Genomic DNA, 272,574 nt, shown 5'->3' with positions numbered 1-272,574 from the left:
GGATGGAGTTGTGCGTGTGCAGATTTTAAATAAGATATTAGAACAAGTAGGCGAAGAAGAAACTTCCAGTTGCTGAACGGTAAGAATACGCAGGTTAATCTCAGTTATCGTTGGCCGTCATTCATTCATTCACTGACCTCTATTTACTGAATGTCGACTTATACGATGTACTTCGGAGACATTATCAGGCATTCATTCGTTCTATAAACGTCTCTTGAGCTTTTCCCTTCGTGAGGGAGGGAACAGGGTCGGGGCAGCTGGAATTCATCTATTGGTTCAGTGCAATTTCATACAAATTTCCAGCAGTATTTTCTTCCGGACCTTTATTTTACAAACTAATCTGGACCTTTACAAACTAAAATGTATATGGAAAAACAAAGGACAAAAAATACCCAAACACTCTTGAGGAAGAAGAATGTGTTCCAACGACTTGCTTTTACATATATCAACATGTATTTTAAAGCTATAAAAATTAAGAACCTGTGATATTGGTATAGGAATAGGCAGAGGGGGGAAATGGAACCACCTAGAGAGCCCAAAAACAGATCCAGGCATCTGTGAAATCCTGAGGTATGACAGGGCTGGAATTAAAGAGCAATGGGGGAAAGACAGACTATTCAGTATATGGGCTGAAATAACCAATTATCTGTTGGACCCGGGTGCAAAAACTAATGCCAGGTGGATTAAAGACTTTAAGAGGGAAATTAAAGTCTTAAAATTAGAACTTTTAGAACAAAATAAAGGGAAACATCTTTATGATCTCAGGGTAGGGTTTATTAAGTGCCATAAGCACAAACTGTAAAGAAAACTTCGACAAATTTGGACTACATTAAATTTAAGAGCTTCTCTTTATCGAAAGGCATCATAAAAAGACAAGCCACAAACTGGGAGAAGATAATTGCAGCACAGAGATAGCAGCAGGGTAGAGTTGAATAATACAGCACCCACCATTTCCAGTTTGCAATTTATAGGCAGTAATATAAGAAGACTAATAACTTCCAAATGGTGTGAGAAGTGTTAAAATAGAGGTGTGAACAAAGTGGTGTAGGAACACAAAGAAGGGAGCATTAATTTTGCTCAGGAGATTTTGAGATGCTCTGGAAACTAAGAATTGACTTGAAGGCTGGGAATTAAAGGTTGAATGGGGGGATCCCCAGGAGAAGGGTGTTGGGAAGCAGCCAGGTGCACAAAAAGTCATGTAAAAAACCATAAATATGGAGTAGAATACAGTAAAAATACAAAGATACTTAAATTAAAAATTGAAAATCTAAAACCACACAGAGAGAAAAGAGAATAAACGTATTAAAATCAGTGTGGTTACTATAATTGAACATTAAGTTTAACGATGAAATTGTTACCAGCAGGCTAGCAGTTAAGCCTTAGGAATGAGAATAGAGGAGGTGAGAGTACTTTCAGTTTACACTCTATGCCCTTTTGTAATACTGTATTTGGTGTTTGTTTGTTTGTTTGTTTGTTGAGACAGAGTCTCACTATGTTGCCTGGGCTAGAGTGCCGTGGTGACAGCCTAGCTCACAGCAACCTCAAACTCCTGGGCTCAAGCAATTCTTCTGCATCAGCCTCCCGAGTAGCTGGGACTACAGACATGTGCCACCATGCCCAGCTAATTTTTTCTATATATTTTTAGTTGGCCGACTAATTTCTTTCTATTTTTAGTCGAGATGGGAGTCTCGCTCTTGCTCAGGCTGGTCTCAAACTCCTGACCTCAAGTGATCCTCCCGCCTCAGCCTCCCAGAGTGCTAGGATTATTGGCATGAGCCACCACGCCCAGCCTGTAATACTGTATTTGAATTTTGTACAATGAATGTGTAAGCTTTTATATTAAAAATCAAGTAATTGGGAGGCTGAGGCGGGCGGACTGTTTGAGCTCAGGAGTTCGAGACCAGCCTGAGCAAGAGCAAGACCCCGTCTCTACTAAAAATAGAAAGAAATTAGCCAAACAACTAAAATATATACAAAAAATTAGCCAGGCATGGTGGCGCATGCCTGTAGTCCCAGCTACTCGGGAGGCTGAGCCCAGGAGTGTGAGGGTGCTGTGAGCTAGGCTGACGCCACGGCACTCTAGCCTGGGCAACAGAGTGAGACCCTGTCTCAAAAAAAAAAAAATCATTTAAATTTTTAAAATTTTTAACTTAGCAGACTTTCAGTTAAACATAGTAGATTTAATACACCCATTTAATCTGCTCCTTCCTGAAATCCTATGAAAATGGCAGGAAAGGAATAAAAAAGACATAAAACCCAAGAAGAACAAGTGAGGATATAGCAGCAGATAGGAAAATCAAAAAATAAATGTGGGAAGCTCCAAAGCAGACAGGCAAATAAGGTGCTTTTAAACAAGCCAATGCCTGAGCCCCAGCCCCCAGAGATTCTGATTTTGGAGACTAGGGTGGGGTCTGGGCCTCAGTAATTCTTAAAAACCTCCCCCCATGATTTTAATGGACAGCTTAGCAGAAAGTCTCTGTTAAGGAGGGAGACTGGAGCGGGTGGATTGAAAGCAGTGGTTCTCAGCCACATTAGAATCACCTGGAGAGCTTTAAAAATCCTCCTGGGCCAAATCTCTTAAATCCAATTTCTGGGAGTGGGACCCAGACATAGATATTTTATAGAGCTCCCTGCAGGATTTCAACTCACAGCCATGGTGAAAAAACACTGATTTAGAGTCAGAGAATCCTGTTTGAACTGTATGACTTACAAGAAGTTTTCTAATGTAGCAAAACTTTAGTTTCCTTCTTGGTAAAATGGAGTTAATACTGTTATCAGTCCTACCTACGTCATAGGTTCTTGTAAGGATCAAGTGAGATGGTATGAGAGCTTTGGTAACTGAATATGGATGTTCAGAGGTGTCCCTATCACACTGAAAAGAAAATCCAAACTCTTTACCTGACCTGCCTGGCCCCACTCCCTCTCTCCAGCCTCATTTCCTACCCTTCTCTACCCTGGCTCACTCTGCTCTAACCACACCAGCTTCCCTTCCATTCCTCAATCCATCAAACTGGCTGCTGCCTTGTGGGCCTTACACCTGCTGTTCCCCTGTATCTTCAAAGGTCTGCTCCATCCTGGCAATCTGTTCTATGTGCTAATGTCACCCCTCTGGAGAGGCCATCTCCAATGACTCTTATCTACCCACCTACCCCCACATGCCCTGAGACACACTTTATCTCTTAACTCTGCTTTATTTATTATAGCACTGATCAGTATTTGAAAGTATATCATTCATTTGTTTAAATGGCTTTTGTCTGTCTCCTCCACTAGAAAATAAGCTCTATGAGAGCAAGGACTTGGATCACAGTGCTTAGCACACAGTAGGTACTAAGTGCTGAGGATATAATGGTGGACAAAACAGTCCAGGTCCATGCCTGGTATGATCTGAATGTTTGTGTCTCCACAAAATTCATCAGTTAAAATCCTAACCCTAAGGTGATGATATTAAGAGGTGAGACCTCTAGGAGGAGATTGGATCATGAGAGCAGAGCCCTTATGAGGATTAGTGCCCTTTCTAAAAGAGGCCCGAGGGAGCTCATTTGCTCCTTCCACCACATAAGGACACAACGAGAAGAAATTATGAACCAAGAAACTGGCCCTCACCAGACACTGAATCTGCTAGTACCTTGATCTTGGACTTCCCAGCCTCCAGAAACATGAAAAATAACTTCCTGTTGTTTATGAGCTACCCAGTCTATTGTATTTTGGCTGGGATCAGGGAAGAGGAACCAATAATAAACAAGCAAAAAAAATAACAGGATAATCGCATGATATCATAAACCCTGCAAAGGAAAGAAGCAGGGTGTGGTAAAGAGCCACCGGGCAGAGGCCAGCAACAGCCTCTTTGGATGAGGTGGTCAGGCAAGGCCTCTCTGAGGACGCCACTTGATGGATGAGGAAATCAGCCATGGGGAGGATGGAGTAGAGTGTTCCAGACAGAGGTAATAGCAAGTACAAAGGTCCCAGGGTAGGAAAGAGCTTGGCACGTTTGAGGAACGGAAAGGAACCCAGTGTGACAGAAGCAGAGAGAGTATTGTGGGAGGAGGTAGGAGAGGCAAGCAGGGGCTGGGCCGCACAGGGCCTGGGAGGGCTCATCGCTCTGGATTTTAGTCCAAGTGAACTAGGAAGCCACTGAAGTGTTTCTAAATTGGGAGGGGATATGACCAGAGAAAGTGCAACTAAGCAACCAAAGCCATAAAAGGAAGCAATTAATTTATTTCAGAATCTGCCAGAGTCCCAGTTGGGGCAGAAAGGCCCGGTGTTGTTGAGTATGTAGAATGCTGTCCAAGAGAGGTATTCATGCAGGATGCTGTGTGTCTTGTCCCGGAAGTGAATTGTCTGGAAGAAAGCATCATACAACAGCCAACCAGAGGAAAAGCAAGAGAAATCAAATCACCGGGTTCCTCTTTAAGGCAACAAGGAAAGACCACTGAAGAGGAAGTAATGAGGAAACTCTGTTCTCAGCAAGAGGGAGATCCTGAGGGCCCAGGTAGGAGAAGCAGGAAAGCTACAGTCTGGTTGACAGCAGCATCCCAAACGTGAGCAAGGGCCCTGCAAGGGCTGCATCAAAAGAAGTGGCAGCAGAGTGAAGCAGGAGCTGGAGCCCGGGAAGCTTGTGTTCACACCTGCCCAGGACAGACAGTGTCCCAGCAGGACAAAGGCAGGCAGCCCAGACCAGGGCCAGAAGATCAGGGTCCAGATACCCCAGAGGGCAGTTTCGCATTTGCCAGGGGAAGAGCAGGCCAATCTGTATGCCATATGCATTTGGGTGCTGTGGGTGGGAGAGCAGGGGGCTAGAGAGGGAGAGAGGCCTGCTGGCTCTGGACAACTTCCATGAGGTAGTCACACTGGCCTGTACCTGCTGGAAAGCAAATGGGATTTTTTTTTAATACCTAGGAGGAAGTAAATCAAGGTGAGTAATATAGAATTAACTTCCAACCCAAGAACTGCAGTGACATGGAGAACAGGGATTTTTCCCATCCAAGTACCAACCAGGCCCGACCCTGCTTAGCTTCCAATACCAGACACGATGGGGTGCATTCAGGGTGGTATGGCCATAGACTGAGAACAGGGATTTCTCATCTGCCTCTAACTGGCTGAGGAATCCCATAAAAGGCATATCATTCAGGCCCTTCAGTGTTCTAATCTGTCATAAGGGAGAGGAAAAATTCCTTGGGAAAAACCGCTGATACACCTCAATAAGGGTAAAAACCATACAAATTCTCAGCCAGAATTCTAAACTAATTTCTTGGGATAGAACATATATAGAGATATAGATATATACATGTACACATACACACATGTATATATTTGCATATATACACACATATATATACTATTATTTAACAAGCACTTATTGCCAGATGCTAGTCTAAGTGCTTTAAGTATATTTTCTCATATAATCCTCATGAGATATGAGATGTCTGTCGTTATTATCCCCATTTTACAGTTGAGCAAACTAAAGTACAGAGAGTTAAGGAACTTGTCCAAGATCACTCTGTAAGGGCAGATCTGGGATTCAGTCCCATGAGCCCACACTCTGAAATGGGCAGCCTACTCTGATCATAGATGTATTTAGAGAGGGAATCATCTGAGGCAAATGCCTGGGGCCAAAATAAACTACACCCTGAGATCTTTGAACAGTTTTAACTGGAAATAGGCTAACTGGCTCAGCAGTATCCTTTTTTAGCCGTTAATTGACCTGACCACAGCTCACAAATTAAGGAGCAAGATGGAGTTAGGCGAGCTGGGTTCCAGTCCTGCCTATGCCACTAATTAGCTGACCTTGGACCCTAGACCAGTCATTTTTCCCTTTCTGGGCCTCAGGATGCTCTTTTTTTAAAGTAAAGGAACTTACAGGCAGAACTCTCAGGGCTCTTCCAACTCTCAGATTCCATGTTCTTACATTCATAAGTAAGCAATGTCCCACTTACTAATAGTACATCTCCACTCACCAAAAAAATGACACTAACAGTTGAGTCAGCCCCTGTGTTAAACACTCTCTATATCTCCCAGATGCTCTCTCCGCCCTTCCTGCCCACCCTGTGCCCCAGAAGGCTGACCCCACAGCTGCATCCCTGGGGCTCCCCTAACCTCTGTCTTCTGGCTGGGTTTGGCCAATGGTAAGCATGAGTAGGAGATGGGAAGACAGGAGAGAGAGGCCTGGATATCTGTACACACACACACACACACACACACACATATCCAGCTGCCTCTGCCCTGCCTGTCAGCATTCTGGCAGTGCTTGTATTCCCCTCCTGCCACAGCTTTTGTCTGGGTACTTCTGCCACAGTCCCAGCTGCCATGGGGCTGCAGGAACACCATTCTCCCATCGTGCCCCTTTAGACCTGGAGGGAGCAGGCGATGGCTCCCCGCTATTGCTAGTGTCCAGTGCTTGCCCTCACTGTTGGTTCCCTTAACCACGCATACCTCTGCTAAGTAGTCCACTTGTTAAAAATTCTGCATTTAAACCCCTGAATGTGCCATCTGTTTCCAGTAGGACCCTGACTGCTGCAGCCCAGGAGGGTGGCTCTCGTCCTTGTCATTGCTACAACATTGGAAATCCCTCCGTGTGTCATGAACCGACACAGGAATCCCAAACCTTGTTTCAGAGTCCTATATGCATCTCCACCAAGCCCCACCACTAGCAGGGGACCTAGAAATAAGCACTTTTAGGGTAACAGAACAGGATTCCCCAATTCTTCCATAGTGGTAGAAGCATCAACATCAATGTTTTATTAGCCAAAATCTACAAAAACTCTCAGGCTCTTTTGAGAGAGAAAACATGGTGTCAGACAGACCTGGGTTTGAATTCTGGCTCAGCTACTTGCTGGTTGAGACTTACTTCCTGCACTGTAGATTCTTCATCCATAAATTGGGGATAGTACTATCTGCCTCTCAAGCTTGCTGCAAGTATTGAATGAGACAACCTATGTGAGGGCTATGCCTGGCACATAGTAAATAGACGTAAATGTTAATTCCCTTCCTCTGTATTAGGCAACTGGCAAGCCATGAGAACAATCAGATGAAGTAAAACAGCTTCTCCAGAATTACCATACCACCTCCTTCAGTTCTCCAACAGAATAGCCAGGTGCTGTCATGGCAATGGACCAAAGCAGAAAAGAAAAGAAAAGAACAACTCATCAGAAACCAGGCTTTTGTCACAAAAAAACAAAAAACAAAACATAAAAAAAAACAATGCTCAAACCCAACTGCAGCAAGCAATTATGGAACAATAGCTAAATACTTTCTATAATTAGAGAGAGAGAAACCATCGCAAGTGATCAGAGCGCCTTTGTCTGCACTGACCCTCTGTGCCCAAAGGAGATCTTGGCTCACATGAGATGGAGTCTGGGATGTTGGCATCTCTTTTAGTTGTTTTGAGAAATTAAATCTCACACCAGCCTTCTCTTGCCAAGAAAGGAGGGCAGCGGAGGCGGTGAGGACCTTCTCATCAGAAAAGAAAGGCAATAGGAAGTGTGACTCATGCCAAGGGTGAATTTGATCCTGAGAGAGGAAAGGGTCTTGCAGTCTGCCCAAGAGCTACTCACATGCTGGGGGACAGAGGGTAGGTCGGCATCTCTGCAGAAGGAAGAGGCAAATGGGCTTTGGCATGCACCTAGCATGCTCCTTTTGCTAAAATCTGAGGAGCAAATCCTTAGCTTTAACAACAGACATTCCAGACAAAAGCAAGGAGGGGATATTCCCACAAATATTAGTGCTAGAGAATTGCTCTCCTGGTCTTGACAGCAGCTTCCTCGCCCCAACTCTTGGTTCCTACCCAGGCACTGCTATTCTCCCAGGACCCCAGGTTCCCAACTGAGCCATCCTTTTCTCTTCATTCTCCCCACTCTCTTATCACTAACTCGGCCTGTTGGCACTTCGTTCCATATACCTTCCCATCTTTCCCTTCCTCCTCATTTCTGTCATCACAAGCATTGTCAAGCTCCCTACGCATCCCAAGTTGAGATTTTTCAACCGACTTCCATCTGGTGCCCCTTCCTCCAGGCTCCTCCCTTCCTCAGACAATCCACGAAACACCACCAGACTGGTTTCCTAACACGCTACATACGCCATGCCATCCTCTACACCAGCATTGTCTAAACTATGGTACGAGTCCCCCTGGTGGTACAAGCTGTTGGTGTCCTGCCCAGGTCCCCTTTACCAGGCCAGTGCACCCCATCACTCGGCCACTGTGTTGGCTACTAATAGCTCACAGCTGCCCCATTCTCCAGATTATTGATGGGGTGGAAGGGAGCTGCCTTACCAGGAAATGCTAGGTTACCCACTGGCTCCCACAGCCAATGACTGACAGATACAGAGTACAGAAGCCCTTTAGCCTGGAGGGGGGATGTTGGTGTGGTGCTACTCATGCTCCTGAGCTCCCCGAGGGAAAAGGTTCCCCTGAAACCTTATCATTGCTTGGCTTCTTCCCTTGCCCCATCCTACTTCCTCCTGAGAGCACTCGCTCAATAAATCACTGGAACAAGGACCCCTGTTTCAGGCTCTGCTTCTAGAACAGGTGCTAAGTGGATGAACTTTCTAAATAATTAGGTATTTAAATAAGCATTAGAAAAAGTATAATTAGCACATCTCTTTCAAGATAGCAGGGATACTGTTTCTTAGGGTGAGATTAAATTTGCTTAAGTAAAAATGTAAGAAGAGAGTTCATTAAAAAAAATGAAAGAAAGAAAGAAAGAAAGAAAAGCATTACAGGAGACAGCCATGCAGTAGGCAATAGGCTCTGGCAAAATTTGTGAATGACCAAAGTCTGGGAAACATTGCCAAATTCAAGTACTCTATGGCAATGGTGCTCAACCAGAGTGATTTTGCTCCCCAAGGGACATTTGGCAATGTCTGGAGATATTTTTGATTGTCATGACTTGGGGGTGTCTAGTGGGTAGAGGTCGAGAGTGTTGCTGGACATCTAACAATGAACAGAACAGGCCCCCACCACAAAGAATTGTCTGGTTCCAAATATCAATAATGTCATTGTTGAGAAACCTGGGTTTATCTATGGGGTGAAGTCCAAACCCCAGACGTGGCATGAGCAAGAGTCCCTCCCACCTGGCCCCTCTACCTCTTGCTTGCTGCCCGCCTCCTTGCTCCTGTGCTGACCCTCCCCACCTCCCCTCAGTCTATTGGACACTCCAGGTCTGTGCTCAGGCTGTTTCCCCATGCCTGTTCTGTCATCTCACCCAGGCTTTAAGGTCAGCTCTCTATCTTTCTCCCCAAAATGTTCTTCCAGCCACTCTAGCACAAACCAATCATGCATTAGTCAAAGTCTTCCTTTTTATAGTGATAAAATCGCTATTACACCTCTGCTTTTTTAACTGTCATAGATACCCATCCAAGTAGATAATAAATTCTTAGAGCAGGGTTCTGGTTTCTTGGTCTCTGGGGGCGCTTCCTAGGGATCATGAACCCTTTGAAATTATATGCATTTGTATATATCTGTGTATCTTTCAAAGCAGAGAATCACAGCAGATAACAAATGTTTGAAGGGGTCTATGCACAGTTAAAATCACTGTCAAAAACTACCTGCACATTCATTTATCACATAGCTAGTACCTAGCAGGGTGCTACCCACACATGAACTTGGTTCCAGGAAGACAACTGTTTGGGAAAATGCAAACATGCATGCATATAATGAACGCATGCAATAAAATGTTACCTGGGAGAAAAAGAAGACAGTAAAACATTGAGGAATATCTCAGTTCCTTAGTTCTCCTGCACAGATTTACTTCCTTATGCGTTTTTCACATTTTTATATCTATGCATTTCACCAGACTTTTCACTCTTGTAAACCAAAGTAGTTTGTATTGAAGCTGGAAAACTATTTCTTCATTTCAAATTGGTACAGTATTTACATTCCAAAAGACTATCAATTAAATCTAACTTTATTCCTTCCTCATGCTTTTGTTTCTAACATTCAGAATCCAAGTAGTAGCTGTTTGTGAGGATAAGAGAGAGGAGGAAAGGCTGGGCGTGGTGGCTCATGCCTGTAATCTTAACACTCTGGGAGGCGGAGGTGGGAGGATCTCTTGAGCTCAGGAGTTCAAGACCAGCCTGAGCAAGAGGGAGACCCCGTCTCTACATTTTAAAAAAAAAAAAGAAAAAAAAGAGAGAGAGAGAAGAGGAGACAGCCAGGCATTTGTTTCTAAGCCTGGTCAACTTTATTGCAACAGGATGAGGTGGCTTTCCACCCCAATCCTGGAGGCAGGTCATCCCCATTTATGTCTAGGGCCCTGGTAATTAAATATGGGAGTATGAAGCTAAGAGGATTTGCTTTCTCCTACACAATTCTACAACATGCATTCAGGAAGATACTCTGTTTCTTGAACACAGGGCTACTACAAACTGTTTCTCTGGGAGAAAACCAGGTCAGTCTTGAAAAGTCTAGGGCGCTTGCAGTTCAGTTCTGTGAGAGGCAACGGAGACCTAGTTGTTTTCTCCCCACACCCTGCCCGGAAGGAGCATTTATTGGTTGTCTACTATGTTCCAGGTATTGAGCCACTATTAAGCACCGGGCCTTCATTCAAGGATACAGATATAAGTAAGATGGTGTTCCTGCCCTGCTGAGAAGCCCACAGTCTGATGGTAGACATAGATTATTTTTTGTTTTAATTGTACAATCAATTTAGCAAGTGCTATATAGTGTGAAACAAAGTTTATGGGAGGCCATTGTTTTGAACTAGCGTCCTGCACTAGGCCCCAGCAGACCAGGCCAAGCCAGAACGGAGTCATTTGTGCTAAGTGCCACTTAATCAAACTGAAACAGGCCAGTTTCCCTAAAAAAAAAAAAAGGAGATTCCAGTCAATCTGAGTCAGCATAATAAGATAGTCCTCTCTATTTTAACCTTGTAAGTATAAAGTAACTTTGAAACAACAAATCCACTTTTCATTCTCTGTTTCTTTCTTCAGCCCTTTTCTGCCTATAAAGTCAACCTCCTCTGCTCATTTCATTGGAACACTCATTATATCTTATACAGTGAGATGTTGACTGATTCTGGAGTAACAAATAAAAGCCAAGTAAGGTCTTCAAACTAAATGTGTTCCTTGTTAGTATCGTGATAAATATAGTAATTTTCATTATATTAATATCTTTTAAAAAACAAAAATAAACATAAAAGATCTTTAAACTAAACTTGTTATAATTTCGTCTTTTGACAGTGGACACGTGTAAAGTCATGCTGGGGATCGGGGTGAGGCCCTCTGTTCCTGTTACAATGGGGCATAATGAAGTTCAGAATTCAGCATCGAATTCCAGTGTGGACACTCCCATTTACTAGGTAAGAGACCCCAGCAAGTCACTGATTGTGTTTGCTGCCAAAAGGAGCAGCTGAAATTCCTTTTAGAAGTCTGGAAGAAGGCTGGGCAAGGTGGCTCACACCTGTAATCCTGGCACTTTAGGAGTCTGAAGCAGGAGGGTTTCTTGAACCCAGGAGTTTAAGACCAGCCTGAGCAAGAGCGAGACCCTGTCTCCACAAAAACTAGAAAAAATCAGCTGGACATGGTGGCACACACTCATAGTCCCAGCTACTTGGGAGGCTGAGGCAGGAGAATCCCTTAAGCCCAGGAGTTTGAGGTTGCAGTGAGCTACTATGATGCCACCTCACTCTAGCCCCAGGCAACAGAGCGAGACCCTGTCTCAAAAAAAAAAAAAAAAAAGTCTGAAAGAATATATACCAACTTAATGAACATTGTCTCTGAGTAGTAGGATTGCAGGTATTTTTTACTTGTGTTTGCTTCTATGTTTAAAATTTTACATGAAGAACAAAATCCTTTGAAATCAGAAAAAGACAACACTATGTTTTTAAAATATGGCTTAATTCTCAAAAATATGGTGCAACATATACTCTTTTGAGGGATATTCCCTCCTCTTCCCCTACCTTCTCTGTCTATCTACCTATCTGGCAGTATTCCTCAAAGGTTAGTTTTTAGGACCACCTGCTTCAAAATCACTTGGAAGGCTTACTAAAATACAAAATCCAGTCCCTACACTGATTTAGATTTTCTGGAGTGAGACCCAGAAATCTGTATTTTATCATGCTCCCTAAATGATTCTTTTCTGCACCATAAGCCTGAGCCACTGCTATAGTGATAAAGACTTCTATTTACATTAATTTTCCAGAAAGCTAGGGCTTATCCACACATATAATTTTTTGAAATATTTTACACATCCCTCTAAAATAAGTTTGCTGAACAGAGTTTAAGGTTTTCTTAGGGACTAGAGGTCATGTCAATGAGATGGTATGGTGTTAAGATACAGTCGTTTCTTAAGGGCCTGTTGAATTGTTGGGAACTATTTCCCCCTGTCAACTGAAGAATTATGAGATTCATAAATTTGGAAAGGACACCTTTATTTCTTATAAAGTGTTGCAGCCTGCAGACTGGAGAATCCAAAGGTCCAGGAACTTCACGGGAGGAAAGGATGACATAGGAATTTATGCTGAATGGGTTGGCTGAGTATACATATTCAACAGGTTACAGGAGGCACTGTGAATATTCATGAAAGGGGCATGTGCATGCATAGTAAGTAAACATGCATGTTACCTGCGGCTGACATTCACTTTGGGGTGAGACTTAACATTTAAATATATTAATAATTAGGCGCTATACATCTAAGGGTGAAACAGCAGACACAGAAGCATCTTGTATGCAGCCTCTATAAACCGGCCAGAACTAGTCCATGATTGGTGGACTCTTATCAAGAAGAAATGCTGGTCAGTTATTGTGTCAAAACTGCAAAACTGGAGGAGCAGCAACAGGAAGTTAGTTGAAATCAGCAGTGGAGCAAGTCTTTCAGAAGGGTTGGTTTTGTTTAACCCTTAGGAAAGAAAGTCTAATTGTAGTTATCCAGGGAGGGAGTATGACAAAGCTGTCTGACCTCCCACCCCATCATGGCGGGGAACTCAGTTTTTAAGGCTTCTCTGGGGTCACCTTGCCCAAGAGGGGATCCATTCACTTGGTTGAGGAGCTTAGGATTTATTTTTATTTCTCAGATCTCAGTGATACTTTTATAGTTCTATTAATTTTGTACCATTATTCACCATCCAGTATCTCTTATTTCTTACTTTAAAAAAATTATTCACTTACCATCACCTAGCACGCAGATTGTCCCACTAAAAGAAACCAGGGCCCTTTAAAGAAATGACTTATTCCAGATCTGAGGATGGAAATGTGTAAGATGATCCTGGAATACCTTTTATACCAGAAAGCAAGGAAGCTATCAAAGACTACTGGGATATGATCAAAAGGACTCAGAAGCTAGTATGAAGAGCCCCCTACTTGCTAAAGGTGCACAATTTGGGCATCAATAGGCTAAAAACATCAATGGATGAAAGCACATCAAGTATGTTTGACTCCATGAGTTTATAATGCTACTCAAAAACATGTTATCAGGCACTTCTGAAGAATGCTAGGAAACTGCTTAATTATTTTAAAAACTGGTCATTAAAGGGAAGAAGCTGGTATTTAGTCTGTCCTTTGTGATCTTTTCCAAAGGGTAATCAAATAGTTGATGAAGGGAAAATTCTCTTCCAACTAATAAACAGAAAAGGAATGCTAGAACATCATCAATTTGCAATCCCTAATGATTTATGGGTATGGCAATGATCGTAAATGTTTGCTAGCATCACAAGAAAGGCCACCAGACACTGGATCCTTCAGATGGAAGTAAACACCACCACCTGAGTTATTTCTTTGTCGCTCCCCCAACCCAACTGGGGGAAAAAAAAAGCCTGAATCTGATCAAGCCTCTAGATCTAATGAAGAATTTACAGAAAACAGACAGGGGAGGAACATGTTAAACAACATCACAAATATATGATAGCAAAATTGAGGCTACAGGATACTCTAAAAGGCAAATGACCTGGCGGCTTCCACAAAATGTTGCAAGAAAAAAAATAAAAGCAATGGAGGAGGAACCTGTAAGTAAAAAGAGATTAAAATACATAGACCACGTATAAATTGTAAGATCCTCAGGAAAATGTGAATACTAATGGGATATTTGATGATATTAAAGAATTAACTATTTTAAATTTAGGTGTGATGTTTGAGATTTGCTTCAAAATAAATCTGGGAGAGCAAATGATGAGTAAATTGGGCCTGTATCAAAAATTATTAAAGCTGGTAAGGTCATGAAGTTCATTTTTCTCTTTTTTCCACTTTTGAATATGTTTGAAATTTTTCATAAATAAAATGTTCTACAATTTTATGGTTGAAACTTGAAAATTTCAGAAAAGTAAAAGAAGAAAATGTAAATTATCCATAATACTACCCTGCAGAGATAATCGCTACTATCATTTTACAGTATAGTCTTCTAGCTTTTTAAATAATATATACAATCAAAATCCTGCTGTGAATATTGTTTTGTAATCTGCTTTCTTAAGATGCTATTTTTTCCTTGTCATTAAAAATTCTAAAACATTATTCTTAATGTTTGCAAGGGTATTTTAGTTCCTAACATTTATTTAATCAGTCCTCTATTTTTGCTACTAAGAATTTTGCTGCCACGAACATCCTTCACAATTTTTATTTTCAGACAACACTAATTTTTTTTAAAAGTAGAATTACTAGTTAGAAGAATATAAGCATTTGCAGATATTTAATAATACTACCAAACTGCTCTCCAGAAAGGTTCTATCCATTTATGTTCCTACTAGTAGTGAGGTAGAATTCCCTTTTCCCGAAACCTTACTGTCCTGGAAGCTTTTAATCTGCCCTATTTGATAAAGAATTCTAAATCCAAAGAGCATTTGTAAGTGTGTAGGAGCCAGACAAGCCTGCTGTTGAATCCTATTAACCGTGTGATATTGAGAGAGTTGCTTAACATCTCAGGACCTGTTTCCTCATCTCTAAAATGGGGAAAGAATAACATTGGGAGGTTACAGCCATTGAGTAAGATCATAAACATAATGATATACATTATCTGTAAATTTCTTGGCACAGTGCCTGGCTTGGTAACTGTTAGTTATAACTATCATCATTATCATCATTATTACATCTTGGCTGCCTGTTTTTGATTTTGTTTTTTGAGACAGGCTAGAGTGCCTTGGCATCATCATAGCTCACTGCAAGCCCAAAGTCCTGGGCTCAAGCAATCCTCCTGCCTCAGCCTCCCGAGTAGCTGGGACTACAGGCATGCGCCACCACACCTGGCTAATTTTTCTATTTTTGATAGAGACGGGGGTCTAGATCTTGCCCAGGCTGGCCTCAAACTCCTGTGCTCAAGCAATCTTCTTGCCTCAGCCTCCCAAAGTGCTAGGATTATAGGCATGAGCCACCGCACCTGGCCTAAAGCCATAGTTTTTGTGACAGTTATTTTCTTTTTCATGAAGAGGCCTTTTTACTTACTTCTGCATTCAAGACTATATTTAAGATAGCTTATGGATAAGTTAGGACGCTTTTGGTGGTTGCAACTAACCGAAAACCCAAGTCAAATTGATGTAGCTGCAGCACCTAGAGGCAAAGACTCGGACATTGTCTCTGTTCCGAGTGATTCCATTGGTAATGCCCTTCTGAGTGTTTTCAACTCTAATGTGCCCTAGAATAAGGCAGCTGCCAACAGCAACTAAATCTACATGCTTCTTCATTCACTCCCAAGTGGAAAAGAGTCCCTGCCCGCTACTACCCAATTAGATCTTGAGATTTATACTGATTAGGAAAACTGTTTTGTTTCATTTCAGGTTTATTTTTTGTTTGCTTTTGGTGGAACTTAATGCTGATTCCAAAGGTAAAGGACCAAGACAAAACACTATTGAATAAGGAGAACAAGGTGAGAGGACTCGCTGTAACAGGAACAGAATAAAGAGCCCCCAAACATATCTGTACATGACACTTTCTACGTAACACTTGTTACATGACAGAGGTGGCCTGCAGGCTAGTGAGGGAAGAACAGACTTTTTAATAAATGGTGCTGATAAAATTGAGCATCCACGTAGAAAAAATTGAAATTGCACTCACTCCTATCTCACATCATGCACAATATTCAATTCCAGGTGGAACTGACCTAAGTGTAAAAGGAAAAACTATCAAGCTTTTACGAGATAAGACCTCAGGACAGGGAAGAATTTCTTAGACAAGACACAAAGAGCACTAGCCGTAATAGAAAAGATTCATAAATTTGCTTACTTCAGAATTAAATTTTTCTGCTCATCAAAAGATACCATTGTTGGAGCAAAAATTCAAGCAGAGTGGTGGCAGATATTCACAATAAAGCAAGGACTCTATAGTAGCCAAACCACATGAAGATTTCAGACAAAGTGTAGCCAGCTCTATGAACAAATGTCAAGGACCCCTATGTTTTCTATAATCCTCTCCCTCTCATGTTTTAGGATTTTTAACTAACTTACTTGACATTTTGAGTTTGTTTCCCAGAAAAGGCAGAATTTCTGCAAAACAAAGGAGTTGAGATTCTAAAGGCCCCTACCACAAACTTCCTAACTCATCATCCCTCACTAACTTGTTCCCAATGCACACAGCCCCTCATTAATTTCAACACAACCTACCCCAATGCCTGTAGCCCTCCCAGCCGTGCTACTGGTCTGTGGCCTGTTAGGAATCTGGCTGCCCAGCAGGAGGTGAGCAGCAGGCCAACAAGCAAAGTTTCATCGGTATTTACAGCCGCTCCCCATAGCTCACATCACCGCCTGAGCTCCACCTCCTGTCAGATCAGCAGGCATTAGATTCTCATAAGAGCGAGAACCCTACTGTAAACCGTGTGTGTGAGGGATCTAGGTTGCAGGCTCCTCATGAGAAGCTAATGCCTGATGATCTGAGGTGGAGCTGAGGCAGCGATGCTAGTGCTGGGGAGCAGCTGCAAATACAGATTATCATTAGCAGAGAGGTTTGTATAATTACTTCACTGCATATTACAATGTAATAATAATAGAAATAAACTGCACAATAAATGTAATGTGCTTGAATCATCCCAAAACCATCCCTCCACCCCACCCGCAAATCTGTGGAAAAATTGTCTTCCATGAAACCAGTGCCTGATGCCAAAAAGACTGGGGACCACTGCCCTAGAGAAACTGATGTACAAATATTCAAAGCAGCAACATCCCCTTATAACCCCAAATGGAAAACATCTCAAATGTTCATCAACAGCAGAACTAAGTCTTGGACAAGTTAACCATTACCAACTCCAATAAAAATAAGTAAATACGCTGGGCATGGTGGGTCACCCCTGTAATCCCAGCACTTTGGGAGGCTGACACTGGAGGATCACTTGAGCCCAAGAGTTCAAGACCAGCCTAGGCAACATAGTATATAGCAAGTCTCACTCTGTCGCCCGGCTAGAGTACAGTGGCACCATTATAGCTCACTGCCACCTCAAGCTCCTGGGTTCGAGTGATCTGCCTGCCTCAGCCTCCCAAGTAGCTGGGACTACAGGTGCACACCTGGCTAATTTTTCTTATTTTTTTTTCTTTTTTGGTAGACACAGGCTCTCGCTATGTTGCCTAGGCTGGTCTTGAACTCCTGGGCTCAAGTGATCCTCCAGTGTCAGCCTTCCAAAGTGCTGGGATTACAGACATGAACCACCATGCCCGGCCAAGAATCTTTTTTAATAACAGCTTTATTAAGATATAATTCATATATCATAAAATTCACCCTTTCAAAGTATACAATTCAGTGGCTTTTATGATATCCGCAGTTTTATAACCACCACCACTATGTAATGTTAGAACTTTTTATTTTTTCAACACTCCAGAAAGAAACCAGTACCTGTTAGCTGTCATTTGCCTTTCTGAGGCCGACTTCCTGCCTACCCCACCCCACTCCAGGCAACTGCTATTCTACGTTTGTATGCATATGCCTATTCTGAACATTTCAAATAAATGGAATGATATAGTGTCTGGTTTTTTGTAACTGGCTCCTTTCACTCAGCATGATGTTTTCAAGGTTCATGTATATTATTTCATGTATCAATACTTTATTTCTTCTTATTGCCAACTAATATTTCAGTGCATGAATATGCCATACCACATTTTGTTTATCCGTTCATCAGCTGATGGACATTTGAGTTGCTTCTACATTTCAGTTATTAAGAAAAGTGCTGCTATTAACATTTGTGTACGAGTTTTTGTGTACATAGGTTTTCATTTTCTTGAGTCTATACCTAAGAGTGGAATTTCTGGGTCATACGGTAACTCTATGTTTAACATTTGAGGAAATGCCAAACTGTTTTCCAAAGTGGCTGTACCATTTTGCATTTCCACAGGCTAAGTAGGAGAATTCCAATTTCTCTACATCCTCACTAACACTTGTTATTGTCTATTTGGTTATAGCCATATGGTGGGTAGGGAGTGGTATCTCATGGTTTGGAGCAGAGTTCTTGACTGCAGGTTGGATTTAACCTTGAACTCCACAAGGAAAGTCTCTTTTATCTTCAACCTTCACGCAGCCTCTGCCAAGTTTCTCAGGTCCCTGGTAGGAATGGCCTCCTGTCTATGAGCAAGAATGGGCTAAGCCCTTCTAACCAGTCTGATCTAGGCCTGCTCCTTCCCTTGTTAGATGTCCTCAAAAGTGGTGGGAAGATTTCTTTAGCATCTGCCCACTATGAAGAAAGTTATTTTTCCTGTGGGCTGAGCCTGGCCCTCGTCATTTAGACAGGGCTGCTTCATGTTGAAAGCAGCTAGATTTTTTTTTTTTTATCCCACTTTTCTGGATTCCTCTCACAGAAACACTTTCACCTCTGGAGGCTTTTCTTTATTGCACTGGGAGGAATTTAAAATTTGCCTTTGTCAGAAACAGACATTTAAGGATGGGTTTATTTTGTATAGGAGGTATAAATTCCACCTGACATACTGGCCCTGACTTCTATTATTTAAAAACTAAAATATTCTCAGCCCTTCATCTGAAGGAATAGCCCTACATTACTGTTGGTATATAACTGGCACTCCGCCCACCATCCAAACCTCTGCCGCTGTCCTTCTGGGCCTCACCTACTAAACACAAATGACCGTCGTCAGGTAACATAACAAGAGGCATCCTCTGAACTCCCCCAAGCCTAGCTAAGTGCCTCTCCTTTGTGTTTCCAAAGTGTCTTGGGCTTACCTCCAGCACAACAATGATCACATAGTGATGAGGTTACCTTCTTATACAAGAAGTTGCAAACCGAAATGCCTTCAGAGCCCAGCCAGGAAGATAACAAAAATAAGTGAAGCAGGTCAGACATGAGAATAATCCTGGCTTTAGAACAGAAACAAAAATTTTGTCTATTTTTCTTAAATTATGCAGTTCCCTTTATATTTTGTTTTCTTTTGAGAGCATCATAGGTACATGAAGCATTTCATTTCTCTCTTCAGCATAAGGAAAACAGTGCACCTGCAACAATGAATGGTAACTGACATCCTCAGCTTTGGAGATGCAACAGGGAGTGGTGGGGCACTATGGTCTACAGTCCCCAGATGATTGCTGCCCTGTGGAGTGTAGGTTCTGTGTCGCCAGTTCTGGTTTCCTAAAGAAGCGGCAAATCCAGATCTTTATTACAATCTCCCAACTTTTAAATGTCTAGTACTAACTCAAAAGTTTCAAAGCATGTGAAGGACCAACAGAATGCTCATGGGGGCCAGATTCAACCCACAAGCCCCGGCTCTACAGCCCACTGGTCTTTAGGACAATGGACTGTGCAATCTTTAACTTTGAATCCCCCAAATTAGCATGGGGTCTGGTACAGAGAAAAGACTTGACACATTTTCGATGCACTTTTGAAAAATAACAGTTGGTATTTATTTAGTATTCACTGTGAGCCAACTACTTCAGCACTTTACATTCATTACCTCACGTCATCCTCACAGCCTTCTGCTGTAGGTAGACTTGCTGAAGGTTACTGAGTAAAGTAAGGAGGAAGGCAGGACTAGAACTCAGATCTGCCTGACACTAGATTTCTTAGAAAGGTAGAATCTTCCATTTGGGAGACAGTATAGAATAATGGTTAAGATGGTGTTCTCTGGGTTTAAGTTCCAGATTAGTCACTTTCTATTTGTCATCTTGGGCAAACTATATAACGTCTCTAAGCCTCAGTTTTCTCATCTGTAAAATGGGAATAATAAGAGTTAAGTATTCATAAGGTTGTTGTAAGGGTTAAATGAGATAAACAGGCAGGGAGGAGGTCATCAGCAAACAATAACCATGATTATTGTCCCAGTGTTTTTCTCCTTTGGGTTATTCAATCATAGCCATCCCTACCCTACCCGCCACATCTCCTTGGCCTAAAAACAGGCATATTCTGGTGGAATATCTTGTTACTAGAGAAAGGAGAAGGAAGTAACATAAGGAGTCACTTCAGATATCAGATGGCTGCCTTCTGAGCCAACAGCACACTTGATAGGAATGAAAATGATCAAAACAGATGACAGGGCTCAGAGCAAAGGGCAAATTGTTCCCCTGCCAGGCTGTTCAATAGAGGAATAGTTATCTTGGGTCTAAAGCTTCATCCACACTGGATCCCTGTGTTTCACATCCCCTGAAGGTTAGAGCCAACTTTCAAAAAGAATAATTAAATCTGGAAAGAAATGGGGTCAGCAGGTCTCGCAGTGCTTTTAAACAGAAAGTCCCAGGGCTTTATATTTCTTGAGTTCTACAAAAGAAAAAGTCTCAGAGCTCGTGGAAGAAAGTAGCTGATAGCAAAGCTGCTTTCCTACTCATCAGCCCAAAGAACTGCTCAATCTCAGAGAAGAGATGTAGGAGCACGTCTCACCCAACACAGGTTGACCCTAACTTTAAGTTATCTACAGTCAAAAAATTGATTCTGGACCTGGTTGATCCTGCCAGTACAAAAAAAAAAAAACATTGATTCTGCCCATAAATTGACACGTCTGAGAACATTTTTGGCTTGCTTAATAAAAATTACAGTTATATTTATAATAGTAATCATATAAAAGCAGAGATTGCATTCATGATAACAAAAAAATGAAATACCTAAATATTAATATCCTGAGAGATATATACAATCTATATAAAGACAACTTCAAAATGTTATTGGAAGATATGAAAGTAGATTTTAGTAAGTCAAAATCTAAACAGTGATCCTGAGTGAGAAGACATAAAATTGTAGAGATACCAGCTCTCTCCAAGTTATTAATAATTTACAGACAACCCAATCAAAATGCCTACAGGGTTTTTATATATGAATAAATATATCTAAAACTCAACAAAATTCAAATTTCATTTAAAAAATGAATGAATACTATATCATACTTTTTATTCACTTATTTATTCATTTTATTAATTTTGCATTTTACTTAACTTTGTTTTTACAGCTTTATTGAGATACAGTTCACATACCATAACATCACTTTGTTAAAGTGTACAGATTAATGGTTTTTTAATATATTCAGAGTTGTGCAACCATCACCACTAATTTTTCAACACTTTAAAAAAAACCCAAAACCCATATCCATTAACAGTTATTCATCTCCCCGCCATCTCTACCCACCCCAGATCTACATAACCACTAACCTACTTTTTGTCTCTATGGATTTGTCTATTCTGAACATTTTATATAAAGGTAATCAAACATATCTGGTCTTTTATGACTGGCTTCTTCCATTTAGCATAATGTTTTCAAGGTTTCTGTAATAAAGAATTTAACCTTGCCCAGGCCTTTTTTCCTTAGCTTCTGGGAAGGAATCTCTAAACTCTTGAAACTTTTGATGGTGTCTGTTCACTTTTTTGATGGTGTCTGTTGAAGCACAAAATTTTAAATTTTGATTCAGTCTAATTTATGTTTTTTTCTTTGTCGTTCATGCTTTTGGTATCATATCCCAAAATCCTTTGCCAAATCCAAGATCATGAAGATTCACCCCTGTGTTTTTTCCTAAGAATTTTATAGTTTTAGCTCTTACATTTAGGTCTTTGAGTTATTTTGAGTTCATTTTTGTATATACCATGAAGTAAGGTCCACCTTCCTTCTTTTGCGTCTGGATATCAAGTTTCCAGGCACCATTTGATGAAAAAACTATTTCAACAAATAGTCTTGGTACCCTTGTCAAAAGTAAGTTCACCATAGACATATGGGTTTAAGACTCTCAATTTTATTCCATTGTTCTATGTGTCTATTTTTTTTTTTTTTTTTTTTTTTTTTGAGACAGAGTCTCACTCTGATGCCTGGGCTAGAATGCCCTGGTGTCAGCTTAGCTCACAGCAACCTCAAACTCCTGGGCTCAAGCGATCCTCCTGCCTCAGCCTCCCGAGTAGCTGGGACTACAGGCATGTGCCACCATGCCCGGCTAATTTTTTTGTATATATTTTAGTTGTTTGGCTAATTTCTTTCTATTTTTAGTAGAGACGGGGGTCTCACTCTTGCTCAGGCTGGTCTCGAACTCCTGAGCTCAAACAATCCGCCTGCCGCGGCCTCCCCAAATGCTAGGATTACAGGCGTGAGCCACCACGCCCGGCCTGGGAAACTTCTTATTAGAAGCACCTAATGTCAGACTGTCCCTCTATTAGTGATGCTAAAGTGATGACAGCCAGATCTCTCCACTGTAAAGGTACATTTGTTCCTTTTGCAGTTACTAAGTAATCTTTGGATCTAGTTGGTTTTTGTTTTTGCCTTTTAAACTATACTTTAATGCAAAGCAATACTTTAATTAAAAAATTTTTTTCTGGCCAGGTGCAATGGCTCATGCCTGTAATCCCAGCACTTTAGGATGATTGCTTAAGGCCAGGAGTTTGACACCAGCCTAGGCAACACATCAAGATCCTGTCTCTAGTTAAAAAAATAAATAAAGATTGGAAAGGCATATGAAAGACACCTAAAAAGAAAGAATAGTGAAGTGGGGCAGCTCCACTATCAGAGAATGATTATAATGTAGCAATAACTAAAGCATATTTGCATCAGAGCATAAAATACTGGCATTGCAATAAATTCAAACATATATCATAAAGAGAAAAGAATGTTAGTTGGAAGGTACCTCAAATAAAATTGGGTTCAATTGCTTCACTTTGCAGATGCAAATTCTGAAGCTCAAGAAGCTTAATAAATTTTGTTAAGGTCAATTAATTAATTTTTGAGTACTTACTCTATGCTGGACATTGTTGTATGCATTTTACAGGATTAACTGATATAATCCTCCCAACTTTATGAGAATAGGTTATTACTTCCTTTCTCCACTTTTTTTTTTTTTTTTTTTTTTTGCCATGAGAAAACTCAGAGAGAATTTGTGACTTAACCAGGATCCACAGCTAGTAAATTAGGAAGCTGGGATGGGAAGCCAGGAAAGTTGACTCCGGAATCTGCTTAACTGCTACCTCACAAGTTATGTTACTTGTGGCTACACAGCCACAGCTAGTTAGGAATCAAGTTCGGCCCTAGGTTCTCTGAGAACGATTCTACCCTCTACCTGGAATTCCAAGGGTGGAGTGAATTGATTGTTTCTTGCAGCCTGGCACAGCTCCGATTCCAGCCTGCACTGGGGTCTCTATATGAGCAGGCAGTTGCTGACAACCTGTGATAATGAGGGATGGATGGGCAAGAAAGATTCAGCACAGCAGAACACTTGGCCTTGGGGTATAGTATCATATCAATTTTGCAGTAGATTTGCTTTCTTAATTATGTTTTGGTAAAACTGCTATTAAAGTCAGTTGCTGTTCTCTATATACTCCAAGGACAGCAAGGGACCATGACTGGTAGAAATGCCTGGCACAATATGCCTTTGTGGAGAATCAGGGTGGACTGTAAAAGCTCTTCTCCATACCTTTCTTTCAATCCTACACCCCAGGTCTTGCTCAAAGTCTTACTGATTTCCCAGGTTAATTACTTTAACTTTGTCCTCAGTGGCCTCCTTGTCTCTCATTGCCATAGAAACCCATTCTGCCCTAAGAATTGTCATTCTTGCCCTTTCCTTTGACCCAGGCCCTCTACTTAAGTCCTCCTTCAGTTCCAAATCACCTGCTGAATTAAATCTAAGCTTCTTAATCTTGGCTTCTGGGGCCTTCTCTAATTTGCACCTCTTTTATTCCTCTTAGAAATAATACATTCCTGGGGCAGATGTAAAGCAGATCACTGTCAACCAAAATATTAAATGTAATAATCTATTTAGATAGAACTTTTGAGTTGAGAAAAAACATATCCACCTATGTTACCTCATGTAAGTTTCACAATCACTCTATTTTTTTGTCTTTTTTTTTTTTTTTTTTGAGACAGAGTCTCACTCTGTTGCCCTGGCTAGAGTGCCATGGTGTCACCTAGCTCACAGCAACCTCAAACTCCTGGGCTCAAGCAATCCTCCTGCCTCAGCCTCTCGAGTAGCTGGGACTACAGGCATGCACCACCATGCCCAGCTAATTTTTCTATATATATTTTTAGCTGTCCATATAATTTCTTTCTATTTTTAGTAGAGACTGGGGTCTTGCTCTTGCTCAGGCTGGTCTCGAACTTCTGAGCTCAAACAATCCACCCGCCTCGGCCTCCTCAAATGCTAGGATTACAGACATAAGCCACCGCGCCCGGCCTCACAATCACTCTAATAGACATATAATGATATATATCTAAAGCAGATACATGATCTTCATTTTAAATTCGATAAAATTGGGGCCCAAAAAATCAAGTGACCTGACCATAGTAACACAGTTTATTGGTAGTGAAGCTATATCTTAAATTCAAATCTTCAGTCTCCTAGACCATGCTTGTTATATTAAACAACGTGATTAATAACTCTGTATTTACCAAAATAGTTTTTTAGGCTGGGCATGGTGGCTCATGCCTGTAATCCTAGCACTTTGGGAGGCCGAGGGGGAAGGATTGCTTGAGGCCAGGAGTTTGAGACCAACCTAAGCAAAAGCGAAACCCCATCTCTACAAAAAATACAAAAATTACCCAGGCATGGTGGCATGGACCTGTAGACTCAGCTACTCTGGAGGCTGAGGCAGGAGAATCGCTTGAGCCCAGGAGTTTTAGTTTGCAGTGAGCTATGACGACTGCCACTGCTCTCTAGCCTAGGCAACAGAGCAAGACCCTGTTCCCCGCAAAAATAGGTTTTCTTTTGGCTTTCATCCTGTGGCAGGCAGGATTCTAAGCTATCCCCCAAGATCTCCTCCCCCCACCATCACAGTACAAGCCCTGTATAATCCCTGGGGCTGTGACTAGGACGAGATATCACTTCCCTGATTGTGTTATGCTGTGTAGCAGCGTTGATCTTAAAATAGGGAGATTATCCGGGTGGGTCCGACCGACCTAATTACATGAGTCCTTTAAAAGCAGTGTTTTCTCCCACCTGTGGCAAAAGAGGAAGTCAACTGGCCTGAAAGAAACCTGTGGGAGTCATGTGGGAAGGACCTGAGAGTGACCACTAGGAACTGAGGGTGGCCCCTACTGACAGCACACAACAAAATAAGGACCTAAATCCCACAACTGCAAGGAACTGAATTCTGCCAACGGAAGAATGAGTTTAGGACACGTGTTTTTCTTCAGAGATCTCAGCCAGGCCGACACTGTGATTTCCCTCTAGTCATAACCTGGACAGAGAACCCAAACACCCAGTAACTTACTAAGTATCACAAATACCTCCTCAAGAGAGTGTTTTGAGGGCGGGGGAATACTGCTTAAATAACAGTTTTGAGTGTAAATGTTTTCAGAGCGTCCAAGAACTCCCCATTCGCCAGTCTCACAGTATCGTTTTAAAACCCTCTGGCCCTTTCACTTCAAGTTGCCGTCCCTGGAAAGCTTTTGCATTTGGTACCCCTAATAGGAGAATGGGACTGAGTGAGGAATGAAATAAAGCGGCATAAAAGGCATCTCCCTCCAACTTCGCAATTTTGCCTAGGGAACACCCTATCATATCACAGTACACGAGTAATCGAGTTATATACTTGCTCTTAACGGACGGGATTATCTCCTGATAACGCTTGGTCTGGTCAGAATAGAACCGGATTGTACTCCTCTCCAAAGAACTACAGATCCCAGAAGGCCTTTCGGCCAAGGGGCCTGCGCCTTGCGTGCTCCTTCCTTTACGCTCTGTGTCGCCGGGAAAGACCCGCCCCGCGGTGCTGTCGCTCGCGCTGGAAGAAGCGGAAGAAGATGGCGCTCACCAGGTGGGTTGTTGACTCGGGTCTTCGATACGGAAGGGTCTGGGAGTACCGATCTTTTTTATTTCTCTGCCCACACTCTCCGGGCGGCGACCTAGCCCGGAGCACAGAGTGTCGTGGGCCAAGACTATGGCTAGGCCTTCGCAACGACCGCCGTGGCGACTAGGCCTCGCCAAAGCTGGGGTCTTTGCTGAGCGGCTTCCAGGATTTAGTTTGCCCCCTCACTGAGGCCGAAAGCCGAGGCGTGGCCTCAGACGCCCAGGAGTCGCACAAGTTTTTCGCTAGAGCATCTTTCAGGGTGTGGAGAGCGCTCCCTCGGGTCCGCCGCTTGGGTGGACTCGATGGGGTTGTGGAGGGCAGCGGCTTATTTGTCTGGGCGGAGTGGAGCGCGCGGGATGCGACTGCGCGGCTTTCCGGCGGTTTACTTGCGGCGGCATCTCTCTTTTCGCTGTGCACTGGTTTCCCGAAACGAGGATTCCTGAATAAAAGGGGCCCAGAGCTGAACGGAGATTTTAAATGAGCCACGGTAGTGGCCACTGTCTACTAATGTGCGCCGCTGCTCCGCACTTTAACTTTGGATCTTAGAATTTCTTCGGTAGATAGAACCACCTCCGATTTTTGCTGTTGCGCGTTGCCTTAGTAACCTTATGTAAAGAGCTCCCCGCCTGTAAGATAAAGATGCTGTAAGTGGGAGATTCCAAGAAGTTATGCAACTCCCTCTAGTCCGTGACCTTGCTACCCACCTAAGTAGAAAAACTTTACGTGTGAACTCAACGAGAAAAGTCTAGTGTTCAAGAAGGTTGTAAAGAAAGTAATTATTTTAGGACATAGCTTGAACCCCCTTAACAAACTTCATTCTTCTCACGTATTTTTCCTGGTTGATGACAGTATGAATCCTAAAAATGGTTTAATCAGAAAATTCTTTCGGGAATTTTGATTCGCCGAAATTCTGTTGGGTGCCTTACTCTATCCTAGGGGTTGTGTATACAGAAGGATGTCTTCGGCTTCAGAGAAGTTTGAGTAGGAGGCATGCAGATATAAAATTAAGAAACAACACAAAATGCTTATTTTTGTAGTACTAACCTTAATGCAAAAGGAATTAGGTGGAATGAGCTATACAGCCTGGAGAGTTTCCTTCAGTAAACGTTATAGGCTCCAAACATTTGAGTGCCCCCCAGGTATGAGGCACTGTGACTTAGACTAGTAGAGTTATGAGGGAACGCTTTATGGAAAAGGTGGAATTTGAAATGGACACACAGGAAAAATTCCTAGAGATGGCATGGGTGTTGTGCGCTTAAAATTGCAGTGGCAGAATGCAATCTTTAAATGACCAGCCTTGGGGATTACATAGCTGTCTGTAGCTTCCATCTGGTGTTTATCAGTAGTATCGTTTGTAATATCCTTTATAATAAACCAGTAAACGTGTGTCCCTGAGTTCTGTGAGCTGTCTTAGCAAATTATTCAGTTGGTGCAAAAGTAATTGCGGTTTTGGACTGCATTTTAAATCATAGCTAGGCTCAAACACATCTTTATTAATCAAAATAGGAGCCATTACAATCAACATATTTTTGCCAATGAGAAATAAGTTTGTTTATTCCTGTAATGTAAAAATCTGTGCTTCGGGATTTGAGGAACTCTTGGAAAGCATTTTCTGCATCCTGCTGGTTATGAAAGTGTTTTCCCTGCAAAAAGTTGTGGAGATGCTTGAAGAAGGAGTAGTCAGTTGGCGAGAGGTCAGGTGAATATGGCGGATGAGGCAAAACTTCATAGCCCAAACTTTTGAAGCGTTGGCATTGGTTGTGCGGCGTTCGGTGGGGCATTGTCCTGGAGAAGAACTGGGCCCTTTCCATTGGCCAATGCTGGCTGTAGGCGTTGCAGTTTTCAGTGCATCTCATCAATTTGCTGAACATACTTCTCAGATGTAATGGTTTCCCCGGGATTCAGAAAGCTGTAGTGGATCAGACCAGCAGCAGACCACCAAACAGTGACCATGACCTTTTTTTGGTGCAAGTTTGGCTTTGGGAAGTGCTTTGGAACTTCTCGGTCCAACCACTGAGCTGGTTTTCTCCAGCTGGTTGTCGTATAAAATCCACTTTTCATTGCACATCACAATCCCATCAAGAAATGGTACATTGTTGTTGCATACAATAAGAGAAGACGACACTTCAAAACAACAATTTTATTGAGCTTTTGCACCTTTCCAGTTTGCTTCAAATGCCAAACAACCGTAGAATGGTTGGCAACTTCTCATGTAGTTGTAAGAGGATCAGCTTCAAGGATTGCTCTCAGTGGTTGTTGTCAACTTCTGATGGTTGGCCACTGCACTCATCTTCAAGGCTCTCCTCTCCTTTGCAAAACTTCTTGAACCACCACTGCAGTGTATGTTCATTAGCAGTTCCTAGGCCAAATGTGTTGCTGATGTTGCAAGTTGTCTCCGCTGCTTTATTACCCATTTTGAACTGGAATAAGCAAATCGCTCACATTTGCTTTTTGTCTAACATCATTTCTATAGTCTAAAATAAATATAAAATAAACAAGTAGTAAGTCATTAGCAAAAAAAATAAAGCGAGAAATGTGCATTAAAATTATGTATAACACAACCACATTAAATGTATTCCAATATCAAAGGCAAATTTCAGCAATGCTAAAACCACAATTATGTTTGCACCAACCTAATAATTAACCCAAAGAGGGGATCATGAGGACCTTGGTTTATATTCAGTTGATCAGTTGGTCAGTGGCCCAGCTAAGATGCGTACTGTTAAAATTTCTGAGGAAGAGTTGTCTATAAAAGCAGGCAAAATTGTTTTTAATAAATAGAATATTTTATGGCAAAGTGAATAGCAAATGTAAATATTCTGAGATGGTTTGTTTCAGGAAAGAAAAGGCTGTAGTGACATAAAGATGGTGAGTGCCAGGGGTAGAGTGAATTTATTTCTCTAGCACACATTTAAGGAGCCCTGCTGTGAGCTAGCATTGGGGATGAAGGAAGCACAAGGCATGATTCCTCAGGTTGTTCACAGTCTAGTGAAGGAAGGATAGGTAAAAGAACAGATGATTGAAATGCAGTAAGATAGATGTTCTTGTGGTGGTATGCTGAGGGTCTTGTGGGAGCTTAGATGGGGAGCAGCTAACCCGAACTGGGAGACTCATGGCACAGCTCCAAATAAACATTTATGGAACACGTATTGAACAGTATCTAGACACTATGCCAACTGGTTCATGGTTTTTCTCATTTAATACTTACCAGAACCTGGCCGGGCGAGGTGGCTCACACCTGTAATCCTAGCACTCTTGGAGGCTGAGGCCGGTGGATCATTTGAGCTCAGGAGTTCGAGACCAGCCTGAGCAAGAGCGAGACCCTGTCTCTATTAAAAAAATAAAAAGAAATTATATGGACAACTAAAAATATAGAAAAAATTAGCCAGGCATGGTGGCGCATGCCTATAGTCCCAGCTACTTGGGAGGGTGAGGCAGAAGGATCGCTTGAACCCAGGAGTTTGAGGTTGCTGTGAGCTAGGCTGACGCCACGGCACTCTAGCCTGGACAACAGAGTGAGACTCTGTCTCCAAAAAATTCTTACCAGAACCTTATGAAATAGGTACTCTTATGATGTGTCATTACAAATGAGACAAAAGGTTCAGAGAGGTAAGTAACTTATCCAGGTTAGTAAGCGGCATAGATAAGATTTGAACTCTGGGCTGTTGGCCATCACATTACCTGACCTCCCCACACTGGATTAGATCCCTCTGATGAATGCTGTCGTAGCACTCTGCACTTTTCCTTCATTACATAATATGATTTTTAATTATGGATTTGTATGATTGTCTTTCTCCCCTGCAAGACTGTAAGCTGTCTTTATCATTCTCAGTTTACAGTCTCATTGCCTTCCTAGCAAAGTGCCTGAACCTAAGTAATCAATAAATATTTTTGAATAAATGAATAAGGTCTACTGCTTATTCAAGTATGCTTACTAGCCAAGAATCACAAAGGAATCTGAATTATTTTTTCCATTAACTGTATTCATCTGTCGAATCCCTTTGTGGTACTTTGGGTGTCAATATACTAACATTTATAATACTTAAAAATTGTTAAGAATGGTTTAGTAAAAAGGTTACTTTGATTAAATAATTTTTTTTTTTTTTTTTTTTTGAGACAGAGTCTCACTCTGTTGCCCGGGCTAGAGTGAGTGCCGTGGCGTCAGTCTAGCTCACAGCAACCTCAAACTCCTGGGCTCAAGCGATCCTCCTGTCTCAGCCTCCCGAGTAGCTGGGACTACAGGCACGCGCCACCATGCCCGGCTAATTTTTTGTATATATATATTTTTAGTTGTCCATATAATTTCTTTCTATTTTTAGTAGAGACGGGGTCTCACTCTTGCTCAGGCTGGTCTCGAACTCCTGAGCTCGAGCGATCCACCCGGCTCGGCCTCCCAGAGTGCTAGGATTACAGGCGTGAGCCACCACACCCGGCCTGATTAAATAATAAGTTACATCTTCAGGGCTTCTCCTTTGATTGTTTGACCTCTTTAAGTTTTAAATTACATTCTAAACTAGATACCGTTGGTAAAATGCACTTAAATATGCAACTTGTGTTTTCTTTCTTTTATCTGCGTCTTTGTTACATTCAATTTTAATCCTAGTTCTTTAGCATTGACACTAAAATAATTAAAAGTAAGGAATATTAAGAATAGCTAGGATACTTAGAAAACCGCATATTAAACAGGTGGTCCCTGGGTAACTAAGGATGTTTACTTTACTTTTATAAGAAACAAAAATGGAAGCATAAAAGCTTAATAGTTTATTTTGTGAAATAATCTGTTAATTTTTTATTCTGGATGTCAATTGCCTTTGTCCTAGTCAAATGTTTTTACTGTATGCCTTTGAGCATTTCTTTATTTCCACACATGAGAAAATGACTGGTATTGAATACTGCCATAAATCATTGAAAATTCTGCTTTTTTGCTGAAAGGAAAAAGCATTCTAGGAAAAATTGTCTCTAGTGGCCAAATTGCAATAAACAAATTAAATGTAAGAGTTTTTTCAAAATTCTGACTTTTATTATCTTTGCTTATAGCTTTTTACCTGCACCTACTCAGCTGTCTCAGGACCAGCTTGAGGCTGAAGAAAAGGCAAGATCCCAGAGATCACGGCAGACCTCACTGGTATCCTCCCGAAGAGAACCTCCCCCATACGGATATCGGAAAGGCTGGATACCTCGGTTATTAGAGGTAAATATGGATGTGCAGTTTGCATTTTTAAAGTTGTGCTGAAATTTGTACTCTATAACATAAATTTAAACCCTAGAACCTCTGATTATGAATTTCGTTGTGATAGAAATTCTGGTTGTGAGCTCTCAAGACATGTCCTTCCCTCGGAAGATTTATCTTTTTCTTTTTGTTTGTTATCTATCACTGCTTTGTGATCACTAGAGAATTGTACCATTTTGTCTATTCTTATGTCAAACTATCAAACATTTACAAAAGAAACTAACATTTTATAAATCCAGGAATTATAGCATATGGAAAATAATGGGAAAATAAGATTAAAATAAGAGTGAAAGTGGATTTCATGTTTCATTTTTAGGAGGTATAAGAGACAACATTTGGTTGTTTTGGAGGCAGTGAGAGAGAAGGAAGAATCTGGAGTGATCCTTTTGTATCTCTATCTTATTATTCCCAAAGAACAAACTTCCATGGCAGTACCTATTCTCCTAATTGCTCAAGATCTCATACATCAGTTTAATACATTTTCCTTTCCCTGATTCCATGGTAGCAGTCCCATACTTGACCACTTATGTAGGGAGAAAAGCAAATAATAGAGACTAAAATACTTTGCCTCCTCAAGATCTCCTCCACTTTTATCAAGACTTTTTCTTCTCTCTCTCCCCATATTCATTCTGACTCCTGCAAATTTTCTTCCTCCATGTTCCACAGAATGTTCATACCCTGTTAAAAATCTGAAGTGGCTAAAACATTCACTTTTGTACCCAGTTAGTCTTATATTCTATCCTTATGTGCTTACGATGTTTACTTTACAAATTTCAAGGGCTCATGCCTTTTTCTCACATGCCACTAAGAGGTGACCACAGTATTCGTTAAATTGAAACTTGTTCCTTAGAACACTACCAGAAGCCATTTGTATTCTCAACCTCTCCCTTGATAGTCATTCCCCTGCGTACCGGACTATAGAGCCTATAAGATGAACGTCCCGCTAGATCATATCTTGTCCTAACATAGTCCCTGTTTTTTTTTCCTCAGCTTTTCTTTGGTCCTTATGAATTCTAGTGTGTGAAGGGCCAGTCTTACTATAATTATTAAGGGATTTTCGTTGCTGTTTCTGTTCTCTGTGATAATGTAATTTGTGAAAAACAGAGCAAAATAAAAGATCATCAAGGAGTCTTTTTTTTTTTTTTTTTTTTTTTTGAGACAGAGTCTCACTTTGTTGCCCGGGCTAGAGTGAGTGCCATGGGGTCAGCCTAGCTCGCAGCAACCTCAAACTCCTGGGCTCAAGTGATCCCACTGCCTCAGCCTCCCAAGTAGCTGGGACTACAGGCATACGCCACCATGCCCAGCTAATTTTTTCTATATATATTTTTAGTTGGCTGGATAATTTCTTTCTATTTTTAGTAGAGACAGGGTCTCGCTCTTGGTCAGGCTGATCTCGAACTCCAGACCTTGAGCGATCCACCTGCCTCGGCCTCCCAGAGTGCTAGGATTACAGGCGTGAGCCACCACGCCTGGGCCATCAAGGAGTCTTATCTGGGGCAGAAACATAGTGATTGGCATTATTTAATAAAGGACTTGAGTGTCTCTTTTTAGAGATTATAAATATTCTTTGGTCTTTGAATAGATTACAGAATGGAGGTGGCAGGCATCATTTTATATACAATGGAAAGCTCATCCTTGCAGTTCAGCATTATGATACTTGGTTGCTATTAGCTTTTTAAAATCTTACTTGACTATCAAAGGTTTCATATATCCTGATAGAACAGAACAGTTTATTTGAGAATCAAACAAAAATGTCCAGCTAATTTGGAAATGCCACGGATGCTTCTTGAGGGGAGTGAATGTTCTGTGGAAGAAGGCATTTTGTTCTAGTTTTCAAAGTAAAAGCTATGATTTTCTGGCAAGCTTAATGACCACATAATGCTACATCTACAGTTCTGAAGTGCTTATTATAGTTGAAGAACTCTAGCAAATGTGAGCATGTGTCAGATTGATGGCCTGGGTACAGGAAGCACTTTTCTTAGGAATGCTTTAACTATTTCTGCCTAATTTACAAGAAAATGTCTTTCAGTTTTATTCTGTTGGTTTTCAAAAATTTTAGTGCTATCTTTAGCAAATATGAATATTGTACCTAGGAACTCATATATCTTGGATCTAATGGAATATTGCCTGAAGAAGTCTTGTAAAAGTGGTTATTTTCACAAAATTTTTTTTATCAAATGATTAATGTATATATATATTTTTATCATGTCTTGGTAGTGCTAATTTGGCTTTTTTGAGCTAAAAGAAAGGTATTTCAGAGGAGCAGAAAATAGAAAGCTGGCCGGGCCTGGTGGCTCACACCTGTAATCCCAGTACTTTGGAAGGCCAAGGCAGGAAGATCACTTGAGGCCAGGAGTTCAAGACCAGCCTAGGCGACATAGCACGACCTTGTCTCTAAAAAAACAAAATAAATTTTTTTTTAATTAGCCTAGTATGGTGGTGTGTGCTACTCGAGACGCTGGGGTGGGAGGATTATTTGAGCCCAGGAGTTGGAGGTTACAGTGAGCTATGATCATGTTTCAGCCTGGGGGACAGGGAGACCCTGTCTCTAAATTTAAAAACTAAAAATCAAGAAAAAAAAAAAAAACCACAAAGCTTTTTGGAGTCAAAGATCTGGGTTCAAGTCCTGCATATGCTAACTGTAAGACCTTGGGAAAAATCACTTAATTTTTATAAACCTTAATTTTTTCCATATGAAAATAAGAATTGTAAGGATTAAATGAGATAGTATAAGTATGAATTATGATTTTTAAATTAAAAGGTACTAAGCAAATGGTACTTAAAAACTTCAAAAATTACACTTGATCTTCATATGTTTATTTGATTATATACTTTTTTTAAATATTAAACTTCATTGACAGACTTTATTTGGCTGTTCTACTTTAGAAGTTGTAGTTCTCTCTCCTAAATAATTGTATATAATTACCAGTAGAAATGTGATAAACTCATTTCTGGGTTGTTCCCATCCTATTCATTTGCTTCTCACATAACAATGAATAAATGATACCATGTTAATAAAATGATTCCAAGAAAAAATTCTTTACATTTCTGCCCTAAGTACAGCTTTACCTGTTCCTCACTAAATATATATATGTTATATATATGTTAAAGTGAAAATCTTTGCCTTGTCTTAAATGTTTTGCTTAGTTTCTTCCTGCCACATATATAAAATCCAGATTCCTTGCCATGCCTGGAAGCCCCTTCATGGTCTGGTATTTGTCTACCCATGCAACCTATGTGACAGCTTCACTGTTCTTAAGAAGCTGTTGGCCCCACTGAACTCTCATTTCCTAAAATATGCCACGTTTATTCTTGCAACAGGGCCTTCACACTTGCTGTTTGCTTTGCTTAAAAAATGCTTCCCATAACTGCTTTCTTATCATTCAGGCTTTAGCTCACATGTTAACTTCTTCACAGAGGCTGTCCCAACCACCCTATCGAAAGTAGCCCCTCTTTCCAGTCCCGGTATAACCTTCATGGTACTTATCACAAACCAAAGAGTATGTTTTTTGTGTCTTTGCGTACTAGAATGTAAACTCCACAAGAGGCAGGGACCTCTGCCATATCTCCAGCATCTAGCGTACTAAGGGCTCAATAATTATTTGTTGAATGAATGAATATATCTTGAATCTCAAATTACTACTAAATAGTTTCTTTTTCTTTCTTTCTTTCTTCCTTCCTTCTTTCTTTCCTTTCTTCCTTCCTTTCTTTCCTTTCTTTCTTTCTTTCTATAGGATTTTGGAGATGGAGGTGCTTTTCCAGAGATCCATGTGGCCCAGTATCCACTGGATATGGGACGAAAGAAAAAAATGTCGAATGCACTGGCCATTCAGGTGGATCCTGAAGGAAAAATTAAGTATGATGCAATTGCTCGACAAGGACAGTCAAAAGACAAGGTAATGCTCTCATTGATTTTCTTTTTCTTGATGATAGATATTTTGTGAAGAATTTTTTTTTTTTTAATTTTGTGGAAATGACAAATCTCTTGCCATTTGTTTTATGTTAAAGTAGCAATGATGTATACTTGGGCCAACTTTAGTATCAAGCAATGCCTTTTTCCTTTGAAATTCTCTGAGTTTGTGATAGCTTGTGTATACTCGGGATTTTTATTTGTTTTATATTTTAAAAACAATTATAGTTCTAGCATTGTAAAAATGCTGGCAAATTTTTAAAAATCTACAATCCCACTTGAGACCAGCCTGAGCAAGAAAGAGACCTTGTCTCTACTAAAAATAGAAAAAATTAGCCAGGTGTGATAGTGCACTCCTGTAGTGCCAGCTACTCGGGAGGCTGAGGCAAGAGGATCACTTGAGCCCAGGAGTTTGAGGTTGCAGTGAGCGAGGCTGACTGACGCAATGGCACTCTAGTCCGGGCAACAGAGCAAGAGACTATCTCAAAAAAAAATAAAATAAAAATATACAATCCCAGAGCCCTAAAAATAAAATCAACTTTTAATTTTATCTATAGTCTCTTCTGATTTTTTCCATGTACTGAGAGAGTATTTACATAGATACTTATTTTAATAGTTCATTTGAATATAATAAGTTACACAGACTTCTTTTGCCCTAGATGAAGTACAAAGCTAGCATTTGCCATCCAGATATAGGATGTCCCTGCTTACAAAGTAATCCAGAGACCAAAAATAAAATTTACTTAAAATAATCTCATCACAGAGAAGCTACACTCCGGGCCAAGGAACTATTTTTCAGAAGACCTAGTTATTTTTTTTTTCTTGTAAATAAATAAGATAGAAGTAAAAGATCACTTCAGAATTAATGATGGGAAAAATATTTGAGAGATGTTAGTGCCTATCCTTTGCCTCTCTTTCCCCTAGGCTTTTTCATTTTACCCTCAAAATAGCACTGACGGCTTATCCTTTGCTCCTGCACCATGGCTGCTGAGTCTTTGGGGAAAACAATTATGTAATCATGCAAATTTTATCTCCTGTTTCAGCTTGGTTCCCTTGGTACTCCCACCAAGCCTTAATTCCTACACCCTTCCATCCTGTCTCATCCTTAGCAGGTGGCTCCCTCATCTGTTTGAATATAAAGACTATTGGGGCTGGTGTGATGGCTCACGCCTGTAATCCCAACACTTTGGGAGGCCAAAGTGGTAAGGTCACTTGAGCCCAGGAGTTTGAGACCAGCCCGAGCAACATAGCAAGACCCTGTCTCAACAAAAAATTTAAAAATTAGCTGGGTGTGGTGGCATGCCAGTAGTCCTAGCTGCTTGGGATTCTGACGCAGGAGGATCACTTAAGCCCAGGAGTTAGAGGCTGCAGTGAGCTATGATTGTTACCACTCCCCCCAAGAAACCCCAGCAACTTTAAACTGACTCTATGATAAATTGCATGTTATGATTGTATGATTTCACAAACTAGCTAAGCCTAAGGATAGTGTTTTTCTTTCTTCCTCACATGGTGAATGTGAATATGTTGACAGGCTTATCCTTTTAGTCAGTCTAGATCTTTGCCAGTTTTCAATAATAAGAAAACATCTGTTTCACAGATGAGTTAGCACTTGATCTTATTCACAAAGCTCATGTGTGCTTCTGATATCTTCAAGAGTATATTGTATTTTTCAGATAACCCTCCCAAGCCCCTTTGCCTCCTGGGATGTACTGAATTTCTTCACATTTAGTTCTCAGGCTATAAAAATTTGGGGTTTTATAGTTAATTACCATGAAGGAATCTTGCACTTCAAATGTCCTTCACTCAGCCTTGTGAGATGCTAGAATCTTACTGATACTCATTTAAAGGGTTATTAACCTTGGAATACCCAAATAAGAAGCAGCAAATGGCTCTTGTATTCTAAATTAGTATTGAGACTTTATGTCGAACATATATGACTACTGGGGAGCCATTTACTTAGAATCCCTTCCTATAATGATTGAAGAGTGAATCACTTTTATAATATAAAAAGCTTTTATAATGTAAAAATGATTAACCCTTCATAGTCTTGGTATTTTTATCTGGAGTGTTATATAACTTTCAATTTGCAGTGGTTTTGATTTTTCCCTCCTAAAAGGAAATAAGACTTCTGAGGTCAGTTAGTAGCTGTGTGATTTTAATGTACTGAGTGTCACTCTTCTCGCTAGAGCTGTGGTCCCCAACCCCCAGGCTGTGGACTGGTACCAATCCATGGCCTGTTAGGGACTGGGCCGCAGAGCTCTGCTGCTCCCTGCCCATCACATCCATGGAAAAATTGTCTTCCATGAAACTTAGAAACGGGGGCCGCACAACAGGAGGTGAATGGCAGGCGAGCGAGCGAGCAAAGCTTCACCTGTATTTACAGCAGCTTCCCATCACTCGCATCACTGCCTGAGCTCCCCCACCCGCTGTCCGTGGAAAAACTTTCTTCCATGAAACTGGTCCCTGGTGCCAAAAAGGTTGGGGACCACTGTGCTAGAGTAAGCTTTAGGGTCTCTTCCAAAATGAACACTCTCAGAGGATGGTTACTCTAATAGCTCACATATCAATAGTACATGTTTTGTGCTAAATCTATTCTTGCTCACATGATTCCTCTTATTCCTGAAAAAAAAACAAGCTAGAGATTTCCGTTTATAGCCATGAGATAGTTTTTTTCTGGGAAATCAATAGCTTATAGAGAAGCTCTGTAGGGCCTAAAATATAAGAACCTTTAGTGTGTAATAGAGCACCTCTAAAATTCATTTATTGATTCATTTGTAAAAAAATATTGACTATCTCCTATGGACCAGACATTGTTATAGGCACTGGAGATACTTTTAATGAATAAGAGATTTCTCATCAGTAATGTGAGTATAATCTTTGTGTATACCTCATAGGGTTGATAAAATGGTTAAATTAGTTAATATATATTAAACAGTGGCATACAAAGTGCTTAATAAATATTAGCTATTATCATTATTATTTTAATAGGGGAGACAGATAAATAAAGTAGGTAAGTAATTTCATACTGTGAACAGCGCTTTGAAGACAGTAAACAGAGTGTTATGGAATAGAAGGGGTGGGGAGGGGTTGCTACTAGCAAAGATAGTTAGAGGACATCTCACCAGTGCTGGACCTTTGACCTGAAACAGATTGAGAACTTAACTTGAAGAACTGGGAACAACACTCTATAAAGGCCCAGAATTGGGGAAAAGCACATTATGTTCAAGAAACAGAAGAGCCAGTGTGAGTGAAGTGTACTGAGTGAGAGAGTGAGAGTTATAAGGGCAAATTGAAGGCCTAGGCAAAATCAGGTCAAATCATGTAAGCCATAAAGTGGTTTTTTGCTCTGCTATTTGAAATAGGAAATTAGAAATTGCATGTATTTCCTTTAAATTGTTTTAAGGAATGTCATATGATAGAATGCAATTATTAATTTGAGACTTTGACGTGCATTAGTAAACAGTTTTCTTCTACAGAAAATTTTTAAAGATCTCAAGTGCCTAGGAATTTGATTTTCTCTCATATTCATAAGTTGTTATTTCTTTTGTGTCAATGATTTCTAACTAAAGCATTACAGTCTAGAGTGTTCATTATTTCTTGAATTTCTGGTATCTCTTTTTTACTTTAAAATCTGCCATGTAACTTTCTGTGAAAATGTTTGAGAAGCGTAGATGGACATGAAAGTAAGTAATACTTTATCTGTCAAGGGCCTGCCACATCCGTATCAGCCTAATAGAAACCATGCTGGGCTTAGTAGAAAATGTATACAGTCCTACATTTGGATAATGGGTTTAAAATAAGTTGTATATGTAGAATGTATTTTGTTCTTTCTTTATTTTCCCTTTTTGTCTTTTCATGGAAGAAAGTTTTTCTGGGATTTTTGACTATGGCACATGTTTCTTTTCTTAGTCTAGGAATAAGTTGATGCTAGAGCAGAGAAACATAGTAGGATGAAGTCAATGAAATTTTCAAGGCCTAAAGTGTGTTGAGAGAGGACATGTTGACATCTGAAATGATTTAATGAGGTGGCTTCTTTTCATTCTTTGCTTTTCTTAAGCCTCTTTGTTTTTGAACATTTTAGATCATTTATAGCAAATACACTGACCTGGTTCCAAAGGAGGTTATGAATGCAGATGATCCAGACCTGCAAAGACCCGATGAAGAAGCTATTAAAGAGGTAACTGGGAATTGATGTATTAGATGACTTTTTACATCCTTATTAACTTCCAAACCACTCAGTGCAATGTTTCTTATTTCAGATAACAGAAAAGACAAGGGTAGCCTTAGAAAAGTCTGTATCGCAGAAGGTTGCCGCAGCCATGCCAGTTCGAGCAGCTGACAAACTGGCTCCTGCTCAGTATATCCGGTATGAATCATGCCTAGAAGTCTTAGTTTCATTTCCAACTTGAATCATATTGGGATGGTCCTGATATTCTTTTACTGTCCTACTTAGTAACAGTTATAAGTGCATTGTTTCAGATAATTACTTGAAGCCTATCCACTCTCTTTGCTGACAACTGAAAGCAGGATTTTTTCAAGATGTCCATTTTAAGATACTAGTTTTTATTCTATTTTTAAAATATATTTTTTGTCTTTAGAAATTAACAATTACTTGCAGTATATGATCCAAACCACAATTATTATTTAAAGTTTTCCATTTATATATAATTGGCATCCTTAAAATACTTGTAGGTTTTGAAAGGTTTCACTCAACTAAATCTTTGTGTGGAGAGATGAATAACATACAGATATTAAGGGAAAATTCAGAGCTGGTAGGGTTGCTGTCATTGTTCTTTTTCTGTTTTACAAGCTATAAGTAACCAAAAACTGCTAACTGTAAGTTGTCTGCCGGGATTATTACAGGTGTTTTTTCCTGAAATGCAAACTTATAGAATAGGTACTCTTTTCCAGACCTCTTATTGATGAAACTGAACACTGCATCTTCCATGTTGGAAAATGGATGAGGATGGATTATCTGCAAACTAATACCATTCACGTTTACATTTTGCTTGTAACTCCTAATGTCTGTTAGTTTTCTTATCTCTGTTGTTGTCTTCTCTGCCTAAATATTTTATAATTTTCCGTTAATACTTTGTGAAAGAAATTGAAAATGTAGTCTAGTTTAGGATTGTAATAGAAGGAAAATACCTACTGAAAGCTTGAACTAGTTACACCTTTAGTTTTCTTCTGCTTTCTTCAGGTACACACCATCTCAGCAAGGAGTGGCTTTCAACTCTGGAGCTAAACAGAGGGTTATTCGCATGGTAGAAATGCAGAAAGATCCAATGGAGCCTCCAAGGTTCAAGTAAGTAAATGGCTTCATGAGAATGAACCACTATTCTTAAAAAAAATGTTAAAGGAGACATGTGGCCCAAATGTCCATTAATGGGCAAATGGATCAACAAACTGTGATATATCCATACATAGAATACTTTTAAGCAATAAGAAAGAATAAACTTTTAACGCACAATGGCCAGGCACAGTGGTACACACCTATAGTCCCAGCTACTCAGGAGGCTGAGGTGGGAGGATCACTTGAACCTAGGAGTTGGAGTCCAGCCTGGGCAACATAGTGAGACCCTGTCTAAAACAAACAAAAACAAAAAATGCACATAATAATAACATGAATGAATCTCAATTATGCTGAGTGAAGAAGCTAGGCAAAAATAATTACAGTTCGATTTCATTTATATAAAACTCTGGAAAATGCAAACTACAGTAACAGGAAGTTGGTCAGTGGTTGCCTCTGGGGAAGGAGGTGGGGACAGAGGAGATGGGAGGGGTAAGAGGGGTAGTCAAAGGAGCAGGCAGAAACTCTGGTGGTGATGGGTATGTTCACTGTCTTGATTGTGATGATGGTTTCACGGGTGTATACGTGTCAAAATTTAATCAAACTGTACACTTTTTATGTAGTTAATTGTATGTCAATTGTACCGTAAGCTACTTTTTAAAAAGGAAAAAAGTATGTTACTCTGTGAAATGATAATATTGTAAGGTGGGATGAGTGATGATAACAGGGTTGGCCATGATCTATTGTTGAAGCTGAGTGATTTTTGTATGATAGATGGGCTTTTGTTTGCAGTCTTTGTTTTTGTCTATATTTGAAACTTTACACAACAAAAAAATAAGGAGGGCATGCTTGAGATATAATACCTAAAAAGGGGAAAAAATATATCACTCTGTGGTTGTGTTTTGATTTATCCTTCAGGATCAATAAGAAAATCCCCCGGGGACCACCTTCTCCTCCTGCGCCTGTCATGCATTCTCCTAGCCGAAAGGTATTCTTTGTTATGGTTTTAAAATCTTTTTTTCTACTCATGATTATTAATTTTATAAATAACCTCCTTATGCCTGTACACATACATATCACCACACTCAGTTGTGGTTTTCTTATTACTCAAGATAAAATAGGGACCCAGTCAAGATTACAAAGTGTAGTTCCCAGAGTGCTTATGAGAATGTGTATAAAATGTTAGCTATAAATTTTGTTATTAGTGACCTAAACCTTGCTTTTAATGCAGTGAACAGGGTTTGCTGTTTCATGTGAATGACGTTATAGGAAGTAAATACTTGAGTTCATTAGGTCTCTGATTCGTAATCTGAGTGGCCCTTTAAGATATGTTTCATTACTCAACAATTTTTCATCTGAAAGAAGTCGTATCACTTTAAATATGGAAAAATACTAGTCAGCATTTATAGCTGTCAAAAATGATTTCTAGATTATTTTCCATTTTTTACACTAGTTCAAAGATACTAATAGTAGAATCCATGATATGAGAAGATAGTATATATAGTGCTATCAAAACAAACAGAATTTTTGCCTTTGACTAAATCTGCATATGTCTGTGTATATGGTGCTGTCTTTGAAGAGAAAGATTATACTTGGGTTTTTAACTGGAGTATAAATCTAAAAATTTTTTTTTCACTCTTCTGTCAATTCAGATGACTGTAAAAGAACAACAAGAGTGGAAGATTCCTCCTTGTATTTCTAACTGGAAAAATGCAAAGGTAATTAAGATGTCATAAAATCAGTATCTTAGTATTGTAACCTACTGGAAAACACCTGGGAAAGAGCTGCAGCCTGGATAACTTTAGCTGAAACCTTAGCACTTGCTTAACTGACTAGTTTCAAACAAGAACACCCAATTTATATGATTTTTTTAATGTCATAGAAATACTAGTATGCCAGGCACATTAATACCATGTAGATTCTTTTAGTGAATTGCAGCTATCAGAAACAAACAGAAAAGGAATAAGTAGGATAAAGTACCTATCAATGTAAGATGGTATTCTTTAGAAAATTCAAATTTTTATAAAAACATGATTTCTGAAAGAAATTAAACCAGTCTAAATGATCATTTGACGAAAGAACAGAGTAAATATTTGGATATTTTCAGTGCTTTAATTTTCAACTATTTGTTCATAACATTGAAGAATTAAGCTATCTAAATCCTATATATCTCTACTGTTCGCCAAAGCTTCCAGGAGTTAAGAATCTGTAAAATGTGTGATTAATTTCATAATCACTATTTCCTCTCTTCCCCAAATTATATTTCATGATTTGATTGATTCATTGATTGAGACAGAGTCTCGCTCTGTTGCCTGGGCTAGAGGGCAATGGCTTTCATCATAGCTTACTGCAGCCTCAAACTCCTGGGCTCAAGCAATCCTCCTGCCTCAGCCTCCTGGATAGCTGGGACGATAGGCACATGCCACCATACCTGGCTAATTTTTTCTATTTTTTGTAGAGTCAGAGTCTCTCTCTGTTACTCTGGCTAGTCTGGTACTCCTGGCCTCAAGCAATCCCCCCACCTCGGCCTCCCAAAATACTAGGATTATAGGTGTAAATCACCATGGCTGGCCTCATGATTTTATTTTTGATGGGTGAAGAAGGCCCTTTAACTTCCTTAAAGAAATTTATGTACTCATCCTTAAACTAAAAGGTTGTTGACTGGTCTAATTGGGGTTGATTAATATGTATGCAACTAAGTATCCAGAGTGGGTTCTGTAACACTTCATTTTATTGGGAGACCGTGGACTAAAAGTCAGCACTTGGGAGTCTAGTCAGAATCCTGGAAGAATAAAGCTAAGCCTGGAAGTTACATGGATGTTCAAGCATATTCCTTGAATGATTGAAATGGGATGCAAAATTTCAAAGTATAGAATCTCAGTTTTCCAATAAACTTTATCTTATTTTCTATTTTCTAAAATTGAGAGGGTTTTAAGAATCTAACAAGTCATTAAGACAGTACACCAGATTAAACTACCTATAGATACTAAGATTAAAGTAATTTATTCTCCCTTTATATTGTATTGTATGGCTATTTACTTGAGGAGTAACTGTTTAGCTTTTTGACAGCTATTTCCTTTTATTATAATTCACAATTACTAACATGAGAATCTTTTTCCAGAATTTGTGCCCTGAAAGTCATATATCATACGGTCTGAGTTTAAATCCTAGTCTATCCACTACTTACTGTGTGACCTTGAGGGATATTACCTAAGTATCAGCGAAGTGGACACAATAATGTTACCAGCTCTGTAGAGTTATTGTGAAGGTTTGAATGAGACCACAGGTGTAAAGTGCTTAATCCTCCACACAAAGCACTCATTGTTAACTGCTGTGGTTTTGCATAATTGTGAAGAAAGTTGTAAGAAAAAAAACCCTCCGACTAAGTGATTCTAAAAATGGGCATATTTAATTTAATTTTAAATAATTATTGTAGCTCATCTGTGACTGGTATTTTCTGTCTGCTTTCACACTAGGGTTATACAATTCCATTAGATAAACGTCTGGCTGCTGATGGAAGAGGACTACAGACAGTACACATAAATGAAAATTTTGCCAAACTGGCTGAAGCTCTCTACATTGCTGATCGGAAGGTTGGTCTGTTATAATTTACTTGTTTAATGCTCTTGATGCTTTTAAAATCTGTTCTTGGTTACCTAAGGTACTGGTAATTTAGCTACAATGCTGAGTACCCAGAGAAAGTCTCACTTGTGATACGTGTCCCGGAGTGGGCAAGTAGACGTGTGCACGTACCCACCAGTTGCGATCCAGCTCCCTCACAACATGCAGGAATGATGGTTCGCTAGGCTGATCCCATTTTGTGAAGATTGCTCGTGCTATTGTAGGTTTCATAATTTTCCTCTATTTTAGATGTAGATGTCCCCCAAAAGGGCAGTTGTCAGGAAGGGCAGGTAAACATTCTGATGAATTGAATGCTACATAAAATGGCATGAATAGTTTTGACCATCTATTAATATTTTATATATTATGGTATTAATATGTGACCCTTAAGTTCACACACATCGTGGCATGTGTTTAGAACACAGAAAAGTATGTCTCTTCTATCACAGTGAGAGTTTTATAAAATCTCTCTAGCAGATACAGCCTAAGGTTTTATCTTGAGTTGACTTGATTGATCTTGAAAATTTAATCAGTTCCTATTATATTATTGATAATGGAAATTGCTTTATTGATATCTTAATTTTGTGTTTTAGGTTTTTTTGTTTGTTTGGGGGTCTTTTTGAGACAGGGTCTCACTCTGTTGCCTGGGCTAGAATGCAGTAGCTCACTGTCTATAGCTCACTGCAATCTCAAACTCCTGAGTTCAAGCAGTCCTCATGTCTCAGCTTCCCAGCTAATTTTTCTATTTTTTTGTGGAGATGGGGTCTCTCTATGTTGCTGAGGTTGGTCTAAAACTCCTGGCCTCAAGCGATCCTCTTGCCTCTGCCTCCCAAAGTGCTAGGATTACAGGCATGAGCCACTGCACTCAGCCTTTTTGATTGTTTTTCAGAAAGCATTAGTGAAATATTTTATTTATAAGATTGACTGAGTCACTATAGTTTCAACCAGTAAAACATTCCCAGAGTAAAAAATGCTAACCTTACAGTATCTTCTAGGCAGGGTATTGTTTTTAGTGGACAAGAATCTTCATTTTAATCAGCAATAACAAATCTGAATTCTATGTAAATGCTCTTACAATCCAGACTTTAGTTATAGAGTTAGATGATTGCTGTAAATGCTTATCCAGTGGTACTTCCTGTTTAACATCTGACTTTACTAACAGGCTCGTGAAGCTGTGGAAATGCGTGCCCAAGTAGAGAGAAAAATGGCTCAGAAAGAAAAGGAGAAACATGAAGAGAAACTTAGAGAAATGGCCCAGAAAGCCAGAGAGAGGAGAGCTGGGATCAAAACCCATGTGGAGAAAGGTATGGCATTGTCATTACTGGGTTGAATGATATGTATCTAATTTTAGAAAATCTGGTTTTTTAAAACCACAAACAAAAGTGGTAAGAAAGAAAATTTAGATGTTTCGTAAATAATCTAAGAATGGAGAGTAACTTCCACTTTACTAAGCTGAAGCAGAAAGAAAGTAAGAGTATGTATTTAAAGGTGGGCCTCCAGTATGGGTCTTATACTAGAAGTTTTTAACCTGAGCAATATACTTTAAAAAAATCACACTGTTGGCCGGGCGCGGTGGCTCACGCCTGTAATCCTAGCACTCTGGGGGACCGAGGCGGGAGGATCGCTCAGGGTCAGGAGTTTGAGACCAGCCTGAGCAAGAGCAAGACCCCGTCTCTACTAAAAATAGAAAGAAATTATCTGGACAGCTAAAAATATATATAGAAAAAATTAACCGGGCATGGTGGTGCATGCCTGTAGTCCCAGCTACTCGGGAGGCTGAGACAGGAGGATTGCTTGAGCCCAGGAGTTTGAGGTTGCTGTGAGCTAAGCTGACACCATGGCACTCTAGCCAGTGTGACAGAGCGAGACTCGGTCTCAAAAAAAAACACTGTTACTTAAATGGTAGGCTTGATTTTCTCTTATTTTAATTTTCTTGAACTTTAAAGAAATGAGATCTCCAATTGAATAATTCAACTCCCTGACATGGGAAAATAATCCAGAGTTTTTCTATCTTTAAGCTAATGCACTTCTAATCATTAAATCTGCTGGTATTTTCTCTCTGGCATTATTTAGTGGTCTGCATTCTGGTATTGGGGGAAGACAAATTCCATTTCTAACTCAAGAAAATTTGTGAGAGTGGTTTTTGTTTGATTAATAAATTGTAGCCTACTGTAATCATTCATTCAGTCCATAATGAGCACCTGCTTTGTGTAAAGTTCTCTTATAGACACCAGGTTTTATGCTAGACAGTGGGGTGGATGGGATATGGCAGTCAACATTCAAGTGGATGTAGACAGACAAAAAAAGTTAATCATGTAGTATGGTAGAAGGTAATAAATGCTGTGGAGAAAAATAAAACAGGGAAGGGGGATATCAAAGTGCCAGAAATAGAGGATGGTCAGAATAAGCCTAACTTGTAGGATGGTAACATTAGCACAAAAACTTGAAGGAAGTAAGGAAGCAATCCATGTGGATATCTGGGGGAAGAGCAAAGCCAGAAGGATCAACAAGTACAAAGGCCCTAGGTTGGGAATACGTCTGGTGTGCTCAAGGAAGAGCAGGGAGGGAGGCCAGTATGGCTGGATTGTAATGAGGGAGGAGGGAAGTAGGAGATGAGATGTCACAGTAGTTAGGGCAGGAGCGAACAGTAGTGGCCAGATCGTGTGTGCCCTTTTAGCCATTAGAAGGGTATAGCTTTTACTTCAAGTGACAAGGGAAGCAGTTGAGGGGTTTTGAGCAGAGTGACATGATCTGACATACATTTTTCCAAGCTCTATTGAAGTAAAACTGACAAATAAAAATTGTATATGTTTAAGGTATACAACATGATTTTTTTTTTTGTTTTTGTTTTTGTTTTTTTTTTTTGAGACAGAGTCTCGCTTTGTTGCCCGGGCTAGAGTGTGTGCCGTGGCATCAGCCTAGCTCACAGCAACCTCAAACTCCTGGGCTTAAGTGATCCTACTGCCTCAGCCTCCCAGGTAGCTGGGACTACAGGCATGCGCCACCATGCCCGGCTAATTTTTTCTATATATATTTTAGTTGGCCAGATAATTTCTTTCTATTTATAGTAGAGACGGGGTCTCGCTCTTGCTCAGGCTGGTCTCGAACTCCTGACCTTGAGCGATCCACCCGCCTCGGCCTCCCAGAGTGCTAGGATTACAGGCGTGAGCCACCGTGCCCGGCCAACATGATGTTTTGATATATGAATACATGGTGACATGTTTACCACTGTCAAGCTAGTAAACATACGAGTCTCCTCATATAATTACTGTTTAAAATTTTTGATAAGAATAATATCTACTCTCTCAGCAAATTTCAAGTATATAATGCAGTATTGTTAACTATTATTACCATACAGTACATTAGATCTCCAGAACTCATTCATCCTGCATAAATAAAACTTGGTTCCCTTTGACCAACATTTCCCCTAACATATGTTTTTAAAGGATCACACTGGCTGCTATGTTAAAAATACAAGATTGTGGAATGGGCATGGGCAGAAACAGGGAAGCTACGTGGAAGGCTATTGCAATAAACCAGATGAGAGATGATAACAAGAGGTGATGAAAACATGTCAGATATTGGATGTATTTTGGAGGTAAAGTTAAAAAAATTTGCTTATGGATTAGGTAGAGGTATTAGAGAAAAGTAGGAGTCAAGGATGACTCCAGAGCTTTTGTCCTGGGCAACTGGAAAGGATTAAGTTGCCATTTACTAATGTTGGGAAGATAGCAGGAGAAACAGATTTGGGAGGAAAAGATGAGGAATTTAACTGAGGATAGGTTAAGATGAAAGTCTCAAGGTTATAGAAGTGTAGAGTGCAACTACAGGCAAGTAAACAAGATTATAAGTAGTGATCCAGTTCCCTGAATCATGCATAAATGACTTAATGTGGCCAGATACAAATACCTGCTTGTTGTATACCTAGCCACTGAAGGTAACTAGAAGTGAAATTTACTGTATGTAAGTTCTCTAAACTGATTAAAAAAAAAAAAATAGTTCTTGAGATATTAAAATTTTTTAAAAATTAGTAAAAACTAACATTTGAGTGCTTATTATGGCAGGTGCTGCGCTGAGGGCTTTACATGTGTTACCTCATAATCCCTACGGCAATAGTGCAGTGGTACTATTATTGTCACTATTTTACACAGGAAACTAAGGCTCAGAGTGGTCAAGTAACCTGCGTGAGGTCACATTGCTAATTTATCATAGAAACTAGATTTGAATCCAGATAGATTAGTTCCAAAGCTCATGCTCTTAATCACATTGCGTCTCCTCAGACTGGCAAGGGTAGAGAAAGTGAAGATAGACTAAATGCAGTAGAGATCAAGATGCAGCCAGCCCCTATGGAACACAAGCAAAAGGTTCTTTATTCAATAAAATCTTTGAAACTATAAGGGAAAACATACACATAATTCTTGTTTCTCATTTTATTATGAAAATTTTCAAACATACAGAAAAATTGAAAGAATTGTATAATGATCACCTCCATCACCATCTAGATTCTACAGTTAATATTTCTTTAACAATTAATATACTTCCATTGAAGAAAAGCCCATTACGTGACAACTTCACTGCTGAATTCTACCAAATATTTAAAGAAGAACTAATACCAATTCTACTCAAACTATTCCAAAAAATTGAAGACGAAACTCATTCTTTCTTTTTTTTTTTTTTCTTTGTTCATCCTTAAGAAGCAATAGAAACTCATTCTTTGAGGCCAGGATACCCTGTTAGCAAAACCTGACAAGGACAAAACAAAAAAAGAAAACTATAGGCCAATATCCTTGATGAACACAGATACAAAAATCCTCAACAAAATGCTACCAAACCAAATTCAACAACATACCAAAAACATTCATCATGATCAAGTAGGATTCATCCCAGGGGATGCAAGGATGGTTCAACATACACAAATCAAAAAACTCACATTTAACAGTCAAGAATAAACATTATCAGCAGTTCAATAGATTCTGAAAAAAGCACTTGATAAAATGTAGCATCCCTTCATGATAAAAAACTCTCAAACTGGGTATAGAAGGAACATACATCAAAATGATAAAGGCCCTGTATGACGAACCCACAATTAACATCATACTGAATAGGGGAAAATTGAAAGATTTTCCTCTAAAATCTGGAACAATACAGGGACTTTCACCACTTTTATTCAACGTGATACTGGAAGTCCTAGCCAGAGCGCTTAGGCAAGAGAAAGAAATAGACAACCAGATTGGAAAGGAAGAAGTCAAATTATTCTTGTTTGCAGATGACATTCTCCTATATTTAGAAAAACCTAAAGACTCCACCGAAAGACTGTTAGAACTGATAAAAGAATTTAGTAAAGTTGCAGGGTACAAAATCAACATACAAAATTCAGTAGCATTTCTATACACCAACAGCAAACAGGCTGAAAAAGAAATCAAGAAAGCAATCTCATTTGCAATAGCTACAAAAAAATAAAATACCTAGGAATAAATTTAACCAAAGAAGTGAAAGATCTCTATAATGAAAACTAAAATGCTGATGAAAGAAACTGAAGAGAACACAAAAATATGAGAGGATAACCTCGTGGATTGGAAGAATTAATATTGTTAGACTGTCCATACTACCCAAAGCAATCTGCAGATTCAATGCAGTCTGTATCAAAATACCAATGACATTCTTCACAAATAGAAAAAACAATCCTAAAATTCATATGGAACCATAAAAGACTCTGAATACCAAAGCACTCCTAAGCAAAAAGAACTAAGCTGGAGGCATCACACTGCCTGACTTCAAAATACATTACAAAGCTATAGTAGCCAAGACAGCATGGTACTGGCATAAAAACAGACACGTAGACCAATGGAACTGAATAGAGAACCCAGAAATAAATACATGCGTTTACAGCCAACTCGCTTTTGACAAAGGCACCAAGAACATACACTGGGGAAAGTACAGGCTGTTTAATAAAGGTGCTGGGGAAACTGGATATTCCTGTACAACAGAGTGAAACTAGACCTCTATCTCTCACCATATACAAAAATCAAATCAGAATGGCTTAAACACTTAAACATAAGACCTGCAACTATGAAACTACTAGAAGAAAACATGAGAAACACTATAGGACATTGGTCTGGGCAAAGATTTTTTTGGGTAAGACCTCAAAAGCATAGGAAACGAGGAAAAATAGACAAATGGGATTACATCAAGCGAAAAAGCTTCTGCATGGCAAAGGAAATAGATTGAAGAGACAACTTACATACAGAACGGGAGAAAATATTTGCAAACTATCCATCCAACAAGGTATTAATAACCAGACTATATTAATGTATTATGTCTCAATAAGAAGTTTGTTTAAAGTAAAATAAACATTACAAAATTTGTTTTATCACATATCTACCCATCTCTCTATTCCTCTTTCAATATAGCTTACAACTTTGCATTTCAAAAGTTGAAGACAACAATATACTTTACCCCTAAACACTTTAGCTACATGCATGATTCTACCATTCACATTCAAAAATTAAATTAATACTGTTTATTGGATTTAAATTGATTGCAAGTAAGTTTTAAAAGATTGAGCATGACTATAAAGAAGTTCATGGAATTTTCTAAATAATATTCTTTTATTCAAAATGTTAATGGATAATACAGTGATAAAGTCATTTTCAACTGTGTCCACACAGAGGATGGGGAGGCACGTGAGAGGGACGAAATCCGGCATGATAGGCGAAAAGAAAGACAGCATGACCGGAATCTTTCCAGGGCAGCTCCTGATAAGAGGTAGGTGCTATTTGAGATTCGTACAAATTAGGAAGAGTGACGTTTTTCTACCTTTTTACAGGACAGTTTTAGTCCACTAAGATCAGTTTTGCTTCTCTCCTTTTCCTCTTTAATTTGATAACTTAATAAATTAGCACTTAATTTTCTTACACTTACTTTGTCTTAGCAGAAGTGACTATCCCTGTGACTAGGGAAGTGACTATCTTTTCTTTCATCATCTTGTAGCATCAGTTAGAACTGATGATAATGAGGATATAGAAAAAGGAATTCAGATCATGTTTGTGAAAAGGAAGTAGTGAACGGGACTCTTCTGGCCTGTTCTTTTCCTACCTCAAATGGTGAGACAAATTGATTACGTGCCTGTTCCTCTAGACAGGAAATAAGCTGCCATACCTTTACTGAGCTCCTTTTATATGCAGAGCACCGTACCCAGTACAACGGGGAAAAAGAACAGATTTTAAAAGAAGTGAAAATCGGTTCTCATGAAGAATTTATCTTAAAATTCAGAAAGAGCTCTCAGATAAAATAATTTGGGAAAATTTACACAGCACTTTTAGTACATACAAACTTGTATGGAACAAACCAAATACACGTATTGGGGCATGGAGTAAAGTAGGGAGTGAGGAAGTTTGTGGTTCACCAAAGGCTGAGGGACTAAAATTGCTGAAAAGTTGAGGAAGTGCTGTCAAATGGAAGTGGAATTCGGAGTGAGAGTTAAATGCACCTATAAGACATTTTCTTCCCAAATGAAGTTTTCCATGCTCTCTGATCATCCTGAGCTGATATTATGTACTTTTTCTAAGTCGTATCTTAAACATCAAAAAAGATTCCTACTGGTGTTCTTTGTTGTTTTAAGTGGCATATTTTATCTCCCTGGATAAGTGAAGTGATGGAGAAGCAGAAAATCTTAATTTTAAGTTTTGGGTAAATGCACAGTGTAGAGGAAAAAAGAATGAAGTGTGAAAGTGTTTAATTAATGACACTGTTGGTTGGAAATTCCTGAGTTATAAAAATTAAAATGGCTCTATAGCTGCGGTCCCCAAGCCCCCACCCGCTCAGGGCTGCACAGGAGCGGCAGGTGAGTAAGCAAAGCCCCACCTGCACCCACAGCCGCTCCCCATTGCTTGCATCACCGCCAAGCCCCGCCCCCTCCCCATTCCACCCTCAGATCAGCAGTGGCATCAGACCCTCGTGGGAACACGAACCCCACTGCAAACTGCGCATGCGAGGGATCCAGGCTGCGCACTTCCTTGTAGGAAAAACTGTCTTCCACGAAACCAGTCCCTGGTGTCAAAAGGTTGGGGATCGCTGCTCTGTACATAATTTGGGCCTTTTAAAACCATTAAAGTGGCTATGAGAATTGATAACAGAGAAAAGCTGTAAAGTTGTGATTGGTTGAAAGCCAAATTGTCTATAGAAATCATTTTAGGGTCTGAGCTTCTAGTAAAATCAGTGATTACAGTCACCATGGTTTCACTGGAATGTAGATTTCATACATAGTTAAACAGGAGGGGAATTAAATTAATCTGAATATCAAAAATCATCCTGAATAATCCAGTCATTGACATTTTCCTCAAAATTCTAGTAGGATAAAATCACTAAATATGATTAAATAAAAGAGCTGATTCTAACTTATTGAAAATGATTCAAATGATGCATCTCATTTGCATCTATTTTCCAACTCCTAAACCCTTCTATAATAATAGCAAATATAGACCATAACAATTTCTTATCTCAGCATGGTTGTAAGGTGATTACTTATATTTAAAACGTCCATGTCAAAGGCTGGGTATGGTGGCTCACACCTGTAATCGAAGCACTTTGGGATGCCAGGGCAAGAGGATTGCTTGAGGTCAGTTCAAGACCACGCTGGGCAATACAGTAAGACCCTGTCTCTACAAAAAATAAGAAAAATGAGCTGAATATGGTGGCATGTACCTGTAGTCCCAGCTACTTGGGAGGCTGAGGTAGGAGGATCACTTGAGCCCAGGAGTTAGAGGTTACAGTGAGCTATGATTGTGCCCCTGCACTTCAGCCAGGGCGGTGGAGCAAGACCCTGTCTTTAAAAAAAAAATTTTTTTCCACGTCAAGAATAGGTCTCTTGGATGTTTTTCAGAGCTAACAGGAAATCCTAATTGTAAAATGTACCTCTAATCACATAATCTGAAATCCTGTAAGGGCTGCCAACCTGACTGTGCATTATCAGGGAATATATATTCACCAGATGTGAACCTGACAGTCATTTTCTTTGTTCTGAGAATGGTTGTATTTAAATTGAATATATTCAGCTTGTAAAGAGTTTTCAGTTAGTGATGTCATATTTCAAAATAGGTCGAAACTTCAGAGAAATGAAAATCGGGATATCAGTGAAGTCATTGCTCTTGGTGTGCCCAATCCTCGGACTTCCAATGAAGTTCAGTATGACCAAAGGCTCTTCAACCAATCCAAGGTACAGTGCGTTTCAAAGCAGCATATATTGTGTGTTCATATGAATACCTATCCTCAGGGGAGAGAAAATTATCTTAGACTTGGATCAGCCTAAGGTTTGCAAGAGTGCTGATAGAAAAAAATTGGAAGTTGTTTATTATAACTTAAGAGACAAGATGAAATAGTTCTGATTGTGACCTCTTACAGTTGGCTAAAATTTGGGACAATAACAGAAAATGAAAGAAATTAGGTGATAAAATGTGGTTCTATTGGTTCTATCAGTCTTTTGTTTATAAAACAGAGCCAGTGTCCTACAAATTACCTCTTGGATTTTTTTTTTAATGCTATAGAAACATGAACTTGGGAATCTTTGAAAAATGAAGCTGTAAAACTGCATTAAAGTACTGGACTGATTTTCAGGAAATCGGATTTCTAGTTATAGTTCTGATTAACTAACTAGGACACTTTAGGCCTGGGAAAAGTACCTTTGTATTTTAATTCATGTAACACAGATTACTAACTATGCATAAGTCAGTAAGATCAAAGATCTTTGAAGGCATCTTTGCTCTCAAAGAACCCATAGTCTACTGGAGAAGATATATATCTTCTTAGTAGTATATGAGTAAACCCATCTAAGTAATAATAATAATTTATTAGGTGCTTTTCATATTCCTGGCATTGTTCTCAGTCTTTTTTTTACTTGTATTATCTCACTTAATCCTTAGAAAAACACTATGAAGTCATACTACTATTATCTCTGTTGTTTAGATAAGGCAATTGAGACAGAGAGGTTTAGCTAGTAACTGATGGAATTAAGATTCAAACTTGGGTATCTTTTTTCCAAAGCTTTTTTCTTAACCACTTTGCAATGGCAACTTATCATCCTGAGCAAAGGTATGTAGGGATGAAATTTCTACATAAGTAAATATTTTCAAGGTAATCACCTGTCACAAGCTTAAGCATTTAAAAGCTGTGATGAAAATTTTTCTATTGTTTCTTATTGACTTAACATGGAGAGCTTTCTTATGGCTGTAATAGTGATGTTCTTAGGCAGTTAAGGAGTACAACAAAGCAATGTTTTAGAATTCTTTCATCATCTTGCCACTGTATACAAATTGAAATTGTCAAGTTTCTGTTCATAGTAGCATCCTGCAATTCCAATGACTAAAGTAATTAAACTTGTTAATCAGTTAACCTTGTTTAATCTAAGTCTCTGGGTAAGGACCAAAGGTGATAGAAACAAAAGTTTATATGTGCTTTGAGTTTAATGAAGACCTTTTTAAAATTTGTAGTTCAGATTGTTGAAAACGTGAGCTATAAATGAGGAAGAGTTTACTCTTCATGTGAATGTTATCAGATTTTGCTTTTAATAAAAATATTGTATACATCTTTAATATCCTTTTTTCCACAGGGTATGGACAGTGGATTTGCAGGTGGAGAAGATGAAATTTACAATGTTTATGATCAAGCCTGGAGAGGTGGTAAAGATATGGCCCAGAGTATTTATAGGCCCAGTAAAAATCTGGACAAGGACATGTATGGTGATGACCTAGAAGCCAGAATAAAGACCAACAGGTACCAAGTCAGACACCTCACTGTCAATGTTTACACCAGTGAAAACAAAGTAGTTCATAGTCCTTTCTCTTTTTCCCTAGATTTGTTCCCGACAAGGAATTTTCTGGTTCAGACCGTAGGCAGAGAGGCAGAGAAGGACCAGTTCAGTTTGAGGAAGATCCTTTTGGTTTGGACAAGTTTTTGGAAGAAGCCAAACAGCATGGTGGCTCTAAAAGACCTTCAGATAGCAGCCGCCCCAAGGAACATGAGCATGAAGGCAAGAAGAGGAGGAAGGAATAGACGCATGTCTCTTCAAAGTGAATGAACTATTATCCGTAACCCTAATGATGCAAGTCATATGGGGAATACTTTGTAAATGGATAAAAAACCAAATCTGGTGCTCGCTTCGGCAGCACATATACTAAAAAAAATTGGAACGATACAGAGAAGATTAGCATGGCCCCTGTGCAAGGATGACACGCAAATTTGTGAAGCGTTCCATATTATTTAAAAAAAAAACAAACAAAAAAAACAACCAAATCTGGGTGACACATCCCAGCACTACTTTTTATTACAGGAGAAGTGGGGGGGATAGAAAATTCTACTTTGAATTAGTTTTTTTAAAGAGTGGGTTGTGTTTGTGCTTCTCTTACCTTTTGGCATTTATAGAACATACTGCCCCACATACAAAATTAAGACCACTTCCTTTTGTGTGACACTAGAAGTCTGGGGTTGATATTTTGTGTACGAACAACTGCTTATGAATAAAGTTACCCCAACCATGATGAGGATGATACTCCCATATTGGAACTGTGCTACCAAATGATTTTTCCCCCCATTGTGCTGTTTTAATTTGGACTGGGGAAAGTAAGCTCTTGCTCGGTGCAACTATTGTTTCAAATAAAACCATTTAGACAAAATTCTCAGTTAACTTTATTTAATATGCGGGAATGGTCTTAAAAATCTTTCTCTCCATCAGATGTTTGGTACCCATGCAAAACTTTTGGTCTTTGAGCTTGAACGTAGAGCTAAAAAAAAAAAAAAAATCAAATAAGCACTGTAAGGAAAGGCCATGTCTGCGAAAACATTAAAACTGAAAATTACCATTTTAAGATTGCCTTTTTATTAGGGAGTCAGTACCGTTAACTCAAGCAGTTGCTGTGTGTTCCTTGTTAAGACTCCCTAAACTCCCAATAAAAGTTACAGACAGTTTGGAGCAAGATCACACAGTAATGGGAAAGCCAGCATTTCATCGCCAGTTTGCCTGACTTGAAAGTAGACTGCTGTTTCCACCGTTCTGTGTTACATACACTTTGCTGCCCATTAAAGGGTCTTCCTGCACTTCCTTCCCCAGACCTTTTAAAACTGGACGCTCTACCACCACCACTCTTTAACAAGCGTTAAGGCAGCTTCAGTTGGTTACAAATCTCCCAAAGTCCCTGCCAGTCCATACTTCTGACCTGTTTAATTGATATACAGAAAGCTCATGATATGATACAGAAACAGATTTACCTTTACTCCATCAATGAAGTGATTCTCCTGCTGTAGTGCATTCTGAAGTTCTTCTTCTGTAGAAAACTGAACCCAACCAAAACCTTTGTGAAAGCCAGTCTCTTTGTCCTAAACATTTTAAATATAGGAAAAGATGAATTAATCACGAATTTGTGAAAGTTTCCGGGAGCTTCAAATCAAACTAACAACCTTTTCATCTGCCAAAATCAGATTACAGATATAAATAAATGCCAATAAACTTGATTTAGTACATGTTTACTCCTGAGTTGCCCAAGGCTAAATCCCTGTGTTAAACTGATTCTCTCCGCTTTGCTGCTGCATTAGAGAAGATAGGAGTAATGAGCTTTCAGTGTCACTCTAGGTGCAAACCACACGACAGTGATAACCCAGGGAAATTTTGCTAAAGTACTCTTCTTATTTCTAACATCATTTCTAAAATCTAGAAAGTTAAGCCTTAAAACCTATAATTGCATTATCTGCTCATTTCTGAAACCAGTCACCATCTTCATCACCACCACTACCGTTATCACATTACTAATAAAAAAAAAAAATAGGAAAGAAGACCAATATTACCCTTACTTAATCTAGTTCCAGACTTCTGGTTACTTTAAACAATTTTCCACTTTCCCCTGTGCAGAAGGCAGAGTGCTTCTTATTCAACTTATACATCACACGTGGAGAAGAGATTCTAGTTTGGATGTACCCAACCTGAGGCTGCCAATAAAGGACAGATGCCATGATGTCTCTTCAGTGTAGATGATCATCTGGTCCTGATCAGTCTCATTACAAAGTTATGTTGTGCTTTGCCAAAAAACCCAAATGCTTAGAAACTGCTCCCATACTTTAAAGGTAACTTTATAAGGATTGACCTAGAATGCAGGAAAAGTTTCTGGGGATGCCCCAGTGATGATCTCCCTTACCACTTATAGATACGACAATTTCTAAAGCACTCTTATCTCCATGTGACCATTTCCAAAAGTGAAAGGCATTAAAAAAATTTATGTTTGTATTAAAACTTAGATAATACATACCTAAGATAGGAACCAGGATTTTCAACTTTAGTACATAAATGTAACTAAAAATTCATTTTTTCCCATTGCATTTAGTTTTACCTGGAAGCAGAGCCTTCTTTTGTTTAAGCTTTGTTCCTTCCAGGTCCTAAATTATTTCACTTATATTTTTAGATGGCAACCAAAAGAAATCTATTATTATTTTTTTTTAGAAGAAATATTTTTTGGCCAGGCAAGGTGGCTCACACCTGTAATCTAGCACTCCAGGAGGCCAAGGTGGGAGGATCACTTGAGGTCAGGAGTTCGAGACCAGCCTGAGTAAGAGCAAGACCTCATCTTTACTAAAAATAGAAAAAAAAGATTAGCCGGGCATAGTGGTGTGCGCTTGTAATCCCAGCTACTTGGGAGGCTGAGGCAGGAGGATTGCTTGAGCCCAGGAGTTTGAGGTTGCTGTGAGCTCAGCTGATGCCATGGTACTCTAGCTCAGGCAACAGAGCGAGACTCTGTCTCAAAAAAAATAATAATTAAATTTCTTTAGGTTGACATTTATCACAGACTTTTCAGTGCCATGAGGGAAAAAAGGGTGGTTTCAGTAAATTGTGTATAAACGATGTGCACTCACATCACACCCCCAAAAGCCCAACAATTCTAGAAAGCTCACAGAAAAATACAGCCCAGGATAAAGGAACTATGTAAATCAAATTTATAGATTGATTTCTAGTCCCTTATGAGAAAGGAAAGGAAATATAATTTATATAAAAATACTGTTTTATTATAAATACTAAAAAAGTTGGTACTCAAGGAAAATAAAACTTAAAATAGAAATTCCCTGCCAGTTAGTTTCATGATAAAATTATCCTCTACTATCTCAAGTCCTTATTAGAATACTGTAGTAGGCAGAATTTTAAGATGGACCCCATGATCTCCATTCATCCCCTCCCCTTGAGGCAGGGCATGTGACTTGCTTCTAACCAAAAGAATATGGCCAAGGTGATGGGATATTGCTCCCTTGATTAGGTCATACGGCAAGGGTGATGCAGTGTCACTCCTGTGATTATATTATGTTAATGCATGAGACTCCATCTTAGCCCACTGGAGAAACTCCATTGCTGGCTTTAAAGCAAGCTGCCACGTTGTAAGACAGCCTACAGAAAAGCCAGGTAACAAGGAAACTGCAGGCAACCCCTGGGAGCTGAGAGTAGCTCCCAGCTGAAAGCCAGAAGCCAGCAGAACAGAGACTTCCGTCCTAGGGTTGAAAAATGAATTCTGCCATCAACCTGAAGGAGCTTGGAAGGCAGTCTTTCTCCAGTTGAGCCTCACTGCAGCCCCAGCTGACATACGTGTCATAGCTATGCGAGACCCTAAGCAGAGGACCCAGCTAGGCTTTGCCAGCTGTGAGATAATGTATGTGTATTGTTTTGAGCCATTACCTTTGTGCTAATTTGTTATACGACAATTAAAAAAAAATAAACACCTAGGAAAAAACTTATTTTTAATCAGTATCACCCATAATTGTATCAATATAGCTTCATTCCATTAGATATTAATATAAATTGATATGCTTTGATTAAAAAATCAAGAATTAAAGGATAGCATTAATACTTTTTTCCCAAGGCGATACTCACAAAAGGTATGAAGCACCTTCGTATATGGCCAAACTGTGCGAAGTGTTCTCTCACCTCACCTGTATAGGGAGAGAAAACATATTAAAAGTAGTTATGGCCAGGTGTGGTGGCTCACACCTGTAATCCCAGCACTTTGGGAGGCTGAGGCAGGAGGATCACTTGAGCTTCAGAGTTCAGTAACATCCTGGGTAACATAGCAAGACCCCCATCTCCAAAAAGAAAAACGAAAAGTAGCAGCACATGGTGGTGCAGCTACTTGGGAGGCTGAGGCAAGAGGATAGCTTAGCCCAGGAGTTTGAGGCTGCAGTGAGCTGACTGTGCCACCCTGTCACCAAAAAAAAAGTCAAGATATTTTGTATTCTCTATCCTAGATTGTAAATTGAAACCAAAAGGGGTCCTAGAGTCCCCAAACTTCTTATGGACAGGAACTACTTTACACTTCCTTAAAGCCTTAAGATTTAGGAAGCAGGCCAGGCGCGGTGGCTCACGCCTGTAATCCTAGCACTCTGGGAGGCCGAGGTGGGCGGATCGTTTGAGCTCAGGAGTTCGAGACCAGCCTGAGCAAGAGCGAGACCCCATCTCTACTAAAAAGAGAAAGAAATTATATGGACAACTAAAATATATAGAGAGAAAAAAATTAGCTGGGCATGGTGGTGCATGCCTGTAGTCCCAGCTACTCAGGAGGCGGAGGCAATAGGATCACTTAAGTCCAGGAGTTTGAGGTTGCTGTGAGCTAGGCTGACGCCATGGCACTCACACTAGCCCAGGCAACAAAGGGAGACTCTGTTTCAAAAAAAAAAAGATTTAAGAAGTAGCTATGATACTATCTATAAAGCTATAATGTACCAGATTTGGTGATGGGGTGGGGACATGGACAGACAAATTGCTGAGTTGGCTGCAGTCTCCATTCTTACCAAATATTGAGTGTTTCATCATAGCAGGTACTGTGCTAGGTGTGTGGATTATTAATACAATCTTTGTGAGCAGATTCCCCAGAAGAAAAAGATAAACAATTACAATCCAGTGTGTTTCCAGCTATATTAGAATTTCCAAATAAAATTCCAATTTATCCTCACATACGTTTTTGTTCTGGGTTACATAAATAAAATCCCAATTTACTCATCTTTCATAATTTAAAGTTTACACTAGGTTAAATAGTTGGTGCTGTCAAACTTGTTGAGTTGACCCTACAAACCTGTCTGCCTGATTTCCCACTGCTGTCCTACAGTTACTCTCTAGTACAGCAAATTGAATTCTTTGTATCTGTCCCATGGATTCCCACCTTTGCATGTTATTCTCTCCCCTTGATATGTCAGTAATCCTATCTTCTCCTGACTAAATTGATTACATAAGTGGATCTGACACACACACTCCTACCACTGCCCTTGTTCAGGTCCTCACCTTTGAATCAAATTCCTGAAATTGCCTTTTAGCTCGTCTCCATGCCTACAATTTTGCCATCTTGAATCGACCCACCACATTGCAGTCAAAATAATCCCCTTTAAATCGTAAATCCTAAAGTTACTAAGTAATAAATCTTTCCACCAAATCACTCCGAAAGGCAGTGAATTCGTGCCCCAAAAGCTTACGGGGCATCCCTAAACGGCTAATGGCAAAGAAAATTTCTTTCTGCTCACTGGATGCTCAGGAGCAAACTCTGCCTCCTAATCCAGCCACCATGCTATGAATGCTCTGAAGAAAACAGAGGTTTTGAGGGTCCCTCCCCACCCACATCTCCATCACTCACTCGACGCAGCGGTCCAAGGAATTTTTCTAACAAAAGCAACGGGCCGATTAATACTCGACCGCAGGGCCATGACACTTCTCGCTGTCAAGGCCGCCATCTTTAGACCGAAAGCCCTCCACGACCTGGGGTCGCGACCCCGGAAGAACCAGCCGGATCCGGAGCTTGGGATTCTGCTTCCGGATCAGAGAGGGCCAGGCAGCGAAATGGGGAAGATGGCGGCGGCCGTGGGCTCGGTGGTGGCGCTGGCGACAGAGCCTGGAGAGGACGCCTTTCGGAAACTTTTCCGCTTCTACCGGCAGAGCCGGCCGGGGACCGCAGACCTGGGCGGTGTCATCGACTTCTCGGCGGCCCATACAGCCCGCGGCACGGGTCCTAATGCCCACAAGGTACAGAGAGGAACGGCCCGCGCGGCCTCATTGGCTCGCCTCGCTTCCTGGAGGAGCTTTCCGTGTCCTCCTCGCCTCTTTTCGCCTCCAGACCGATTGTTATTGAACGACCCCTACCCTCTCTGGGCGCGGAGTCGAACTCCCGCTGACAGTCACACTTTAGCAATGAAGTGCTGAGCTGTCACTTTCTTCACGCGCTTCCCGGCGGCTGCCTCGGCCAACAAAGCCTGAGAACTGGTGTTTATTTCTTCCTTTCACTGTCCACTTACGTTTCTGTTTTGGTTTGTGTCAAACCCCGTAGAACGTCTACACAGACGTTAAGGTAGCGCTTTGCAGCTTGAAAAAACCAACTACTGAGAAATCTCCGAATTCAGAGGGTTCCGACGTTGTTAAGCCGCTGTGCATAAAACTAGTCCGGGTCTTCTTCTCTGGGCCTTTTAGAAAATGGTCATGGAAGGATTCTGAGATAAACCCTCCAAATTGAAAATAGATGGCAAACGAATATATATAGAATCCAAGCACGTTCTTAATTCTACTTTTTCCCATGGAAATTAAGAAAGAAACATAATCGGAAGGGACACAGGGGAAACCACACTGTAGTGCAATGTATATTTTCTTTACAGTGGCTTTGACATTGAGGATATCTTAATCCCTTAATTTGCTCTTGGTGTCCACAGATGTCTGGATGAGGTATTCTTTCCAAGCTTCTTAATAACTCTCAATTAATTCTGAACAAAATTGGAATGCTGTAGTAACTCCATGCTTGTGTGGAGCTCAGCTTCTCGGCAACTTCATTTGTTAGTAAAAATGGTGTTAAAGTTCTCAAACTAACATACAGAAAGTCTGTAGTGCAAGAATGATATACTTGTCTCAGGAGAACCCTTCAGATCCTCATTTGGCTCCTTTTACCTATGTTTTACCATAATGTATGCATGCTTTTAGAATGTAAGCCACCTGAGGATGGGACTTTGTGTGTCTAAAACAGTCAGCACTCAGTGAATACAAGTAAATGAAAGCTTGGGTGTTTAGTTTCCCAGCTTGCAGCAGATTAGAAGTAGCAAATAGGAGGTGAAGTTGCTATTACAGAACACCTGATGGGAGGAGTGGGGAAAGTGATGGCTAACAGTCTGGCAAGGGAGGAAGAAAAAAGCATTTTTTTTAAAAGTTCAGTGGTTTGTGTCAGTTTAGCATATGATAGAATAGGTCCACAAACATCACTTCTGACGGCATTGCTGAATTATAGTGCAGTATTAAGTATGGCCTATTTAAGAAATCATGACAAAATGTTTTAAAATATTTTATCAGCTCCTGGGTACCTGGAAAACTTTGCTGATCAGGACTCTCAGAAGGTTCCGGATATCCTTTTTATTGTAGAGACTGTTTTATGTACAAGCCACTTGGTGTATCTGGTCTGGAAATCTTCACATTTAGAGAAGTTAGGATAAAAGATCATTTCTCTTTGAAAGAACATCTGATATATTCTAAGGCAAACCAGACCCTAAGTTTATTATTCATGGAAGAATAGTTTTTTTCCCTTAGTGTCCTTATTAAATGACTGCATATTAGGTTTCTTAACCAATGTAATGAGCCATCCGTAAGATACTTTCATGTGCAAAGAAAACCTCATCATCCTCTGAAATACTAAATTCATTTCAAAGTAATTAACAACAGCATAAGTTCTAGCATTGATGTTTCATCTAAAAGAGAACAAATACTGTACTTTTAGCAGAGTTCCGGTGTTTTATTGAAACATTTTTATACAACTGTCTTAAAGACATTATTGTTTGCCCCAACTGAAGTAAATAACTTTGTGACTCGAGATATTTCAATACACCAAATGCCTTTTATGGTTCAGAGTCCTATAAGAAGTCACAAAGGTGTGATATCAAAAGAAAAAGGTAGTGTTGAAGGCCAAAGTCAGCTTGCTTAAATTTTCTTAATACCACTTATCTTAATTTTGTGTACCTCTAGTGTTTGTTAGCATACAGATGAGAAACTGAGGCTCTAAGAAGTGACGTGACTCATCTAAAATTCCTAGGTCAAATTTTAGTAGTGGAGCTAAGATTAATATCCCAGACTTAAGCTTTGCCTCATACCAGAAATGTCTTTGGAGGTTTGTGAGTCCCAGGTTGGCCTGCAAAATAGTTTCAGTACTCTGACTTCTGTTTCCTTTCTGCCAGGTGGTAAGATCTCAGCTAAGTGTGTCCTCAGTCAGTGAGCACGATGCACATAGAGCAGGACTTCAGCCCGTCAGCAAGTGGCAAGCCTATGGCCTCGAAGGCTACCCTGGTGAGTGCAGCTGACCTCAGAGAAGGCAGAAATCACTCAGTCATGTATCTAATTTCAGAGGAGGAGCTGTGAGCAAGTAAATAGACAAAGGAGAAAACTAAACACATAAATATTTTATTTCCAAACCATCCTACATTGTGCCTTGTCTGAGGTGTCCATTCCCAAAATATACAACAGGAGTCAGCAGTGCCTTCCTTATGTGGCAGAAGTGGCATGGCAAATAAAAAAATAAGGACATTGACTCTGGGCTTCCTGCCATAACTCTGAACACCTACTTTGGCAGAACTGCTTTAAATGATAAATTATAATTATTATATAATAATTGTCTGCTGGGCGCGGTGGCTCACGCCTGTAATCCTAGTACTCTGGGAGACCGAGGCGGGTGGATCGCTCAAGGTCAGGAGTTCGAGACCAGCCTGAGCAAGAGCGAGACCCTGTCTCTACTAAAAATAGAAAGAAATTATCTGGCCAACTAAAATATATATAGAAAAAATTAGCTGGGCATGCTGGCGCATGCCTATAGTCCCAGCTACTCGGGAGGCTGAGGCAGTAGGATCGCTTAAGCCCAGGAGTTTGAGGTTGCTGTGAGCTACGCTGACGCCATGGCACTCACTCTAGCCAGGGCAACAAAGCGACACTCTGTCTCAAAAAAAAAAAAAAAAATTGTCATATAAGAGTTACGACTAATCTGTAATTGTCACTCTAGTCATATTCTCAAATGGCATAGCAACTTAAATCTTGTTATCCAGGCTGAACATTTGTTTGTTTTTGTTTTGTTTTCTTTGAGACAGTGTCTTACTCTGTCACCCAAGCTAGAGTGCAGTGGCATCATCAAAGCCCACTGCAACTCAAACTCCTGGGCTCAAGCGATCCTCCTGCCTTAGCCTCCCTAGTAGCTGGGGCTACAGGTGTGTACCATCATGCCCTGCCAAGACTAAACATTTAAAAAAAGATTTACACTGAATGAGATCAAAAGTTCTAATAGACTAAATAGCTTAGAATTTTTATAGATAGAGAAATTAAGACAATAACAAAGCATTGGTAATGTTAACCTTTTTTCTAGGCTCACGGGGCTGTTGTAGATTAATTATTATAAACTATTTAGAAGATACAGAAATGCCTTTTATCGGGCCAAATCTTTATTTGCCGTCCTGATTCTTTCTAAAGACATAAAGTTAACATTGCAGTTGTGATTTCCAGTATAGGTTAAAAGTAAGAGAAATCTTTAAAAAGAAATACTAGTGTTTTGGCCATTCTCGGTGGCTTTTTCCTATATTCCTAGCACTCTGTGAGGCCAAGGCAGGAGGATTGCTTGAGTTCAGAAGTTCGAGACCAGCCTGAGCAGGAACGAGACCCCATCTCCACTAAAAATAGAAAAATTAGCCAGGTGTCATGTGGCGCACATCTGTAGACTTACTTGGTTAGAGCCTAGTATTTATTTATTTACTTATTTATTTTTAATTTATAAAGAAAAGAGGTTTATTTAGCTTATAGTTCTCCAGGCAGGGAAATTCAAGGGCATGGCCCTGGCTTCTAGCAAGGGCTTTCATGTTATGGCATAACATGATAGAGAAGGTCAAAGAGGAAGCAGAAATGTGCATAGAGGCAAAAACCCAGGCACTTCCTGGCTTTATAAACAAACAGCCCACTCTTGTGATCGCTAATCTAATCTCACCAGAGTAAGAACTCACTCAGCTATCTCAAGAATGGCACTATGCCATTCATGTGGGATCCGCCCCGTGACCCAAATACCTCCTACTGAGCCCTGCCTCCCAACACCACCACGTTGGGGATCAAATGTCAACATGAATTTTGGTGGAGATAATTCATATCCAAACCATAGCAATGGTCAATGTAATTGATCCTGATTTTTTTTAATTGTGGGTACATAATAGTTGTATATCTTTATAGGGTACATGTAATGTTTTAATATAGGCATTGGACGTGAATTAATCAAGTCAGGGTAATTGGGGTGTCCATCACCTTAGGCATTTATCATTTCTTTGTGTTAGGAACATTCCAGTTCCACTCTTTTAGTGGAAGTATACCCTGACTTACTGTTGATTATAGTCACTTTGTTATCAAATATGTTCGTTCTGTCTAACTACATTTTTATGCCCATTAACCATGCCCACTACCCTTCCCAGCCTCTGGTAACTAATTGGCCTTGATTTTTAACAATTCAATAGTAGAAAATATAGTCTTTTCAACAAGGTGCTAGGACAACTGACTATCCAGATGCAAGAGAATTAATTTAGACTCTTAACTTACATCATATACAAAAATAAACTCAAAATAATTCAAACACTTAAATGTAAAAGCAAAAATTATAATACTCTTAGAAGAGAACACAGGCGTAAATCTTTGTGACCTTGGATTAGTAGAGCCTAGTATTTATAACACAAAGAACATAGGTTTGTTGCCGCTGTGGACATACTAGTTTTGCTTGTTCCATGGCCACAAACTCAACTTTGTTGTTATAGCCCAAATGTGTGCTGTTGGCCACAAGATGGGCCAGGAGAGAGGGATGAGTCAGTGAAGTCATGTTATCCCTCTGAACTTATGTTCTCTTATCTGCAAAATTGGATTAATAACTTTCTCATGGAGTTATTGAAGATTAATGAGATAGCATAAGGTTGCTTGCACAGTGGCTGACACTTTGTACACATCCAGTTATTTTTAGCAGCTACCATAATTAGTGACTTAGGAATAAACTTGTTTATGGTTAATCACTGTTACTGAATTTTATCATTATTCTATGTCTAAATTATATGCCAAAGAGAAGAGAGGAAGAGTAGTTTAGTAATACCAAAGTTGTTTTGTTTTAGCTTCAGCCCAGTATCTTTAGTATCTGTTGTCCAAAGTAATTCTCCCTAAGGACATTTCCATAAAATGTGCTATCACGGTTAATAGTTCCGACTAGATGTTGGTTAACTACAGCCAAGGGCCAAGTCCCCCACCTGTTTTTGTAATTTTGTAAGTTTTACTGGAATACAGCCATGCCTTTTTATTTACTTACTATCCTATAGCTACTTTCCTGCTACAGTGACAGAGCTGAGTACTAAAGAGATCAAATAACTCTCAAGAGTTTAAAGCATTTACTGTCTTTATCCTTGACAGAAAAGTTTGCTGACCTCTGGTCTAGACTAGATCTGGAGTGCAACCAGGAATTGAAGACCTTCAGATTATTGCCAGCATTTAACTCAGAAATCCTTAAGCTTTAGCCTGTATGTCTGTTTGTAGTATTCCTTTTGCAAGGGGGACATTACACTAATATAGAATGATTGCCTTTTGTATAATTTCATTGATTCCTTCTTGTTTCTCAGGACCCTGCCCCAGCCATGCTCTGTCTTGCTGAGATGGCCTTGCTGTTTATCTGGTTGGGAAAACTGAGTCTATCAGACACAAACCCCTTCAGCTTCTAGTGGCCCCCACACCTATAACAAATGTTGTCTTTCCTATTCTTCAATCTTAGAGGAAGAGGAGTTCCTTCACTTTAAAGCCAGTCCTTCACCTTCTTGATCTCACCTTCTTTACCTCTTTCAGCCTTCAAGACCTTGCTCTGTTCCTTTCCTCTTTTGTATTTCCAACCACTTCTCTGCTGGCTCTTTCTTCACAATCTATAAGCATCCTTAAAAACCATAAACTCCCCTCTTTAATTCTTTATTCATCTATAACTGCTCCTCAGCATCTGTTTCCTTTTATAGCCAGGCTTCAAAAAACAAGTTACTGGTATAACTGTCTTTACTGTCCTTTCTCCAGACAAAGTTTTTCATCTCTTTATCTCTAATTCTTAAGAAAGTACCTGGTACATGGTTTGTGTTTGTTGAATGTTTGATGAATGAATGAATCTTTACCATGCATAGGATTCCCATTAAGTATTATTATTCCTCTTTTCAGAGGGAAAAAATGAGATTAGGTTGCTGTCAAGGTCACAAAGATTTTTCCAACACATGTGCCGTAGTTAGTTGCATTGTACCATACTGAGAAGATTTGAATACCATCTTTCTTTCTTGTTGTATCAGTCAGGAGTCAGAAATCACCGATTATTTTAACTGAAATAATATAAAGAATTATTAGTCAGGTATAAGAAAACTGAAAAGACTAAAAAGGAACGCTGAGATAATAATATTTCAGAAGTAGTAACTATAGGAGACAGCTCCCTCCCCTACAACTGGGGAGAAAAACAGAAGAGCTTGGGACTATTAAATTTAGAAGCTTGAGGGAGGGACCGCATGGAACTGGGGCTTAGACTTCTGAGGAAAAGACATGATAATGAGGCTGTTTTTAGTGATGTGGAAAAATTATATTAGAACCAACTTCTGCCCTCCAGTCTACGATTACTGCTCCCTACAGGCACAGGTTAGCAGGGAGCCAGCTGGCAAAGAATAGAAATAGTTGGCGGGGTCTAAGCCCTATGCTATGAAGCCAAATATATACAGGTGGATTTGAAACTGAGAGAAAATAGATTAATAACCAGCATGCCATTCATTAGATGATGACTTTCAAATCTATATTTTAGTTAAATTCAGTATAAGATTTCAGTCTTTGTGCCTGCAATAAATGAAATAGACAAAAAGGTCTTGGATGACTTTCTAAATGGCGAGACCTACTGAAAATTAGAGGGTGGACTTCTGGTACTTTCAGTTCTAAAGTTTGCTTTGGGGTAACACAATAGACAGTTAACCTTGTGGAATATTTGTTTCTCTTGAGACTAACCCAGAAAGCCAAAGACATTTGTGTAATGGTAGCTGTCTAATGTTCATCAAAATTTAGCTTTTCGTTAACTTGCAGCATGAGCAAAAAGAATATAGGAAGTAAATAACAGAGTAGGAGGGGTACGGATATAAACAAAAAGAAATGATCTGAATAACTGATGGAGAATTTCCCCCTCTCCTTTTTTTCCACCCATTTTTTTTATAGGATTTATTTTTATCCCAAACCCCTTCCTCCCAGGTTACCAGTGGCACTGGGTGAAGCAGTGCCTTAAGTTATATTCCCAGAAACCTAATGTGTGTAACCTGGACAAACACATGACGAGAGAAGAGACCCAAGATCTGTGGGAACAGAGCAAAGAGTTCCTGAGGTAAGTCTTAGTCAGAATCAAGTGTTAATATTCAGCTTAGTTCACCACAGATTTTGAAGGAACTGTTCTGTAACAATGCAGTGAAAGTGACTGGCCAATTTCTTTCCCCCTCATTGTTTCCAAGCAAATATAATACAATTGTATTCTTTCCCAGGGAACATTTGGAGATGCTTTGACAGTTATATTAAATTGAGATCCCTTTTTAAAGATTTGATTATCACAACTTAGATATTGAATTTATCCTCATTAATCATTACATAATCCATTTTCATTCAGCTCCAGCCCTGTTTTTCTACCTAAAGTGGGTTCCTTTAAAGATTGTGGTATCCTAGGAGAAAGTGACAGTGAAAGCTCTTTACTTCTCTTCAAGATCTAGTCAGTGCTACTGGCTGTTTTATGGTTCATCAGTTGTTCCTCATGAGAAGAACTAATATTTTACCCTCATGTTGTTTCAACATTCATTCATTCATTCCACAGATATCTGTTGAGGGTCAGTATTGTGCCAGGAATGATGCTAGGTATTGGAGATAGAAAGATAAAGATACCCTCATGGGATTCAAAAGTGCCTAATCTATGGCAGAAACTGAGTATCTACAGGAATAATTGTAATAGAGCTCAGAAGGTAGGCGGGGCACAGCAGCTCATGCCTGATATCCTAGCACTTTGGGAGGCCAAGGCAGGAGGATCACTTGAGGCCAGGAATTCAAGACCAGCCTGGGCAACATAGCGAGACCCCATCTCTATTGTGCACCTGTGGTCCCATCTACTTGGGAGCCTGAAACAGGAGGATCACTTAAGCCCAGGAGTTTGAGGTTGCAGTGAGCTATGATGATGCCACTTCACTCTAGCCCAGGCAACAGAACGAGACCCTGTTTCCCAAAAAATTATGGTGGGGTTTAGAAAAACACTGTGAGAACACAGAGGAAGAAATAATTAATTCTTCCAGGCAGAGTAGAGGGTCAAAGAAGAAAAAATGATTTTTTTAAATTGGGTTTATTTTCCTCTTTTTTTTTCTCTGTCCATTTGAAATGGTCTTCAAAAATGATTGAGGGTGGAGAGAAAATGAGGCGTTTGCCAGTCAGAAAAGTTATAAGTCTATTCTGGGTGAAGAAAGCAGCCTGAACAAAGATATGATATTTTAGACAGAGTAAGTTGTTCTGTGAGACAGGAACACAGGATGTGTGCATTTGTGTTTATCTAATAGATACCTCCTGAGTTTCTGCTATGTGTCAGACACTGTGTTTGCGTATTAGAGATTTAAAAACAGATAGTTCCTATTTTCAAAGAATTTGTAGTTGAGTTGAAAACAGAGATATATAAACAGATAATTAAATGCAATTTGGCAAGTACAGGAATAGAGTTTATAAGATATAGTGAGAATGGTCACTTAAGTGGCTGGGTTGCAGGTAGATTGAGGAAAATGCTTCCTGAAAGTGGTGGGCAGGATTGGGAAAACATGAAGTGGGAAAGGTGGGTTAAGGCCAGACTATAAAGAGTTTAGTGATGTAGAGACTACATCACACACAGACTGCCTGTGTTCTAGTCCTCGCTCTGCCACTTACTGGTGTTTAACCTTGAGCAAATTTCTTAACCTTTGTGTGCCTCGTAACAGTCCTTTCCTTATTAAATAGTGTGAAGATTAAACAGATAATATGTGAGATGTCCTTAGAACAGTGCCAGTTAAAACCATTGTACCAATTTTGTGTCTTGTTTGATCTTAAGTGGCCCTGATGGTCTAGTTTTCAGAAACTGTCATGCTGATTCTTTTTTTTTTTTTGAGACAGAGTCTCACTCTGTTGCCCAGGCTAGAGTGAGTGCCGTGGCGTCAGCCCAGCTCACAGCAACCTCAAACTCCTGGGCTCAAGCAATCCTCCTGTCTCAGCCTCCCGAGTAGCTGGGACTACAGGCATGCGCCACCATGCCCGGCTAATTTTTTCTATATATATTTTTAGCTGTCCATATAATTTCTTTCTATTTTTAGTAGAGATGGGGTCTCGCTCTTGCTCAGGCTGGTCTCGAACTCCTGAGCTCAAACGATCCGCCCACCTCGGCCTCCCGGAGTGCTAGGATTACAGGCGTGAGCCACCGCGCCCGGCCTGTCATGCTGATTCTAACAGGGGAAATAGATTTTCTTAAGTTGAAAGGGGAAAGGAAAGCTAAAATTCAGTGGTTTTCCTTTAACCTTCTGAGTCTATAGGTTATGGTATAGGTAAGAGCACTGTTAAACTTTTGGTAGTGTCATCTTTAGAACTGAAAGCAAAGTAAAAGAAGGTCATGGTTGAGTGAAATTAGTCAAAGAGAACTTACTGTTATTAAACCAGCTTGTGTTTTCAAGTTATTGATTTTTTTTTTCCTTCTGATGTATGACTGCAGAAATCCCAGCTATCTTCTAAGATAGCTCAGATGAATCTCTGTAATAAATCATCCTGTAAACAATGTTGAGATACATTTTTTTTTTTTTGGTCTGGTAAATTAGCAAAAATAAAAAATGTGGTAGTCATACCTTCTGTTGTCAAGGGTTGAAAGAAATTGATATGCTCAGACATTGTGCTGGCGGCATTGAAAATCAATTAGGGCCCTAGTTCTGGTGTTGTCACTATGTGATACATGTTTCAGTTTCCTCGTGTGGGAAATGACGGTATTAGACTGGATAAGCCATTCAGGGTGGTTGAATCATGGTCATTCATAATTATGTGGACAGTATATGGCACTTCTCCCCACTTTCCCAGAGTCTGTCAGAAAGGAAGAGGGTCTGTTGTTATAAAAGGTTCCCCTGGAGATTCTGATTAGATACCATAATGTCTTCTCTCACTGAGAACCACTGAACTAGAGGACTTCTAAGATCCTTATAATTTTAACTTTCTAGAATTCTGTGGTCAGGGAAGAAGAAACTTAAAGTAGGAAATGAAGAAGAAATACTTGAACTTAGAAACAAAAATGGGACTGCTCACAAAATTAGAGTACCCCAATTCTATGTTTTGTCCAAAATGCATGGTGTAGCTAGAGAATCTTGTACAAAAGTAAAATAATTAGGTGCAAACATCTTGCTTGCAGCATTGTTTATAACAGAAAAAATAATGGGAAACAGCCTAAGAGTCCATCAGCAGGAGACTAGATAAATCAAGCGTGGCATATCCCAGCAGTAGAATTCAGCCATTACGCAACCATTAAAAAACCTTAAATCCAACTCTTCAGCATATATAGTAGACTTTAGAGCAAGAATAAATTCAGGCCGGGCGCGGTGGCTCACGCCTGTAATCCTAGCACTCTGGGAGGCCGAGGCGGGTGGATCGCTCAAGGTCAGGAGTTCGAGACCAGCCTGAGCAATGAGCGAGACCTCGTCTCTACTAAAAATAGAAAGAAATTATCTGGCCAACTAAAATATATATAGAAAAAAAAATTAGCCGGGCATGGTGGCGCATGCCTGTAGTCCCAGCTACTCGGGAGGCTGAGGCAGTAGGATTGCTTAAGCCCAGGCGTTTGAGGTTGCTGTGAGCTAGGCTGACGCCACGGCACTCACTCTAGCCTGGGCAACAAAGCGACACTCTGTCTCAAAAAAAAAAAAAAAAAAAAGAATAAATTCATTCATTTCTCACCGTCTCCATCACAACCACCTTGGTCTAGGCCAGCCATCATTTCTTATCTAGAATACTGCAGGAGTCTCCTAACCAGTCTCCCTCCTTAGCATAAACTCAGGTGTGGTCCAAGGGCCTAGCAGGATTAATAGTGACACTCCGGAAATTCCAAAGGTATAGAAGCTCCCTCCAAGGAGCCAGGAAGGAACAAAGGCCAGTCAAATTCTTTGTTATAGGACACCATCCCATTTAGAAAATTGGATCCAAAGTCTGTACCATGGCCTACAATGCCTAGACAGTCTGGCCCCCAGACACCTCTCTAACCTCATTTCCTACTGTTCCTTTTTCATTTGTTCTTCTCTAGCTATACTGGCCTCCATCTATTCCTTACTTCCCCCCACCCCCCTCCCCAGATAAAGGTCTCACTATGGTATCCAGGCAGGCCTTGAACTCCTGGACTCAACTCCTAACTCAGCCTCCCAAGTAGCTGGGACTACAGTTTTTTGTTGGGTTTTTTGTATGCTTGTTTGTTTTTAATTTTTTTGCCTTGATTTTTTTTTTTTAATCATCAGTACAAGGTAGTTACCAAATAAAACTTTGTGGAATTCATTAATGTCTACTTTCTTGTTCCTTTTGAATTTTGTACCTGTGTTATGTATTCAAAAATACTTTTAAAAAATAGGACAAGGGAATATATAAATTTAAATAAAATAGCTTAGCTTTATTTGTTCTGTAAGTTAGCTTATGAAATACTTTGTATCTATTTTTTAGTTGTGAAAGCTTTTTTCTACTGATAACCTCATTGTGGAAGCAGAGTTAATCCTTTCTTTTTCAATTCCTTTAAGACTTTGTTTATAATGCTAGTATAACATTTATTACAGTGGCTCAAGTCATCTGGCCCCTCCTTCTTCCACTGCCTGCTTCCCCCATCTTGAAACTTTTGTATCCTTGATGCCTAGCACAGTGCTTTGTATATATTAAAAAATGTTACAGTAAATATTTTAATTGATATCTCTTCTTTATTAGCCCAATAAAAACACAATGCTGAATTTTAAAATGATCATTTAAAGACTATATAGTAGTTTTCCTTCTTATTTTCAGTAATTTATTTTAAAAATACATTTTTTTTTTTTTTAGAAAATATTTGCTGCTAGGACAGCTATGAAGAAGAATAAAACTCAGTCCTTGCCTTTGAAGGATGGACTGTTAAAGGTGGAATCCAAGTACTTAAGTAAGAAATTTATTAGACTAAAGCAAGTGTACTGGAATAGAGGAAGTTGTAAGGTACCTTGGGGGCACAATATAGGAAGATTCTGGGAAAAAGACTTCCCTGAAGAAGTGAGTTGGAACTGTGTATGAAAAAGCAAGTTAGAAAAATCTGCTAGGCTAAGAGTGAAGTAGGAGAGGCGAGCATTTCAGTACAGAAGCTGTGTGCTCACAGGCTCAGCCATGAAATATGGAGGATAGGATACCTTGTGGGAAACACTTGGAGATGAGACTAGAAAGGCTAGTTAGAGCCAGATTATAAGTAGGTTTGTAGGCCATATATAAAGGGTGCAGACTTTGTCGTATAAACAGTGGGGATTTATTATGATTAATAATAGATTTTTCACTTTAGAAAAATAAATTCTTGTGGCAGTGGGGAAATGGGCTGAAAATACAATGGTTGCAAAAAGCACAATGGAGAATTTAGTTTAATAATCCATGCAAGGGTGCAACGCGCACTACCTGGGGAACAGACACGCCTGGAGCTCTGACTTGGGGGGAAAGGCGGTACATGGGCAACGTATGTAACCTGCAATTCTGTATCCCCCATAACAATAAGATGAAATAAAAAAAAAAATCCATGCAAAAGATGATAAAGGCTTGGAAAAGATACTGCCAACAGAGCTTGGTGACGAAGAGATTATAGAAGGAAAAAAGAATTAAGCTTGAATGGCCAGGTGCAGTGGCTCACACCTGTAGTCCTAGCTCTCTGGGAGGCTGAGGCAGAAGGATAGCTGGAGCTCAGGGGTTCGACACCAGCCTGAGCAAAAGTGAGACCCCATCTCTACTAAATACAAAAGAAATACAAAAATAAAAAAAAAAATACACAAAACAACAAAGCCCAGCTGGGCATTGTGGCACGTGCCTATAATCCTAGCTATCAGGGAGGCTGAGGTAGAAGGATCGCTCACAGCCCAGGAGTTGGAGCTTGTGGTGACTTATAATCACATCACTGCACTCTACCCAGGGACACCGAGTGACACTCTGTCTCAACAACAACAACAACAAAAAAAAAAAGTTAACCCTCAAATTTCTAAGGATAATAATGAGGCTTTTAATGGAAATAAGGATTGAAGGATAAGAAGAATAAGCAGGGACTGTGGTTAGGTGTAGTTTGGGTCATACTGTCTTTAATTGGAGTATCCAGGTGGAGATGTCCAGCATGCCTTTGTTGGTATGGAACTGAGCTTAGAAGCAAAGGGCAGGAGGGAGGGGGAGAGAAAAAGATGTAGAGTGCTTATGTAACTCTGGAACTACATTTATATTTCCATTAACCACAAAATCCACTTAAGTCCAGAAATAAGAGGTCATACTTACTTTTCTATCTCAGGCTAGTAAAACAGAACAGAGAAAAATATCAGGGAGTTCTTTTATTTGTACTTTTAGCAGAATAAACATTGATAGAACTCAAGTTGTATTAATAACTACATTATGTTTTTTTGTTTTATTAATTTTTACACACAGATATTAAATATTGCATGGTTGTTATCTGTATTGTAATTGTTTGGTCACTGGCCAAATCTTACGTATCTTTTCCCCTAGATTGCTAGTTGTCTGTCTCCTGTTGTGTCAGGAAGTGGACCAAAAGACCACACTCAAGTCTGATGATTTCCAGGACTCACAGGACTCAGCATATAGTTGTGCCCACAGATAAGACTTACTGCAGTGAAAGCATACAAAGCAAAATCAGCAAAGGGAAAGGGTACGTGGAGCAAAGTCCAGGAAAAACCAGGTGCGAGCTTCCATCTCACAGGAAGTGATAACCAGTTGTAACAAAATCTGAAATGTACCGAAGAAGCTCAGTGCCCAGGTTTTTACTAGGGGCTTATCATGTAGGCAGCCTCTGACTGACACATACCAAAATTCCAGGCTCCCAGAAGGAAAGCAGGTGTTCAACATAAACCATATTAATGTTTGTGCAAACAGTTGAGGTACTGTGAGCCATTCTTACTAGTTCCAGGGCATGGTTTCAACCCTCCCTACATCCAAGTTCCAGATGCCTGTGAGGGGCCATCTTTGTAAGGCCTTCAGTCAAGTCTGCTGTGTCTCTTTTCTGCACACCTGTCCTAAATAAATCAGTGTCTGTCCATTCCTTTTATCTGCTGGTCTTGGGGGATGTGTGTGTGTCACGATATCCGTCTTAGAATGTAAACTCTGTGACAGATAGCTTCTATTCTGTAAACTGTTTGTCAGGCATCATGATGAGTTTGCCACTTAAGTGCAGGCCTCTAATAAATCCTTTGATTTTGCTCATGCTTTGTGCCCTCGTTGCCTATTGCATCACTCCTGTTTAAATGCCGGCTGTTCTTCAGTGCCATCCTCAATTCCAACTCTGCCGTGAAGCCTTTACTGATTAGACAACTGACTTTGAGCTCTCCTTTTTCTTAATTCTAGCACCCCTCAAAGTCTGTGCTATTCAGTTCAGTACTAGACTTTATACTGCCTTGAATTTTCTCATTTCTCTTTCAACTTTTCATTCTTACATTTGTCGCCTCCTGTCAGAATATAAACTCCTTAAATGAATCTAATTTTTTCTTTTTTAAACAGCCATGGGTTTTAGACAGAAAAAAAATTGATGGATTAATGATATAAATTACATAGAGAGAAATTAAAATGATTAGGCCTAACATTTTCATACTTTTAGATATTTAGAGGTGAACCAAACAAACAAGCTTCCTCTTTAGAAAAAGAGTAGTTAATCACATAGATTTGATCAGACAATATATAATTGCAGAAAGGGCACCTCTCTGTTTTTACAGAAACCTCCTGTGGTTTGAACAAGGGTATGTCAGAAACCAAATCAATTACAGTGGTGCCTTAATTGTTATCCAAGCCTCAATTATCTAAGCTACGTTATACAGGGTTAAAGAAGTTGTGTTAAACCAGTTATTTTTTATTGTACTGTATACTATATTTTGCTAAACTTTTTTTCCCCAACCTGCAATTCTGGGAAGCCACCATCATTATAAACATAGTAATAACTGAGTAATCATACCCTACTTTTAGCAAACCAAACTGAAAATGTTCTGATAGATGTATTTTTGATTGCCCATTTTCCATGGACAAATAAAGACATTTCAGTTGTCGTTCTTGTTTTCTCATTATTGAGATGTACTAGAGATTTATCATTTAAACTTGATCCTGTTCAGCAGAGGATTTACAGCCAAGGACTAAAAATTAGAAGCGCTAATGTGTTTTTTACTGTCATTGTATTCTTGATCAACTCATTTATCTGTTCCAATTTCTCCTACGTAATCTTGGCTAACAGCCTATACCATGGAATATTAAAATTAGACTTCAGGGTCTATTTAAAGGGCTATTGCTGCCATTTGAGATGAATAAATCCTATTTTGTCACCAATCTTTGCAGGTATAAAGAAGTGAATAAACGGCGGCCTCGAAGTTTATTAGAGAAACTGCGTTGGGTGACCCTAGGCTACCATTATAACTGGGACAATAAGGTATTCAGATTTTCTTAATTCTTTTGTTTTCCATTTGTATTCTTCTTGGGTCCACATAGATGGATTTCTTCTTGGCCAACCTTTAAGTACCAGATTATCCATTTGTGGGAGGATCCCTTTTATTTATTTCCTTCTAAAAAAAACTTCAGGTATCTCAAGAGGAATGACTAATTTATCAGGAGAAATTGCCTTCTTCTTGTGCTCTCAGGTTATATTATTGCATCAGAAGTCATCAGTGCTTTCCCAAAGTAGGTTTTAAATTTTTCTTTGCTGCTTTCAAAAGCAATTCTCACTTACCTTTATTTCCATTATTGCTTAGAGCTTATTGAGCATTTATTTTCTACATAATATCTGTCTGGAGTAAAACCAGCTCCATATATTTCTAGTATTCTCTTTCATCAACTCACAGAAGAACCTTCAAGATCTGGATACCTTTGCCTGCTATATATGTATATATACATCTGGGCAGGAGAGAGGTGGGAAAGAATTTCCTACAGTTAACAAAGTTTCATGGTTTCTTGAGCTACAGTTTCTTCTTTCCTATCCTCTGTGTGTCAGAAAATACCTTCTTTGTCACCAGCAGCACAGTGTCTCTTGTTTGAATTAGATGTTTGCCACCAAGTGGAAGGATTGATTCTAAGAGTGAACTAAATAAAATACTGGTATATACCATCGTCACTGCCTACCAACCAGTTACTTTCTAAAAGCTCCATAGTTTCAGTTGACCCAACTTATTAACAGATACATTAACTGCTCCAAAGAATGACAGGTGTTGCTTAAAAAATATTTGTTATATAAATCTTATTTTCAGCGATTTCAAACAAATCCGATGGAAAACTATATATTCGTATTCAGGGAAATGGCCATGTGATTTTCTTTGAGTTGAATAGCCTGGGTTTGAATCCTGCCTCCAATAATGATAATAATGCCTACTTCATAAGGCAGTTGTGAGAATTAAGTGATTAATGCCTATAAAGTGCTTTACAATAGTGCCTGCCTGTTCTAAGTAGTTAAATGCATTCACACATGAAATGTTAGCTGTGGTTTTTGATGATAATACTTTTATTGTAGATACTGTTATTCTCAAGGACCTCAAAGTTAGCCTTATTTACTAAGAAAAATGAGGAGTGAAAATTGCCAAAAACTCTGAATGAGTAATCAGAGAAAAGTAAAAGAGAATTTAAAAAGAAGAGTGGTACATAGATAGTTTAGATAGGGTTGAAAGCCCAAAAGGATAATTATTTCATTATAACAGAGGCTATCTAGAGCTAGAACAGCAGCTCTGACTAGTTGATTTTCTGAAGGACTAAAGCTTAAAATAATGGAGGAAATCTTAAAGTTCTTTACACTTCTAGTTTTGAGAAATTAAATAGGAACTCTCCTTATTTGCACTTCAGTAAAAGAAAAAATAAAAAACAGAGAAGTTCCAACTGAAGAGGCCACTCCATCCATCAAAGACTTTGCACAAAAGTCTTCCTTACACCTGAAGTTAAAGCTCACTTCTGGCCAAACACCTGTTCAGACTTGTAACTCTGTTGCTCTAGCTAGAATGCATCAAGACACTAGAGGAGATAAGAGACAAAAAGGGATTTTCTGACAAGAATTGAGGTTGATTTAGCAAAGTAAGAAATGGGAGCAGAGGAATAACAGGACGAGAGTCTGTGGGGCCACTGCAGGGACACTTAGGCAAAATAGCCCTTAGATGCATCTGCGTAGGAAACTAAGTCAAAGTCTTAATCACATCTGCAGCCTTGTCATTTTCATGAACTGCAGAAAGATTTTATAGAGAGCGAGTATTATTGCTTTGCTTTATTTTTTCTTTTTCTTTCTTTCCTTTTTTTTTTTTTTTTTGTGAAAAAGATATTTGTGATTCTTAGTGCTAAAAACAGGCAGTTCTGGGAAACAAGGGCTGAAAGTTAGGTCCATTTTAAGGTCTGCCTTGGTCATAATATAAGGCAGAGTTAATTCATGTGTTTTGAGCATGTCATTCCATCAGATTAACCAGTGAAATTGGTACTAAGCCATGTTGCAAGCTGAGCCGTCCAAAACCGAACGGGCTATACTATTTGAGTTGCCTTTTTTTAAATTAACTTGTTATTTTAGGATAGTTTTAGATTTACAGAAAAGTTGACAAGATAGTACAGTGAGATTACTCAGTTCCCCTTATTAACATCTTATATTAGTATGGTTCCTTTGTCTCAATTAGTTAACAAATAGTAATACATGATTATAATAGTGACGTCTTTACTTCATTCAGATTTCCTTAGTTTTTAGCCAATATCCTTTTTATGTTCCTAGATCTTATCCAGGACACTACATTGTATTAGTCACTATGTTTTCTTAGGCACCTCTTGGCAGCAACAGTTTTGAGTTGCCTTTTTGCCCTAAAAGAATTAGCCTGTTTAGGATTGAAGTATACTAACTAAAGGGTGGTGTTGTAAATTGCTTCGTGTAGACTCCATGCAGTGTGAATTCGCCTGATTTATCACTGTATAGCATAGTGCTGTCATAATCGGTGCTCAGTATTTTTTAATGGTTCATTATTAGATTACCAGATGCCTCAAGAGTGGTTGGATAGATAATGCTATGTATATATTACTTTCTAAGTTAGATGATTTTTAAGGTGGTAGTTAATCTTATACCATAGTTTCCTGTGTTCCTGAGATCATTGTTTATTTTCTTATTTTTCCTACTTTTACCAAAGAAATACTCAGCAGATCATTATACACCTTTCCCTTCTGACCTGGCTTTCCTCTCAGAGCAAGTAGCTGCTGCCTGTGGATTTCAAGGTTTCCGAGCCGAAGCAGGTATCCTGAATTACTACCGCTTAGACTCCACGCTGGGAATCCACGTAGACAGATCTGAACTAGATCACTCCAAACCCCTGCTGTCATTCAGGTAAGTTAGTTCCAGGGATTTTGATTTACTTTTTATCATTTATTTTTTTCTAAAGCATTTTAAGCTAAAGTAAATAAATAAAAACATAAAACTTAAAAAATGATTGGATTCTATAATCTTTCACTTCTGAGAATCTTGACAATCAGTCAAAGTAAAATTAGCCTAGTCTTTTAAGAGCAGTGACCAGATTACAGTTACTATTTCTGTTTAAGATGAATGGATTCTGCCTTTTTTAATGAGGTATTGTCAGTGCTCTGTGGAATAGACAAGTGGTAGGCTATAAAACAAAGTGACTTTTTTGGACTAGAGGGCAGAATATAGAGCAAAACACAAAAGCCTGAGTAGTTTACTCTCCTTGTCTTCGTAAACATAATTTGTGCACAATACTGCACCTGTGTCTCAACGAAGACAGTGCCTCTGATTGAGTGCCTTATCTTTAAAGTGAAAGAATGATAAATATAGTAAAAGAGTCAAATAATTTTATTGAAAGACTTAAAGACGTATCAATAAAACTTACATTGATAATGTTAAAACTAAATTCTTCATTTGCTTATTTAACTGCATCAAATTTTATTTTGCAGCAGGTCTGTGGACTGTCACGATACAGGTAACAGATCATGGGTTGGTCACTCATAGACACAAGCCAGAAGAGAAGGATCTTAGCACAGTTTAAAATAGAAGATTTTAGCCCGGGCAACCATAGCAAGACCCCCATCTCTGTACAAAAAAATGTTGTAGGGATTAGCCAGGCATGGTGGTAAATGCCTACATTTCCAGCTACTCAAGAGGCTGAGGTGGAAAGATTGCTTGAGCCCAGGATTTCAAGGCTGCAGCAAGCTATGATTGTGCCACTGCACTTCAGCCTGGACAACAGAGCGAAACTCTGTCTCTGTTTTTTTTTTTGGTTTTTTTTTGTTTTTTTTTTTTTTAAAAGGATTTGGGAGCAATAAGTATCGAGCTGAAATTAGGAAATAATGCAGTTGGCAGTAACTTCCCGAACTATGGTTAATAACAGAAACTTACTGTTCTTTGTTTTTTCTACTTATTTTCTGTAGCTTTGGACAGTCTGCCATCTTTCTCCTGGGAGGTCTCAAAAGGGATGAGGCCCCCACAGCTATGTTTATGCACAGTGGTGACATCATGGTAATGTCAGGTTTCAGCCGCCTCTTGAACCATGCAGTCCCTCGGGTCCTTCCAAATCCAGAGGGGGAAAGCCTGCCTCACTGCCTAGAGACGTCTCTCCCAGCTGTCCTCCCCAGAGATTCAGTGATAGAGCCCTGTTCTGTAGAGGACTGGCAGGTGTGTGCCAGCTACTTGAAAACTGCTCGTGTTAACATGACTGTTCGACAGGTCCTGGCCACAGACCAGGACTTCCCTTTGGAACCTATAGAGGAAAAAAAAGGAGACATCACCACAGAAGGTTTCTGCCATCTGGATGACCGGAATAGCCCAGTAAAACGGGCTAGGATTGACACTGACAGCTGAGGCTTAGACATCCCATTCTTTTACGCAAGCAGATCTTACAGTAAATGACCATGCTCTTTTGTATTGCCATGGACCGAGATAAGCCAAACAACAGAGACAGGGAAGAACTCATCATTGATCACACTGTTGCCTTGGAACTCATCCTGAAGAGTAAACTGATGAACCACTTTGCTCAGAGAAGTGTTTGACCTAGTCCAATCCTAGTTAGATGTTGGCATTAATGTATGTTGAAAAGTCAGTCCAAGGAGGTATTGTTCTTCCACAACAGCCTTCTCAGCCTCTACCATTACCTCTCAGGGAGGTACAAGCAAGTTTCCATGTCTGCAGAGTCTTTAAATACCTCAGATTTTATCAGTGGGAACTGTAGTGCTCCTTTCCCTGCATCTGGTGATTTGTGGTAGTTGTGCTTCTGTGAACCAGCCATCAGTCTCGTCTTCTCAACTCCTGCAGTCATCATCACATTCTTTGGTCTTCTCTTCCGTCTTCTGGAATCCTATACACATTAAGACAGTGGGACTGGCAATCTTGTCCCCTAGAAGAGAAAGTAATCACAACTCTCTCTCTTGCGTAAAAGATATGTAAACTGAAAGAAGGGGGAACAGTAGTTTCTCCACATGTCATTTCCATCTCCAAACTCCTTGTTGACTTTTTAATGCGGTTTTAATTGTTGGACTAAAAACGTCCTGAGAATGTTTTGTTGCTCTTTTCTCCATGAATAAACTTATTCAATTTTAAAGATCTGTTTCTGTCTTTTTGGGTTAGTGTATCTGGGATTAGTTGGGTTTTCTTTTTTCCCTTTTTTGCTGTATTGTTCATGCTGTTGAAGCCCTGTAGCTGTTTCTGCCCTACACCAGTCCTGCTCTGCCCTAGGTATTCTTTGTGGTTGTCTCACAGGAGAGAACACTCCTTGATACTGCAGTCACTACTACCTTGTCCGATGGCCAGCTTGGAAAATGCATGAAGCACCGAGTTTTAGTCTTCGTACCCTCTCTACAACTCAATACACTATACCCTGAGCCAGCTTACTTTATATTTCTCTAGACCTCAGTTTCCTCATTCATAAAATGGAGATAATAGTTACTACCATCTTGCTAGGGGGGTATTGATATTTAAAGAGGAATTTAGTGCTCCTTTCTAGAAACATGATGTGCCAATATCGTTTCATTACTTTTGGGCTCTTAGAAACATCCTTACTTGCTTGGGTGGAAGACTGGCTAGAAGCCACTTTGATTCCTCCTGCTTGTGACATTATCTTGCTGAATTTGCATCTCTCTTCTGTTCTGCCTTTTTATTTATTTTTTATAATTACTGGCATTGAATATTGAATTCACACCTGTAATCCTAGCACTCTAGGAGGCTGAGGCAGGCAGATTGCCTGAGCTCATGTGTAAAAAGATGTTCATCACAATGTTGTTCATGATAGTGAAAAACTGGGAACAGGTAAAAGTTCAAACCCTTTTGGTACCAGTCAACCCAAATGATAGTAAGTACCAAAAGGGTTAATTGAACTATGATTCAAACACTATGGAATATTAATACTATGCATCCCTTCACAAGAAGGTATTGACATAATAAGGGCTCCAAGATATATTGGTTAGTGAAAAAAAAAAATCACAAAATAATATGCACAGTATAAATATGGATATGTGAAACTTATGTATATGTAAATGAATATGTAGAAACTAATGTGTAAAAACTAAACAAGACATTATGTGTAGGTGCACGTGTTTATAAATACATGGGGGAAAGATACATCCAAACATAATAGTGGGGAGAAGAGAGATTAGGAAGTGGTAGAAGGCACTTTCTACTCTATATACTTCTGTCTGAGTTTTTATGAGAATATATTCACACATTACTTACAGAAATTTAAATTTTTAAATTATGCAGAGCAAACTTTATAAAGAATCATATGCAGTAATAAAAAATGGAGGAAATTCAACTTGTCCCAAACTCTCAGGAAGTTTTCATGCTATAAATAAGATCGGGGCAAGGTGCAGTGGTTCACGCCTGTAATTCCAGCACTGGGAGGCTGAGATATGAGGATTGCTTGAGGCCAGGAGTTCAGGACCAGCCTAAGCAACACAGTGAGATCCCATCTCTACAAAAAAAAAAAATTAACCAGGCATGGTGGCGCACACCTATAGTCCCAGCTACTCTGGAGGCTGAGGCAGGAGGATCTCTTGAGCCCAGGGGTTCAGGGCTACAGTGAGCAAAACCCTGTCTCTACAAAATAAATCAATTAGAAAAACTGTTTAAATAAAAAATAAGATCTGATAGTGGGCTAAATGATGCAGAAAGCAGCCAATCTGCGTTGCTCCTACAAAGGTTCTAGTTCTGATCTCTGGGTCAGATTCTCTATGGGCTGGCTAGAGCATGTGTGATCATACCTATCCAGGCAAGAGAACCAACCTATCATCTTGCTTTTGTTTACCCTGAGCTCAGGTAGCATGCTGTGCTGAGAAACCTTGGTCTACCTCCCCTATAAACACACCAATCCTGGGCTTTGGTTGCTAAGGCAATCGAAAGTCAACCTTTTTTTTTTTTTTTTGAGACAGAGTCTCCTCGTTCTGTTGGCTGGGCTAGAGTGAGTGCCGTGGCGTTAGCCTAGCTCACAGCAACCTCAGACTCCTGGGCTCAAGCAATCCTCCTGCCTCAGCCCCCCGAGTAGCTGGGACTACAGGCATGCACCACCATGCCAGGCTAATTTTTTTTTCTATATATTTTTAGTTGTCCAGATAATTTCCTTCTATTTTTAGTAGAGACGGGGTCTCGCTCTTGCTCAGGCTGGTCTCGAACTCCTGAGCTCAAATGATCCACCCGCCTCGGCCTCCCGGAGTGCTAGGATTACAGGCGTGAGCCACCGCGACCAGCGGAAAGTCAACCTTAAGGATGGGCCAACTTCCGAGTCCATAGTCCTTCCCTGAAAAAGATTATTCTTCTAGGGACATGGCTGAGCAGGTAGCATTGAAGAACACAAGGCCCTAAGATTTATTATTTCTGTTAACTCTGTGATGACGGCATGGGGAGGAGAGGTGAAATCTCTGCTGTTTCTAGCACACCGAGGGGTGTTTGTACATTTCCTGTGTGCACTGTGTGTTTCCTTTTTTTGTTAGGTACTAGCTGTCCTATCCGCAAAAGTGAGATTAGGCCTACAAGTGTGGCCACGAGTGATGTCCTGCTTCTATGTGCTCCCATCAGTAATTATCAAGCACTTCCTGAGACCCACCCACCTTTGCTTCTTCATATTTAAGAGGGGCTCAGCAGAAAGGCTTCCAGCTCAACAATAGGAAAATAGTGACCAAACTCCTCTCCTGTATTTCTGGCTGTGGAAGATTTTTCTCTATCTCCGAAGACAGTCATGCTATGTCTGCGTTATTAACTAACTCTTCCTGCCTTTGGAGGGGTCACGTGAGAGAATTGCTGAAAGGAGTGAAATAAACACCAGTGTTGCTGCTGTGGTCAGGCATCGAGCCTTTGTTAGTTTTTCGTCCAGCAACTATTGAGCATCTATGAAGTGAGTCACTGTGTCAGGTGAACGTGACAGGCACTGTTTCTGCCTGTGGGTCCTACTGTGCATAGGGAAAACACCCACATAAGCAAGCAGTTACCATAAAGGATGTTGTGATGGGCCAAGTACAAGGTGCAACAGGAGGGGCATTTAACCCAGAGATGGCAAGGACGGGCTTCCTGTGGGAGGGGACATAAAAACTGACAATGAACTAGAGTTAGCTTCACTACCTGCCTGTTAGGCTAAAGGCCACATATCTCTGCTATTGTTTCATTGGTCGTGTGGGAATAACAGCATCTGGAAACTTTTGAACACCTTTTTAACCTTATTAGTTTATGATTCTGTATAACTCACATGATAAAAATCATTTATTTTGTTCATAGCCCTTAGTACTATCTGCTTTTATTTCTTTTGTTCACTCTTTAATACCTGTGTCCTCCAAAGAATGAACTTGCTAAGGCCAAGTCTTTTTTTCTGTCTTATCCAGGGCTATTTCCCTGACCCCTAGAATAGTGCTTGGTACATAGTAGCTGCTAAATAAAATATTGTTGCATGATTAAAGAAAATTTGCTTGTCATGCTCCTAAAGCAAATTGCCTGTCATACTCCTTGTCGTTGTACGTCACAAGAGTCCCTTGTAGATAACTGGCAGTGGAAGCGGGAGCAGTATCATTTCGCATTTGCACATATCCAGACAACCTTTTTGCTAGGGATTCATTGCATATCCTGAGTGGGAATGTAGCTAGAAAAGGCATTTCTAGCATCGTCAGCCAAACCTCATCCAAATACTCCTCATGCTATAATCAGGGATCATTCCACTATAAGACACAAACCTATTACAAAAAACAACTAAGGGCAGGAAATGCATCCAAGCCTCACTGGGAACTCGACTCGGGAAAGACATCAGGACCCACAACAGCTGCCATGTTCCCCTCTCCCCTCCCACTCCCTCTATGTTCTCAGCTTCCTGTCTGCATGTCTGCTTCCTTCTGATTGCAGCCCTCTCTGTTGGTTTTACTTGCACAGGGCTCCCCCACATGGCAACTTCAGTCCCCAACTTTCCAGATTGGTTGCATATAGATAACCCAAATCCAAATTGCTGGAAGAGAATCACCTTGGCATTCTTTGGGTCAGTTGTCTACAGCTAGACCAGTCACCTGTGGCCCGGGAGACAGGGACACTTGATGATATAGAGGACTTAACTCTTCAAAACTAAACAAAGGACAATAGACGGATGGAAAGGAAATGATTAGTGGAAGAAATGATTGGCATCTCTATTGACCTTCATTGTACAGATTTCCCTTCTAGAATGAAGTGCTGGAGGATATTAACCCCTGATCGTTAGACCAGGAGATCACAGAAGCAGAGCTGTCTGTGACTCTCTTCAGCCCCCTCCCCGAGAGGCAGCTTCCAGGTCCTCCCCCAAACAAGATCCGCCAGTGCCCCGCATCATCGCCCCCTTGTCATCTCCCCCGCTTATCACCTCTCGGGCTCTGTGAAAAGGTTGGAGATGAGGGTGAGGCATCTGGTGCCCCCACTGCCCCATTGCTTTGGAGACCAGAGGCAATTGAGGTGCTTTCAGCCAGAAAAATATAATTTAAGGGCTTGGCATCTGGCTGGGAGCAGAGAGCTGTGTTGCCATGGCAATGCCTCGCTTCATTTAACAGCAGCATATCCCTGAGTTTGGTCACATCCACACTCAGGCACATATAGCACCCTGTCAGCAGCCCCCGCGACGCACACATGCACATCCCTCCAGCAGAAATCCGTCAGCAGGATGCAAAGCCCATTCCTTGCACTTGTAGGTGTCTCCTCCCGTCAGAGACACCTACACTCCCTCATACCCTTTCCTACAGCACCACGGCCAATCACAGAGATTCCAAAAAACGCCCCCAGACAGCACAGAGCTCCAGGGGATCCAGAGCGCGGTATGAGTGCAAACCCTCTTAAACAGCCCTGCGTCACATGGAAGGCTGCTGGGGTCCATATGCTTTTCCAGCGTCCCTAACCCACCCTAATCTCCATCTTCCTTTGTAAATCTCCCTTGTACGTCATCTCCAACCCTTTCATAATGCCCAAAAGGACGGGGACGAGGGAGACGAGCAGTGGTGGCCACCGGTGTACAAATGCTTCTCTGTTTTCTTGAGAGGACGGGGGCCAGCCTCTGGCATGGGGTACAAAGGGCCAGAACCCTGAATATTTTGTTTCTGCCCCTCCCTTAACCCAGGCAATGGTAGACAGGATGGATTAGAGCAGAGACACTCGAAGGCACAAGAAAGTTCATTGAAAAACTATAGTAGTGAAAAATTGGAAATTGCCTAAATATCCATTAACAAGGAATAGGCAAATACGTCGTGGTACATCTGTACAATGATATACGCTGTGGAAGTTTAAGAGTCATGTAATCCGTATGTAGTCACGTGAAAATATGTCAGCACGTAAAGTATGATCCCACTGATGTTTTTTAACATTACATAGTTTAGGCCGGGCTCAGTGGCTCAAGCCTATAATCCTAGCACTCTGGGAGGCCGAGGTAGGAGGATCTCTTGAGGTCAGGAGTTCAAGACTAGCCTGAGCAAGAGCAAGACCCCATCTCTACTAAAAATAGAAAAAAATAGCTGGATGACTAAAAATAGAAGAAAAATAAATAAATTAGCTGGGCATGGTGGCATATGGTCCCAGCTCCTCGGGAGGCCGAGGCAGGAGGATCACTTGAGCCTAGGAGTTTGAGGTTGCTGTGAGCTAGGCTGACGCCACGGCATTTCAGCTGGGGCAACAGAGCAAGACTCTGTCTCAAAAAAAAATTTACATAGTTCTATACACATGGATATTCATAATGTGTAGAGAAAGGTCTGAAAGAATGGGATTGAGAGGGGTAATGAAGACTGTTTCAGTTACCCTTTGCTGCATAACAAACCACCCTAAAAACCTAGTGGCTTAAAACAGCAATAGCTTATTATTTTCCCTGATTCTGTGGGTGGACTAGGTAGCTCCTCTGCTGGGTTCCCCTGAATTCAAAGAGTGCCGGCTGTCAGCTGGGCTCCCCCAGGCCTCCACATGCCCCCCATCATCCAGCACGCTAGACTGGCTTCTGTGGTGGCCCAGGGCTGCACTCCAAGACCACGACAGCAGACGCAGCAAGACTTCTGAAGGCCGAGGCCCTGGAACTCAACAACATGTCTGTCACACTCTACTGGTCAAAGAGAGTCAAAAGCCAGCCCAGTTTCAAGGGGTGAGGAAGCAGACTCTACCTCTTGGTGACATGCCTGGAACATTACATTGCAAAAGGGCCCAGGGTGGGTTGGGATAGAGAGAATTTGTGGCCATTAAACAAACAACCATGGGCACCTTTCACCTTTTACACTGTGTAATTCTGCACTATGTGCTCGTGTATTACTTGTGTAAACTTGAAGACAGCATAAATGAAGGGGCAAATTTGGAGACAAAAGCATGATGAGGACTTTGTTGACACATAATTTAGATAGAAAAGTCAAAGATGACCTCAAGGTTACTAGCCTGGGATTCTAAATTACAGCGAGCTTTTGGTTTTCTAAATTAACTGTGAGGAAATGGAGATCGGAATATCCAAGGCTAGAGATGTGACAATACTCAGTAGGCGAGAAGTATGAATCTTAACGAGCACAGGAAGAAGTACAGCTATTTCACCAGATCCCTGTTTTATATGAAATAAATGCAATCAGCCTTTGAAAGAGCTATGCATACGAAAGAGATGGATATATTATCACTGAGCTGTCGAAATGGGTGGCAGGACTCCTCATTCTCTGCTGGCTCACTGCCACTGCTTGCTGGACATTAAGTAAGTTCCAGAACCACATTCTCAGTCAAAAAATGGAATGAGCCTCCCTGATAGAGTATTTGGTTTTTGTTTTTGTTTTTCTTTCAAAATATTAATTAACAGGGTACAGTGTTTTCTGTTCCAAGGATATCTCGTATAATGCTTAAGTCAGGGCATTTGGTGTGCCCACCACCAGAACAGTGTTCATGGTACCCAATAGGTAAGTTTGTATCCCACACCCACCTTCCCATCTTTCCCCCTTCTTGGTTTCTCGGGTCCTTTATGTCCCTTTGTGCCCGTGCGTACATCTATTAGCTCCCACTTACTAGTGAGAACATAGGGTGTCTGGTTTTCCATTCCTGAGATACTTCACTTAGGATGATGGTCTCCAGTTCCCTCCACATTGCTAATACCTGATAGGGTATTTGGTTTTGTTTTTTCATCTTTTGTTTTTTTTATTTGTTTGTTTTTGTTTTTGAGACAGAGTCTCCTTCTCTTGCCCTGGATAGAGTGCCGTGGCGTCAGCCTAGCTCACAGCAACCTCAAACTCCTGGGCTCAAGCAATCCTCCTGCCTCAGGCTCCCAAGTAGCTGGGACTACAGACACACACCACCACACCCGGCTAATTTTTTCTACTTTTAGTAGAGATGGAGTCTCGCTCTTGCTCAGGCTGATCTTGAATTTCTGAGCTCAAGCGATCCTCCCGCCTCAGCCTCCCAGAGTGCTAGGATTACAGACATGAGCCACTGTGCCCAGCCTCTGATAGGGTATTTGTTAAAAAAAAAAAAAGAAAGAAAGAAAGAAAGAAAGAAAGAAAGAAAAAGACAAGAAAGTGATGCTTTCTTTCACGTTTATACAATATTCCTGCAAAGATGGTTTGGTCCATCAGCATGAGTGATATAACAAAATAATACACCCAAAGGCTTGGAAAGAGAGGGCCAGCAAATAAGAAAATGAAATATTTTTTCATCTTCAAAATGGCAAGTTGGAAGCACCGTGATTCCCAGTATGTCCTGAGGGGGGCGGGGTGGGGCCCGGTCTGCATGGAGCACTGTGGAAAGCCCCAAGTCAACAAAGGGTTCCCAGGACACAATGGGGGGGGGGGCGGAAGAATAAGACTGTCAGGAAAACACCGGAGATGAAGAAGTCACCTGGGGCACAAACCCCTCAGGGAAGAAAGACATGTGTGCCCGGGACAGGACCACAGACCTAAGGGAAGGATGTGAGGGAGGAAGCTTCTTCCTCAGTCTTGATGTTTCCTTCCTGTGAAGAAAGCTTAATGAGTGGAACTTCTGGAACTCTCTCTGTCCCACTGCCCCCTCCTCCCCTGGTGGGTATGGGGGAGGAGCAGTGACTTGCTCCCTGTGAACTTTGGGAAGAGTCCCTGGCCATCCTCGCCTCAGATCCACACCCTGTCTCTGTTGGGCACAAGCCCCCCTGCTGCGCGGACGTTCTCCCCTCCTTCACGTTTCTGCTCTGTGCAGGGAGGTCTGTGTTCAACCTAGTGTTCCTTGGGACTGCGTGGTAAATCTGCCTAAATTCTGGGGTTCAGTATTAGCAGGCTCAGTTGGCTGAAGACCTAAGAGCACATCCTACAATTTGACCTCTTTTCACTAATAAAAGTGACAGTTCATCTTCCCCATTTACTTTGTTTTATTTCTTGACTGCAAAACCCAAGAAGGAAATAGGAGTACTATTAGGAGCCCTCTTGAAGCCTGTATCAGTTATTTATTGCTGCAAATGCCCCCCAAACTTAGTAACTTAAACTGATAAATATGTATGATGTCACATGGTTTCTCAGGGAGCAGCTTGCCCGAGAGGTTTCTGAGGCTCAGGGTCTCCCACGCAGTCGCAGTCACGCTGTTGGTCGTGGCGGCAGCTGCCTGAAGCCTGGTGTGGCCGGAGCATCAGCTTTCAACCTGGCTGTTGGCAGAAGGCTTCAGTTCCACCCCACGGGTGCTCCACAGAGTGGCCCGAGTGGCCCCATGAAATGGCAGCTGTCATGTCCCGAGCAATGACCCAAGTGATAAAGAGGAGGAAGTCGGCATGCCTTTATGACCTAGTTTCTAAAGTTGCACACCATCACTTTCACTTGATTTTTTAGCAGCTAGTCTCTGAGTCCAGCCCAGGAGGAAATTAGGCTCCACCTCTTCAGGAAGGCATCAAAGAACTTGTGGATCTTACTGAAAACCACAGAGCCCTCAACAAGGGAAAAGGGACTCAGCTCTCACACAGAAGCAAGCCAAGAGTGGAGAAAAAGAAGTCATCCATTCAAACAGCTTTTTTGAAAACCACTAACTGCAAGGCACTGCGCTGCATATTCCCTGTAAAGGCAGAAATACTGGGAGATCCTTTTACTAAAGCTCTTTTTTTTGGAGACAGAGTCTCCCTCCGTTGCCCAGGGTAGAGTGCCATGGCATCAGCCTAGCTCACAGCAACCTTCAATTCCTGGGCTCAAGCGATCCTCCTGCCTCAGTAGCTACTCCTGCTGAGTAGCTGGGACTATGGACACATGCCATCATGCCTGGCTAATTTTTTCTATTTTTAGTAGAGATGGGGGTCTTGCTCTTGTTCAGGCTGGTCTCGAACTTATGAACTCCTGAGCTCAAGTGATCCTCCTGCCTCGGCCTCCCAGAATGCTAGGATTACAGACGGGAGCCACCTCGCTGGCCCTTTTGCTCAAGCTCTGATCATCCTTGGGCCCCAAACTTTGGAAGATGCTCTCTCCTCTGGCCACACCCTTCCCTGCAGGCTCAAGGGAAGTGCCTGCCCAGAGCCCTTGACACCCTTCTAGACTGCTTGAGTACTCAGGACCCCAGCATCCTCTTCCCAAGTGGCCCCAGCCTGCTTCCTGGGCCTGCGCAGGCTTCATCCTCAGGTTCACCTTCCCACCAGTGTACGCACCCCAGGCCCATGGCAGCTCTTCGTAGGGGTGTGGAGAGAGGCTGGCCGTGCAGGCTGGGGTGTGCAGTGTCCACATATGCGGAATGACACAGAGGCAGGGACGAGAAGGGAAGGAGGCGTGGCTGGGAAGGGCATGATGCCTGGAGGCCAAGGCTCCCACAGCACATCAGGGGCAATTCTTTTCTTCCTCCCCTGTCTATAATCCAGCAAGTGGGCTTCAGCCCACCGTGAGGAGCCGTGGCTGCCTCAGTTGCACCCCTTTGCCACCGCCCAGGACAAGCAGTCCCTCAACAGCAGGCAAGTGTGGTGCCACTTCTGAGCCCAGGTCTCCCTCTAGTGACCAGACAGGGGACAACAGCCAGAGGCTCCTTGCTGCTCTCCCAAATGGACACCTCTTCCAGAACTTACTTCCCAGAACACAGATCTGATCCCCTTGTGCTTTGCTTAGAAACCTCAAAAACAAAGAGCAAAACCTCCCAAGCTCTCTCCCTTCCCACCTGCATTCAGGGAGAAGATGAAGGCCAAGCCCTCTCCCCCTGCACACTACACCCAGTGTCTGCAGGGGGCCCTGCTCATTTCTGAGCCAGCCTGCCCTTCCAGAGCCACTCAGAGGCAGCGTCTGCCACACACATACACACACTCCACTGCCGCTGTTGCCACACCATGCACACCACGCCTCTCCTCTTTTGGGGGCAATAAACCGTCTACCTTTGTCCATCCAACAAACCTTTACTCCTCCACAAAGACTCACATCACAGCTTCCTCTCCTTTCCTTGTGCCTTTAAACCCTGACCCCCTGAGGGAGAATTAATGGTCCCCAGCTGGGTTTCCCAAGCACTTTCGTGCAGAGCAATCACTAACGTATATTAAGCACTGGGCATTATCTCATTTAATCCTGGGGGATAACCCTGTAAGCCAGGTGCTGTTATCATCCTCATTTCACAGATGAGGAAACAGACAGGAGAGGAATTAGACCTTGGGCCCAAGGTGACACGGATAGCAAGAGCTGAGCAGTACCCAGGTACTCTCTCAGCTCTGGGTCACCTCCCAAACCGCGGCTTAGCACAGGCATCCTTGTTTCCTGCCCCCCTGAGAGCTCTTCCAGAGAGAGGCCTGTTCTCTTGTCTCAGAATCCCCAACATGAAACATGACCCCCGTGCTCGGTGGCTGGTAGGGCCTCCATAGATTTCCGGAACTGAATGGCAGACAGGAAGGGTTACCTTTGCCTTTTACAATTTTTCTCAGGTCCTTTAGGTCTCAACCCTGATTCTAAATCTCCCACCTAAGGTTAAAAATCCTGTTCCCCCTCCTTTTTGCAATGCATTTAAAAAAAAAAAAAAAATCTTGTTCCCCTGACATGAAGCCACCCAGGCATACCAACCCAGGGAGGGCAGAAGCTGTGGGCATAGTTTGCAGTGTCAAGAACACTGGACTAAGGAAGAGTAAGAAACAGGGCCTTGCCCATCCATCCCCCGGTCTCTAAATTAACACCCCAGCCTAGCCAGGGCCATCAGAGTTTGCACTGGCATCACTGGGTGCTCCCTGAGAACACCAGCGTGCCTCGGGCTGCCCCCCTGACCCCGGGCCCACAGTCCCTGCAGCCCTTTCCTTCCCACGCGGGGCCAGCCTGCCCTCAGCCCTCCTCCGTCCTTCCCCTCTCCCTGCCTTCCTGCCTTCCTTCTTTACTCTCTTTTCTCTAATTTAGGCAACGCGCGTTACATAAACGCTTTTTTGTCCACCTGGAGTGCTCAAGTTGCTAGGTTGCATCCGTTTCTTCCATTTTTTTTCTTCAAAATGGAAATACAGGGTCTCTTTTTTCTTCCTGATTATGAAAGTAATACAGTCTTGTAAAAAATCCAAACACATAAATGTTTAAAGTAGGACGTGAAAGTTGCCAGCCATGCCCCTGCAACAAGAGAACCACTGTTTTCATTTTGGTTTATAACGTTCCAGATTTGCATGTGTGTGCATGAGTTTGCCATTTCTCATAAATGGAGATATCTCTCTCTCTCTCTCTCTCAGTTGAAATGATAATGCTGCTACAAGGTCTTGGCCAAAGACCACCCAGATTCATTCCAACAGAATTTTCTATCTTCAGTTGGTAAGGAATAAGAATAAGGGAATATTGGAACCTTTGTTTCCAGAAGATTCCTGAGGCCCTTATACCAATTGGCCATAAAAGGTCTATGTATAAATTGGTCTTTTCTAAGCCATAGGAAGTCTTTCTACACTATTTCCTCAGAACAAGGCGCCTACTTACTTGTATTTACCAAAACTAAGGCAGCCCATTGGCATCACATTTCTCCCACCCCATAATAATGAAACACAGCTACTCTTGCGTGATTTGATGGCTTTCCTTTAGGACAAAGCAGAGGATACAGAGTATCGGGGTGGGAGGAATGCGGGAGTCACTGTAGCAGGCACTCACTCGTCCTGCAAGCACTGGCTGAGGAGATCATAGTAGCACACAGTTCCTGCTCACAGGCTACAGGAATGATCCCTCTTGTCCACAGAGCGGCAGCGGCATCAAAGGCAAAGTGCTCCGCAAAGGGAGAAATGCCAGGCATGTGCACACCAATAATTACTGAGTCACACTACCAGACTCATAAGAATTGATGTGGAAAAGCCAGGAAAGCAGTTTAATCATTTTCTGATAAGAAATAAGACTTATAGCCTAGGCGCGGTGGCTCACGCCTGTAATCCTAGCACATTGGGAGGCCAAGGTGGGAGGATCACTTGAGGTAAGGAGTTCAAGACCAGCCTGAGCAAGAGCTAGACCCCCTTCTCTACTTAAAAAAAAAAAAAAAAAAAATTGAAAAATTAGCTGGGTGTCACGGTGCATGCCTGTAGTCCCAGTTACTTGGGAGGCTGAGGCAGGAGGATCACTTGAGCCCAAGAATTTGGAGTTGCAGTGAGCTATGGCAATGCCACTACACTCTAGCCCAGGCAACAGAATGAGACCCTGTCTCAAAGAAAAAAAAAGAAAGAAAGAAAGAAAGAAAGAAAGAAAGAAAAGAAAACTTTTAAATAGGTTGAACAGCTACTTTGTGTTTGCCGATCATCACATTCTCTCCCTGTGAGTTTATAATTACAACTGATAATAGTTATATATATAATAATAATTACAGTTACTCTTTGTTGCGTCCACACCACGTGTGAGGTACTGTGCTGAGCGTTTTATCTTCCTTTTCTCATATAAGCCTCTCTACAATGCTATGTGGAGGGTACTATTCTTATCCCTGCTTTACAAATGGGGTTCAGGAATGTTTAGAGCAAGTAAGTGGGGGACCCAGAATTTAAACCCAGTTCTGCTTGCCACCAAGACCCAAGCTCTGAATCACTCACTTGTCCTGACTCTCCTCCCACCTGAGAAACCAAACAGTAATCTGGACTCAGAACAAGGGGTGTTAAGTAGAAACTCTTAAACACAACTCAAATGTAACTGAGCCTCTTAGAAGCCCACCTCAACACAACAATGCATCACAAAGAAAGCACAAATCTGACTTCCAAAGTGTCAATGACAAAAGTCTTTTCTTTCTTTCTTTCTTTCTTTCTTTCTTTCTTTCTTTCTTTCTTTCTTTCTGTTTTTTAAGAGATGAGAGTTCTCACTATTTGCCCAGGCTGGTCTCAAACTCCTGGCCTCAAACAATCCTTCCTCCTCAGCCTCCCAAGTAGCTGAGACTATAGGTGCCCAGCTTGAAAGTCCATTTTCCTGAAGTTTTATGAAAAGAAGAGTCAAGAGGTTACACGTCATAAAACTTCCAAAACATTGTTTCCACATCTCTCTTCCCAAAGTCGCCTCTCTCTAGCAGCTGTCCACAGGCCCCCCTACTCCCTCTCTACCTTGTCCCCCCGCTTCTTCCTCCTGAACTCTTCCCCTGCTTCATTCCAGACTTCTCCCTCCTCCAAGATCTTTACCTTGGTACTTACTCATATCTCGGAGATTACAGATTGATAACCCCAAACACAGCCTACAAAAGGGTCTTATTTGGCCTACACAGCATTTCAAAATCTTGAATAGTTGCCATTACTTAAAAGCAACAGACTTCACATGAAGATTTGACTTGGAATTCAAAAACCCTTTATTCGCACAGCAATGACTAGTTGGAGCTGAACAGCCACTGCTCCTTTGGGAAGTGTGGCTGAAGCTTCAGCTGATCACTGTGCTCCCTTCTCTGAAATCTGCAGACCGGAGTCTGAGGGTCACTTCTCTTTGTCATCCTCCTAACCCATGTGAGTAATCTGCCTGGCCTCTCCAGGTATTTCCAAGCCCTCTCTAATTTCTTTATTTGGACACCACATGATAACCAGCACAGCTAGACTTTGGAGCCGACCTCGGGGTGGATTTGTGTGCCATGCCTATAAATGTATTTGAACACCTTGTAAATGTGTCACTGATTAGGAAGCCTGTAGTTCTGCACTGGTTCTTTTTGAAAAATACAGGCTGGGCACGTCTGCTCACACGAAATTATCCAAGTGGGTATAATCCTGGAGCACATCCACCCTGCACTCAGTTGAATACTGAGCAAAGTTCAGGTGTATCTTCTAGGGACATGCCCTTATCACAGAGTAAGAGTCAGTTGTGCAATAAAAAGTGAATGCTTATCATATCACATGGTGATAATATAACATAGACAGTTTCAATGCTTACTTTGAGATTGGGTGCTTCTAATCTGACATGTATTTATGATAAGTAAGAAGTTCAAGGCTTAGTGATTCAAAGTTGCTTGGGGATTCATTTAATTAGAGACTTCTTGAAATTGAAAGGGGAGCTTTTATCATTTCTGTTCAGCCAGATTTCTACAGTACTTTGCTGTGGGAGGCTGCATTGTTGTTTATGAGGATTCTCTGCTCCTCCCTTGGACAGGATTATATTTCCTTGCTTGTTGACATTGGGCTTGACCATGTGATTTGTTCGGGCCAATAAATGTGAGCAGAGCAATGTGTGCTAACGTTAGAGCTAGAGCCCTAAGGGCTATCAGGTGGTCTGCCACAGTTCTCTCTTCCCCTTGCCATGGCGAGAACAGCCAGGCCCTGGTGTGAAGGAAAGCCACATGTGGTGGAGCTGCTACTGACCCCCAACTGACATAGAGCACAAATGAGAAATAACCTTTGTCATTACATACCACTGAAATGTTGGGATCATTTGTTATAGTGGCATAACCTAACCTATTCTGACCAAGACCTGTGCAAACAAACCAAAAATACTAACTCTGATGCTGAGGCTGACAGGACAGATTGCAATAACCCCAATTTCAATTTTTCCTACTCATCAAAATGATCTATTATAATTCCTCTCATTGATTGAGAAGTAAATGTTACAGATTTAAACTTATAAAATAATTATATACTAATAAAATGCTCTCCCTATTTAATATGATGCACAATATATTCATAACATACAAATACAGCAGTCTTGCCTTATCTGTGGTTTCACTTTTGAGGGTGTCAGTTACAGTTTCAGTACAGTACAATAAGATATTTAAAGAAAGAGAGAGAGCACAGCCACATAAGTTTCATTACAATATATTGTTATAATTGTTCTATTGCATAATTAGTTATTGCTGTTAATTTATTAAATTATAAATTAATTTGTTAAATTATAAATAAATTTAATAAATTGTTACACTTAATAAATTATTGTACTTAATAAATTATTAAATTATAAATTAAACTTTATCATAGGTATGTGTGAATGTATAGGAAAAAACATAGTACATATAGCGTTTGGTACTATCTCTGGTTTCAGGCATCCACTAAGGGTCTTGAAACATCGCCCCCATGGATAAGGGGGGACAACTGTATACATGTATGTGTGTGCATGCGTGTCTGAGTGTGTATAGGCTCTGTAAAATTTTCTTTGAAAAAATAGTTCTGCTTGTAAAAATTTTGAAAGTCTCAAGACAAAATTCTGGTGTTTATGGGAGGGATAACCCTCCCATAAACCCCTTGGGAGGGATCACCCTCCCAAGACAAAGCTCAGATGAGAACTGAGCTCTCTGGCATCTCCTTTCCTAAGCACCCATTGCTGATCAACCCCTTTCTAATGGACACCTTCTTTCTTGAAGTAGGTCCATAGCATCGATCAGGCTACTGTGTCAAGTTCTGCTAACCTGGAAACCATTCTGCCTCTTTAAGGTAGTATGTATATCTCTGCTCAAATCCATTATGAGTGAAATATTTTTTGATTATTGCAGTAATACATGCACATAGCAAAAAAATACATGCCAAAGTATAATATGATAGTAAATTCTCTCTCCCTTCCCCAACCACCAGTTTTACTCCTTCGCAGTAATCACATGAGAATTTTCTAATCAGGGCTGACTTCAGTGCACTACCTGTGCAGTCACACGGGGCCCTCGCACACAAGGACTCTGTGCCTGGCTTAATGGTCTGCCATTGCCATCTCGAAATTGTTAATCATTTTTGAACAAGAGGCCTAGCATTTTTATTTTGCATGGGGTCTCTAAATTATGTAGCTTTCCAGAAACATTTTTATGCACATATAAGCACATGTAAACATGTGTTTGCTTATTTTTTAACATGGTGGCTCAATTCTCACCAACCCTTTTCTTCTTTCTGGGCTGCAGGACGACTACATTTCCCAGGCTCTCTTGCAGTTAAGCTGGAACTATGTGCCTGGGATCTGGCCAGTGAAAGGTAAGCACAAGTGGGCCACCCCACTTTCAGGAGGAGCCTCTAAAAGGACCTGCCTAACCTTCTGCACACTCTCTGTCTTATTTATATGGCTGTAGTAAAAGATTCTGAGATGGCACAGACACACAGTCAGAAGATCCTAGATCCCTGAGTCACCATTTGGAGGATTACCACTTGGGAGCACCCCTAACTCATATTAGGCCATAATGTGGGTGAAAAATAATCTGCTATGCTGTCAGGCTATGGAGACTATGGGGTTGTTTATTACAACAGCTAGTGTTAATTATTAAAACACACACAATGGGATCGTACTGCATATGCCTTTTAGCACCTTTAAAAAATCTTAAAATACTTTAGAAATGTTTTCATCGTATGTATGTGAATTTATAGTTTAACTCATTGTGAGTTCTTCGTAGGAAACTCGCCATAGCCCTTGAGTAATGACAGCCTAGGCTGTGGGTGTCACACACTGAGCTAGAGAACTTCTCTGAAGCTGTTTGGGCCAGTCCACGTCCCCAGATGTTTTCCTTCTTCTCCCGCTCAGTCCTTCAGTGGGACTGACTCCTACAGACTGCATTTCCTGGGATTTCCCATTTCATCTGGCTTCCTGTGGAAGACAGGAGATAACAAGGCAGGAGAAAGGAAAGGCCAGGGTATCTTTCCCCTTCTCTCTCTGCCTTGGGTGGCATCTTCAGCAGCAACTGCATCTCCTCTGTGTCTCCAGCTCCTGCTGGGCAGGCCCACCACAGTTGTAGCTTTCAACACTGGACCTGCATCTCTGGGCTCCAACCACACCATCTTCCCTCTTTACCCTTTGTTTCAGACTTAATGTTTGTGTCCCCCTAAAATGTGTATGTTGAAGCCCCAATCTCCAATGTGACTACATTAGGAGATATGGCCTTTATGGAGGTAATTAAGGTTAAATGAGGCCATGGGGTTGGGGCCCTGGTCTGAGGGAATTACTGTCTTTATAAAAGAGACGCAAGCAAGCTCGCTTGCTCTCTCTCAGCATGTGCACAAAGAGGTCATGTGAGCCTACACTGAGATGGCAGCTGCCTATAAGTCAAGAAAAGAGGCCTCAAAATGAAACCTTGCTGGTGCCTTGATCTTGGACTTCCCAGCCTCCAGAACTGTGAGAAACAAATTTCTGTTGTTTAAGCCACCTGATCTATAGTAGTATATTATGGCAATCCGAGCAGACAAAGACACCTTTCCAGCTTAGGGGTAGTGACAGTATCCGTCATTGTTAACTTCTAGGCTATCTCACTGTCTCCTGTGGGCTTCTCAGATTTTCTATTACCAACTCTCTGCATTAAGCTCCTTTTGTTACAAGTACTCAAAGTGACTTCCCTTTTCCTGGTTGGACCCTGAATGTTTCACTTTATCATTCTTGCAGACATTACATGGGCTATGATATATCCAGCTCCAGTCACTGGCAATACAGTGTGCTACATAAGAAACACATTTTGGCCAGGCATAATGGCCCATGCCTATAATCCCAGCACTTGTGGAGGCTGAGGCACAAGGATTGTTTGAGGCCAGGAGTTCAAGACCAGTCCTGGGCAACACAGTGAGACCCTTATCTCTACAAAAAGTTTTTTTAAAATTAGCTGGGGCATGGTGGCATGCTCTGGTAGTCCCAGCTACTGGGGAGGCTAAGGTGGGAGGATCACTTGAGTCCAGGAGTTCAAGGTTGGAGCTATGATCGCACCACTGTACTCCAGCATAAGTGACAGAGAGAGATCCTGTCTCAAAAAAAGAAATACATTCTAAAATGAGGCTGATCTGAGTTTTAACCCTGACCTACACCCATATCCTATCAGTGTAACATTAGTCTCCTTAAGCCTCGGTTTCCTCATCTGCAAGATGGATAATAATACTAAAACCTATCCCACAGAGGAAATAGTGCTTGAAACATACTTAGCACAGTGCCTGGCACAGAGTAAGTGTTCAGTAAGTGTTGGTTAATATAACAGGAGGAAGGATAGGGCCTGGGGGGAAGCCCACAGAGTAGACCATAATTACCAGAGTATTCTCGTAACTTAACAGAGTGTACGCCAGTCTTCTGACAGCACTGTGAGCCTCTTGTGCAGTGTCCTAGAAACTTGTTTATAATCCCTCACGATGTCGAGAGTGATGATTAGAATGTGCAAGAGTTTCAGAAAGTTAGATTCTCCCTGCTTTTGTAATTGCCACAGAATACCTTACAGTGGGCCTGCCCTTTTTTCTGTACTACTTGATGCTGGACCTGATTTGCCCTTGGTTTCTGGGCCTTTAATCAAAGGACTTTCCTCGCTCGCAGGCGCAGGCGCAGGTGAAGGCAAGGAGAACCTGAGGCCTTGGGGCCACATGTGGCTTTCTGGATCCTTGACTGCAGCCTTTTGACTAAATCCAAAGTTTACAGAACAAACCCTTTTATTAAAAGGGGTACCGCAGGGAAAGATGAAGCTTTTCTTGACTCCTTTGGTGCTTAAAAAAGAACAATCTTGACATCAAAAGGCTGCAGGTTCCCCACCCCCATATCAGCAAATTTTTTCTGTAAAGGGCCCGATAGTAAATAACTTAGGTTTTGCAGGCCTCTTACAGTTTCTGTTGTAAATACTCGACTCTGCCTTTGTAGTGTACAAGCAGACATTAATGAGTGGGTGCTACTATTTACCAATAAAACTTTATTGATGGACAATGACATTTGAATTTCACGTAATTTTCACAGGTCAAGAACTATTATTATCCCTTTGACTTTTTTTTTAACCACTTAAAAAAGCAAAGAGCATTCTTAGCTCTCAAGCTGTACAAAAACAGGTGGCAGGCAGAATTTGGCCTTCAAGCCATAGTTTTCTGTTGGCTTTTGCTCAAATTCCTGTGCTTCTTTTTGTTGTGCTCTGTTGTTCCTTCTTTCCTGTGTGACACAGAGTAAGTCACTTAGCCTTTCTGGGCCTCAGTTCTTTACCAGTAACTCTGGAGTAGCCGTAGATGAGTGTTCTTCAAAACCAGGTCTTCAGTGAGGGAGAGATGGAGGAAGAGGCAGCAAGAGAACACCTGTTGGTTTTGTTGTTGTTGTTTTTTAATCTATTTTATTTGTTTAGGCTTCCAGGTAAAATTTCACTTATACAAAAAGCTCCCTTCCTACAAATAAGTTTGGAAAATTGCTAATTGGTCCAGGAGTTTAAACATTTTTCCGGCTTCCACCAGTAACATTCCGAAAGTTGGAGATGAAACAGAAGTCTAAAAGTTACTTTCCTGCTGAGCGCCTCCTTCGTTGGTGCATTTGTTTGTGTCTGGGGGCCTTTCTTCTCGTTATCATACCAGTTCCATTCACTTACTCATTACAGATAGTTTGTTGAGAGCCTCCTGCCCGCAGAGCTGGGGACTGGACGTTCTACAGTGACCAGCACAGAGCCACTCCTCCGGCCAAGCAGCGGTACCAGGCGCCTGCCCCGTGGTGCGACCTCAGCTAAGCGGAAAGCCAGAAGAGAGGGAGGGAGCCAGGGAGGGAGAGTTGGAGACAAACAGACCCCACTTCTGGGTTCCCAGAATTGTCGCACTGTTCCTCCAAAGCCCCTGCTATCTGGCTTCCCTGACTTCCTTCCCGTGCCTTCTCCAAACACATCCTTCAGTTTCACGCCAGCCCCTCCGCCAGGGCATCCTCTCCCTTCCCAGCACACAGAGGAGGGGAAAAGAGCTGGAAATGACGGCCTTCTCCCAACGGCTCCCCGCCCACACCCAGCTGACGCGCGCTCCTCTGCCTTTATCAAGGTCGGCCACATGGAGCCTGACCCTCAGCGCAGCGTTCTGGCCTCCAGTCCAGTTTTCTGATCCCCGTGGGGAACCTGTATCAAGGCTGATCTCAGTCTCTTTGAGTGAACTTTTCTAGAGAGAAAGGTTGTTACCAGCGATTGCAGGGAACACACACAAACACATGTTCTCTTTGGGACTTCAGCCTAAAATAACCAGACGACCTGATTTTCACTCTTTTGGAGGGAAGGGGAGAGGATGGGGGAGGGACGATCTAATCTTACCCTCTGTTTTCACAGTAACAACTTTCCTTCCTCCTTATTTCTCTTACCACCTCTTCCTTACTCCTCATTCAAGAAAAGTCCTCAGGAGATTGAATGTTGACTACTTAACACGAGAAATTTCTCAGCTGTCTCCTGAGCTAGTTCTTACCTCTCTCAGCTTTTCCACCTGCCGTTGGAATCTATTCGTCTTTCTCAGGCTGAATGGCCCCTTTCCACCCACCCCATACCATGCCTAACATGACTCTTATCTCCCTTCCTTTCTACCACACCCAGTAGAGTAGATGTTTTAGCCCACCCCTGCCTTTTCTCTGACAATTTCCTACACACATACACCCTTCCAGGGTGAGGCCCAGGCAGCTATGTTTGTGCATGTGACCTTGCCCCGTGGCATTGTTAATTGGGCCAGAGTGTAGGTGACTCACAACTGGATCAAGCATATTCTCTTTTCTGGACTTTGGAACTGGGTTGAGGTGCTAGCTGCAGCCTGAGCTGGTCTCTTGCATGAAGGAAATGCAGACAGAGAGTTTGCCACGAGAATGACAAATCAGTGAAAACTGGTCTATAGAGAAATCATGAAGAAGGATGCAGATTCTCAGAGAAGAGCAGAGATGCTGCTCAAAGAGAGTAACTGCCTAGAAGTGTGACAGCTTTCTAGTCCCTGCTTCCTGGCCTCCAGGAGGTACTGCCTTCGGTCTCTCACAATGAACGTATTGTAAGTCTGAATGCATTAGGATGTACTTGGACTTTAAGAGATAACCTAGGCCGGGCGCGGTGGCTCACGCCTGTAATCCTAGCACTCTGGGAGGCCGAGGTGGGCGGATCGTTTGAGCTCAGGAGTTCGAGACCAGCCTGAGCAAGAGCGAGACCCCATCTCTACTAAAAATAGAAAGAAATTATATGGACAGCTAAAAATATATATAGAAAAAATTAGCCGGGCATGGTGGCGCATGCCTGTAGTCCCAGCTACTCGGGAGGCTGAGACAGGAGGATTGCTTGAGTTCAGGAGTTTGAGGTTGCTGTGAGCTAGGCTGACGCCACGGCACTCACTCTAGCCTGGGCAACAGAGTGAGACTCTGTCTCAAAAAAAAAAAAAAAAATGAGATAACCTAAACGATAGCAACTTGAACCACCAGGACATTTTGTTTCCTTAAGAAGTCTGAAGGCAGGTAGAGCCAGGGTTTGTTCAGCTCAGCCATGTCATCAAGGACTCAGGCTCTTTTCATCTTTTGGCCACTCAGCTTGTTGCTTCATGGTCTCAAAATAGCTGCCTTGACTCCAGACATCATGTCCTTACACCATTGTATCAAGTAAGCAGAAATGCAGCAGGAGGGAAGGGGCTCAATTTTTGTCAATAAAGAAAAATCCCTGTTTCTTAGAGGCCCCACAGAAGACTTCTTCTTATGTCTCATTGGCTAGAACTGTGTCACTTATCTACATTACCTGCAAGGGAGGTCGAAAAATTGATTGCCTGGCAAAGGAGAATTGGATTTCCATGATTACCTTAGACCAACCATGATTCAAGAAGGTGGCAGGACATCTGCTTCTCTAAAATCAAGCGATTTCCTCCCTGTCCCTGGACAAAATCTGCAGGGAAGAAAGGGAAAGGGGAGGGGGAGGAGGGAAACAGGTGATGCATCAAAAATAGTATCTGCCACACCTTCCCAAAACTTCCTCTTCCATTTAAGCTAATTTAATTGTATTTGTCACCTGTAACCAAAAGAATCTTGACTAAGACACCTGTTAAAAGGGAAAGCTTCTTTCCCCATTTCTCAGGTTCACCCAATCACTCTTGGCCTCTGCCCCACCTCTCACTTCTCCCCAAAGAGGTGGAATGGGTTACCTGGTTGGTGCAGGACATGTTTCTTCCCTGGGTGAGGGTCATCTGTCAATGGTCCTGGCTTTGGGGGATCTGGTGTCTGTCCTTCTCCTCCCCACCAGGACCAGTGGCAGAGCAGTGTGTGTATATGTTGGGACTCAAACTTTCCTTTAGGTGGGCTGCCCCAAGGTCTAGACTGGAGGCAGAAATTAGCTTTCACACTCAAGCCATATTCTCTCAGATCATTTATAATCATAATAAAGGTGACATTTTTGTCATCTACATTTATGGAACCCAGCACAAAATAAAAATTACTAAGAATTTTAAGATGGTGACAGCAGAGCACTAAACCAAGTGTAGGGCCCTGTGCCACACAGGCCCCAAGCCCATGAATTGGCACGTGCAGTTTAGTTCTGCATCTGCTGACCCTTTTGTCTCATCTCTTGATTGGTTCAGAACTTTGGTGAGGAAGGGGATGTTCTTTATCAGGTCCTTTTGGACCCCAACAATATCTAACATGAATTTTCAGAACATATTCCTTTTTGTCCCTTCCCCATTTCCCCAGTGCCCTCATGCACATGTCTGGATAGCTATCTTACCCATGTCAAGATGGTTGAGATTCACATCTATATTTTGAAATGTCTTTAAGCCCCATCATAAGAATTTTAGAAATGAATATGTAGAATACGAGCTTTGGGGTATATAGACTTGGGTTCTGACTTTCCCTCCACCATTCATTAGTGTAGGGATTTAGGTCAGCTACTCATCTTCTAGGAGACCCAGTTTCCTCATTTGCAACGTGGCATACTATAGAAACTGAATAAATGTTTTGGGTTTTTTGGGTTTTTTTTTTTTTTTTTAGACAAAGTCTCACTCTCTTGCCTGGGCTAGAGTGCCATGGCATCAGCCTAGCTCACAGCAACCTCAAACTCCTGGGCTCAAGTGATCCTCCTGCCTCAGCCTCCCGGATAGCTGGGACTACAAGCACATACCACCATGACTGGCTAATTTCTTTCTATTTTTAGTAGAGACAGGGTCTTGCTCTTGCTCAGGCTGGTCTCGAACTCTTGAGCTCAACCAATCCTCCCGCCTCAGCCTCCCAGAGTGCTAGGATTACAGGCGTGAGCCACTGCACCCAGCCGAGAAACTGAATAAATGGTTTTTGAAGGAATATCATAGTCATATCACTTCCTTCCTTTTTCTTGCTTCCTCCTCCTCTCCCTTTCTTTCTTTCTCTCTTCTTCCCTCCCTCCTTTCTTTCTTTGCTTTTATTCAATTGTTATTGAGTGTTCCATGTGCCAGGCACTGTGGTGTTAAAATTACAGAGTTTAAAAAACACAGTCCCTTCCCCATCAATGAACAGGACATTATCCCTGGAAGGGTTTTTATTTTTGAATAGACTGACTTAGGATTTGTTTTCTAACAGCTTTATTGAGGTACAATTTATATGCCATAAAGTTCAACACTTACAGTTTACAATACCGTGGTGTTGGTATATTTACAGAGTTGTCCAATTATCACCATAATTTAATGTTAGCAAATTTCTATCATCCCCAAAAGAAACCTTGTACCCATTAGCAATCATTCCTCATCCCACCTTCCTCCTCATATTCTTCACCCTCTCCACCCAACCCCCACCTCCTACCCCCTGCTCAGCCCAAGGCAATCACTAATCTATTTCCTGTCTCTGATTTTCCCATTCTGGACCAATATGTAGTCCTTTGTGTCCACATATGGCTTCTTTCATTTAGCATATTGTTTTGAAGCTTTATCAATGCTGTAGCAGGTATCAGTACTTCATTCCTTGTTATTGCTGAATAATATTCCATTGTATGGATATACAACCTTTTGTTTATCCATCCACCAGTTGATGGACATATGAGTTGTTTCTACATTTTAGTTATTATGACTGATGCTGCTATGACCACTTGTATACAAGCTTTTATGTTCACATGTTTTCATTTTTCCTGGGTAGGTACCCAGGAGTAGAATGGAAGGGTGATATAACTCTAGGTTTAACATTTTGAGGACACATTTTCCAAAGTTGCTGCACCATTTTATGTTCCCTCCAATAGTGTACTAGGGTTCCAGTTTCTCCATATCCTCATCAACACTTGTTACTGTCTGGTTTTTTATTTTAGCTATCCTAGTGAGTTTGAAGTGGTACCTCATTGTGGTTTTGATTTGCATTTCCCTAATGACTTAATGATGTTGAGCATCTTTTCCCTTGTTTGTTATCCATTTGCATATCTTCTCTGTAGTAATGACTACTCTGACTATTCAAATCTTTTGCCCACTTTTAAATCGGGTTATTTATCTTTTTATTATTGAGTACTATAAGAGTTATTTGGGTATTCTAGATACAAGTCTCTTATTAAATATATGATTTGCAAAAATTTCCTCCCATTCTGTGAGCTAACATTTCACTTTTTGGTGGTGCCCTTTGAAGAACAAGAGTTTTTAATTTTGATGAATTTCCATTTATTTTTTCTTTAGTTGTTTATGCTTTTGGTTTCATATCTAAAAAACCATTGCCTAATGCATGGTCATGAAGATTTAGACCTATGTTTTCTTCTAAGAATGTTATAGTTTTACCTCTTACATTTAAAGCTTGGATCCATTTTGACTTATTTTTTGTATATGGTGTGAGGTAGGGGTCCAACTTCATTCTTTTGCATGTAGACATCCAGTTTTACCAGCACTATTTGTTGACGAGACCATTCATTACTCCCTTGAATTGTCTTGGCACTCCTGTCAAAATCAATTGATCATAAATGTGAGAGTTTATTTCTAAATTCTCAATTTTATTACATTGATTTATATGTCTATCTTTATGCCAGTAGCACACTGTCTTGATTACTTTAGCTATATAGTAACTTTTGAATTCAGAAAGTGTGAGTCCTCTCTGTTCTTTTTATTAAGATTATTTTGGCTATTCCAGGTCCCTTACATTTTCATATGAATTTTAAGATCAGCAATGTCTCCAATAAAGGCAGCTGGGTTTGGTTAGAGGGTGCATAAAATCCATAGATCAATGTAGGAAATACTGCCATCTTAAGTCTTCTAATCCCTGAACATGGGATGTCTTTCCATTATTTAGATCTCCTTTGATTTTTTTCAACAATATTTTATAGTTTCCAGTATACAAATCTTGTACTTTTGTTAATTTTTTCCTAAGTACTTTATTCTTTTTAGTGCTATTGTTAATGAAATTTTCTTAATTTCATTTTCAGGGTATTTATTGTTAGTATACAAAAATACAACTGGGTTTTTTTTGTATATTAATTTTGTATTCTGCAACATGCTTAGCTTGTGTATTAGTCCTAATCATTTTTTAGTGGATTCCTTGGGATATTCTATGCATAAGATTATGTCATCTGTGAATAGAGATCATTTTACTTCTTCCTTTTTAATCCGGATGCCTTTTGGTTTACTTTCTTGCTTAATTGCCTAGTACAATGTTGAACAGAAGTGGTGAAAGTGGACATCCTTGTGTTATTCCTGATTCTAGAAAGTATTCAGTTTTTTACAATTTAGAATAATGTTAGCAGTACATGTTTTCTAAATGCCCTTTATCAGGTTGAGTAAGTTCTGTTCTATTCTTGGCTTATTGAGTGCTTTGTCATGACAAAGTGATATATTTTGTCAAATGCTTTTTTGTGTGTCTATTAAAATAACTGTGTGGGTTTTGTCCTTTATTCTATTAAGCTGGTCTATTAAGTTACTTGCTTTTGGATATTAAAGCAACCTTGCAGTCCCACTGTGTCATTATGTTTTTAATTATTTATTTAACTCTGTCGCCCAGGCTATAGTGCAGTGGCATGATCATAGCTCACTGCAGCCTTAAACTCCTGGGCTCAAGCAATCCTGCCACCTCAGCCTCCAGAGTAGCTGGGACTACAGGTGTGAGCCACCATGTCCAGCTAATTTTTTAATTTTTTTGGAAGACATGGGATCTTGCTCTGTTGTCCAGGCTGGTCTCAAACTCCTGGCCTCAAGCAATCCTCCAGCCTTGGCTTCCCAAAATGCTGGGATTATAGGTGTGAGCTACTGAGGCTGACCCAGTTTTCAACTATTATCATTTTAAATAGATTTATCATTTTTAAAAAAACTGGAAAGTACCAAAAAGTAGGAAGACATCGAATCATCTACAACCTGAACACAGGATTCTTGGGTCTGATTCTTTGGGATACAAATCCATGAAAAGAATAGATACATAAATAATCACATACAATAACAGCATGCTTCTATTTGGTGTATGAGAAAACAAACATAAATGAGGACACAAATACCTTGAATATAAAATAGCACATATTGAGGTAGGGGAAGAACCTCAAAACTCCGTTTAAAAAAAATTCATATTGTCCAAAAATATGTAGCATTGCCATGTAAACATAAAGAGAGTGATGGGTAAGATAGTTAAATGTTGTTGTTTTTTTTTTTAGTTTTCCTCCCCACTCCCAACAATGCTGATAGTTAAATCTTTGAAGGGTTCTATGATGAAGTAGAAAAGAAATGGCAGCTTTACCTTAAACCTATTCTGTTTAAATATGCAAGTTCCACCCCTCCACAGAATGCATATGCCACATTGCCTAGGAATGAATGCACCTTCTTATTTATATCTTCTTTTTATTTATTTATTTATTTTTATTTTAGCATATTATGGGGGTATATCTTCTTTAAAAAATTTTTTTTTGTTTTTTTTTAATTGAAGTATATTTCACATACAGTACTATTCAGTTTATGTCATTTTAACTTGACAGTATATATTAAATAACATATTCAGAGCTGGTATGGTTGTCTCTGAGTCCTTTGTCATCATTTATACTCCCTTAGAGGGTAAATTCTCAGTCTGTATTTCTATATTTCTTATACAGCTACATACACAGAGGATGTTTATTAATTGCTTTAGGATGATGGTTTGTTGAAGACAATGATAAGATAGCCATCATTTCAATCAGTTAAGTAAACACATAGTTACTATAAGGAGAAATTAATTTAGGGTAAATTTTGGAGATCAGATTTGGGGAAGAGGGATAGTCTAAAACCAGTATTTCTTGTAATATCGTTTAAAATGTTGAGAATCTCCTAGGCATTCCTACTTCCTGCTTCTTACCATTATCATCATATTCAACATAATCAGTATGATGGACATCTGTTGTTTATGCCTGCCCTGTACCCTTTTTTTCTGGTAACAGCACCCAACTCTTCCAGTAGGGAAACCACTGATCTCCCATTCTTAGAGCCTGTGGCTCAGAATTGGGGGAATGGGTGGGCACAAGATTCAGGCCTGGCCCATCAATTCCACAGCTGCCTCAGGCATGTGACCCAAGCCAGGCCAATGGTGGTCTACCTAGGAATCTCACTGGGACTTCAGAAAATAGGCACTGTCACTCACCTGAGGTTTTAAAGCTGGTTGAATGCAAGCTTTTGGGAATAAAGACAAGTCTGAGGATGGACAGGGATCCCTCATGTCATCGCTTGAGCACATGGATCCAATCAGATCTACCCCTGGTCTTTTTAGTTATGTGGGCCAATAAATCTCCTCTGTGCTTAATCTAATTTGAATTCAGTTTCAAAATCTGCAGCTTTGAGTCTTGACTAACACCACCACCCCTTTTCCTCCTTCCTGAGCCAGAAGCAAAAGTTCACTTCCTCTAGCAGAACCTCAGATTGCACATTCAGGAGGGTGTGAGTGCCCACAGGAAGTCTAGGGTGGTGGTTTAGGGAGTGGTGGTTGAGTAGGAAGCTCCCAGGTGCTTCTGGAGCAGAGGTAACAAAAGGGCACAAACCTGCCATTGAGACACAGGCTCTAACAGCCTATGCCTGGAGCACTTATCTGTTTTGTCACAAAGCTCCTATTGCAAATGCCACAGTTTAAAATCACTCTGTTGGACACTGAGCTGGCACTCTGGAAGCACTCCTGGGTAATCAGGGTCCATCATTCCTCTTAAAGCTTTGTGTTTGTGGGCAACCATTCCTTAAAATAGCTCAGGCCTCATAATAATAATGCAATTCTAAACTCTTGTCCCAGGGCCTGCCCAGTTTTATAGATGCAAATGTTGCCACTGAAAATAGTCCAAAAACATTATCCAAGATTTTCCAGCAAAAGTAGAGTCAGAAACCCAGGGAAATCCTAGCACTCTGAGAGGCGGAAGTGAGAGGATTGCTTGAGGAAAGGAGTTCGAGACCCTGTCTCTACTAAAAAACAGAAAAAAAATTAGCTGGGCAACTAAAAATAGAAAAAATTAGCTGGGCATGGTGGCGCACGCTTGTAGTCCCAAGTACTTGAGAGGCTGAGGCAGGAGAATTGCCTGAACCCAGGAGTTTGAGGTTGCAGTGAGATAAGCTGACACCACGGCACTCTAGCCTGGGTGACAGAGCGAGACTCTCTCTCAAAAAAAAAAAAAAGAAGAAAAAAGAAAAACCCCAGGGAGAGAAGTAGTCACTTTCACTTATTGTATTGGATTAGAAATAACGAAAAGGGAAATAGCAGACCTGTTTCTTGTAAATCACGATTCATAGCTCCATGAGGACAGAGAGCAGGTTTCTTTGTACTTATTGTTGTTTTTCTGGTATCTAACATGAAGCTCAGCAAAAAATATTTGTGAAATGATTGGCCAAGTAGATAAATGAATGAGTGAAGCATGAAACATTTGGAAAGGGAAGGCCAAATGATGCTCTCAGAGTCAGGATTAGATAATAGGTCTGAGTTGTCTAGCTCTGGTTTTAATAGATTACTTTTGAAGGATCTTCTTACCTTGTGATTCTTCTGCAGTAGTGATGTAAGTGGACATTGGTCATTTTTGCCTGCCCAGTGTCCATTCTCTTTTTCTATTAGGTTCCCCATTTCCTTTTGGGAAATCACTTCTCCTCATTAAGTGTACTATTCTTGAGAGGTTGAATCTTGGTAAGTGCTCACTCCATGAAAGATGAAGGAAAGTTCTTTTTTCTGTCTGCACCTGTATAGATCAGTGTGACCTAAACGCCTCCAAGCAGACGCTGCCGCTGGAACTTTGACTCTTGACCAAGTGACCCAAGAATGGAGGGGCTGGTTGGAGGCCATTTATTCTGGTGGCAGTGTGGTCACCAGACAGTTTCTGCCACAAACCCTTGCTGTGGTCCTTGTTGCCTGGCCCTCTGAAGCTCCGATGACTTCTGACTTGTTCTAAGCCTGGTCTTCTAGCCTTCAGTCAGGTCTCTGAACTGCTAACTTTGTAATGAATTTGAATTCCCTTCTGTATAAGTCAGCCAGTGTTGACTTACACTACATGAAATGAAGACCCCCAGCTGATAGTGCAGGCCTGCTACTCCTCTAGCAAAATAGCCTGGTTTCTTTCACTTCATTTCTCTTCTGAGGCAACAATCCCTGCATGGCCCTTTAAAACATGCTACTGGAAGCTTCCTTTTTTAACACTCATTCCAAGCTATGTTATTTGTCCTTTTCACTCCCAGGTTCTTGCTCGTTGTAGTGGATTCTGATAGAGTTGTTTCTCCCTTCTCTGCAATGATTCTTCCTTGTCTGTAACTAATTCCTCATCTTTCTAAGCTGGGCCAATTAGATTTCTCTTTCCTGAGAGTTTAGAAGTTTGACCTAGGGAATGTGAAAGTTGTATGTTGCTGAGAGCTAAGCATCACAAGTGGTTTGGTGCTAGGAGGCAGGTCTCTAATTTTCTGTTGCTGAGATTTGGAATTTGTCCTGAGGCCCATCACTTCTCTATCTTCAGGAGAGTTCCAATAAATTTACCTCTCTTCAGTTTCCTAATATTGGCTACGACCAAAAGAACCTTAATTAACATAGTCTCCATGTGATAGAAGGCCCCTTGGAGACAGGCCAGATTTTCATTCATTCTTCCATTTGTTCATCAAACATTTATTGAGCACTTGCTATGTGCCAGGTACATGCTAGGTGCTGGGAACCCAAACATGAATCAGACAATTGCCTGAACTCAAGGAGTTTGCTTTCTGTCTAGTTGGAGGTATAAATGTATCCATTCATTCATTTATTTATTTAAAAAATAATTCATTTATTCAACTAATACTGCCAACACTCATTTAATATTATGTAACAGGCCCTAGTACTAAACTCTTTTCTCACAACTCTATGAGGCACATCCCATTCTACAGATGAAGGAACTGAGTCACAGAGAAATTAGGCTGCTTTGCCTAAATCACAAGGTTTCTAAGTGCTGGAGCTGGTGTTCAATCTTAGTATGTCTGGCTGCAGTGCTCTTGCCTCTAAGCACTGTGTAACCTCTCTGTCAAAATAATTTCAAAACAGTGTGACACATGCTTACACAGGTAGTATGAAGTTTGCAGAGGAGAAAGCAAATAATTTTGTGGGCAGGTTGGAGTTCAAGAAAGGCTTTACAGCTGAAGCGGTTTGAGCAATCTTGAAAGAAAAGATTGTCTAGCATAGAACTTTTCATATGGACTCTGTCAAGTGATGATGGGCTAACTTATGCATCTGGAAAGGGTTATTTTCCTGTTTACATGGAGCCTGGGGTGTTTCCCACTGCCTACTGAAACTTCATCAATGTGATTTAGCAAACACATATTAAGTAATCAGATGATTTGTGTATTATATCACTGATGCTTACAAAAACCTTGTGAGATTAAGTAGTATAGGTATTAACATTGTAAGATGAGTGAGGAAATCAGGGCTGAGTTTGCATGACTCGTCTAAGACTATACATAGTGAGTAAGTGGCAGAACAAGACAAAGAGCTGGTGTCCTGCCCTCGGGAAGGAGGGACTGGTTAATAGGATTCCTCTAAGGTAGCCATGCTCCCTTTCCTCCTCTCAGGCTGCAGCAGGCTTTGCTGTTTCCAGTATTTGCACCTGAGCTTTGGAAGGTTCCCTCTCTCCAGAACATCCTCCTTTTCTTTCCCAGTTCCAGCTCTCCAAATCCTGCTCATCCTCCAAGACCTAGCTTGTTCCACATATTCCTCCCAAGCCTTCTCCACATTCATTCAGCCCATTGTCTAACCTTCAATTAAATTCCTTAGCCCTGCTTCCAACCAGATTCCTGCCCTGAAAACTTTCTACATGGAAAGTCAACTGCCATCGAGGCTCCCTCTTCAGAAATCCTGTTGCCTAATCTCTCCAGCCATTGGGTTGGTCTCTTACTGTTGCTTTCTTTATATTTGTATATCTTGTCTCTCGCTGGAATGTAAGCTCCACGAGGCACAAGCTGTATGCTTCTTTTTTAGCCTCATACATTCACTTCAGGATTATAGTGTTTGCCGATTCAAGAGATAATGTACCCTGGCCACTTCGTTAGATTGTTCAGCTCCTAAATCATGCAAAATCCATACCTGGTCCACCCCTTTCCTAAAGCTCCTGAGGGGCGAATGCAGGGACTCTCATAGGTACATTCAGTAATTAATAATAACTGACACTTTTTTTTTTTTTTTTTGAGACAGAGTCTCACTCTGTTGCCCAGGCTAGAGTGCCCTAGCTCACAGCAACCTCAAACTCCTGGGCTCAAGCAATCCTACTGCCTCAGCCTCCTGAGTAGCTGGGACTAGAAGCAGCCACCACCATGCCCGGCTAATTTTCTCTATATATTTTTAGTTGTCCAGCTAATTTCTTTCTTTCTATTTTCAGTAAAGACAGGGGTCTCACTCCTGCTCAGGCTGGTCTCGAACTCCTGACCTCCAGCTATCCTCTCGCCTCGGCCTCCCAGAGTGCTAGGATTACAGGCGTGAGCCACCGCACCTGGTCAATAACCAACACTTAATGAATGCTTACTAAATGCCAGGTCTTGTACAAAATACATTACATGTGTTAACTTAAGTCTTCATGACTACTATTATTATCCCCCCTGAAAAGATGAAGACACAGAGCTCACTCAGTAAGTGGCACAGCTAGGATTCAAACCCAGACCAACTCCAGAGTCCATACTCTAAACCATGACACTAAATTCTTTATGAATAACAGAAAGGCTCTTGCTGTAATGTAGATCAATTTCCTTTCTTTCTAACGCTCTGGGACGATAGGATTAAAAGGGTGAGAAAATATTTATTATGCTCCTACTATGGGCCTGGTATTATGATAGCTGCACAAGGTTTAATAATAGAATTCTTGCAATGAGTCTATGAAGCAGAAAGTATTAACTCCATTTGAAAGAATTTGACTCCCAAAGTGGTTAAATTCAGTGCTCAAGTTTTAGTTTCCAATTATTAGCAGAGTTGGAACTAAACCAGGTTTCCTGAAACCTGGTTTCAAGGAAAGTCTTTAAAGGAGATTGTGTGAACAAAAGACTTCAGAAAATAAATAAATAGATAGATAGATAGATAAAATAAAATAAAATGAAGATTGTACAGAAAACCCTGACAGGGACAAATGTGAAGGGCACGTAAAAAGATATCTGAATTATTACTTAAGAAAAGTGTTAATGTATGCGGCATACTGAGGAATGGTGAGACCGTCAAAAACGCTGTTTTATAAAAACTCACGGAGGAATCAGGTAATAAAATAAAGGAACTGCCTGTCACAGACTAGGAATTCAAACCCCAGAACTTACCGTAGGCAAAGGAAAAGAGAGCGCCACCTGTGCTAGAGAACCCGGCAACCCGCTCAAGAGATTTAGGCTCAGCCCCCTTTCTTTCCTTACACTCTAATTGGCTACTTCTGCCTGGACCCCGCCTCCTCCTCAGTCTGGACCATTAAGCAGCCAAGCCCTACCTACGACCTGGCTTGAGCCTCCAATCAGGTGCCAGGCCCACGAGTCTCTCTAGAGAAGCCCCTCTACACAGGCGAGGCGCTTCCCTCTGGCTCGTGATTGGTCAGGCAGAGGCATAGGATCCACCTCCTCTTCCCTCAGATTGGTCAGCAGGCCTTAGTCCCACATCCCTCTCGCAGAGTCCTCGTAGGGTCTCCTCCTCCGCGGCCAGGCCCTGGGCGAGTCGCGTCCTCTGAGGAGAGGGCTCCGCCCCCGAGTGACGGCCGGGCCGGGAATTGGCCGCGGCGTTGCAGCCATTTCCGGTTTCGGGAAGGTGGGTGGGGTGCGGAGCGGGACTTGGAGCTGCCGGCGCCGCTGCCCTCTACAGAGCCTACCTTGCGCCGGGTGCTGCCAGGAGGATGCGGCCGGGGCCCGGAGGATGCTGCTGCCGTCGCCCGGTGCGGGCGAACGGCTGCGTGGTGAACGGGGAATTGCGGAACGGGTACGTGAGGAGCAGCACCGTAGCCGCCGCCAGTCAGGTACGGGGACACCGAGTGGCGGGCCGGGGGCCGTGCGGGCCGGCGAAGGGGCAGCTGGGCTGAGCGAGGTCGCGGCGACCGCCTGCGGGACAGGGCGCGACTCAGATGTGCTGGCAGCGGTGTCCGGACGCCGACCCCACCTCCCCGAGCTGGGAGGCTCAAGGACCGCGCTGGGGCTCCCCATCTCTCCGCGCCTCAAGGTCTTCCTCCCCTCCCCCCGGAGGTTTGGGCTCTCCTCAAAGCCCCGGGTGCCTTCCTCTGCCCGATTTGGCCAGAAGTGCGGGCCGTCCCCAAAGGGAGGAAGTGAGTGACCCCTCGGACCCCCAGTAGGAGCCATTCAGTGGCTTCTGGTTCTTTATCCCGAGGCTCCGTTCTCAAACCCCCGAGGTAGTTGCTTCCTCTTAAAGTCCTGCAGCTCTCCGAGGAAAACCACCCTTGGGGTCCTTAAGAGGCAAAGAAAGTTAGGAGGTGGTGCCAGGTGGAAACACACCCAGTCTCTTCCTGCCACGTTCTGGACTCACTCCACAAGCAAGGCATTAGTCCGTAGATCTGGCAGTGAATCCAGTCCGGTCCCTCGAAAGCACTATCCTCTTATTCTGCCCCTTGCTGAGACCCTATCCCAGGCTCCAGGTTGAGTTGGGTGGTCCCTTTAACTGAGCAAGAGTAGGGGGTTGTTTAACCTGGTGGTGACTTGTGATGAGTCTCTATACTAATTAACCAAGGCGGAATCATCAACCAAGTTTAGGCAGTTCTAAAATATTTTGAAAAGTTCTGAATTCAAGACAATACTTATCATCAACCTTCCAATTCTCTGGACTGACAGGTATTCTGCTGAAATGTGTTTTTAAAGATGAGCTGGTTAAAAAGGTGCAAGATCAGTGTTCCTGGGAGAGAGAGAATTGTAATAATTTGCAATTGACTTTAATACTTTTAAGTGTCTTAGAGACACTAAGGAAAACTTTTTAAAAAGTAGTTTCCCTTAGCAGGAGTGTGACTGTTGCAGTTTTGATAGGATGGTGATCTTAATTTGGCTTTAACATAAAATATCTGGCAGCTTCCTCCCCAAGTCAGTAGCTGTGATGAATAGGCCTGTTACTATTTGGTGTGAAATAGAAAATAAAGCGTTTTTTCAGGTCATGTTGAGATACTGAGACTAAGAGTTGGAAAAAATACATGAAAGAGACTTGACCTCCCTGCAGTTGTAAGGTGTCAAGCCAAAGTAATACACAGATTCAAAAGATTTATTTTCATTTTTTAAGAAATAATTATGTGAGAGAGGAAGTAGTAAGAACCAGCTCATTATAAGCAGTGGAAGAATTTGTCATTTTCCCAGCAATGTAAATGGCCAATAAAACAAAATTGTTGTGGTACAGAATGTAACAGGGAAGTTTAACCAGTAGGAGTTAGAAAACACATTGCAGGTGAAGTAGTGAGGTATGATTATTAAGCGGAAAAAGGAAGTCAGGAGAAAGGTGTTCACACTTTAGGGGTGCATTGTGTTTGAGTGTTCCTTTTGGTACCTAGGAGTTATGTTCTGATTTAGTAATAAATCAGGCTCTTCCATCCCATTGTCTCTTAACAGTTTAGCATTTGTAGGCATGATATTTCTTCAGAGGTCACCAACTAATGAGAAACATTAAGTTACTAAGATGAAATTTTAGAAATCTGTATGAGTGTAACGTCTGGCTGACTATCTGGACCATATTTTTGTGAAATATTTCACTCTAGGCACATTAGTGGTATTTGGAAGAATGATCTATTTGAATGGCCTAAGGGCTGCAGTATCCCTTCTAGAAAATTGTTTCTTACAAGTCTTCTTAAAACAAAAATTTCAGATCTGTAGCTCTGTACAGTGATATAGAGGAATATTATCTGTGGGTTTTTTTTCTTTCTCTTATATGAAAGAGAGATCTTGGTAACTTCATGAGAGTAATGTAGTATCTTTAAAAATATTTTAAAAGTTTTTTTTTGTTTTAATTAAAGTGATGTGCTAGTGCTCCAACCTCTATCTTTTCCCTCTTTCTGGGAGAAGTGTTGCCAGTTATGCTATTAACATTTACAATAAGATGTTAGGTGCATAGGTGTGTGTTATACTTTTACTAAGATATAAATTTAAAGTATAACATGATTGAGATGTAAATTCATTTCCTCACATATCTCGACATTTGTCTTTTAATGAACAGAAGTTAGAAATTTATAAGATCGCTTTACACTCTCAAGAGTGTGTTTCTGTTTTCAAAGGGATGAATGTATATGCTAAAAGGGTAACTCTTGAAAATGGGTTTAGAGTTGGATTAAATAGATGCTGTAATAGGAAGGAGTTACGAAACAATCAGACATTACTGTTTTATGATTACAGTAGACACAAAGTTCATAAGAGTTGCAGTTGAACAATAAAGCAGTAATGTTTCCTCCCTACCTTTCAGATGGGTGGGAGAAGGGTTGGCCTTTATTTGAGGTAAAGGGTGGCACTTAGCCTTAGGGAAACTTTGACATTAGCATTGGAAAGAACCTCTAGGGGTTTATGTAGTTCAGTCTCTTTATCTCCTTTGGAGAACTTTAATAAAACCAATCTTGCTAGAAGATTCTATCCTATTTTTAAAGACCTCCAGAGGATTTGCAGGAAATTTTCTCAACCTCAAGTTGCATTATTCAGTGATCTTAATTACTAAGGGTTTCTTTCAGTGGATTTAACATTTGAGTAAATAAATGCCACATTTTGGTTGTACCTGAAATATAATAGTTTGTTTTTAAGATTCCATGTTAACAGCCCTTTTTAAAAAATCTTCCATTTCTTTATAGAACTTTTGAGATTTGGATCCACATTTTACTTAGTTAACAAGTATGAAAGGAAAAAAAATATCTGCCTTTGAGACAGTTTGAACCTAACTTTCATCCTTTGGGGAGTAGTTTTAGTGAGATATTATAAGGATGAGAGCTTTCTGGTTGCCAGAATAAATAAGGTTATATCTTGAGGAATTGGAGCATAAGTTATATTCCTAGGTTAAATAATAAGAAAAGCAAAATAGAAAGAACAAAGTGTTAGTCCTGGCCAGGCGCGGTGGCTCACACCTGTAATCTTAGCACTCTGGGCGGCTGAGGTGGGAGGATGGCTTGAGGTCAGGAGTTTGAGACCAGCCCTCAACAAGAGTGAGACCCCGTCTCTACTAAAAAAATAGAAAGAAATTAGCCAGGCAACTAAAAATAGAAAAAATTAGCCGGGCATGGTAGTGCATGCCTATAGTCCCAGCTACTTGGAAGGCAGAGGCAGGAGGATCACTTGAGCCCAGGAGTTTGAGGTTGCTGTGAGCTAGGCTGACGCCACAGCACTCTGGCCGGGGCAACAGACCAACACTCTGTCTCAAGGAAAAAAAAAAAGTGTTAGTCTTGCTACTTATACTTAGAAGGAGGCAAATAAATAACTAATGAAGGGTAGTTTACTAAATAGCTACTAGCTTTTCTTTCTACTGAGGGGATTTAACTTGATATTACTTGAGGAAAAGGAGAAGTAAGTTAGACAAGAACAGGAGGAATTGCTAAAATGGCTTGTATACCTGTTTAGATTTAGCAGAGCCTGATGAGACACACCTTGAAGACCTCAAGACTTTGCAGAAATAATGTTGTAACTACTTATATCTTGTAGGACCAGATTTTTGTTTCATATCTTTTTGTTCCAAGGGGAAGAATGTCTTTTTTTTTTTTTTTTGAGGAGGGAAGAACATCTTGATTCTTACTGCATCCGAAAGATTCCAGAGTTGTATGAGGTACTCAGGAATTCTCTTTAATAGGAATTCTTGGGAAATATATAAACAAGTGTATTCTTGAGGTGTTATTTTGGAACTTGAATGTTCAGGGAAGGCAAACTTGTCCATTTTTTTAGGGTTATCCCAGGTGTCTTAGAAACTTATTGTGCTCTGAGCAAGATAGTTAATTGGTTGATTCAATTAGATTCAATTTTTGAAAGAAAGAAGCAGTGTTTATTGGTAGAATGGGCAATTCAGAAGGATGGGTAGAGGCAGTGTTTGCATTCTGAGTGGGTGTGATGGTTTGTGGCCTCAGAAGTCAGTTGCCTTCTGAATGGTTTCTAAGAAGCCTTCTATAATATAAGCTGCAATTTGTGACCGTTTAAGAAAGTAAGCCCCTTGCTCTTGACCCATTTAATCTCAGAAAATTTACCTTACATTTGTTGTCTTTAAGATGCCTTTTCATTATGAAGCTTGAGGTGGCTGTTTTTCCTTTTCTTTTAAAATGATTTTTACTTCTGACTATAGAAATAATGTTTAATGAGGGGTCTTAAAGCATTGGGATAATCTCTGTGTTGAGGGTTCATTTTTTAATGTCTGCTGTAAATCAGTCTGCTGCTTTCTGATAATTTCTAAGAACAGCAAAATATGCAATTGTACTAAGATTATGGGTGTGATCTCTAGCCTTACTCCAAATAATACATATAGAGGTTGGGGAAAGTATTCAACAATTTTTGTAATCTGGAAAGATCTAGAAACTATTTTATAGATAAAGAACTGACCTGTTAAATGTGATGATCTTGAATTATTCTAAATAGCAACTTGCTACCTAATTAGCAAGCCCCTAAAGAAAACATTTGAGATTTTCCTATTTGCATTGTGCCTGGTATGTAATAGGAACTCAGGAGGTATTAGTTGAAGGAATGAATGGATGGTAGTTGAAGCCATGGGAATTGGTAAAGGAGGTAGAAGAGGGCATTAAGCAAGAAGAAGAGGTCCCAGGGATATAATCTGGAGAATTATAATGTTCCTCGAAGAACATACACACACACACACACACACACACACACACTTCTGAAGAAGATTGTGAAAGAACACAATGGGGAGGAAAGATATGGGGAAAGCTCAGGGAAATGGAGGCTATTTCATTAAGGAGGGCTAAGCAACATCTTCAGGTGGTGAGAAACCAAGGATAATAATAGTAATAGGTACCATTTACTGAGTATCTGCTGTGTGCCACACCCTCTCCTAGCATCCTTATCTCTCTAATCTTCGCAAGAGCCTTGCTAGGTAAATAGTATGCCCATTTTACCAACAAGAAGGCTAAAGTCCAGACAGTTATTGAGTTAGTAGACCCTGGGTTGAATTCAGGTTTATCTGACTCTACTATGCCACTGGATTTGGGGATAACAGAATTAATTGGTAATTTTTGAAAATTTAAATTACACATTAGGGATGCCAATAGATTTTTATTTTCTATTCCAGGCCTGCTCTTCTGATTCCACAATAGGTTTCATCTCTTGAGAGTTGGTTATGGAGGTCTTTTCTTGGAATTTTAATGAATGTATTAGCTTCCCCTTACTGAAAACCGCACATGCTAGGGAGAATGGAGCTTTGTACTAGTCACACAAGCTATGCCAAGCTCTGAACGTATATTTCCAGAAGTGTCTTTTTTTTTGGCAGGGAAATGTTGAAAAGTAGGAAGTCCATAGTTTTTCTTGCAATCAGCATAAATTTTGTAATTTTTGTCAGTAAGTATCTCATGTGGAATGGACTGAAAAGTGCTTCCAAAGCTAGCGGTGAAACACATTTGTATTTTGACATTACTGTTCTCCTACTGAAAACAGAAAGCGGAGACCTTCCAGTATATGTGGACTGGAACGTTTTAGTTCAGCGGCATCCTGTACACACTGGGCACTGACGTCTGCCTTGGAGTTACCACTCTACCTGGCCACCACAGCCTCCTCTGCAGCACTTTCCCATCTTTAGATAAGTGTCTCATATGCGTAACAGACGCATATGAGAGTCAGGAGACTGGAGCACAAATGCAGCTCTGCCACAAATTCTGCATGTTCATCTCAGCTCTCTTCCACCTCTAACATGTTCTGAGCCGGTAACACCGCCACTCTGCCCGCCACTCTGTCCGCTCCACGTGCTCCCATCTCGTTTTGTAGTGCACACCACTGGAGAGGCAACCCGGTTTGAATCCATTTCCCTTCTCTGGGAATACTCCCTTGATATGCAGGGATAGGCCCTGGTGGTCACATCTATGCTTTGTGACCATATTTGCTGGGCCATAACTGATTGACACAGTAGACACCTTTGCCAAAAGGAACCCAACAACCCTCTCTTGGGGATTTAAGATTTCAATGAGGGGAGTGTCTGGAGGGGAGTGGATCTATAAAGTCTGGGAGAAAAGGTTCGTCAACTCCTGTCACTGAGGTCCAGAGAGCTGTGCCTGTTCCTGCCTTTCTGACTTTCTGAGACTTAGTTCAATTCTTTCTTCTTCCCCCCTTTTTTTGCATATCTATCATCCTTCCAATAAATCACCTTTTTGCTTAGTTTAGAGTCAGTTTCTGTTATACTCAACTGAAAAAGTTAATAGATATAGATTCTATATTAAAATCTCTTAGAACTCCTTTTCTATGTTTTTATTGGGTATTTACCATGTTAGGGTAGCTTACAAACTTTTAGGGCTTCAGGAAATTTTTAAAAAATAGTTTTCAACTTTATCAATTTTGTTCATTTGGAATATTGTATTATCTAGGGTAAGGAACACCTGGTTCAAAATTATAAGTAGGTACTTCAGTATACTGAGGAACATCAGATTTTAATTGCCTATTATAACTCTTCATTAATACACATGAAAATAGACCCCTTCCATATCCTCTAAAAAATAAAAACCCAGAAGACCACAAATCATAATATATTGTTTATCTACTAAGTTTTCAAACTACAGAGAATAAACTCATAACCATTAAATAAGACTCTGTGTATGATACGAAAAATCACAGACTAAAGGGGGAAGCAATAGATTATTTATTACAAGGTTTTAGGAAAATTGACTACTGAAGAAAAAAATTCTAGTTTTTGAGTTTCTCTTCACACTACATTGTGGCAGACACCACTGAGTGTTCCCTGTGTACATGATAGGTGGGTTCTCTCTATCTTCCCTTTGGTAATAGAGCTTTAGGTGGCCCAGGGCTACCCAGCTGCAGTCTGCATTCCCAGTCTGTTTGCAGCTAGAGATAGCCATGTGATGAAATTCTAGCCAGTAGAAAGTAGACAGAAGTGATGTGTACCACCACTGCGTTATATCCTTTAAAACAGAAATTGCTTCCTCTCTACTTCTCTTCCCCTCTTCTTGTGGCCTGGAATGTAGATGTGGCTGAAGATGCTGATGCTAATGGAGGCAACATTCTGAAAGAAGGCAGAACAACCAGGAAGACACCTGAGTCCCTGATCACCTAACCACCTGGGACTACCCATCTACCTCAGACTATTACATCAAAGAGAAATCATTCCTATCTTGTCTGAACAACTTTATTTTTATGTCCTATTTGTAGCAACATCAACAACAGCAACAACAAAAAAAAAACACTCAAAAATGACAGGTGAGACTTATGATTTAATAGGGAGAGGCAAACCATTGCTTTCACAGTAACAGCTAGATAAAACTATGTAGATGACTAAAAAAAAAAAAAAAAAGTTTTAAAGACATTGAAGAGTTGTCTTCAGTGCATAGCAAGTTGGCCTAGAAGAACTAAAATTCCGGAGAGGGAAGAGCCCTTTATAGGTAAGCTGAAATTGCCAGGCATTTTTTCTCCTTGTGGTACTTGTAGAGCTTGAGCATGGGCTGTATAACTGGATTTGCCATAGGCAAAAGAACTCTACCAAGGGAAAGAAAAACCAGCAAAGTATATGACAACTGTTTGAGTTGGCATGACAGACCAAATTCTAGAAGACACCCAAATTTATGGCCAGTTTTCTGCACAGAACATTTACTAAGTGGTAGAGAGGCTGGAGATCTGGACTAGAAAGGCATGTGAAATCAACCACAATCTCACAATGCTTAGCGGATAAAACCATATCAGAGGGAGGGTCCTGGAATAAACACACAGTGGATCCCACCCTTGAAATACTATTCTAGACTGAATCCACCTAAACCTTCAGCCCAGCCCAACCCAGCTATTTGGATGGAGGTACTCAACCTCTCACTGTATGTGCCTAAGAGAGCACAAGGCAGAAACAGCATTAACTTTCATCTCTAAAGGTCTTTTACACACATTGTTTAGAAATCAATCAAAAACTTATGCTTTCCCATGAAGGAAGGGCTGTGATTGAAAGAAAGACAGAAGGCCAGGTATACAGTAGACTACGTATTCACCTCGTTACTTTGGCATGGCCAGCCTTGGGAAATCTCTCATAACGTGATCTTCCCTTCTTTTAATTTTACATGTCCAGAAGTGGAGATTCCTCATTTTTTAACATTTTCAAAACTGCAAAAATAATTTTCAGATATCAATTTAAGTGAAAAACATTTCTTTTAAAAGTGACTCTCAAGCTATTTCAATCTTCCTTTTCACTTGACCAAGTGATAAAATCAGAGAAAGCAGATTAAGCAATTGGTCAACAGTCACAGTTGAGATTAGAATCTGGTTTTTTACATTTTCTATTTTCTGACTTTTTTTTTTGCAACAGGGTCTTGCTCTGTTGCCCTGTCTAGAGTGTGGTGGCGTCATCATAGCTCACTGCAACCTCAAATTCCTGGGCTTGAGCAATCCTCCTGCCTCAGCCTCCTGGGTAGCTGGGATTACAGGCGTACACGACTGCAATGGCCATTTTTTTTTTTTTTTCTATTTTTAGTAGACATGGGGTCTTGCTCTTGATCAGGCTGGTCTCGAACTCTTGGCCTCAAGTGATCCTCCTGCCTTGACCTCCCAAAGTACTCAGATCACAGGGATGAGCCACCACACCAAGCCAAATTATTTCTTTTGCATGTAAATATCCACTTATTCCCACCCTACTTTTTGAAAAGGCCATTCTTGCTTGCTTGAATTATCTTGGAAATCTTGTCAAAAATCCATCATAAATGTGTTGCCGCCTTATGAGGTTTGTTTGTCCACTGCCAAGAGGAAGCCAATATGGCAGGGTTTGTGGCAAAGAAAGAGTTTACTCCACATAGTGCTAAACAGGGAGACAGGAGAAATTTCTCAAATCCTCCTCCCTGAGAATTTGGGAGACGGGGTTTTTAAAGACAGTTTGGCATGGGCAATTGAGTCTGCTAATTGACTGTGTTTGAGGTGGAACCATAGGGTTGTAGAAATTGTCTTCTTTGCTGACCAAGTTCTTGGGTGGGACGGTCGCAAGACCAATTGAGTCAGTTCCTCGGTATGGACCACTGGTCTGAATGGGTCAGCCCTTCAGCTGAAATGCAGGACCTGGAAGATAGCTCAGAAACTACCCCTAGGTTTCAAAAATGTGATGTTATTGCTTTTGAAAAAAATTGTCCAAATTGTTGCTTGTATTAGGAGTTCATTCTTTTTTATTGATGACTAGTAATAGTATTATATTGGATGGCTATACCACAACTTGTTTATCAATTTACCAGAAAATAAACATTTTATTTAAAAAAAAAAAAAGTGATGTTATCTATGGAGAAAGCTAAGAATCTTTATGACCACCAGCCATGTGCCTCTGGAATGGCAATTACAGAGAAGCAAACAGGGGGACCAGTGGCGAATTATTATTTTTAGCTAGGCCCTTACCACAGTTCTCATCTTGTACCCCTTTATCAATTTGTAAGGGTGGTTTCAAATGTTAAAGGTTGTTTCTGGACTCTCAATTTTATTGTATTGATCTATATGTCTGTCTGTATGCTAGTACCACATTGGCTTGATTATTGTAGTTTTGAAATTGAGAAGTGAGTGCTCTGGCTTGGTTCTTACTTTTCAAGATTTTGTTTATTCTGGGTTCCTTATGTTTCCACATTAATTTTATGATCAGCTTGTAAATGTCTCTCAAAAGCCAACTGGGATTTTGATAGGGGTTGTGTTGAATCTGTAGATCAGTTTAGAGAGTATTTCCATCTTAACAATATGAAGTCTTCCAATTTATAAACATTAGGTGTCTTCCCATTTCTTTAGGTCTTCCTTAATTTCTTTAAACAGTTTTGTAGTTTTCAACGTACAAGTCTTGCACTTCTTTTGTTAAAATTTTCCGAGGTATTCTTTTTGATGCTATTGTATGCAGAAGTTGTAAACAATTAAAATTTATCAACCTTTACTTTATGCTTTGATGGTTTTAGGAAAATCATTCTGTACTCCAAGGTCATAAAGATTTCTCCTGTATTGCCATAGTTTTAAATTTTTTTGTTTTTATATTTAGATATTTAACAACCTGGAATTGATTTTACAGGATGATGTTAGGTGGGGATCTACTTTTTCTTTTTTTCCACATGGAAAACCACTTGTTTCAGCACCAGTTAATAAAAAGGCAATCCATTCCCCATGGATTTGAAATGACAGCATTATTATCTATCAAATGACACATTCACAGTGTACTCTTCCTGGGCTTCCTATTCTGTTCTGTTTTTCTACTGTTTGATCAAAATTATATGCCCAGATTACTATAGTTCTATGATAAGTGTTATAATCTAATAAAGGTGATTCCCCTCACCTAATTTTTCTTCAAAACTGCCTTGGCTCTTTGCTTTTCAACATGAATTTTAGAATGAATTTGTAAAGAAAGAAAAAAATGAGAGAAAGAGAGAAAAACAAAAAAGAAAAGAAAAACACTTAGAAAGTAGCATTTTTGTTGTAATTGGAACTACATTGCCTTTAAGGATGAATTTGAGGAAACTGTCATCTTTTCCACACTCTCATCAGTGCATTTTGGGAACCCAAGACGATTCTGTGTAACGTTACATTGAGATAGTGGTTTTATTTATTTGAAGATGAGGTTTGGATCACTTAAATTGCGGCAATTGAACTTCAGAAACCAACAAACCTTTAAAAATACCATTAAATCCTCCTTAAATTTATTTAAAAAAAGATTTTTTTTTGAGACAGAGTCTTACTCTGTCATGCCGGGTAGAGTGTACTGGTGCAATTGTAGCTCACTGCAGCCTCAAACTCCTGGGCTCAAGCAATCCTCCTGCCTCAACCTTCTGGAGTAACTGGGACTACAGGCACACATCACCATGCCCAGCTAATTTTTTCTATTTTTGGCAGAAACTGGGTCTGGCTCTTGCTCAGGCTGGTCTTGAACTCCTGACCTCAAGCTGTCCTTCCACCTCAGCCTCCCAGAGTGCTAGGATTACAGGCGTGAGCCACTGGGACCAGCCCTTAAATTTATTTTATAGGATGATACTCAGGAATCAAATAAATGTATACTTTCACTTTTGAGCCAGTAACCTCACATCTAAGAATTTCTTAGGACAAAATTCAAAAGTGTGTTGAGATGTACAAAACGCTTACATATTGGTAATATTTAGAAAAGCCTAAATTTTGTGACTGGGAATTGGTTATATAGATTATATTATATGTCCATATTATGAAACTTGGGTACCCTTTAGAAGAATGATACTTGTCTATATTGACTGGTGATAGAAGAGATTAATAATACTAAGTGGAAAACGATTGTAAAACATGAGTAGTATGATTTCTTTTATGTAAAATTGTACATTTCTTTCTCTTATATATGAAAGTTTGGCAAAACATCAAAATGTTATGGTGGTTATCTCTGGGCTGTAGAATTTCAGGCGGTATTTGTTTTCTTTATACTTTAATTTTCTCCAAGCATGGTATTTTTCCCCAAGTATGGTATTTTTCTATTTATCTTTTCAGATAAAATAGTATTAAAGCACATTTATTTTGTGAGAGAAATACTACATATGTCCATGTATATTTTGTGAAAAATATACAACTGTTCAATAAATACTTATTTTTACAACTAAAAAAATGTAAAGGTTTTAAGCATGTAAACTCTAATAAGTTGTTTAATACAGGTACTAATCTATCTAAGGCCAATCTCTTCCCACTGAAATTAAATCCCCATGAGAGAGGGTTGTTGGGTTCCTTTTGGCAAAGGTGTCTACTGTGTCAATCAGTTATGGCCCAAGAAATACGGTCACAAAGCATAGATGTGACCACCAGGGCCCTCCCTTGCATATCAGGGAATATTCCCAGAAAAGGGAAATGGATTCAAACCGGGTTGCCTCTCCAGTGGTGTGCACTACAAAACGAGATGGGAGCACGTGGAGCGGACAGAGTGGCGGGCAGAGTGGCGGTGTTACCGGCTCAGAACATGTTAGAGGTGGAAGAGAGCTGAGATGAACATGCAGAATTTGTGGCAGAGCTGCATTTGTGCTCCAGTCTCCTGACTCTCATATGCATCTGTTACGCATATGAGACGCTTATCTAAAGATGGGAAAGTGCTGCAGAGGAGGCTGTGGTGGCCAGGTAGAGTGGTAACTCCAAGGCAGATGTCAGTGCCCAGTGTGTACAGGATGCCGCTGAACTAAAACGTTCCAGTCCACATATACTGGAAGGTCTCCGCTTTCTGTTTTCAGTAGGAGAACAGTAATGTCAAAATACAAATGTGTTTTACCACTAGCTTTGGAAGCACTTTTCAGTCCATTCCACATGAGATACTGACAAAAATTACAGAATTTATGCTGATTGCAAGAAAAACTATGGACTTCCTACTTTTCAACATTTCCCTGCCAAAAAAGGAGGACACTTCTGGAAATATACATTCAGAGCATGGCATGACTTATGTGACTTGTGCAAAACCCCAAACTATTCTCTCTAGTATGTGTGGTATGCAGTAGGGAGAAGCTAATACATTTCAGTAAAATTCCACGAAAAGACAATTTCAGCAGAACTGATTTTAAGGAGCATCAGAAATACACCACTTGAAAATAAAAAGGGTTCATTTAATGGGAAAGGCATGATAACAGTTCTTTGATTGCTATAGAATAATGGGTAGTTTATATTACACATTTAATTTTGTTTTTATAATGTTCCAAACCATTCACCAGGTGGACAGGTTCTGTCATTCTACTGTAGCATAGAGCCTGGAATATGCTTATTTGCTTAAGGAAATCATGCTTTTGTGATTTTGTATTCATATCAGAAAGGTATGCTTCTGTTTCCCAGTAATTATTTTGCCATTATATGATCATTAACATAGTTATCTATAAGCTTTCGTGGGATTCTTGAGGTTTTCATGCAGGATCATTCCTCCTAAATCAGCTGACAGTGTAATTAAAACTTGGGCTGTGCACTGTGGCTCATGTCTGTAATCCCGGCACTTTTCAAGGCCAAGGCAGGAGGATTGCTTGAGGTCAGGAGTTTAAGACCACCCTAGGTAACATAGTGAGACCCATCTCTACGAAAAAAAAAAAAATTATCTGGGCTTGGTAGTGTGTACTTGTAGTCCTAGATACTCAGGAGGCTTGCTTGATTGCAGCCCTGCACTCTAGCCTGGCCAGCAGAGCAAGACCCTATCTCTAAAACAAAAACCAAAACCTTGTTTATAAAAAATTTTCTTGAGACTAAAATGATGGAAGGCAACACATAATATAGGATTTTCTTTTGCTAAAAGGACTTCATTAGGACAATTGGCAAAATCTGAATAAAATTATAGACTAGATGTTAGTATTGTATCAATTTTCTGATTTTGATAATTGTTTTATGGTTATATAAGAGAATGTCCTTGTTTTTAAGATATATACACTGAGCTGTGCGTGGTAGTGTACAACTGTAGTCCCAGCTACTTGGGAGGCTGGGACAGGAGGATTGCTTTAGCCCAGGAGTGCAAGGCTTCGGTGAGCAATGATTGTACCACTGCATTCCAGCCTGGTGACAGTGTGAGGCTCCATCTCAATCAATAATCAAACAAACAAACAAGTATACACTGGAGTATTAAAATGTAAAGAAAAATCATGACTGCAACTGACTCAAATGGTTCAGGAAGAAAATTCATTCTCTTTCTCTACACACACACACGTGAGATTATTAATTTTTTTCTTGAACCAATCGAGAGTATGTTTTACATGTGTTTGGTCCCTTCACTTCTCATGGTTTTAAGCATCTGATAGTTCCACAAGGCTTGTTAGGAAATATACAGTAGTCTCCTGTTCTCTTCTAACCCATTTCCTTCATCTTCAAAGGCAACTACTTTCAATTTTAGCAGATTCTTTTGTTGTTTCTAAATAGCATGATGTTTGTTACTGCTTGTTGACTTTTCATTATTGGACATTATTTATGGACTTACCACTATTGGAAGATTGTCACTCCTAGGGGAGGATTCTTTTTGGAAAGTCTGTGGCAAGAAGTTTGATATGACTGTAACAAAGAGTTTAGGAGGTGGGAAAAGGAAATAATGGCAACATGAGGGGCTGGAGACAGTGTGGTGTCCTGATGTTGTAGACTAAATTTGATTCTGTTCAAGTTGAGACTTGAGATTTTATCTCGTGTAGACACTGGAGCGGGGTTGTTTTGGGCAGATGTTGGAATGTGGGGAGAGTCCTGGTGGCAGAGAGACCAAATAGGAAGAAGGATGTTGTAATACTCACTGAAGGAAGAGAGGAATTGAGATTAAAAAAAAAAAAAAAATTCGGGAGTAAAATATGCTAGTCTTAGGTATACAGCTCCATGATTTTTTCTTTTTTTAACCTGTGTGTATATTGTGTGTATCCTATGCCTCTCTCAGGATACAGAGTATTTTCCACCTCCTTAAAATTCCTGTGTGCTACAAGATCTCAAACTTAGGCACAGAAATTCATTACTAGTTCTAGGTGGAAGCCAGAAAATGAGGTGGGGCTAACGATGACTCCAAACTTGGGAGACTGGGTAGACTGGATGATGATGCTGTGGACCAAAATAGGTAATACAGGAGGAGGACCAGGTTTTAATTGAGGGAGGGGTTAGGGTGGTGAGAGAAGTTCAGCTTTAGACTTGTTGATTTTGAGGTGCCCATGAGTTGTCTCAGTGGAGCTATACAGGAGGCGGGTGGAAATGTAAATGTGGACTTCTGGAAAGGAGTTTGGGATTGCAGTACAGATTTGTGCATAGTCATCAGCCTGTAAAGTCTATTTGAGAACTAATAAGTAGGTGAGAATTTGCTAGAGAGGGTGTAAATCATGAGATGACTGAGGTTATGATGATAGGCATGTGTTGCTTTTATTGGGACCTCTGTTTTGGTCCCAATAGTGAATAAAATCAGTGACAAAATTTAGTTTAAACATTTAAAAAATAAAATGCCAAGTGAAATTCAGTACTATACCCTCATTATAAAAAAATAGGAAAATCAAACCAGTTTAGAAGATTATAAGCAAGAAGTATTCCTTCTAATCCCATCCAACTCCCTTCCCCAATTTCTTATGTCCCCTTCCAAACACTTTTAGTGCATATAAAAGCATATAATGTATATGGTTTATCTTTTGATTATACTTTGCCATTATTGCTTTGGTTAGGAGTGCCTTTTCAGCCACTTAACAAAAATGGTTGACGGCCCACAGGTATGTGGACAAAATGGCTTGTTTTTTTCCATTCCCTTGCCCTATAATATGTTTTATAGTGATGTGCTTATAGTCTTGACTGAAAAAATCTTTCCTTTGCCTTGTTTTTTTTTTTTTTTTTTTTGGATTTTCAGTAGATTGTAAGATTACTGTTCAAGCAAATGTTTCTTGGTATTTATTGGAGTTCTTAAATCTTCCCTTGATTAATAATGCTAACATAGTGTCACATTCTTGTCTGCTTAATGTGAATGGCTATCTATTTTTTTAACCTGGAGGGACTGATATACTAATATTTTTCTTGATTACCTTATTGACAGTATAACTCTCAAGTTTGCATGACTGAAAGACCTATCAAGAGCTCTCCTAGTGAATCCAGAATTTGAAATGCACTGTAAGACTATAGCCTGTGCTTTGTTGAGAGTAAACTTGATCTCATTGACAGTCTGCTTGAGAGAGACTAAAAGGCATCAGATCTGGGTTCTAAAAATGCCCAATGTTAATTGTGTAATCACTGTAACTTACTTAACCCCTACTTTGCCAGGCTACTTGCTTTTGAAAGAGCGAAGAACATAATATATATTTTTATTCATTCAACAAATATTTATTGATTTGTGCATACTCATCAGCCTGTAAAGTCTATTTGAGAACTAAGTGGTATCTCCTGTGAGATGCCCCTTTCTGTAATATTACTAGTAATAAAAGGAAATATTATCGAGCAAGTGTTAACTATTTGTTAACACTTAATAATAACTATCCTGGCTGCTAGATGTGCAATAATGAACAAAACAGACATAGTGCTTTCCTTCATGGAATATTATATCATTTAAGATGGTAATATCATTATTATCATTATTATTATTATTTAGAGACAGAGTCTCACTCTGTCACTGAGACTGGAGTGCAGTGGCAGGATCATAGCTCACTGCAGCCTCCAACTCCTGGGCTCAAGTGATCCTCCTGCCTCAGCCTCATGATTAGCTAGCTAGGACTACAGGTGCACGCCACCACACCAGCTAATTTTTTTATTTTTTGTAGAGACAAGATTCGCTATGTTGCCTGGGCTGGTCTCAAACTCTTGGCCACACGTGATCCTCCAACCTTGGCCTCGTAAAGTGCTGGAGTTATAGGTGTGAGTCATCGTGCTTGGCCTAATATCATTATTATTGTTTGAATCATGTGAAAGATTAAATTTAACATCAGTACTTAAAGATCAAATAATTTTGTTCTGAGTTCTAAGACTTTTCCACTTGTGAGAGATTTGCATGTCAGTTGGCCTGTTCATCTGCCTCTGCATGCTCAGAATAACTCTGTTTTGACTGAAGCCACATTCAAAAGTCACTTCATGGTTGAACCTGAATTCTTTAAAATACATTTAATTTTAAATATGGCTTTGATGGAATCACACAGTACTTAATAATGGTTTAACTTCTTCCTAGATAGTCTAACCTACAGTATGAATTTACTTGATCTCATTTGGGTGTGTCTGAAATCAAGGCAGCTATCTTTAAAAGAGATCCACCCACAGCACATTAGTTAGAGACTGTGAGGCTCTGTAAATTTTCTGGCTTTTTAATGATATGTACAATTGAAAGGAAATAGTTTAAATAATTTCGTGGTTAAGGGAAGTTTGGCACTGGTATTAAACACATTGTTTTATGGCAAAATATCTTCAGATACAGGTTTTTTTTTTTTGTTTTTTTTTTTGAGACAGAGTCTGGCTCTGTTGCCCGGGCTAGAGTGCCGTGGCCTCAGCCTAGCTCACAGCAACCTCAAACTCCTGGGCTTAAGCAATCCTCCTGCCTCAGCCTCCTGAGTAGCTGGGACTACAGGTATGCACCACCATGCCCGGCTAATTTTTTCTATATATATATTTTTAGTTGTCCAGATAGTTTCTTTCTATTTTTAGTAGAGACGGGGTCTCACTTTTGCTCAGGCTAGTCTCGAACTCCTGACCTCGAGCAATCCTCCCACCATGGCCTCCCAGAGTGCTAGGATTACAGGTGTGAGCCACTATGCCCGACCCAGATACGGTTTTTTAAAGAGATGATCAGGTTGTTATTTTTCTTGTCTTTTAAACTGCTTTTCATTTTGCTTTGCCCAGCTTAATAATTTCATTATGTTGTAACTTTTTAAACAATTTTCTGTCTTTAGATTGTGGCTCATTTCTAGCTATTCTCTTCTAAACACATTACAACCTTACCCCTACGTAAAAGTTTTAGTATTAAATATTGACACCAACTTCTACCCCTTTAGTGAAGAGATTGATGAAGACCTAAACCAATTTTATAAATAGTTTTCCGAAGTTTCTTTTTTAGGCCATCAGATTGAATCAGTACCAGTGCCTATCCTTTATCAAATACAACTATGTATTTCCAAACTTCCAACTTGCAGCATTCAAGCAGCTTTCCAAGGTAAAATATCTGTAGCCCTTGGATATGTATATCAATTACTTTGTATAATTATGGAAATTTTTATTAATTTATTTTCATTTGTTTATATCAGCAGTCCCCAACTTTTTGGCACCAGGAACCATTTCATGGAAGACAATTTTTCCACAAATGGCACGGGGAGCGGGGGGGGGGGGGGGGGGGGGGGAGTGGGGGGGGCAGGGCCGGTGGTGAGGAATGCAGGGATGAGGGGCCAGGGATCAGACAGTGACGTGAGCAATGGGGAGTGCCTGTAAATACAGGTGAAGCTTGGCTGGCTGCTCACTGCTCATCTCCTGCTGTGCACTTTTGTCCCCACCCCCACAAATTTCATGTAAGACAATGTTTTTAGGGGTGGGGTGGGTGGTGGAGCTCTGTGGCCTGAGGGTTGGGGACCGCAGGTTTATATTATATCTCTGATCGGGTTGCCTGAGTGGACAAGCAAGGATCTTATAGTTATTTGGGACTTCTCACAACTCTGATATCATGTTTAATTGACATTATGCTCTTAGTAATTTTTTTTTAATTTCCAATCATCATTTGTACCTTGCAGTCCTAGTAAATTTTGATTGACCTTCCTCACTGCAGTCAGTTGTTCAAAGTTAAGATTAAAGTTAACACACAAACTCCTTCTATTGTGGACTTTTTTTGTAAAACAAGATTTCCACTAAAACTGACCAAAAAATAAAAGGTTTTAATCTATGAGATCAAAAGTAAAGTAGGTTGGGTTTTGTATATTAAAATCCAAGTAGCCCATGCTGGGCTTTGTGGCTCACGCCTATAATCCTAGCACTGTGGGAGGGCCGAGGCTGGAGCATCGCTTAAATTTGAGGTTGCTGTGAGCTATGCTGATGCCACGGCACTCTAGTCCTGGTGACACAGTGAGACTCTGTCTCAAAAAAAAAAAAAAGAAAACAAAAAAGACCAAAAAACCGAGTATCCCAAAGGTTAAAACAAGGGATAATCTTACAGTGTTTGGAAATGGATGCTTAGGTCAAGATGAGAGGGGACCGAATGAACTCATGACAGTGACTGGTCATTCTAACAGTTTTTCCTCTTGTGTTAGGTTTCACTTTCTTTTTACTTTTATATGGTGCTGGATCACACTTATATAAACATCTTACTTTTTGGCATAATTTATTTGCATTATCACTACCAAGAAAGGCTAACATGCACCACATGTTCTATGGGGCCCTAGCACTGATAATTATTTGGAGTACTATGGCTGGGTGGCTTTGAGAATGTGTGGCAGTGAAACACTGACAAATATTTTACATTCTAAAATTGAATTTACTTTTGAACACTTCTTCTGTAAGCTAATGTAGTATTTTTCAGGATAGGCTTTCTCTTTGCTGATTTATATTTTTTGTTTTCTTTATTGGAACAAAGGAAGTTATGCTTTCTCCAATCACAGCATTTTAGGATCTATTTCACAAAATCAAAAATCAGTGTTAGGCATTGTTTTTAGGCAGTCCTTCTCACTCTCATCTTTTTTTTTTAACTGTTCATCCGAAGTATATAATATATAAATTATTTCTATTGAAAATAGGCCGGGCACAGTGGCTCACGCCTATAATCCTAGCACTCTGGGAGGCCGAGATGGGAGGATCGCTCGAGGTCAGGAGTTCGAGACCAGCCTGATCAAGAGCGAGACCCGTCTCTACTAAAAAAAAAAAAAAAAATAGAAAGAAATGATCTGGCCGGGCGCAGTGGCTCACACCTGTAATCCTATCACTCTGGGAGGCCGAGGCGGGTGGATCGTTTGAGCTCAGGAGTTCGAGACCAGCCTGAGCAATGAGCGAGACCCCATCTCTACTAAAAATAGAAAGAAATTATCTGGCCAACTAAAAATATATATAGAAAAATTTAGCGGGGCTTGGTGGTGCATGCCTGTAGTCCCAGCTACTCGGGAGGCTGAGGTAGCAGGATTGCTTAAGCCCAGGAGTTTGAGGTTGCTGTGAATTAGGCTGACGCCACAGCACTCACTCTAACCTGGGCAACAGAGCAAGACTCTGTCTCAAAAAAAAAAAAAAAAAGAAAGAAAGAAATGATCTGGACAGCTAAAAATATGTAGAAAAAATTAGCCAGGCATGGTGGCACATGCTTGTAGTCCCAGCTACTCGGGAGGCTGAGGCAGAAGGATTGCTTCAGCCCAGGAGTTTGAGGTTGCTGTGAGCTAGGCTGACACCACAGCACTCTAGCCCGGGCAACAGAGCGAGACTCTATCTCCAAAAAAAAAAAGAAAAGAAAAGAAAACAAGTATGCCCTGCTTAGATCTTAGTGTTTCATTTGACTATTACTTACAGAATTCTTAAGGTATAATTCTGTGAATCTGTGAGGAGTTAGATTTTGAGTAGAAATCTTTTTCTTAATGTGATTACAATAAACATTTCTAATTTCTCTTTTAGATCCATCATGTTACACAAAATGGAGGACTATATAAAAGACCATTTAATGAAGCTTTTGAAGAAACACCAATGCTGGTTGCTGTGCTCACATATGTGGGGTATGGTGTACTCACCCTCTTTGGATATCTTCGAGATTTCTTGAGACATTGGAGAATTGAAAAGTGTCACCATGCAACAGAAAGAGAAGAACAAAAGGTAATTGTTAAAGAATTTTTGATGTCTCTGGGCAGGAGAACTTAGTTCACTTCACTGTATTTTCTCTGTGTACGCCTTAGTGCCTCTGGAGTTTTACACCTTACATATGTATTACCTATTCTCAATAAATAAATAAAATTAGAGTAAAGAGTGCCTGATTTTACTAAAAATAAAACAAACCTGTTTGTTATTGGCATGTGAAATATGGAGAGGTTGTCCTCCAGCCTAGGGAATGCATCAGTTTAGAGAAGGACTTAATACGTTAGATTTTTTTTGTTGTCCGTCATACTTCTCACTTTTGTGGTACCTTAAAGGAAAGAGGCAGGTGTGGAAGCAGCAAGGTCACCACTGAGAGAGGAGACAGTAAACACTGATTGTAGAAGAAACTTCAGGGAATGGGTTTTGGTCATGTGGTGGGAGGGGGAAGAGTGCTTCATGAAAACACAAGAGAGGGAAGGACCTTGTCAACTACTAGGAAGACAAAACGAGTTGGTGTATGTATGGATTGAAAAGTCCAGCTCCTAGGAGAACTCAGGATCAGGCATACTTCCCTCTCATCTCAACCATCTTGTACCCCCATCCCAGTCCCCAGCACCACAAGTTGGCCATCCTACTCATTGCTGTGAAACACCTATAAGTTAATTTCATTAAGAAGGTATTTTTTTTTTAATAATAGAACCCCTCAGTACAGTAGGCCAATCTTATTTTCATTATTTGAAAGCCCAGACAAGTTTTTAAGTTTTTTTTGATTCATCTTCTATTTTACCCTTGAGTGTGTCCACCTAGAGTGCATCCACAATTTGTTGATTTTGTACATCTGTCAGTTATAGCTTACTGTACACTTACTGTGTTGTACAGTCTTGCAGTTACCTGTCCACAGGCCTGTCTCCTCCTACTAGACTGAGTGGATGGCGGTTGTGACTGATGGGAGCTAAAGTTTTATTTATATATTCAAACTAAAAACTCTTTATCTACAGAGACCTCTCATAATGTGGAAACATAGAAACTTAACAATTGACATGTAAAACTGGGGGTGGGGGAAGTGCTGATTGTGCTGTGTAGACAAGAGCTTCTTGGCTGAGGAGATAGTGTAAGCAAAGGCACAAGGAATGTTGGAGAGAACTTGGAATGTGGATATTTAAGAAATTGTGTTTTGAAAGTCAAATGAAGAAGTTTGGTAGATAGTGAGGAATCTGGGGCAGTTTTTATCAGGGAAATGACTATAGGACTTGCACAGCTGGTACTCAGAATGTGATGAACAAATGAATAGAATGAATGAAATGATGAAGATGTATCTGAATTACTTTGTGAAACAGTACGTTATCTTTGGAACTTGTTTCATGTTTCCAGAGGGTAAATTGACTAAGTATTGGGGGCTGCCTGTATATACTTAACTTTGTGTAAAAGAATTCGAACACATGGATTTTATTCTTAAGTAGTTTGTAATTTTGTTGAGGAAATACAAACACTTCAAACTTATGTGCCTTTGTAAAACTATTGTACAAGTAAATAGTGCCTGAATTATATGAAGATGTGAACAGAATAATCTGAGTAGCATAGGGTTAATCAGGAAATAATTCTTGGAGGAAGTAAGAGGAGGAAATATGTGGAATAGAGGAAGACATTTGCCTCTGCAGTTGGAGAGGAGAGTTGCACTATTCAAATTCATTTCAGTAGGATTTCACATAGATAACATTAGCAGTTAAAACAGCCAACTTCTGCCATTTTCTTGTAAAAATTCAGCTTTTACGGGGAAAGGAAGGGTCATTCAGCCTTATGATAGATCATGTTTGTTTGCTGATGCTGGATTAGATGTGAACGGGGTAGGCAAATTAAGTATTAAATTGAAAGAGGTGAGGGAAAGTTCCTGCTTGGGATCATAAAATGCAAATACAATGTTGCTGCTTCCTCATTTCACTGAGTGAGTGATATCCATAACCACATCCTGATTTTCTTCCTCATTCCATTACAAAAGAGAGTCCAATTTAACTGTTTATGTTAGTTCCTTGTTATAGGGAAATACAATGTGTTGCTTTGGGTAGAACTGAATCATACGGTCACACTAATAAAGATGAGTTTGCTATATTTTATACAAATTAAATAAAATTCTTGGAATTCTTTACACCTTGATCCTCTGTTATTAGTGGTGTTCTGGATGAGAGTGTTGTTTTTCTTACTCTACACTAGATTTTTTTATGTGAGGTGAAGCTAGTAGTTTAGAAACATGAATATGATAGATGCAGCAAAAGCTTGAACTAATAAAAAATGGTCTAATATCCAGATAGGAAATGGCTAGAAAGCTAATAATTTACTAAATTATGGTAGGTAGTTACCATACACTTACTAAACTTTAACATTTTACCTCCACAGCTTATTCGTGATCAGATATTCAAATACAGAAGGGATAGGATACAGGGAAGGGACATTTTATGTCCATATCCTGATATGTTTAATTTTTAAGATACAAAAGAAAGAAATCAATTGAAATTCTCCAGGAAAAGCGTTCTCAGAAGGATTTTATTTTTGACCTCCTTCAAAATGTAGCGTGCCGGCCGGGCCCGATGGCTCATGCCTATAATCCTAGCACTTTGGGAAGCCGAAGAGAGAGGAAGAACAAGGATTGCTTGAGGCCAAGAGCTTGAGACCAGCCTGGGCAACATAGCGAGACTCTGTCTCTACAAAAAATATAAAGATTAGCCAGATGTGGTGGTGCGTGTCTGTAGTCCTAGCTACTCCGGAGGCTAAGACCGGAGGATCACTTGAGCCCAGGAGTTTGAGGTTGCAGTGAGCTGTGATTGCACCACTGCACTCCAGCGTGGGCAACTGAGGAAGACTTTGTCTCAAAAAAAGAAAAAGTAGCTTACTTCTTATTCTGGTAGTTGGCATTTTAGCAGTATCTTAGGAAACTATTAATGTAGTATAGTTGCCTAGTGTTTTAAGCTTGGGGATTGATCACTTTTGCTCTTCAAGAAGCGTTTTATTCACATGGTTTCCAGGACATTATAATTACCTGTTTTTCTTTTGCCTTTCTGGCTATTTTTTTTTTCTTATTCTCTTTTGCTGGGTCCTCTTCATCTGCTTTTGAATACACTTCAGTACCTTCTGTGTGCCGTAACTTGCAAATTTCTCTCTCTCACTGACTTCCCCATTGAACTCTAGACCCTTATATCCAGCTGCCCACTTGACATTCCCACATAGGCAGGCATCTCAAACTTTACACATCTAAAACTGAACTGATACTCTTTCTAACCAGTAAAACTAAGCTAATATCCCTTCTAACCAGCTAGCTGTCTTCCCCATCTTCATGAATGACAACTCTTCTGCCAGTTGCTTAGGCTAAAAACCCTGGAGTTACCCTTGATTCTTCTTTCTGTCACACACCACGTGTGGCCCATCAGCAAATCCAGATGCAATGACTTCTCGTCGACCTTCATTACCACCCAGACACCATATCCTACTGCTTGGCCCTTCCTTATCTGCTCCAGCAACACTGGCATCTTTGCTAGTTTTTGAACGTGCCAAGCACACTCTTGCCTCACTGCCATTGCACTTGCTGTTTGTCCTGCCAGGAAAGCTTTTCCTCCAGATAGTCCCATGAACGGTTCTCTACCTTCCTTTTTGTCCTCTATTCTACCTGACTACCCGAGCTAAATTGAAGCAAGACTCCAGCATTATACATCTCCCTTCCTTGCTTGCTTTTGTTTCCATTAGTATTGTTTACTATCTAACTTTATATTTTATACATTTATCTCATTTAGGATCTCTTCCAGAATATAAATCCCAGTGCCTAGATGCGTGCTTTGCACATTTTAGACACGCAGTAAATGTTTAAGATACTGATCATAACGTGAGTGGTGATAATAGTAACAATGAAAAGTATTTTGAAGTATTTATGGTCAGGGGTGTGTGTGTATACACATATGCACATAGAAACACACAAATGACTCATATGTAGGGAAAACAAGTGTCTTTAATCTTAAAATCTCATTTTATGCCTTTAAGGACAGCATAGAAACAGCAAGGAAGTGGCTTCCTGTCTTTAACATTAAAAACAGGAAAGAACAGACAGTAGTGTGACTTATACAAACAATAAGGAAAGCTCTTAATTAACCATGGTTCATAGGTTTTCAAATCAACAATCTCATAACCTTTCATAGGTTATTTCACCTATTTTTTTCATTAAATAGAAGTAAAGACAGAATTGTTGGTTTATAAAATAAATAATTCTAGCTGTATGATGCTCTTAACCATAGGTTAACTCTATTTCCATACTTCCTCAGGAGGCAATTATTTGGGATTTTTAAATTTTTAGTTTAAGTTTTGAAACAATTTTTTCATGTTTCAGTTACTTCTAGACCTTATGAGGTTATTTCCTTCTTTAGTAGAAAAGATGTTGCCCAAATAAAAATTCAAAACACTATGGACTTTTTTCACTGGCCTGTCTTTGGTATGCAATATTATGTTTATTACTGTCAAATGTCTTGAAATCTTTCAGCAGTGCTATAGTACCAGCAAACACCATTAGAATGTTTTTAAAGACAAAGACTTTCAGCTGTGTAGCCTTCAGTTTCAATGGCTGAGAGTCCTCAGGCACCTTGAGCTTTTCCAGATAGGTAAGTGTCTTAGCACTATCAGACAAAGTAGGTTTTCCTGTGATCAGATGTTAGGCTAAGTAAATTTGGATACAGGTTTTTGCCAGAGTCATGCAGCTCAACAAACTCTGTGACATAAAACTTTCAGAATAAACTGTGTGTCATGGAAAATATTTTTTTTTCTATATAGAAAGTTTGGGATTTATTTAATTGGGACATATTCTTTCCATTTTTTTGCACTTTCCATTATTTTTTAATCTTTTTGTTTGTTATGTATAACCAGTATACACATATATGCAGCACACATCTAGAAACATTAATAAAAAGTAAATGTGAAATATAATAATAAATGCTTTTATAAGTAAGCAGCCATGAAACCACCACCTCAGGAGTAGCATGTCGCCATCATTGCAGAAACCACCCCCCGCCCCCTGCCTGGTGTACCCCTTCTCAATCTTACCTTTTCCCTTTTCCCTGAGATAAACATTCTCCTGACTTTTCCTTATGGTTCTATCACCTGTGTGTGCATCTGTAAAGAATAAAATTTAGCTAAGTCTGCTTTTGAACTTTACATATAAATGCATTTGCATTGTATATATGTTTTTGTGCCTTGTTTACTCAAACAGGCTTCAGATGTTTGTGGATCTCCATTTTTCATTGCTGTATAATATCTCTTTGTGTGTATATCATACTTTATTCATTCTAATATTGATGAACATTGAGACTTTTTGTCAGTAACTAATAAAGCTGCTGTAAACAGTCTGAGATATACATTTCCTGGGCATGTACTATGAGTTTCTCCGGGCTTGGAATTCTTGGGTTATAGAGTATGCATCTCTTTAATTCCATTACTAGTGCTAAATTGTTTTCCAAAGTGATTGTACCAGTTATACCAGCTGTGTTGAGAATTCTTATTGTTCTACATCTTTACCCACACTTAGTAGTGTCAGAACTTAAAATTTTTGCCAATTTGATTGGTATATATGTACTAGTATCTCATTGTGGTTTTGATTTGCATTTCTCTACTGCCCAGTGTAGCTGAGCACCTTTTTAAATGTTTAGTGACCATTGGAAGTGCTGATTTCATGAAGTACCTATTCATCTCTTTTGCCTGTTTTCCTATTTGGTTTCTGTCTTTTTCTTAGTATAGGAAATCTTTATGTATTGTAGAAGATATTTTGCAACTACCTTCTCCCATTTTGTGGCTTGTCTTTTCACTCTCTTTTAAAATTTAATTTATTTTTTAGAGAAAGTTCTTGCTCTGTTGCCCATGCTGGAGTGCAGTGGTGCGACCATAGCTCACTACAACCTCGAACTCGGGGGCTAAAGCAATCCCCTTGCCTCAGCCTCCTGCGTAGCCAGGACTATAGGCATGCCACCACGCCTGGCTAATTTTTTTATTTTTTGTAGAGATGAGGTCCCACTATGTTGCCCAGACTGATCTCGAACTCCTGTCCTCAAGCAATCTTCCCACCTCAGCCTTCCAAAGTGGTAGTATTACAGGCATGAGCCACCACACCCAGCCTGTATGGTCTTTTGATGAACAGAAGTTTTTTGAAGTAAGCAAATTTATCAGTCTTCCTTTATGAATAGTACTTTATGTGCCATGTTTAAAACATTTTTTTCTTATCCCAAGCTCATGAATATATCTTTCTATTTTCATTGTGTTTTAATCCATACATATTACATCGAATCATATGAAACTGCCATGTTTGACCAGTTTTGAACTACTAAAATGACAATTTCATATGATTCAACCTAATAAAATAAAGTAGAAAGGGCATACATTTGGTCATAGCATTTTTAAAGAAGTAGAATTTAAGTATATAGTATGAATGATGATTGGTAAGTTACATATAGATTGTAGTAGGAATTGTTAATTCACACCAAGAAATTGCTTCCCTACATTTATTACCTGTTTTTACATGGAAGAAATAAACTGGCCTTCAGGAATGTGGAGCCCTGGCCCTTGGCTCTGGAATTCAAAAACACATTTCTCTGGGGATTCTGGTCATCTTCCCCTATCTCATGGGGCTGAAAGACTGGTCTGAATACAGAGCAGGCACCAACCAGTTCATTCATTTACACACCCATTTTTCTGTGTGGACGTGTGTGTGTACGCATGACCACCCTCTCTCAGCTTTTCAGAGAATATTGCTTTTGTCTTAGGGGCCGTAGTCCTTTTATTCAGTAGACTCTGGAGTTTTATCTTGAGACATTTGGGAAATTTGAGATTTGCGATCATTCTTATTATAGCCTGTTTCTCACACTGCAGGTTAATTCCATGTTCAGGTTTTACTCCTCTGTGCCTACCGTGTGTGGGGCTTATTTAGTTTCCATTAAATTTTTACCTCCTTTGATGGGCAAGGATTTTGTTTTATTTAGTTTTTTTGTTTTTAAATTGGATGGAACGTTCAATATAAGATATTCATTAATTGAATTTTCTCATTGAGAAAGATAATTTATTGAATGGAGGATTTATACATGTCATTACTCCAAACCATTATTCATTTGATAATCCATATTTCATTTATCCAAAAGTTGTATTTTCTAAGAACCTTTATTTACTTTCTTGTATTTCATTTTCTCTTTGCTGATGAATGCAGCATTTGAAGTGTTATTTTGTTGGTGAGTAAGGATGGTATTTTTCATAAATCAAGTTTTTGTCACTTATCTATTATTCAGGTGACAGGGAATAGAAAATTCAAATCCTAGTTGAACTCTTGTTGGTACTAGGCCCACTTATGCTGTTGCTCATTTGCCTCGTGTATCTGGGTGAGATTCTTGTCTGTGTCCTTGGCAGCACTATGTGTTGTATATCATGCGCTGTCACGCTTAGTGCCAGTAGTTAAAACTATGCATGTTTTAAACCTGGTGCCTCTAATATGGAGGGAAGGCAGAGTAAATGAAAATAATAGAACTCTTTTTGTTTTCTAGTAACTATGGAAAGGTACAGGTAGATCAAACTTTAGATTGAATTATTTCTTACCTCATAAAGAAATTTCAAATAGAGAATTATTTTTGTTTTATTTTATTTTTTGCTTTTGTTTTATTGTAGTAAAATTCACACAACATAAGATGAACCATTTTAAAATGTACAATTCAGTGTTATTTACTATATTTACAATGTTGTGCAATCATCTCCTCTATTTAGTTCCAAAACATTTTATCACTCCTAAAGGAAACCCGTACCTATTAAGTCACCCATTACTCTTTCTCTGCCATCTCCTGACAGCTACTAATCTACCTCTGTCTCTATGGTTTTAACTATTCTTGATATTTTAAATAAATGGGATCATGTAGTATGTATCTTTCTGTGTCTAACTTCCTTCACCTAGCATAATGTTTTCAAGGTTTATCCACCATTGTAGTGCATAACAGTACTTCATTCCTTTTTATCACTGAATACTGTTCCGTTGTTTGGATATGCCAAAATTTTATTGCCACCTTTTGGCCGTTGTGAACAGTGCTGCTGTGAACACTCATGTACACATACTTGTTTGAATGTCTTTTGGGTACATACCTAGGAATGGAATTGCTGGGTCATATGGAAAATTTACGGTTACCTTTTTGAGAACCCACCAGACTTTTCCACATTGGCTGTGCATTTTACATTTCTACCAGCAATGTATTATGTTAAGATCTTTCTAAGAATCTTATAGTTTTATATTTTACATTTAAGTCTGTGCTCGTTTCAAGTTAATTATTTTATAAGGCGTGTGAGTTCAAGGGTCATTTTGGGGGCCTATGGATGTCCAGTTGCCTTAGTGAGAATGTTGTTTTGAAAAGGAGTATGAAGGTCTAAACACCTTATACTGTCATTTTGTAGATTTTTATTTCTTGCACCCTGTTTTTCTTTACTTAGCCAAGTTTTGAATAGAAGTAAAGCTATTTTGTGATTCTGATATAAATTTGTTGTTTAAAGACTACGTACTGACTAGAGTTGGTTTACTTATCTCAGTTTTTTCCTTGCACTAGGCACATAGGTCAAGGGTGGAACCTTAAATCATTGAGAAGGCACTGAGACATTTCTGAGCACATTTTCTGAGCTTTTTATCCCAATAACAAAGCAGTGATTGTTTGCCTCAGATGTCTGTTTGAGAGAAATTTTGTCCTCTGATATGTTGAGACTCATGCCCTAGACTCTAACACAAGTAAAAGTTATTAAATTAGAACTGACATTGAGAATTCTTTTTTTTTTGAGACAGAGTCTCACTCTGTTGCCCAGGCTAGAGTGAGTGCCTTGGCGTCAGCCTAGCTCACAGCAACCTCAAATTCCTGAACTCAAGCGATCCTCCTGTCTCAGCCTCCCGAGTAGCTGGGACTACAGGCATGCACCACCATGCCCGGCTAATTTTTTCTATATATATTTTTAGCTGTCCATATAATTTCTTTCTATTTTTAGTAGAGATGGGGTCTCGCTCTTGCTCAGGCTGGTCTCGAACTCCTGAGCTCAAACGATCCGCCCACCTTGGCCTCCCAGAGTGCTAGGATTACAGGCGTGAGCCACCACGCCCGGCCGAGAATTCTTATTGGAATTCATGGTAGCACTATCACTAATAGTGCTGGCGTGGAATAGTGCTAGAGTGTCAGTTTTGGCTAAATCACTGAATTGTGTGACTTGGACAAATAATTTAAATTTTATTCTTTAAATCTATAAAATATAGTTAATAACTTACTAAAATATTTCATCTCAACAATAACTATAGCGAATATGCTGTTGAAATAATCAAGTTTCAATGGAGGTAACTGAAGTCATTGTAGGTCATTCAAGCAAACAGGGAATTAGGCATTTATAACACTGTGGAAGGGCTGGAGCCGTGAGGTTAGGGCCTCCATACTCCAAGTAAGCAACCACCCCAAATTAGGAAACTGCCCCTGCCACAGGTATCCTAGGTGCTGCCATCATAACAGCTCCACTGCCAGAAGCTGGTAAATAGGCAATGGAATGTGGACTCTAGCTGACACTGCCGGCACTACAGGTCTGCTGGAGCTTGCTTCCTACCCTGATGCAAAAAACATGGCCTCTTTCTTCCACATCTTGTGTGAGTTTCTCTACATCACATCTACAACCCAATCACAAAGGTGTCCAGGAAATACAGTCTTTAAAAGCTTTCTAGCTTATGTATATGTATCTGTGTCTGACTGCGTGTCTGTGTAGGAGATTTGTGATGTGTGTGCTGGCCATGGGCAGAACATAGGAAAATAGTGGGAAGTGCAGTGGTATTTATGTGCTCTGAATGCTATCAAAGTATTTCAGATTGATTTAGCAACATCACCAAATGAGAGGCAATATAGCATTGGGGTTAGGAGAATAAACTGGAATTAGAAGGCCTGAATCAGTTCCTAGCTCTGCCTCTGGCTAGTTCCCTAACTGGGAAAACCATTTAGCCTTTCTGAAAATGGTACAAATGATATCTTCTATAAGAATGTGCAGAGATATTTAAGTGTGTAAATATATATGTACATGTAAAGCACTTGGTAAGTGCCTGGTATATCATAAATACTCAGAAGATGGGAACTTTTCCTGCTATTGTTGTGATTATTCATCTTCTGTGTCATCATCATATAAAAGTATTTGGATGTTTGTGTTGGGCCAGAATTGTGCTTAACAAACATGGACAGTTGTTAGAAAGTTGACTTCTGAAAGTAGTTGCACCCAACTTTTCTGCCTGTGATCTTAGGGCCTGCATAGGCACTAAAATAGGTGATACTATTTATTTTGAATAATAGAGGATGTTTTCCAGAGGGCTCACCTTAAATAGGTTTAAGCAACAAAGGATTATTATCAGCTAATTGTTGAGAGAACCCCAAACTACTTTTGGCAAGGTCTTTGTCAATCCCTAATCAGCAAATCCATGAGTTTGAATTTTTCTCGTGAGTTAAGAAGTCGCTTAACTTATGAGTATTTCAAGCTCAGCGATCCAGCGTCTCAACTAAGTATTGTTTTTCTCTACTTATATGTGCTAGTATATGGGGTTTGTGAGGGTCTTCAGGAAAAACATTGATAAGAGTATATCCTTAAGGCTGCTTGAACTTGATTCTGTCATGTCACTGACCTGTGAGGTACTCTCTCTCTCTCTCTCCAGGCAAGCATCCCTTTATAGTATTTTATGTTGTATTTGTGTGCCTCTCCATTATACTAAGAGATCTTAGAGGGTTTAGAGGTAGTTCTTACTCATTTTTATCCCCTGTGCCCCGCTTAGTGCCTGGAAGATGCAGCTCAGTAAATGTTTGTTCAATGACGGACATTATAACTGAGTATTCAGTCAAAGACTAAACATTAGGTCAGCCCTGACTAAAATCATCTCACAGTGACCAAGCTGAGGAGGAGGAAGAGGGAGGAGGGGAGGGGGGAATGAGGGTAATAATTGTGAGCGTATCATTGTTTACAGAGAGAACTGTCTTGTTATTTAATGTATCCTGAAAGTCTAGCAATGAATCTAAAATACATTGAGTATTCACTAAAAGATATCTAAATAAATGAAACAATGAAAAGATAAGCTCCCTAGTTTAACCCTGTTCTAGAATATTTAAAGTGTCTGAGATATTTTTGGAAACAGATGTTCCCATTGCCCCAAATTAGAACCCTAAATAGTGACCCTCTTCTGTCCCTTTTCTTCATTGCTAAGCTGCACAGAGTTTGGTTAGCTGCCCTTCAGATCTTCCTACTGAACCTACTAACTGCAGTCAAAGCTACTAACCTGGAACTTAGCTAGGGAGTAAAGGGAAGCTAATGCCTTGGCTGGAGTCCCTCTCTTTCACCATTCTGTGCCCTCTGCTTTTGGTCTCTAACATCCCCTACTGTGACAGCTTCTCCTCCTTTACTCTGTGCCAGTGTGTCTCAGGAGTTTAATCTTTTGTTAGGGAGCGATGAAGATCCCCAACCCTGGCAATAACAGGGCTCTATTCAGGAGATTGGAACCCATTCCTTCCCTCCTAACCTCACAGCTATGCTACTGGTTATCTTGGTTCACTCCAGGACTGAGAGATGAAGCTCTACCTCGTTTTAGCCTGCAGCCCTTTTTCTATCTTGGGGCTTACTAACCCTTCTGGTTTCTGGACCAGACTCTGTAAGGTTTTTCTGATGTTTACATAGTAAAAACAAAAAATATTGTTCTTTGTTGCTAATAAAAATTTGTATGTGAAGAAACATTTCTCTCAAGTATTTGAGTTAATGCCTTGAACATTAATTTGCAATGTTTAGAAAGGTTATAAAGAAATGCAACAATCAGTACAGTGGTTTCATTAGAAGAGTTAGTACTATTAGCCTATTTTATGTGCATTGAAAATGGTTGAGGACTACTTTTTTGTTTTTTCCTTTGAAAAGGGAATGCATGGCAAATAATAGCCAAAGAAATTAATTAGAATTTGATGTCTCTGTTCCCGTTATCATTCAACCAGTATGCCTTTTGGAAGTGGAGACTATGAAAAGGGACATACTATTTAAAAGACCAATTTCAATTGTGATAAATACATTATTCACAGATATTTTCTGTCCTAAGTGAAAGTAACTGTTAGAACCAATTGTGAGAGAGATGGTGTCAAGTACGACAAATTCTTAGAGTGCTTTCTGACTCTGCTCAGCTTCATTTAAGGAGATTTTATCTACTCTGAGGCTTATCTAGTAGGCATTTTAGAGTCCATTGTCATAGAAGGTTGTTAATTTTAGAATTCTATGTTGAGTCTTCTTTAGCAATGGAAATCTTTTATAGAATAAGGCTTGAGCTTTTTCAACATTTTTGATTAACTTACCTAGCAGGTTAATTGAGATTGGCATCAAGCCCAGATCTGAGGGCTAGGGGCTCAGTGGTTTGCTGCTGTAGTAAAACTGTAGTTCTGTTTTGTTTTTGTTCGTTTTGCCCTTTACCTTCAGGAGTTGAAGTAGATCTCCCGTGGTCTGGTCACATGTGTTCTGAGCAGTGGTCGGTCATACCACACTGGGCATAGCAATTTGCATTCATTTCAGCTCCACTGCGACTTGACTTTTTCCAGATTTAAATCTTAGTACAGCTTAACCTCAGGGAGGAAGGGAGGCTTTAAATCCTTGGGAATGGGAATCCACTTTGAGAATGTATTTTCCTCTCTCTCTCTCTCTCTCTCTTTAAATTTCTATCCAAGGGAAAATATCTAAGGTGGGTGGCTTTCTATAACCTACTTTTTAGTGTTTCTTGTTTATTATTTTCTCTTTGGATTTGTTTCATTTTGATCTCTGAAAATATTCAGAGGATGGAATCTTAATTTTGCAATTATTTTTCTTGTTTGAAACTGGAACTACAGGAGTTTTTTTGGCATTTTACTGTAATATATTACTTGAGGGGGTAGAAGAGCAGTCTTGTTGAGATTATTAGGAAGAGAACCCATTTAATTACAGAACTGTACAATTAAATTTTATTTTTAATGAGGCCTACTTTATTAAATTCATGGCTCCACACATGCAGTCAGTTATTTGAAACTATGTTAGGTCAACTATTAAAGTTAAATGACTTAACTAATAAGAGTTGTGTTAAAATAGGCTGGGTACGGTGGCTCACACCTATAATCCTAGCACTCTGGGAGACCAAGGCAGGAGGATCACTTGAGCTCAGGAGTCAAGACCAGCCTGAGCAAGAGTGAGACCCTGTCTCTACTAAAAATAGGAAAAATTAGCCAGGCATAGTGGTGTGTGTGTGTCTGTAGTCCCAGCTACTCGGGAGGCTGAGGCAGGAGGATCCCTTGAGCCCAGGCGTTTGAGGCTGCAGTGAGCTATGATGACGCCACTGCACTCTAGCCGGGGGCGGGGCGGCGGGACAGAGTAAGACTCTGTCTCAAAAAAAAAAAAAAAGGAGTGGTGTTAAAATAAACATAGAGAATTGATGCCTTTCTGTGTTTTCATTGTATCAGTTAACATAATTGACCTCTCATTATCAGGTGCTCTTGAAATATGAAAAGAGAAGTTATAAACTTTGTTTTTAAAGTAACTCAGTTAAATTTATAGTATTTCACCATTTGTTGGCAGGACTTTGTGTCATTGTATCAGGATTTCGAAAACTTCTATACAAGGAACCTCTACATGAGGATAAGAGACAACTGGAATCGACCAATCTGTAGTGTGCCTGGAGCCAAGGTGGACATCATGGAGAGACAGTCTCATGATTATAACTGGTCATTCAAGTGAGTCTTGGTTGGGAAATTATTCCTTGACAACAACAACAAAAGGATTTCTTAATCTGAGAAAATGTTTTATTGCAAATTGAGTATTCTTTCAAAATAGGAGTAGCAGCTGAGGATACAATACGATTAGTTTCCTTACATGTTGTTCATTGTTATTGAGATTTTTTTAAAAAATATTTTCCTATTATATTTACTACTATGCCACATCATGGTGGAGAACAAAATTTGACTTATTTAAAAAAAGGAAGAAAGAAAACTTATCTTTTCCATTATGCCACTTACCATAATCCAGTATCTGAATTTATTTCTGGATATTTTGATTTCTTAGATGATTTAAGGATATAAGTATTTTTTACTTAAATGGATTGAGTGGTTTAGAAAACTACTTATTCTTAACATTTTACTTTATCGTTCAGATTGCACAAGTATTACATGATTACATTGCTATTTAAAAAAAAGGCAAATAATACAGTTAAACTGAAAGTCCCTCCTGACAACTAACCTCTGTTCCTCTCAAATCCATTCTCCCACAAATCCTCCTTCACTCCCCACTGGTGGCCATTGTTACCACTTTATTTTGTATTATTCTTCCAGATGTCTTCTGTGGGGACATATTTGTAGTGCATCTACTGGGGTTACACACAGGTAGTTTTTTGATTTACAAAAATGGGATTATACTGTACATGTAAATTATTTTACATCTTGTTTTTGTTATTAGTACTTGCTAACATATTAGTAACATCCTTCTCATGTGTATATTCAAGGCAAGTTTATTATTTTTAGTGGCTACATAGTATTCTGCAGCATAAATGTACCATGGTATAGTAGGTTGGGCTGTGTTATCCTGTGTTAATAACCCCAAAATCTAGGGAGTAAAACAATAGCAATATATTTCTTGTCTACACTCCGTGTTCATCTTAGGTTGTTGGGGCCCCAAACTGTGTTGTCTTTACTTAGTAGTGCAGGCTGACTCAGTTTCCACCATATGGAATGTCTCTGGTCCCTGTGCCTGGGGAAGGGACGTGGCAAATTGTGTAGTGGCTCTTAAAGGATCCTTATGTGTATATGCTCATGTGTAGGAATTACTGAGTCAGAGTATGTAGATCTTTTAATGGATAAGTACTGCTGTACTGCCCTCCAAAGAAAAAGTATTGATTGATACTCTTATCTACAGCATTTGAGGCTGTCCTGGCCAACATTCCATATAATCAGTTTTTACATCATTGTCACCATTAATAAGTGAAGATTACAATTTTGTTTTAACTTCCATTTCCCTAATTGATAGTGAGTTTGAGATTTTTTTTCATACAGACTTTGGACCTTGTTCTCTAATTCCTGTATATATAGTGCTTTTCTGCCTGTTTACCAATGCATTTGCTATCACATTTACTATTGTTTTGCTCATGAGTTTTATTAATTTTTATGCTGTTGAAACACAGGTATACAGGAAATATAATTAAAGGTGTTATAAACATGGGTTCCTACAACTATCTTGGATTTGCACGAAATACTGGATCATGTCAAGAAGCAGCTGCCAAAGTCCTAGAGGAGTATGGAGTTGGAGTGTGCAGCACTCGGCAGGAAATTGGTAAGTGTAAGCTATGTTTGGCCAGCTGAAGTTTTTTACTTTTTTACTCATGAGTTAATAATACTGATATAGAGCTATAGTATTAAGTATCCAAATACTTTGCCATGTCATTTAGGTAAGATAAAGAATGCTTCCTTTTTGTGAAGTAATGAATAATTTTAATGCTTTCAACACATTTTGAGATATATTTATCTTTTCTAGTATGTTATACATACAGAATGTCCCTAGAAAAGTCCCATAAGTATTTGTTTCACTTACAGCTTTAATGTTGATTTTTATCGGCTTTTGCAAATGATGGTGGTTAAGAGTGCAGCTTAGGCCAGATGCAGTGGCTCACGCCTGTAATCCTAGCACTCTGGGAGGCCGAGGCGGGTGGATCTCTTGAGGTCAGGAGTTCGAGACCAGCCTGAGCAAGAGCGAGACCCTGTCTCTACTAAAAATAGAAAGAAATTATCTGGCCAACTAAAAATATATATAGAAAAAAAAAATTAGCCGAGCATGGTGGGCGCATGCCTGTAGTCCCAGCTACTCGGGAGGGTGAGGCAGAGAGATCACTTGAGCCCAGGAGTTTGAGGTTGCTGTGAGCTAAGCTGACGCCACGGCACTCACTCTAGCCCGGGCAACAAAAGCAAGACTCTGTCTCAAAAAAAAAAAAAAAAAAAAGAGAGTGCAGCTTATTAGTGCATGGGCATGTGAGGGTTAATCTGTTGATTTTTTTCATACTGGTAAATTGGGGCCAATAATAATTCCTGTCTTTATAGAGCTGTTTCAAGAATTAAATAACCTAATCCATATAAAGCACTTGGAACATAGTAGACATTCAAAAAATGTAAACTCTTTTTGTTATCATTGCAAGTCGGTAAAATGTAAAGGATTAGTAGCTTTATATAAAGAGATTGAATTTTTTTTTAGTTCAAAGGAGGATTTCAAATTTTTTTCATTTTGTTTAAGAGAACTGATAATCATAGAAGTTATAAGACAACTTTCTGGATATTTATTACAGTAAATTACTCCAAAACGTAGTAGATTAAATCAACATTATTTCTCACAGGTCTGGGGATTGGCAAGTGTAGTTGGTTGGTTCTTACACAGGGTTCCTCACATGATTGCAGTCAGTGGTGGCTGTGTGGTTGGAGTCATATGAAGGCTTCTTCATTCACATGTTTCACCTAGGCTGGGTTGGCTGGAACTCGGTGTGGCCTCTCCATGTTACTAGTTTGGGCTTCTCCATAGCTTAGCAGCAGACTTTTTTCCCACTCAAAGATACCCACTGAAAGCTGGAAGGCTTTTTATGCCCTGATCTTGCAGGTCCAGAATATCACTTATGCCTCTTTCTACTGGTCAAAGCAAGTCCCTAAGGCCAGCCCAGATTCAAGGGTTGAGGGGATCAGACTCCATCTGTCAATTCACTAAATTTAAAACAAAATGAAGAAATCAAAAGGTAAAAATAAAATTGTGCGGCTTTTCATATCCTCTAGTTTATTATTTAAATTGGGCATTTCAGACTATATTTGCAAGTTACAGATCTTCAAGACCTCTAGTTTCTATTGCTGACAAAGTTTCATAGGCAGCTTCTGTAGTCATTCATGCTATAATTTTTATTCCAGAATCTCCTAGGTTTGAGTGTCATTGCTGTGGCCCAAGAAACATAAGCGGTTCTTCCTAGAAAATATTCAGAGTTGCTTTTAAAAGCAAATTCCAATTAAAAATAAACTCTGTAAGAGTTAGAATATGTTGAATTTTATTTAGGTTTCTTTACCAAATTTTCATAGATTCTCAGCCCTGTTTCTTTAAACACTGGAAGTAGGCTAGTATATGTTTTCTTAGATACAATAAGGGTTGTTAGAGAGTCTTTTGTGATATCTGAGCATAAAAAGCAATCTGACTTATATTTTATTTATTTTTATAGATTAAAAGTATTTTGGTTTAATTCTTAAAGTATATATATACACATAGTATGCAAGTTTTTCATATAAAAAGTCTAAATTTTTAAAAGTTTGGATCTAGAATAACTCAGTAAATAAGAAATGGACTGGTCTTTTACAATGATTTAAAATATATCTTGCAGCTACCGTGAAGAGTTTCATTCCTCTGATCCCTTACCAATTTAATGCTAGAGGAGGCTTGGTTAGATCTTTGTCCTATCTTAAGTTCTTTTTTTTTTTTTTGGAGACAGAGTGTCGCTTTGTTGCCCTGGCTAGAGTGAGTGCCATGGCATCACAGCAACCTCAAACTCCTGGGCTTAAGCGATCCTACTGCCTCAGCCTCCCAAGTAGCTGGGACTACAGGTATGTGCCACCATGCCCAGCTAATTTTTTCCATATATATTTTAGTTGGCCAGATAATTTCTATTTTTAGTAGAGACGGGGTCTCGCTCTTGCTCAGGCTGGTCTCAAACTTCTGACCTCGAGCAATCCACCCGCCTTGGCCTCCCAGAGTGCTAGGATTACAGGCATGAGCCACCACGCCCCGCCTTAAGTTCTTGTCTGTTAGGTAACTTCTAGGAAGAAGTAGCCCTGAAAACTTCATTTTTAATGTGGTCTTCTGGGTATTTATTAGATAATTCCTTAATGTAATTCCTCCCTACTTCCTGCTTCAGTTTGGGCTGGTTGCTCTCCAGGACTGCTCTATAGTTGCATTCTGATACTACTCTTTTGGGGAGAGGGAGTCAACTTAGGAATTTCCTTTCCCTCACCTCTGTTTTAGATTTCTTATTTCTTGTATCCCACATCTTCCTCTTTTTAGACATACTCTCTCATACTGGTAGAACTCACTCAGCAGTGGTTTCCTGGGAGTTCAGGGGAGATAATTTTTTTGAAAATTTGGATATCAGAAGATGTGTTTGACCTCCCATATTGCTGAGAAGTATGAGAGTGATGCCTATAGTCCTCTCGCACCCAGTGGTGCTGGTCAGAAGTATGATGCTGTTCTGATTGTCATTCTTGTGTATGTCATTCCTGCCATCACACCTTCTGCCTGAAAGGTTTTGTTGTTTAAACACCTGTGTTGGGGGCTAGATAGTGCCCAAATATTGTTAATAATCCAAAAAGTACAAAAAAATACACAATGAAAAATCTGTTTTCCTTTCATATCATCCAGCCACCCAGTTTCCATTCCTGTAGTAATGAGTGCCACTGTTCGTTGGTGTTCTTGTTTTTTTTTTTTTTTTTTTTGAGGGGGGAGCGGTTTGCAGATCTTCTCTTTCTCTTGAATACGTCAAGATATTTCACTTGTGCCTTGGTATGAGTCTTTTTTCCCATTAATTGTGCTGTTTTGGTGCTTGGTAGATACTTACAAATTGAAGAATCATGTCCTTTGGTTCTGTGATACTTTCTTCTTAAGCATTTTCTCAGTTCTGTCTTTCAGAGACTCCGAACTTAAAACTCCAGTTTTTACGCCTCACCAGGTTTCCATACAATGACTTCACTTTATTTTCATTGAATCCCACTCTGTAAGGACACAGAATTATTTACTATGTGTGTTAGTTTCCTAGGGCATCTGAACAAAATACTATAAACTGGGTGACTGGCTGGGTGCGGTGGCACACACTCTGGGAGACCAGGGTGGGAGGATCGCATGAAGTCAGGAGTTCGAGACCAGCCTGAGAGAGAGCAAGACCCTGTCTTCTCTAAAAATAGAAAAAATTAGCCAGGTATGGTGGTGTGCACCTGTAGTCCCAGCTATTCAGGAGGCTGAGGCAGGAGAATTCGCTTGAGCCCAGGAGTTTGAGGTTGCTGTGAGCTAGGCTGATACCACGGCACTCTAGCCTGGACAATAGAATGAGACTGTCTCAAAAAAAAAAAAAAAGAGAGAGAAAAGAAACTAGGTGACTTAAAACAACAAAAATTTATAGTCTCATAATTCTGGAGGCTAGAGGCATGAGGTCAGGGTGTCAGCAGGGCCACGCTCTCTCTGACAGCTCTAGGGAAGAATCTTCGCTAGCTTCTGTTTTGCCAGCAATCCTTGGCATTCCTTGGCTTGTAGATGAAGCACTCCAGTCACACAGCTATCTTCCTGTGTGTCAAACATTGTTGTCCTTGGTGTTCTCTCTATGTATGTCTATCTCTGTGTCCAGATTTCTCCTTTTTATAACGACGTTAACGCCATCCTTATAACCTAATTTTAACTTGATTATCTCTGTAAAGACCCAGTTTCCAAACATTACATTTTGAGGTGTTGGGGTTACTTCAAAATACCTTTTTGGTGGGCCACAATTCAACTCATACACCATCCTTCTAGATGTTTTCCATTTTCATTAGTTGTGTTTAGGATTGCAAGTATCTACTAATTAATTAAAATGGAGTTTTGTGCTTTTATTTCTTGTTCTTCCAGTTTTGTTATGATTTTCAACAGGAAAATGGGAGTAGAACATTTTAATCCCCTCATCTTTAAAGCAGAGTCTAGCTGACACTTCAGAAATGACAGATGGTTTGATCTAATGATGTAGTTAGGGGAACGTTGTGCAGTGACAACATATAGTAAGCATACCTTGTATCTTTATGGCACTTTATAGTTTATAAAGTGCTTGAACATATTTTCTTTTTTGATCTTTACAACAGTGTCATGAGGCAGATAAGAAAATTATTGTTGGTATTTAGCAGATAAGAAACAGGCTCAGGGAGATTCTAAGTGATTTGATTAGCCTTAAGGCATAAACTTAAGTGTCCAAGTTCAGCATCCTTTCCCAGCATCTTTTCTCTCTGCCGTGTCGTCCAGTCCTAAAGGATTTGAATGCCAATGTAAAATTATAGTACAAATTTACCAGTCAGGTCAATGTGAGGGAATATGCTTTTTTACCTGTCTTTTGCTGTATAACAAACCGTCCCAAAACTTAGTGGTTTAAAACAACAACAGATACTTATTTGATTCTGCTATCTTAGTTCCATGTGGTATTGGGTGGGCCATTATGACTGAGGATAGAGTATCCAAGAGGGTTTAACTCGAATGTCCTACACCTGAGCTGGGTGGTGGGGCTAAGGGCTGGCTAAACATCTCCCCTCACTTCTCTCTCCCCTCTTTCCATAGTCTTATCCTCCAGAGAGCCCAGAGCCCCCCTCTCTCCACATGTTCTCTTTTTACAGTAGGCCAGTTAGACTGTTTTACATAGCAGCTGACTTCAAAAAGTATAAAAACGGATTTTGCTAGGCTTCTTAAGGTCTACCTGGGAATTGGCATGCGCAAACAGGAATGGGAAAAATTATTGGCAACCTTCTTTGCAGAAATTCCACTGCAGGTACTGAATCCAAATTTATTCAACTGTTGTGTTCTTTATGAGCCATCACTCTTCATGATACTGACTCCTTCACAGATCTTAGTCTGAAAAGATCATAACACATAGACTGTGATTTATTTTTATTAAGTGATGAGTAATTCTTCAGGATTTTGTGATATTGACTTTAACTTCTTCATACAGGAAACCTGGATAAGCATGAAGAACTAGAGAAACTTGTAGCAAAGTTCTTGGGAGTAGAAGCTGCTATGACATACGGCATGGGATTTGCAACAAATTCAATGAACATTCCTGCTCTTGTTGGCAAAGTAAGACACTGTCATTTATGAAAACTCCCTAATATATATTGTCTTTTGTTTTGGAAAGCATTCAGAGCTAGCCAGAAGCTATCATAAACTTTAGATCAAACATAGTTTACCCAAAGGTACTATCACAAATTTTTGGACAAGTATATCCTATGGAGACTTATATCAGTTGGAGCTTCCTTCCTAGAACCCATGATCCTTCTCTCTTTCATGATATGACTCTTGCCTTTTTTATTTCACACAGATTTCTGAAGGGATTCAGGTAAATAAAAACTTGTGGAAGACTAAAACTATGAAAGAAAGGTTTAGTTTGGAAAGTTATTTAGCAGATGGTTTTTCCTAAGTAGAATATGAAAATATATAATTACCCTAATATTTGTTCTCACTGTAACACATGTTGCTTACATATATATAGACAACTTTTATACATATATATATTTTATATATGGCTATATTCCCCCTCCCCCCATGGGTAGAGTTTGTGATGGAGCAGTTGAAGAGAGACTTTGTAAATTACATTTTAGCAGATTGGCACTATTGGTTTTAAAGGGACCCTTGAGGTTATTTATTCTCATTTTAACATTGCTATTAAGAAATGGCATATTGAAAAAGTAGTGGATTAACTCAAGCAGGAGATTTGAGGTTTTGCTTGCTTGCTTGTTTGTTATTTATATGGTCAAACTTAGCAGTGTGACTGTGAGCACATTAACCTTTCTGATCCTCAAAGTTTCCTTTGTAAATGAGGTGGTTGGACCAAGTTAACTCTGAAGTCCTTTTCAGTTGTACAGTGTATGGGTCTATAAGGAACAGATGGGACAAATAGAAAATAAATAACAAGATAGAGATTTAAACCCAACCTTATTGCTGTCACATTAAGTGTAAATGATTGATACATTCCAATTAGAAGACAGAGATTGTCAGATAGAATTAAGCAGGTTTCCTAATATATAAAATAGTAATCTGTTTTAAATATAAAGATACAGAGTTTAAAAGTAAAAGGATAGAAAACAGTAATCAAAAGAAATTTGAAGTGACTATATTAATATAAACAAAGATTTCAGAACAAGAAATATTTCTGGGGATAAAGAGTAACATTGCATAATGATTAAGGAGTTAATTCATCAAAAGGACATAATTTTAAATGTGTAAGCACCTAATAACAGAGCTTCAAAGCACATGAAGCAAAAACTGATGAAACTGAAAAGAGAAGTAGATGAATACAGAATTGTAATTAGAGATATTAGCCCCCCTCTCTTAATTGATAGAAGAACTAAACAGAAAATCAGTAAGGATATAGAATACTTGGAAAACACTGTCAACCAATTGAGGTAATTTATGAAATACTTTACACAGCAAAAGCAAAAACATTTACCAAGATAAACCATATTCTACTATTAAACAGGTCTTTTTGTTTGTTTTGTTTTTTGGGGGTTTTCTTTGAGACAGAGTCTTGCTCTGTTGCCCAGGCTAGGGTGCCATGATGTCAGCCTGGTTCATAGCAACCCAAACTCCTAGGTTCAAGCGATCCTCCTGCCTCAGCCTCCCAAGTGGCTGGGACTACAGGCATGCGTGCACCACCATGCCCAGCTAATTTTTTCTATTTTTAGTTGTCTGAGTAATTTCTTTCTATTTTTAGTAGAGACGAGGTCTTGCTCTTGTTCAGGCTGGTCTTGAACGCCTGACCTCAAGTGATCCTCCTGCCTCGGCCTCCCAGAGTGCTAGGATTACAGGTGTGAGCCACCATGCCTAGACTTAAACAAGTTTTAATAAATTTAAAAGTATTAAAGTTATTCAAAGTATGTTCTCCAACCACAGTGGAATTACATTAGAAATGAATGATACAAAGATATTTGGAAAATCTTTGAATATCTGAAAATTAAACAACACATTTCTAAATAACTCATGGGCCAAAGAAGAAAATATAAGAGAAAATAAAAATATTTTGAACCAAATGGAAATGTAATATATCACAATTTGTAGGATGAAGCTAAAGCATTGCTCAGATAGAAATGTATAGCATTAAATGCTTATACAGGTTGAGCATCCCTAATCCAAAAATCTGAAATCCAAAATGCTCCAAAATCTGAAACTTTTTGAGTATAATGCAAATATTCCAAAATTTAAAAAAAAATGAAATCTGAAAAGACTTCTGGTCTCAAGCATTTCAGATAAGGGATATTCGGCCTGTATTAGGAAAAAAGGAAAGCTTCTACCTTAAGAAATTAGAAAAAGATGAACAAATTACACCCAAACTAAGCAGAAAGAAGACTATAATAAAAATAAATGCAGAAACCAATGAATTAGAAAATAAACAATAGGGGACATCAGCAAAACCAAAGCTGATTCTTTGAGAAAATGAATAAAATTGATAAATCTCTAGCCAGACTGGTCAGGATAAAAAGAAGACACAAATTACCAGTAGCGGGAATGAAAGGGAGTATCACTACACATTCTGTGGACATTAAAGGATAGTAAGGGAATATTAAGAACTTTATGCCAATAAATTCAACAACTTAAATAAAATGGACAAATTCCTTGGAAGACAAGTGCGTGGTTCTTTGATTTCACATCATAATACATTGCTGTCCTGCATTTTTGCAGTATAAACCTGAGATTCTTGGCTGGGTGTGGTGGCTCATGCCTATAATTTTAGCACTTTGGGAGGCTGAGGTGGGAGGATTGTTTGAGGCCAAGAGTTTGAGACCAGCCTGAGCAAAAGCAAGACCCTGCCTCTACAAAAAACAGAAAAATTATCTGGGCATGGTGGCACATGCCTGTAGTCCCAGCTGCTCAGGAGGCTGAGGCAGGAGGATTGCTTGAGTCCAGGAGTTTGAGGTTGCAGTGAGCTATGATCACACCACTGCACTCCAGCCCGGGTAACAGAGCGAGACCCTGTCTCAAAATAACAGCAACAACAACAACCCCCACCCAAAAAACAACCTGAGATTCTTATTTACAATTTCTTAGAATTTTTCACACTGTAGGATTAAATAATCTCGTCTTGCTTCTCCCTGTATGCTTATAAACTCTAAAAAAGCATCATCTAGAATTAGATTTTTTTCTGTACAGACATTGAAGGTACTACCTTAAAGATTTATCTTTCAAATTAAACATTATAGTTGAAATGTTATTTAATATTATCTAATCTGTTAAAGCAATAACTAACCCAGTTTTAATAATTATTTAAATGTGATATTAAATTTTTGTGTAAAGCAGTTGATTGTTCAGTTTAACAGCAGGGTGAGGCAATATATTAATTAAGAGCATGTGTTCTAGAAGCACAATCTTTGTATTGAGTCACTTGTGACCTTGGGCAAGGTTTTTCACTCCTGAGCAAGAATTTCATCATATGTAAAGTGGGGCTGATAATAGTACCTACTTCATAAAGTTGTTGTGAAGATTAAAAGTAATAATGCATTTAAACCCCTTGACCTAATGCCTGAAACATATTAAGCACTTAAATTTCAACATTTTCAATATTTATTTTATTTTTGAAACAAGGATATAATAGAGTCTCATAGTAAATTAGAAGGGGCAAAAAAACCAGATGGATACATTGAAATGGTGAACAAGGCTATCTAAAAAAGATGATAAACAAAAAGAACGTAATGATGTTACAGGTTTTACCAGGAAAAAAATTAGCTGGAAAGAGAAGAAAATAAAATCGGGGAGGGGGTGGCTTTTAATGTATACTGGAATGCCAAGAGTGGTAGAGTGGTAGGTAAAGAATTTGAAGACTTGCAGAAGAAAAAAATCTAACCTCTCTTCATTTTCCCCCAGTTTCATTTTTTCCAATTTTAATGCTTTTTTCCAACTCGAATTTAGTTTTACAGAAGAGTTGCAAAAGTACAAGAGAGTTCTTATATGCTATTCATTTGGCTTCCCTTTTTGTTAACATCTTACATAATAATAGAACATATCTGACAGCTAAGAAATTAACTGTGCCACAGTACTATTAACTGAAGTGCAGAACTTACTTGGTTTTCACCAGTTTTTCCATTGATGTCCTTTTTCCGTTCCAGGATCAGTTGAGGATCCACATTGTATTTAGTTGTAGCTCCTTAGTCTTCTCCAATCTATGACAGTTCCTGTCATTCCTTGTCTTTCATCATGACCTTGACACTTCTAAGAGTACTGGTCACTTACTTTGTGTAGAATGTCTCTCAGTCTGGGTTTGTTTGCTGTGTTGTCATGATCTGATTCAATCTGTGGGTTATTGAGAAGGATGCCACAGAGGTGATGTTCTCTCGTTGTGTCCTATCAGAGGCTGCATTGTTTTTATATGTATTACTAGTGATGTAAATCTTGACACCTTGACTAAGGTGTCAGCTAGCATTTTCTACTATAAACTTTACTACTTTTCTTGTTATAATACTAAATATTGTGGCAGAGATACCTTGGAACTATATAAATAGCATTTCTGATTAAACTTTTACCCACTAATTTTAGCATGTATCTGTGCATCTTGCCTGTGGCAGTTATTCCCTTCGTATTCTAATGGTGCTTTTTCTGTTTTTCTCCTTCCTTCCATCTTATTAATTGGAATTTTTGTGTAAGGAAGACTTGTAGTTTCTCCCCTATTTATTTATATCAATATGGATTTGTGAATTATTATTTGAGTTATAACCCAACACGATTGCTTTTTTTTGTTGCTTGAGTTCTGGCCATTGGGAGCTTGTTCAGGTGGGCACCTGTGTCCTTTGAATATGCAAAAATATTTTTTTTAAAGCAGTTTTTGTACTTTTTGGCATGGTAAGATGCTTCAGGCTTATCTTATATTTTCCGTTTCCCAGATTTGGAATTAACCAGTTCTCCAGGAAGCCCTGTTTTTTTTTTAATTTTAGAATGGTATTTAAATATACCTATGTGATGAGTGCAATGTGCACTATCTGGGGAATGGACACGCTTGAAGCTCAGACTTGGGGGGTGGGGGGGAGGCATGGGCAATATATATAACCTGAACTTTTGTACCCCCATAATAAGCTGAAATAAAAAAAAAAAATCAAGGTCTGGAAAGTAGGTGTGTTTATTGCTATGGGAGTGTCAGTGCTTCTCACCTCTCAGTGGATAGAGTTATCTGTGTATACATATATATATATATATATATATATGTTTTTTGTTTTTTTTTTTTAAGAGACAGGGTCTCAACCAGGTGTGGTGGCTCTTGCCTGTAATCTTAGCATTCTGGGAGGCCGAGGCAGGAGGGTTGCTTGAGGTCAGGAGTTCGAGACCAGCCTCAGCAAGAGCAAGACCTCGTCTCTACTAAAAATAGAAATTAGCTGGGCATGATGGTGTGTGCCTGTAGTCCCAGCTACTTGGGAGGCTAGGCAGGAGGATTGCTTGAGCCCAGGAGTCTGAGGTTGCTGTGAACTAGGCTGACGCCGCGGCACTCTAGCCCGGGCAACAGAGCAAGACTCTGTTTCCAAAAAAAAAAAAAAAAGGCACGGTCTAGTTCTGTCACCCAGGCTGGAGTGCAGTGACCCAATCGTAGCTCACTTGTAACCTGGAATTACTGGGCTCAAGTGGTCCTCTTGCTTTAGCCTACTGAGTAGCTGGGACTACAGGTGCATGCCACCATGCCAGGCTAATTTTTTAAATATTTTGTAGAGACGATGTCTCGCTATGTTGTCCAGGCTGGTCTTGAACTCCTGGCCTCAAGCAGTCCTCCCGCTTCTGCATGGTTAGTAGTGAGTGAGAGAATGTGCCATTTTCACAGGCATTACCCCCTGAACTTCCATTTCCCACAAATAAACAGTATATCTTACCAAAATTCATATGGAATTCCCTCAAATCAGAGAAACGAAAACTTTTTAAAGATTGATGTATCAGATTTTAGGCATAAATAAAAACCTGTTGCTATAATCTGAATATTTAAGTCAATCATAGTACTTAAGATATTAAATTAAAAGACTAGAATTTTTCATCTACTTTGAAGATGTCTTTACAAAAAATAAATTATCATGTATGCTTGTTTTTCTTCTTAAAATTGATCGCTTTGCTGTTGTACAAGGTTTCCTTAATAAGATATCATTATTATGATTATAACATTTCATAATTTGTCTAACTAAACCTTTCCCCTCCAGCTTCTTATCTTGCTGTGCTTCTGATTTTGCAGGGTTGCCTGATTCTGAGTGATGAACTGAACCATGCATCGCTGGTTCTAGGAGCCAGACTGTCCGGAGCAACCATTCGAATCTTCAAACATAACAGTGAGTTTGCCGTGAAATTCACTACTGGCCTTGTTGTGTAATATTCTTTGGGTCAGTGGTGATGGTAACATTAGTTCCATTAATAATTGAAAACGCAATTGAAGCTAAAATAACAACATCTAAAATGTTCTTCTGGTCCAGTCTTTTCAAAGTTATTCTTTCCCTCACTGGAATAAAAATAGAGAGTAAAGGAAACCTTTTATGAATATAATACTCTCCTTTTATTTGACTTTCAAGCATTCCATCCTGTTTCCATGTTTACAAATCTCTTGTTCAAATATGTTTACTAGATGCCTACGGTATATCATGCTATATATAACACTAGGGGTATTGAGATGCATAAATCAGGGTTCCTGATCTCAAGGATCTGTGACTGGTTTATGAGGAGACTTAATAGATGAACCAGAACTTACAATACAATGGACAGATGCTGAATACTGATATGAATAGATGCCATGAGAACACAGAGAGAGGTGGCACTAAGCGAAACCCTTTTCTCTTTTCTCCCTAAATGGCGATACTTTTGTGTATTATTAAAATGATTTTTTACAATAAAAATGCATAAATTTCATAGTTAAAATACACATAGGAAGAAAAGATTATGCAACTGTATGTTTAATATCCTCTTTTGCCAAAATGTGTACATGTACAGACAAAAGTCTAGAAGAATATATGCCAAAATGTTAATTAAGTCTGTACCTCTGGATGGAAGGATTATACGTGGTAACTTTTTTTTCTTTTTTTTTATAATGAGAATGGTACAAATAGTATTTTGTTTTAGGTAAATGGGATCTTATTAAACATCCTTGTGTAACCTGTTATTTTCTTTTTATAATATATTGTGAACATTATTTGTCAGTACATGTGACTCTACCTCATTCTTTAATGTCACTGTGGCAGTGTTTGGATGTGCCATGATTTTTTAATCGATCCTTCAGTTGGACAAGATTTCTAAATTTCTTACTAGAAAGAGCATAACACTCACATTGTTGTACAATCATCTAATTAGTGCCTTAGGATAAGTTCCTAACAGTCTCAGAATGCCTGGTTAAAAGGTATAAATTTTTAATACTTTTCCAGATTGCCTCTAAGCATTGTACAAATTTTTACTCAACAAGGTGATAGTGACTGTTTCTACTTGCTGGCCAACATAGGCTATTATGAATCATTTTAAATCTTTCTGAATCTAATAAGTAAATAATGTTAGTTTTTATCTATTTAATTGTTAGTTGTAGAGTAGCTTTTTATATAGTTAATTTGTATTTCTTTATAAATTGGACATTTTCAAATTTGTTCTCTTTTTTGCTGACTATAGGAGCCCTTTTATTATCCTTTCTTTTATGTTTCACTATTTTTTATTTATTTTTGACTTTGTTTTTAGTGTCTTGCTATGCAGTCTCATTAAAATGTTTATATTTTCACACCTACAGTGTTATTGACTTTTGGATTTTACCTAATGCTTTCCCAATTCTGAGTCATAGGTTGTTCTCTTATATTTTCTTCTGGGAGTTTTGTTGTGTATTTTTTATTTAAATTTACATGGAATTCGGGGGCATAGTATGGGAGAGAGACTAAATTATTTTTCCTAAGTAGACAATGTGGTCAAACATTCCACTATAGATATTTCTTTTTGTCTAAATTTTGAATAAATATTTATTTTTCCCCTCCTTTCTGTATATAAACATAGGAAGCTAAGACAATTAGTACATTTTTATTTGTATCCTGCTGATTGCCACACATTGCTCTCTGTAGCAGGACTGGAGGCTTTGGATCAGGGGATGGTAAATATTTAATTGTGTGGAGAGCATCTTCTATCTCTTGGTTAGGTAGTGTGCAGATTAGTCTGTTACAAATAACTGAATGTGTAAGCATAGTCACAGCCTTTGGCTATCTTATTTGTGTTTGTGTTATGTGTTTTTATTACCCTGGTTTTTTTTTTTCTATCAGTCTTCCTATGTAAAGAACAAAATCGTGTAGTTTTGTAATCCCTTTCTCCAGTGATGAGCAATAAAGAATATAAAATCAGATTTTATGATAAGGTGTCTCCCACCCCTATTAAATATTCCCCAGACTTAGTGTTGCTTACATTTTTGGGAGTTTTTTAAGGACTTAATTTCAGGGCACATGTTTTAAGTATGAAGTCTATAGTGGTAGCAACAATGGTCTTCAAAGCATTTGTCTTTTTTTTTTTTTTTTTTGAGACAGAGTCTCGCTCTGTTGCCCGGGCTAGAGTGAGTGTCGTGGCGTCAGTCTAGCTCACAGCAACCTCAAACTCCTGGGCTTAAGCGATCCTACTGCCTCAGCCTCCCGAGTAGCTGGGACTACAGGCATGCGCCACCATGCTCGGCTAATTTTTTTTTTTTTTTGTATATATATGTTTTAGTTGTCCATATGATTTCTTTCTATTTTTAGTAGAGACAGCGTCTCGCTCTTGTTCAGGCTGGTCTCGAACTCCTGACCTTGAGCGATCCACCCGCCTCGGCCTCCCAGAGTGCTAGGATTACAGGCGTGAGCCACCGCGCCCGGCCCAAAGCATTTGTCTTTAACAGGGAAATTATGATCCTCATTAATGGCAGTACCAGCCACATTGTTTCGTAGGCCCATTGACCACCTTTAGGACCAACAGAGCCATAAGAACTTGGTTATGTATAGGCAACTGATGTAGTCAAACATGGAGCAATCACAACTAATTACCAACCTTGCTTAACTCAGACTCATGGATGTCCCAGACTGGTGTATTTTTAACCCAGTGCCAAGATACAGCTCTTTAGTAAGCATTTATTGAGTACATCCTAGGTGAGAGGAAACATACACTTTGAAGTTTTTTTTCCCCCCATATTTGTTTTTTAGGAAAAAACAATGTACCTGCGATGGTTTATTCACATTCTTTTGCTTGGTCTTCTTTATGCATTTATTTCTGAATGACCCACTAGGATTAGGGATACAGTTTGATTCTATAAACACAAAAAAGCTAATTGAATGGCAAGATATTTTAATGTGACACATTGGTCATTTCATTAAGCAAGCTAATGAACTGAATTAATCATTACACTCATTTAGGTAAGTTTTGATGGTTTTGAATATTTGTTACATTTTGGATTTCAATTCAGGGTGGCAATAATTCATCCATTTTGCCCTGTTTTTTTCTGCCCGACTCTAATTATGTTAACATTCTTTGCTGAGACACACTTCCTGAATAAGAAATGCATATTTACATTTCTGGGGTAAAGTCAGGAAAGAGGAAGATGCTTTGTGACTTTGTTCTTTTTTGTGTGCTTTAGATATGCAAAGCCTAGAGAAGCTATTGAAAGATGCTATTGTTTATGGTCAGCCTCGGACACGAAGGCCCTGGAAGAAAATTCTAATCCTTGTGGAAGGGATATATAGGTAATCCTGCTTTATTATTTTTACCTTTGTGACTTGGCCCATGAAGTCATAGAATTTTTAAAGTGAAAGAACTCAAGTCTATCCCCCTCTGGAAAGTAAGAAGACAATGTTTATGACTTGTTAAAGTACCTGGAAACAGCACTAGAACAGAAATCTTTTTGTCTGACTCTTCTTTATTCTCTCCATTATACTAAATGGTCTCCAAATCCCCTTTTTGTTTGGGTCTTTTATTTTTGTACTGTTTGTAGAGGGAACTTACACATAGGAGCAAGAATTGGAATATGTATTCTAATATGTCAAAACAAATTATGCACCATTTAATTTTAAGAAATATTTTATTTTAGTTAATTTTTACAGCCCTTACACTTATTCTTAGTATCTAATTTTATTTGTTGTTTTGTATAATTTTAATTGCATATGCAATGTGATCCAAAGTCTAATGTTGCCTGTAATTACAAGCTTTAGAAGAAACTGCTGTGATTTTAATTCTTTCTTTCATGAATTAAGATCACTTATGTTCTGGTGCTTGCTTTATAAGCTCCAGTCTTCTTTCCCCTAGCCTTCTGGCTAGCCATGGCATCATCTGACTTCGTCAGTTTAAAACCACAAGTAGAGTTGTCAGACCACTTAAAAAGCAATAAACTCAAAAACTTAATAATGAAGTGCCCGACTCCCAATTTTGAAAGTTAAAAAGGGTCAGCATATGTACTTTTTTTCCTGTTTTACCAGCATGGAGGGATCTATTGTCCGCCTTCCTGAAGTGATTGCCCTCAAGAAGAAGTACAAGGCATACTTGTATTTGGATGAGGCTCACAGCATTGGGGCCTTGGGCCCTACAGGTCGAGGTGTGGTAGATTACTTTGGCCTGGATCCTGAGGATGTGGATGTTATGATGGGAACATTCACAAAGAGCTTTGGTGCTTCTGGAGGCTACATTGGAGGCAAGAAGGTAAATAGACCATGAGAATGAGCACTTAGAGATAAAGATACTGGCTATTGGATTTGGTAACGCATGCTTAGCAGATGGGGTCCTGAACTAGGATGTGGAGACCTTGAATTTGTTTGTGGCTTAGGCTCGTAGTGCCAGCAGCCTTCATATTTCAGCTGCCTAGTAAGTGACTCTGATGTCTTCTCGCTGAACTAAAGGCTGGTTCTGTTCATTGTTTGTTGTTTTCTTATTCGTGCTTCTTTCTAAACTACATGCTGGTCTGAGATACAGAATACCCTCTTGTATGAAAGAACACACAGTGGTGCTTCCTGTTTGCCACAGTATTCTATTGGGTTTGCATTGTGCTCACAATTTCAAAAGTATTGGGGTTGTCATAGGAGCCAATGAGAATAGAATACCCGTTACCCTGCCCTTGGATTCAGACACATCATTGGTAAACACAGAAACAGGAAGAACAAAGATTTTGCTAGCTCTGGGGTACTAGTAGAAAGCATTGTATTTTTCTTTTCTTTTCTTTCTTTTTTTTTTTTTTTTTTTTTTTTTTAGTACATTCCGGAGAAGGAATGGGTCAACCCCCTTGAGTAGAGGAGACCAGCATTGTATTTTTCGATTTTAAAATTATGTAGTGAATTCTGAGGCAACTGAGAATCTATGTGGCATGGTGGAAATAGTGAACCATGGAGACAGAGGCCTGGGTTTGAATATTTCTTTGCTTACTTTGTGAGACCATAGGGAAAGCATTTAACCTTCCAATTTTCTTGTCAGTAAAATAGAGATAAATATGCCTAGCTTGTAAGAATGTAGTAAGAGTTTAAAAAATAATATATATCCATGCCACAATATAGATACACCTTGAAAACTTGTTAATGAAAGAAGCCAGTCACAAAAGGTCACACATTCTGTTTTTTATATCCAGAACAGGCATAGAAACAGAAAGTATATTAGTAGTTGCCAGGGGCTGAGGAGATGGGGAAATGGAAAGTAACTGCTAATGAGTGCAAGGTTTCTTTTTAGGGTGATGAAAATGTTCTAAAATTAGATAGTGATGAAAGTTGCATAACTCTGAATAAACTAAAAGCCACTGAATTGTACACTGTAAAGAGGTGAATAGTATGTATGGTATATGGCTTATACTCAATGAAGCTGTTATCTTTTAAAACTGCAACATTAGGAAAAAAGTAATATATGTCAAGTATTTATGTGTGGCACATAGTAGGTGCTCATAAATGTTCTTAATTTCATTTTAAAATTCAACATTTGGGTGTCTTAAAGAATGGTCATATTCTTCATAATTGATTGCCTTTTAGAGAAAACCCTTTTTCAGTGGGTTTTAATCAGGTTTGATAAATTTTTATCTCAAATTTTACCTTTATGTTAATGGAACCAGGCTCACTTTGGAGAGTTAATCGCTTTTTGGTAATATTTGTTGCTGTGACCCAAAGGATAGAAAAATAATACTATGGGAGATCATTTAAGTATAATATAGTCATGCTTTTGGGGGGGGGTTTGGTTTTGCCTTGTTTTATTTTTTGAGTGCAATTTTTAGTATTTTTTGAAGTGAAACTGGTTTATAGCCACATTTTGTATCTGTTTTCTTATTTGGTTCTGGTGTATAAGCTTCTTTTTTTTTTTTTTTTTTTTTTTTTTTGAGACAGAGTCTCACTCTGTTGCCCAGGCTAGAGTGAGTGCCGTGGCGTCAGCCTAGCTCACAGCAACCTCAAACTCCTGAGCTCAAGCGATCCTCCTGTCTCAGCCTCCCGAGTAGCTGGGACTACAGGCATGCACCACCATGCCCGGCTAATTTTTTCTATATATATTTTTAGCTGTCCATATAATTTCTTTCTATTTTTAGTAGAGATGGGGTCTCGCTCTTGCTCAGGCTGGTCTCGAACTCCTGAGCTCAAAAGATCCGCCCACCTCGGCCTCCCAGAGTGCTAGGATTACAGGCGTGAGCCACCGCGCCCGGCCTAAGCTTCTTATGTGTACATTTTATTTAAAGATTTAATGAAGTTAAATGAAGTTAATAGGTATCAAAGAATAGGGATATACAATTAATTGTTTTTTAAATCCTTATAACTGACAAGACAGTGCTTTAATTTATTCAGTAAGATGGCATTAGTGTTCTAATGAAAACTCAGTGAATTTTCTGCCACATTTATATCATTTAATAAATCTCTGTGTATCTGGAAGAAATGTGAATGCCCTTCAAATTGATGTCAGAGAACTGTTTATTATTTAGGGACGTAAGGATGGGCTTTGCAAGCAAAGGTTGAGATGCAGATGACATTTTCTCTGATACTTAGAAGTTAATCATACCTAAAAAGCAGTCCAAACACCTTAATTCAACCTTATACAGTATTTGTAACATTAAATGATATATTCTCCAAATCTAGAGGGATTCTTTAAAACTATTATGGTTTTTCTCCTGTGTTGTCACGTTTGAAAAACAAAACAAAATCTAAGGACTTTGCCGTGTTTCTGACCCATTTGTTGCCAACAGTATGCTTTAACATCTTGGTTGACCTTGCATCTCAGATTAGTGTCCCTATTCCAGTGCCATTAAAGGGAGGGGTTCACTAGCACCTAGAAGGGGAAAGCACTGATGTTGCCAGTGAGTTCAAGAATTGCCTCTAGGCCGGGCGCGGTGGCTCACGCCTGGAATCCTAGCACTCTGGGAGGCCGAGGTGGGCGGATCTTTTGAGCTCAGGAGTTCGAGACCAGCCTGAGCAAGAGCGAGACCCTGTCTCTACTAAAAATAGAAAGAAATTATATGGACAGCTAAAAATATATATAGAAAAAATTAGCCGGGCATGGTGGTGCATGCCTGTAGTCCCAGCTACTCGGGAGGCTGAGACAGGAGGATCCCTTGAGCTCAGGAGTTTGAGGTTGCTGTGAGCTAGGCTGACGCCACGGCACTCACTCTAGCCTGGGCAACAGAGTGAGACTCTGTCTCAAAAAAAAAAAAAAAAAGAATTGCCTCTAATTATCTGTCTCTGTGAACTCCCCAGGAGCTGATAGACTATCTGCGAACACATTCCCATAGTGCAGTGTATGCCACGTCACTGTCACCACCTGTAGTGGAACAGATCATCACGTCTATGAAGTGCATCATGGGGGAGGATGGCACCAGCCTTGGTAAGTCTTTCTTTCCTTGAAACATTTCCCAGGCCCACTTAGCAGCCAAGCATGCTATTTTTCTTGAGAGTAAGGTTTACTAATGGACAGAGCTGGCTGACATGTGAGGCCTTGGTTTCCATGGACACTTTTCAGTGTGTTAGATACACATGCCATGAGAGCTAGACTGGCTCACTCCTGTGGAATTTTCTTGTTTATAGATAGATGGTGAGGCTTTACTCTTACTATCCTGCATACCCTCTTAACTCATAGGTAATATACCTTCAGGGTCTTCCATAAATTGTGTGATTTTATGTGAAGATGTAATTCACTCTGTAGTGATGTTTTATTAATAGCATGTTTAAGAACTGCTTTTTCCATGAATTAGTATATTTAATGCCTTTCTAAGGAGTTTCTAATTTAAGATATAGTAGATACTAAAGGACTTCCTGAATCTGTTTATTTTGTCTTTGGTGGGATTTGTAGTCCAAACTAGATGCCTTAACTTAAACATACTAATGTGAACAAAAAAGTGTGATTGTTCACTTTCTGATATTTGACTTTTATTCTGCATCACCAGAGGGCAGTGTTGACTGCAGAACAACTATACTAAAAGGGGAGCAATTGGTTGTTTCTTGTTTTTACTTTAAACAATATTTCCGTCACCAGTATGAGACATACATTAATTTCACTTGTCTTTTTAATGTTTCTGAAATCAGTTCGACTCTTGTGTTAATAAAAGCTTTCACATCATCAGTCTTGCACTCTCCATCCTACATTTACATAATAAATACTTTGTTGTAAGATTGATATGGTTGTATTGAATAAAACGGCACATCTGATTTTGATTGATTTAAAACTGTTTTTCTTAAATTAGAATTTTACCGTAATATTTTTTCTGATCTGTGATAGATCCTTGTTATCTCTAATGTGAGATTTTTAGAAATAGTGAAGTGCAATCATTTTCAGTTTTGTGAATTGATTCTTTGAGGAAGAAGATATTTTATTAACGTTGCAAACATAGCATGGGACCTTGTGAGTAGCTCCCTGTTAACAATTGCTACAACTTCATCTCCTCTCCTTCTGATACGGTGTTAGAAATAGAGTGCTTTGATCTAAGATATATATTATATATAACTGGCATTAATCTAGTTACTTCACGTAGGAACATTTACCTTATTGATTCAGTGCACAGATTTAGGTGACTAAGAAATGGCTAACAACTATGAAAGTTAATGTTGGATAATTTCTTTGCCCTGTTCTAGAACTTGGATCTATGTGATGTGTTACTTCTGGATAGATGACTTATCTGTACTAAATGATGAAATCTTGGCTCTGCTGGTGGTGAGATAATGAAATATGGTAATTAGATATAGGCTTTGGGTCAGTGTTAGTTTTCCAGTTTTTGCTTCTCTAGCCACCCCCAAAGCTGAGTGGTGTGACACAACAGCCATCTTATTATGCTCACAGATTCTGCAGGTCAGGAATTCGGTCAGGGCACAGCAGGGATGGCTTGTCTTTGCTTCACAGTGTCTCGGGCTAGCTTGGAAGACTCAAGCGCTGGGATGACTCAGATGGTTGGGGGTTGGGATCATCTGGAGACTTCTTCACTCACATGTCACCTGGGCTGGAGTGACCTGGAGGCAGAGCTCAGCTGAAGCTATTGACTAGAGCACCTTCATGTGTCCTCTCCATGTGGTATGGGCTGCTCATAACATGGTGCCTGGGTACCCAGAAAGGACACTTTAGAGAGCAAGCATTCCAGATGAACCTGACTGAAACCCCATGACCTTTTCTGCTCTTTTAACAAGGCAAGTCATTAAGATCAGCCCAGATTGAAGAGGATGAGGAATTAGACTGCATCTCCCCAATGGGAAGTGTGTCAAAGAATTTGTGGCCATTTTTAAAACCCTTCCTACCAGCTTTTAAATAATATAACTAACATAATAATCTTCACTTAGCTATATTGTTTCTCTAACAAAACAGAAGTTAATGAAAATCAAACCAAAAGTGGAGATAAATTTCTCACAGTCTGCTATGTGAACTTAAATTTGGCTTGGTTTCTTTTAGATTTGAGTGTGTTAAGGTAATGCTTATTTTTATGGCATTGTTGAATGCATCTTTTTATTGTCCTTGTAGGAAAAAAGTTATGAACCAGGGCAGCAGCCCTTTGTGCCTTAAGATGATCTTTAAAAGGTTGTATCTGCAAGTAATTACCTGAATGTGATTTTACAACAGAAATGCCCTGCCATGAGAGAAATTTAATCCCTTATGTTCAGGACACTGAATTTCATTAATTCTATAAAGATTGAGTAACCACGTTAGACTATATGAATCAGAACCCATAGGAAATAGGCATACAGAAGGACCACTTGAATAAAGTGTGCACTTGGGGAGTATTGGGGATGCAGAGAATAGTTGGTTGTTGTATTAATCCCTAAGAGAACTGTAGCATAGAAGAATTGAAGTTTTATTAATCATTCACCAGATATTTGAGTGCCTGCTCTGTGCTTTTCTAGGCACTCATAATTCATCAAAGAATAAAACACCCCCAAATTCTTGCCTTATAGGGGAAGTAAATTATGTAGTATGCTAGGAAGTGGTAAGTAATGGGGTGGGTGGGGGGAGATAAGCAAGGAAGGTAGGGAGTCAGAAGTGCTGGGGACCTGGTTTGTAATTTTAAATAGGGTGGTCATTGAGAAGGAAAAATTTTAGCAAGATTTGGAGGAGGTAGGGATTTAGCTATGAAAATCCAGGGATAGAAGGCCCTGAGATGGAGATGACTTGTGTTCAAGGACTAGCAAGTTGGCCTCTGTGGCCAGAGCATAATGGTACAAGGTAAAGTGATTAAGGATGAGGTAGAGGGAAGGGAGGTGCAGGTTGTGCAGAGGGTGGAAGTTCTGACAAGAGGCAGGCAGTCTCTTGTGAGGGTATTAGGTTGACATGAAGACACAGACGCTACTTCTCTTGCCCTTTGTAGTTTCAAATTCTTGAATACTTTTTCTGTGGGCTGCTTAGTATTGGCAGGTTTGTGGCCTGTTTCAGATAGGCTAAGACCCTTCAGAGTTTATGAAAAGGTGCAGGAAATAAGGTACTCCCTACCCATATTTTAATAATATTAATATTTCACCCTATTTATCTCACTTTTTAAGAAGAAATGGGAAGGCATCTTAAAACTCTTTTATTACTTTTTCCTGTTTCTCTTGCCCCTTCTCCAGAGATAATCACTATTCTGAAATTCTCCTATACTTTTATACTTTTACTGTTATAGCAACTTGCAAAAATGCTTATGAGATTTAACTGTTCAGTTCAAAGCCGACTATCATAAATCTTCATCTGCACACCACCAAAAGCGTTTTTAGTTGTGTATGAATTTGAGGAAGAGGCTGTAGAGTACACTTTAGTCACACTTCAGCTCTTTTCCTGATAGGACCATGTCTCCTGTCTACTTTGTTTAAATGTGTTGTGCAATATCTCAGTCATCTTCCTCACCTTACTAATGAAAATGTCCTGTGACATGTGGAAAAGCCTATGAAGAAAGTCAGTGAGCCTAAGAGGCCCCAAATATAGTCCTGCATTTGAAGAAAATGTAGTGCTGAAGCTTCTTGAGACAAGTTAATGTGTACGCAGGAAATATAATGAATTTCACACTGTACAGTATCACTGAGTAAGGTATGCAAGTGTACCCAAGTTTTGGGGGGTCGAAATAGGTAGTTGGTATTTTAGATGCTTTATAGTTTACAGAAATTCTTGGTGGATTGTTATGTAGGTATTTAATAGTGTTTTAGTGGTTTGGGAGTAAATTGTTTGCAGTTTTAGGATGAGCCAGGAACATATTACCATTTTTTGTATTTTTAATAACATAATGTAGGTTATGCTACCTAAAAATTACAGGCTAACACACTTTTGGGAACAGACAATTCCAGTAATGAGGATTGTCTGTATTGTGTTTTTAAATGTTACATACATTGGTCATATTGTCCAAGTCTTACTGCAACTTGCCTTATTTGCTTAATGTTGTATCTGTTTTGAGTTACCCTGTTGAATGTGAGAGTCTCATTCAATTTGCTTTCACTGTTATGTATAGTATTCCACATGGTAGTACCATAACATTTTTTTGTTTGTTACTCTGTTTAGATTATTGGCTGTTTCTAGCTGTTACATAGTATTGTAGCAGTGATCATTGTACATGTCTCTTTTGCATGTATGTGAGATTTTTTAGGGCATATATACCTTATATACTGATGTACATCTTTAGAGGTTACTAAATTCTTTCCAAAGTGCTTATACCAGTTTACTCTCCTACTACCTGTATCTTATACTTAGCGGAAAGTTAATAGATACTATCTTAAGTTTATAAATCAACAAATTTTGAAGTTTAAGTTTTTGAATTTCTAAAGATAACTAGCCACTAGAAGAATTAAAAATAGTAATATCACAAAAATTGGTGGTGATTAATGGAGGAAACATGAAAAGTAGAAGTACGAATGCCTCATCTAGACACCATCTAGGGTTGATGGACCCAGAAAGCAGAGCTCTCAGTATATTACTCAACACTGTGGTTCTAACTGCCAGTAAAGCCAGAAACAGAACCTGGTGCTACTTCCTGGGAATGGGAATGGAGGTGGCAGATGAGATGCATTTCCTGCCCTATTGTGTAAGCACTCCCTTCCTCCCAACCTTTTCCACATTTCCCCTCCAATTCCTATCCTTTTCCCAGGGAAGAGAGGGGCCTATGACTTGGTTGATGAATGGATATTGAAAGGCATCTTAACTAGGATTCAAAGTAAGATCATAATGAATAGGAATTGTGCTGCCAGTGTGCATGTACCTTGAGCGGGAATATTGAGTTAACACAGGCCTGTGAGTAGAAAAAATGAGGCCTAGGAAATTCTGACAAATTCCACTAAACATTCAAAATTCTACCTTTTACTTACACATCACTAATCCATGTCCAGTAATGGAAATTTAGCTGTAAGATCTACTTAATGAATCAAGGCAGAATGTCTGACCAAACCAACTCAAATTTTGCTTTTCTATTATCCGGAGCTGTGCTTTGATATGTTTTATTTCTTTCCAAAGATGTAGTTAATAATAATATGCATAGCACCCAGCTTAGTGTCTGACATCTAGTATCCTTTCAATAAATTTATTTTACTTTATTTTATTTTTTTAATTTTAAAGAGATTTATTCTGAGCCAAATTTTAGGATCATGACCCGGAGCCATGCCCAAGAGGCCTTGAGCAAGTGGACTCGCTGTGGCTGGGTTACAGTTTGGTTTTATACATTTCAGGGAGACAGAGGTCAATAAATTTATTGAATGAGTACATGCACACACGACCCAGAAATATTAGAAAATCAGTGGGTTCTTAAAGTACTTCCTTATAACATTGCTTGCATAGTTGAATGTTCAGCCAGAATGGCCATCTTATGGAGTAAAATTAGATAGGTACATTTTAATAGATAGATTTTAAAGTGGTGACAGAACTCACTTATATAGAAAACTGGGCTTTTTGTTTTCAAAACTGGGCCTTAGTTTTGAAAGGAACTGGGCCCATTCAGATGGTTATTGGTATAGGAGAAAAAAAAAGACTATCCTGGGCAGATTGAGGTTTAATTAAAATTAGGTTTGGCTCATTTGAATTAATTCCAGTAATAGACTTGTTAATGAGGTGTTAAATGATCACCTTGAGAATCCCAGGGAACTGTCAAAAACTAATTTAGGAGAACTGAAACATTAAAAAAAAAAAAGGCATTCTAGGATTCGCTTGCTGAAAGGGGTTAGAACTGTTGAAAAAACAAAATTTTGGGGTTCGGGTGTCTTAAAGAGACACTTCCCTGGTTTTTCTCAGGGGGCTGACAGCTTTTAACTCTCCATCGAGAATCCAAACTCGGTTCGGTGTCCTGTGCCTGTAGTCGCAGCTACTCAGAAGGCTGAGGCTGGAGGATCCTTTGAGCCCAGGAGTTTGAGTCCAGCCTGGGCAACATAGTTAAGACCCTGTCTCTTAAAAGACAAAATAAAATAAAATAAAATACCCAATCCAGAATCCCAAATTCTTTTAGTACATAACCTACAAATGGCTTTGTCCACTGTAAAGGTTTTTTTTAATGTTCAATATTAATTAGTTTGTGAAACTCTTTAAGTTATTACCTTGCCTTCTTCCTCTAAAACTAGTAGTTTAAATCCAAGCCAAGCCTTTACCACTGATTGCCTTTATTTACTAGCCTTCTTCCCATATAGGTGGATGCTTGACCATAGTATACATGTTTCCTCATCCTTTCAGGTCTGTCTTAACGTAGCTTGTGATATGTTCCAGTCCCATCAGAGGACAGTAGAATAGAATAGTCTTTGGACAAATTAAGACTTTCTGTCCTGCTTGTGAGCTGGCATCCTTTAAAACTGGGTTCCTTAAGATTTCAAAGTCACTTTTCTTCCTTTTGTTTAGGGCCCTCTGTTTTTGGCTGTGCATTAGCCGCCATTCTTTTAAATTTTTGATTATATTGAATCAACAAATTTAAGCCTTGGCCCCTGCTACTTGTTGCACATCCTTCATCAGTCCTTAGGAAATCCTGGTTTTTGGCATTGAAACGAATAAAAGGATTAAACTCCTACCAGGAAGTGGGGGGTGATAAACCATGCTTGTGACAGGAATTTACTGTGCAGTACTAGCAAAAGCTGCTCTAGTTCTTATAGAAAATAGAAAACCAAGGGGCTGTTTTAGAACAGTATCCCTAGGGTATGGAGAGGCAGATCCGTCTGTTTTGATGTTCATTAGCTTGACAGTGGCCCAAGCTGAGCACTTTGATATTTGTTCCCAGGCTGGCAAAATAGGGCTGTGTCTTTGAGATGGAAAACCTAGTTCTCTCATTCATTTTGCTTCAGTGTTATGAAAAATGGCTGAACCCTTGTTTCCTGGAAGTCCCATATAAATGTCCCTTTCACAAGACTGTTCACTGGGGCAGCAAAATGCCTTGGCTTGTAAAGAGCCTGTTGAAGGTACATTTATTCTCCTTTAGGAGTAAGTGCCTAACAGAAAGATTCTCCAGTGCTATTTAATTGGGACTTAAGGGGAATGTGTTATTAAAATCAATCTGTCCTGCCTTTTAGCTAATATTTCTTTTATTTTTATTTTGAGTAATATTTTTACATAAGAATCTTTATCATTCTTTCTCTGAAACAATGTGAGAAAAAACCCAGAACAGATAAATTCAAATACCAATACTGTGGTTTAAAAAATAGCTTCACTGATTTTTTTTTCTTTGCATGCTCTACTCTCCTTCCCACCTGACTTCCTTCCCTAGTGCCATTTATTTGGTACTTTAAGATATTTTTAGATGTAGGATCTTAGTTTTAATCTACATCTCTGCAGGTGTTCATGTAGAAGTTAAAGAACAAAGGAGGACCTTAAAGGTCAATTGATTTGTGTGTTCACGTGGCATATTTTTGTCTCTCTTTCTCCTTCCAGCAGGCCAGGGATGATGCATTCCGTCTGGATGCCAGTATAATTTACTGGTCCAAAAAGTGTTATGATGAGAGTTTAAAGTGTTGTCTACTACCTTCTCCCCCCACTTTAGAGCTGTTCAAAGAAAGTGACGATAATTAAGAAAGATGAGTGAAAGAGAGACTGCTTCTTCTTTAAAAAAGGAAGAAAATTTGATGACTTAGTTAAGAATGTATTCCTGTTCTGCCCAGCCCACACACTAAGATATCTAAATGTGAAAAAAAAAATTGTGGAGTAGAACTTTTGTAATGGTTTAACCTTGTTAACATCAATGTATTTCTGTTGGCATGGAAATCAACTTCAGTATTGTCAATGAAAATTACCCAAACCCCGTAAAATAATTCAAAGAGGTTTGTTCTGAGCCAAGTACGAGGCCCATGGCCCTGAGTCACACCTAAGAAGCTTTGAGCAAGTGGACTTGCTGTGGTTGGATTACAGTTTGGTTTTATACATCTTAGGAAGACAGGAATTACATGTAAAGTCATAAGTCAATATATGAAAGGTGTACCTTGGTTTGGCCCAAAAAGACAGGACATCTCGAAGTGGGGGGGGAGGGGGCGGTTACAGGTTATAGGTGAGTTTAAAGATTCTTTTTGATTCATAATTGGTTAAAGAAGTGAAGCTTTGTCTAAAGGTTTGAACAGTTTAAGTTAAGGAAGTCTGCTATTGAGAGACAAACAACTGGAACAGACTCACCAGATCTGTTGGGTAAACTGAGGATCTGTGTGTGGTTCAAGCTTTATCTTGCATAGCCTTCGCCTGAAAGCGGGCATGATGAGGAGGCGTGTTTGACCTCCCTTCTCATGGCCAGCAGCTCAGCTGTAGGGTATTTCTGAGGTCCCTTTGGCCAAGAAGGGGTCCATTTAATCAGCTGGGGAGGAGCTTAAGATTTTATTTGAATTCACAGTATCTAATACGATTCATAAGATAAGTAAAAATCAGCAAATTTTAATAAGTACCAAATACTTACTACCAAATGTTTACCACCACTTACAGAAAAGGTCTTTTCTATTAATGGATTTTTACCATTACTCATTCAGTTTTTAATTATTTAGCACACTTTTCTCATGGAGGAATGTATGGAGCATGAATGACTACAGGATTTTTTGTTCTAAGATACTTTCTATTGTTTGCGATTTTAAGTAATTTGTACCATTCAATGTTTCCTAAGCAGCAGTCCCTCAATGACAGGGTGTTGTCTTCCCTGGAGACCTAGAGGGCTGTTTTGTTGTAATTGATGAAGGATAAAAGAGCTACTCAGCCATTTTTATGTTTGGTATGAGGAAGGGTTCTTTTCTTTCTAACCAAAAACAATTTAAATGAAGTGCATTTGTTACACGATTTGGTACTCTTGCCGATTCTATGCTTATTCTTCAAATGGTAGTGATGGGGATTGTGACCATTTGGAGAGAGAAGTAGAAAAGAGGTGGTGAAAGATAAATGGCTTTAACAGCAGTTAGAGATTATAACCTGTAAGTAAGAATGTGGCCATTATTCAAGAAGATATTGTTCTATTAAATATTACCTAAACCCCATTGGACCTGGAATAATGGTAAAATGAATACGTGGCTATCTCTTAGAGAGTTTTCTAAGATTTCTGAGGCATCAAAGCTGCAATCGTTATCATAAAGCATTTGCTGGACCTTTCCTGTTCTGTATTTATGGACCCTGTTGTATTAATCAAGATTCTCCAGAGAAATAGAACTCATGGCGTGTGTGGGGTGACCATGAGGGGAAGAAGGGGAAAGAGAGACTGATTAATCATAAGGAATTAGCTCACATGATTATGGAGGCTGACAAGTCCCAAGATCTGTAGTTGGCAAGCTGGAGACTCAGGTGAGCCGATGGTGACAGTTTCAGTTCAAGTTTGAAGGCCTGAGACCCAGGAGAGCCAATGGTGTAGTTCCAGTCTGGATGCCAACAGGCCAGGAAGAGCCAGAGTGTCAGTTTCAGTATGAGGGCGGGGGGGGGGAGGGGAACTGATATCCCAGCTCAAGGCAGTCAGGCAGGAGGAGTTCCCTCTTACTAAGGGGAGTCTCACCCTTTTTGTTCTAGTCAGGCCTTTAACTTGTTGGATGAGGCCCACTCAAACATTAGGAAGGGCAATCTGCTTTACTTAGTCTATTGACTTAAAAGTTAGTCTCATCCAAAACACCCTCTCAGATGCACCCAGAATAATGTTTGACCAAATATCTGGGTACCCCATGGCCTAGCCCAGTCAAGTTGACACATAAAATTAACTATCACAGCATTCTCAGTTAATTAGCCTGCTTTCTTTGAATACTTAAATTTGCCTTCAAAGTTTTTCAGCTTCGGTGGGAAATAAATGAGTGAATTAACTCTGTTCTAGACCCATCAGCTTCCCCCTGACACACACTGGGCTTGGCAGTGTAGACCCAGGTTTGGGTTCTGAACTCTGTCTCTCCTGGGATGTTGACAGTTTTATAGTAAGTTCGGTAAACTCTATATTCACTTTTACTCATTAATTAATTTTTAGTGGGCACCATATGTGATGTTTATACCCTTGGCAATTTGCTAGAAAGTAGATCATCAAAAAGAACAGAAAGAATTGATTTTGGGCTGGGTGCAGTGGCTTGCTCCTGTAGTCTCAGCTCCTCAGGAGGCTGAGGCAGGAGCATCACTTGAGCCTAGGCGTTCGAAGCTGCAGTGAGCTATTATGACACTGCACTCCAGCCTGGGTGACAGAGTAAGTCCCCATCTCTTTTAGGGGGAAAAAAGAATTAATTTTGGAACTTTGTTATGTGATTCTATTAATAATTAATGACACTAAAAGACTAATGAAGTAAAACCTGGTAGGCATGGAGTTTATGTTTATACAAATATGAAGGTGCTTTTTTTTGTTGTTTTTTTCTGGGAGGCCCACACCCGCCCAGCTGCCCCAAATATGAAGTTTTTTTATGTTCTGATTTAAGTTCTGATTTTGGAATATTCTTTTTATATAGTTTACTTTAAGTCCCATTGCTGCATGAATATACACAGCTCAAGGGTCAGTATGTTTAGGATCCCAAGTGGAATTTTCAATACCAGCATATTAATTTTTTTACCTATTCATTTATTCTTATTTTGTATATGAAAGTAATACATGCTCGTTTTCAAAAACCCAAATATTTCCGATATATGTCATAGAAAGTAAACAGTTCCCTATTATCTCACTTCCCATAGATAACCAATGTCAGTTGTTTGGTATGTAATTTACAGATTTCTTCTTTTGCATGCACTTATATATAAATAATTTTTATTACTGTTACTGCTTTTTAGTAGCATATATTATAATACCACTCAATTAGAAGAGTTTGGTAGTCAGGTGTGGGAGAGAAGGAAATAAGAATATTTATTGGCCGGGCGCGGTGGCTCACGCCTGTAATCCTAGCACTCTGGGAGGCCGAGGTGGGCGGATCCTTTGAGCTCAGGAGTTCGAGACCAGCCTGAGCAAGAGCGAGACCCCATCTCTACTAAAAATAGAAAGAAATTATATGGACAGCTAAAAATATATATAGAAAAAATTAGCCGGGCATGGTGGCACATGCCTGTAGTCCCAGCTACTCGGGAGGCTGAGACAGGAGGATCGCTTGAGCTCAGGAGTTTGAGGTTGCTGTGAGCTAGGCTGACGCCACGGCACTCACTCTAGCCTGGGCAACAGAGTGAGACTCTGTCTCAAAAAAAAAAAAAAAGAATATTTATTGCCATTTTAGCAGTGATAGGAGAAGTTTCATTTTAGGGTTGTTAGAATTTACTCCATAATTTTGGCAAGAACAGAAAACAGATGAGTTCTGCCTGGATACCTCCCCTCCCCACCCCAGTGTTAAACTGTATTTAAGAATAATGAAAGAGAATGAAATTTTGTGAGAGGACAGTCACCTTATGAATTCTCCATAAATGGGGGCACTAACAATGTTTGACCAAGTAATAAATATACACGCTTTCTTAAATGTGGAAATTTTAATTGTCATTATGGTAAGTGAAGTCCTCAGTGTTGTTCCTGCAGTTTGTGTGCATGCCTAATATGATAACACCCCATAGAAGGTGGATGTGTTACAATTTTAATTATCTCTGAAACATTTTTCTTTAAGAAAACAAAATAAAGCAATCCATTACTGTCCCTTGCTAATTTTTCCCCATGTTTCATGAGCTATTAGCAATTGAAAGTTGGGTTTAGCCAACTGTCATCCTAAGCTTTATACTAATGAGAATTACTCTACCAGAACACAGATGCTCTTGGGCAGGAGGCTTTCTCTATCCCAATTTTTGTATTGGTGCTCTACTCCATTCTATTAATATCTTCTCTTTCCATTGTATATTTTGTGTTCTATCACTGTTTTGACATATATGTAATGGCTAACAAATGTGTACAAGTAGTAGAGCTTTCATACAGAAATAAAGAATGCTATGTGTTCTAATGCACATTTTATGACTCTGGAGGTTTCTTCAAAGAAATGGTTGAGAGCACAGCTAGCAGTGATCAATGATAGCTCAGAGATACAGAGAAGTAGACAGGTTCAAAGATATTAAGGAGGCATAATCCACAGACACTGGTGATTAAATACAGGGAATAAAGAAAGGGAGAGGCCAGATGTGGTGGCTTACTCCTGTAATCCTAGCACTTTGGGAGGCTGAGGCTGGAGGATCATTTGAGCCTAGGAGTTCAAGACTAGCCTGGGCAACAGAGAAACCTCATCTCTACAAAAAAATTAAAAATTATCTGGGTGTAGTGGTGCACCCCTATAGTCTCGGCTACTTGGGAGGCTAAGGCAGGAGGATCACTTGAGCCCAGGAATTTGAGGTTGCTGTGAGCAAAGCTGACACCATGGCACTCTAGCCCACTGCACTCTACCCAGGGTGACAGAGTGAGACTCTTGTCTCAACAACAACAACAAAAAAAAACAAGGCAACTGCTACGAACCTAAAACTCCTCTAAAAAATAAAGTCAATTAAAGAAAAAAAAAAGAAAAATTCATTCAGCAATCATTTTCTTACCATGTGCCAGCTATGTAAAATGACATAGTAGTTTCAAAAGCTTAAGGGGAAACATTAATGTTTTTGTTTTTTTTTTTTTTTTTTTTTTTTTTTTTTTGTTGAGACAGAGTCTCACTTTGTTGCCCAGGCTAGAGTGAGTGCCGTGGCGTCAGCTTAGCTCACAGCAACCTCAAACTCCTGGGCTTAAGCGATCCTACTGCCTCAGCCTCCCTAGTAGCTGGGACTACAGGCATGCGCCACTATGCCCGGCTAATTTTTTCTATATAGATTTTTAGGTGTCCATATAATGTCTTTCTATTTTTAGTAGAGACGGGGTCTCGCTCAGGCTGGTCTCGAACTCCTGACCTTGAGCAATCCACCCGCCTCGGCCTCCCAGAGTGCTAGGATTACAGGCGTGAGCCACCGCGCCCGGCCAACATTAATGTTTTTGAACTCTCAAAATAAGCAACAGTTTCTTAGTGCTAAGTTATAACATATTTCTTAAGACCTCTTAAACTCTTTGATGTTTTGTTTTATTAATTTTTATTCTCTCCTTTTTGGTATCTGAGTAGGCCTTAGAGTTAGAAGAAACTCTGTCCCCTGTTGGCTTGCCTTTTCTCTTTTTCCTCAATATCTTTAATATTTTCTTAGAAGAGAAAGTATCCATGTATTTCTGTTTTTTTCCAATTTGAAGATAGAAGAGTAGGCCCTTAAAATATTTATAGGTCTTATAGGTAAAATAATAAAAATAGAAAATAAAAATAATATAGATTACCTTACATATATAAATATAAAATAATAAGTTTTTTAAAACCATGTGTTGGGCATTTGATTAAGTATTTTTTTTTTTTTTTTTTTTTTTTTTTTTTTTTTTTTTTTTTTTTTTTTTTTTTTTTTTTGTGAGACAGAGTCTCACTTTGTTGCCCAGGCTAGAGTGAGTGCCGTGGCGTCAGCCTAGCTCACAGCAACCTCAAACTCCTGAGCTCAAGGGATCCTCCTGTCTCAGCCTCCCAAGTAGCTGGGACTACAGGCATGCACCACCATGCCCGGCTAATTTTTTTTTTTATATATATATATATTTTTTAGCTGTCCATATAATTTCTTTCTATTTTTAGTAGAGATGGGGTCTCGCTCTTGCTCAGGCTGGTCTCAAACTCCTGAGCTCAAACAATCCGCCCACCTCGGCCTCCCAGAGTGCTAGGATTACAGGCGTGAGCCACCACACCCGGCCTTGATTAAGTATTTTAATGCATCATTCCATTTTCTTAAAACAGCCTTATGAAGTAGGTATCGTCATCACCATCATATTCATCATCATCCTCATCCCCAATTTGCACATGAGGAAACTAGACTGAGAGAGATTAAAAGACTTGGCCTAAGCCATTCAGCTATTAGATGATGGAGCCAAGATACAAACCCAGATAGTCTGACTTCAGAAGTATACCACCAAAGAACCAAACCAAAGCTAATAAATGAAATTTAGAAGATAGTGGAATTATTATTGCACATATTTGCACATGTGTGTGCTCGCTCTCGCACACAGACCTGTTTTTACTGCTTTGATGTATTACATTCAAAGTGACTGATGATTTCAAGTTTTAAAATGTCCTCAATGCAAGCATCTGTCTATGCTTATTATAGATAATTAGTGGGCGAATCAGATTAGCCCAGGTAAAGACAAGATCCCATTTCTGTTACAGTCGGGTATGCAAGGAGGTAGTTTTCAGAAAAGGAGTGTATCTGCTTGCCATCTTGAATACTCAAATATGCAAAGGTAATTTGCCTCATGTGGATGATAATTAGTGGGTGATATGATGGTAGAGATGGTCTAAGTTGGAGATTAAGGGGAAACTGGTTAAAACTAGCTTTGGAAAGTTGGTAGCATCATAGTGGGTAAAATATATGAAGCTTGTTTATAAATTGTAAGTCAGAGTGTTGGAAAATGAAATAATGATTATTGTTAATGAAGTCAGCTGTGTCCTTGTGTTATGTGTTATGTGTTAAGATTAAGGGTGTGCCAAAGAATTAGAAAATGGAAAGAAGAGAGAGAGAGAGAAAGAGAGAAAGGAAGGAAGGAAGGGAGGAAAGAAAAGAAAGAAAATGGAGAACTGTGGAAACAATAAGGGAAGTAAGATAGTCCTTCATTTCATCTCTGAAAGCTAAGGCTAAGCCAAAGTGTTGGAACATGTAGTGTTGTATGGAAGATATGAATGGCATAATTTTAAGGGAAGAATACACAAACGAGTGAAAAAATCATGATCATTTATTGTCTATTTACTATGCACTGAGCACTGTTCTAAGTGCTTTTTACTAAATTCTCAGACGTAGTATTAAACATTATCTTCCCTCTTTTACAAACAGGTTAAGCGGGGGAGGGGATGGATGTGTACATACATAGTGAGTGCAATGCGCACTGTCTAGGGGATGGACATGTTTGAAGCTCTGATTCGGAGGGATGGGGGAGGAAGGGCAATATACATAACCTAAACTTTTGTATCCCCACAATATGCTGAAATAATAATAAAATAAATAAATATATTATCAAAGTGAAAAAAAAAAAAAAAGAAAACAGGTTAAGTTGCTTACTCAACCAAGGTCACGTAGTTACTAAGTGGTGGAGCCAGGATTTGAACCCCTGTATCCAGTTCCAGAATGCTTTTTATGTAGCAGATATTTACTAATGTGTATTAGATTATTGTTTACCTTACTGTAATTGAATATGGGTAATTCTGCTTTGTGATTTAAATTAGTTTGAATACATAGAAAGGTTTCCATTTCTCAGAATATTTCAACTTGAATATCTGCTGAGTATTCTGGGGGGAGGTACTAGGAAAAAAAATAACAGTATTTACCCTTAGAGTTTGCAGTTTATTTTGACAAAACAAGACCACATGTGAGCAGTGTAAGAACAGTAACAGGAACTTATAAACGAGCAAATTAATGAAGTACAAAGTAGAGACATGTCTTAAAATGTGCCATAGGGAATCTTTCCATAATTTAATTTTTTTTTCTGTCCATCTTTCACGGTGCTCTTTGGTTCCTTTGCGTTTAGTTTTTTGGGGGTTTTGTTGTTATTATTTTTGCAACAGGGTTCTCACTCTGTTGCCCAGGCTAGAGTGCAGTGGTGTCACCATAGTTCACTGAAGCCTCCAACTCCTAGGCTCAAGTGATCTTCCTGCCTCAGCCTCCCAAGTAGACAAGACTACAAGGATAAGGCAATGCTGAAAATTAGGATTAAGGTCAGAGTGTGGTGGCTCACGCCTGTAATACCAGCACTTTGGGAGGCCAAGGCAGGAGGATCACTTGAGGCCAGGAGCTTCAGACCAGCCTGGGCAACATAGTGAGACCTCATCTCTACAGAAATTTAAAAAATTAGCCAGGTGCAGTAGGACATGCCTGTAGTCCCAGCTACTCAGGAGGCTGAGGCAGGAGGATCGCCTGAGCCCAGGAGTGTGAGGCTGCAGTGAGCTGTGATCATGCTGCTGCCCTCAAGCCTGGATGACAGAGGTGAGACTCTGTTTCCAAAAAAAAGAAGAGAAAAGAAAATCAGGAATAGGAGACATACATGTAGAAAGAAAGAAAGTTCCAATAAAATTTTGAATCCATGATGCCTTTCCTGAATACTCTAGTTCAGGTTGGTCTCTTCCCTCATATTCAGGATTCATTCATTCATTAAATATTTAGTACCTCTTTGTGCTTTGCAACATTTTGTCTGCTTTCAAAATCCTCACTCTAGTTTCCATCACTTGCTATCACCCTAGTCCAAGCCACCATCTTCTCTCCCATGGTCTCTTGCTTCTGTCTTTGAGTCTACTCTAAATATAGCACTCATGTGATCCTAATATGAGCTCATATCCATCTTCTGTTTAAGAATCCTCACAAGGGGCTTCTCGTGTCACTTAAAGTCATTGAAGACCTGGGAGGCCCCTGTGATCTGGCCCTTTGTTGACCTCCTCTGCCCCACTCTTCCCTCACTCAGTTTTACACACTTCTTGGAAATGCCAGCTGTGCTTTTTGCTTTGGGGCCTTGGCACTTTATGGAAATGGCTCTTGGCTGAATCACATCTTTTCTGGGAAACACCACTTTAGTGGGATATTTATCTTGTTTTTTTTTGTCCATCTCCCACACTGGAATGTAAGCTCCTTGTAGGCAGGAGATTTTGTCTATTTCCTTAACTATAATGTATCCAGGGCCTAGAGCAGTGTCAGGCACTTAGTGAGTACTCAAGACGTGTTTGTTTAAAGACATCTGCTTCCCTAGCACACAATGTATTCTCCCCTCTTTTTGTGTGGTCTTCCTGGGAGGTTTTTGCCTTTGGTGCAATGACTGTGATACTATTTTTGTATCTCCTCTATATCTAACATGTATATACTGAAATAAATGAAATTTTTATTTAATTTTATATGCTAGGTTTCTATCTTTAAAAAATGGTTTTATATCTTAAAATTAGACTGCCCTGAGGCTTCAAAGTTGATTTCTTTAGTGTTTGTTTTTAAGTTTTGCTAAGAAATCCTGAAGCATATTCATAACCACTGTATGTGCACAGTTTTCTTTGAATTCTTATTTGGTGAATTTATCAATATAGATTTATTGTCTTTTCAAAAATGAGAACTTTTTCTTTAATTGATAATATTAAATTTGATGAAACATTTCATTATATGCAGTAAGTAATATGAAGAGGAACAAATTTACATGTTTGGACTTTTATAGATGTGCATATTTATTTTAAAAGAAAGAGGTAGCAATTATAATGGGAATTCAAAATTCAGTTGGTTTCCTCTGGATACCAGAAAACCCCAGAGACTTAGAATATATTTTGTTACTTCTGCTATCAAATCTAAATGTTCACTTGCCCAGCCCACTTCTCCTTTCTTGGAAGAAGTAAAAGTTATTTTTGGAAATCTGATTTCCTGAGTAAATGAAGTCAGGAATCCCCGCAATTCTAGTAAAGGATATGCTTGCACATGTAAAGAATGTTCTGTTTACCTAAGGTTTATTTAGTTCAGGAACATCACAAGCCCTGGAACAAGTCTAGCCTTCCTGAAACTGTCTCCCTGAATATACACTCTCTGCCTAGCTTCCCCCCTTTTAAAATGGAAGTTAAACACTCTAATTTGGTAAAGGTGTTAGGTCCTGAGAAATTATTGCTTTGCCGGTATTACCATATTTGATGTTTAGAATTTTAGAGTCCAGTCATCCTAAAGAGCATATTTTTTCTACAAAAACTGTTTTAGGAAGACTTTTGTTTTATATTGATATTATGCTCACTCAGAGATGTTTAAGCCTTCTTAATCTCAAATTGATGTTTTCAGTTAACATGAAGCATTTGTTCATGCTTTAGTGCTACTGTGGTGTCAACTTAACTTTTTCTTTGCTGAATAGTTTTGTGCTCCATTGTGCCCTCAATAATTTCAGTTACGTTGCCCCTAAAAAGGCAGTCTGAGTCGGTTTTTACTAAGTTACTAATTCTTTGTGCCAGCCTTCCATCAGCCTCTCCCTCTTGGCAGAATGTGCCGAAGAAAAACCTAAAATACTAAAATATCTAGGGAAAATGTCTTTATGGGAATGAAAGTAGATGCAGAGATGGAAAATAAATATTTTTAAAGCCAGTATTGTCTGTTATGTGATTATTTAAAAAGAGAAAAGGGGAAAGAAGGGAAGGGTCAGCCCCTTTACACTTTCACTTCTTGCCTCAGGACAAGGGCTTTAAGTCTAAAATGCTGTTTTGGTAACACTTCCCCTGTCTTACAAATTCCTGAAACACCCAGCACCAAAACTTTAAATATTTTTATAGATTTGTCTTAAGAACTAAGGCCAAGAGGAGAGTGCCTGAGCCCACCACTGTAATATTTAGATTGCTCTGTTTTGTTGTTGTTTTAAGTAAAGGAGGGATTATTAAATAGTAGTTAGCTATATTTAAGATTATGAATAGAGAGATCAGAAATTTAACCTTGATTCCAGTGTTTTTAAACTTTACATGATTTTCCAAGTATTTTAAGTTTTATTTTTGTATTTATTGAAGTGTTGACATTCATACAATAAAGTACACAGATCTTAGGCTTACAGTAACCACCACCCAGATCACATATAGAACATTTCCAGTACCCAAGAAGGCTTCCTTGAGTCTCTTCCCAGTCCATTCCTCCTTGCTAGAGATAACTACTATTTTGACTTCTATTATATCATTATATTTTTTGGGAATGTAGAATGGTCCAGCCATTTTGAAAAACAGTTTTCAGGTCTTCAAAAAGTGAAACATAGACTTACCACGTGATCCAGCAATTCCATACCTAGATGTATACCCAACAGAATTGAAAACATATGTCCTTACAATAACTTGTACATGAATGTTCACAGCAGCATTATCCATGATAGCTAAAAAGTGCAAACAACCTAAATGTGCATCAGCTAATAAGTGGATAAACAAAATGTGGGGTATCTATACAAGTAATGCTATTCAGCCATAAGAAAGAATAAAGTACTGATGCGTGCTGCCTGGATGAACCTTGAAAACATGCTAAGGGAAAGAAGCTAGACACAGACCACAATATTATATGATTCCGGAATTATATGTCCAGAATAGACAAATTCATAGATATAGAAAGGAGATTTGGGACTTCCCAGGAAAGAGGGGCAAAAGGAATGGGAATGACTGCTAATGGTATAGAGTTTCTCTTAGTGGTGATGAATTAGGTAGTGGTAATAGTTGCATGACTTTGTGGATATACTAAAAATGACTAAATTGTACACTTTAAATGGGTGGATTTTATGGGATGTAGATTATACCTCAGTAATAACAAGAACAACAATAATAAAAGAATGAGGAGGAAAACTCAAAAGAGTAACGGTCAAATTAATGGAACAGAAATAAAATTCCAGAAAGGAATTTAAAAATATGTAAGGAAAGGGCCTACTGAAGAGAAGCCCTACTTAATCATAAGGTATTGCCTTTTTAATATACTGTTAGCTGGTATTTTTATTGAGTTTTCCCACATGTGGCTTTGTACTCTAAATATATCAGATTGTCCCACATTTATATCTTCTTCCAGAATAAATATGGAAACTAAATCTAAGGGAAGTAAAAACATCCCAAAGATCATATAGCTAATAAGTGGCAGTAAGTTTCCAATTCAATTTTAAGATTACAAGAGAAAGGAAATCCATGGTCTCTATGAGGAAATAACTTTTAAGGCCAAAAGTAGTTCTCAACCAGCCGAGGACAGTACCACCTTCCTGAGAAGCATATGGAAAAGTCTAGGGGTTTGGGTTTTTTTGGTCACAGACTGGGCTTGGGGGCAGGTGCTACTGGTATTTATTGCCTAAAGGCCAAGGGTTCTAAATGTTCTGCAGGGCACTGAACAGCCTTAACAATCAAGAATTGTTCTGCCCAAAATGCCAACAGCAGTCTTACTGAGAAACACTGGAAATGATTGACAAATTTGCAAGCTGCCCCCTTTGGAAGATAGGGCAGAAATCCTAGGTGGAACTTGGAGAATGGAGGATGAAAGGAAGTCTCTTGGCCCACCTCTTTCCTTGGGACCCTGCGCAGAGGGAGTAGAGCCAGAGAACCAAGGAGACACACGGTGTGATGTGGGAGAGGCAGTGTTTGTGAGTGAAGGATTCCCAGTAGGTAGGTGGGTCTCAAGAGGGTGGGCCAGCATGCACCATCCATTATTTGTCATTAAAGTTACTCAGTTCATTTAAATTCCTACATTACCTAACATTTCCTTTTAGTCGGTCCTACTAATACAGGAAGGAGCTAGAGTAGATCAGTGAGTCATGGTTAAGAGTGCAGTCTTTGAAACCAAAAAAACCAGGGAAGGCAAATCCTGGTTCCTCTATTTTTGTTACTTAACCTCTTGGGCATCAGTTTAGTTTCTCAGCTGTAAAATAATCTTAAATATGCCTTGTAATAAGGGAGAGGTGTAGAAGCCTGCTAAGTCTATTACTGGTATGGTGTATGAAAGATGCTGTGGTTTAAATGTTGAGCATGCAAAGAAATTTGAGGGTTTTTAAAGCCCAGGTTTGCCTGTCTCTGTTGAAAGTGTTATCTTGATTCAATCTGAGATTTCCTACCTGCAAACTATTTGCAGTACTTAGAAATAGTGTAATAGCAAAAGTTAAGTCACTCCTGTCTTCTCCTTCACATTAGCCCAAAGTACTTCTAGCTGAGAGAGATTGTTGTCTTTGCACCACAAATGCAAGAGAATGCTAAGTTAATTTAAATTAATATAAATCAACATATTCTTCATTTTTTTATGATAAAGTAGTGTCTTATTAAGAGGTAAGGTGGTTAGTAGTTGACTTGATAATATTTAGGGATGTAATAACCAAAGCAAAATATAATTTTTCCCCAATTAGAAATTGCTTTACTGGAAAAAGGGAAGGGATCAAACATTTATTGGACCTGGTACTGTGCCTGCTATTTTACTTTCTTTGCCTTAAAAGGAGTCAGTACTAAAAGCTTCCATAATAACTGTGGGAATAGCCTTTGAAAACATAGTTTGCATGTGCTTTGACTTACCTCATATTATTATAGAAATGCTTGCATTAGAAGTCTTTAAGATATAAACTCCAGTTTTAGATTTCAGTGGACACACATTCTTAACATGGGCAAAGTAAACATTGAGAGTATCTAAGTTTATTTCTACTATGAATGGTAAACATACTTTGTCATGTCCTGGTTTAAAATGTCCTGGAAAAGGCATTTTTAAAAAAAACTTTTGAAGAGAAAAGCCACAGGAGTGAAATGTGTTTCTCTTCTCTCTGCAGTATAATCCAACAAAAGTAAAATTTTAGAAAAAGAAAACTTTTAATGGCAAAAATAAGACCCTTGGAACAGATGATTGAAGTAAAAGATTAACAATTAAGTTCAATTCTTAAGCATAAAATATGAAATAAAAGAGAAATATGAAAAATCCACAGCGTGTTTTTTTTTTAGTGTGATGTTTTTGATAGTATATATTAGAACAGGTGATGGGTAGTATTCTCCCATATTTTATCCCGTTGTATGTCACTTAATTCCTAGTTAATATTGAAAACTGAAACCATTCTAGGAGCTATCTATTCTGTTTGGGGGACCTTAAACTGAGAAAACCCTTATATATCTATTTTTACCTGCTTTGAGATTAAGATCTTTAAGAAGAAAAGGGGTGTGGGGAAGTTCTTCAATTTCAAATTCTTCCTGCCCACTATAATTAATTGGAAAGTATGAATCTGAGGAGTAGCAGTAATTTTATTTTATTTTTCCCAGGAAGACAGATTATATCAGCATATCCAGGAAATCTGAGAAGATTAGGAGCTGTGTAATGGAGTATTGTGAGTTAGGGGATCAACTCTGGATGAACATCCTTTATATTTGTGTCCTTTGTTTTGAAAGATTTCAGTTAACACCGGAAATGTTATTTTTGAAGCTGCAGATTCAAACATATGTTGTTGGTTATGGTATAAGCTATATAAAAGCTCATCCGCTAAATTGAAAATTATATTGCTATTTAAGCAGGTAAGTACATGCTATATTCTTTGAAGCATAATTCTAAGTATGATAGTTAGCACTAGTGCCATTTAAGACAATATGCCTGCTGCCTTTATATCCGTTAGTTTGTTACATAGGTCCTATCCTGTTTTTTTTAACCAGTCCTGAGACTTCACTTCACTTCCAAAATTTGTAGTTAATAGAACACTTTCTATGTGAGTGATACCTGTATAGGAGGGCTTATGAAGTTTATTTGAGTAATAACACAATAGTTCCTTCCAATCTTAAGATACATGGCTGAGAATCTTGAGAAATCTGGATTAAGACTTGATAAAAATATTCCTCTTTTACAACTCCAGTGGTTAATAAAGATAATTCTCTAAATCTAATTATATTTTGTAAAGTGACCTAAGGTTATCCATATCTGGTGGTTATCAGTAAGTAGGTAGATGATTGTGGGCTCCTTCTACCTCCACCCTCCACCCTTTTTAGGCTCTCTAGTTCCTTAAAGAGCTAAATCTAATGATGCCATCACAACCTGTTGATCCTTTATATTCATTACCTCCTTCCTGAACATAAGATTTATTATAAAGAAGTTGAGAACTAAAAATGACCTATTAAAGTTATCTATGAATATTTCATTTCCTGAGAAATTAACTATACACTCCTTTACTTTTCTCTCTTCCCTGCCAAGCTGTAGCCGTTTTACAGTAGGGGTTCTAAAAATGGTTTAATTATAACAAACCATATTGAAGAAGTTCAAAAGGACAGCCACACAGTGAAGTTTATTTGTAAAGTTCAAGAGAATTGGTACAGATTTTTTTTCCCTTCAGATTGCTCTTATGCTTTTTATCACCTTTAAAAGTAAAGATTTATGTTTGAAAAGTAGGAAAGAATTCTGATCTCTTATGTTACCATCTGTGCTCTTTCTGAGGCAAGGATTAAAAACCTTTTAAGAGTTAGAATTTCTTTTTTAACAATGCTAAACTTTTTCTTCTTTTAAGCCTGTTAGACCAGATATGTGCTGAAACTCTGAGAAAGCCGCTTAGAACTGAGCTAGCAGATTGGACTTAAATAGTAATTGGTGTTCTTTTATTAATATTAATTGATGTTTTATCTGATATTTAATTCAAAATGGGTAACTGTCTGTTAAAATTCAGTATCACTTCAAGAGTAAGGGTAACTACTTTCCAACATGTATAAATGCCAGAGCTTACTGCTTTGTCTACATTTATTTGACTACTTTATTTATTTTTCTACTAGCCTCTTTGAAATTATTAGGTTGAACCATAAGAAATCACCCTTTTTTAGGTCAAAAATAGTAAAATATTGGCAGTTTGATGGTTCAGCCTGATAAGTAGTTTTAAAGGATAAACAGACCATTTCTGTGAATCACTCTGTTCTCACCAAAATTGTTCCGCCAAAAATTAGTTGACTTCTTTCTCTAGCATTGGTCTTGACTCCTTTACTCAGTCTTTATTCCTCTGCCATCAGTGATGAGTACAGTTTTGCTGCTAAAGATAAGTTTATTGGAAGAACTACTTTGCACTTGTCTCATACTCGCCCTGTGTCCCCTTAGGCTCCTTCACGTACCCACCCCTATCCCATGCATTTGCCTATGAGTGCTGGTTTAGAAATGATGTATAGATACTGTTGCCCAATAAAGGGTTAAGCTTTAAAATTTGAAAAATAGATAATTTCTTGGTGTAATATAGGAAAAAAGCACTGGACTAGAGTTAAAAAACCTTGATCTGCCTCCTGCTGAATAAAAGACCTTGTAGAAGGTAATTTAACACTCCGGGCTGGTTTCTTTATGTGTAAAGTGTAAATCGTACATTCTTTACCACTCACCTAAAGTGGGTTAGAATCAAATGAAACTGAGCTGTTAACTGATAAATGTAGTACTTCTTCCCTTCTTCGGGCATAACAGGGATGCTTAAATATGTATTTAGGGAAGAATTCTTTTTAATATGAACTTTATAGCTGCCAAAATGAAAGTTGATAATCTCAACTGATATCAATCAACACATAAATGAATAAACAAAATTGCCGTATATCCTTACCATAGAATACTACTCAGCAATAATAAAGATGTTTAACCTGGGGATCTTAAGTACCTATTCGCAATATTTTCAGTTGTCTATATGAATGTTATTTTAGATATATTTTCTTCTGGGACTCTTCTTGTCAGAAATAGATGACGATGAATGGTGGGACTAAGATTTCCACCTCTTTGTGTTAAAGAAAACTTAACTTAGATTGATAGAAGCAAGCAGTGGAAAAGTTAAAGTCTGAACCTCTTAACATTTCTTCTTTTCCAGTAATTTTCATGATTTCCTTGGTATGAAGATATTTTTCCCTTTTATTTATCTATCTTTTTTAAGAGACAAGGTCTCGCTATGTTGTGCACACTGCAATCATAATACACTTACAGCCTCGAACTCAAGCGATCCTCTAGCCTCAGCCTCCCGAGTAGCTGGGACTACAGGCACTTGGTTTTCCTTGTTTAAAAAATTGGTGCATAATAATTGTACATATTTGTAGGGTATATGTGATATTTTGATACATGCATACCATGTACAATTAATGATCAAAGAGTATTTAGGATATCCATCACCTCAAATATTTTCTTTGTTTTGGGAACATGTCAACTCTTCTAGCTATTTTGATACTACTATGCTATCAAACTCTAGAACTTATTCCTTCTATCTAACTGTATATTTGTATCCATTAACCAACCTCTGTTTCTCCCCATTCCCCCACCCTTCCCATCCTCTGATAACCACGATTCTACTCTCTATCTCCAGGAGATCAGCTTTTTTAGCTTCCACATATAAGTGAGAACATGTGATATTTGTCTTTCTGTGCCTGGATTATTTCATTTAACATTATGGCCTCCAGTTCCATCCATATTGCACAAATGGCAGGATTTTTTTCTTTTTATGGTTGAATAGTATTCCATTGTGTATATATACCACATTGTCTTTATCCATTCATCCACTGATGGAGACTTAACTTGATTCCATATCTTGGCTATTGTGAATAGTGCTATAGCAAACATGGAGTGCAGGTATCCCTTTGATATACTGATTTCCTTTCCTTTGGATAAAAATACCCGGTAGTGGGATTGCTGGCTCGATCATATGGTAGCTCTGTTTTTAGTTTGAAAAAAAAGTTTTTTTTAACAGAGGCTAGTTGATTTGTAATAAAAGGGCTAGTTTGTGATAAGAAAAAAGTTATAAGTTGAAAAATGATAAAGTGGATATAGGAAAAATTAATGTATACTAACAGATAAAAGTGTCACTCAATTTTTTTAAACCAAGTTTAATGAGATATCATTTACACACAATAAAATTCACCAATTTTAAGTATATACAGTAATTACATGAGTTTTGGAAAATGTAAACAATCTTATAACCATTGCCACAATCCAGGCATAGAATATTTTTATCATCCCAAAAAGTCTTTGCCTGCCCTCTTACTGCCAGTCCCGTTCCACACCCCGGCAACCACCAATCTGTTTTCTGTCGCTACCATTGTGTCTTTTTTAGAATTTCATATAAATGAATTGCTGCAGTATATAGTCTTTTGTGTCTGGCTTATTTCGTTTAGCATCCTGCTTTTGAGATTCATCAGTATGTTGCCTGGATCAATCATTTGTTCCTTTTAATGTATTTCCTTTCTTTCCTCATCATGTTTCCTCTACCTTTTTGAACATATAGAGCATATTTATAATAGCATTTTAACATCCTTGTCTGCTGATACCATGTCATTTCAGCTCTGTTTCTATTGCTTGACTTTCTGCCTGATCATAGGTCATATTTTACTGTTTGTTTGAATGTCTGGAATTTTTTTATTATTATATGTTGGACATTGTGAATTTTACATTGTTGGGTTCTGTATTTTCTTGTATTCCTTTAGGTAATGTTGGACTTTGTTCTTGGAATCAATTGGACCCTTTTGAGACTAGTTTTTAGGTTAGGGTGGGTCCATACCAATTTTTAGTCTAGAGCCAATATATTAATAGCTCTACTACTAAGGGTGATACCCTTCTGAGGACTCTATTAGATGCCCCATAAGATCTTTCCGTTTTGGTGGGTGAAAATATTAATACAAACTATTCCTCACTCCACAGGAATGCCAGGAATTGTTCTGTCTGTTGCTTTCTGGTGGATCTTTCCCCAGCCGCTGGTAGTTTCTTCTCCTACATATGCAGATCAATACTCTTCCCAAGGCTCAAGAGAACCCCTTTGCAGATCCCTAAAGCTCTATCTTTGCACTTCCCTCCTCTCCTGTACACTGTCCAACAAATTCCAGCCACCTTAGTCTCCCCAACTCTGATCTCAACTGACAACTCTCCACTCCAGTCTCAACTGTCCTCAGTTGACAAGACTGGGTACCCATTCCTCAGGCTGCAGCCTGGAACCTACCTCCAGGCAGTACAGGAACAATCCGAATTTCCAAAGGTTCACCTTTTATGTCAGTTTTTTGTTTTTTATTTTTTTTTTTAAGACAAGGTCTCTTTTGCTGGGCTAGAGTGCAGTGGTGTCATCATAGCTCACTGTGACCTCAAATTCCTGGGCTTAAGTGATCCCTCAACCTCGGCCTACCAAGTAGCTGGGACTACAGACGCACACCTCCATGCCTGGCTAATTTTTTTATACTTTGTAGAGACAAAGTCTCACTATGTTGTTATTCAGGCTGGTCTTGAACTCCTGGCCTCTAGCAATCCTCTTGCCTCGGCCTTCCACAGTGCTAGGATTATAGGTGTGAGTCTCCGCTCCTGGCCTTATATTTTGTCCAGTTTTCTATTGTTTACTGCAAGGAAGGTAAATCTAGTCCGTCGTACTCAGTCATGGCTGGAAGTGGAAGTCTCTTTTTCTACATGTAGATTAAGCATGTATTGATACTCAGGGGGAAAATTATGGTACTTGACTCATCAGTTCTCAACATACTTAAATATAACACACTTTAATGTCTGCTTTATTCTTAAATGATGTTCTTTGGTGTTAACACTAATTAGGCTAATCTAAGCTTAAATGTGTTTCTCTGATCAACGTGAAATTGTCTGCATAGTGTATTCATTTGGGGCTATTTGTAGCCAACTTATCTAGAGTAGCTTCCCATGAATGATAGTATTCTAAGAACATTTGTTAGCCATCTATATATCTGATTGGTTGATTAGTTTGTCATATGAACTGTGTCACGTTTGCATTTTTTTTTTTTTTTTTTGAGACAGAGTCTCACTCTGTTGCCCAGGCTAGAGAGTGCTGTGGCATCAGCCTACCTCACAGCAACCTCAAACTCCCGGGCTCAAGCAATCCTCCTGTCTCAGCCTCCCGAGTAGCCGGGACTACAGGCATGCACCACCATGCCCGGCTCATTTTTCTATATATATTTTTAGTTGTCCATATTATTTATTTATTTATTTATTTATTTTTTAGTAGAGACGGGGTCTTGTCTCCCTCTTGCTCAGGCTGGTCTCGAACTCCTGAGCTCAAACAATCCACCCGCCTCGGCCTCCCAGAGTGCTAGGGTTACAGGCATGAGCCACTGCGCCCGGCCACGTTTGCATTTTTTTTTTTTGAGACAGAGTCTCACTCTGTTGCCCGGGCTAGAGTGAGTGCCGTGGCGTCAGTCTAGCTCACAGCAACCTCAAACTCCTGGGCTTAAGCGATCCTACTGCCTCAGCCTCCCGAGTAGCTGGGACTACAGGCATGTGCCACCATGCCCGGCTAATTTTTTGTATATATATATTTTAGTTGTCCATATAATTCCTTTCTATTTTTAGTAGAGACGGGGTCTCACTCTTGCTCAGGCTGGTCTCGAACTCCTGACCTCGAGCGATCCACCCGCCTCGGCCTCCCAGAGTGCTAGGATTACAGGCGTGAGCCACCGCGCCCGGCCTGCATTTTTAAAAATATAAATTTGCTGACTTTCTAATATATATGAGAAAATTACTGCAACATTTTCTTATTCATGAGTATTCATGGTTGAGAAGACCATAAAACAGTTCTTAGCCCTTTGCAAGCTGATCTTTTGAATTTATTGTGTTGCTCTGTATAACAGAACAATTGTTTGGATGTCTGTTCAAAGATTGACCTACCATAATGTCAAAACCTCAAATATTTAGTCACTTAGAAATTAGAGAAACGTATTTTATTTCTTTTCGGGAATATGAACATAATAGGATTAAAAATAAGGTTTTAGGCTGGATGCAGTGTCTTGGCGCCTGTAGTCCCAGCTGCTTGGGAGGCTGAGGCAAGAGGATGGCTTGAGCTCAGGAGTTTGAGGCTGAAATGAGCTGCAGTGACACCACTGCACTCTACCTGGAGTGACAGAGCAGGACTCTTTCTCAAAAAAAAAAAAAAAAACATAAAAAAGATTTTACATTTTTACAGATATGCTATTGCTGTCTGGTAAGGGTTTTAAGGAAACAACATACAATAAAATGAAGCTCTTAAGAGGAAAATTTTGGGGTCTAAATGGCTTTATGTCTAGTCTTATGTGTAAAATTATTTGCAGCACAGCTAGTTGGAATGAATATTGACGTTGGGAGACCTAGATTCTAGTCTCAGCTCTGCCATTTACTGCTGTGTGACTGTAAGCAAGTCACCACCTTTGTGAGACTCTCCTAACCTATAAAATGAAGACAATAATAAATATCCTACCTACTGTCGAGGTATATGTGGAGCGCTGAGTGAGGTGGTATGGCCAAAATCCTTTGAAGATGCTAATGTGCCATTGAAATATTAGTTATTAAACTTATTTTTTACATTATGTGAAATCTGTTAACAGCTAGAGTGACAGATTATAAAGTGAGATGTATTTATTTACATTTATATTCCATACAATTTACTGTGCAAAAAATATATTGAAATGGAAGAAGTGAAACATAGGACTGATTAGACAGAATGGAGCTAGAAGAGATTGCTGTATTTTTTCCATTCCTTTTTCATTAGCATTATTTTGTTTTCTCTCCCCATGATTTTCCAGGCAAAGAATGTGTGCAACAGTTAGCTGAAAATACCAGGTATTTCAGGAGACGCCTGAAAGAGATGGGCTTCATCATCTATGGAAATGAAGATTCTCCAGTGGTGCCTTTGATGCTCTACATGCCAGCCAAAATTGGGTACGTTTTGTTACAGAGCACAGACTAGTCTCTCATTAGACTTAAGGTCTCTGTGATGTGAGACTAGGGCTTATGGATTTTGTTAGGGAAAATTGTCTTGTCCTTATTGTGTTAACCTTCATTTGGTAGATGTACCATAGATTAAATAGTGGATTCCAAATTGCAGAATATGTTAATTGTTATTCTTACCTTAAACAAACATTTGAGCTTAATGCACTCTTCCAGTGGCTTGAGATAGATCAGTGAACAAAACACAAACATCCCTGTCCTTGTGGAGCTTACATTCTAGTGGGGCAAGAGTCAGACAAACATAATAAATAAATAAATAAATAATGTAGTATATTAGAATGTATTAAGTGTTATGGAAAAAAATAGAGCAGGATATATATGGAGAATTGAGAGTGCCCTGTGGTCAGGCAGATGACAATGTTAAATAAGGGTGGTCAGGGTGTAAGCCTCCTTGGGAAGGGAAGAAGACATCTTAGCAAAGACTTGAAGAAGCTGAGTGAGTTAGCCATTTGGAGAAAGAAGCGTCCGTGGAAGGGTCACAATGCAGGAGCATGCTTAGCTGATGGAAGAACAGCACAGAGGTCACTGGAACTGGAGTACAGTGCCCAAGAGGGAGCAGTGGGCCCTGAGGTGAGAGAGATTACATCAGGGTGTGCTATTGGATATTTACCAGGTATGCCGATTACACCAGCTTCTTTGGTTTGTACAAGGCATACATAGTGGAAAGCCTTTCCCTGGAATTGCTTTCAATGCTATTGGGGAAGTCCAGATGTTTAACGAAACCAGAAGACATTTGAAAAGCAAATGAATTATAATTATATTGAACAAATTTAATTATATGCAAAATTACACTGAAGATGTAGCCTAAAGGAATGATCTGGGCTCAGTAAGAAAGGCACATCTTTTTGGATGGGTGAGTTTTGAGCTGGACACATAAATATAAAATACAAAATTATAAGGATCATGTCTCCAGTTTGATAGAACTCATTAAAGGAACAAATATTTTTATTTATTTTTTAATCCCCAGTGCCCACCACAGTCCCTGGCACCCAGGGTGCACTCAGTAGATGTTTACTGAAGTGAATATGGGGAAGAAAATTAAATTAAGGAATCTGGAACTATGTAGATTCCAAAGATAGTGAGAGGATATGAGGAAAAGGTGCTTGCTGAGAGAAGAGGAATTCTGTTTTCAACACAAAGTCATATGGGCAATTGGCATTATGGCCTTCAGAAGATGTGGTGGGGAATTTTCTTCATTCTTTTTTAAATGGAATTATCATAAGTAAACGTGAAGCATTATCAAATCCAAAGGACTCAGTCTAGAACTCTTTGTTTAGAGAGGGTTCTATCTAATCCATTCTACACATGTGAAACTATTTACGTTATAATTAAGAAAGCTTTAGAAATGGTGAGGAAGAATTACAATAAAGCACTAGACTGGGAACTTGTGTGGCAGACACAGAGTACTCAGGTTCATTCTGACACAAAGGAGCTATGTTGAGGAAGATGTACAGGTACTAAAGGGAGTCTGAAAAGACTGACATTAATGTAATGCCAAATGTACATGATTTTTTTATTCTCAAACAAGCGCTATAAACAGCTTCGGGAAAAGTCAAAAACAAATAAGGTAGGTTAACAAGAGGAAATGATGAAGAACATACATAATTTAGTAAACAAAATTAAATTAAAGTTAAAATGTGTTAAACAAGATACAGATTGGTCAGGCGTGGTGGCTCACGCCTGTAATCCTAGCACTCTGGGAGGCCAAGGTAGGAGGATCATTTGAGGTCAGGAGTTTGAGACCAGCCTGAACAAGAGTGAGACCCCGTCTCTACTAAAAATAGAAAAAAATTAGCTGGGCGTGGTAGTGTGCACGTGTAGTCTCACCTACTCGGGAGGCTGAGGCAGGAGGATTGCTTGAGCCCAGAAGTTTGAGGTTGCTGTGAGCTAGGCTGATGCCACTGCACTCTAGCCTAGGCAACAGAGTGAGACTCTGTCTAAAAAAAAAAAAAAAAAAAAAAAGACTGACATAGATTAAGATACAGATGGAGAGTAAGGCCACAGGCTATTAATTTGGCTTAGGGTGGGGATGGGCGTTGTTAAACAAGAATTGTGTAGACTGGGTAATCAGCCAAAGCCAGGGGATAAGCTAGCCTGACAAAGAAACCCTGAATTCCAAAGGCAGCTTTGCCTCCCAAGTCAATCAGAAAAATAAGTGGTCTGGAGAGCAAATGCCAGCCAGCCATTCTGCCAGCAGAAAGGTGTCCTTGTTACAGCAAATCTTCTGTATCCTCATAATCTTACAAATTTTTTAAACTGTCAAGCTTAACATTTTAAGGGCCAGGTTTTAATTAAATTCAGGTTAGTTTTGAAGCCTCTGAACCACTATCCAGGGACATTTTTAAGGCTAGACTTACAAATCTCTTTAGGCAACCTGTATTGAAATTGGTCTCTGCCAGCTATATTCTTTTACATTTGTGAAGGACACCATGTGGGAAAAGACCACCTCAAGACTGAATAAAAAACATTTTGGTGAATTGTCAATTTTAACTTTGAAAGAAGTTCAGTCAGGATAGCAGGACCTTTGTAATGTATGCTTTGTCACTCTTCCTGGTTTCTTCTCCATGTTTTCCCCTTTGCAGCGCCTTTGGACGGGAGATGCTGAAGCGGAACATTGGTGTGGTTGTGGTGGGATTTCCTGCTACCCCAATTATTGAGTCCAGAGCCAGGTTTTGCCTGTCAGCAGCTCATACCAAAGAAATACTTGATACTGTAAGTAGACGCTTTCACCTTGGTATAAATAGGCCTTATGTTAAAAGGGCCTGTATATCAGATGAAAGTAATCATATGTTGATCCTGATGTTCTTTGAGCACCTAAGATATATTTACTGGTAAGACAGAGGAGGTGGTACACAATGCTACTGAAAACATTGCTATTTAATTAAAAAAATGCAAAATCCTTAGCATCACCCACCAGACCCAGCATCATCAGAGTTCTGGAGAATTTTCCAGCTTCATCTTGTTCCACTGTATCCCTCATTATAGACTCTACAACTATAAAATTCTCCTTCTACTCTAGCTATTTCTACTTTAAGCTTTCTCATATATTGTTCTAGCTATAGAATTTTTTCTCTTGATCCTTCTCTCCCCTTTGCATGGCTGACTGCTACTCACTCTTCCCATTTCCACTTAAAGGACTTCCAAACCTTCTTGCTGTGTGTTTCCCTGGAATCCTGAGATGCCCCTTAGTAAATTCTTCACACCTATAATTATTTAATTGAAATCTTCTCCATTAGATAAATCTTGAGGATAGGGACTAAGTCTGTTTTGCTCATTCTATATCCCTAGCACCCACCACAGTGCCAGACACCTAGTTGGGGCTCATCATTATTACTGAATTATTCATAAGGTCAATGTATTCTCATCTCTTAATATTCTCTTAATATGCTATTGTTTCACTTCTAAGATTTCAGACTTTAAGTATTGCTTTCTAGGAGTTTATAAAGCTTTTTAAAGAACATGACATTTGCATAAAATTAGTTGCTAGAAATATCTATTAATTCATTAGAGCTGCTAATTTAAAGGAATATTATGAATGCTTGTTTTTAAAAGTTCATTATAACAATTTGATTGACAGTTTATATTTCTGAACAGCTGAAGACTTTTGACTTTTCTTCCTTATTTCTACACCGCAAAATTTCTACAAGCATGAGTGTATTCCTTTTGTTTTCTTTAAATTGTGTTAAGAACACTTACCAGGAGATCTATCCTTGTAACAAATTTTTTAAGCGTACAATGCAGTATTGTTAACCATAGGCACAATGTTGTGTTGTATGAGTGTATTCTTAATCACATTCTGATGTTATCAAATTGATTCAGTGTTTTTGATACTGTGTCTTTTTCTTTTTCTTTATTTTGATTATGCCTTTTTTTTTTTTTTTTTTTGAAACAGTCTAGCTCTGTTGCCCCAGGTAGAGTGCAGTACCATCTCAAATTCCCGGCCTCCCAGAATGCTAGGATTACAGGCATGAGCCACTGCACCCAGCTGCCTTGCATATTTTTTAAAATAGATTTTCCCATTTCTCAGAAATCTTACTGGTGAATTTCTGCAATTTTTTTTTTTTTTTTTATTAAACGAGTGATTTTAGCTTTTCTTTCCATTCTGTTCTATGTGGATGTTTAGGAGTTTCAACATCCTTTTTTGAAAATATCTGTGTCATTATAAGCAGTGTCTATAGTAATTCACTGTCTTCTGACAATAACTTTGATTCCTGAGAACTGTGCAAATTCATGAAAGAATTTAGATTTCACCAGGATATCTACACAGATTTCTGTTGCCAACAACTATATTTGCCAATTGAGAATTCTAATCCTTTTCATAAGATCCACTTGAGGGCTTGTTGGACTTAGCCTTCCATTTGGTTTTTTGTTTGTTTTTTTAAGCATAAAGTACATTTTTGAAATCATGGGTTTGTTAAAGTCATTTTGTCTTACAATGTTTTAAGAAACTAAACATTAACTAGAATATTATGAGATGCAAACTAATTTTCATTTAAGGGGCATTGTGATGTGATTCTATATATAGAAAATGCCCTAGAATCCACACAAATACTGCTAGAGCTAATAAATGAATTCAACAAAGTAACAGAGTAAAATATCAGCACACAAAAATTAGTGGTTTTATAGTAATGAACAAATAAAAAGGAAGTTAAGAAAATTTTACTTATGAAAGCATTCAAAAGAATAAAATACCTAGAAATAAATTTAACCAAGAAAATCTTTCCCTTGTATACTGGTTAAATTTATAATTCTGTACCATACATTCAGATTTGTATACTAAAAACTGCAAAACTTAGCTGAAAGAAATTAAGGAAATAAATGGAAAGACATCCCATGTTCATGGATTGGAAGATTTAATATTGTTAAGAGGGCAGTATAGCAATCTACAGATCCAAAATCTCTGTTGAAATTCCAGTAGCCTTTTTTGTAAAAATAGAAAAACTGATCCTCAAATTCATATGGCACTAGTAAGGGCTCCAAATAGCCAAAATAATATTGAAAAGGAAAATCAAAGTTGGAAGGCTCACACTTATCAATTTCAAAACTTACTATAAAAGTACATAATTAAAACAGTGGAGTACTAGCATAAGGATAGATGTATAGACCAAAAAAACAGAATTGAGAGTTCAGAAATAAACCCAAGCCTCTGGGGCCAATTTATTTGCAACAAGGGAGCCAAGACTTTCAACAAGAGAAAATAGTCTCCTCAACAAATGTTGCTTTAATAACTGGATGCAAAAGAATGAAGTTGCAGCCCTACAACATGAATAAACTTGGAAAACATTATGCCAAGTGAAAGAAACGCAACACAAAGACCACATAATTTATAATTCCATTTATAAGAAATGTGCAGAATAGGCAAATCTATAGGGTCAGAAAGTAGACCGATGGTAGTTGGGCCTGAGGGGAAGGAGGATTGAGGATTCATGTGGGGTTTCCTTTGGGGGTGATGAAAATGCTCTAAAATCAGATAATGATGAAAGTTGCACAACTCTGAATATATTAATACTAAGATATACTGAATTGTGTACTTAAAGGTGAATTTTATTGAATGTGAATTGTATCTCAAAGCCATTATTTTTAAAAATGGGAAGGGCACAAGGATATGAGCTGGTGGGGGAGAGGATGGCTGTTTTAGAATATTGCCTTGTTCAACCCTGTAATTAATAAATGTTTTTTTCCTGGGAATCCATCTTACTATGACCCAGAAGTTCAGTATAGACTATTTGTTAATGAATGGTGATGCATTTAACGGTTCCTTGTTACTAATGTACCCAAATAACCTCCCACAAGAGTCAGTAGTTCCTATTACAACTTATCTTTTATCTTTTATGCAAATAAAACTTATTTGTCTGAAATATTTGGTATAGGATCAGAGGAAATTTTGTAATTTAGATCCTGTTGAGCTACTAAAGATTTTTTTTCCTATCTAATCATTTTCTTTTTTACACTGATGAAAAAATATTAGATTCTTCTGAAGTCAGAGTTCATAAATGTCCATTCCTTTGTGTTCATGTGGCTTTTTAAATTAATAAATATTATATCAGAGGTCAGGGGAATAAATGGTTAATAGGTCCTCCCAGCCTAAATTCAGTCTTAAATTATTTCCTATGGAGCTTTCACTTAAACCTCTTCCCAAAGGTACCACTGTTCTGATGCCATACTGAAGTCTAGCTCTTACTTGATGTTTATATTTTTCACATTTTAAAATGAATATCTTTTGTTATGCTGGAATACATAAGGAATGCTATCAGTAATTTTTTCTATCACCAAACAGTGATTTTTAAAAATTAGATTTAAGAACAGATAATATGTCTTTATACTGACTCTGAAATATAAGGTGTACATTTTTGTACAGAATTATAGTTACAAGATTGGACAGGTTTGTGTGACATCATGTAGGTTTGGAGAATTACACTCAGGCAGCAGGGCATCTACTGCCCACCTGACAATTTTTTAGTCACTAATGAGATTATGTCCCAGATAGATCCATTGTCTCTGGAGCTGAGGCCCATTAGCTCCACAATCGTTATTAGACCCACTAGTTAATATCCATAGCCACTTGAGGGCTGGGATCTGCCATTTATTGAAAACTGTGTTCTGTGACCCATGTTAGGTGCTTCTTAATAAGTGGCAAAAATGACTTAGAATCTGTGGTTCCAAAAATTTTGTTCTCTTCCTGGGATTTCTCTTAGAGGCCTCTGGGACTTAGGGTCTCCCAGTCCTTCCATTAAATTGTTTCTGAGAAATTCTAAACACATATCCCTTTCTTATATTGGGATCTTCTATTTTGACTCTGTATGCTGCTTTTGGGAAAGGTTCACTCTGTGAACTGACACTTAGGATCCCATGCACTTTCCTCTTCAACTAAGAGTTTATTAAAAAAAAAAAAAAATACATACAAGAAACCATGTAAGGATTACCTCTAGCAAGTAGGACTAGTGTCACAAGCAGGAAGAGACTTTTCATTTCATACCTTTCTTTAGTGTTAGAATTTTTTATAAGAAACATATTTAGGCCGGCACGGTGGCTCACGCCTGTCATCCTAGCACTCTGGGAGGCTGAGGCGGGTGGATCGCTCAAGGTCAGGAGTTCGAGACCAGCCTGAGCAAGAGCGAGACCCCGTCTCTACTAAAAATAGAAAGAAATTATCTCGCCAACTAAAATATATTTGGAAAAAAATTAGCTGGGCATGGTGGCGCATGCCTGTAGTCCCAGCTACTCGGGAGGCTGAGGCAGTAGGATCGCTTAAGCCCAGGAGTTTGAGGTTGCTGTCAGCTAGGCTGACACCACGGCACTCACTCTAGCCCGGGCAACAAAGCAAGACTCTGTCTCAAAAAAAAAAAAAAAAAGAAAGAAACATATTTACTCATAAAAATAAAAGAGCAATTTTTATAGAAAAGGAGGACATTTATACTGAGATCATTAGAGTTTTAATGGGAAAACAAGATCTCTCAAAGTTAGGACTATAGAATTTAAAACAGGCCCTGAGTTCATATCCCAGCCAGTCCTTTCCTTGCTGCCTCACCCGTGCCATTTCTGTTACCCCCAGAGTCTCCTTCTGATCACTTACACTTTTTCTTACTAAGTCTGCACAGCCGCCCACTTTGGGGACTTTCTTAACCTGCACCTAGGAAGCAACTCATACCTCTCATCAGTTTTGGAGATGTACGTAGTGTGATAATAGAACAAGTACTGAAGTAAGAAAGGAGAGATGGCAAATTGTAGCTGGTGTGGCAAGTTAAAGGTGCATATTCCTTTTTCTACAAAGTGTTATCATGCTTTGATGAATTATACCCTGCATACCTGGCTATTCATAACTCATCATTCATGGTCAGCCTGAAGGCCTTATTCAAAAAGCTGCTCTTTCCACAGCTGTATCATGGTCTGATCTGAATAAATGCACTAGACATGATAAGTCCCGCCAAAGGATAACTTTGCCATGATTGTTTTTAGCAAAATGAAGCACCAGGAATGCCTACATTCTACTGGCTGACTGACCTCAACTTTGTCTTGTGTATTTTAGGCTTTAAAGGAGATAGATGAAGTTGGAGACTTATTGCAGCTGAAGTATTCCCGTCATCGGTTGGTACCTCTACTGGACAGGCCCTTTGACGAGACTACATACGAAGAAACCGAAGACTGAGCCTTTTTGGTGCTCCCATAGAGGGACTTTCCCTCACCCAGGACAGTGTGTGGCCTTTCTGAGCCAGTTCCAGGAACCACACTTCTGGGGCCATCTCATGTGAAAAACATTTCCTCAACTACTGAAGGTGGCCATCGCCACTCTAAATGGCATTTTGTAAATAGTGAAAAACTGCTTCACATCTTTCTTTTGCGAAATCTCACCTTTAAAAATGGAGGTGACTCATTTTGCTTTTTTGTCCATTAAAAAAATGTTTTATTTTGTAACTACTCTACTTGTGAAATCACGCTCACTCACCCTAGCCTGTCTCTGGCTGACCACCCAGGCCATTCCCCTCTCCCAGCCACCTCGCAGACTTGGACCCAGCGAGAGCTGCTGCCAGCCTGGCCCCGCAGCTGCGAGACTCCCTGGCCCTCTTCCCTTGGGAGCAAGTGCCTTCCACTCACTTCCCATCTAGGTCTCAGAGGTTGCCAGCCTTGGAATCCTCATTTAACCAGTCAAGTAATTAACCAAAGTTGTCTCCCTTTAATCTTAAGTTTAGCCTTTTAAGAAAAACAGTAAATGATAACATTGCCGAAAGGCTCATTGTGTAACTCCCTCTGGCCAGGGGCCTTCCAAGGCTTTGGTCTTACTCCTTTCTGTTCTTGTCTCCACATGATTTCTTCCTTCACCATCAAATATGTCTTCATAGTGGTCACAGTCTGAGAGTATGGTCCAAATTCTGGGTTCTTCCCAAACTCTAACCCTAATACATCCCATCCCCTATTTAAAACACTTATTGTTTTAAAAGCACCCATATCCCACCCTGATCAGTCCTCTGTGGTGAAGCTGACTCTCACATCTAGCCATTTTGAGTACAGAGTTGCTCTATAGAGTGATGTGCACTCCTGGTGGGTGAGGGTAAGGGGCAGTGAGGAAAGGATTGATTACTACTTGCAGAGTCTGTGGCTTAGGTTTCTTACTGCTTTCTACTTTTCAAAATTATGACAGCCTCTGCCTAGCTCTGGGTCCAGATTAGGATTTAAACTGATAAAGGAAAATGATAGTAAACCCTCTGCTCAGAAATCATTTATCATGTTCCTATTTAAGGATTAGAGTTATTAGCCCTTTTAGAAGCTGGCCCACTTAAATATTATTCTTCTGAATGCTAGTTCTCTTTTATTCTTGATGTCCTAAAACAATTTTAATCTGGCATCTGGGGTTGGGGTCTCCCTGTCTTTCCATTATATATCGTTTCTTCTTTTCTGAGAAATTCTGAACACATAGATACCTTTCCTAAACTGGGATCCATTTTGACTTTGTTTTCATACTATAACCAGGTAAGGGGACTTCTTTCAGAGAGCTTTATACTGCTTGACCAAAGAACAATCTGAAAATCACCATTTTAAAGTTCTTATTTTTTCTGTTGAACCAAAGTTTAAGTGAAGAGAACTTTTGGCTTTATTATTATACCCAAGAACAGCCTGTCCTTTAATAGCCATCAAGTATTATAAGGGAATGATTGAGAATAGAATGGAAAAACAATGTGAAACTCCTTTTACACATCTCCATTTTTGAAATTGCTCCATTTATTGGTAAAGATTCTCAATCCAAATTCTCCTGGGTATCTTGTCATCATCTGTGGTATGTTTGTGCAAATACATATAGAGGATGTAAGCAATATTATTGTTTGTAAAGTTTTGTTTTCATGTCTTAAGTTATCTTTGGTCACTCTCAGCATCTGAGAGCATTAAGCCCTTGAGATATTCCAAGGTTTTATTTTACTTTTTTAAAGAACAGAAAAGGGTGAATAAAAGAGCCAAGGAGAAGTGCAGGGACTATATTTAGCACGTACAAGTTGGATTATGGTAATACATAAGTAATTAGTCCTGTAAAATCAAATACATTGCTAACCTTTCCTGCACATTTAGTTCCCCACCATAGAATCCCACTGGAATACCAGATAGCTTTTGCACTGCAGTTACTATTTAATGGTGTAGGTGTAGGGTTTACATAAGTCACAAACTTTAAGCAATGAACTTACTCCACTAGTCTTTTTATTTTGGTTTGCATGAAGTCACTGCAAATTAAAATATCAGTTAGTATGGGCGTTTAAAAACATGTATCACTTTGTTGGTGCAAAGTTACTTCAGGAAAAATGCAATTAAGTTACAAGTTTAGTTTGAAGAGACAAAACTCCTGTGATCTATCCAGGACCTCTGTACTTTCTAGAGGACAAAATGTTCTGTTATACATGGCTGGTTGTCTGTTCTTGAAACTGTAATGTAAATCTAGGTTCCAGTCATATCATAGGTATATACTGTCATTGAGATTTATATACTGTCATTGAGAATAAGTAGAAATCTGGGACATACAAGTATTGTTTAGTACACAGTTTAACATGGCCTGATTTGAGAATCTGATGGGATTCAAACAGGTATCAGGTAACCATTACTACCAGAGCTGATAATCTGAGTCAACTGATAGAGTTGTGACTAATCCTTATCACTTTTTCTCATTCCTCTTTTTATTTAACATAGCCTTTATCCATTTCAGGTTTACAAGACCTCTTCCAGTAGATCACATCAGAAACCAGGAAATTTATAGCTAGGGGACATCAAAATCACAAACAGTGGATCAAGTAGCAGTTTTCCTCCCATCTTTACTTTAAAAGCTTTAACCGAGGAGGGGCAAGGACTCCGGAGCACTTTCTTAACTTTTTGCTTTGCTTTGAGAAATTTTTCCCTTTAACAAAAGAGTCTAGTCTCCAGAACTCCAAAATATTGCTTGTTTATTTGAAGAATCCAGCCGTCTTAGTCCTTTAGTCACTTTCTTAAACTTTCATGATAGGGTGAGGATTTCAGATGGTCAAAATAGGATTTTTCCTCCTGTAGTCATGTAAGGTGAACAGAAACATCCTACACAACTACTGAGGGCTCTGTGTTGGCCCCATGTCCTTTCAGAGGCCAAGGAATGCTTCCAATGATTTGTCTCTACAGTCCCACCCTCCTTTATCTGTCCATCCTTTCTCTACGTTCCAATTCTTGATTTTTACAATTCCAACACTAGAGAAAACTGTTATAAATGGTGGTGTCAGGCTTTGAGGATTGGCAGATTGACACCCTGGTTCTCTTTGAACAGTCTGCCTTCCATTTCAGGAGGAGGCAGGGAACTTTTATTTCTTCCCTACTTGATGGAGCCTGTGTCTAAGTTTCTTGACTAGTTTGGTCTAGCTGAATTTTCTAGTGTATAATACACTTTGCTTCCTTCCTATTAGTAAAAACCAGGAGGAAGAATGGCTTCCATGGAGAGGCTTCCTGACTTCTCAGGGAAAGGGGGAAAAAAGTGATGATATCTACCACTACCTCCCTGTTTTCCCCCCGTTTCCAAATTGATGAGGATCTCTTGCTCCCCAGTGATCCTGGATTGGGCAACAGTGGAGAACTGCTGGTCATGCACAGGCAGTGAAGAAAGAAAATGTGGGTAATTCTTGTTTTTTAAGAATTTGTAGGGTTGTGGCAAATCTACCTAGAGAAAGTTAAGTACAGTTTTCTCTTGTATAAAGAATTGCTGTGACACAATTCCCGCCCGGGGTGTCTTTCCTCTCCTCGTGCTCTAGGTAAGCCAAAATGGGTTTTAATCTCTACTTGTTATAACCATGTGGTTGGAAAAAGAGGGAGAGTAGTGGTTTTCCTTCTGTCTACATTCATGAAGATGATGAATAGAGCATTTCAAAGAGGTAAAATCAGCCTAACCCAAAGGGGTTGTGAAGGGAGGAGGTATGAAAATCAAGGACTCTTTTTGGCTACTGAGCCAAGAACCTGTGGTTTTGTTTTTGCAGTCCCAGAACCTATAGATGTGCTGCTACCTGCTTAACATGGACACTTAGTGCTCAGCAGGCACCTTAATCCACTAAGCCAGTTAATCCAAATACCTTCCATGTGGAGAAATGCATGTCCCTTTCTCTTCTCAGCTTTATCCACATGAAATGTGTGCCCGGCCAGGGAGCTGAATTAGAGTGCTGGCTTCCTCCCTTACCACACAGAAGAAATGCTAGGACTAGCCGATGATCCCCTTGCTTTAATTGTATAGAAAATGCTGCTGTTCCTTTTGTCATTTCCAGTGACTTCTGTTTTCCAGGCAGTTTTTGCTATCGATTGAGTCTTTTCTAGGGAGGAAACAAAAGGGGCTAGTTTATTCTAGTCTTCACTGTTGAGTTTGGAAGTATCACATTCACAGTCCACCCTTGGGAGTAGCTTGGTGTGGGGAGCTATGGACAAAGTTTTATTTACTACATAGTGCACATGATAAATGGCCTTAAACTGTGATTCTTTCTGGTATGATGAGTTATAATAAACTGACCGTAAAGAATGCAGTGGCTCTGAAACTGCAGTCACTGTGTTCATAATGAAGCAATACCCAAAGCTCTGTTCTTCTGGAGCAGTTGTGGGGAGATTGGAATGAAAGGTACAAATTAGAGCAGTACCCTGATCTTGTACTTTCTAAGTGTCCTGCCTTGTCATCTGCATGGATGAGTGAATCCTTCTATGCACGAGGAGACTCAAGCCAACTTGGTCTGCTTTTTCCAACACAATTCCCAGGTTTCTTGTACAAAGCTTGGTCTCTTGGCCCAGGTCTTCCAAGAGAGTGGGGGACATGTCACTGACTAGGGTGGGATAGTGTCTTTACCCTTAACATTTGGTCTTATAACCTCAGTGATGTTAAGCCAATGGTTGGACTTATAAAAAGCATCCTTGCTGGTTCTTCACGGGACACTGGAAGTCACCTGTCGCTCCAGGCAGCGTGCCCACACGGTCTGGATGATCCCTCTCTGTATCAGGCAGCTAACAGTAAGAGAAGGGGAAAGAGACAGAACAGGAGAGCAGTAGCTTATGGGAGAGCCGACATCTTATTTTGTTGACCCTTATTTTTCCACTGACCAAGTTACCTGTAAACTGGAATTTGCAAGGGGTGCTATGTTGATAACTCCTTTCTGTTGCTGTAATGTTCATATAACCTGGGAAAGTAGAGAAGGGGAAGTGTAAATAAAAATTTAACAATTTTAGTAATGTGTTAAAATACTCTCCCTTATCCCTGTCTCCCCTTTTTGCCAGATGATTTTTATTTTTATTTTTTACTTTATCGGATGACTGTGAAGCTATAAATAGTGGGTTGGGGTAGGTGTATCAATTTTGAGAGTGCATGTTATAATAACTGAAGGGGAACTACTTGAGATGACTTAAGAATCATCCCATGCAAATATATTGTTTTGCCCTAATAAAATATTCAGAAAGATCTATTTGTGTTTATTCATTCAACCAATAAACACTGAGTGCTGTCTCTGTGCCCAGCAGTGCACTGGGCATTACCAATAAGAGCAAAGAACAGATGTGGTTCCTACTTTCTAGTAAACAAATAAGCACACGAACCTATATGTCATTTTACAGACTGCTAAGTGCCATGGAGGACAAGTGAAGTGTGGTAAAAGATCGCAACCAGTATCTTGTTTAGATAGGGATGATAGAGAAAACTTTTCTGAGGAAGGAGGGTCAGAAAGTGCAAGAACTCATTGAACTGTACAATTAAAATGGGTGTGTTGTATTGCATGTAAATTAGACTTCAGTGAAGTTGATTAAAAAAAGAAAAAGATAGTCAGCTTCATGGCTGGGTGAGAACAAGAGTGGGTACAACGGACCAACTAGGCTCTTACAGTATAGCATTTCCCAGGGAGAGGTCTGATGGATGTCCAGTGGTAGTGACAGACACAGAGATAGCTACTCAAGAATGAACGAACTCCTTATCTTCCAAGTCCGGTTTGATTTGGTGGAAGGTGCAAAAGTGTGTTGAAAAGACAAAATATTTGGTTGAATGTGAAAATATTTTTACAAAAAAAAAATGAAAAAGAACAAAGTGGTCTCACATTTAGTCTAGTAAATGTAATGTAATATAGCAGGTGCTCAAAAACTAGGTTTCTTTTGGCTAACGTTGGAGTGTTTGCCATGTACCAGACATCTCACTAAGTTGAACCTTATGAAATTGCCAATATTCAACCTTTTAACCAAAACATGGTTACTTCACATAGTTCATCCTAATAAAAATTCTTATCACGGATTCTCATTTTCTCCTCACACTCACGGGGTAGGTAACCCCCTCCCACCCACACACCTTTACAGATGACAACAGCACAGAGGCCAAGTAACTTGTCCGATGATACTACCTACTTAACAAAGGGTAAAAGCAGCATTCAAGCCCCAGTGGCTGACTCCAGACGCGTAGGCTCAAAACAGCCCTGAGGCTGTGCTCTCAGGAACAGGAGTGGTTTTGGAAAACTGCACACCCGCCGCCCCCAGAGTCAAACTCTGGCTCCAGCCAGACCCTAACAGTTCTACACCAAGGGCTGGGCTTTCTGGCCATCCTCTCCACCACCGCCAAGGATCCCAAGCCCTGAGCCCTGAGTCATCCCTTGTGCTCCTTCAAGTGGCCCCTGGGTGGCATCTCCCTAACCTGCCCGCACCCCTCCACCTGTCCTGTGTCACTGCGCTCACGCTCGCTAATCGCACCCTCCCTGCCCCTCGGAGTTTCTGATCTTTCCCACAGAGGTTTTATTTCAATCACTCAGAGGAGGCCATCATGCTGCCCCACGTGGCCTACGCGGAAGGATCCAGGATAAAATTGGTGACACCCAGCTGCGGGGCAGGATGGGCTGACCACTCCCCTCAAACGTGTCTCCCTGCTATCCTTCTGGGACTTCATCTTCTCCTCCGAGTCTCAACTTTCTCCTGGCTTTGAAAGTGCTCTGAGAGCACTCCGAGGAAACTGGTGCAGAATGGCGGGCGCCGGGTCAGGGCCTGTCCTCTGGCCTCCACCTCAAGTAGCGGAGTCGGAAGAATTATGGGGGAGTCGCTTCCAGCCTTCCTCCCCAAGCAAACCTACCTCGATGCATAAATAAACATTTGCCCAAGGTCTGAAGACTCTCGCCATTCGCCCATTGGCCTCGCGCACAAGGCCCTGCCGGGCCGGGTCACAGTCGCAGCGCCGTCGGGGAGGCGGAGGTGGCACCCGACCCTCACCGCCCCGCGGGGGTCGCTGCGCAGGGCTGGAGAGCGCTGGCGGCAACTTCCCCGGAACAGAAATTTGCTTGAGGCTGCGACGGCGACAGCGGCAGGCACTGAGGATGGGAGGCGGCCAGATAAAAGCCTCCCGCTGGGCCGAGACGTCCCCAGGAGCGCCCAGGAGACACTCCTGGGGAAGGGGGGGGCATCCGGTGCGCGGACCCGGAGAGTGGCGCGGGATCCCACGCCGGGGCCCCAGAGGGTGTGCGAGTGCGCGCCCCCGCCCCGCGCGCGCTCCCCCTCACCCCCGCGCGCCCTCGCGGCCACCCGGACGCCCCTCACGGGTCCCCGCGCTGGCGCGGCCCGGAGCAGGCGAGGCGGGCGCCCCCAGGCTGGCCCCGCGAGGCGGGAGGCGCGGGGCGCCGGGCCCGGGGCAGAGCAGCCGCGGGACGCAAACGATGCATCGCCTCCCGGCCGAGCGGGGCTCCTCGGCGTGGTGCTGCTGGCGGCGCTGCTGGCCGCGGCGCGAGGGCTCCCCCTGAGGGCGCCCCCTGAGGAAGCCGCGAGGCTGGCGGAGGTGAGCGGCGGGGCGCAGGGCTGAGGAGCGCGCGGTCCCTCCTCCCCGGCCCGTCGGCTCTGGCCGCATGGGGAGCGGGACCGCGACACGGGCAGCGGCCCCCCAAGCGAGAGGGGCAGGGAGCGGCGGGGCGCCCCCTGGCACCGGACGATACCCAGGTGCGCCGGATCCAGGGGTCCCGCTCCGTGCGCGTGGCCGCGAGCCCTGGCGGGTCTGCAGCGAGCCAGCCTCGGGGGAAGTTTCACTTCCGTGCGGGGCGTGGTGGGCCGACACTGCGGGGCCGGCTCCTCCTCCCTCGCCCTGAGCGAACTAGGCCTGCAGCCGCCCTGGCCACGTGCGCTCGTCAGAGAGGAGTCGCGCCAGGTGCGGGAGGAACGCGGCGCTCCGCGGAGCGGCAGGCTGGGGCTGCCGACGCTCAGTCGGACACCTTAGCCCCTTCGGGTGAACTGAGACAAGCCCAGGTAGAGTGGCGTTCTCCAACTGCTGAGTGGCGGTGGTTAGCCAGAGACTCCTGCATTGTTCTGTACCTGGAAAATCAGAAGACGTCACTAAGATGTGGTGGGGCCCTTTCCTGGTGGCCTGTAGGTGGGCCTTAGGGGTACAAACCAAGAATGAGTTGGAAGAGTGGTTTGGCCGCGGGAGAGAAGGCATGATCAGCGCCCCAGTCACTGCGTGGTCTACAGTCCAGCTTGTTGCCCGCTGGATTGCAGTGGACATTCGCCCCCATGGGGACCGAGCCGGCCAGACTGGTATCGGGGTATGCAGGAGCAGGCCTGTGTGGTCTTGGGTCCAGGGTCTTTCCACGCGCTGAGCTGTTACAGGAGGCGGCCAGAGTAGTGCTTCCCGTTTTCCAGATGAGAACACTGAGGGCCCAGGGCGGGCATGCAGGGTGCGGGAGATTGTGAGTGAGCGAGAGCCCGCGCTGGGGCTGTGCGGCTGGTGCCCGGGCTGCTGAAGCCCTCCGGCGGCCGTGGGAAGAAAGGGCCCCCGGCTGCACCTGAGGGTGTCTGTAGGCCAGTGCTTCTCTGCCTTTGCTTCTGCGCCCCTTATGGAGCCTTTTAGATTTTTTTTCTGTGACCACTGCCTCCATGAAATTTGAATACCACAGATAGACTGTCTGTTTATGTACTGTGGCCCTTTGGAATGCCACAAACCATCGTAATATCTGAGATATTTTGTCACACACACCCCCACCCCACTCACTCCCACTACCCTCGTCCAATTTTCGCCCCTGTTGAAAATGCCTCCCGTAGACCAGGGTTTCTCAGCCTCTGCACTTGGGTCATTTGGGGCCAGATAATTCAGTGTGGTGGGGGCTGACCCACTGTGCATTGAAGCATGTTTTGCAGCATCCCTGGCCCCACCCACTAGATGCCTCTAGCACCCTCCTTCCAGACAGGGCTACACATTGCCAAGTGTTTCCTGAGGGACACCCAGGCCCCCTGCCGGTTGTTGAGAACCACTGCTGTAGACAAATCCAGAGGCCTCTGGCCAGTCCCTTCTCCAAGGTAGAGATGGCGGTGGTAATAAAATTAATTAAATTGGCATTGTTTCTGCTCACTTGGCATAAATCCTTTCTATTTTAGTACTTACCGCTTTGTATTGTAATTATTTTTAGTATGTTTGCTAAATCTTCCCCCAACAAGAACAGCCTAGAAGATGATTTATTTCAGGGTCGAAGTCATATCCTCAGCCCCAGTACAAGGCCTGGCGGAGTCCTCAAAAACATGTTAAAGCAAATTAGTGCCATGAAGAAAAAGCAGAGCTTAGAGCCCAGGGCTTGGGGTTCTGGTCCCAGCCGCTCATTGACGCATAGGTGACTCACCTTGGATGATTTCCTCACATTTGCAAAGAGGAACTAAGTCATCTCCGTGGTCCTGTGCAGCTCTGACACTGTTCCACGAGTCTGTGTGATTTGTGTTAAAGCTGTTACACATCAAAGGCGTTAGTTAAGGAGTCACGTTGAGAGAATGCAGTCTGCTATTCCGGGACTTGGGTGGTGTGTCAGAAACAACACACCAGCCCAAAGACCTTAATGAAGAAGCTGAAGAACATAAACCCCCCCAGATCTGAAAGTGGAGGATGAAGGAAGGGAAGGGAACATTCTCTGGGCCTTACAGAATCTGTACAAATTACTTAACATGATGTTATTTCATTGTCACACCATTGCCCATGGACATTATCCCCATTTTCCAGACCAAAAAAAATTGAGGCAGAGAGAAATTAAGCCTGGCTAGGAGCATATCTGTCATAAAGAGCCACACTGGGGACCTTATGATACATCTTTGATTGTCACACCCCAGTCTGCTCATCTGAAGTCTTGAAAAAAATCATTAGTTTTGTGAACAAAATGTGCCACCCCCTACTCTGGGCAGACCTGTTGCTGAGCCTCAGTTTACTCCCACAGTAAAATGGGAGTAAGAACCCATCCCGTCTGATGGAGTGCTGGGTGAGAAAGCATGACGATGGGTGGTGTCGTCATTCAAAGAGGCTGGGGCCAGGCAGTTTGTTGGGTGCTGGACGGGCAAAGAATGATGTACCTCTGCCTTGGGTGGCTTCTGTGCTAGTTAGGATCAGAACACCACCCAGACAGCCACTGTGCCTAGCATGTTGTGTTCCTTACCTTGTCCTCCCCATTTTAGGGGTGAGGAAACTGACAGCAGGCTAACTAACCCACGGTTAGCATGTGGTGAGCCAGGATCTGAACCCAGCCTTGCTTAATTCCAGAGCCCCTGGGCACCTGCCCCTGCTACCCACCACCTCCTACGCAAGTACCCTGGGGAGGGGTAAAGAGGAGCTGGGACTTGGTGCCACGAGAGGGTGGTGGGGGTTAGAATTAGGCAAGAGAGAAGAACTGAGAGAGGACAGCACTTCCAGGCTATGAGGACCGTCCTGCATCGAGGGTCCCCACATGGGGCAGAGGGACGGAGTTGCCATGGAAGGAGGCACTTGCTGGGGGGATGGGCTGAGAGAGGAGAACTGAGGACGGAGGAGGAAGCCGGGGCTCTGAGCAGCCTGGGGCAGTGTCACGCACAAGGTAGGGCTGCTTCATCGGCCCTTCAGTCCTGGTCCATTGTCCAGCCAGTTGCCTGGAAACAAGGCTGGGTTACAGGAGACATGAGGTTGGTGGGTTGAAAGGTCTCACCTGCCAGGTACCAAGAAGCATGTATTTTCCTGAAGGTTGGCTTTCTTTGGTTGTGGAGTCTTTCTAGCCCAGTCCGTGATGGGGAGCTAGAGCCCAAGTCTGTGTTATGCGAAGCCTGCGGCCTTGCCCATCAGCCTTCTCCTGCAGCTGGCCACCTCCCTGGGCCTCAGCTGTGACCTGCCTCCTCCCTGCAGACCATTCTCTCTCTTGGGGTTAGAAACACAGGGGAGCTGGCGGAGGGAGAGAAGGAAGGACAGGAATGGGGCCCGGAGCCTGGCTGCTGAGGGGCCCCAGGCACATCTCCAAACTCCCAGATTTCAGTCTCAGGTTGTCACGAGGATGAGGGGAAGAGGGATGTGAAAAGTAGAACATCTCGTTTGGTGTTTTGTTCATTCAGCACATTCAGCAGCACAGAGTAGCAGGCAGCAAACCAGAAGGTGCAGCCCCTGTCTGGAGTTAGCAGAGCAGACTCTCCAGCCAGACTGTCTGCCTCAAATCCCGCTCTGCCCACCCCTAGCTGTGTGACTCCAAGCAAGTTACTTCACCTCTCTGATCCTTGGCCGCATTGTCTGTGAAGTGAGGATGATGTCCAAAGAGTTGTGGTGAGGGTTCCATGAGGCCATACATATAGGCTGCTTTGCAGGATTGACTACATCGTTTGTGGGGTTCAGTACAGAATGAAAAGTGGGGCCTCTTAAGTATTTCAAGATGGCAACAGCAGAGTGTTAAACCATATGTGGGGCCCTGTGCAAATACACAGGTTGCACACCGTAAAGCCAGCCTGTTCTGGGAAGAGTGTACTCTCACTATGATGAGGAGCTTCGAGGTCTCCACTGGGTGCTAAGGTGGATTGCGTTAGAATAGTACATACCAGGTCCCAGCTACTCAGGAGTTTGAGGTAGGATTGCTTAAACCCAGGAGTTCGAAGCCAGCCTAGGCAACATAGTGAGACCCATCTCTAAATTAGTAGGAGGGGACATCAAATCCCCCTACCCTTGATGTCCCCTCCTACTAATTTTCCATCCACTGACCCCCCTCATTCTGTTCATTGGCCATCTATCCACAGCTGTCTTTGCTATATTCAAAGTTGAGCATGATTCTCTCTCTCTCTCTCTCTCTTCCCCCCTCCTCTCCCGCCTCCCCTATTGCCATGGTCTTGATGCCTGTCACAATTGTTCTGAATAAAGCCTTTCTTACCATTTAAAAAAAAAAAAAAGAATAGTACATATCAGTGAGGAGGGTGGCTAAGGGGTGAAATCCAGCCCCATTCCTCTGCTGTGGGGTTCAGGCCTGGCTACAGAGGCAAATGCTGTTGAATGCTGGGTCAGAGCACATAAGATGTGCCCAAAGGCTGGGTACAGGTCGGGGGTCTGCGTGCCCTGCCCATCTCTCCTCAGGCCTTACTTCCAGTGGCCGATGTTCAGTTGCCTGAGGGCTCTCACTGGCACTAGAGCCTGCTCGGAGCTGTCGGTGGCCAGACAAAAGTACCTGGAGAGCACATCCTCTCTCCTACCCCAGCAGCCGTGGACGGATGGTTGGCAGAGTTGACTGGGCACCAGCGAGAGGAGAGGGTGGGGAGGGCTGGAAACGAACATTCTGAGCACCCGCTCGACAGCAGGGCCTGGGTGAGGCTCATTCCTGTCATTCTCACTTTACAGATGAGGAAGCTTACAGAGGTCGTGTCCCCTGCCAGGGTCCCACAGGTCAGAAGTTAGGCCGCCAGCAGAATTCAGACCCAGGCAGCCCGACTCTAGGGCGGGATTTCTTAACTACAGCACCGTTGCCGTTCTGGGCTGGGCAGTTCTCGTGGGGCAGTCCTGGGCGTTGCAGGATACATAGCCGCATTCCTGGCCTCTACCTGCTAGATGCCAGTAGAAACTCCCACCACTTGTGACAACCACAGATGTCTCCAGACATTGCCAGATATCCCCAGATGAGAACCACCTGCCACAGGCAGGCCCAGCTGCCACCAGGCTAGGGCCTCCAGACCAGCCAAAAGGCTGTGCGACCCTGAAGTCCTGCCACCCGGAGACTGCCTGTCTCTTTGCCCCAGAGGCTGCAGGCAGAGTGGAACCACTGAGCAAAGTCACAGGGACAGTTAGGGCTTTGGTGGAACTGTGGGTGGGAGCTGCCAGAAAGGCAGCACTTGGGGCCACTCCAGGCCGCCAGGACTGGTCAGCGAAGGGGCCGAGGTGTCCATTACTCATCCGTCCACCCTCTATTCATCCAGCCTTGCTGTCTCGACCACAGTGCTTCGACTCAGCAAGAGACTCCTGGCCCAGGTCGAGACGGGCCCACAGCTGCCCTGGGCTCAGGCATTTAGTGCAGGAGTCTTAGAGCCAAGCATCTGGGGACCACAGAAGGGGAGGTCACAGGGGGAGAAACAGAAGATTTGGAGTCTTTTTTTCCAACTTCCAAGGAAAGAGTGTCAGAGAGAGTGAGAAACTAGACTGATTAAGCCCGTAATTTGTGAAGGGGACTCTTATCTTACAGCTCGATGGTTAAGAGTATGGGCTCTGAGCCCAGACTCCTGGCTTTGCCACTAAACGTCTGTGCGAGCTCAGGCAATTACCAGCCCTGTCTGTGCCTTAGTTTCCATTGTCTATAAAACGGGGATGACAGCGCCTACCTCTGAGGGTTGTTGGGAGGATGAAATGAGTGAATAAGTGTTTAGCATAGTGCCTGGCACACAGTGAATGCTGTGGGAATATCTGATAAATTAAATTCTGACAGTCCTTCCAGGGAGGAATTATTATCCTCATTCTGCAGATGATGAAATTGTCAAGTTGAGGAGTTAGTAGGAGGCAGAGCTGGGATTTGAACTCAAGCTTCTCTGACTCTCCAGAGCCAGTGCTTTTCAGCCACACCACACTGCCCCGGTGTGGGACGGGAGTGGGTCGAGGCTGTGGCTGAGCGAGGCAGGGTCCGCTGGCACCAGGCCCCTGAGACTCGGTGGTGGCCCTGGCAGGTGCTCCTGCCCTGGCGCAGAGGCCTGGGCGACGGCTGCAGCCTGGAGGTGGGTGGCAGTCGCTGAGGCCCAGTGTCCCGCCACCCCCCCTCCCCGCCCCGTCACCTGGGCAGGTGAACGCTGGAGCAGGGGTCTGAGACGACCAGGGTCTGTCTTTCTCCTCTGTCTGAGCAGAGGCCAGGGCTGTCCAGGTGTGGACACACGGCCAGTAGCTGGTGGGGGTGGACTGGCTGACAGCCAGCCACAAAGCAGCCTGGAGCAGGACACGGAGCCCGGCCCCAGGTGGGCAGGTGGAGGAAGGGAACCGTGGTCAGGGATGCCAAGGAACACCCCCCTCCCACCCCGCCACTGCTTAACCAACTCCCTTCCCTTCTTGGGCCTCCATTTCTTCATCTGTCAAATGACGAGTTTGGGTTGTGTTAATCCTTTTCATGACTCATGTTGGTGCCAGTCGTCAAAGCGCTTTGTGGACACAGTCCACCTTCGGACCGGCTACACCCTCACTGATCCGCTGAGGGCATTGAAACAGACAGTGTTTAGGTCTTACGTTCCATATACGCACCCCTGAGAGGTCAGACCCCAGGGCTCCTGAGTACCCCACTGCCAACCTTTTCTGGGTCCACGGCCCTGACCTCAGTCACCTCCCCCTCCCTCTCTCTCCCTCAGGCCTCGGTCTCCCCAGATCCCAGCTCTCCCAGGGAAGAGGAGGAGCCACCGCTGCTCCCCAGAACCGGCCTGCAGGCAGGGCCACGCCAACATAGGCGCCGGACTCTCACTGAGCCAGCAGTCCTGACTCCGGGCAGGACCCTGGAGAATACTCCCTTACTGCTGGAGCTGCAGAAGCTGCTGGGATTGGCCAACACAGACTTGAGTGCCCCGAACCCCAGTATCCAGGTAAGAGTGACAGAAGGGCCATCAGCCCAGCGGACACCTGGAGAGAAGCTGGGCTGAACAGCTCAGGCCCTCCATCCTGTTTCCCTTGGACGGTGGGGTTCCCGTGCGGGTCGGAGGGCGGACTCTGCCCTCCCTGTGGCGAAGTGGGAAGAGTGCCTGCCCCTCTGCTTTCTAGCTGTGGACCTTGGCAGGTCTCTGGGCTCTCTGAGCCTCTGTTCCCTAGAGCAGCAGTCCCCAACCTTTTTGGCACCAGGGACCAGTTTCATGGAAGAAAATTTTTCCACGGACTGGGGGTGGAGTTGGATAGGGATGGTTTTGGGGTGGTTCAAGCACATTACATTTATTGTGCACTTTATTTCCATTATTACATTGTAATATCTAAGGAAATAATTGTACAAACCTGTCTGCTAATGATGATCTGTATTTGCAGCTGCTCCCCAGCACTAGCATCACCACCTCTCAGCTCCACCCTAGATCATCTGGCGTTAGATTCTCATAAGGAGCGCACAACCTAGATCCCTCGCATGCGCAGTTTACAGTAGGGTTCGCTCCTATGAGAATCTAATGCTGCTGCTGATCTGACAGGAGGTGGAGCTTATGCGGTGATGCGCGCGATGAGGAGCAGCTGTAAATACAGACAAAACTTCGCTCCCTCACCCACCTCTCACGTCCTGCTGTGTGGCCCGGTTCCTAACAGGCCACCAACCAGTACTGGTCCGCCACCCGGGCTGGGGGACCACAGCCCTAGACCATAGCAAGGGACAAACAGCACCAACCTGGCAGGGCTGTCATGAGGACCAAATGAGTGGGAAATGCTTCGTAAGCTGTGGGCAGTTCCGGGAATATGGGAGAGGCCCCCTGGAAAAGGCCTGAGTGAGGGTCTGACCCCCACCCAGAACCAACCCTTTACTGCAGGCCCCTGAAGAAGGGGCTCAGTAAAGATGGGGTGGGCTGGTGGCATGGAGGCGGCCACCTGAAGGTCTTTACAAGAGAGGAAAGCAGAGGGGCTGGCAGAACTCCAGGTGCATACTCCACCACCTGTTGTGAATCTCTGATGATAATAATTCTGCGTGTTTGTGTAGCAGCCACAGTTTTCAAAACACTTTCACCAAAAGAGGAAAAAAAAAGACCACAAAAGTGTACAGCATAACATTCTGAAATTACTTAAAAGTATCTCTCTGTCTTTTTCTCTCTCTACCTACCTACACACATACAGACACACACACACAGACACACACACAAACTGGAAGCTTATCTATCAGTGATGGAATATAGGTGATTTTCATTTTCTTTATATCTTGCTGGGTTTTTTCCCCCAAATTTTGTACAGTTACCTCGTGTTACTTTCTAATAGCCCCAAATAATATTTTCTGAAGTTCAATTTCACATAAATGATTTTATTTTACTTATTTTCCATCCATAACGTGGTACAAGAGAGCTCCGCCTGAGGTTGCTGTGGGGTTTGATGTCCCTCGCTCTCACTTTCTGGCATTATCCTGAGGAAAGGGAGGCCCAGAGCTGCTAGTGGCTCCTGAGGCCAGGCAGCCTGCACACTGGCAGAGCAAGAATTGCATGCCAGCTTCTCTTAAACTAGTGGGTGTCAACCCTGGCGTATGTTAGAACAGCGTGCCTGGCCCAGTCATATCTGGGGTCTGGGAATCAGGATTCTGATGTACAGCCGGGCCTTAAACTGTGACCCTTGTGCCTTAAGGGGCCAAGAAGGTGAGCCAAGAGAAGAGAGCTGGTTTGGAGGAAAGGTTGGGCCTCTCACCTCTGGCCCTGGACCTGTCACCTCCCCTCTCCTGGCAGTATAGCTCTGAGCCCTCCCTCACTGGCTGGCCGGGCATCTGTCCCCCTGCAGGTGACCATCGAGGTGGTAGAGGACCCTCAAGCCAAGATGGAGATGGACCTGTTGGCTGATCGCTGGGGCGATCGCTGGCCCCAGGGTGGTCCTAGCTGGCTGCCCAGCAAGGAGCTCTTCTGGGCCCTCTTCTGGGGCTACCTGGAAGGCAAGGAAGGGGGCAGCGGTCTCAAGGGCAGAGCCCCAGGGGAAGAGGAGGAAGAAGAGGATTACCCTGCAGAGTATAGCGAGGGTGAGGACCAGGAGGGCAGTGATGAGGAAGATGAGGAGGAGGAACCTTGGTCCAGTGGGGCCACAGACAGCTGGGACCAGGGCTGGCTGGCCCCCGGGAACTGGACCTTCAAGGAGTCGGACAGCTATAGTGGGTGTCCCCATCCTGAGTGGAAATGGGGGTGGGGGAGAGAGCTGAGGCTTCCCAGGCAGGAGCAGCTGGGGAGGCCAGGAGCTTGGGCCCTGTTCCAACACCATCATCAGCTCAAAAGTAACATTTCCAAAAGCTTGCAAAGTGTTAATTCCGCCCCCCCAGAACAAAATTTGACCCTCACGACAGCCCTGAGATCCCTTAAGCCAAAGACATCTGTTAATAGTGTATTTATTCATATCTATGAGTTTCCAACAAACTGAGAAATGTTATAATCCCACCACTCACAACTGACTTTATTTTCACATTGTGTGGGTTTGAATCCTGGCTTTGCCGCTTACCAGCTGAGTGACCTTGGGCAAGTTACTTCTCTGTATCTCAGTTCCTTTCTCTGTAAAATGGGGAATGATACAATCTTTACTACATGGGTTCTTTGTAGAGAATACTTTGTATATTATTATGGTTCAGACAAGTTTTATGCAGTTGCAGCCTTTTTCCCCAGATCCCTGGGGCCTTATCATTGAACTGTGGTGCCTGTGAATAAGACTGAGTTGTAACAGGCTCTTCCCCGTTCATCAGAATAATGTAAGCTAATAGAAAATTTCCATGACTTTCAGCTCTTCTCCCACTGATTTTCCTTAAACTCTTGGTGCCAGCCTGCTCTGGCCTGCCTGGGAAGTGAGGAGAGAACCAGCTGTGTTAGTATTTTGGGGTTCCTGAGACCCAGAGAGCACTGGGTCTCAGGTCCTGCACAGCGGAGGACAGCGGGCCCAGCCATGGTGTATTTCAGCTCCCTCAGGTCAGGAGTGGGTCCCTGATGTGGGCAGCAGGAAAATTCTTAAATATCCCCAGTGCCAGGGAAGTATTGTCACCCCTGGTTTTTTTTTGTTTGTTTGTTTTGTTTGTTTGTTTGTTTTTTGAGACAGAGTCTCGCTTTGTTGCCCAGGCTAGAGTGAGTGCCGTGGCGTCAGCCTAGCTCACAGCAACCTCAAACTTCCGGGCTCAAGCAATCCTACTGCCTCAGCCTCCCGAGTAGCCGGGACTACAGGCATGTGCCACTATGCCCGACTAATTTTTTGTATATATGTATTTTAGTTGGCCAGATAATTTCTTTCTATATTTAGTAGAGACGAGGTCTCACACTTGCTCAGGCTGGTCTCAAACTCCTGACCTCGAGTGATCCACCCGCCTCGGCCTCCCAGAGTGCTAGGATTACAGGCGTGAGCCACCATGCCCAGCCACCCCTGGTTTTGAATGATGTAAAAACTATAGCTCAGATATACAGAGAGACTTGCCTGAGGTCACACTGGCAGTGATCAGGTGGCTACCAGCCCCAAGTATCTTGTCCTCTTCATTGCTGTGTTTGTACAGAGCAGGTGGCTGGGGGTTGTGCTGTCTCCATAGGGCTACTTGATACACTTGCACAGGTTGTTCACTGCACAAGGGTACCCAGCTGAGGAGCAGGTGGGGGCTGAATTCCAGCTCATGCTTCATCCACTAGGCGGGGAGCCCTGGCATAGGCTGCATCTATGCAAGGAAGGGGTGCCTTTTTCTAATTTGTACCGATGTGTGCTGTGGGCTGTGTTCACTCAGCCCTAGCTCCCTGATTTGCCCCAGACTGTGAGCTTCAGGAGGAGTGGAGTCTTTGGTCTCCCTGCAGTGGGAGCTGCAGCAGTGGCAGCCAGTGGAGGACTCGGCCCTGTGGCTACGCCTGCACTGCCACCGAGTCCGGTGCCTGCAACCTACCCCCTTGTCCTGGTGAGATGAGTCCCGGCCCTGCATAGAAGTGGCTGGTGTGGCTTAGACTTAGGGCTTGGTCCTCTGGGCATGTGGGCATGTACCCTCGTACGAGGGGTGGGCTTGGGAGAGGGGATGCAGAAAGCTCACAAACATGGTGGTCCTGCCTTGTCCCAGGCCTGCCCTAGCTGCTGTGGGCACCAAGAGCCTAGTGAGGGCTGGGCTTCCCCAACAGGAGCACAGAGGTGCCCTGAGGCACCACCAGCCTGGCCTCCTCTCTTCCCAAAGCCACTGAGGACGAGAACACCTTGGGTTTCCCCAGTGAGGGTTGGCAGCCCCTGGCCCACAATGCTACGGACATGCTTGGCCCAGGTCAGTGGGGGGCTAGGCCTTGCCGCTGGGAGTTTGCGGGGAGAACCTCTCTCGGGAGGGTGGAGCAGAGATTACATCTTCCAGCTGGGAGCCCCAGCATTTCTGAGCCAGGCCCACTGGCCTTTCCCAGCCTGATACTCCTACTGGGAAGAAGGTCGTGATGGAAGCCACAGAGCTTAGAGATCATCCGGTGGGACACATCCTCCCTGGCAGCAGGATGGGGTGGGGACACTCTGACTTCCACTCCTTGTTCACTCTTTGTCTGGGGAGGGGAATGTGATGCTGTCAGAAATGGGTCAGGGCCAGAACTCCAGGACTGCTCCTTCCAGGCAGCTGGGAGTGGGCCGTGCTTCTGCTGGCACCCTCCGAGCCGTGTCTCTGGGTCTCACTTGCACCCCACAAGGAAGGCAGGCGCTGCTGGTTTCCCCACCTTGTGAATGAAGCCTGTGCTCAGCACAGTGGATGCCTGCTGAGCCTGTGTCATGCACCTGGCAGTGTGCCAGGGTGGGGGATTCCCTGGGGACGAGGCCTGGCACCTGCCCCAGAGGAGCTTTTCTCTCATGGTAGAGGGACACGCGTAACCCGCATGAGCACTGAACTGCAAAGAGGGCCCTGCAGGTCTGGGAGCAGAGAGGAAAGAGCAATTTGGGTCTTTGTGGGCAGAATCAGGGAAATCACATTTCCCCAGGTAGAGGGGAGGAGGGCGGCATAGACATAGGGAGCCGCAGGATGCCCTGAGCGGCAGGAGTGACTCGCCCAGGGTCATATGGCTTGAGAATGGCAGAGAAAAGCAAGAACACAACGGGTCAGTAGTTAAAATATTGAAACACTTTCTCACCAGTTGGCTGAGAACTGCTGAACCTGTCCCACGCACCCCAGCTGTTTCCCACCATTCAGCGCCTAAAGAGATGACACCTGGCACAGCAGACGGCCTCCAGGCCACCGCTCCAGCCCCTTGGCAGTGTTCCATTCCAAGTGACAGCTTCTTGCTTTGGGTTGCCTGGGTGGTGTGGGGTAGCTTTTATCTGCCCCAGTTCGGTATGGGTCCTTCCACGCCTGCTCTTAAGGCCCTACCAAGCCACACCTTTGCACCAGCTGGGGCCTGGGCCTTCGCTCCCCAAGCACTGGCCCTTGGTCAGTCCCCACCCCACCACGGGGCTGGCCGGCTCCCTGACCGGCTCCCCTCCTGCACTTCCTCTGCCCTCTGCAGATGTGGACAGCTGTGAGAAGTAGCTGAACTGCAAAAGTGACTTCTTAGCCAAGTACCTGAGCCAGGTGCTGCGGGACCTGCCCAGCTGCCCGTGTGCGTACCCGCTGGAGGCCGGGAACAGTCCGGTGAGCCTGCAGGATGAGCACCAGGGCTGCTCCAGTGGAGGGACGCCAGGGGCCCTCGAGAGCGCCTGGACGTTTACCAGCCCACAGCGCGCTTCTGCTTGCGCTCCCTGCTGTCGCTGGAGAGCAGCACGCTGGCCGCCCAGCACTGCTGCTATGATGAGGGCAGCCAGCTACTGACCCGCGGCAAGGGCGCTGGAGTGCCTGACCTCGTCAGCACCGACCTCTCACCTGAGCTCACTTCAAGGTGGACACGCTGCCATGGATCCTGTGTAAGGGGGACTGGAGCCACTACCATGCTGTACGACCCCCCAACAATGGCCAGGCCTGCGCTGACAACCCCCCAGAGGAGGAGTACCTCGCCCAGTTGCAGGAGGCCAAGGAGTACTGATGAGGGGGCTGCTGGGCAGAGACTGCAGGGAGAGCTTTCCTTGCAGGCCCTCTCACCCCTGCCCCTGCCCAGGCCCAGTGAGAGCAAGGGCTCACGCGGTGAGGCTGGGCTGGTGCTATGTGCCCTCTGCCTGTGACCTCTAGGCAGGTCAGGGCCTCAGGTGTTGCAGTGGGGTTGGGCAGAAGGTTCAAGGGGGTGTAGGGCCCAGGATGGGGGGAGGGAGCCCAGCCCCCAAGGCCCCTGGGTCTGCACTGGAAATGCTTGTGCACTCAGTGTCTGCAGGGCCTTCCTCTCCTGCCTGCGGGGAGATGTCGTCCCAGGCTGGCCACACATTTTTCTCCCTCTCCTCCAGAGCTGGGCTCTTTTGCCCTGGATGTGCACGCAGGACACGTCCCGATTCCCAGGACCTGCCTGAATTGCTCAGCCGAGGAGGGGCAGGGGGACGATAGGACAGGCAGTCGTCATCATTACAACTGCCCTCTGCTGGGCTGACATCCCACCCTGTGGCCACCGCTCCCCATCGCCAGGTGGTGCACGTACCCCTCTTGCCCACGCCCTGCCAGCAGCCACTGCACAGGAGGCTTGTCCTCAGCCCCAGGCCACCCTTCTGGTGGACACCGTTACAGCTGGAGCAAGGCTGACTCCAGGCAGGGAGGGGGTCGGCAGTTCTGGTCCCTTTCCTTTGTTCAGGCCCCTCTGTTCTGCCCAGATTGTAGGAATGTGTGGGGCTGGGAGCTAGCTTGGCCCTGAGTGGGAAGGTTGCCACTTGTCACAGCAGGTGGGCTCAGAACTGGCTCTGGACGGTGTGTCGTGCACCTGTAGTGATGGTCACCCAGCTCTATGGAGGGAAAATGCTGATTTGTAGCATTTGGGCAACCTTTGTGTTGTAAATACTCCCAGCAATGGCCCATTTCAAGCTCCCAACATCACCAAATGCACTAAATTCAGAATTCGGAAGAGACACGCATAATCTGTTCTCCCAGCACACCTCGTGCCTCTTCCCTGCCTTCCCTCATCCCCAAGCCATACTTCCTTGCATTCTGTGGGGTTGAAATGTTGAAGTCCCAACTGTCCCTGTTCACAAAAGCCACCAAAGGTAGGGGACTTCAGTCCTAGCCCCTAGATAGCTGCCCTGAAGCTCTCTGGGATCCTCAGCAATAAAGCACTTTATTTTCAGATTCTGCCTGATGAAGAATTTTGGACCCTGGCAGTACAAGGAGCCTTTGCTTAAGGCCCAAGTCAAGAGTCAGGCCCCCATAAATTGTGTTTGTAGTTTACCTAACCCACAGCAAGCTCCTTTTCTTTTCCTGAACTGGCTGGGCAGACAGAGCTCTTGGGATGGCGGGATTAGACTGTGAACATCAGTTGTCCCCGATCTAAGGGCTGCCAAGGAGCTGGCTGGACCTCAGAGGCATGTTCCCTCCGAACTTCGGTCAGAGCAGTAAATTGCATTTACTCCACAAGGAAGTGGCCCCAGTTCTCAAGTAACTTGCTACGAGGGGGTCTGATGCAGAGTCGCCCAAGGACTGCACCTACGAGGTGAGAGGTGGACCTGTGCTCTGTCTTGTTTGGTACCTTTACCAGATACTCCACTGTCACTCTCGACATTGGGGAAGGACACAGATGTCAGGAAGTAGAGTGAAGGCAGGCATGTCCAGAGCCACCACCTGGCGCTCAGAGAACCATGTTTCCAGTTACTATCGCATCTAAAGGTAAGTTTATTAGTCTGGTCCCGGGCCACAGTCTAAAAATACTCTAGTGCAACTAGAATATTATAGGATCAGAGAGAGCAAGATCGTGGGTCACCAGATGGGAGCCACATTCACTCTCATTCTCTTGTTTTAGGAATTCAGTAAGATTAGCACAGGCATTGTGATTATATTTTTAGCAGAAATTTCTTTTAAATACCAAGATAGAGTCATCCCAGTGTCTATTTTCACAGGAACTGCTAACTCTCCTCTCTAATATAACTTACCTTGGACTTAAACACAACGTTTATTCTACACCCAATGGTTGTCCGTTACTCAAACTGAATCTAGCCAGCCCCATTTTAAGTCTGTAATCTGAGTGACACACTAAATTGCTAGCATGTCAGGCCACACATGAGAGAAACTAAAGAAAAGGGGCTGGGAGTAGGTCAGCTATGAAATAGTGTTTATCCAAGCCATGCAAAGGAGAAAGCGACACTGTGCAGGTGGCGGCAGGCTTAAGGAACACCCGTGTGTGAGTAGCAGCACAAATGAAGAGGTCGCCGAACCAGGTAAAGAGGGATTTTAGGAGCGGCTGGTCTCAGAGCCAGGAGGAGGCCCATGAAATCAGAGAGGGCCACTCTACCCCATTCTGGTCCGGTCACGTCACTGGCTTGACTGCTATTCTTCCCGTCCCAAACACCAGGAGCCCATGTGTGGCTGAGAATCCAGGTGAATACCACCGTCTGTCTCCACCTTAACAGCCGTCCCAGCCACCGAAGTGGTTTTGCCCAATTTCCACCCCTCCTCTCTGGTTTGCCTCATAAAGACCCCTGGGCTAGGCAAGACTGGTCAAATTGAGTTCTTACTAGGGTTTATTTTTTATTTTTTTTGAGACAGAGTCTCGCTCTGTTGCCTGGGCTAGAGTGCCATGGCGTCAGCCTAGCTCACAACAACCTCAAACTCCTGGGCTTGAGCAATCCTCCTGCCTCAGCCTCCCGAGTAGCTGGGACTACAGGCATGCGCCACCATGCCCGGCTAATTTTTTCTATATATATTTTTAGCTGTCCATATAATTTCTTTCTATTTTTAGTAGAGACAGAGGGGTCTCACTTTTGCTCAGGCTGGTCTCGAACTCCTGAGCTCAAACAATCCACCCGCCTCGGCCTCCCAGAGTGCTAGGATTATAGTTGTGAGCCACCGCGCCCGGCTTCTTACTAGGATTTAAAATAACCAACAGTACAGAGCCTGCTGACCTCTTTTGTCTCCTGGAAGACAGCATGTTTCAGATCCTTTGCCCCATTATTCACAAGGGGAACCCAAATGTGCTTCCTTGGCTCCTCTGTTACAATGAGATTGTCTTAGCATGTTAAGGTACTTCTCAGAATGCATCTCTAATATCCGAATCCCCTGGGATATTTATTAAAATATGTTTGTAGGCCACACCCCACACCCACTGAGTTAAGATTCCCTAGGAGTGAAGTCTACTATTCTGCAACAGGTTCTCCCACGTGGTTCCTAGGCATGGAGAACCCTTGGCCTAAAATTTGCCATTTAGACTAAAATTAACCAACTTTTCAAAATATCAATTCTGGCTTAAGGGAAACCACTTGGGCTTTCAAGACCAAAGTCAGCAGGCACCACTTGCTAAGTGACACGAGGTGCCAGTGCTTCTACATCATCTCAAATGCTCTCAGATGGTACCTATAATACCCATTATACCGGTAAGGAAATTTGCCCAATTTGTTGGTAAGTGGAAAATTTATCATTCAAATCCAAGTCCAGTGAAGTCCATGGTTTTATTTTTAGCTACACCATTCTGCTTTTTAGCCCAGACGGCTGAAATGGCACCGGGAAGAATTCCATAGCCATCAGTACTGGGGACGTTCCTGCTACTGAGTGTGTCGTGCAGCAGGCACTTAGCCCAGCGCTTTGGTTTTTACTGGAGTGTTTGTAATCTAACTTTCCAGCCAGGTGTGAAAGGGCTCCAGTTTTTTGTTAATGGTCTCGGTATTAGGAGGAGGCTGTGTTAGGAGGGGCCCATTGATTTGATTTACGTGAGTCCAGGTTCTTCATCAAAAGGCATCGTTTTGCATGCTTAGGAGGCAGGGGTAATGCTGAATTAGATGTGACTAATAGTTCAGCACTCTTCTGAGTAATTCAAGCCAAAGATGGCTTGGAGGCAGGCGGGGGTCTAAACGATCCAGGTAGGAACTCTGATTTTCTGCTTTAACTACAAAGTTTTGGCCAAGTCATGTTGGTAGGATTAGCATGCAGGCCTCGCTGCCACCTAAGAAAACAGGCAAAAATAGATGAAGGAAATAGCTGTAGCTGCAGGAAGTAGAGGGACTGGCTTAGAGGGCACTGACTTGCTGGAGTGCAGGAAGCCAGGACAAGGCTTGTCCAGGCAAGTGACTGTGTTGAGGTAGTTACCTCATCCTGCAGTGTGGCAGTCTAACTCCACTAGAATGATCCCCAACACTTGCCATATGGTCAGTGCTCAGCAAACTTAATAGTACCAGGCATTTAAAAATACTCCAAGGAGCCGGGCATGGTAGCTCACGCCTGTAATCCCAGTAATGGGAGGCTGAAGTGGGAGGATCATCAGAGGCCAATGTTCAAGACCAGCCTGGGCAACAGAGCAGAACCATGTCTCTTAAAAAAAAAAACTTAAAAGGACATTGATGTTCTCTTTCTGGGAGTAGTAAGAGCCTGGAATTTTCCACTCTGGGAAGGATACACTAGAAATGTGGCAGCTTCTCTTTGTGGGGATGTATGCAGCAAGGCAGCAAGCACAGTGGTTCGGACTTGAGCATAGGCTGTGTAGTTCTTGTTCCCAATTCCCAACTCTGCTTAGCATCAGTTGTTACATCCGGGATATGTTAAGAAATCCAAGGCTTACCTATTTATTTAAAAAAAAAATTTTTTTACGAGAGCATTGTATCTAACAATATTTAAAAGAAAAAAAAGAAAAAAGAAATCCAACGTTTTCTTTTTTTTGAAATGGGGTCTCAGTCTGTTCCCCAGGAGTATGGTGGCACAATCATAGCTCACTGCAGACTTGAACTCCTGGGATCAAGTGATCCTCCTGCCTCAGCCTTCCAAGCACCTAGGACAGGCATGAGCTACATAACAGCTCAGTAAAAAGAAGCCACCACAAGTTAGGAATCTCCATCTTTCCCCATCTCAGACCAGCACCTGATAATCTCTCTTTGCAAGTGCCTAAAAGGCCGTGTAAAGTGGAAAACCCAGGATGGGGCCTCCACCAGCAATAGTACTGGCTAGTACTGTTTACCCCAGAGCACCAACCCTCCCCTACTTTTACAGTAAGAAAGGAAACTAACTCAGGAATGCCTGGTAGTGAGAAACAGGCTCCCTTCCTGCCTCTCAGTTACCTACACTTACCCAAAATAGAGAGACCGTCCACACTTACCCAAAATAGAGAGACCGTCCAACCCATCCTATTTCTTGGAATTCAAAACCTCCAAGGGAATTCTGAATACCAGCCACCCAATCAGCACAGGATCCAGACATGCATGTTTTTTAAATTAGGTTTATTTAGCGTATGTACACATAAAAGAATTTGCCCTCTGATCCCACCCAGCAGAAAACATGCACAAACCCAGGGTATATTTGTGGAGGGAAGGGGCTCCGGCCCCAAGTTAGCGGCTGGGATGGTGCAATCCTGTGAGTCACAAGCCCCAGTCAGGCGAGGACTGAAGTGTTGGGCAGGCCAAAGCCCCCTGCTGCTAGCCCTAAAATAAGCGTGCACCATAGCCAAAGGTCTGTTTGATGCCCTCAAAGTAGTACCGCTGCCAGCCCTGCCGCGTCCGCTCTTCCTCAGGAGCAGGGATGCCTCGGCCTTCCATGCACAGCTCAGTCTCTCCATTCTTATCAATGAAGGTCAAGGTGATGGTGGCAAAGTGCCCTGGGGAAAGGCAGAGGGGGGAGCAGTTTCAGTTTCAGATTCAGGGTTTCCATCTGGAGTTAAGACTAGGGCAAAAAGAAAAACTGGGGGTCACGGCAATAAACCAATATGCTTGCTTACCCTCTGGCCAAGATTTAAACCTCCACTTCATCACGATATGTTTCTCAGGTACCTAAAAATAACAAAGAGCTCAGTCTATAATACAGACTTACAACGTACCCAATCCCAGCTAGGATTAGCCATGTGCCCTTGCTACAGAGTCTGTCATCTGTGCAGTATTACTTACAAGAGAATTCAAATCACACCTTTCTTTTGAAAATTAAAACATGGTTTTATTAACAGAAGAGTTTAAAGTCTTAAATTTTACCTACAGACCCGAGAAAAGGAGAAATGTCACTCATCTGACCAGAGAGAGGATACAACCTGGGTCCAGGGCCAGCAGATACTCACCAGATCAGTAAATTCCCCGGAGACATTGCCATCTACCATCTGAAACTTCCCGCCTTTGTCTGCTTCTAACATTGCGGGAGCATGGGTAAAGGCTTGTACTAGCTGTGAGGGCGGGAAAAACACAGGGAGAAAATAACATGGTTCTCAGTCGGACCCAGGGACAAATGCCGGCTGAAGACTGAATGCCTCAACTGTCATCTCCAAAGATGCCGCTCTGCCCAGTGGGTCTCCCTCTATTCTCTTCCACTACAGATCAGTAATTCTTTCTTAACCCATGATGCCATGACCTGGGACCCATTTTTCTAATAAGATTGATTCAGTGGGTCCCACTTCCGTGACCCAAAACTAGAACACAAGGAAAAAAAAGAGAGGGAGGGAAAATCCACTTTAATGAGTGGGTTGAACAAGGTTGTTTTTCTTGTGCCTCTACTTACACCAGGAATGCCTCGTGGTTCCAGTCATCAGTACCTCCCCTGCACGCCGCTGAGGGGGTGTGCCCATAACCTAAGTCACCTACAACAGCAGATGGCGTGCGGCCTGAAGGGTAAGATCTTACTTACCTCTTGGGTGGTTAACACTCTATAGAGCTCCTCTGGTGATGTCAGGAAGGTTTCTCTAAGGGTGATTTTACAAGTGGGGATTTTGACACCAACAGGTCTGGCCTGGGTTTTTGAAGGAACAGCCTTGGCCTGTGAAAAAGGCAGTGAAAATAGAGAGTTTACAGTAATGGTACAATCTCAACCAACATGGCTTCAGGGACAGATCTACCAGTCATTCTCACAAAAATTTTCACCTCCAACCACTCTAGGAGGAAGACTCTCATTCTCATTTCTATGCTTAAATAGCTAGCACAATTTTCTCCCCACTTTCAGAATATCCTTCACTGTGCTGACAAAAAACAACAAGGCTCCAAACCAAGTGCTGAGCCTGAATCAGTTCCATCTCTAGATAAAACATCTGTGCACCCTGCAAATGGGAGATTAATTTCTTTTTTTTTTTTTTTTTTTTGAGACAGAGTCTGGCTTTGTTGCCCTGGCTAGAGTGAGTGCCGTGGCGTTAGCCTAGCTCACAGCAACCTCAAACTCCTGAGCTCAAGCGATCCTCCTGTCTCAGCCTCCCGAGTAGCTGGGACTACAGGCATGCACCACCATGCCCGGCTAATTTTTTCTATATATATTTTTAGCTGTCCATATAATTTCTTTCTATTTTTAGTAGAGATGGGGTCTCGCTCTTGCTCAGGCTGGTCTCGAACTCCTGAGCTCAAACGATCCGCCCACCTCGGCCTCCCAGAGTGCTAGGATTACAGGCGTGAGCCACCGCGCCCGGCCGGGAGATTAATTTCTTGATGACTGAAGTCTAACCCTTGATAACTTGATTAGAGCTCTAATATCAAAGTGAAGTATCAACACCTCAGTGAGACGTAATACTGAAGACTTATGTAAGTGAAGACCATCCTGTGTTAATGCAATCAAGAGACTTTGAAATTCCCAATGGCTTCTATTTGCCCTGGAGTCTACTAAAAATGAATAAAAACCAGGTTGAAGATGAGTAAACGACTATATATTGCAGACTCTAAAAAAAGCACCATGAGCAGAACATAGACTGCTCTGGCTCAGAGGTTAGATCAGCAAGGAGATGAGATGTGGAACTAAGGAGGCAGTATCTCAACTCCCTTTGCAGGCAGCCTCCCGCCCCATCACCATTTACCTTGCGCTCCTCAGGTTTCAGTGCTGGGTGCCCCATCGGGTCTACTGACTCTCCATTCACTGTGGGTAAGATCATGCCCTGGGTGAACTCTGAAAAGATAAAAAGCCCGGCTCATGAAAGTTATTTCTTAGCAGCTGAGATCTGGAGCTTCATTACAGCTTGGCAAACACAGCCACCTTAACCCAAAATGAGGTTATGACCAGAAAAGGAAAAGACTATGTTATTTTACACTTTTAACCTTTGGTCTATGCCAGACAGGTAGCTGAGTGTATGCTTCTGACTGTAGTATGTTCACTGGGATTATTTTAAAAAGCTTAAACCCCAACTCAATTGGAAGCATTACAACTTGTTAAATACATGTGAGGTCTACAATGGAAAAGAGCCAGTGAATGAAGTGGCACTTTGACACTTCAAGAGTGAGTACCCTACCCAATACTTATGGATACCATGTTTAGTGCCTTCCCTCCACTCTTCCTTACCTCTGTAAAACAGCCACACCTTGTTATAGCACTGGAGGACTGGTCCCCTGTCTCCCACAAAAGGTATTACCTTCTATGCTGGTTCCCTTTCACAATCATTATATATACTCAAACACCAAGATCAGAATAAACTGGCAGAAATGGAATCCCAGGGGATAGCTTAAGTGACCTCTACTTTAACCATCTAAATATCCCTGGAGAATGCATAGCAAAGATAGCCTAGGCTGGGCACAGTGGCTCATGCCTGTAATCCTAGCACTTTGGTAGGCTGAGGCAGAAGGACTGCTTGAGGCCAGGAGTTCGAGACTAGCCTGGACAAAATAACAAGACCCTGTCTCTAGAAAAAAATTAGCTAGGCATGGTGGCGCACACCTTTAGTACTAGCTGCTCCAGAGGCTGAAGCAGGAGGATCACTTGAAACCAGGAGTTTGAGGCTGCAGTGAGCTATGATGATGCTACCGCAATTGTCACTGCAGTTCATCCTGGGTGACAGAGCAAGATTTTGTCTTTAAAAAAAAAGAAATCAAGAGAAGACAACAAGACAGTACAGGACTCTACTCAAGTAATAAACCTGGGGATGCCACGTCTTTAGATAGATCAGCACTGCCCAGTAGAAATACAGAGCTGGGCACAGTGGCTTGTACTTGTAATCCCAGATGCTAAGGTGGATGGATCACTTGAGCCCAGGAGTTTGAGACTGTAATGAGCTATGATTGTGCCACTGTACTTCAGCCTGGGTAATGGAGCAAGACTCCAACTCTTTAAAAAAAAAAAAAAGAAAGAAAGAAAAGAAATATAATGTGATCTTAAATGTAATAATGTAATTTTAAATTTTCTAGTAGCCACATTAAGAAGTTAAATGAAGCTGGGTGCAGTGGCATAAACCTATAATCCCAGCTACTCAGGAGGCAGAGGTGGGAGGACTGCTTGAAGCCAACAGTTTGAAAAGGTGAAATTAATTTTAATAGTACATTTAACCTAATACATTCAAACTATCATTTGAACATGTTATCAATACTAAAAAAGTATTAGTATCTTACATTGGTTTTTTTGTACCAAGTCAGCAAATCCATTGTGTATTTTCTACTCACAGCACATCTCAATTTAGTTACTCACGTTTCAAGTGCTTAACAGCCAACATATCAGACAACACAGCTCTAGATCTTTCCCTTACTCAGACCTTATAAACTGACTTTAAGATGAAATAAGCCCCCTCCCCCAAAATCTTTACCCATTTGTCAAAGAAAGGATTGTCAAGACCCTTAATCAGAGTCTGACAGGTGGAAAACTACCTCCTTAAGGCTTATATAACTACTCAAGGGATACCTGTTTTGAGGGTGCTGATGTAAATTCCCATTGCTTCTCTTAGAAGTTTCACCCCTTCTTCCTTCATTAAGGCCACGAGATTTGTGTCAGGCTCATCTTTGGCAAGGCTCACACTAATCTGAGTGAAAGATCAGAAGTAGGTGGTAAATAACTTGAGGGGCACCCTCATTATGGAATATGGGTGCTGAGCATTCAAATAACTGCTGACATTTCCAAAGGAAATGCACGAGGGTTGGGGTATTCGTACAATCCCCATTAGTGTTCCTTTTTGAGTCCTCTCTGCCAGTGGTGAAAGTTAGAACCCTTTACGTTACTAGCTAAAGCAAAGAAATTATAAATAAGTGCAAGTTGCTCTGGAAGTTTCCAATGGCACCATATACCTAGAAAACCACCTGCAGACTGGGGTTCTAAATGCTTGGACCAAGCCTGGGCTATTAACCTTGAATGATAGGTCATTCTTCTAATCTGAGAATAAGAGGACATGGAGGAATCAGAAGATGAGTTAGGAAGCACAAACCTCCACTTCATCCACGTTGTTTTCATCGGACAAATTGGGGATCTCCACATGTCCTTTGTACTGTATTCCTGACTTAGAAGTACCTGTCAAAAGTAATGCAATGTCATTAGTCTCCTCCTTTGCAGGGAAGGTCTCTGCTCTGGGGCTCTAACTATTGCTCCACTTATGCTTCCTGTGGACAGCAGAACTGATCCTGTTTATTCTGAGAGAACGCCACATGCCAGATGCCAAGATGCAACTAACCCCACCCACCTCAGAAAAAATGTCTTTCCTCACCAGGTTAGTGGAGATCAACCATGTCATTACGGTGTGGGACTGAGAGCTACACAGATGTGGTACTAGCATGAATTCTATCAAGGAGGATTTAGGTCAATAGTTTTGCTAGAACACTTGTTTTGAAAGTATGTATTCCATTGTAATTGATATATCAAGGAATAATTTGATTATAATGAGAATTTCACATTTGCTCAAGTGTGATTTCATCCATGAGAAACACTAGGTGAACACAAAAAACCACACCCAGCTGCACAGGAACACATAAAACATATCTCAAACATCTATTTTCCAAAAAACCCAGTTCACCACATGTGTTACAAGCTGCACCCATCCACATCTGGTAGTGTAACATTCGCTCTGACTGCAGATGACCCTCCTTCCACCACTTCACCATAGCCCTCAGGTCCCCTTCCGATACCCACTTTCACAAGTAAACTTCAGATCTTCTTCATGGTAAAGCACCATGTTTACTGTAGTATATGTACGTATTTTTTTTTTCTTTTTTTACCATTTCACATGTATAAAATAAAACTGGGCTAGCAATTTTTAGTTCTTATATTTTTAAAAGCAAGTCACTGATGAAGTTCTTCGGTGTTGTGTCCCTATTCCCATTCTCCCTATAAACCCTGTGGTTTTTGTTGATAATTTTGCACGGTGCAGTGATTTTTGGGAACACTTATGCTGAGCTATAGCAGAACTGACTATTTTAAAATTAACCAACATTTACCTTCGCGTCTCTAGCCTTAGTTTCTCAATCTATAAAAAGGGGACTGGGCAAGATGATACCTAAGATTCCTTCCAGACTACTATGCTTCAGGTGCACTTTAAAAAACTAACAAAAATCATGGAAAGATGTATCTACTTTCCCAGCTCTTTATGACCATTCACTCGAGAAATGTTTCTCAAAGCACAAATTCATTTCATGCCATGCCCCATACACAGACAGCAGCTTTAGTGCCTTTTTACATTCAGCCTCCCAAGGGTCAGGACCATCCAAGTAGGGCAACTGCATGGCCCGAATTCTTTCCTGATGTCATACAGAAGAGACATTCAACCAGAAGATACACAAAACAGCCCCAAATTATAGTCACACACAAGCTCTTTAGCCTAGTGGTCTAACCTGTTAGATTCATACTGGAGAGAGTAAAAAAAGGATCAAGACTAAAAAACCTCCCTCCCCCCTTTAAATCAATCACAAAACAGATGTAGCTAGAATGAGGAAATATCACCTTATGTGTTCCAACACAGACCAAGGCCCAGAGATACAGTGGCCCAGCCACCTCACTGGTAGGACTCGAGACCCAGAAAGAAAAAATCCACTTAATCAGTAGGAGAGAAATGTCAGCACCCAGTACTCCTTTACAAAGGACTCCAAACCTTCACTATCTGCCTTCTCCCTTCAAGAGTTCATAACTCCTCAAAAACTGTTCTCTCCAGCTACTTAACAGGTCAACCCAAAATATAGTTAATCTCTTCCCTGACAGCCCAGCTGAGACTTACCTGTCCAGTTTAGTTTGATGCTCCACTCATAAAAGAAGATAAGTTTGCCTTTGCGATTGTTAATGGATGCCTCTCCATCAAGCTTATTCACTTCTGTCACCTCACACTTGCCTTCTTCATTCTGCACCTGCACTGCTAGGAACAGTGTTTTCAGCTTATCTGTGGACCAGTTTGAAGCATCCCTCTCTGTCCTGCAAAACACAAACAAAGCTAAGGATTAGCAGTCAAATGGAGGATATACTGTTCTATGCAAGAGGGTGCAAGGTCAAAGGAGGCCTGGCCTTTGTTTGAAAATAACACAACTCTCAGTCCCACTCCAGTATGTCCACAAAACATGTCAAGTTCTTTTAGGAAGACAAGGGGTCATGTACTGTCAACAAAGACAAGTGCTGTAGAGAATGGTATAAACTGAACAGAAAATTATGCTCTCCTTTCTCAGCATGATGGTGCTGGGGATTACTTGACACTTTAACATAGCGCCCCCGTTTGAGCAAGCGGAAAATTGTGCACATGTTGCTGAAGTCAGGAACAACAGGACCACTGAACACAGTATTTGACTACAAGGCCCAGTAAGGAATAAACCAATAACCTTGACCTCATTACTACAGTGTTCCGACCTGTCGGATTCAGACTGCTATAAACTTCCTACAAATTCTATGCCCTCTAGATGGCCACAAAAAACATTTTAAGTTCAGGGCTTCAAAGTAACAAAAATTAGGTCAAATATTCTGTGCACGTCAAGAGAGGAGACAGGCTGAGATATAGAGAAGAAAAATCACTATCTGCCTTTACACTTAGTAACTACTAAGAGAAAATAACAGCAAAAAGAGCTGCAACAAATCAAAATTACAATATACATAGTATGAACAAAGTTCAATGGAGTTCAAAGATAAGGAAACATTACTTCCGGAAGATTTCACGAAGGAAGGCAGGATTTGAAGAACGGTCAGGTTATAAAATCATGATTGCCCGGCAACCTGGAGTTACAACACAACGAACTTAATGGTTCCGGGTAAGAGACTGCACCGTCTTCGGTATCACCTGCAGAACACGTTCTAAACCTTCTCTCGCCATAGAGACTGAGGCAGTGGTCCCTTACAACTGGCTTTTAATTTCACTGTAAGCCACAAAATAGGAATTGCAGCTCTCCGACCCTTCCACAGCAAGCTCTCTACACAATCGAAAGAGGTTTGGGTCTCCCTGACTCCTCTGGCCACGTGCAAGAAGCATCTCCCTGCTCAGGCTGGATGCAACAACTGAGGAGTTATTTTCTTGTCTCCCAAAACCCCTCCTCTGGGTTGCATCCCTCCAAGTCGACCTCCCTCCCCTCAAACACTGAGCAGGTGACTCCGGGAGTGGAGAAGAGGCCTGGGACTACGGAGCCCTGCCACAGGAAGGACCCATCCCCACCTCCAGGCATGGCTGCTTCGGCCCCAGCTCTGTCCGGGCCAAGGTTCCAGGAACCCCGAAACCGTGGCTCGGCCACAGCGCATCTAGGCCCGCTTTGCTGGCCCTCACCAGTGCCAGTTGTTGACGTTGGTGGCGTCCGCCCGCTCCTCCACGATCCAGCGTGGGTCGCCCTCACCCCACTTGGCCATCGGCTCTCCTATCGCACCGCCACCAGCACCCGAGCAGCAGCAGCCACAGCCTGAGGACCGCTCGGTGGTAACTGCCCGGCAGCGTCTGGAAACTACTAGAAGCGGCCGCAAGCACCTCCTTGCTTGCTTTTCCCTCCACCCCCACCCCCTCCCCGCCTTAACTTCCGGCTCCTCCCACCGGGTACTTCCGTTCCAACTCGCCGCACCGTAGGTTCCGCTTGTTCTAGAATTCCTTCAAGCTCCCTCAGGTTATCCGCCCCGAAACCCAACCCCTCACACGACCATTTCTCACCCACAGGGAAACAAAGACCACGTCTCATTGTTTTCCTGGACTCAAAAATTGGCCCTGCTGAGCCTTCTGGGAGTTGTAGTCTTGTTAAGTGACCCTCGGGACAACCGCGGAAGGTCGCTCTGACAGTAAAGGAAATGACCTAGCGCGGTGCGCTAGGGTTTCTGGGGGCTGTAGTCAGGGAGCCCCCGTGGCTCCTCCGGGCCGCGCCTGACAGTAGGGCAGAGGAAACTACAGCTTCCAGCACGCCCTGCGGCCTATTTCTTCATTCGCGTTCTCACCGCCGCACCAAGACTATTCCCTTCCGCCCCCTCTCTGTGTCGCAAAGCTTGACTAGAAAGGCTGGTCCAGCGGTGGCGGAGGCCGGCGCTGTCCTGAGAGGGAGGGCTCGGTGTGGAAGAGGTGAGGGTGTCCCAAGCTCCTTAGGCCGCGTATCTGGCTGACTACGGCCTCTCCACATCTTGATTCTTTTTTCCTCTTCTATGAGGCATCCCCAATCACCCCCAACCCAGGGCCGACTCTCTTCTTCCAGTCGGGGCGACCCTTGGCATCTGGAGTACTCTCGGGGTTGGGGTTGCGAATGAGCCCTAACCTTTGGTTCAGAAGCGGACATTTGGTTCTGAATGAACATTCACTCCTCCAGGGATCGGCCGGGCTCTGGCCACTGTGGTAGATCCGTGGCTTCCTGGACGGTTGCCCGTAGCGTCGTCCTAGCTTAACTCACGTTCCCTGGTCTCAATTCACAAGCCTCACCTATGTAGGCCTGGCTTGGGAGGTGATAACTGAAACCAGTCTAACTTCTCAGTAGTTGGTTTTCTGAGTATCCCGAGGCAGGGAGCATCTTGGTTGTGGGGTTTTTGCTGATCCTTCTGTTTTCCTACGTGTTATCTGTTGTTGCCTTGGATCTATCAACCTACCTTGTGGGCTCTCAGTAAATAGGAGATAAGCCTCTGAAGTGTTTTAAAGCATGTTGAAGCACCTTTCTCAGTGACTCTTAAAATTGGACCTGATAGCTTTCTAACTTCTAGAGCCATTTAATCATCATCTCTACTTCTCAGGCAAATCTAGCTTCTCATTTGGCACTAGAAGTACAGATTGGTGTCAGGTGTCCACTGCCATTGCATGGTTAAAAAAAGGATTCCAGAAATCCTCTGGCAGATTATTGGGTCTGTTAGACACATTCTGTGCCTATCTGTAGATATTTACTGTAGTGAAGTAATTCTCTGCCCTACTTTTTCTGAAAGTGAAAAATAGGTAGTTAGAAGGACCATGTAAGTTAGCGGAAATGGTCTAGGAGCCAGAAAACCTGGATTATAGTCTGGGAGAGGAGCAATTAACAAGGTGCGTTTGATATTTAGCGCTTTTGTACCTCCTTTTCCTCATCAGTGAAATGGAAGTAGAATCTGCCAGGCCTAAATTACAGAGTTGTTGTGAAGATCAAATGAATGATAAAGTGCTTTATGAACAGGCATGTGTGCCAGAGACATTTATAAGTTCTGCGCACACTTTTAGCATTGGTAGCTACTCTCAGAATGTTTGTATTAATTTTTTGGCCGGGCATGGTGGTTCATGCCTGTAATCCTAGTGTTTTGGGAGGCCAAGGTGGGAGAATCACTTGAGGCCCGGAGTTTGAGACCAGCCTGGGCAACATACTAAGACTCCTGTTTGTACAAAAAATAATAAAAATAAATAAATAAAAATATTTCTTTTTAGCTTTTTCCAAGGTACTATGACAATGTATTAATAATAAAAGTTAATACTGAGCATTAATTTGTATCAGGCACTAAGCACTTTACATGTATTAACTAGCTTAATCTTGATAGAAATTCTGTAAGGTAGATCGTCTGTTATGCCCATTTTACACATGAAGAAACCAAAAGAGAAAGATGTCAGCTATTCAGTACTAAAAGGAACCAACATGTGATATTTACTTTCTGCTAGGTACTTTTACAAGTTTTTCCTGAGACCTATTTATTCTTCAGTGCAACCGTGTTAGGTAGGGTATAATTTTCTCCAAGGCTTAGAAGTAAAGTCATTTATACAGTTTGCTTGAATGGGAGAAACCAAGATTTGAACTCAAGGCTGCCTGACTACAATGCCTATGCTTGGTACCACCACGAGGGATGATTTCTTTGGGTCTGCCAGCTTTTTAATTTGGTTTTGACTATCTAGAAAAGGATTTTTAAGCAACATCTGGGTTCAGTATAAATCAATTAGTGATATCTGCATGGGAAGGGACCAGATAGTGTTATATTAATAGAAAGTGCCCACGATACCTTTGCCATTCGTATATCCCCTGAGTTGAAAACAAAGTCAGGAAATGACAGAGTATGTTAAGGGCTGTCAGAAGCCTCAACAGGGCTTCCATAATGCGTGTTTTCTCAAGCTTTTATTGATAAAGATGCTATTGAAATGAAAGGAAAAGCAAATTGATCCTTCAGAATTTGACGCTGTTCAGCCTTTGGAATTATTTTTGGTGCTGTGAAAGTTTTGGTACCTAGTTCCTGGCTTAAACCATAGTTTTTATTCTAATCCTGGTGGCATTGATAGTTAGTAATTCTAGGGCAAAACTTGTTTTTGCAGGGTGAAATCTAATTTTAGAGTAGTTACGAGAGGGCCTTGTGGTCTTTTAACTAATTCTTTATATACTTTCATTTATTTTTTTGCCATGCTCTCATTTCCTAAATTTTGGCCAACACTTTAATAAAATAATCATGATTTAAAGATACAGGCAAGATAATTCTCCTTTTGATTGCTTTGCTTTCGTTCTTTCAGGCATATAAAAAGCATACATAAAAATAAGATATTTGTCCATTTTATTCACTGGAGTATTCCCAGAGCCTAGAATGGTACCTCAGAGATGATGCTCAGTAGATATTTGTTGAGTACATCCATGCAGTTTTTGTCTCTTTGGTGCATGCTTTGATTGATCTTTATGTATTTAGCAAAGTTTGTGATGGTTTCTTATAATATTTGCCTGCCTTGTACTGTTGCTTTTATACCTACCTATGCTGAATACTCCAGCGCTGTTGTAGGGTCCTTCAGGAGAGGGATCGTGTCTTGCACTTTTTTATATCCCTTACAGCATCTAAGAGAGTGAATGCCTTAAACAAAGTAGATGCTTTAGGCACAAATGATTGCTTCTGGGTAGTTAGAGCATCAAAAGTATGATTCGATCAGTTGGAGACCCAAGGATCTGATTTATGTTTCAGGTTCAATATTCATTTTACCAGATTCTTTTCTATATTTCTGATTTCTGGGAGCAGTTAGTAGTGACGGAACCTATAGCTTTTGGAGCTCTTCTACAGGAGACCCAGAAAGGGACTTTTATCTGTTTTCCTCTCACTCTAGATGAATCGGACAAAGGGTGATGAGGAGGAGTATTGGAACAGCTCCAAGTTCAAGGCTTTCACCTTTGATGACGAAGATGATGAGCTCTCACAGGTCAGTTTCCACAAACAATTGCTGAAGGTCATACCCTCCTCCACAGTGTTCTAAAATCCCTTCCCCTTGGATCTTGGGTAACCTGGCTTTTGACCATGTCTCCGTTAGGCTCAGAAATGTATGGGGTCAGATCTTTAGAAAAGCCTTCATGGAGAAAAGCCCTCAGGGAAGAGCCAGAAGGATTGTAAAAACCGACTCTCTGCCTTTCTTATGATGATTCATTCCTTTCATTATTTTTTCAAGAACCCCAAATCTTTTATTCATGTGATATAATTTTTTATTTTTGAAAGATGAACTGGATTGGAAGAATCGTCTTTATTGTATTTATTTTAAAATGGAGAAACAGACTCATTTTTGGAGAGGTGCATAAATTCACTCAGGTTTACCTAGCAAGTCATTTTCAGGAACATGATTAGAACTTGAAAGTACCTTCGATTCTTCCCTCTTTTGCCACTGGACTATAGTGTTGGCTAAAATATCTAGTAGGCTAGGCTTTAGGTTGCAGAGGGTAAAAGTATTGGCCATCTTCAAGTCCCAATTCCTCAGCCTCTTGGTTGTCAAAGAGTGTGGTGGGAAGTGATGATTGCTTGAGCACCCTGCCTATGTCCCTCTGCAGTTAAAGGAGTCCAAGCGGGCAGTGAATAGCCTTCGAGATTTCGTGGATGATGATGATGATGACGACCTGGAGCGAGTCAGCTGGAGTGGGGAACCTGTGGGAAGTAAGTAGAAGAGGCACTAGGAGGGGATTTGTATTCAGGGTTCTTGTCACTAACGGATACTCCACTTGTCTGTCTCCTCAGTGCTAGTCAGGAAAGGGAATGAGATAAGACTATTTTCAGATGAGCATACATCTGGAAATTTAACCCCGGGAGGATACTTGGGGAAATATAGCAGTAGATTCCATATGACTATCTAGGTCTGCTCTCCTAGGGCTAATGCTTGGCTGGCTATTTCAGTCTCATTTCAGGTGCTTGTTAAAATTACAGATTCCTGGGCTTTACCCCAGAGATTCTTTTCAGTAGTTCTTGGGGGGGGGGGTCCTCAATTTTTAATAAGTACTGCAGGTAATTCTAATGTGTAGTCATATTTGGAAACTGCTAACTTAAATACTTGTAACTGGTTGGCAAAACTGACTTCTTTAGCCATAAAGTCTAACTGCCTAGCTGTTCTATAATACCACTTAACACCTTGCAGATGAAGAGTCCATCTGATTTTTAAGCTGGTTTTTTGGTTTTTTTTTTTTTTTTTTTTTTTTTTTTAAGGGATAGGGTCTTGCTCTGTTGCCTAGGCTGGAGTGCAATAGCAGCACGATCTTAGCTCACTGCACCCTCGAACTCCTGGGCTCAGGAGATCCTCCTGCCTCAACCTGGCAAGTAGTTAGGACTACAGGCTCACACCACTATGCTGTATTAATTTATTTTTTGTAGGGACAGGGTCTCTCTGTGTTGCCCAGGCTGGTCTCAAACTCTTGGCCTCAAGTGATCCTCCCACCTCTGCCTCTCAAAGTGCTGGGATTATAGGCGTGAGCTACCATGCTGGGCCAAAAGGTTTTTTTTTTTTTTGGATAGAAAATACCATGATATGATTTAAAAATCGAAAAAGTATTAAAAGTATACAGTGAAAAGTTTCCCTTCCACAGTTAGGAATCTTCTCAGTTCTCAGTCCCTGCCATCCCAATATATAACTGCTGTTGCTTGGTTCCTTTGTGTCCTCTAAATATTCTTTTTGCATTTGGAAATGCACATAGGAATATATATTCTTACTCCCTTCTTTACACAAGAGGTTGCATATACTTTGCTGTTTTTATGTAATAATAAAGCTTGGAGATCTTTCCATATCAGTATGTAAAAAGCTTTCTCATTCTCTTTTTTTGAGGTAGCAACATACTACATTGTATGGATGTACCATGATTTGCTTAACCAGTCCACTATTGATGAAGTTTAGATGGTTTCCAATATTTTATTGTTAATATTTCTATCAATGGCTTTATATTCTGACCATAGATGAGTAAATGAAAGATCAGTCCTTTAAGTAGAATTACTGTCTGTATTGGATAGCTTTGCCAAATTGCCCTCCACGGCATTATACCAATTTGTACTCCTAACAGCAATGTAGGAGGGTTCCTGTTTCCCCAAAATCTTGCCAACACAGGTTATTATTAAGCTTTTGAATCTTTTTTCATTTTATAGGGATGAATGATTTCCCATTGTACTTTTAATTTGTAATGCTCTTTTCTTTTTTGCTAATCTTCTCTGTATCGCTCCAATTTTAATATATGTGCTGCCAAAACGAACACTAATTTGTAATACTATTATTGAGAATGGGGTTGAGCATCTTTTCATATGTCTGAGACCCATTTGGATTGTCTTTTCCATGATCCATGTATTCATGTCCTTTGCCCATTTTTCTGCTGATTAGTCTATTTGATTCTATCTTTTCTTCCCACCTCATGTTGGCCAAGGGACCAGGGCTTCTGGTGAAAAGGTTTTAGAGTTTGTTGAATGTTAGATGTCAAGGATTTTTTTGTGGATGAGAATTACTAATACAGTTCTTATTGTCTCACAGGTATCTCATGGTCCATCAAAGAAACTGCTGGTAATAGTGGGTCAACCCATGAGGGGCGTGAGCAGCTAAAGAGCCGAAACAGCTTCTCCTCCTATGCACAACTACCCAAACCTACTTCTACCTACTCCTTGAGCAGCTTTTTTAGAGGTAAAGAGTGATGGTTAAAGGGATAGGGAAGTCTTCCTTCTCTTTCTTCATAAAAATGCTGAGGCTATAATTTTCTTTTTTTTTTTTTTTTGAGACAGAGTCTCACTCTGTTGCCCGGGCTAGAGTGAGTGCCGTGGCTTCAGCCTAGCTCACAGCAACCTCAACTCCTGGGCTCAAGCGATCCTCCTGCCTCAACCTCCCGAGTAGCTGGGACTACAGGCATGCACCACCATGCCCGGCTAATTTTTTGTATATATATATTTTAGTTGTCCATATAATTTCTTTCTATTTTTAGTAGAGACGGGGTCTCACTCTTGCTCAGGCTGGTCTCGAACTCCTGACCTTGAGCGATCCACCCGCCTCGGCCTCCCAGAGTGCTAGGATTACAGGCGTGAGCCACCGCGCCCAGCCTTTTTTTTTTTTATTTTTTAAAATTTACTATTTCTTTTTAAAAAAAGATTTTCTGATTCCTTTTTTTTTTTTTTGACAGAGTCTTACTCTATCACCCTAGGTAGTGTGCTATGGCATCAGCCTAGCTCACTGCAACCTCAAACTCCTGGGCCCAAGTGATCCTACTGCCTCAGCCTCCCAAGTAGCTGGGACTATAGGCACATGCCACCACACCTGGCTAATTTTTCTGTTTTTAGTAGAGATGGGGTCTCGCTTTTGCTCAGATTGGTGTCGAACTCCTGAGCTCAAGTGATCCTCCTGCCTTGGCTAGGATTACAGAGTGCTAGGATTATAGGCTTAACCAGCGCACCCAGCCTATAATCTTCATTTACTCTAGAAGAAAAAGATTATTGAAGGGTAAAGAATTAGCATTGGATGTGGCAGCTGGATATTAGGAATGGGAGAAATGAGAGAAATTAAGAAGGGTTGGACTGTATTTCTAGAGCATGATGAACAAAATTGACATTAACCCTTTGACAGGTACTGAAGAAATTTGCCTAGATCAAAATTCCTCCGTACCCCTTGTGCATTGCTGGTGGAAATGTAGAATGATGCAGCCATTGTGAAAGATAATATACCAGTTCCTCAAAGAAATTAAACACAGAATTACCATATAATCCAGCAGTTTCACTTGTAGATATATAACAAAAACAATTTAAAGCAGGGACTTGAACAGATATTTGTACACCAGCGTTCATATGGTATTATTCACAATAGTCAGAAGATGGAAACAACCCAAATATCCATTGATGGATGAATGGATAAACAAAATGTATATACATGCAGTGGAATATTATTCAGCCTTAAAAGAATGATATTCTGATGCCACAACATGGATAAACATTTAAGACATTATGCTAAATAAAATAAAGGCACAAATGGACAAATACTATATGACACCATTTATATAAAATACCTAGAATAGTCAGATTCATAGAGACAAAAAGTAGAATGGTGTTTACCAAAGTCTGGTACGAGGGAATGGAGAGTTATTGTTTAATGGACATAGAGTCTCAGTTTTAGATGATGAAAAAGTTCTATAGATGGATAGTGGTGATAGTTGTACAACAATGTGAATTTACTTAATGCCACTGAATTATACACTTAAAAATGGTAAATTTTATGTATATTTTACCATAATTAAATTTTCTCCTTGCCCTTTTTAATAGGACCTTAGATTTCTGAAGTTGAATAAAAGCTTTTTAAGCTTTAAATTCTCATATTGCTTAATAAGGTTATATGTACACTGTGTCCTTAACCAAGTCTGAATGGCTCTAACTTGAACTGTTGACCTCTTTCTTCCCTCTTGTGTTCTTTGCCTTCAGGTAGAACTAGACCTGGAAGTTTCCAGTCCCTTTCTGATGGTAGGCATTGGACCCTCTTCTCTTGATTGCTGTGAGATATGTTACTGATCTGGGGCACAGTCTGGGGAGACATGGGAACAGGTGGTAATTAGGTAGCTAGATAAACTTTCTTCTGAATCTACTATCATTATTAGAGAATACTGAGTAAGGAGGAGGTAAAATCATTCTAGCTACAGGGGCAAGGGTGACTTCTAGGGATGCTGTCTTTGGAAAAGAATGGAAATCTACTTTTGGCCATAAAGATACCTTGGGAGCCCCAAAGTAAAATAAAAGGTATGTGAGAAGGAAGCAGTAAAGGCAAGGAATGACAAGAAGCAGGACTCACAGTGCCATTCTGAACCAGCTGCCTGTTCTTTTTCAGCTCTGTCAGACACACCTGCCAAAACCTATGCTCCAGAGCTGGGAAGACCCAAGGGGGAGTATAGGGTGAGTTATAGCATGCAGTAGTGTGACACTTGACATAGCATAAAATACCTTGACGTATTACCTTGCTTGTTTTTCTCAACCCTTTGAGAAGGTATTTTTTTAAACCCCCTTTTATAGATAAGAAAACTGGGTTTCTAAACATTAGGGCTTGCCTGGAGTACTCAGTCTTACCATATTTCATTTACCCATTATTCAAAATACCCAAAAATATACTCAAAATACGGCCTTTTGAAGGCTGTATTTTAAAACTCAATGACCATCACTGCAGTCTGGAAGCTTGGTGGAGCTCATATTCCCATGAAGCATATAAAAGAGCAAATTGATTCATAAGGAAGAAACCATATCCTAAGGTCAGAAAAGAAACATATCTTAAATGTCTCTCTTTCTCCTTGTGTTGGCCAAAGGCATTAATTATTAGGATCCTAAAATGTGACTCTAGTCACATCTAGAGGTTGAATTCTGAACCAGTAGGCATGGGGCTATTGATTTTGCCAATGGATTCATCACTCTTTTATTGATCTCCTCTTGTATGTATTGTCCCTGCTATAGTTCCTTCAGAAACTCAAAACAAGGCCATTTCAGTTCTTCATTTTTTTTCCATTTCCTCCCACAAAATATTTCCCCCTTAGGCACTAAGACTATTGAGTTTGAGATGAGGAGCTGGTACACTGATAATTCTGATCCCTTAACTTCCTGAGATTCATGTGTTGCTAATATTCTAGGATTATAGCAATGACTGGAGCCCCAGTGATACAGTGCGACGCCTCCGGAAAGGCAAGGTAAGGTCTCTGGAGAGAGAATTCTTGTGGGATTCTTTGGGAAGTTGGGAAGTTTGTTCCCACAGGAAAGATTTCTTTTTTCTTTTTTTTTTTTTTTAATGAGACAGGTTCACTGGCATCATCATAGCTTACTGCAACCTGAACTCCCTGGCTCAAGCCATCCTCCTGCCTCAGTCTCCCGAGTAGCTAGGCCTGCAGGTGTGCGCCACCACGCCCAGCTAATTTTCTGTTTTTTATAGAGACAGGGTTTCACTGTGTTGCTCAGGCTGGTCTCAAATTCCTGGCCTCAAGCAATCCTCCTGCCTCAGCCTTCCAAAGTGCTAGAGTTACAGGTGTGAGCCATTGTGCCCAGCTAGGAAGGATTTCTTGACTTCTCTCTTCCGTTCCCATTTGTTAAATGAAGTGATTTTCAGGAGGAAAATACGTACACTGAAGCTAAAAGTCAGTTGCAGAATTTCTGGTTCCCCAGGGTTTAGTGTTGCTTTGATAGGGTAGTAGGCAAGGAATGATGCATGAGAGGGAAAGTACATTTACAAGTTAGAGTAATCTTTTTAATGTTTAGGATTTTATGTTTAAAAACTTTGTGTTTAGGATTATATCTTTTATATTTATGATTCATTGTGAGTTAATTTTGTCTGTGGTGCGATGTAAGAGTTGAGGTTCGTTTTTTTTTTCCATGTGGATATCCATTTGTTCCAGCACTATTTATTGAAAAGATTATCCTTTCCCCCATTGGATTATCTGGAGCCTTTGTTGAAAATGAAGTGACCCTATATGTGTAGGCCTATTTCTGGACTCTCTATTCCAGTTCATTGATAGAAATCTTTGTCTAGCCTTATGCCAATACCATAGTCTTGGTTATTGTAGCTTTATGGCAAATCTTGAAATCAGGTAACTTCAACTTTGTTGAAGCTTTCAACCTTCAACTTTGTTCTTCCAAAATTGTTTTGGCTATTCTAGATCCTTTATATTTCCATATAGATTTTAGTATTAGCTTTTTAGTGTCTACAGTAGAGCTACTGAGATTTTGATTGGGATTACATTGAATGTATAGAACAATTTTGGGAGAATTGAAAATGATCATAATAAGTAATGGATCATAGACCTAAATGTAAATAAGTGCTAAACCTAAAACTTCTAGAAGAAAATGTAGGTGAAAATCTTTGTGATCTTGATATACGCAAAGATTTATTACCTAGGAAACAAAAAGCATGAACTTTAAAAGAAAAAATTGATGAAATAGACTTCATCAAAATTAAAAACTTTTTAAAGCACTGTTAAAACCATGAAAATACCACCATAGCTTGGAGAAGATGGTTGTAAAACACATCCATTATAACGGACTTTTATCCAGAATATATATAGAACTCTTATAGCTCAGTGATAAGAAGAGAGATAATCTAATAAAATATAGGCACAACATTTGACCAGACATATCACAAAAGAATATATATGAATGGGCAATAAGCACTTGAAAAGATACTTAATGTTATAGTTATCAAGAAAATGTGAATTAAAACCATGAGATACTAGTATACGGTCACTAGAATGGCTGAATTTAAAAAGACGGATGGTACCAAGTGTTGGAAGGATGTGGAGGAAATGGACTCTCATTCACTGCTGGTGGGAATGTAAAATGGTTAAACTACATTGAAACACAGTCTGGCAGTTTCTTATAAAGTTAAACATATACTTATTGTATAACCCAGCAATTTCTCTCCTAGATAATTTACAATCTGAGATGAATTAAAACATATGTCCATACAAAGAGTTGTATACAGATGTTCATAGAAGGTTTATTCATAAAAGCCCCAAAAGTGAAAACTACCCACTGTCCATCAGCAGATAAAGGGATAAACTGCAGTATATCCATAAAGTGAAAAACAACTTGGCAATAAATAGGAACAAACTGATAGTCATTGCAACACACGATTTTATCTTAGAAACATGCTGTTGAGTGAAAGAGTTACAGAAGAGTATGTATTGTATGACCTCATTTTAATAAACTTCTAGAAAAGGCAAAATTATAGTGTCTGAAAACAGATGAGTGGTTGCCAAGAAATGGTGATGGAGGGAGGGCATTAATGTCACAGTAGACAGGCATTAATTTTGGGATGAGGGAAGTGTTCTGTGTCTTTGTTGTGGTAGTGGTTACATGGATGTATGTACTTGTCAAAACTCACTGAACCAGGCTGGGCATGGTGGCTTAGGCCTGTAATCCTAACCCTTTGGGAGGCTGAGGCAGGGGAATTGCTGAGGCCAGGAGTTTGAGACAAGCCTGGGCAGCATAGCAAGACCCTGTCTCTACAAAAAATAAAAAAAATTAGCCAGGTATGGTGGTGTGTGCCCATAGTCCTAGTTACTCAAGTGGCTGAGGCAAGAGGATCACTTGAACCTAGGAGTTCAGAGGTTGCAGTCAGCTATGTTTGTGCTGCTGTACTCCAGCCTGGACAACAGAGTGAGACCCTGTCTCAAAAAACTCAAAACACTCACTGAACTATGCACTTAAATAGGGTGGATTTTACTGTATGTAAATTATACCTAAAAAAAAAAAAAAAAAAAAGAACACGTGATCTCTCTGTTGACTTTGTCAAAACTTTAGGACATTAGCATCTTGTAAGGCATCAGGCTGAAATAGAGTGTGGTGGGAACCTACTGTCTCAGAGTACTGGGGACCATATTGTAAAAATACAGAGGCTCTCCTTGGAGATATTTTCCTTCATTTTTGCCCATTCTTCAGTAAACAGTGACAAAGGAATATAGAAAATTGTCTTCTTCCTCACACACTAACTCTGTTGTTACTCTGCCAGGTCTGCTCATTAGAAAGATTCCGCTCCTTACAGGACAAGCTTCAACTCCTAGAAGAGGCAGTAAGCATGCATGATGGAAACGTCATTACTGCAGTGAGTTACAGGTTTTGTTGTTGTTTGTTTAATTATTGTTTTCATTAGTTTCCGAAAATCCAATCTGAGGGAGGACAGATGTGAGAGCAGTCTCTCTCAGAGGGAAATGTCTCTCAGCCAGTATGGCCACAAGCATGTGGACTCCTAAGACATAGCTTAGTTCCAGGTGTCTGTTATCTCTCCTTTCATCACAGGGAAAGATCTACTGTCTGTATCTGTAAAGATTCTTAATGAGTTGCTGGCCTTCTTCCTAGACATCAGGTGCTCAGGGCAGGGCTTTGTGTTCGAAAGTTTGCACATTCTTTGTTCTCTTTTCCTATAGGTTCTGATTTTCCTGAAGAGGACACTGTGCAAAGGTGAGCATGGTTTGAGGGAAATCTCTGGTCAGCAAAGTGTCTGCCACATTTGAGGGGAGAATGGCATGTGGCTTTCATACCAGAATTCACCAGTATCAAGTGTATTTCAGAGACAGCGGGGGTGGCCTGAGACTTCACAGTAGACGCCACATCATTTAGGGTGATGATTATAATAACTACAAAGTCCCCTCTATTTATTGTACAGACAGATGATTCTGTTGGTTTGAGGAATTCAGAGTCCATGCGAAGTGCCTACTGTTTGGTTTGGTGAGAACTAAAAAGCTGACTCAGTGGCCATGAGTTGCCCTGGACCATAGAGTGTCTTGATGGTGGGTTGAAACATAGGGGTAAACCCTTCTTAGATTCTGCTAGGCTTTGATGAGAGAATGTTTGCAATGTATAAGAAGGAAGACCAATTTCACACTTGACTAATAAGCTTCATTCTTTCTCAACCTAATTCCTGCCTGCCAGAGATCCTCTTCCGAGAGCTGGAGGTGCGACAGGTTGCCCTGAGACATCTTATTCACTTCCTTAAGGAAATAGGGGATCAAAAGCTGCTTTTAGACCTCTTCAGGTAAGAACTGATTGGTCTGTCAAGTTTAAGTACTTTCTTCAAAGCACTCTGGGGAATACACAGGGATTGAAGATACTCGTGTTTTTTCTGGAAACACTTACAAGACAAGATGTTGAGATTACTAACAATACATCAGAACCTATCATAAGGTGACAGTATAGCAGGGTAGTTAAGGACCAGGCTCTAGAGTCAAACACACTTGGGTTGCATACTGACTGGCTCTACCACTTAGTTCATGGAGTGACCTTGAGCAAGTTATCAAACCTCTTCTCAATTCCCACATCTGTAAAATGGAGATGATGTTACCTACCACACAGGGTCATTATGAAGATGGAAAGAGGGCATTTCACTTAGCATAATGCCTAGTCTGTGGTATTGGTCAATTTGTTAGGCATTTTCTTATAAAAGATCTAAAATAAAGGTACCTTTTTTACTTGATTCCAAGTGATACCAGTGAGAAATACAGTGGAGGAGAAAAAAAATTTTCAGTCGGGATACCTGAGAAAAACCTCATGGAAGTGGTTAGGATTTGAGTTGGGCCTGTGAGGCTAGGCAGGATTCTGATAGGTGAGAAGTAGGCATATCTGCTGGGGGCAGAGGTGGGTGGGGGGAACCTCTATCACGTTTTCCTTCCCTATCTCATTCCAACGAGTGGGAACTATTTCCCACTTTTGGATTGAAATGTTATGTTCTTTCTTCAATGTCAGGAAAAAGGTTGGACCTCTGGAAGATTGTATTGACAGAAAAGAGTGCTTTAATCTTTAAAAAACAAAAATAAGGTTTCTGTGGGCTAGAGTAGGTTTTGTGGAGTCTCTGAGTCCTTTCTGTCAGACCTGTTAACATTACAAAGTTATTAGTGTCCTGCAATGCCTGCCTGTCCTTGCTTTTCATTCAGCTGGAAAGAACAGGGGAACAGTGATATCTGACCCACCATTTATCTTGTGTATAGAGGGAAACGCGTTTAAATTGTCTCTCCTAGAGCAAGCACCCTATTTCATGAGGTTATACTGCCACACATCAATAGATAAAAATGCCCTGCTCCCTTCTGCTTCTTCCCAGGTTCCTAGATAGAACAGAAGAGCTTGCGGTAAGTGTGGCCTTTGTTTCAGTTGGGGACCTATTTAACAGAAATCTAAGCCAAAACCCAGCCTCCAAGATCCGAGACTGATTGAACTATTTCCCTGGATATTGATCATATACAGAAGAGAGAGGCATCTGGAAAACCTGAAAACTTACCCAAAAGATCTATTGTTTCTTTTTATATGCTCTTTCGGTTGGGCTTACGAATAAGTTTTTTGAAAACTAAATGTGTGAAAACTGGCCTGATCAGTTTGTAACATGTTTTTTAGCTGTTTTCAAGTCCTGGTTTATAGGAGCTTTTGGGTTTTGGCTTCCAACTAAAGAAAATATTGAAAGCTAAGAGGATAAAAAACTAGATATAGGTCAAGAAGGAAGATAGGTCAGGTTGGTGGTACATCTAATACTCGTTTTGGCTGAGAGTTCAATAGCCAAGTGTTAAAATTGATTTTTGGCAGATTTTCACAATCGTAGAATCAACTTCTAGAATACAAGAATAAATCTGAAATTTTACCAAAAGCTTAATTGTATTATTAAAACTTTAGTGATCTATTTTAAAAAATTTCACATAGTGCAGGAATGAGAATTTTTCAGCACTATAAATAACAGGATTATTCCTTTAGTCACTGTACAGAACATTTATGATGATATCAATGCACACATTTAGCTGGCACATTTAATATTGTTAACCTTCTTTGCAGAGTCAAATATAATTCAGGAAAATGTCAGCAACATGTTTTCTAAAAGGAACTTGTACTTAATATTCAAGGCATGGGAAAATCTGAAAAATCATTTATTCTCATCAATTGAAAATGATTGGCAGTCTGTAAAAATCATTTTGAAAAGCTTTTTGTTTATATTTTTAATTTCCATAGCTTGAAAACTATAAGGGATTTTCTTCATACAGCATTCTTGTAAAGGTTGTTGTTTTGGATTTGATTAGTGAAAATAAATGTATTTTGGGTAACTCATTTTTATCTAAAACTTTATTTTCTTCATACTCATTATGTTTGAAGATAATTTATCGTGCATGTTATATATAAATTTGGAGTTTTTCAACCTTGTAAACCTTGGAAGTGGCAAAGCTAATAATCTACTTTCATTTTATCCTCATAGAATATGAAAATTTCCCAAGTAGGACTTTAAAGACTTAAGACTAAAATAGAATTGAATAACAAAAAATTAACTATAGCTCTTAAAGGTTACATATTTTAATATCAGGAATGATTATATACCAATTATTTTATATCAAATATTTTAGAAAGATTAGATGATATAATGTAATTTCTATGATTGTCTTATAATATCATTTACATTTCTATATACATCTGTTGGCACTGAATGGATATAAGTTCATCCTAAAGCCATTTCATTCTCTTAATATTCATACTGTCAATCTGTTTCTTTCTTTTTGGAAAGTTTTTAATAATTGTATATAAAGACTTGGGTGTGGTACCTCTCGCCTGTAATCCCAGCACTTTTGGAGGCCAAGGCAGAAGGATTACTTGAGGACAGGAGTTCCAGACTAGTCTGGGCAACATAGTGAGATCTTTTCTCTACCCAAAAAAAGAAAAATTGGCTGGGCATGGTGGTGTGGACCTGTAGTCCCAGCTCCTCAGGAGGCTGAGGCAGGAAGATCACTGGAGCCCAGGAGTTTGAGGCTACAGTGAGCTATGATCGGGCCACTGCACTGCAGCCTGGGTGACAGGGCAGGACCCTGTCTCTAAAAAAAAAAAATAATAATAATTGTATTTAAAAATCACAACTTCCACAATCATAACTCATTATTGTATCATTTAACTCTTATAATAACAAGTAAATATTTATACTTCCGTGTTTTCTTATTTTAAGACTTTCAAAATAGAAAGCACATGTGAGGTTTTTTTCAGAGCTACATGTAGAACCTATGTTACCTTAATGTGAATATTTAGCTATAAATAGTGAATGACATGCCCTATTCATATCACTGATATTTATGTCATCACATTACCACTGATCGTATAACAGAGCAAGATCCCATCTACCATTGATCGTGTAACAGAGCAAGACCCTGTCTCTTTAAAAGAAAAAACAAAAAAGAAGAAGAAAAAGTGGCTAGTGAAACTAAAGACTTGAAATTTTAATTTAATTAATTTACCATATGTGGCTAGTAACTACCATATTGGACAGTACAGTTACAGATAAACCTACTCATGGGCTGGGCACAGTGGCTTATGCCCGTAATCTCAGCACTTTGGGAAGCTGAGGCAGGGGGATCACTTGAGGCCAGGAGTATAAGACCAGCCTGGACAATATAGCGAGGCCCCATCTCTACAGAAAAATTAAAAAATGAGCCAAGCATGGTGGCACATACCTGTAGTCCTAGCCACTCGGGAGACTGAGGCAGGAGGATCACTTGAGCCCAGGAGTTCGAGGTTATAGTGAGCTATGATTGTGCTACTGCACTCCAGCCTGGGCAACAGAGTGAGACCTTTCCTCTAATAAATAAATAGATAGATAAACCTACTAATGATTTTGGATTGCTGTTTGTTCCTCCCCACCCTGCAATACACTCATAACCATCCACACTCAGAAGGAATCTCTGAGAATGAAGAATTTGAGGTTTTTTTTTTTTTTTAAGCGTGAAAAGTTCACTTATTCAGCTACCTTCTTCTTCTAAGGAGACAAAATAGCTCAGAGCCTTTCTCTGTTTTTTGTAGCTATCCCATTATCGAGAGCATTTGAACATTCAGGACCCGGAGAAACGAAAGGAATTCCTTAAGACCTGCATTGGGTAAGTATGGGGGAGAAATAGTTTTAAGTATAAATATCTTCATACAAAAGGAATGAAGGAAATAAAAGAGGGCAGAATGGATAGCTAGGAAGGAGAAGGGTAACAATGACTTATACAAGTATCCTGAAAGGTCATCTCATTCTGTGGTTCCCAAATACTAGTCCTCAACAGAGTTTTTACTGGTTGGTGATAAACTGAGAAAAATAAAGACAATATAGATAGTTTGTTTCTAAAGTTAAATTTATTTAATTTGAAAGACTGTCCTTCTAGGATTTTGTCCCCACCTCTCTCCTCTTTTTTAGTAGTCAAATGGGTTGTAATTTTTTTGATGACCTTAAGTAATAAAAGTTGGCAACACTTTATGGGCTTTATGTGTGGTTTTTTTCATTTGTTTGTTTTTTTGAGACAGAGTATCGCTCTATTGCCCAGGCTAGAGTGCAGTGGCATCATCATAGCTTACTGCAACCTCAAACTCCTGGGCTCAAAGCGATCCCCCTGCCTCTACAGGTGGGTGCCACCACACCGGCGAATTTTTTAAAATATATATTCTGTAGAGATGGGTTCTTGCTGTGTTGCTCAGGCTGTTCTCGAACTCTTGAACTCAAGCAATCCTCCCGCCTTGGCCTCCCAAAGTGCTAGGACTACCGGCTTGAGCCACCATGCCTGGCCCCTTATGTATTTTTAATGTTACTAATCCTTGACACCTTACAGTCCAAGAATGACCAATCTGGTGCATGCTTTCATCCAATTTAAATCCTTGTGAAAACCAGCCCTTCATTTGGTGGCATGCACCTGTAGTCCCAGCTTCTTGGGAGGCTGAGATGGGAGGATTCCTTGAGTCCAGAAGTTCAAGTCTGTAATGTGCTGTGATCACTCCTATAAATAGCCACTTCATTCCAGTCTAGGCAACATAGTGAGACCTTGTTTCTTTAAAAAAAACAAAACAAAACAAAACAACAACAGCCCCACATATTATTATTCCTATAATGGAGTGCTCATTGCTCTTGAAAGTAGCTCATTTTATTATTAGACAGCCTTCATTATCGGAAAGTGGTTCAGCATAAGGAAGTATCTTTCAAGACACAGCGCACCCAGTCATTGTTCTCCAGGTTCAGTGTTCATACTTGTTTCAGCTGTTCTTCATGTGACACGATTTCTAGGCTTCATGTTTAGAAATTTGTTTATATCAGTGAAATCCTTAATTTTAATGTTATCAGATACTGAGCTATGTTTTATGGCCTCTGGAAAACAAAGAGAAAGGTTAGAATAGTGAGTTAACTGGAACTTGTTGCTGACTCCTTTTATCTTTCTAAAAATTCACTGTCTCAAACTTGGATAGTGTAATTGAATTGCATAATTCTTCCTGGAGTGAATGTAGTAAGGGAATAAGGCAGCACTTTCTAAAGAGTAGATCTATGAATTGGGAGTTTAAAATCTGGTGTCTAAGCTGGATGCCGTGGCTCATATCTGTAATCCTGGCACTTTAGGAGGCCCATGTGGGAGAATCTCTTGAGGCCAGGAGTTTGAGACCAGCCTGGGCAACATAGCAAGATGCTGTCACTACAAAAAACAAAAAAAATTAGCCAAGTGTGGTGGCATGCACATCTTCCTAGACACTTGAGAGACTGAGGCAGGAGGATTGCTTGAGCCTAGGAGTTTGGGGTTGCTGTGAACACCACTGTACTCCAGCCTGCATAGCAGAGCAAGACCCTGCCTTTAAAAAAAAAAAAAAAAAAATCCTGGCCTTACCCATTGACTTACCATATGACTTTTAGGCGAAGACACTGTCCCTCAACATCTTTATGTGTAAAAATGTAATACGGTGTTAAAGATGGAGGCCTTAACATTTATAGAGATCTTTACCAATCTATAAAGGTACCACCATGCCATGTAATTTAATTTGCCTTTATTACTCGGCAATAAAAAATAGCTAACAAATTTAAGTGGCCGTAAGTACAGTTAAGCAACGATACAAACCACAGAGCTTCACTAGGATATGGACGATGAGCAGTTGGCTAGGCTCACTGACTAGCTTCGTGACCCATTCACCAGACATTCCATCTCGCCAAATGAGAAGATTCTAATTCATTCCTCAGCATAATCATTAATGGCTATATGTATTTTGTGGACTTTCAGGTTCTCTCTTGAATTGGAAAACCTTAAATATAAAATCTAAGCCAAAGGTCTCCTCTATTTTCTTCGCTCTTTCTCTGCCTTTAAGTGATACTGTAGAGGTAAATTGAGATCAGACTTGTGAGGCACCATGAGCTTCTTATCCTTACAGTGGTGATTTGGTTTAGTTAGGTCTGTTTCCTTTTTTGAGTAGAGAAAGAGGTACTAACTTTCTGGCCCTCTACCAGTTTACCATTTTCAGCAGAAGATTCTGCACACATACAAGACCATTACACGCTCCTGGAACGTCAGATCATTATTGAGGTTAGACTCCTCATCTCTGCATTTTCTGCTCCAGTGCCCAGGCTCAGTGCCATTCATCATCTAGGAGACCTGTACGCCTTGAACATTTATGTCATTTCCTGTTACAGTCTCTAAAAGCTCTTCATTTTCTCCCTCTCCACAATAACCCCCTTCCTCCATTGTTCTTGGGCTGTGGTCCTCAACCCCTCGGCTGTGGCCTATTAAGAAAATAGGGTACCTCCTTTCCCCCCAACCCCTGACCCCCAGCCCCTGTCCATGGTAAAATTGTCTTCCATGAAACCAGTCCCCAGTGCCAAAAGGGGGACTGCTGTTCTTGGGCATTCTTTTTCTTCTTACCTGCTGTTAACCTGTAAGTATTAATGTTTCTTCTTTATCCCAAATCTCCCATGCCATTGCTTCTCCAGTCTTTCTCCAGCTAACTTGGATTTGTGATCATTTTATGGATTTAAAACTCCCCTGGGGTATCCTACTCAATTTCTTTCTTTTTCTCTTCCTTGCATCATTCCTAGTGTGGGAAATACATTTACTATAGTATTAAAGATTTTTCTCCTACCACTACTCCATGGACATTGTTCTTTTTTTCGCTTGGCTCACTCTACCACAGGCAAATGATCGACATCTAGAATCAGCAGGACAGACTGAGATCTTCCGAAAGCACCCACGCAAAGCTTCAATCCTCAACATGCCACTGGTGACGACGCTTTTCTACTCCTGCTTCTATCACTACACGGAGGCTGAGGTACAGGCAAAATATGAAAGACAGACCCCACAGGCTGTCATCGCACAAGAAGAACATAGTTTAAATTCAGTATTATGATGTATTCTATTAATAATGGGTACATATAATTCTCAGAAATCCACCTGGAAGCTTTTCACCTCAGCAAGGGGGAGCCAAGAGGGGAAAAGAGGTTCGTAAGGGTCTGTGTGGCTTCAAGTGAGCTGGCATGCTAACATAGCACGTCTGTCCCTGGCGCTGGTTCCCCCACAGCCTGTTCAGAGGTCCATAATTACAAATGGATCGGCATGCTGTAGAGAAGAGCAGCAGCATGTTAGGTAGTTGTGGATACTTTAAAAAATTTTTTTGAAGAAGTTTGGCTTTAATGATCACAGTGAACATTTTCCCCTTATTTGGATTAGCAGAAAATTGGGAAAAGCACCATATTTATTAATCCAATTCCTGATAACCCAGCTTGCGATACTTGATTATTTCCCATGGAGCTTTTCTCGTAAATTAATTTCTGTGTTTAAATGATTACAGAGTGAGATGTAGAAGGTCTGTGTTGTTGAAAAGAAATGAGAGATTGGGTGGTATATGGGAAAGTCAGTATCACTAAAGTTCCTTCTCCACTTTCATCCTAGGGGACATTCAGCAGTCCCATCAACCTGAAGAAGACATTTAAGGTAGATATAAATTGGTTAGTGTTTTGTAAAAGTGGTATCAAGGTAACTACATTGAGTGGATATTGCTTTGTAACCCTGTACAGTAGTCTTTTGACATTCAAGGTCAAAGGTAGAAAGAAGCAAGTTTGTGGGAAGTGAGAGAAGACTTTAAATGCATGGCCTGTAGCAGTGCTGGGGCCTGGGAATTAAGGGGTTCTTGATGACCTGAGAAATTTATTGATTTTTTAAGAGGCAGAATCAATACTAGAAAATATTTATGCCCATCTTTTCTAAAATTCCCAAGTACCTCAGTTGACGCATTTCCACTTCCCCTTAATTTCTCTTGGTCTCTGCTTTCTAGATCCCAGACAAACAGTATGTACTGACAGCCCTGGCTGCTCGTGCCAAGCTTCGAGCATGGCATGATGTAGATGCCCTCTTCACCACAAAGGTGGGTGCCCTGTTTTGTGCTGCTGAGGTCTTGGGAGAAAGAAGCATCATCATACCATGTTATAAATTCTAATTACTGATTTACATTTTTCTTCCAGTTTTCTATTTTCCAAAATTTCAAAGCTAAAGAAAAGTTGAAAGAATAGTATAATGGAGGGTGAGTACAGTGGCTCACACCTGTAATCCCAGCATTTGGGGAGGCCAGGGCAGTAGTATCACCTGAGGCCAAGCGTTTGAGACTAGCCTGGGCAACATAGTGAGACCCTGTCTCTACAAAAAACAAAGAAGAAACTACCCAGGCATGGTGGCACATGTATGTAATCCCAGCTACTTGGGAGGCTGAGGCAGGAGGATCTGTTGAGCCCAGGAGCTGGAGGTTATAATTAGCTATGATCACGCCACTGCACTCTGGGCAACAGAAAGAGACTCTGTCTCTTAAAAAAAAAAGTACAATGAACACTAATAGTCTTTACCCACTTCATTAACTTATTAACGTTTTTGCCATATAGGCTTGCTCTTTTAATATACACATGCTTTTTTTTTTCTGAATCATCTGAAAGTAAGTTACAGACATCATGACACTTTTCCCTTAAATACTTAAGCATTTATGTCCATCATAAACACAATTCTATTATCATTCTCAAGAAACTTAACATTAATACGATAATATTATCAGATATATCTCCATATTTAAATCAGTTTTTTATAGCTCTTTTGAGTTTTTTAATATTTATTTCCTATCAGGATCCAATCAAGGGTCTTGCATTGAATTTGGTTGTCATGTCTCTACTGTTTTACATTTTTAAAAAAATTTAATCAGTTTTTACTGTATATATTTAAGGTTTACAACATATTATGCTATACGTATACTTAGTGAAATGATTGCTATAGTCAAGCCAATTAGCATCCATCATTTCACGGTTACCCATTTTTCAAATTTTCCAGAATATAGTACAATATTATTAGCTAAAGTCCTCGTGCTGTACATTAGATCTCTAGATTTATTCATTCTACACAATTGCAACTTTGTACTTTGACCTACATTTGTCCTGTCTCTGGAAACTATTTCTGTTTCTATGTATTCAGCTACTTTTTAGATCCCACATATAAGTGAGATCATACAGTATTTTTCTTTCTGTGTCTGGCTCATATCACTTAGCCCAGCGTCCTCCAGATTCATTCATGTTGTTGCAAATGATAGAATTTCCTTCCTGCCTAAGGCTGAATAATATTCCATTGTGTATATATGTGCCACAATTTCTTTATCCATTCATTCTTCAGTGGACACTTAGATTATTTCCATATCTTGGCTATTGCGAATAATGCTGCAGGGAACATGGGAATGCAGATATCTTTATGAGGTGCGGATTTCATTTCCTTTGGGTGTATATGCAGAAGAGGAATTGCTTTTTAAATTTTTTGAGGAACTTCCATACTGTTTTCCATAATGGTTACATCAGTTTACATTCCTACCAACAGTGTACAAGGGTTCCCTTTTCTCACAAACACTTGTTATCTTTTGTCTTTTTTTTTTTTTTTTTTTTTTTCTTTTTTTTGGGGGGGGGCCGCGCCGGGCGGCGGGCGGGGCAGCTCCCCGCACCACGGCCCTGCCCGGCCCTTCTTTTGTCTTTTTTTAAATATAAATTTTATTGGGAGGTTGAGGCGGGAGGGTCACTTGAGGTCAGGAGTTTGAGACCAGTCTGAGCAAGAGCGAGACCCTGTCTCTACCAAAAATACAAAAAAATTAGCCGGGCGTGGTGGCATATACCTGTAGTCCCCAGCTGTTCGGGAGCCTGAGGCAGTTTGCAGTGAGCTATGATGAGCCACTGCACTCTAGCCCAGCGGGATGGCGGTGGGTGGGGGGAGAAGAGGAGGCAGAGTGAGACTCTGTCTCAAAAATGTATATAAATAAATAAATTTTATTATATATATTTAAGGTATACAGCACAATGTTATGAGATACATATAGATGGTAAAATGATTACTATAGTGAAGCAAATTAACAAATCCATCATTTAACTTAGTTATATTTTTAATGTGACAAAAGCAGCTAACATCTACTCATTTAGCATAACTCCTGATTACAGTACAATATTAACTACCTTCCTGTGTTATACATTAGATCTCTAGACTTATTCATGGTGAATAGCTGCTATTTTGTATCATTTGACCTACATCTCCTCATTTCCTCCCCCCTCACTGTTTTGTTCTATTTTTACCTTTTTGTTTTTTTTAAGATTCCACACGTGAGTCATGTGGCATTTTTCTTTCTGTGTCTGGCTTATTGCACTTAGCACAGTGTCTTCCAGGTTCATCCATGTTGCAAATGGCAGGCTCTGTTTTTTTTTAAAGGCTAAATAACATTTCATTGTACATACATACACCACAGTTTCTTTATCCATTTATCTTTCAGTGGATATTGTTTCCAAATCTTGGAAATCTGTGAATAATGCTGCAATGAAGTGGGAATGCAGGTATTTTTATGAGGTAGTGATTTTGTTTCCTTTGGGTATATACCCAGAAGAGGGTTGCTGGGTCATGTGGTAGTTCTATTTTTAATTCTATAGGAACCTTCATATTGTTTTCATAATAGGTGTACCAATCTAATATTTCCATCAGCAGTGTACAAGGGTGCTCTTTTCTCTATACCCTCACTAACATTTATCACGTACTAGCCTTATTAATAATAGACATCCTAACAGGTGTGAGGTGATATCTCATAAGTGGGTTTGATTTGCATTTCCCTGATCATTAATGATGTTGAGCACCTTTTCATATGCCTGTTGGCCATTTTTATGTCTTCTGGATAAATGTCTATTCAGGTCCTTTGCCCATTTTTAAATCAGGTTATTTTTCTGCCATTGAGTTGTGTGAGTTCTTTATAAATTTTAGATATTAACTCCTTATCACATATATGGTTTGCAAATATCTCCTCCTAGTCCATAGGCTGTTTTTTCATTTTGATTGTTTCCTTTTCTATATAGAAGCTTTTTAGTTTAGTGTAGTCGTATTTATTTATTTTTGCTTTTATAGCCTAAGCTTTTGGTGTGATACCTAAAAAATTATTGCCAAGGCTAATGTCAAGGAGCTTTACTCCTGTGTTTTCTTTTAGGAATTTTATGGTTTCAGGTCTTACACTTAGGTCTTATCCATTTTGAGTTGATTTTTATTTTTGGTGTGAGATAAAGGTCTAATTTCATTCTTTTGCATGTGGAAATCCAGTTTTCCCAGCACCGTTTATTGAAGAAACTGTCATTTCCCTATTGTGTCCTCATGATGCCCTTGTCAAAAATTAGTTGACTATATAGTGTTAGGTTTATTTCTGGGCTCTCTATTCTGGTCCACTGGTCTATGGGTCTGTCTTTATGCCACTGCCGTACTGTTTTAATTACTGTAGCTTTGTAATATAATTTAAAATCAGCAAGTGTGATGCCTCCAACTTTGTCTTTCTTTAACATTGATTGCTTTGGTTATTTGGAGTCTTTTGTGGTTTCATATGAACTGGTTTACATTTTAAATACCTATTTTCCCATTGTGAGTTTGAAAATTTTCTGTTTTTCCCCCTTGTTAATTAGTTACATTACCAAAGCATCGATACATGCCTACATCAAAATCAAACACTATGTGAAAGTATATAAAGGTGAAGTTCCTCTTTCATTGTCTACATGCTCCTGTTTCACTCCCTTCCTCAAGGCAAACACTGTTAAAAAGCTTGATTGGTAGCTTTCCAGACCTTTCCTCAGGAATTTACAAATAAACATCTATGTATACGTATAAAGATTTAGAAGGCACAATTTTTTCTACATTGATAAGTTTATACTACAAATATTAAGTAAATTACTCCATTTTTTACAATTTCATAGACTTTTTTCCTGTATTAGTTCCTATAGATCTAAGAACTTATTTCATACCTCTGACTCTCTTCTACCCTCTCAAATCCCTTGACATTTCTGAAAAATTCATCTCTCATCATTTCTCTATACCTCACCCCTATCCATACCCCCCCTGGCTCCTGTGTTATTCTGATCTGACCATAAAACAGACTAGCCCAGAGTGTGTGGAGTGTGCCTGGCCTTAGCTACTGCTGCCCCATCTTTCTTTTTCAGAACTGGCTGGGCTATACCAAGAAGAGAGCACCCATTGGCTTCCATCGAGTTGTGGAAATTTTGCACAAGAACAGTGCCCCTGTCCAGGTAATGGCTCCTAAAGACTTGAGTTGGGTACAGGATACTCTAGGAGACCGAACTTTTAGTCTCTTACTGGTCAACGATGGGAGACCTGACCTGTTTTTATTTTCCCTAAAGGGAGCACAATGGCTGCACTATGCCTCAAGATAGAAAAGGCCAGAGAGGGGTTTTATTCCTTTTAGAAGTAATCCCACTCTTTGGAAAGCTGAGAAGGAAGGATCGCTTGAGGCCAGAAGTTCAAGACTACCCTGGGCAACATAGCAAGACCCCGTCTCTATAGAAAAACTTTAAAAAATTAGCTGGGTGTGGTCCTAGCTATTCAGGAGACAGAGACAGGAGGATTGCTTGAGCCCAGGAGGCTGCAGTAAGCTATGTTTGTGCCACTGCATTCCAGCCTAGGCAACAGAGGTAGATCCTGTGTCCGGCTGGGGTAGGGGAGAAGTAATCCCAGACTGTCCTCTCTGAGGGTATATATTATGTTTAGCCTATGTGGAGTACTGATGGAAAAAAAGAGAACTCACTGAGAAAGGACATCAAGGAACAATAGGCACAGCACTGAATCAGATCTAGAGCACTGCCGTTGCTAGCATATGTTTCTGGCTCTAGGATGAGGAGAAATGTGCTCTTCCCTTCTTACCAAGGGAACGTGGAAGTACTCCCAGTGTCACATCATTTCCCACTTTAGAACTAGTCCTGTGGTTGATGATGGGAATTGTAGACATCAGATATTGAACTCTTTTGCCTTCTTTGGGACATTTTTTTTCCCACCTATAGAGCTCTTTAGTTTTATGGGTCTTGCTGTCATTAATCAGAAGTACCTCTTCCCACAGATATTACAGGAATATGTCAATCTGGTAGAAGATGTGGACACAAAGTTGAACTTAGCCACTAAGTTCAAATGCCATGATGTCGTCATTGATGTGAGTCCCCAAGAAATGGGAACCCTCAGTTAGATCCTCAGTGGAGAGTAGGGGATTACAATATTCTCTGTCCTAGATCCTGAGGTGCTTCCATCAGTTTTGACTGAATGGACAAAATAGTCTGGCAAAGTTAGTTCAGAGACCAGCACTCCTGTATTACCTTCCCAGCCCTCTGACTTATTTTTCTGTGCTGTTATAAATGTATTGCATTTGGACAATTCATGGAACTGAGTCAGTGTACATAAGCTCTGTAGACTTCTTTCCAACATGAAGTTCCTTGGGTGTTGGACTCCACTGTTATCCCACTGTAGCCCCTGGCCTCTCTTTGAACCTTGAGCCACAGTGATAGTGACAAAAAGAAATAACCCTTCATACATAAGGTTGATTGGGGGTTTGTATTGTTCATTTGTTTTGGTGTATAGGCCTGCCGGGACCTGAAGGATCGTCAGCAGTTACTAGCATACAGGAGTAAGGTAGATAAAGGATCGGCGGAGGAAGAGAAGATTGATGCCCTTCTCAGCAGTCCGGTGAGCAGCTACAGCTTACCCTTGCAGCAGTCTCAGGAGACAGTTCACAAAGTAGTATCGTGTGTATGTTCCCAAGGCCTGCAAAGGATTGCAGTTAGCAGAGCCACATGAATATAAGGGTCTCCCATGGGCCAAAAGGTCATAAGCACTGTTTTGAACAGCATAAATTACTCCTGAGATGTAGGCTGATAGAAGGGTTTGGGGACCTCAGGTTGAGACTTAACTGTAATGCTTTGATAATTGTTAAACCTAATGGGTAGGCAGGACCGACTATTAGAAGTATAAAAACAACTGTTGCAGATTCCGATTATCCAGACTGTATGGTCTCCTGGGGATGGATGTGACCTAGCTGTTGGAAATAAGAAGTGGATGAAGTAGACATTAGCTATTTGGGGAGCACAGCTGGTTCATCTCTCATAGCATGAAATTACTGAGCTTTTCGTTAGTATGGAACTTAGTTCCCTGTTAGATATTTTGGGACTTACTTCGAGGGTCATCTAAAACTAGTGGGATTCTGGTTCTAAGGAGGGCAGAACCTGAATAAATGCCCTAAATTGGGCTTGTAAAATACAGAATCGATGTTTAATTCATCTCTGAATAAATTAACTATTCCACACATTTAAAAAAATTTCTCAGCACCTCCCCATCTGATTCTTCTTTTTTGCTTTCTTACATTACCTAGCTGTGAGGCTTGTTTTATTGCATTCTTTCTTATCTTGCTGTAGGGATAAGTGAAAACTGATCACACACCTTCATTGTTTCGTCTTTCCACAGCAAATTCGATGGAAGAATTAAGTGGCATTAACTACCCTGAAGCCTGCCTCAGTTTTTCTTTTCCTGCCTGTGAAAGTAGAGAGAGCCCTTCTTTAGGAGAGCGTCAGCATCACATCGCTTGGGCTGATTATCAACAGGCAGTGCCTGTCTGCGTCTTTTGACAGAAGCCAGCACCTGGGCACAAATAGCTTCAGACTGATCTTTTGTCCAAGGGATCTAAGGGCCAAGAGCTAAAGCTTTGACTCCTGAGAACGATTCTTTCCACCTGGTGCTCATGTGAAGGTGGGAGTAATTTCTAGATTGGGCCCATACTGGTTAAGATCTCTCTTGGTCTGAGAAAAGTCACTGCTCCAGAAAGGAACTCTCTTAGACTATGGGGTACAGGTGTCTTAGGATAGCCAGTCCATTCCACTCATCTAATTATGATCCAGGACTTGGTGCTGGACTTTGGCAGTTCTGCTATGAATAAAGTCAGAACAGAAACAAAATGGCCTCAGGAAGGGGTGCCAGTGTTGCCCAGGACCTCCTGGAGACACACTCACACCAGACTGCACAGAATCCTCTACATCATGACAGACATTGCCCAGATTTTGTGTTTCTTCAGCCAGTATTCCTCTGCTGCCCCAGTTTACTCTCTGTCCGAAAACTTAGGGTCCCTCTCTCACCTGCACACTGAGATGACCCTGTTTGGGTGATGAGACATCCGCCTGAGCTTTTCCTCTACTTCTCCTATCCCAGACCCATAATCCTATATGGAGCTCAGATGTAGCAATGCTGGAGAGCTCTCCCTTCATGTAAAATCTCATTATTTCACCAGGAGCTTCCAGAAGTCTCACCTGGGCTAAACTCAGCAGCACTTCAGTTAGGATATTTAGATGGTGGTTTATTTTCACACTTGTTTTTTGAGAGGATATTCTGTAATGCTATATTCTTGCCCTATACCATTATGCTCTCTTTGCGACTGAACTGGGTTTTCCTGACGTGCTTAGACTCCTAATAAAGCTGTTTCTTCCTTGGTTCCTTCTCTTCCCCTCCCGGTTGTTTTGTGCAGAATGATGAAACAATTGGTCAGTATCTTGGGACCACTACAGGTCTCCCTCAGTGACTGCATTCAGCACATAGCAGGTGATAGAGTAATAATAGTGCTTTGGCAAAGCAGGGCCATTTGGTTAACGAAAGAGCACCGAGCTGGGAGACAGAAGACCTAACTACCTTTCCCAGCTCTACCACTAACAAGCTCTGTGGTACTGGATGAATCCCTTTCTCCCTCTACTCATTACCTTCATCTATAAAATGAGGGCATGATCATCTAAAAGTTTGTAGAGTTCTACATTCCTGTGACCGTGGCATGGGTGATGTCATAGAAGGAAAAAAGATGTTCATACAGAGGCATACTGCATGCTTTAAGGCAGTATGGTTCTCAACTGGAGGCAATTTTGCCCCTCAGGAGACATTTGGCAATGTCTGAAGACACTTTATATTGCCACACTGGGGGTGCTGCTAGCATCTAGTGGGTAGAGGTAGAGGATGCTGCCTTTATCCACTAGAAGCACAGGAAAGCCCCCCACAACAAAGAATTATCCTGCCCAAAATGTTAGTAATGCCAATGATGGGAAACCTTGCTTTAAGGGAATAAGACTCTATCTTTTGCTCCTCCATGTTGCAGTCTCCTTTGCAATTCCTCATATTTAGTAACCTCATATTTAGTTTCTTTCTTGCTGTTGAGGAAACAGGAGTTTAATGTGCTAGATTGTGCTACAGTTATTGGCTCATCTTCAACAGTGGTAACCTTATTAACTAGCGTATTGGTGAGGGTTCATGCAGACAAGCAGAACCACTAGGAGTATATATACATTATCTATATATGCAATCTTTTACAGGGATTTGACCTTACTGAAGTATGGCAGCTGGATGAATACTCTTTCTAAGGTTGCTGTCTTCGTTATCTGGTGGTAGAGTTTGCAGTCCATAGGAAAGGCAGTGGGGAAGGGAAGATAGATACAAAGTGAGGGAGAGAAGGGACAAGCTAGAACCCATGAGGTGGACTAGGACCCTAATCTGTTCTCACCGCCTCCAACCTTGACGAAGTGGGTATCCTGCAGGAAAAGCTGGTACCTTTGTCATGGGACTAAAAACCACCTGGCCTAGGAGTAAGCAGCTGAAGGAGGATCCAGGGGTAGGTGTGTTAGTTACAGGCCCAATTGCTGTCCCACACCAACAAGGTACCCAGCAGATAAGCAGCAACATGTGTGCCTGTCCCAACCTTACAAGCTGAAACACAACTGGTCGCTGTTTAATTTCTACCCTCTCAAACTTGCACAAAAATATCTCCCATGGCCCGCTCTAACCAGAAACATACAGGGAAGGGAATCCTAGAAAATGTAGTGCAGCCTAGCCAAGATGACATGTTACAAAGCCACAGCAACTGAATCCTCATTTTTGAAAATGCTAATTGAAAGATAGGCCTAGAATTCATGTCCATACAACCTAACGTGTGTTGCATTGGTTGTGTTGATCTGGGAGGTTTTGAGCTCCTTTTTCCTTCAGAGCAGGAAACATCACTTGTAACATTAGGATGACCTGTGCCCACTGTTTTGGTAGAAGGAGGTGTTCCTTAGATTTGATGAGCATTTCCATGTTCCTCACTTCAAGGGTTGGAAACTTTGCATTTATTTATTATTTATTTTAGAGACCAGGTCTTGCTATGTTGCCCAGCTGGCCTCGAATTCCTGGGCTCAAGCAGTCCTCCCACCTCAGCTTCCCAAGTAGCTGAGATTACTGGCATGAGCCACCATCCCCAGCAACTTTGCTTTTAAAGAGATTGTAAATATGACATAACAGCCTTCCTTTAAGAGGGATTAGAGAAGCCAGACACAAAAGGTCATGTATTTTGTGATTCCATTTATATGAAATATCTGGAATAGGTAAATCCATACAGATAGCAGGTTGATGGTGGGGGAGGGATGGGGAGTAACTGCTTAATGGGTGTGGAGTTTCTTTTTGGGGGTATGAAAATGTTTGGAACTACATAGAGGTAGTGATTGTACAACATTGTGGATGTACCACTGAACTATTCACCTTAAAATGACTAATTTTGTTAAGTGAATTTCACCTCAAAATTTTGCTGATTTCTTTGAACACAAGGAGAATGGGTTGGAAAAATAACTCAGTTACTGCTACTAAGATCTGTATAACATTCCAGTCTGTAAAAAAACTAGAAATCCGGAATCTTCTGTTGGGAAGGTCCCATACTTCCCTGGTATAGTACTCATGTAAGTAGTACAAGGTACTTGTGTCCTCATGTTCAGATCAGGAAAACCTCTAAGTGGGGCTTTCCCCTTTAAGACTCAGAGACTGAAGTAATCTGGTAGCTA

The 272,574-nt window shown here is 40.8% G+C and overlaps 7 protein-coding genes and 1 non-coding gene across 11 annotated transcripts; 6 read left to right on the top strand and 2 right to left on the bottom strand.

Moving 5' to 3' along the window:
* The first annotated feature begins 25,993 nt into the window (after window positions 1-25,993).
* SNW1 (SNW domain containing 1) lies at window positions 25,994-55,779 on the top strand. 2 transcript variants are annotated; one of them, XM_069465173.1, is made up of 14 exons: window positions 25,994-26,040; window positions 31,111-31,264; window positions 35,038-35,199; window positions 39,295-39,390; window positions 39,473-39,579; window positions 40,414-40,518; window positions 41,422-41,491; window positions 42,156-42,221; window positions 43,980-44,096; window positions 45,287-45,428; window positions 50,793-50,889; window positions 53,221-53,338; window positions 54,728-54,891; window positions 54,972-55,779. In XM_069465173.1, the coding sequence occupies exons 1-14, from the start codon at window positions 26,027-26,029 to the stop codon at window positions 55,168-55,170; spliced, it is 1,611 nt and encodes a 536-aa protein (XP_069321274.1). In that variant the 5' UTR covers window positions 25,994-26,026; the 3' UTR covers window positions 55,171-55,779. The 2 variants fall into 2 exon arrangements, with proteins under 2 accessions (XP_069321274.1, XP_069321273.1); XM_069465172.1 differs by having other exon boundaries at window positions 54,728-55,779.
* LOC138381010 (U6 spliceosomal RNA) lies at window positions 55,268-55,378 on the top strand. The gene has a single exon (XR_011232966.1). It is a non-coding gene; the product is annotated as a U6 spliceosomal RNA (small nuclear RNA).
* An 18-nt stretch (window positions 55,780-55,797) lies between the features above and the next one.
* Window positions 55,798-60,880, bottom strand: SLIRP (SRA stem-loop interacting RNA binding protein). The gene is made up of 4 exons (XM_069465171.1): window positions 60,765-60,880; window positions 59,018-59,076; window positions 56,383-56,490; window positions 55,798-55,898 (listed from the first exon to the last, which is right to left on the bottom strand). Exons 1-4 carry the CDS (start codon window positions 60,859-60,861, stop codon window positions 55,827-55,829), a joined length of 336 nt encoding a protein of 111 aa, XP_069321272.1. The 5' UTR covers window positions 60,862-60,880; the 3' UTR covers window positions 55,798-55,826.
* An 87-nt stretch (window positions 60,881-60,967) lies between these two features.
* On the top strand, window positions 60,968-81,885 carry ALKBH1 (alkB homolog 1, histone H2A dioxygenase). The gene is made up of 6 exons (XM_069465170.1): window positions 60,968-61,150; window positions 63,331-63,439; window positions 68,363-68,525; window positions 76,736-76,826; window positions 79,531-79,724; window positions 80,780-81,885. The coding sequence occupies exons 1-6, from the start codon at window positions 60,968-60,970 to the stop codon at window positions 81,207-81,209; spliced, it is 1,170 nt and encodes a 389-aa protein (XP_069321271.1). The 3' UTR covers window positions 81,210-81,885.
* A 33,049-nt stretch (window positions 81,886-114,934) lies between these two features.
* SPTLC2 (serine palmitoyltransferase long chain base subunit 2) lies at window positions 114,935-207,356 on the top strand. 2 transcript variants are annotated; one of them, XM_069465168.1, is made up of 12 exons: window positions 114,935-115,115; window positions 135,220-135,414; window positions 149,005-149,159; window positions 150,599-150,747; window positions 156,161-156,285; window positions 162,398-162,491; window positions 165,773-165,878; window positions 166,608-166,827; window positions 169,836-169,962; window positions 198,891-199,026; window positions 201,678-201,807; window positions 207,122-207,356. In XM_069465168.1, the coding sequence occupies exons 1-12, from the start codon at window positions 114,996-114,998 to the stop codon at window positions 207,239-207,241; spliced, it is 1,677 nt and encodes a 558-aa protein (XP_069321269.1). In that variant the 5' UTR covers window positions 114,935-114,995; the 3' UTR covers window positions 207,242-207,356. The 2 variants fall into 2 exon arrangements, with proteins under 2 accessions (XP_069321269.1, XP_069321270.1); XM_069465169.1 differs by having other exon boundaries at window positions 114,935-115,130.
* A 6,690-nt stretch (window positions 207,357-214,046) lies between these two features.
* On the top strand, window positions 214,047-227,910 carry ISM2 (isthmin 2). Its single transcript, XM_069493008.1, is given in 9 exon segments — window positions 214,047-214,060; window positions 214,183-214,849; window positions 221,629-221,856; window positions 223,718-224,078; window positions 225,696-225,836; window positions 226,104-226,187; window positions 227,398-227,547; window positions 227,550-227,753; window positions 227,756-227,910. Coding segments are annotated over 9 exon segments (2,004 nt in total).
* Window positions 227,911-233,135: 5,225 nt separating this feature from the next.
* On the bottom strand, window positions 233,136-241,692 carry AHSA1 (activator of HSP90 ATPase activity 1). 2 transcript variants are annotated; one of them, XM_069465167.1, is made up of 9 exons: window positions 241,586-241,692; window positions 239,782-239,972; window positions 238,006-238,088; window positions 237,489-237,606; window positions 235,684-235,772; window positions 234,537-234,665; window positions 233,977-234,078; window positions 233,647-233,698; window positions 233,136-233,526 (listed from the first exon to the last, which is right to left on the bottom strand). In XM_069465167.1, exons 4-9 carry the CDS (start codon window positions 237,553-237,555, stop codon window positions 233,354-233,356), a joined length of 612 nt encoding a protein of 203 aa, XP_069321268.1. In that variant the 5' UTR covers window positions 237,556-237,606; window positions 238,006-238,088; window positions 239,782-239,972; window positions 241,586-241,692; the 3' UTR covers window positions 233,136-233,353. The 2 variants fall into 2 exon arrangements, with proteins under 2 accessions (XP_069321268.1, XP_069321267.1); XM_069465166.1 differs by lacking the exon at window positions 241,586-241,692 and adding an exon at window positions 241,300-241,531.
* Window positions 241,693-241,997: 305 nt separating this feature from the next.
* On the top strand, window positions 241,998-270,242 carry VIPAS39 (VPS33B interacting protein, apical-basolateral polarity regulator, spe-39 homolog). Its single transcript, XM_069465165.1, has 20 exons — window positions 241,998-242,070; window positions 245,020-245,112; window positions 245,729-245,831; window positions 247,678-247,824; window positions 249,600-249,638; window positions 250,000-250,064; window positions 250,787-250,843; window positions 253,654-253,746; window positions 254,069-254,102; window positions 254,574-254,676; window positions 255,736-255,763; window positions 258,453-258,526; window positions 260,887-260,962; window positions 261,567-261,701; window positions 262,322-262,363; window positions 262,704-262,793; window positions 266,899-266,985; window positions 267,810-267,899; window positions 268,322-268,426; window positions 269,201-270,242. Exons 2-20 carry the CDS (start codon window positions 245,020-245,022, stop codon window positions 269,219-269,221), a joined length of 1,482 nt encoding a protein of 493 aa, XP_069321266.1. The 5' UTR covers window positions 241,998-242,070; the 3' UTR covers window positions 269,222-270,242.
* Window positions 270,243-272,574: the final 2,332 nt, after the last annotated feature.

Source organism: Eulemur rufifrons, chromosome 2 (assembly GCF_041146395.1).
Source record: "Eulemur rufifrons isolate Redbay chromosome 2, OSU_ERuf_1, whole genome shotgun sequence".
Taxonomy (NCBI): domain Eukaryota; kingdom Metazoa; phylum Chordata; class Mammalia; order Primates; family Lemuridae; genus Eulemur; species Eulemur rufifrons.
This window is presented reverse-complemented; position numbering and strand designations above follow the sequence as displayed.

Excerpts from the sequence above, each read along its gene's own strand:
- SNW1 (XM_069465172.1), top strand. Across the intron at positions 31,265-35,037 it reads GGATACCTCGGTTATTAGAG|GATTTTGGAGATGGAGGTGC; the intron begins GTAAATATGGAT and ends TTCTTTCTATAG. Across the intron at positions 50,890-53,220 it reads AGGGCAGCTCCTGATAAGAG|GTCGAAACTTCAGAGAAATG; the intron begins GTAGGTGCTATT and ends ATTTCAAAATAG.
- SLIRP (XM_069465171.1), bottom strand. The coding sequence starts at position 60,861 with ATGGCGGCCTTGACAGCGAGAAGTGTCATGGCCCTGCGGTCGAGTATT. Across the intron at positions 59,077-60,764 it reads TCCTTGGACCGCTGCGTCGA|GTGAGGTGAGAGAACACTTC; the intron begins GTGAGTGATGGA and ends CTCCCTATACAG. Across the intron at positions 55,899-56,382 it reads ACTTCATTGATGGAGTAAAG|CTCTACGTTCAAGCTCAAAG; the intron begins GTAAATCTGTTT and ends TTTTTTTTTTAG.
- ALKBH1 (XM_069465170.1), top strand. The coding sequence starts at position 60,968 with ATGGGGAAGATGGCGGCGGCCGTGGGCTCGGTGGTGGCGCTGGCGACA. Across the intron at positions 61,151-63,330 it reads CGGGTCCTAATGCCCACAAG|GTGGTAAGATCTCAGCTAAG; the intron begins GTACAGAGAGGA and ends CCTTTCTGCCAG. Across the intron at positions 76,827-79,530 it reads ATTATAACTGGGACAATAAG|AAATACTCAGCAGATCATTA; the intron begins GTATTCAGATTT and ends CTTTTACCAAAG.
- SPTLC2 (XM_069465169.1), top strand. The coding sequence starts at position 114,996 with ATGCGGCCGGGGCCCGGAGGATGCTGCTGCCGTCGCCCGGTGCGGGCG. Across the intron at positions 135,415-149,004 it reads CAGAAAGAGAAGAACAAAAG|GACTTTGTGTCATTGTATCA; the intron begins GTAATTGTTAAA and ends ATTTGTTGGCAG. Across the intron at positions 150,748-156,160 it reads CAGCACTCGGCAGGAAATTG|GAAACCTGGATAAGCATGAA; the intron begins GTAAGTGTAAGC and ends TTCTTCATACAG.
- AHSA1 (XM_069465166.1), bottom strand. The coding sequence starts at position 241,379 with ATGGCCAAGTGGGGTGAGGGCGACCCACGCTGGATCGTGGAGGAGCGG. Across the intron at positions 237,607-238,005 it reads ACAACGTGGATGAAGTGGAG|ATTAGTGTGAGCCTTGCCAA; the intron begins GTTTGTGCTTCC and ends TCTTTCACTCAG. Across the intron at positions 233,527-233,646 it reads GTTTAAATCTTGGCCAGAGG|GGCACTTTGCCACCATCACC; the intron begins GTAAGCAAGCAT and ends GCCTTTCCCCAG.
- VIPAS39 (XM_069465165.1), top strand. The coding sequence starts at position 245,020 with ATGAATCGGACAAAGGGTGATGAGGAGGAGTATTGGAACAGCTCCAAG. Across the intron at positions 245,113-245,728 it reads AAGATGATGAGCTCTCACAG|TTAAAGGAGTCCAAGCGGGC; the intron begins GTCAGTTTCCAC and ends GTCCCTCTGCAG. Across the intron at positions 262,364-262,703 it reads ACCTGAAGAAGACATTTAAG|ATCCCAGACAAACAGTATGT; the intron begins GTAGATATAAAT and ends TCTGCTTTCTAG.